The sequence below is a fragment of the Chiloscyllium punctatum genome, chromosome 45 (genome assembly GCF_047496795.1).
Source record: "Chiloscyllium punctatum isolate Juve2018m chromosome 45, sChiPun1.3, whole genome shotgun sequence".
Lineage (NCBI taxonomy): Eukaryota > Metazoa > Chordata > Chondrichthyes > Orectolobiformes > Hemiscylliidae > Chiloscyllium > Chiloscyllium punctatum.
The window spans coordinates 42,387,105-42,675,462 of record NC_092783.1 but is presented as its reverse complement, the minus strand read 5'-3'; the positions used below and the strand labels follow the sequence as shown (position 1 = coordinate 42,675,462).

The following is a 288,358-nucleotide window of genomic DNA, read 5'->3' as shown; positions in this document are numbered from 1 at the left end:
GCCTAGCTCTGCTTGTGGTGAAAGATGTTTACAAAAGGATCTTTCACATTTGGCACTAGAACCTGTGAGGATGCAACTAGCAGGCTAAAGTATAATGCTGCATGGCTTCAAGGTCCTAAAGAAGTTGAAGCTAGTATAGTGAAGAGGGGAACAAAGGAAAGTGTATCAGCTCTTGGGTTTAAAACTGTGCAGCTCATTCTGTGATCCTATGATTTGGGTCTGCACCTGGACAGAACTGCAGAGCATCAGATTCCCCAGTGTTCCCCATGATGTCGCAGAATAGACAATAAGTGCAGGAGTAGGCCATTCTGCCCTTCGAGCCTGCACCACCATTCATTATGATCATGGCTGATCATCCTTAATCAGTATCCTGTTCCTGCCTTATCTCCATAACCCTTGATTCCACTATCCTTGAGAGCTCTATCCAACTCTTTCTTAAATGAATCCAGAGACTGGGCCTCCACTGCCCTCTGGGGCAGAGCATTCCACACACCCACCACTCTCTGGGTGAAGAAGTTTCTCCTCATCTCTGTCCTAAATGGTCTACCCCGTATTTTTAAGCTGTGTCCTCTGGTTCGGCACTCACCCATCAGCGGAGATATGTTTCCTGCCACCAGAGTGTCCAAACCTTTAATAATCTTATAAGACTCAATCAGATCCCCTCTCAGACTTCTAAACTCAAGGGTATACAAGCCCAGTTGCTCCAGTCTTTCAGTGTAAGGTAATCCTGCCATTCCAGGAATTGACCTTGTGAACCTACGCTGCACTCCCCCAATAGCCAGAATGTCTTTCCTCAAATTTGGAGACCAGAACTGCACATAGTACTCCAGGTGTGGTCTCACCAGGGCCCTGTACAGCTGCAGAAAAACCTCTTTGCTTCTATACTCAATCCCTCTTGTCATGGAGGCCAGCATGCTATTAGCCTTCTTCACTACCTGCTGTACCTGCATGCTTACCCTCATTGACTGGTGTACAAGAACACCCAGATCTCTCTGTACTGCCCCTTTACCTCAATTGATTCCATTAAGGTAGTAATCTGCCTTCCTGTTCTTGCCACCAAAGTGGATAACCATACATTTATCCACATTGAACTGCATCTGCCATGCATCTGACCACTCACCTAACTTGTCCAGGTCACCCTGTAATCTCCTAACATCCTCATCACATTTCACCCTGCCACCCAGCTTAGTATCATCAGCAAATTTGCTAATGTTATTACTCATACCATCTTCTATATCATTAACATATATTGTAAAAAGCTGCGGTCCTAGTACTGATCCCTACGGTACCCCACTGGTCACTGCCTGCCATTCCGACATGGAGCCGTTTATCACTACTCTTTGTTTCCTATCAGCCAACCAACTTTCAATCCAAGTTAGTACTTTGCCCCCAATGCCATGCGCCCTAATTTTGCTCACTAACCTCCTATGTGGGACTTTATCAAATGAATGGCATGACAATGGAACTGTTTTGCACTCACATCATCTTTCAGTCAACTGTTATTGTGTGCTATGTTCAGGGATAAATAAATGTTTTTTCAACTCATACTTCTGAATTTCTTTACAACCACTTTGAGAGAGAGAGAGAGAGTGCAAATGAGGCTTTTCATCACCTCCCACCCTCAGCACTCAGTGGAAGTGTTAGTTTTAATAAGTGACCATGTTGTGATGGAATTGTTGGGAAGTGCCTGCTAATCCTGCAAAATCAACTCCATTACAAAACCTTATTTGTTGTACAGAGTGTAAAACCACAAAGAAGATGTCTTAGGACTTTAGTATCACAATCAGTCATCATAATAATGGAAGCCTTAAGAAACTAATATATAGAATTAAGTTCTAAATCAAATAGTATTTTGTTTTGAAACTACAGTCATAAATCAGTGTAATATCTCTGCCTAAGCTGGCTTAATTTTTATTTCATAGATACCATTAAACATGCTGCATATTTCCATTATTTATGATTTTAATTTCAAATTTCCAGTATCGGATATGTTTTTATCATTTCAGCTCAACAAATCTGTCATCTTGTCACGTTTATTTAAAAACTTTTAGCTTCAGGACACCATAGAGACTGAATCAATATTTACAGAATTTACCAAAGTAATTTTGCTGTCTGACTAGTGCAGGGCATTTCAACAATTGCGTATTGCTATAAATTCATTTCCCCGCCTGATGGAATTTTGTATTGACATTTATAATATCCACACTTTCTGACTGTCAATCAACAGCTAAAAGAAATGGAGACTTTAAGTGCTGCCTACTACCACCAGCCTTATTGCGTAATGATGTGTTCCCAGCTCCAGGCCTTAAGTTCTAAAATTTTAAATCTCTAAAAGGTAAACTTTAACCCTAATATTTGCCAAAGACTAGAAACTTAAAATTAAAATAGATAATTGTGGAAACATTTATCAACATTACTAGTATCTGGGAAGGATGAACGCAAATCAGAGTGACATACTTCAATGTTTTATGCCTTAAGTTTAAAAAAATGCTTTTAAAATCCCAACAGTGCAGAAAGAGGCCATTCAGCCCATTGAGTTTGCACTGAACCTCCAAAGAGCATTTCACCCACTCAGCCCTATCTCTCTAAGCCTGCATTTCCCATGGCTAACCCACTGAGCCTGCACATATCGGGACACTATGGGGCAGTTTACCATGACTAATTCACCCAACCTGCACATCTTTGGACTGTGAGAGGAAGTGAGAGCATGCATCTGAAACCCACGTATGGACAGAAAGAATGTACAGACTCCACACAGCACAAGACTGAAACTGAAACTGGGTCCCTGGTGCTATGAGACAGCAGTGGCTAGCCACAGAACCACTATGCTACCCAAAATTTGCAATGTAACTTTATTGCAAATTTTTAAATTTTAAGATTTCCATTGTGTGAAACTGATTGAAATATTAAACATTTATTAAACAGTTTTAATAAATGTTAAATAGTTAAATATTAAACAGTTATTTTGTAGTTTATTACTTTGTAATGTAAATAATTTATTTTTTATAAAGATAGTTTTGCAACATTGGCAACTTGCCTGTTAGACCTGATCACTCAACCTGAGCTGATGCTTCTATGCAATACCAGGAGGGTCCTGCACTTTGCAAGTGCTGTCCTTCAGGTGAACATTTAAACTGATGCCTCAGTTGCTCTCTCATGTAACCAAAACAAATTACTTCCTGTAAGCATTATGTTAAAATAGTAAATGTATAGTTAGATGAAATCTGAACTGATGCTGAGGGTAGTTTCAAAGTATAGCCTGTTCTAATTAAGTACCACGATTCAGTCATGCACACACATTTATAGATAATATATAATAAACCATCATTTTTCTCTTCATCTTTTTCCTAAAGTGTCATCCTACCGTGAAAAGTAGAAGGACTATTTACAAGATGCTTCCTTTTCTTTAGATTTACATGCACTTTGCTGCTTCCCCTAGTCTCAACCATTGCTCTTGAAAATTAAAACATTCTTAAAAAGGAAAATAAAATTGAAGCTTTATATCTTACATTTACTCAGACTGAACATCAAAAATAAAACTTTAGAAAGGAAACATTAATTTGTAGAGCAAAAAAGAATGTGATAATTGTTTGGACCAAGGCTGAAGATGCAACAGGAACTGTTAACCACCAATCTTAATATTAAATTCAAATCAGGCAGGTTGGCTCTACTTGGTCAGGGCATTGCCATGGCGACACAACACAAATTGGCTGTCTCCTTTCCTTTTTCTTATTGAAACATTTGAACATATTCCTCTTGCTTACAATAAACACAGCCTTACCCTTTGTAAATATAGGAGAAAGTGAGAACTGAAGATGCTGGAGATGAGAGGCAAAAAGTGTGGTGCTGGAAAAGCATAGCTGGTCAGGCAACATCCAAGGAGCAGGAGAGTCGACGTTTCAAGCATAAGCCCGTCATCAGGAACGAGGGGGTGGCCCAAGGGAACTAAGAGATAGATAGAAGGGGGGAAGGTAGATGGTAATGCAATAGGTAGATGGAGGTGGGGGCTGATGGTTATAGGTTGGAAAGGAGAGTGGAGCTGATATATGGGAAGGAAGATGAACAAGTAGGACAGGTCAAGAGAGCGGTGCCGAGTTGGAAGCTTGGATCTGGGATATGATCGGGGAAGGCGAAATGAAGAAACTTGTGAAATCTACATGTGGTTGCAGGGTCCCAAGGCAGAAGATGAGGCATTCTTCCTCCAGATGTTAGGTGGCTAGAGTTTGGCGGTGGAGTAGGCCCAGGACTTGGATGTCCTTGGTGGAGTGGGAAGGAGAGTTAAAATGTTCGGCCACAGGGCAGTGGGATTGTTTAGCGCTTGTGTCCCACAGATGTTTGCTGAAATGTTGCACAATTTGGCATCCTGTCTCCCCAATACAGAGGAGAGCACATCAGGAGCAATGGACACAGTAGATAATGTGTGTGCAAGTACAGGTAAATCTCTGTTGGATGTGGAAGGATTCTTTGGGGCCTTGGACTGAAGTGAGGGGGAAGGTATGGGCACAGGTTTTGCACTTCTTGTGGTGTCAAGGGAAGGTCCACATCTGACAGAGATTTACTTGCACTTCTACACACATCACCTACTGCGTCCATTGCTCTCCATGTGGTCTCCTCTACACTGGGGAGACAGGACACCAACTTGTAGAATGTTTCAGCGAAAATCTCTAGGACACATGCGCTAAACAACCCCACCACCCTCTGGCCAAACACTTTAACTCCCCCAAGGGCATGCAAGTCCTAGGCCTCCTCCACCGCCAAACTCCAGCCACCCGACGCCTGGAGGACGAACACCTCATCTTCTGCCTTGGGACCCTTCAACCACACAGGTGGGCGGCACGGTGGTACAGTGGTTAGCACTGCTGCCTCACAGCGCCAGAGATCTGGGTTCAATTCCTGCCTCAGGCGACTAACTGTGTGGAGTTTGCACGTTCTCCCCGTGTCTGCGTGGGTTTCCTCCGGGTGCTCCGGTTTCCTCCCACAGTCCAAAGATGTGCAGGCCAGGTGAATTGGCCATGCTAAATTGCCCGTAGTGTTAGGTAAGGGGTAAATGTAGGGGTATGGGTGGGTTGCGCTTCGGCGGGGCGGTGTGGACTTGTTGGGCCGAAGGGCCTGTTTCCACACTGTAAGTAATCTAATCTAATCTAATATAGCTTCAAACATACGCAATTCAACCACACTGTGAACCTGGGTGATAACCTTAAATTAGTTTCCAGTCTAATTCACACTGCAGTCAGAGTTATTTAGTAAATGTTTCCCAATAGCAGCATCCCATCTAATGATGGATGCAATATTCTGAGTTTTGTGACCATGCGTTGCATGATAGCATTCTGCATGCATCTGAGGAGCAGGAGAATCGAAGTTTCGGGCATAAGCCCTTCATCAGGAAGGGCTTTCCTGATGGCGAACTTATGCCCAAAACATCAATTGTCCTGCTGCCTGATCTGCTGTGCTTTTCCAGCACTAAACTCTCGACTCTGATTTTCAGCATCTGCAGTCCTCACTTTCTCCTAGCATTCTGCATGCTATTGACAGTCAAAGGGACATGTTACTTTATAAAATTAAATAAAACACAAAAATTCATGCTGCAGGACATTATGAATTATTGAAGTTTCAAATTTTGTAATTAAATTAAAATTAGTCAGAAACTATTCTAGGCCTATTTCATTCCTATGTTTTCCGCATTGGTCACTACTGGCAAGGCCACAATTTCTGCCTATTAAAGAGTAACAAAATATGACTAAATTCACAACAAAGCAAAAGATTTGATATGTCTAACTCATCTATGCTTTCAAAAAAATCTCAAAATTTGACAGATAGCAGAAATAATCTTTAACTCATTCTGAGTGTAGAACAGGAACATTTCATTATTTTTCTGGCAAGATTTTTTTTCTTGAAGGATTCTGTTTCTTTGACAGACTGAATGTCCATCTTCCTATGATTTAGTTAACCATCTGCTTCTTTTCCATTCTTGTCTCACAATCTATGGCTTGGGTGCCATTTTATAAGACTGACAGTCGTCCAGAAATTAGGCTTGTTTCAATTTCACTTTTCAAGATGGTGGATGTAGATAATTTCAGCACTTTGATGCCAAATATTTACGTTATCACGTACGTCAAGTGATCATGCAGTTATGCCAAAAACCTATTTCTTGAGATCAATGTATGCACTGATCACACACATCAAACATTGAGTGAATCTTAATGCACTCAATCGACCATACCTTTTTTCTTACTTATCAATCCCCCAAGTATAAAAATGCATTAGTGTCATAAGGAGTGAAAATGCATTTTTTGATGATAATGCTATTAACATTTCATAGAAGGGCTCCAAAAACTGTGGGCTGTGACCTCCTTCGGGGTCAGAGGATGATCATTTGGAATTGTAAATTCCTATACAACAATGCAACTGTTGAGTAGAGAGGCCAGTTGGTCTCAAATTACAGTTTTCAAAAATGACTCATCAGTGTAAGAGTTTTTGCTGACCTGATTGATCATTCATTTAGCACCTTCACTGGCTATTTAGTTCAGAACCCAAACTGGCTAATCAGGGATTTCCATAGAGTCAATTATTATGCATGAGATATTTTAAACACACACTGAATATGCACTGTGGTGAATGGTTGAGGATTGATGCCAAAGCTGAAGGACAAAACCATTAGCCTCTGCTTAATCACGCTCTTCCTGTCTTGTTAATAACTTCTCTCCCTGGCCTTCTTTAACAAGTCCTCCAGCCCAAAACAATTCCCCTCCCAGACCCTCCTAATCTTACGCTGGGGCCAAAGCAATTTCCAACCGTTAAAATGGCATTACAATGGCAAACAGTTTGTGAGGCACTCTTCTGACATACAGTGAAATTATGTAATTAATTAGTAAGATGGAATTTAAGCAATTGTGAAATATGCCTCATCTTATTATTAAGGAATTTCCAATCATTTTTGTGAATATAAACACCAGTTTGTGCATTGTAAAGTGAAGGTCTGTTACATTACACTGTAGCAAATCAATGTTATTATTAACATTGCTAACCCATTAGTCCTTTCAGATAGAATTACTCCTAATTTTAAGGTTCACATCTAAGGTTGGAATACAATGCTATTCTAACACCATTCCCCTCTATCACCCACCCCCATAAGTTGGTAGATAGGGAATGGGGAATTGGCTTCTTGCAAAATTCACTGACGTTGTGTCAGATGATGTAGAATAAGGTGCTATGAATCAATTCTTTTTCAAGACCACCTTGATTTTAAGCCCAGGCTAAATTTCACAAATAGCTTTGATAGGTAATTATATGAGTTATTTCATGACTAATTTGAGGTATTTCATTCCTAATCATGTTATTACCACATTAACTTGCCTGTAAATCTTTTTTCTTAACCAGTTAACTGGTTAGTCTTTCACAAATGTTATTTAACACATGGTTCACTGCAAGGCACTCTATCAGTGTTCCACAGTCTGAAATGTTTGCATATTATGCAGCAAGCATGCATCACCTGGAGATGCATAGCTAGCCATCAACATCATCAATGCTATCACTCAAAGGACAGTCAGGAAGTGTGTTACTATTCAGCAAAGAGGAACATCTACAAACATTTGCAGTCAGTGTTTATGCTGTGAATGATCCTAGCTCAGTTAATTTGCAGCAACACTCAAAAAGCTTGATATTCTCCAACAGCAACAGACTACTCAAGCATCCCATCAAGTGACACATACATATTTCCTTCCACCACTGCAGTTCAATGCAATAAGTCACCAAGACTCTGAATCATTGAATTCCTACAGTGTGGAAAAAGGCCCTTCTGCTCAACAAGACCACACTAAACCTCCAAAGAGCAATCCACCCAGACCCATTCCCCTACATTTTACTCTGGACTAATGCACCTAACCTATACATCCCTGATTACTATGAGCAATTTAGCATGGCCAATTCACCTAATCTGCACATCTTTAGATTGCGAGAGGAAACTCATGCTAGCATGGGGAGAATGTGCAAACTCCACCTAGACAGTCGCCCGAGGTAGAAATCAAACCCAGGTCCTTGGTGCTGTGAGGCAGCAGTGCTAACCACTGAGTCACCGTGCCACCCCGATGGCAACATCTCACAAATCCATGGATTCCACAATCTTAACAGACTGTTTTGATTGTTTTCTACTCTGACCTCCATCAATACAATTCAGAGATGACAAGAGAGGACCATTTTGGTGTCAGACAATGGTATCTCCTTATTCCTGTTTGTTTATGACAGAAATGGAATGGATTCTAATAAGGAGCACACATTGTTTGATGAAATAAGTCTTTATTGAAAAGAATTCTTTCATCAGGCCATATTTTCTAGATGTTGTTGCTCTGTTGTCACATTAATTAAATTTTTCACTCAGATCGGCAATCTTTTCAAAGAAAGCTGGCTGCTGATGTAAATCAACTTGAACAGCATGCAAGATGAAATACTCAGTGATCTTCTATTATGTTCCCAGAAAGCCAAGACAACCTGGTTCTAAAAGAGTCAAGTTGGTCATAGAACAGAGGGGTATTCTCTACAGTAAGATGCAGCAAGGTTTGTGAGAGCTAAAAATGTATAATCCTGCAAGCAATAACCTGAAAAAGCATGTTACAATGCCAAACCACTTAAGAGAAACTTAAATGCTTTTAACAAACTTACAATGTAAATGGGGAATGAGCATTCTAATGAACCTTCTCAAGAACAAGAAGAAGAATTGAAAGACATGATACTGATTGAAACATGACAGTTACTAGATATACGTTTTGTAAATCAATTTACTGCCGAATTGATCATAACTGCTACTTATTTTCTTTATGGCCCAGAAAATTTGGGGTCACAGGATCAGAAAAATTTTTAATAGTATTTTTTACTTGGATTCATCATATTTATGCTGGCAATTGGTCCATACCAGATTAATCTAATTAATCATGTTTCCCTGTTCTTTCCCCATTTGTTTCGAAAATATCATGATTAAAAACCTTATTTAAAATTCAAGGAGGCAATCCTCTGAGTAAAGTATAATGTGGTTGACAAAATCTGAGCCAAAAATTTATTTTCCATGCTTTAATTGTCCATAGTCAGTTAAATTCTGAATCAGAAGGTATTTCATACAATGGAGAACATTACCAGGAACGTAATGTCACTGACTCATCTGATGAGAATACTGATCAACTCAGATCCTACAATGAGACTTCTTTTTTTAGATTAGAAGTTTTACCTTTGCAATGTGTTTACAGTGGTGATCAGTCACTAATACAGGAGGCTGTCAATATGCTTTGAACAAAAGAATATCAAAATTTATTGCAAACAAAACGAAAAAAAACTATTTTACCCTAAATAAGAACTATTTGAAAAGGCCTTATTGTAGATGAAGAGGTTGAATCAGTTTAAGTTAGTTCAGGATTTAATGTTCAGTCATGTTGTAAAAGTAAACGGGAAACACAGATATATGAAGGCTGATAATATCAGCAACTGAACTGGTGTTGGGAGACATAGAAACAATGTCTTTAATGACTGTGGGAAACAGCAGATAATAGACACCTGGAGAGAGAGAGAGAGAGAGAGAGAGAGTGAGGGTTGTAATATGAATGTTGTAATGTTTTCTATAATTATTAAATTTATCTGCAAACACATCAGAGTGAGTTTTACACTTCATAGTGATAAGGCTGGCACTCCTTAAATATTTATGAAAAAAGTGATCATTGTTCTGGTTCCTGAATTCCCTTTTTTACTTTGTCAAGTTGCACTATCTCACCGATGTAAGAAATAAAGTTTCAATCATTTTATCCTCAATAACAACCTTTAAGGTAGTCAAATCTCACTGAATAGTCTCTTTCTAAAAGATCAACTTGTTGCTAGGGAAAAGTATTTTTTTCTTCCCTTCTACCATCATTTTCTAATGCATTGAATTATTCTCCTTGAGTGTTTTAAGTCTTCTTCAAAGTGAATAAATACATTTCCGGACAATTTGTGAACACTCACAAAATTCAAAAATGAAACTGAAATTGCCTTTCTTGAGACACACCTGAACCAATTACAATCCAGCTTAAAATTAAACATTACTCTATTCATTTTAGAACCCAAGTTTCCAAATAATAGCATATCATGAACTTTCATCACACAGATGGAATCAGTTTATGTTAGTTCAGGAGGAAGGATCAAATAAGGAGGGGAGACATGTGACCCTCGTGAAAGAAGGAGGAATGGAAGCACAGTGGGCGGCACGGTGGCACAGTGGTTAGCACTGCTGCCTCACAGCGCCGGAGATCCGGGTTCAATTCCCGCCTCAGGCGACTGACTGTGTGGAGTTTGCACGTTCTCCCCGTGTCTGCGTGGGTTTCCTCCGGGTGCTCCGGTTTCCTCCCACAGTCCAAAGATGTGCAGGTCAGGTGAATTGGCCATGCTAAATTACCCATAGTGTTAGGTAAGGGGTAGATGTAGGGGTAGGGGTATGGGTGGGTTACGCTTCGGCGGGGCGGTGTGGACTTGTTGGGCCGAAGGGCCTGTTTCCACACTGTAAGTAATCTAATCTAATCACAGAGTAAATGTAAACTAAACATTTCTTGTGGTGCCTAGATGAACACTTCCTTCCACATAAAGAAATTTACTATAACGGAATAAACTTATTTATGTGAGCCTCTTCTATCCCTCCTTCCTCTTACATTACAGAAAAACCATAACCATTTCATTGTACTCAAGATAATTGCTGATCCCAAATTTGCATGCCTGCAGAATGATAAAAGGACTTCAGTAGCAAAGTCCAATAGACAACATCCGTTGAATGGTAAACCAACAAAGCAGAATTTACATTGTTCAAGACTCTACAGATGAAGTTCCACAGTTTTTATGATCTTGAAATGAGAACCATAAATCATGTTGATACCATCAAGCCAAGTGTTAACTCACATCATTTCTATTCAGTTCATTACCAGGGTAGACTGTCACTGCATATCTGCAGTGGTAATGTCTCTGGGTGAGTAGTCAAGAGAACTATTCTCTGGGGACATTTGCTCAAATCCCACCCTGGCAGCAGATATTATTTTCAATTAATCAAAACTGAAATTGAAAACTAGTGCTAACTGTAGTTTTACAAAATTACTTATCTGGTTCACTAATGCCTTTTAAAGAAGGAAATCTGCCATATTTATCTGATGTGGCCTATATGTAATTCCACATCCACAGCAACATGTTTGATTCTTGACTCCCCTTTGCCATGGTCTAGGAAGTTACTCAGAGTGAGTAAGTCAAGAACAATTAGGGATGGAAAATAAATGTGGTCTTGCCAGAAAAATAAAGTTGTTGTGGTGAGATATAAGTTCAGAAAGTTCACATTCAGCATTGCATCAAGTAGGGGGAATGCAGCAATATAATTAACTTTGCCATTTTGGTAAATATTGGTAAAGTAGTACAGATACTTCAGGAAACTATGATGCTCCATGAATAATGATGTACCCAACTTACACCACCATTTCCTGCCAATTTAAAGGTGGAGTTTGCACTGCTTTTAGCAGCATATCCTCCTTTACCAATATGGTGGGCAACACATTATATCCAAGGATTAGTAGGCTAGTTAGCACCCGACAATGGATCAAATTTATGTACTTTTCATAAAAGTGTCAATGATTACTCTGAAATGACTTATGAATTCCTCAGCAAGCCTTTCAGCCTGCACCAAAGCACATATATAAAAATAAATCAAATACTTGTGGCTATTTAAATATTGTCCCCATTATAACTTCCACTTTCGGAGCTTCTAAAGTTAATCATTGAAGCAAGTATAGCCATTGATTTAATGAGCACTCAATGATTTATAGACCAAGTTGATTCAGTGACCAATGCATATTACTGATATAGTAAACGATTAAGCCATTTTTTCAATGTGATATATATAGGAATTAATTTTCTAGGAGAAAGTCAGGACTGCAGATGCTGAAGATCAGAGCTGAAAATGTGTTGCTGGAAAAGCGCAGCAGGTCAGGCAGCATCCAAGGAACAGCAGAATCGACGAATCAACGTCGATTCTCCTGTTCCTCGAATTAATTTTCTACCCATGTTTCTTTGATCTGACATTACTTTGACAATATTAAAGGATTTTCCATTAGCTATGATCTGGATATAAGCACCAGGACATCTAACATCTGTAGAGCGATAATCAGAGTTTTAGAGTCATTCAGCACGGCAACAGACCCTTCAGTCAATACATCCATGCCAACCAGGTTTTCCAAACTAAACTAGACAACCTGCCAGTGTTTTGCCCAAATCCCTCTAAACCTTTCCTATTCATGTGCCTGTCCAAATGCCTCTCAAATGTTGAAGCTGTATCTACCTCTACATTTTCTGTAGGCACCACCTTCTATAGGAAATATTTGCCCCTCAAATCACTTATAAATCTTTCCCCTCTCATCTTAAAACTATGACATCTGGTTTTGAATTCCCCCCACCCTAGGGAAAAGACCTTTGGTATTCACTTTACCTATGTTCCTCATGATTTTATAAACCTTTATAAGATCACCCCTCAACCTCCTATGTTCCAGGGAGAAAGGTCCCAGCCTATCCAGCCTCTCCTTAAAACTCAAATCCTCCATTCCTAGTAACATCCTTGCAAATCTTTTCTGCACCTTTTCCAATTGAATAATATCCTTGCTCTAGCAGAGCGACCAGAACTGTACGCAAAAGTGGTCTCACCAATGTCCCTGTACAGCGACATGACATCCCAACTCCTACAGTCAAAGGTCTGGCCACCGAAGACAAGGGTGCCAAATACCATCTTCACCAACCTGTCTACCCATGATACCACTTTCAGGGAACCAAGTACTTGAAACCCAAGAACTCTCTAATTAACAACACTCCTCAGGGCCCTGCCATTAACTATGTATGTCCTGCCCTGGTTTGTCTTACCAAAATGCAATACCTCGCATTTATCTAAATTAAACTCTATCTGCCACTCCTCAGACCATTGGCCCAGCTGATTAAGATCCCATTGTATTCTTAGACAACCTTCTTCACTGTCCATGATACCAACAATTTTGGTGTCAGCTGCAAACTTACTCACCATGTTTCTACATTCTCATCTAAATAATTTTTCTAAATGACAAATAACAGTGGACCCAGCATCGATCCTGCAAAACAATGCTAGTCACAGGCCTCCACTCCACAAGCATCTACTACCACTCATTGTTGCCTACCTTCAAGCTAATTTTGTATTTAAGTGACTAGCTGTCCCTGGATCCCATGTGAGCAAACATAAACTGGAATCAATGGGTAATGGGGGCAAACTTTCCATTGGTTGGAGTCATACCTGGCACATAAGAAGAAGATTGCAGTTGTAGAAGGTCAATCATCTCAGCTGCAGGACATCCCTGCAGTAATTCCCCAGGGTAGTGACCTAGAACCAACCATCTACAGCTGCTTCATCAATCACCAACCCTCCATCATATGGTCAGGAGTGGGAATATTCACCAATTATTGCACAATACTCAGCATCATTCACGACTCCTCAAATACTCAAACAGTCCATGGTCAAATGCAACAAGATCTGAGCAATATACAGACTTGGGCTGACAAGTGGCAACCACCATTCACACCACACAAATGTCATTGAGAAGCATAATCTTGTTGTGGCAGTGAAGGTGTCACCTGTCAGTTGGAAAGCTGTGCCATTTTCCAACAAGGCCACAAAATCACATGTGAATCAGGCATTGGTAGGTCTTCCTCTGGAATCAAGACCCCCGGGAGGGAAGTCTCACCTAGTGAGAACTGCCAGTTACCCATAGCCCAGTAGCTTCCTCACTCAACAGCACCATTGAGGAAGCTGTGGGTGCTACTAGAAGGACACCGGTCAAATTGCCAGGATTTTGCAGAACACAGCCACAGATAAGTGAGGGAGGCTGCATGGAATGGTAGCTGCAGGAAAGAGGGGAAGAGGAGGTGGATGCTGAAGATCTGAAGCAAAACCAGAAATTGCTGGAGAAACTCAGCAGCGATGAGAGAAAAAAAGCAGAGCTAACATTCTGAATCTGGTAACTCTTCATCAGAACTAATCCCCATATATGGTCAACTGCTCATCTGCTTGATCCACCATCCACCTGAATTCCTGCCTTCAAGGTAGTTACCTTTCTAATTGGAAAAAAGAGGCTGCTGAGGTGAGGGTAACGAGGGGGGCTCCATTTTCCTCACTCTAGGGACAGTTGGGAATGCAGATGGATGATGGAGGAATGGCTATTGATAGCCTTCTCCCATCTTTGTTTCTGATCCTGATGATACCCATTTCCCTGTATCCCACAGTCTGCAATACTCCCTCATAGAAACCAGTTATCTTTCTGCTGGTTCCGATCATCCTGATTGTTGTTTATCTTGTAGCTTGAGCCTTCGCCACTTTGATGCTGCTCACAATAGCTGCCAGCTTCTGACTGGCCAACAGCACAACAACAGGGCATCCTGACTGCGGGATATGATTGGTCAAGAAGAGCAGTGGTCAGCACCTGAGTGCCCGATTGGCAGGATCTGTTGGATTTTCTCACAGGTAAGGATGGGGGTGTTCCAACCATAAAGACATCTGCTCTCACATACAGACCAAACAAGGGATAAATCTGCCCACAAGGTTTGATTTGCTCTTTCTCCACAGGTGCTGCCAGATCTGCTGAGTATTTCAGGCATTTTCTGCTCTTTTATCAGATTTTTTCCATCTGTGATATTTTGCTTTCATTTTTAGCATATTTTGTAATTTGGCACATGAAACTGAAGGGAATACTCCAAATTGAGAAGGGCTCAGTACTGGCTAAAAACAGTAATGATCACTCTTTGAAATTTAATTTTGAATAGACCCAAATGCACAGAGGGTAGATTGAACAATTGCTGAACTGGCAAGAAAATTATGAGCAGTGTGTTGAATGGTTTGTCTTATATGAACATATGATTTAAGAACAGGGGAAGACCATATGGCTCCTCAAGCCTTCTCCACCATTCAGATTGTGACTGATCTAATTGTGGCCTCAACTCTACTTTCCCTGCATATCATTCTCATCAAGGATTTTTAATGTTACCAGAAGATAATGTAATAGTGGACATATTCCCATGTCAGGGTTTGCCTTTGTGTGGAATATCTTATGGAGACTGGTGTTTCTGATAGTGTGAGGACAGCTGTAATGGCAGTCACATCCCTGATAACAATGACAATTTAATTGTACGGTGTTTAATTTGTCAGTGCTTAATTATGTGTCTAGTATCTGTTCTCTGCATGCAATTGTGTCGGTTTGAATGTGAAGACTGCGAAAGGGAAAGGAACTGCTTGTGGGCTGACATATAAAGCATTGCATAAACACATTTTCAGTCTTCTTAAAAATTCTTCATGGGACCTGAACATCACTGATTGAACCAACATTTATTGCCAATCACTAATATCCCCCAAAAAGGTCATGGTGGAACTGCCTTGACATGCTGCAGTCCATTTGGTGCAAGCATACTCACAACGTTGTTTGGAAGAAAGTTACAAAATCTTGACCAAGCAAAACTGAAGGAATGGCAATATATTTCCAAGTCAAGGTAATGATTGGCTTGGATGAGACCTGGCTCTTCCAGATGTAATGGTCATGGGTTTGGAAGGTGCTATCTAAGAAATGTTGGTGAGTTAATGCTGTGCACCTTATAGATGGTACAAACAGCTCGACTGAGTATCAGTGGTGGAGGGAGTTAATGTTTGTGAATGAAGTACCAATCAAGTGGGCTGATTTGTCCCAGATGGTGTCAAGCTTCTTCAGTGTTGTTGAAGATGCACATCTTACATAATTTTACGAATGATCAAGTATGGACTATTCTGGCAGTAATTGATGTGCACATTGAAGGGTAGAACCAGTGTTGTCGCGGTACTGGAACAGCTTGGCTAGGGGTGTGGCAAGTCCTGGAGCACACATTGTCAATACTATTGCTAGCGTGATTTCAGATCTCCAGCCTTTGCAGTAGCCAACACCTCCATATCACATGAAGTGAATTGAATTGGCTGATGAGTAGAATTTGTGAAGCTGGGGTCCTCTGCAACAGAGTTGAATCCTCAACTTGACACTTTCCGTTAAGATTGTTGCGAATGCTTCAGTATTGATGGCTAGTCTCCCTCATCATTGAGGCTGGGGATATTTGTGGAGCCGCCTCCTCCAGTGAGTTGTTTAAATGCCCACCACCATTCACAAATGGATATGGCAGGACTGCAGAAGCTGAGATCTGATCTGTAAGTACGGAATGACTTTGCTTTGTCTCGCACTTGACACTTCTGCTATTTAACAGATAACAAGTCCTGTTTCATAGCTTCACCAGGATGACACCTCATTGCTTGATAGGACTTGTGCTGTTCCTGGCATGCCCTCTTGCTGTCTTCAGTGAGCTAGGGTTGATCCCCTGGCTTGGTGGCAATGGTAGAGTATGGGATGTGGCAAGTGATGAGGTTACAGATTGCAACTGATTGTAATTCTGCTGTTGCTGATGGCTTGCTGTCTTGAATTAATAGATCTTTTCAAGATCAACCCGTTAGCATGTTAATCGGTTTACACAACATGATGGAGGGTATTCATTAGGACTGTGCAGTGGTCACTTTTACCGATACAGTTGTGGGCAGAATCATCCACCTCCAACAGATTGATGAGGAAGAGGTTGAGTATGTTTTCATCTTGTTTGTTCCCTCACAGACTGCTTGCAGCAAATATCATCCAGGAGGGCTGTCCTTTTGGAGTCAACCAGTTTGGTCAGTAGTGGTGCTGCGAAGCTATTTTTAGTAATGAATATTGAAGTCCCACATACAGAATATGTTCCATAGCCTTGCCACCTTCAGTGCTTCCTCCATGTGCTATTCAACATAAAGGAGCACTGAATTATGAGGCACATGTGGAGGGTGATGGGATGGAGGGGTTGGGGGGGTGCTTGTGGTGACGAAGAGGGTGGAGCAGTGGAGGTTTCCTTGTTCATGCTTGAACTAATGCCATGAAACTCGGATTCTGGAGTCGATGTGAAGGACTACGAAGGAAATTCTTTCCAACTGCCTCTTTGCACTGCCACTTGTGCTGTGTTTGTCCTGTTGGTGAGATGGGACACATCCAGGAATGGTGATGATGCTGTCTGAAACATCATGTGTAAGGTATGATTCTATGAGTATAACGAGGTCAGGCTGCTACTTGACTAGTCTGTGAGACAGCTCCCCCAATTACTAACCTTCAGATGTTGATAAAGAAGACTTTGCAAGATTGAGAGCATTCAGTCTGCCATGTTGTTTCCAGTCAATGCCAAGGGGTCCACCAAGTTTCATTCCTTTTTTTGAGATTCTTTAATAGTTGATACATTTGAGTTTCTTGCAATGCCATTTCAGATGGCAGGCAAGTGTCAACCATGTTGCTATGGTTCTTGACTCAAATATAAACCAAACCAGGTAAGTACAGCAGCTTACCTTTATAAAGGACCTCAGTTAACCAGACAGCTACAGGTAGACCTTGCAGAGGGTCTGATACACAGCCACCCATCATCCCTGATTGGATTATGAACATGGAGGTGAGTTGATAATTGGCTGATTGCAGCAAAATGGTACATATGAAATCCACCCTTATGTTTCTTTGGTCACAAAGTGCCTTGGCACATCCTGACATTGTGAAATCTCACATCAAATGCAAGTTTTCCTTCCTTCTTTCCTCTCTCTCTCTTAAAGATTTTAGGAGACCTTATGTCCCACTGGAGTGATGGACTTCTGTCATGCTGCTCTGCACACTGGAAATTGCTTCACTTAAAAATTTATAAGAATGAGCAGTCATGAAATAAATAAAATCTTCTTATTCAAACATTACATTTAAGCTATTTGTGGCACACGTAATTCAGCATTTTGGAGATGCAGGTCAAATCAATAGCAATACTTCTTCCATTTTTCACATTGACTTGGACATTGACTCTGTATTTTCTCTTTTCTTTTTATTCAAGTTTTAGAAGCTAAGGTGCTTTTTTACTGAAAAGAATGGTTTTCTGCAAATATATTTCAAAGTAATATGATGTTGACTGTTCATTCAGAAGAATATCACAACAGATTGTTTGTTTTGTGTACAAACTGAAAATCCTAACATCAGTATAAAAAGTTATTACTCTTGATTCAGTGAGAGTGCTCATGCCTCTGAATCAGAAGTGTGTGCATTCATACCCTACTTCAGATGTTTGAGCATCTAAGCTAGGTGATATCTTCACTGAAGTACTGAGAGAGTGCTAAACTGTATTACAAACAGGTGAGGATGGGAATTAGTCCTGTTCTTTTTAATTCTTTCTCAGTCAGTCACAACAATACTTTCTTAGCACACAGCTATCACAATTCAATTGAAATGTAGTAATCAGAGCAAAGTGAGGGAGTCAAATTACTAGTTTTTTCTTGTACATAAGAAAGAGGAATTATATTCCTCACTAGTCCCCATAGAAAGAAGAAAAACACATCAAACACACACATACAAAATAGTTTAAAATAGAACAATTGTCTTATATGGACAGAATGAGTAAGTTAAGTTTTGTTAAAGCATCCTGAGAGTCTAAAGAAGTAAATTAAACTCTAGGAAACCTCCAGAAAGGGTATAATCTCCTGGTTCCCCAAGCTGTCCACCATCCACAAAGTGGTGTCAAAGGTAGCCATGATGTGGAGGTGACAGCGTTGGACGAAGGAGCAGAGTTCTGAAAGCTTATGATTTCCAGTGTACATGTTCACTATAACCTGGTGTCATGTGACTTCTGAGCTTCACCATCTACAAAGCAGAAGTCAGGAATGTGATGGAACATTTCCCACTTACTTGGATTAATGTAGCTTCAACAGCATTCGAGAAGGTTGACACCAGCCCAGAAACACACTTGATTGGTACCACATTCACATTCATTCCCTTCACCACTAATGCTCAGTAGCAACAGTGTTTACCATCAACTGGTTATACTGCAGAAACCCACCAACACTGATTAGACAGCACATTCCAAATCCATGATCACTACCATCCAGGTTGTAGATACCTGGCAACACTACCATTTGTAAATACGCCTCCAACCCAATCACCATCTTGACTTGGGAAATATTGCTGTACCTTCTATGGTAGTGGGTCTAAATCCTGGAACACCCTCCCTACTGGCAAGATGGGTGTACCTACGTCAAATAGTCTGCAACTGTTCAAGAAGGCAGCTCGTCACCACCTACTCTAGGGCAACGAGGAACTGGCAAAAATATTGGTCCAGCCAGCAACGTGCACATTCTATAAATGAAGAAACAATGGATATGTGGAAAGAAACTTCCAGCTTCTTCCTGTTATTAATTCATGTTTCTTGCTCTCTTCCTATGCCTTTTGCTCACAGCAGCTGTTGAAATATGTCTGTTTGTATATTCTTGAGTCTACCAGATGTGTTTCATTTGTTTCATTTAGATTTCCTACACAGGACTCAATCTGTGATCAGGTATCAGTGAAAGTGTTTAGGTCAAATATTATCCTTTACGAAAGTCACTTTACTCCATGAAGATTACAGGTGTTAAAAAACAAATGACAGATGTTGATCATCGATAGTGCATGTTTAACATTATTGTAACAACAGTCAAGTGACATCTGTTAAATCATAGCAGACATAGGAGCAGAAGTAGGCCATTCAATCCATCAAGTATGCTCTGCCATTCAATGAGATCATCGTTAAACCCGACTTCACATTCCTGACTTTACCATCAACCTTTTATTTCTTTACTCGTTGAATCTGTCTCAGCTTTGAACAAACTAAATGAACTAGACTCTACAGTCCACTCCAGGAAAGAATAACAAGGATTTACTACATCTGAGAGATAAGATATTAAACTAAGATCTTGTCTATCCTCTCCAGGCACAATTTAAAGAAAATGCTGGAGCATCTTTTATCCAACTGTGAGTAGTTCTTAGAGGCTGTCATATCTCAGCTGTCTATGTCCCTGGGTGGAAAGCATGTGGCTGGTGCCCTTGGAGCATGCCCTGAGATGTTGATGAATGGTGTCCAGCATGGAGATCATTTGGAGCAAGTAGTGAGCTGAAGTTGCTAGGCACCTGCTCCGGTTCCTATGCCATTTGGTTCATTTGGCAAGATAGACTAGGTTGAATACTAATGAGACAAGTTGACAAGGTGCTTAACAAGCAATAATCCCCTTTTAATTGGCATCTTGTTGCTTCCTAGTGAGAAACTCAACACACTGCTTGTAAAAACCAGAAGAGATGAAGTGAGGTGCTCCTGACATTGAGAACAGGCATTGCTGGACTCTCATCCAATTCTCAACATCTTGATATTAGCCCATGTTGTTTGTACCCTTAAAGATACTGCCCATTACTTTATTTTATGTCAGCATTACCTTGATGTTTACCCATAGTAGATAAAATGGTGGTAGGTAAGTGTTGTAATATTTTTGATGTGATTTTGTAGCGGTGTCAGGGATCTGATCTGCTGGGCAGGGAGCCAACAAAACTCTATGTCACTTCCAATGTGACAGCTCAACAGTATCATGACACTTGAGCACTTAGACAGCTAGTGACAGGCCTTTCTCAGGATCAAGGACACTGGGGGCATACATCCCACCTACTGAATCACAGGCCAGCAGGCCTTTCGAATGGCAGCACCACTGGGGAAACCATGGCGGCTGTCAGATTGACAACTCTGGGAAGAGTCAAAAAATGCGCTGCTGGAAAAGCACAGACAGTCTGGCAGCATCTGAGGAGCAGGAGAGTCAACGTTTTGCGTGTAAACTAAGAGCCTATGCTAGAAATGTAGACACATTCCTGATGAGAAACTTATGCATGAAATGGCAACTCTCCTGCTCATTGGATGTTGCCTGACCTGCTGTGCTTTTCCAGCATCACACATTTTGACTCTGATCTCCAACATCTGCAGTCCTCACTTTCTCATAGTTGATTATAACCTTTGGGAGGACCCAGAATTGAGGAGTGACACACAACACAGATAAATAATGGTCAGAGGAGTTTCACAGTTAGCAGGTGCCAGCAGTAAGGGATGTAGGAAGACCAGCAGCAAGGACTAGGTGTCATCCTCAGCAGGACCTCTCCTCCCTAATTTCTCATGTCTTAATCAGGTACTGAATGCTTTAGACGGGAGACGGGCATCAATTCCGTCCACTCCTCCAGGACATCATAAGGATGCCACGAAGTTTTACCTGTTCCTCATGCCACATGCCATTGGGTGAATACCAATGAAGGAGGGGTTAGGTCTTTAAATGGTTATTCATGCTCACTTTAGAATCTCAACTGGTGGCAGGATGGCAAATCTAACCATGGGTCTTCCTGCCCTGATTTAATTTTGACAGAGTTGCGGAGAGGTCAAACATGCCACTATCCAATCTAGTTTAATGACTTTCCTGTCTCCAAACAAGCTCTGAGAGAGGCCAAAAATGTCACCCTTTACCTACTGAAAAGTAACTTCAAATTCAGAATTGATTTCATTAAGAATCTACAATAATCTCATTAATCCAGTTGCATTCCAGTTTAATAAACAGAGATGATGTGACATTACATCAGGCAGTCTCCTCTGCTAAGACGTTTAATGAGAAGTGAGATTGTGATTATTGCTGCTTGCTCTATGATTGTAACATAAAACAAAAGTCGCAAGTTTTTATCATATTGATTTTCTTAAGAAGCAAACTATTGAACAAATATATTTCAGGAAATTCAGTGCATGAAGAAACATTTTAAATGGAAATACTTGTCCTCAATGTGATTTCAGTGTTAGTTTTAAAATAGTGGTCATCAGCTGAAGGACTCCAATGCAAAGACTTGAACATAGTTATGGACCAGGCCAGAACCCCTCAAAACACTTCAAGAAGGTAGCCCAGACCCTAAATTTGCTAGTTGTTTCAAGCAGGTGAAGAGTGGATATTCCAGGAGAGAATCAGCTGGTCAAGCAACATAGTTTCAAACGAAACAGAATTTATTTACAAGATTACTGAATGAAACACAAACAACAAAAAACAGAATACAGAACAACTTAACCTCTCCGAAAACCCAACAGATCATCTCAACTTAACGATGCTGTTTCAAACACTTGCAACAATCTCCATAAACACTCTTTGGCAGAGTTTCTTCGGATAGAAGTCAGAGAATGTGACCTGCTTCTTTGTGTCCAGCAGTTTTTTTTCACACCACTTTAAAAAAGCAAACCAAACCAGAGTAAAATTGAGCAGGGAGAACTGGCCACTCCCCTTTCATTGTACAAGTGCTCTTTTTAAAACTTAAAAGCTTTCTGCCTGAGGCAGTATCTATTAGCTATTATCGAATTGGCCCCAAAACCCTACACCCCTAGGCTTTTCAGAGCCTGTGCCGTTCACGACTTCTCTGCAAACAAAGCCAAGAACTGAATAATCTTGTTAAAGGAGCAGTTTTGTCACAATAGTCAAGTGAATAAAATAGCTTTTAAGTGTTCAGGTTTTGTTGAAAACCATAAAAAGCCCACAGAGAATTTAAATATCCAGACAGAGAATTTAAGCTCTCTACCACCATGAAAGAGGCTTTATCAAGGTTGTGGACAGAAAAAAGTGATCCTTTGTGTCTACCAGTGTGCGGAAAGCCCTTCATACAACAGTCCTATTATCAGTGGGAAGCTATCGACAAAGTTCAAGTCAAATCAAACCTGAAATACCAAAAGGAAGCTCAATAACTTCACCGGAGTTATCATGGTAAGAATTGTGCTCTCTTGCATTCAGTTCACTCCTCCAGCTTCACTATGGATAATACTTTGTCTGCAATACTCTTTATTCTCCTATAATCATTACATCATCCTATAGTCCTTTATGCTTCATACTTACAGAGTAATCAAATTATAACCTCACATCTGATCTCTATACAATATTCCACTGAAACAAGACTTTTAGTGTGCAGTCTGATGCCATACAATGAGTTTGGGTTCAAGACAGACTCAAAAAGTGCTACAAGTGCAAACATTTCTATTAACCAAATCAAACTGGAAATCTGAGATACTTTAAGAAAAAATAAGCCTCGATTAGTTAGATACTGTACCTGACTATACCTCATGACTAATGTTTTGTTATGAAGACATGCATGATATGCAAGAAGCTAATTTATAATCAGCTGTTTTATATATAATTTAGAATCTTACAAAGTAATACTTTCAAAACAAAAGGCACTAGTTGAAATAGTTAACCAAAAGTTAAGCAATAGTTAAACTGACAATAGGTAAAACAGGACTGCAGATGCTGGAAACCAGAGTCTAGATTAGCATAGTGCTGGAAAAGCATAGCAGGTCAGGTAGCATCCAAGGACAGGAAAATCGAAGTTTCAGGCAAGAGCACTTCATCAGGAATAGAGGCAGGGTGCCTGCAGGGTGGAGAGATAAATGAGAGGGGAGTGGGGGTGGGGAGAAAGTAGCATAGAGTACAATAGGTGAATGGGGGTGGGGATGGAGATGATAGCTCAGAGAGGAGGGTGGGGGAAGTTAGCAAAGAGTACAATGGATGAATGGGGGTGGGGATGAAGGTGATATGTCAGAGAGGAGGATGGAGCAGATAGGTGGGAAGGAAGATAGGCTGGTAGGACAGGTCATAGGGATGGTGCTGAGCTGGAAGGTTGGAACTGGTGTAAGGTGAGGGGAGGGGAAATGAAGAAACTGGTGAAGCCCACATTGATACCCTGGGGTTGAAGTGTTCCGAGATGGCAGATGAGGCGTTCTCCCTCCAGGCATCGGGTGGTGAGGGTGCAGTGGTGGAAGAGGCCCTGGACCTGCATGTCCTCGGCAGAGTGGGACGGGGAGTTGAAATGTTGGGCCACAGGGTGGTGGGGTTGATTGGTGCGAGTGTCCTATCCACAGCTACCTGGATTACATCTCTTCCCACCCTACCTCCTGCAAAAATGCCATCCCATATTCCCAATTCCTCCGCCTCAGCCGTATCTGCTCCCAGGAGGACCAGTTCCACCACAGAACACACCAGATGGCCTCCTTCTTTAGAGACCGCAATTTCACTTCCCACGTGGTTGAAGATGCCCTCCAACGCATCTTGTCCACATCCCGCACCTCCTACCTTGAACCCCACCCCTCCAACCCTAACAAGGACAGAACCCCCCAGTGCTCACCTTCCACCCTACCAACCTTCGCATAAACCAAATCATCTGCCGACATTTCCATCACCTCCAAACGGACCCCACCACCAGAGATATATTTCCCTCCCCGCCCCTATCCACTTTCCGCACAGACTGTTCCCTCCATGACTACCTGGTCAGGTCCACACCCCCTAACAAACCACACTCCCATCCCATCACCTCCATCCAAGGCCCCAAAGGAGCCTTCCACATCCATCAAAGTTTTACCTGCACATTTACCAATGTCATTTATTGTATCCGTTGCTCCCGATACGGTCTCCTCTACATTGGGGAGACTGGACACCTCCTCGCAGAGCGCTTTAGGAAATATATCTCCGGGACACCCGCACCAATCAACCCCACCGCCCTGTGGTCTATCATTTCAACTCCCCCTCCCCCTCTGCCGAGCATATGCAAGCCGTGGGCCTCCTCCACCGCTGCATCCTCCCCACCCAACGCCTGGAGGAAGAACACCTCATCTCCCGCCTCTGAACACTTCAACCCCAGGGTATCAATGTGGACTTCACCAGTTTCCTCATTTCCCCTCCCCCCACACTATCCCAGTTCCAACCTTCTGGCTCAGCACCGTCCCCGTGACCTGTCCTACCTGTCTATCTTCCTTTCCACCTATTCACTCCACCCTCCTCTCTGATCTATCACCTTCATCCCCACCCCCATTCGCCCACTGTACTCTTTGCTACCTTCCCCCACCCTCCTCTCTGACCTATCACCTCCGTCCCCACCCCCACTCACCTATTGTACTCTATGCTACTTTCTCCCCACTCTCACAACCCTTTCAGTTATCTCTCCACCCTGCATGCTCCCTGCCTCTATTCCTGATGAAGTGCTTTTGCCCGAAACCTCAATTTTCCTGTTCCTTGGATGCTGCCTGACCTGCTCTGCTTTTCCAGCACCACGCTAATCCAGACCTTAAACTGACAATAGTTAAAATGTTATATTTGTGAAGAACACAAACTGCTTTTTGAGAGACACGGAATCTACACAGCTCTCAGAGAGAGGTTATATGAAGCCAGCTCTTGGATATAAACGGTCAGAGAAAAAGACAGCCACAGAAGAAGAGGAAAGCAGCCTTATTCCCTCATTTACTTTCTTTGAAATCTTTTTCATCAAAGCTAAGCTGTTTATTTGATGGCTCAAAAGTATTCATAGTGCGATACAAGAGTTCTTAAGACAGTACCCTGAATCTACTCCACTCTGTTGACTTAAAGAAACTTGCTGGCTTATTTCTTACATCAAGTTATACGCAATACAGGATTGATTTATTAAATTGGAAACATCGATGCTCATTTAAGTCCATACTCTCATCAAGGGTGGCTCAGTGGCTAGCAATGCTGCCTCACAGCAACAAGGACCTGGGTTCAATTCCAGCCACAGGTGACTGTGTGGCGTTTGCATGTTCTCCCTGTATCAGTGTGGGTTTCATCTGGGTGCTCTGGTTTCCTCCCATAGTCCAAAGATGTGCAAGGTAGGTGGATTGGCCATGCTAAATTGCCTATAGTGTTCAGGGATGTGTAGACTAGATAATTAGTCAGGGGAAATGTAAAGTAATGGGGTAGGGGAATTAGTCTGGGTCGGTTACTCTTTGAAGGGTTGGTGTGGACTTATTGGACCAAATGGCCTGTTTCCACATTGTAGGGATTCTATTCTATGAATCATACACTTAAAAATGCAGTGAAGAGAGCAGGATATCCACCCTTTTACTTTGTCTTAAGAATGTAAGAACGTAAGAACTACGAGTAGGAGTGTGCCTGCTTTGCCATTCAATAAGATCATGGCTGATCTTTCGTGGACTCAGTCCACTTACCTACCTACTCACCATAACCTTTCATTCCTTTACAGTTTGAAAATTTAACTTTGTCCTAAAAACATTCAATGAGGTAGCCTTAACTGCTTCTCTGGACAGGGAATTCCACAGATTCACAATCCTTTGGGTGAAGAAATTCCTCCTTAGCTCAGTTCTAAACCTGCTCCCCTTTATTTTGAGGCTATCCCCCTAGTTCTAGTTTCACCTACCAGTGGAAACAACCTCGCTGCTTCTATCTTATCTATTCCCTTCATAATTTATTTTATAAGATACCCCCACCTTCTTCTAAATTCCAGTGTGTATTGTCCGAGTCTATTCAATCACTCCTCATAAGCCAGCTCTCTCTATTCTGGAATCAACCTGGTGAACCTCCTCTGCATCCCCTCCAGTGCCATACATCCTTTCTCAAGTAAGGAGAGCAAAACAAGGCCGTAATAGTTTCATTTTTAATATCGTAGTACCATAGGGTTATTACAGCACAAAAGAAGGTCATCCAGTCCATTGAATTATTACTTTGGAAAAGACTTTTTAACTTACTTATATTTGTATCAAATTAGCACATATCCAAAACAATTTGCTATTGTCATAATGACAGGAATGAATCACTGTTTCATTGAAGAGAAGCAATTGAGATTGGCAACTTAAATTCTCCCAGAAAAGCATGTCAAAAAGACATAAATCCAGCAAATAAATTTGGAAACATTTTAACTGTTAATGAACATGTTTAACTTGGCTCATTTTGTGGAATAATTGTAATATGCTGTGGGTTCTGCACAATGTTGATGTTGGAAAGATCATGCACATTTTAAAATGAAAGCTTTCAACAAAGCAGTGTTTCAAATAGCTGTACAGTCCTGTGGTTAAGGGCAGCAGTGATGTTTGTTCTGTCAGAGCAAATGAACAACGATTTCCCTTGATATCTGCAAAACTTGTTCAACACTTCTTGGTGTTTGCTTCTATATATGTGTTTAAAAAAATTATTCCAATGTTATATTTAAGTCAAAGGACGAGTTTTGATAGCGTAAAAATGTACAGTTTGCACTGGCAGGGATGACCATTACCAGTGGACAAGATGTAAGGTGAATGGCAGAAGAGCCAGAGGTTTGAGGATAGGTGGGGAAAGTTGGAGAATGGCAGAAGACTAAGAATGTTCTATTTGGCTAGCAAGTTCTGATCTGACAGATACTGTCCAAAAGAGTGTTGGAAGCAGATTCAATTGTAACATTCAAATAGGAATTAAATACAGGCTGAAACATCAGATCATAGTGCAACATCACTGCCAAGTGACAGAATAGCAACTGTCTGTCACACAGATGGCTCTGCCTGTATTTTTACACTGGTACAAAGAATAGGTAGCATTTACATTTAGAAAACAATTCAAAGAACAGATAACCTGTATTAAGTTATTTCAAGTGAGTTAAAGTTCAAGAATAATGAAATCCCGAAGCACCTGTGGATAGTTTAGTTTTACTGCACGTGCATTATTTTGCACAATTCATGTCTTGATATCTAAAGCAAAATGTTGATTTCTGAACAGTTTGGGGAACCATTACTAGGAATAATCCTGAAGATTTCCATAATCTTATTTTTAGCTTGTTTCTAATGCCATGAAAGTCATTTTTCTGCACTATGTAGCTTTGGAACTGATGATCTGTTTTCACTTCTGCACTGTAGTGAGAAATTACATAACCATACACCACAATAGGCACATCCGCAGTATGTTAACATCAGAAGGCAGTTATCATTACACAGCAGTTTTATGTCATATGCATGTGTGCAGATACATACTGACCATAGACATCCTGTCGCAGCTGGCTGATATCACAGGGACCATCTCTACAAGCACAAGCTCTGACCACTAACAGCAGTGCAGTGAACAAATACTTTGTTGAAAACGTAGTTGAAAAGAAACATCCTCCAGGGAAACAGAAGTGGTATCCATCTAAATGGAATAGGTACAAAGTGCTGAAGGCCTTCCTTCTGTGTTAAATATTTCGATGGAGACATTGTCTATAATAATTTTACATGTAAAAGTGCTGATTTAAATCTTTATTGTGCAGTATGGTTACTTCAATGTAAGAGTGCATGAATACCTTAATATTCAATGTGATGTGTGTTTGGTGTTCCTCTCTCTGTGAATGTTGGACTGCTACATTTTTCATTCTCAACTGAAGACCAATGAAAGAAATACATAGAGGATTGCTGAAAGGTTTCCTAAAGAGCTATTTGATTCCTTGTTCTTTCAGACTCCGAGCCTAATTTGTGTGATTGTATCTTAAATGTAGGGCCTACATATCTTGATGTGCTCTCCTATTAATTGTCTGGAGTTAGATGTTATCAAGAAACTAAAGTTGATCCTACAGCAAATCAGCTATTGCTATGTCTCTTCATATCCTTGAAATGAAGTTCGACTCCCTGGTTATCACCACTGATCACTGCAAATTGCATTTGTAGGAATTGTCCAGAAAACTTTATTACTAACTGACTTGTAATACCTGGTGATCAGATTAACTTGAATTTGCATATATGCAACGAAAATTCGATTAATCATTGCCTAAAGTAACATTTCATATTTTTGAAATAATTCTCAATGAAATGAAGCAGTGAGAAAGGTCAATTGGGTGTGTTATTCATGTAATTGATATTGGGATGGTTAGATAAATGTTTCCTCTTTTATAGTTTTCTGAGCAAGATATCAAATACACCTAAACATAAATTTTAACTGGAATCATTTACTTGAACAAAATCATCATTTTATAATTATTGAAAGTTGAATTTCAAAGGAGTAAATTTGCACTTCTAATATCCTGAACCTTGAGCATTATTGTGCTTTCTTTCATAAACAAGGATTCAACAGTGGATAGATATAAACTGTCACTGTAAAACATGTAAAATATTGCGGAGAAATAAAATGCCACAATAGAATGAATAATTAGAAGTATTAGCATATTTGAACTGAAATATTGAAAGTTGTATTGGTTCCATAAACGGAATAGGATTTCATTTCACATCTCATTCATTGATCAGATGTCTGCAATCTAACTTGTCTTCTTATCAGTGTTTTGATTACAACATTATATATTTAGGTATAGATATTGCAATTTTGTATTGATTGAAGCAAAATTTATCAATAAGAGCAGATTGATTTATTGCACTCTGTTTGGTTTGAGGACTTTAGCTATACCATTCGGGTCCTTGCAGATTCCAAAGTTAGTGTTTGTTATTGAACCAATGATGGATTTATCGCCGTCACACTTCAGACCATTTTCACAGGGACATTTGTAATAAACATTATACAGGAGCTGAAAAGAAAAATAGCTTTAATGTTTCCTTAATTTCATAAATAGGTTGAGCAAATTAGTGTTGCTACGATTGGAGTCTTTTCGTACAGACATCAGTCAGACATAGTTACATATCAAGACTTTGTAGACATTAAACAAATTGTATTTATCATTACAGTCAGTACAATACTATAATAACAGTTTTGATTTGTTTAAATACAGCAAACATTGACAGCAAACAAATGTATCTAACATGCCCCTCTCCTCTCTCAGTTACTAATTTGAAGAACATTAATGACAATTGTAAAAGTGTCATTGGCACTGGCCATCTGCCAGAATAAAGATACATAAGAAACAGTTGGCATAAAAATAGGCTCAAATACAATAATTAATGGTATGTAAATCACCTTTGAATCCTTGAAGAATTCCCTCCAAAAACAGGAACTGAGTTATATGCTAAATTTTAGAGCGAATCACCAGTATTATTGTGGGTTGTTACCATTTTTTGTTGTTCATCACTTGGGGAATACTTTTAACTGGCATGTTTTACACTCACATGTATTTTTCCAAATGGCCAAATTAACTGTTTGACCCTTTGCATACGGTTATAAGGTACTGATAAGTAAAACATCTAGTTGTGGAATGAACCATTAAGGCTGATTACAAATGTGGGAAAACATACCTTGACTGAAGGTGAGGCAGTGGACTTAAACCTATAAACTGAACTTATTTTTGGGAATGAAGAAAAGAAGAAAATGCAATTGTTGTTTATGCTGGTTGACTTAAAAGTTGCTGTGTGAAATATATTTTCTTTGAAAGAACAAGAATAGTTTCCATGTGCTTTATTAAAAGGCTTTAAAGTTACTCCAGATGGGGTGGCACGATGGCTCAGTGGTTTGTACTGCTGTCTCCCAACACCAGGGAACAGGGTTCAATTCCACACTCAAGTGACTGTGTGGAGTTTGTACATTCTAGGTGTCTGTGTGGGTTTCCTCCTGGTGCTCCAGTTTCCTCCCACAGTCCAAAGATATGCAGGTTAGGTGGATTGGCCATGCTAAATTGCCCATAGTGTCCAGGGATGTGTAGGTTAAGTGGATTAACCTTGGGGAATGCAGAGGTAGAGGGACAGGGTCAGAAATGTGTCTGGGTGGGATGCTCTCTAGAGGGTCGGTGTGGACTCACTGGCCAAATGGGTGGCTTTCAAACTTTTGGGACCTTACGATTTTATAATAATACTCATGACTTGGTGGGAGCACTAAAACCTTTGAGTCAGAGAGTTGTGGTTCCAGTCGCACCCCAATTCTTTAAGTAGAAAATTGAGGCTGACATTCTACTTCAGTAAAAAAAGGGATGCTGCAATGTCAGAGAGGGAAATTTTCAGAGGAAATGTCACGATGTCCCCTCTCCGTGCTCTCAGGTGAATATAAATAATTATATGACATTGTTAAGAACGCATTCTCCCTATTTATCCCTCTATCACTAAAACAGATTAAATAGTCATAACATAGTCATGGTATCATGCTATGTACAAATTGACAGCTACGCTGCATCCATTTGTTAAATCATTGTAAAATACTTTGGAACATCAAGAGGTCACCAAAGCTGCTCTATAAATGTAAACTTTCTAAAATTTTTAAATAAATTGATGAAGCAAGATTAATTCATGCAAAAAAAATGGTGCGGAAGATCAGATTAGAAATATTTATTTATACCATGGGCCACATTTTACCAGAATTCGATGATGTATCAATTTTGGCAAGTTTCATCAAGGGTTTCTCTCCATAAATCCCAGTGACTTTTCCCACAAAATCTTCCTAAATGCACTTCATTACCTATGCACCAACTCTCACATGCCCCATTCCTTATATTCTCCAATTCACCCCAGCCAGAAGTGCTCAGCACTGCCATACTTAAAATCCTTTGTGTATCCTGTCAAAGGTTCAGTCTGCAGCTGCCTTGCAGAGATTCCTCAGATATGTTGGACAAAGGGAAATTGGATCCCACTTTGCTGACAACATCTTGGATGTCTTAATGGATAGGTGTGCATATGATTGCTGCCCATAGAGGCTGACCAGAGATGTTGTTGCCAGGAGTACAAGATAGAGATCTGGAGTCCCAGGTTACCACTTTGACTTTTGTGTTGATAATTTCACTGTGTAGTTTCTATCTATTGGATAGGTATAATGAGGATGTTACTACATGCAAATAGACCTTAATGGCTTTTTGCAAAAAGTTTGTCTCGCCGTTGCACATTTGATTGGAAAATGAGAGTTTTTGCTTTTGACTTGAGATTCTCATTATTGCTAATCTCATAAGTTTCCTAACACTCTTACCAATGACCAGATTGTTCAATGGCTGAGAAAATTCAATCCACTGTCTTAACATACTGCACAAAAATTTCTTTGCAGAATGGATAACTTTTGGAGTATAATAATTGTTACATAGGTGAATGGAGTTCCAAAGTAACAATGAGCAGCATGGTGGTCTTTGTACCACAATCACACAGTGAAAGGAATAAGCTATACATATATGGTTAGATACCCTAGGTAATGGTGGGCAAAATCACTCAAAATTTTAGTAGACTAGATTACCTATAGTAAGGAAACAGGCCCTTCAGCCCAACCCCACTCCAATACCTTTGACTTACGCATCTAATACTATGATCAATTTAGCACAGCGAATTTACCTGACTTGCACATTTTTGGAGTGTGGGATGAAACCAGAGCACCTGGAGGAAACCCATGCAGACACAGGGAGAACATACAAACTCCACACAGACAGTCACCCAAGGTGGGAATTGAACTCAGGTTCCTGGTGCTGTGAGGTAGCAGTGCTCACCACTGAGCCACCGTACCACCCCAGTACTGGGGTACTTCAGTACTTACATGACTTGAGCATGCATCTCTTTCAGCACCTTTAGATGCACACCTTGCAAGACTCAGTCCAGTGTCTCTCTGGCAACATCCACTCTTGCACTGAAAGCTTCCAACGCAGAGCTCACCATTACTCTTTAGAAAAATAAGACAAATTTTGGGAATGTTAAAGTCCATCAGTGATACTAACTATGGGATGATGAAATGTACTTCCTAAAAAAATATACCCACCAGGTTCTTTCAGTCATGCATCCACATTCTTTGAAATTATGCCCAAATGAAGACTAATATTACCTGCTTGGATTGCATGCAAAATAATTTCTGTACCACAAGCAATGATCCAGCTTTCTTCTGAGATATTTTACTAAACAGAAGTATTTTCATCAAGCTTTTCATTAAACACAACTTTTGCTAAAGCACAGAACTGTTTTAATTTTGGTCACACCAATTTATTCAATAAACAGACACAAGAAAAAGTTCTCTGAAAGTCTTTGGTGAATTTTGCTAAGTGTTCTCCAATTCCTGTTCCAACAAATTAGTGGAATACCTGTTGAAACCTCAGAAAAATTACATCACTTTTAGAATTTCCATCAAATTTCTGGCATATAAAAGCATTCCAAGGAAATTCACCTCTAAAAGCATGATAATAAGTCAGTTATTTCATGTGTAACCTCTTTCTTGATAACCTCACCACTGATCACTGATATTGCATTGTCTTGTATACATTCTATGTGATCTTACCAAATTCAGAAATAATCCTCTCTCTGGAGCAGCTATTCCCACTGCAATGCAACACGTCAGGAAGACCAAAGTTACCCTCATGTTGCACAGTAGCGGACAACTAATAGGGCAATGAAGGAATTTCAATTCTTGCTTTTATAGCCATTCAATAAATTATATATGCAAGTTAATCATTAAGCTTTATCCTTTTATTCCATGCAATTATTGCTTAATACAGTTCATTATGATTATCAGTGTGAGACTTTGACAGATGTCATGATTGTAAGCTGTTAGTTAATGTTGACTGTTCCCCTGCTATGTTTTTCCTACTTTTATTTCAAACAGATGTTCTGTAAAACTTTACACACTTACTGTGTTTAACATTCACACTACATTAGTTGCTGTTATCAGTCCTGAAGCACAGACGCTTATTTGTAATTTAACATGTTTAGACATTGAAAAGCAAACAACTTGACAGACTTGATAAATTACTCATGGTAGTGGATAATGTGGTCGCTCAAAGCACAATTTTGAGCCACTCAGTAGGTTAGACGTTAAGTACACTCTGTTGGTGGTTATGTTGGCCTGAGAAGGGACGTGTTCGATTAGGCAAATTATCTATTTTTGTGCTTTTCATTACATAATCTTGGTTAGGCATGGTTACAATTCACAACAGTGTCCATGAGCCCAGAGTATGGGAAAACAAATTAGCCAGGGTTCTAACTAACTCATTCTCAAAGCCACGCAATTTAATAGAAAGGCTTATATCAGTAACCTTGCCCTGTCCTTACTGCTTCCACCCTTCACCTTGAAAAAAATGTTTTTCTTTCAATAAATTCCAACAATCATCCCATGAATTTTAATTGCTTTACATTTATAGAATCATCAACAGAGTTGAATTACAATTCATAGCTGTATCTTTATCCTTATGCTTTGTTTCAACAGAATAAATTATTTTCCCATCCTCGTTGAGATGCTACTTGTTTTATGCGAAAATATTGCACTCCAACTCACAAATTGTGCTCAAAAGTATTTCTCAATTTTTAATATTGACAGTATTAGATTTGGCATTTCAGATGCAGTTCAGTTGGTAGCATTCATATTGCGGAAACACAAAGTTTCAAGCCCTACTCCTGGACTTGAGGGGAAAAAAATCCTACCTGACACTCCAGTGTAATATTGAGATGACATGACACAATTGAAGATGATGTCTTCAAGATGCAACATTAAAATGAGGCCCAACTTGCATAATCATTGAGAAAAGGATTATCTGATCATTATTACATCACTACTTTTGGATGTTTGCTCAGCACATATTGGGTGTCACATTTCCTATGTTGCGCCAGTGACTAAACTTCAAAAAGTACTTTAGCTGCTGCGAATATCAGTGATCAGTGGTGAGGTTATTAAGAAAAGGTTACACATGTAATAACTGACTTATTGTCATGCTTTTAGAGGCGAATTTCCTTGGAATGCTTTTATCTGTCTTAAATTTGATGGGAAGTCTAAAAGTGATGTAACCTTTCTGAGGTTTCAACAGGTATTCCGCTAATTTGATGGAACTGGAATTGGAGCACACTTAGCAAAATTCATCAAAGCGTTTCAGAGAACTTCTTCTTGTGTCTGTTTATTGAATAAATCAGCGTGACCAAAATTAAAACTGTTCTGTGCTTTAGCAAAAGATGTGTTTAATGAAAAGCCTGATGAAAATACATTTGACAAATCTGGTGATTATGTAAATTGCTATATAGGTGCAGGTCTAATAGGATTTACAACAGCACAATAAAAAACTCGTATTACTCTCCCTTGCTTTTATAATGTCACTGGAATCAGCCCTGCAGCTTATCACAATGATTTCTGTTTAAAATATTTTCATTGAAGAATATGTTAATTTTGAATAATGTCATCTTTGACCAAGTCATTCGGCATATTTCCTCTTTCTGATGCCAATCCTCAGTTCAGTAGTAATTTATGCTTGATCAATAGAAACAGCTGTTAATCACCTTCCTTGACTGACTTTATATAAAATTCATCAAAGCACATAAAAGGTAAAATTAAAGATAATTTCAAATTTGTTTGACGCACGTTAATTTTTTAAAAAATCATAACAGGCAAAATGTTAAAATAAAATCCATTTACTCAATGATATTCTTACTAAGCCAGAAGTTAAATTATTCTATTCATTGTGAATCGATCCTTCAATTTCACCACATATTGGATAAACAATAATAGAGGTCTAGCTTCAAAGTAAAAACTCATTCTATTTTCTATGTTCCCAACTGCTACTGCTTTGTTTTACTGATCCTCATACGTCGAGCCAGTTCAATGATATAGAACAGAGTTGGGAACTGCGCACATTTTGTTGTTGATTTTATAATTTAATGTCTGTACTGACACTCTCAGCTATATCCCTTGTCACTTACACCTCTGCTGCTCTATTTACACATGATAAGCAGTTAATTAAACTAGACTAAACACCCAATGGCTCAGTGGTCAGCACTGCTACCTCATAGCAACAGGGAACCAGGTTCAATTCTTGCCTTGGGGGACTGTTTGTATGTTCTCCCTGTGTCTGTGTGAGTTTCTGCCTGGTGCTCTGTTTTTCTCCTAAACTCTATGACTCTATGTGCAGGTTCGGTGGATTGGTCAGACTAAATTACCCATAGTGTTCAGGGATGTGTAGGTTAGGTGTTTGTGGTAAACATAAATGATTTGGAGGAAAGTGTAGGATGCCTCATTAGCAAGCTTGCAGATGATACTAAGATTGGTAGCATAGCAGATAGTGAAGGGGACTGTCAGAGAATACAGCAGAATACAGTTGGAGAGTTGGGCAGAGAAATGGGAGATGGAGTTCAATCTGGACAAATGTGAAGAGATGCATTTTGGAAGATTCAATTCCAGAATGAACTATACAGTAAATGCAAAAGTCCTGGGGAAAATTGATGTCCAGAGAGATCTGAGTGTTGAGGTCTATTGTACCCTAAAGGTGGAAACTCAGGTCAGTAGAGTGGTCAAGAAGGCATACAGCATGCTTTCCTTCATTGGACGGGGTATTGAGTACAAGCGTTGGCAGGTCATGTTACAGTTGTATAAGACTTTGGTTCAGCCACATTTGGAATACTGTGTAGAGTTCTGGTCGCCACATTACCAAAAGGATGTGGATACTTTGGACAGGGTGCAGAGGAGGTTCACCGGGATGTTGCCTGGTATGGAGGGTGCTAGCTATAAGGAGAGGTTGAGTAGATTAGGATTATTTTCATTGGAAAGAAGGAGGTTGTGGGGGGACCTGATTGAGGCCAGAAAATCATGAGAAGTGTAGATAAGGTGGATAACAAGAAACTTTTGCCAAGAGTGGAGGACTCACTCAATTACGAGTAGTCATGAGTTTAAAGTGAGAGGGGAAAAGTTTAGGGGAGATATACATGGAAATTTCTTCATGCAGAGGGTGGTGGGCGCCTGGAACGCATTGTCAGCAGAGGTGGTATGGGTGGGAACGATAGTGTCATTTGAGATATATCTGGACAGATAGAAGAATGGCAGGGAGCAAAGGGATACAGATCCTTCGAAAATGGGTGGCAGATTTAGATAGAGGATTGAGATTGGCGCAGGCTTGTTGGACTGGAAGGCCTGTTCCCATGCTGTAATGTTCTTTGTTCTTTGTGTGTTGGCCATGGGAAATGCAGGGTTACAGGGATTAGTTAGGATGAACGGGATGTTGTTCGGAGGGTTGGTGCGGACTTGTTGGCCTGAATGGCCTGTTTCCACACTTTGGGGTTTCTATAAAAATTTGCTCAACTCTTGCAAATAATCATGAAAATGTGCTTCTGTGTTAACTATTAAGTGAATAGCTGTTGTTATGTTGTACCTCCCATTAATAGCTTATAAAATCAGGTGAAACATTTCATAGTCTTCCAGTAAGGCAAGTTCAAACTGTTGCTTGCTTATCAAGGTGCTCTCACATAGCGGTAACACGGAGTGTATATGGTGATCTTGGGCATTCTATTGTTGCTCGCAAAGTACAAAGACAAATAAATGGCAGTGAGCTTAGCTTGAATTGGTGTCAGTACAAAATTGACGAGATAGTTGTTAGCTGATCCATCATAAGTGCTAACTAAGCACTTACGATTGACAAGTGAGCTGTTAATTCAGTGTGAAAATCGCTGTTGACTTGTTGAACTGTTGTTTGGCTCTGCTGTAATTTATTTTGAGTTTCCAATTCCTTTAAATATTTCAAGACAGAATGGCAGAAATCAGTGAATGTGGATTTTGAATAGTGTTGAACTTGCTGGAAACTAAGGGGTTGATTTCATCTTGCTGACATTCTCTTTACACTTAAATATGAAGGAGCAGAAAGTGAAGCAGCATGTGAAATTGAATTACCAATATATCAACAAATCTGATTGTCAAGTGGACCTTGATTTAAGGCAGCATTAGCTCCTGTTAGTAATAATGAGGATCAGATTCTTAAACAGGATTTCTCAATTCCCCTCTAAGATCAAGACCCCATAATTTTGTATCAACAACACAAACTATGGATGTGGTCTTGCATACAGAAATCTAAGACCTCAGCAAATACATAGAGTCATAAAGTCATAGAGATGTACAGCACGGAAACAGACCCTTTGGTCCAACCCGTCCAACCCGTCCAACCCGTCCCAACCCAATCTAGTCCCACCTGCCAGCACCCGGCCCATATCCCTCCAAACCCTTCCTATTCATATACCCATCCAAATGCCTTTTAACTGTTGCAATTGTACCAGCCTCCACCACTTCCTCTGGCAGCTCATTCTATGCACGTACCACCCTCAGCGTGAAAATGTTGCCCCTTAGGTCCCTTTTATATCTTTCCCCTCTCACCCTAAACCTATACCCTCTAGTTCTGGACTCCCCCAACCCAGGTGAGATACTGCTCTTTAATTATGTAGTCACTCTGCCAAAGAATTCTCCGTAGCTTCGCATGACTGACCATGTCACGATTCCAAGGCAGTATGTGGCAGTAATGTCCTTAAGGGTCGTGGCTTAATATGCCTTGCTGATCGTGGTCCCTTTGGCAGTATATTGTATGTGTGTTCCAAATTGCTAAAAGTTGAGTCATGCAATTGCAATTAAGCATTGAGTTAGAGCAGAGCATTAGGAGTAAGAAATTCATGAGGGTGGGTTAACCTTCAGTCATCCACTTTATGGTGAAGATGTGGGACAGACGATGTTAATTGCCACCTGAAGATGCTACAGACTCAAGGGTGAGACCTCCTGTATCAAAATTGTTTAGGCTATTGTCTTTTTTTGGGAGAAGAGATGAAAGACAACAGAGATAAGTGGAAGTTGGAGCCAATATAATAAAGTAATTAAAGTAGGGTAAGGAAAGTAACATTAGCATAAGGGAAGTAGGTTTGTAATATTCTACTATAAGCATATTCTTTTTATAAACAAGGAGTAATTAAGGGGCTGAAGTGAAGTCATGGCAGCAGAGCTCACAACTGCCTATGTGACAAATCATACAAGTTTTAGTTGTTCTTGGTGGTCATGTGTGCAGGAAATGTGTCCATCTGTAGTTACTGGTAAACCACATTTCAGAGATGGAGTTGCAGACATACTCACTGTGGATCATTTGCGAAGCTGAGTGTACCATGTATAGTGCATTTGCTGAGATGATCACACTGCAGATGAAAATTGAAAAGCCAGAAAGGGCATGGGTAACCACCAGGCAGAGTAGAGCAAGGCAGGTGCTGTAGGAGTCTGCTGTGGCCAGCCCCCTTTCTAACAGATATACCAGTTTGAATAATGTTGTGGGAAATGACTGTGCAGGGAAAGCAATGGTAGCCAAATCCATGGCACAATGGAACTGTCTGCTGGACAAGAGGGGAGGAAGAAGAAAGGTAAGGCTAGAGTGAGAGGGGATTCAACTGTAACAGAAACAGACAAAACAAAGTTCTAAACTGTGGGGAAGGCCAATTTTAAGAAGGTCAGATATTGTCTGACCAGAGTGGACTGGGAGCAGATACATTTAGGCAAATCTGTGTCAGACAGTATGACACATTCAAGAAGGAAATGGTGCGAGTACAGAGCCAACATGTTCCAATAAAGATAGAAATCAGACCCAACAAATCCAACAAACCCTAGATATTAAGGGGTACACAAACTTGAATAAAGAGAAAAAGGAGAAGCTTATGGCAGATACTGAGGTCTCGAAATATCAGAGGCCCTAGAGGAATACAGAGTATGTAATGGGGAATTTAAAATGGAAATTAGATTAGATTAGATTACTTACAGTGTGGAAACAGGCCCTTCGGCCCAACAAGTCCACACCAACCCGCCGAAGCGCAACCCACCCATTCCCCTACATTTACCCCTTTACCTAACACTAAGGGCAATTTAGCATGGCCAATTCACCTGACCTGAACATCTTTGGACTGTAGGAAAGCAAAAAGGACACAATGAGGATATAGGATCACTGAGTGTCACAGCAAAAAGGAAGCTATTCCATACCTTTGCATTTTATTTAAATAGAAACAATCAACTATCTAATCCAATGTCCTCATGATTGCCTTTAACCTGCCTTTACCGTACTTTCAGGCAGTACATTCCAGACACAAACCACTCATTGTGTTAAAATGTAATTTCTCTTCACATTTACCTCCTTTATTTTAAATCTGTGTCTTCTCCTTGATCCTTTCACAAGCTGGATCAATTTTGGATCTCTTCTTAACCTTCTTCTCTCCAAGGACAATAGGCCCAACCTCTTAAATCCATCCTTCTAACTGAACTGGCTCCAGTCTCATCCTTGGTTTCATGGTCACCATGACTGAGACTAGCTTTCACTTCCATAATTACTAATTAATTGATTTTAAAATGTTAAACGTGCTGCACTAGTGTGATTGAATCCATGTCACCAGAACATTATCTGGGCCATTGGATGACCAGCCCAGGCACATTAACATGAGATCACTATTTCCCTGCAGATCTATACAATGATCAGAGTTTTGAACAGATCTCTAAGGGTTTGGATATGGCCCCAGCTTCTGAGTAACCTATAAAAATCTCTACCATGTCGGGATCTCCATTAGACATTGCAGATTTTACAGGATTGAAAATGAAGGCAACTGTGTGGGAAATTCCAATATGCACCTGGTAGCTCCTTTACTATTCTTCCAACTAAATATACTCACAGGGCTCACGCATTTACATCAAATTTGTGTGGGCATATTGGATGGGAATGGCCCTGTTAATTTCAATCTCCTTCTAATGTTGCAAATTTGGACAAATGATAAAACAGAGAAAGAATATATTCAAAATCCTAAATGGAGAAACACGAATCTCAAGCAATTGCCTGAAGCTGGCAATCTTTGCTAGCAGTTCGCAGAAAACATTTCAGTTCATAATCTTTGCTGCCTTAACACTTATGAATAAAACCTGCACCTCAAACAGACTGCAACTGCTCAAAGACCAATTTTGCTCTCCATGTCAACTAATATTAAAGTTAGAATATTACTGTGGTAACATTCTCAGCAGTCAACGACTTCAAAGGAATTCATGTCCAAGTCTACAGGTCTCAATAGACTTAGAGGTTTAAAGGATGTGGCTAATGAGGTAGTAGATGTGTTAGTGTTCACTTTCCAAAGTGAATTGATTCTCAAAAGCTTCCATCAGACAGGATAGAAGCAAATAAAACCCTTCTCTTCCAGAAGGGAGGGAGTTAATAAAGGGGAAAGTAGAGGCCAATTAGTTTGATGCGAGTCCTGGGGAATGTGTTAGAATTGCTCATTAAGGAGTTTAGAGCTGCACACAGAAAAAACTCAAAGTATTGAAGAAGAGTCAACATGATTTTGTGAAGGAAAAATCACATTTAACCATTCCTTTGAATCCTTTGAAGAAGTAACATGTGCTGTGTATAAAAGATATCATGTACAGTGCTTTGACTTTCATAAGACAATATGACAAGGTGCGAGACAAAAGAATATTGCAGAAATTAGGCTGTCATGGTGCAGGAGAGTTTTACTAGTACAGATAGTGTAGCTTTTGGAGTGCTGCTCCTTTGTCAGGTGAAGTTCTCCCCTCAGAGGTAGGGTCACTTGACCCAAAACATTAACTCTGATTTCTCTCCACAGATGCTGCCAGACCTGCTAAGCTTTTCCAGCAATCTTTATTTTTGTTCCTAATTTACAGCTCCTGCAGTTCTTTCGATTTTTGTAAATTCATGTCATTTGTTTTGGGCAAACAATCCCTCCTAGTGAGCTACTAAGCAGGCAGAACATGAGTCTAATTACAAAGGCAAATCTCAAAATTGATGCCTATGGGATCATTACATCCTTTTCCTGCCTCGATTGTGCTCCAAACAGGAATTCACATTATTTCTTGTGTGCCTTGACTGTTCTAGCTGGTACACCTCCTACATTCTTATCTGTGTGAATTAAAGGTCACTCAAAATGCTGCTGTTGGCTAGAATTCGTCTTTCATTTTAAAAGAGTCAACTACATCAAAAAGTACCACAGTATCCATATAATTCTTAGGAGTGCTGGTTTTGCTCTGGTGAATCTGCACTGCACTTTCTCCAAGGTCAGTTTATCCTTCCTAATCAAAGTTTGACATCCACAATTGGATGCAGTAGCCCAAATGAAATCTGAAAACAGAGAGTATTGCTACTAAATATGAAGATTAATCATGAATATTCCATTAAATTGCATGCCTCTACTCAAACACAACTCTTCAATTGTATTACTCATTGTATTCTGCTTAGCTGATTTCTAAACAAATTCAGATTACTCCTACACAGCTGGAGAGTAATTTGTTCAGGGAGTACAGTGTGTTGTAAGAAACTGCTCCCTCCATAGAAAATCCTAAATGAGTAAGTATCAGGAATGCTACTAATTTTGGCTCTCATTTTTCTGTGGAAATAAGGAGGGGAATTTGAGAACAGATGAGTGTATGGATTCAGGTGTCGGTGGTGAAGTCCAAGAAAAATGTAAGCATTTGAGCAGCTAGCGCTAATCCCCAATTTAATTCTAGTTGGTGAGACAGTGTCAATGTCAACCCTTGGGAGAGACTGGTTGCCAATTTTAACATGTTCATTAATCAATTTCAGTGATATTGATATGGGATTTGCAGTTTAACATTGACTTCACAGGCATTCGAATGTTTTTGATCTTGCCAATGAAAATAAGGCAAGAACACAATGATAATTCAAGGATTGAAATCAAAACAGGGAATTATGCCAGTCATCACTGTTACAACAAGAAAGGGAGGAGTGAGTTAGCTACCCTCATTTTAACCGTCAGCTGTGTGCAACAAAGATTTTAAGCAGACAAATACCTCAAGTTCAATTAAAACCTAGTTCATTAGGTCAAATTATTGAGCCAAACGCAAAGTTTCTTTGAGTGATAGAAGAATTTTGTTACCTTGAGCAAAATAAAATACAGATCTAACACACACACACACAGACACACACACACACTCTCCAGATTATTACTTGAGCCACATGGGAATTGGTAAAGGCCTAATACATTTCTTGGTGTGAGAGAAATGTATTCCAATTCATAGGGCACTAGTGACACATCTATAAACCTTGAAAATGAGAGAATAGTTAGTAGGAAAAGGAATATCAAGAATAGACAATTTAAAAAGTCCTTAAGGTCCTCAAGGAGTTAGATTAAACCTGGGCCATGATTGATTAATTGATATGTTGTATTCTCAACTCAGGTGAAATGTGTTAAATGTGACTAAATATTTTCTTTGAGTTCTCAGTGAATAGGTGTTTCTCCAATTCATTTTTTCAACAGGAGCTATATTTTGAAAAACTGTGAGAAAGGAAAATATTGTTCGAAAGAAAACAAGCCTCTACTTCTGCACATATAAATCCAGTTCCTTCATCTCTGCTCCCAAAGTTTTTTTTCCTTAAATGAAATACAGCTTCTTCATTTTACTCATATTCCCTGGTCTTACTTCATTGTTATTCTCAAACTGAATAATCTATAGGGTACTTTCATCCCAAGATGTGAAAATTCCAGAAACCTGGAGATTACAGAAATCTAACGAACTGGATAAACCTGCTCACCTGAACTGAAAACCTCTTATTTCTGCTAGGATGAAATTCTAATCTGATCGTCCTGAATAAAATAGATACTCAACTACCAGTATCTCCTAATCATTTGTTTCCTTCGGTATATCATAAACTCAGCGGTGTATAACTTCATCAATTGATACTACCAGAATCTATCTAGGTAATTATCAAGTCATATGCTTTCTTGGAAATTACGTATTGAAATTACTTTAACAAATTATTTTCCAACCTCAAAATTCTTTTTAAAGAACTGAAACCAAAACCCATCTGCCTCAATTTTTAAAAATTCAAATTCCCACAAGATGTGATGTACTTAGAGACCCTTATCAAACTTTAGCATGGAGTGTTCAGAAAAAAAGATCTTAAGACCCTAGATTATTGCCAATTCATGTTTCAAATTTGTAAATATGAACAAAAGATGGACCTCGCAACATGTTTCAAAGTTAGTATGCTCAAAACAGTTAAGAAACAGGAATATAATGCCACAGAAGATACGGGGGCCTATTAAAATACAACATGCTAATATTTAACACTTATATAACATAATACAATACAGGAACAGGCACTTCAGCCCAACAAGCCTGCACCAATTCCTAATGCTTATTTAGAACCACTACTTATTGCCCATACACAGTTTATATCCCTCCATTCGCATCCCATTCATTTGTTTATCAAGATACATCTTAAACATTGCTAACATGCTTGCTTCCACTAGCTCCTCTGGCAGTGCATTCCAGGCATCCATCACCTTCTGCATGAAATATTTTCCCCGTACCTCTCCCCTAAATTTTCCCCCTTTCACCTTGAACCTGGGCCCTCTTGTAGTTGACCTTTTCATCCTGGGAAAAAGTCTCTGACTATCCACCCTCTATGTGCCTTTCATAATTTTGTAGACCTCTATCAAGTCTCTCCTCAACCTCCATCTTTGCAGTGAAAACAATCTGAGTTCGTCCAACCTCTCCTCATAACTAAGACCCTCCAGACCAGTCAACGTCCTGGCAAATCTTCTCTGCACCCTCTCCAAAACATCCATGTCCTTCTGGTAGTGTGGCAACTATTGAATATTGAATATTCCAAATGTGACCTAACTATAGTAACCTAAGATGTAAGATAACTTGCCAACTTTTATATTCAATGCCTTGGCCAATAAAGGCAAGCATGCCATGAATTAATATTTTCCTGTATACAGGTGACCTATTTCCACTTCAGTTAAAAGGAATACACAATTCACTCCACTCTGTCATAACAACATGCTTGAACTTCAACATCAAACTAGTATCTTTAATGTACTGCTATGAGAATTTTGCCATTGATATTCTTGGACAAGTTTGACTGAAATTACAAATTAATGCTATCTTAAGGTTACTTTGGTGTTTTAGGTCCACTTATAATGTTGATGCTTCCAAACCTCATTTCATGTAATAGTGTTAAAGCTGTCTGACAAAAAAAATAACTTTCACCCCATTTGACTGGGTTAGATTTGAACACATGTGATTAAGGTGAAAGGGAAACACCTAATCCAGCTAGTTACTCACCAGCAGTTTAGCTTCAAAGCAATCAGAACCTTAGGGCTGTCGAGAAATCTTTTCTAACATTAGCAAAGAAAAACCCTCAACTCATGGCATGTGTTCTACGACTAAAATTCTTTGAATTCTCCAAGTTTGCCCAACTTTTCTCAATAAATAAAACAAGATGCATGAGATTTCTCCATTCCCATTGAATATAAAGTTCATCATGACCTTTGAAGAACATATCAATCTTTTGTTAAAATGAGGATATCTATTACAATCTCAGGACTTTCATTAGGGTTCTAGCAAAGTGGAGAGAATGAATGCACGGAATGTTTCCACAACACCACCACATGTGTTTTTAGGAAAATGAAATAGCACAATGTGAGAGAATGCAATGTAGAATTTTCATATTGCATTGAAAACTTAATCCTTGCCACTTAAGCTGTGAAAAGCATTAGTCTAAGCTATTGATATGCCATGTGCTAGTCAGTCATTAAGCAAACAACTTGAAATTAGAATCATTTTTTAAAATGAAACATGTGGTCCTTATTGCTTGTTAAATCTTGAAGCTAAAAGCATTTAAAGCAAGAGAAAAATATTTCTCCACGCTGGTAAAGAGGCTTCCTGTGCAATTGTTTTTTGAAAAATCAATTAACAGTTCTGAGGGGTACAATTTTTCTCAATTTATGTGAAAGGTAGGAAAACAGCTGAATTGGATATTTTGCTGAATCCTGTCATATGAGGTAATTGGTGCTTGAAGATTATCAGTATTTAATCCAACTGAAGTCTACTTTTATGTTTGTGACTACCTTAGATGGTAAATGTTAATTCTTCAATTGAATTCAGGGATATGCATGCATTGTGGTTACATTATTAAATGAGTAATCCAGGAATAGGGACAGGAGTTCACTCCACCATAGGAGCTAGAAAATATAAATTCAATCAATGAAATACATCTAGGTAAAATGTTTTCAGTCATGGTGACAATAAACCACGAGATCATTGTGAAACAAACATCTGGTTCTCTAATCTTCCATAGCAAACAAAATCTGCTGTCCTTATTCTATTTGGCCTATGTATGTTTCTGTATCTACAACAATATCAGTGGCTTCAAACAGCTCCTTGAAATGGACTGACAGCCAATCAACTGGAATTATGCAGCTCACTCCTATCTTCTCAGGGACAACTAGAGAAAGGCAATAAAGTATGACTTCAATGGAAATGTTGAATGAGTTTTTTTTAATGGACACTTGCAATTTGTTACTTGCCTGTTTAGGCAGCTCTATCAAGATCAGTTGAAATTAATGCTGGAAACACTTTTTTTTGTTTTCGTTGTAAATTGTGGCTCAAAAACTGGTGAAACAGAATTGCAGTTTGTAGCAATTAACAGGTTAGACAAGTAATATGGCACCAATCCCTAACATTACTTGAAATGGTAAACCAAAATGTAATTTAGTCATGAGTCCCACAGCTCACTTGATTACATTATCGAAAATGTTCACATCATTCCTACATGTATTTGTTGGGATAACGTCAGAAAACATTGAGAGCTACACTGTTTGGTTTCTATAAACTGCATTCGTGGGAAATTGCTTTATGCAACAGGTGAATAACAGATGGTAGTCAGTCAGGTATATGACCCTGCTAACCAAACAAATAATAAACCAAACATCATTGACCATAAAGTTTTACTCTAGAAGATTTCTTACAATGAAGCATTGTAAAATAAAATCATCATTTGGTTGAACCAATACTTGACTGAAATATGACAATACACATCACTGAGGGTGCATTTTCTTTCATGGTTATGGCCCTCAAGAGAAAATAGTCACTGCAGACAAAGCACATCTCTCTGGTATCGATACTCTGCAATGGACAATTGCAGTTTTGTGGAACAAGTTATTTCTCAAATGACTTACTCTATCACCACTACAATAGCATACCTCTGAAAATGGGGAAATATAGCCTCATAATACTTTAGATTGTACAGAAAGGAAAATTCATAGTACCACATTTCAGAATAATTCAGTAGTTGATCCATGGACATTGATCATTTGTCATGGAAAGTATGTGATTTCTTCCAGTGAATTATGGGTTTATGATATCAGAATGAAGAGGCATATCTTTGCTGGTCTCCAACTATTTAGAGATCTGTTTTCTCTAACATGGAGCATGAATGTAAGACAGATGAAATGCTCCATTGCAGAGATTAAGCTCCAGCTCTTGGACACCTCCTCCTAACATCCCTCCCACCAGACCAAAATGTCACAACAGAACACCAGGCCATCTTGCCCACAACTGCCATTAAACTCATGTCATCTGTGATCTTACCCCCACTGTCTCCAAGCTCATAGACCCCAAGCACACACAGTCCTCTTCTATTTCCTTCCCAAAATCCACAAACAGGATCCATTGTTTCTGGCTGCTCCTGCCTCACGGAATCCAGCTCTTCCATCTCAACTCATTTTTTTCTCCATTTTTCCAGTTCCTTCCCACTTACGTCCACAATTCTGCTGAAGCTTCACATCAATTTCAGAATTTCCAGCTGCAGCTGTTTCCTTTTTACCCTTTGCATCCACCTTCCCCATCAGGATAGTCTCAGGACTCTTTGCTTCTTCCTGGAAGATAAGTCGAAACTATCCCCGTCCACCACCACCTTCCTCTAGCTGGCTGAGCTCGCCCTCACTCCAAACAATGTCGCCTTTAACTTCTCCCATTTTTGTCAGGTCAAAGATGCGGCCACGGGTACCCGCATGGGCCCCAGTTCTGTCTGTCTCTTTGAGGGGTATGTGGAACATTCCTTCTTCTTGCATAACTACTCACAACTTTTTCTCTGGCACAGTGGTGACACAATCAGGTCTGCTTCCCTCTCTCGTCCAGAATTGGAAAAGTTTATCAATTTCAATTCCAGTTTCCACCCCAATCTCACCTTCACTTGATCCACCTCTGACTCCTTCCTTTCCCTCCTCGACATCTGTTTCCCTTTCTGGGGATAGGCTGGCCATCATTAGTCAAAATAAACGCACCGACTCCTACAGATATCTCAACTATGCATCTTCATATTCTGCTTCCTGCAAAGACTCTACTCCATTCTTCCAGTTCCTCCATCTCTGTTGCATCTATTTCAATTATATATGTTGTTCCAGAATATCTGCTTTTTTCCTCAACCAGGGATTCCCCAATACTGTGGAGGACAGGGCTCTCAGTCATATCTGACCCATCTCCCAAACTTAGGCTCTAACCACTCTCTTACCTCCCACAACAGCAATTGGGTCTCCTTCATCCTCATGTACTATCCCACCCCGCAGCACACTCAAAGGATCACTGGCTACCATTTCCATCACCAGACACATATTGCCTTAACCTCACTCGTCACCCTTTGACAGGAAATGTTCCCTCCGGGACATCTTGGTTGACTTCTTCTCTACTCTCAACAACCCCCACAGCATCATGCGACCTTCCCATGCTTGCAGAAGGTGTAACACCTGCCCATTTATTTCCTTCTCCCTCACTATCCAAGGCTCCAGACACACCATCAGAGTGAAGCAGTGAATTACCGATTTTTCACTCAATCTAGTCTATTGTATTCACTCCTCAAAATGTTGTCTCCTCTACATTGGGGAGATGAAGAGCAGGCTGGGTGACTGCTTTGCAAAATACCTACATTCAATCCACAACCATGTTCTTGAGCTTCTGGTTGCCTGCCATTTCAACACAGTACCATGTTCCCTGCCCAACATCGCTGTCTCTGGCTTGCTGCAAGCTCCAACAAAGCTCAGTGCAAGCCGGAAGAACAAGGTATCATTTTCTGTTTGGGAATGCTGCAGCTTTCTTCAATCAATATGGAGCATGTCCTTACCCCAACCACTACCGACCTAGCTTTGACATCAAATGGACTGCTACAACCAACAACCCATTGTCAACTACTAATGGTCCCAGTTGGCAGCTATTCATTCTCCTAGGCTGACCTTACCCATTCCTTATTTCTGACCAACAGTATTTTCTCTCTCTGGACTCCTCCCCCCTCCCTTTCTTCAGCAAACGTACAAACCTTTTCTTCGTTACCATCAGTTCTGAAGAAGGGTCACCAGACCCAAAATGTTAACGTGTTTTCTTTCTACAGATGCTGTGATTTTTCAGCAATTTCTGTTTTTGAATTTCTACTTTCTCAATTTCATGTCAAAACATGCTCTGCTAGATGCAACGCTTCAATGAATGCAAAATACAATTTGCTAATTTATTTCCTATTACTTAGCAATTGCTTTAGATTAAAATGTTAACAGTTAATAGAAATCAATTTAACTGTAGAGATGGTGATCATTATTCATGACTTCAGCTGGTGTAGTAACTCAAGTTATTAATACTTTCTAAATACCAATATGTTTTATGCCAATATGTTTCAGCATTTAAGATAGTTGATGCTTTAAGTAGATACAGGTCAGAAAACTGAATGGATCAAAGCTGGAGATGCCACAGAAGTTGCAAATAAATTGCAATTGTTAAAGAAGGAACTTACAAAAAAGGTTGATTGTAATGAGGTTTACTGAGGTGCATAATTATCCTAACATGTGGTAACTGTATATTTTTAGCAGGTCTTTTAGACAATGCTGCCACAGTGCTTGTCAAAATAAGTTTGAGTTGAGATTTTTGGTAGTTATAGTTGTGCTAGAGTCAGATTTTACTGTCAGAACCGAGAATATTCGAACAGACTACATGATCATGCTCAGCTTAATTTACCCTGTAAACCTTTCCAGCTTCACTTTTGACTTCAGTTTGCTGAGTCTCCTTGATGCCATATTAAATGTTGCCTTTATGTCTCATCTCATCTGAAGAGTGCAACTCTTTCATCCATGTTTAGAGCAGGGTTGTATTGAGATCAGCTGCTGAATGGGCCTGGCAGAACCCAGAAAGAAACAAACTCGTACTCTCTGTTTTGCCTCTGCAGGACATTGTGAAGTTGTTAAAGGTACACAGCACTATGAACAGTTCAGGTGATTAATCTTTCTGATGATGAATCAATATAATTAACTAGCAAACAAGTAAAGGGAAATCAGACTGACTCTTTGTTACACCATCCCAGTTTTTTTGAGGATTATCTTCTGTTCCCTGAGGTGGCAAGAATAATGGTAAATGTGAAGACTTAAGTAGCCAGACATCCAAAAATTTGAATCTCACTGTCAAGAAACACTCTTACAATTAAGTTCTCCTTTCTTAGATAGTGAGATTGAATTCTTTCCATTGAATCATGGTCACTTCAACTTTGATATGGACCAGAGGAGCCTTGAGAGCCAAGGCCTGCAGAGGTAAAGATGTCAGGTAGGTTAACCAGAATGGGGACAGGGCCCAGTTTCACTGGGGCCATACAGAATGGTAACAGTAAATTGTGACGTACAGGTCAAGCCTGCATATCAGTCATGTTTGTGCAAAGTTGGAATCTTATCATATTGATCCAAATATCAACTATGCAACTATGCATTAAAGTCTGAAGCTGGAACAAACTGCTTGAAGAGTCTGAGGTGGAAATATTGTTTTTGTTTTCAAAAGGGGGTGGAATGGAGCTTTGAACTATGAGTTTTTCTAAGTGGCCATTTGCCTTCATCATTATGTCAGTAAATCAACAGTGCTAGTCACCTGCCTACAATTCACAGTTAGTCTGAAAGCGTACATTCTTAAATAATCTAATTCAGAGATGTATTTATGCCAATTCATTAAAATTACATTGTGTCCACTATTTGCTACATTGTGGTCTACCAGTTCAACAATACTAAATTTAAGAAGATACTTGGCATCACAGTCTTATCTCCTCATTTTGCCAAGCTATGCAGTTCCAAAGTTGTGAAAACCCCATGTTATTGGGGCGACAGACTGTCTAACATCAGTAAGCTTACTCTGCCTTCACTACTGAGCTAGTTGGAGCATTTGCAGCAGAACCTCCAGGCAAATGCCTCATGTAAAATTCACTTAGCACACCATTTAATATATTCCAACAAATAAGTTTTAAGAAAACTATATTCACAATACAGTATAATTTCTTGATAGTGTCCTTGTCCCAATGTTCAAGGGGAGCTTATGGTAAATTGGACACTTTTGTGTGCCAAGATGTCTCTGTGTTTGTGTATTTTTGTTTTAAAGATTATTGTTTATCTCTGTGGTTGACAGAAATGATTTAATTGTTCACTAAGCTCAAAAGCCTGGTCTTATCACTTGTTTAAAAATGTTTCTGAGAATTCATGAATTATTATTCATTTGTCTCATTGTTTATCCTCCAGGTGTTTAGCTATTTTTCAACAATAGTGCCTCCGAGGTTGCAAAATATTCCACACTTTTCTACAATATTTTCTCACCAGCTTCTTGGCACTTATTCAAATGCTGCATTGAAAGAAATTTATTTTCATTAAATTTACATATTAAGTGCTTCTTTAATTTTTTTTTTTAAAGTTGGCCATTGGCCATTTCACTGACTTAATGCTATAAAGTTAATTGGAGAAGAGAAGACAAAGGATCAAACTTTCCCTTGGGAAATACGTGGAGGCATCATACATAACACAATTTTTCTCATAGTGAGTGGGAAAGCTCTCAGATTGCAACCTATTCAGGACTGAAGATGCTGCACATCTTATTGATGTTAGAATGCAAGTTGGCCTTATATGCTCAATGTAACTACAACAGACATAACAGAGTAAGTGAATTAATATTTATAAATATGCTCTATCTATAAATTGATTGAACACCCAGGTCAATGATATGTCCTCAGTATATTATATTGTTTCTCTTACTCCCACTATAATCGGCAGCATTGGCGAGATAGGCCCAGAGTGGACTCTTGATGGCAACAGTGGTGTTGAGTTTGATTCGGTGCAGAACCTGGCGGCATCGACAGCAACTGCATTGGCGAGATCCAACCAGGAAGCATGATCGCAGCAGCATCAGTGGAGGCAAGATAGCACTGAAGAGTGACAACCCTTGTTCTGGCAACATAGTGAGGTGACTCATGGCTGGCTGCTCCCATGGCTGAGGACTTTATAAGAAGAACTATAAAGTTGAAGTTTGTTTCTTTATTTCATCATTTTTCTGCCTTTATATGTTTTGGTTATTTTTCTGTGTTTTAAGATGGCCCCAGAGAGTAACAACACTGGTGACACAGACCTATTAAGTTAATTGTTACATGCATTCATGTCTAATTTTAACAATCCCAAAGGACATCTGTCTCTCATAAAGAGTAGCTGATCTCTCCAATTTACTCTGGTATTGTTCGATCTTTCTAAGAAATCTGAACCCGATGTGTCATGTTTGAGACAACTTACCAACAACAAATGGAATGCTTGAAGACTGTTGCACATTTATATGTGCAACTTCCTCAGTCAACCACAGATGTGCAAACTATAACCCGTCCTATTTCCCCTTCTCCACCAGTAAAATTCGTGGGTTTGGAAAACAGTTCAGAGATGGGGCTTCCGAAATTGGGAATCCAATATCACTTCAGCTAAACCAAAAACTACTTCAACCATTGTAAAAATCTAGCCCTCTGTGTATAATGTTAACAAAAGGCATGGATTTTAGTTAGATACAGCATGTGTCAGGACACAAAACAGATAGGTTCCTGAAATACTGAAAAGGCAAGTTCATTTAGGTTTTAGTTAAGAAGTAAAACATATGATGACTACTTACATTAACATCCACATATCAACATGTCACTCTGTCTTTCAAGGACCAGTTTTCCCTGAAGGACATGAAAACTAAATGCGAACCAGAGGTCAATAAAAAAAAATCCATAAAATAAATTATTGTTTAATTTATTGTTCAAATCATGTACGGTCAGTCTCAGGCTTCTTTTACTTTTTCTTACAGCTTCTCGCAAAACAATGTCCATCTATCATCATTCTCAAAAGGAAATAACATCAAAAGCAAGTAGCATCAAAAGAACTATTTCCAGCCATTTTTATCCCAATTTTCAAACCAGTTATTGCATTAATCTTGGATATCTCAAGCAAGCTATAAAAAAAGATATGAATCACAGACGATGAATTTCTATATAGAGTTTGCTGAAAAAGGAAATACAATAAATAGTAATTTTGTTTACTCTTGATAGGAACTGTGATTATAGTGATTTTAATCTTTGAAAACTGATTTGAACTACCTGCATCAAGTGCAAGAAATATGGTTAGATATATTAAGTTTAATTAAAATTTAAAACAGGATTATATATGTATATATAACAAATGTACATGTGATACAACAAACACAAATAAATCTAACAAATCATAAGCATTAATCCAGATCATACAGAATGGCTGATGTGTGCAAACAGTAGCTCTTTCGTTTCTAGTCTCCTAATTTCTTTCTTCTCAGTGCCTCACATTGTCACAATATTTGAAGTCATTCAAAAGTGTCAGCATTGGTCTACCCTCAGGAGTTTCTCTCCACCAGCTATTGCACTAAGCTCTTCCAAAGTCTCTTCATTTATACTATTTTTCTGGGATGGTCTTAAATGAATTTTTTATAGGTCTTTCATCCTATAAAGGTTTTTTTTTCAAAATTCGCTATAAAACCTGAACCACCTGATGAAGAAGCAGTTCTTTGTCTAAACTTTGGATTGAAAAACTAGCCTTCAATGTCATTCCTTCTTCATTAACTTCTTAATCCTTCCTCATACCTCTATCCTTGTTCAATCAGGCCCTAGCCTTACAATATCCTTTTCTTATCTCACCCATGCCATTGTCCCTGATTATTTGCACACTTCCCAGAAGCATTCTATCTCCAGCCTTCAAATCTAACTTACAGAAGTTTCAACAATGTGCGCCTGTCCATTTATTTATGGACAAAGCTTTACATAAGACTAAGTGAAGTATATGTAATGATTCTGTATAATTCTTTATCAAGATGTTCAATCATAATGTTGTTCACTAAGTAAAGATATTAGACCTTCACACATTTTTCAGTTTAAATATTTCAGGAAACACCTTAATTAGGAAGTTTAAATGAAAAGCCTATTGCCATTTGTCTGTTCTCATTGTTAGGTTCACTCTGCCATGGAACTTGTCTGTGCTAGATACTGCTGTTGAAGATCTGGACCCCTGGGGGGGTGGTGGTTTCTCGGTTCCACGATCAGTCAATAAACACACCTGTAAACAACTCTTTGTTAATCAAACAAGCATCATTTATTCTTTGATATGGCCGGGTCAGTAGACCCTGATCAGCCCAGAAGTATGAATTCTCCTAGACCACCAAAAGAATCCCACAACTTACAGAGTTTGCATAGGGTTTATATACATTGTTCATAGTCAGACATGGAGCATGATCGCATTGTAACAATCAAGTGAATTCTCCGAAGTCCATGTGCACTTTTGCCTTAGCCCATCATGATTTCTTGTAAACAACCTATTCTTAGAATTGTATTTGTCCTGCATTGTGGTTAGGGTTAAACCATTACTTCTGCATTTAATCAGATCTACATGAGTCTGCGGTTTCTTGTTTCTGTCTGGTTCAGTGCAATTTAGCAATGCAGAAGCCATTTTGTGCAGCTCCTTCAGCCATTTTGTCCCACCTCCCAGATGCCCATATCCCCACTATCATCACCAAAGAATGATCACTTAGAGAAACAAAACCTTGACAGATTTCCAGTCAACCCAAATGTTACAGCAGTAACCTCTTTTTAGAATAGAAGATAGATTAGAAGGAGTAGGCCATTCAACCCCTCGAGTCTGCACTGCTTTTCAATATAATCATAGTTATCAGTGAGCTCAATAAGCCTAATCCCACCCCCCACCCACTTGACCTCTTTAGTCACCAGGGCTGTATCTACTTCCCTTTGAAAACACAATGTTTTGGCTACAACCACTTTCTGTGAGTTCCACTCTCTGAATGAAGAAAGATCACCTCTCTCTGGATGAAGAAAGTTCTCCTCATCTCAGTCCTAAAAGGTTTACCTATTATCCTTAAACTATAATCCCTGGTTCTGGATTCTAGTATAGTTTGTTAGACTTTTAAAGGTTTCTCTTAGATCCCCAGACCACCATTCTTCCAAATTCCAATAAATACAATCCTAACCGATTCAATCTCTCTCTATATATCAATCCTGCCATTCCAGAATTCTTTTATTTCTAACATGAATGCTCATAATAAGATCCAGAGAAAGAGCCTAAATAGTCATGACAATAGCATATTAATCATATGCCTTTGTCTGAAAGAAAACAGTTGATTTATTCACTGGCAAGTCATATCAAATTGCACAGGACTGGCATAGGTATTAGTAATTGATATATCACCAAAGTAGCTGCTCATCCATTTGGGAACAAAGGAATAGCAAATACATAAAGTGTTTCAGTTAAAGCGTAGAGGTGTGAAGTAATGTTTAAAAAGATGCAGAAATAGAAATCAGATTACCAACACTGATTTTCCATTTTGCTAGATTTTCCATTTTGTTCCTATCCACAGTGGATGGATAAGAGTTGATCATTTCAGATAATGAATGAGATACTTGATTAACTGGTGAGATGTCATAACAAACTCTTTTACTGGCAATTGCTGCTGGCTAGATTGGGCACTGCACTTAATGATGACCCTTGGGGATCAGATTGCATCCCACTGCTTTTAACCAACTAAAGAATATCCTGAGAGCTCTTGTGATGTGATGATAGTTTCCCTACTTCTGAACTAGGTAGATCAAGGATCAAGTCCTACCTGCTCCAGAAATGTATAATAATATCCCTGAACAGGCTGATTAGGAAAAATAGGCTATTTTTTTTAAGAAACCATATCACTGATCAGTTTAATTAGGAGAATCTTTTGAATTAAATCAAAGTACTTCTCTGTATGCACATCCCATAAAATGGAATAGGTTATCTTACAGTGTCAAAGTAGATAATTGTTTAAAAACTGAATGAACGACTGATGCTAGAAATCAGAAACAAAAACAGAACTTGCTGGAAAAGCTCAGCAGGTCTGGCAGTACCTATGGAGAGAAATCAGAGTTAATGTCTCAGGTCCTGTGACGCTTCCTCAGAACCTTTGTTTTGTTTATTGTTCAAAATGTCTTAACATTTAATAACTTGTCTTGCTTGACACTATAAATTATTACTCTGCACCTGAGTTTTTAAAAGCAACTTCTGTTTGGTGAAGTTGGTTATTAAATAAAAGATAAATTCCTTTGAAAAACAAAACAGAAAGTGCTGAAGAAACTCAGCAGATCATGCAGCATCTGTGGAGAAAGAAAGGAAGTTGATGTTTCAAGTCCAATATGTTTTTAAGAAGGATCATACCATGCTCGAAACATTAACTCTATTTCTCTCTCCACAGATCTGTCTCCTTTAAAGAAGGAGACCATTCTGTGTGTTCTGTGGTGGAACTGGTCCTCCTGGGATCAGATGCAGACATTTTTCCAGCACTTCCTAATTTTGGATCAGATTTCCAGCATCAGCAGTAACTTTTATTTGAGAAGTTCCCTGGAATTGGTTGAAGGTCCTTTTGTCTAATTGCATCACCCAAGGACTATCAATTTCTTATGATTGGGAGAGTATTACAAAATACTTCAACTATTATCATAGTCAAACTCAACAACAGAGTGAGCAACTGAAAGCTTTTATAACATGGAGACCACAGAAAAGATAAACTTTTATGGGAATTGGTTAATCTTTGTCCATGCAGACAGATACTTTGTCATAGAGGGGTTACTGAGGGAACTGAAACTATGTTATGACTTCTGTAATAAAACTTAACATTGGCTTTTCACTGTTTATGAAAAATATTTTTTCTGTGATTATTTCTGTTATTTATGATTAAGCATTCTTGAAAGAAACTTATTTTTAACTGAATGTGGAATGTTCTTAGCAAGTGTCAAAGTACATAAACACATTTTCAAACATGTATAACATCTGCAAATGTTTTAAATAAATTACTGTAGAGCATTACCAAGTAAAATTACAGAACTGTGCAGCCATTTGGCGTCCATGTTAGCTAGGAAGCTTGAACTCCCAGCTTCTGAATACTTGTGATTGTTTCCCTTAGATACTGCCCACTAAGGTAGCAAAAAGCTAGCAGTCAGCAAGATTGAAGGCTGATATAAAGACAAGAGAGACCTAGTCTGCACAAACAATAGAAAATTCAAAGTTATGATATAAATATGTCAATGTGACAATACAACGATAAATTGGAATAGAAGTATTACAACTCAAATTTAGCCCACCACATCAATTGAAACTGCATTGAAAACTAATCCATTTGTTAAGTCAATGCTGACAGACCTGTCCTATAACTTATTCGTCTATTTTTCTTTTCCTAAACCCTCTCCTCAGTCTTTTGCAATTATTATTAAATTGATCATTGATTCGTCACTGGCTGCCCACATATCATTTTAACAATCTCAATTAAATTGCTTCTTAGCCTTCTCAATGGACATAATGCCAGTATCTCCAATATTTTCCTACAATGATAGCTCTTATCCCTGGCATCTCTGCAATAGTTCTGAAGTTTGCCTTAACTTATATTTCAAGTAACGATAAACCTATTTATGTCTGTATTCCATTTTACATCAGCATTTTCCATTGAATACAAATTTCTATCCCTTGTCTTTCCTTCGAAAATAAATCACCTCTCACATATTCACGCTAAGTCACAGCAAAAGTTCTGTCCATTCCACCAAGCAATTCATCTTCTTGAAGAATTTACAGTTGAGAGTGTAGTTCAAAGTTCGGGAGAAGATTTGTAGCTCGGGTGCTCGTTGTTGTGGTTCTGTTCGCCGAGCTGGGAATTTGTCTTGCAAACGTTTCGTCCCCTGTCTAGGTGACATCCTCAGTGCTTGGGAGCCTCCTGTGAAGCGCTTCTGTGCTGTTTCCTCTGGCATTTATAGTGGCCTGTCTCTGCCGCTTCCGGTTGTCAGTTCGAGCCGTCCGCTGTAGTGGCCGGTACATTGGGTCCAGGTCGATGTGTTTGTTGATAGAGTTTGTGGATGAGTGCCATGGCACAGCACAGAAGCGCTTCACAGGAGGCTCCCAAGCACTGAGGATGTCACCTAGACAGGGGACGAAACATTTGCAAGACAAATTCCCAGCTTGGTGAGAGTGTAGTGCTGGAAAAGCACAACCGGTCAGGCAGCATCCAAGGAACAGAAGAATCGACATTACGGGCATAAGTCCTTCATCAGGAATCGATGTCCAGCTTATCCCAGAAACGTTGATTCTCCTGCTCCTCGAATGCTGCTTGATCTGCTGTGCTTTTCCAGCACCACACTCTCGACTCTGACCTCCAGCATCTGCAGTCCTTACTTCCTCCCTGAAGAATTTACAGGCCTTCAGTGTTTTCTATGCTTCTGACATTGTTTTAGCATTAAGTTTTGGCTTGTGCTCCCTCTCCCAAATGTTTAATATCCAGACAACAAAATTTATCCACAGCTGATCCTTGGAGACACCACTTTCAACATTCCATAAATGAGGAAAAGTTGGACAGGCCAAATGTAATGATACATTTGCAATCACATGCTTATATTTTATTATTTAAGCTAACGAGATGTTGCACGAGTTATTTAGTGAATCGTGTAGCAAGTGAGCCGAAGATTTTCTGCACGGGCTCTAGCCCCATAGTTAGTGACCAGCTGGACACCACTCCGATGTTTCAAGCTGGGAACTGCCCATCAAACAGTGGTAGTTGTCCATAGCAATAGCTTCAACGTAGGCCAGAGGGACTCTAGGTTCATGGACACTGCCCTGAAACTGCCTCTGGATAAGGTCAGTTCTCAGATTCAAAATGTTAACTCTATTTCCCTCTCCACAGATGCTGCCAGACCTGCTGAGATTCTCCAGTGTTCTCTGCGCAGGTTTCAGACTTCCATCATCCACAGTATTTTGTCTTTATTTAGCCATAAGTCAACTTGCAGAGACAGGCACAGAACCATCAGTGATATAAGCCAGATAGCCTCAGTAAGCCTGAACATAAAACGCGGGATTTATTCCATATTCTCACTTCTGTGGTGGCTCTGGCATGTGAACCCACGTCTCAAACCCTGTAGATCATGTGGAGTGGATCAAATTGGTTGAAGACTGGCAATCATGATGTTGAGAGCCTCAGTTGAAGCCTGCATTGGATTATCTACCTGGCACTTCTTTCTGAAGATGCTTGAAAATACTTTGGCCTTACCTTCACTTAATGTTGGTTGCTGAATTGTGAACCATTATCCATAACTGGATGTGGCAGGACTGTGGTGCTGAGATTTGATCTGTGATTTGTGGGATCACTTAGTTCTGTCTCCCATGATGTTTCTATTGTTTTACAAGCAAATTGTCCTTTATTGTAACTTCATCAAGTTCACACCTCACTTTCAGGTATGCACTGATGCTATGCTACACCATTCATTAAACTAGAGTTAATATCCGAGCTTGATGGTTGTGGTATAACAGTGGTTATGCTAGACAATGAGGTAGCAGATTGTGGTTCTGCTGCAGTTTATGGCACACAGCACCTCATAGATGCCTGATTTCAAGTTGATAGATATGTACCGATACTGTCCTGTTGATCACAATGCTGGTGAAGTATGACATGAGGAAGGGTATCCTCAATGTGATTCTTCAGCTCCATGAGAATTGTGTGGTGGTTACTCCTACCGATGTTGGAGTAATCTGCAACAGGTAGATTGTTGACAATGAGGTCAAGGAGAATTTTCCCTCTTGTTAATTCTCTCACTGATTGCTGCAGACTCAGCCAAACAGTTATGTCCTTTAGGATTTGGCCACATCAGTCAGTAATGGGTGCTACTGTGCCTATCTTGGTGACAGATATTGAAATTCCTCCAAACAATGTAAATTCTGTGCCTTTGCCATTCTCAGTGCATCAGTGTATTGTGGGTTTAATACTTTGAGACAGTGGAATAGTAGCTAATCAGCAAGGAGCTTGGTTAAGAAAAAGAAGGAAGCATATGTAAGGTATAGACAGGATAGATCGAGTGAATCCTTAGAAGAGTATAAAGGAAGTAGGAGTATACTTAAGAGGGAAATCAGGAGGGCAAAAAGGGGACATGTGATAGCTTTGGCAAATAGAATTAAGGAGAATCCAAAGAGTTTTTACAAATACATTAAGGACAAAAGGGTAACTAGGGAGAGAATAGAGCCCCTCAAAGATCAGCAAGGCCACTTTTGTGTGGAGCCGCAAAAAATGGAGGAGATACTAAATGAGCATTTTGCTTCAATATTTACTGTGGAAAAGAATATGGATGGTATAGAATGTAGGGAAATAGATGGTGACACCTTGCAAAATGTCCATATTACAGAGGAGGAAGTGCTGGATATCGTGAAATGCATAAAGGTGGATAAATCCCCAGGACCTGATCAGGTGTACCCTAGAATTCTGTGGGAAGCTAGAGAAGTTATTGCTGGGCCTCTTGCTGAGATATTTGTATCATCGATAATCATAGGTGAGATGCCAGGAGACTGGAGGTTGGCTGACGTGGTGCCACTGTTTAAGAAGGGTGGTAAGGACAAGCCAGGGAATTATAGCCCAGTGAGCCTGACATTGGTGGTGGGCAAGTTGTTGGAGGGAATCCTGAGCGACAGGATGTACATGTATTTGGAAAGGCAAGGACTGATTAGGGATAGTCAACATTGCTTTTTGCGTGGGAAATCATGTCTCAAAAACTTGATTGAGTTTTTTGAAGAAGTAACAAAGAGGATTGATGAGGGCAGAGTGGTAGATGTGATCTATATGGACTTCAGTAAGGCATTCGACAAGCTTCCCCATGGGAGACTGATTAGCAAGGTTAGATCTCATGGAATACAGGGAGAACTAGCCATTTGGATACAGAACTGGCTCAAAGGTAGAAGACAGAGGGTGGTGGTGGAGGTTTGTTTTTCAGACTGGAGGCCTGTGATCAGTGGAATGCCACAAGGATCGGTGCTGGGCCCTCTACTTTTTGCCATTTACATAAATGATTTGGATGCAAGCATAAGAGATACAGTTAGTAAATTTGCAGATGACACCAAAATTGGAGGAGTAGTGGACAGTGAAGAGGGTTACCTCAGGTTACAACAAGATCTTGACCAAATGGGCCAATGGGCTGAGAAGTGGCAGAAGGAGTTTAATTTAGATAAATGTGAGGTGCTGCATTTTGGGAAAGCAAATCTTAGCAGGACGTATACACTTAAGGTCTGAAGGAGTGTTGCTGAACAAAGAGATCTTGGAGTGCAGGTTCATACCTCCTTGAAAGTGGAGTCGCAGGTAGATAGGATAGTGAAGAAGGCTTTTGGTATGCTTTCCTTTATTGGTCAGAGTATTGAGTAGAGGAGTTGGGAGATCATGTTGCGGCTGTACAGGACATTGGTTAGGCCACTGTTGGAATATTGCGCGTCATTCTGGTCTCCTTCCTATCGGAAAGGTGTTGTGAAACTTGAGACGGTTCAGAAAAGATTTATAAGGATGTTGCCAGGTTTGGAGGATTTGAGCTATAGGGAGAGGGTGAACAGGCTGGGGCTGTTTTCCCTGGAGCATCGGAGGCTGAGGGGTGACCGTATAGAAGGTTACAAAATTATGAGGGGCATGAATAGGGTAAACAGACAAAGTATTTTCCCTGGGGTGGGGGATTCCAGAACTAGAGGGCATAGGTTTAGGGTGAGAGGGGAAAGATATAAAAGAGACCTCCGGGGCAACTTTTTCACGCAGAGGGTGATATGTGTATGAAATGAGCTGCCAGAGGAAGTGGTGGAAGCTGGTACAATTGCAACATTTAAGAGACTTTGGGTGTGTATATGAATGGGAAGGGTTTGGAGGGAATGGGTTGGGTGCTGGCAGGTGGGACTAGATTGGGTTGAGATATCTGGTCAGCATAGATGGGTTGAACCAAAGGGTCTATTTCTGTGCTGTACATTTCTGTGACTGTATGACTCTATGAGTTGCCTTGTCCATGTTTGACCTGGCACATTGAGATTTTACGGGGTCCAGGGTGAATGCTGAGGACGCTTTCTCAATTGTATAATAATATCATATTGTATAGCACAACATCAGCCCATTGTGGTGTGTCAAATTTGTTGTTTAACAAAACATACCCAGGGAAGGTGATAATGGTCTCTGGAACATTGTCTTTCAGGTATGACTCCATTAGTATGACTCTGTCCATGTGTTGCATAACTAACCTGGGGGACAGTTCTCCCAAGTTTTGCACAAGTTCCTACCTGCTTGTATAGTGGACATTGCAGGGTAAACAGAGCAGTGTTTGCAACTGTGATTTCCCTTGCGTTGTTCAATGCCAGGTGGTCTGTCCAGTTTCTTTCCTTCCTTTAGACTTTGTGGCAGCATAATACAACTGGGTGGCTTGCTGGGAGTATTTCAAAAGGCAGTTAAGAGTCAACCAAATTGTTATGGATCTGTAATCACATGTATGGTAGACCAAATAAGGATGATGGATGTCTTTCAATGAAGGACATTAAAAGAGTTTGTTTGGAACTCTCTTCCTGAGAAGAAAGTGAGGACTGCAGATGCTGGAGACCAGAGTTGAAAAATGTGGTGCTGGAAAAACACAGCAGGCCAGGCAGTATCGACATTTCGGGCATAAGCCCTTCTTCAGGAATGAAGAAGAGCTTACGCCCGAAACATCAATTCTCCTGCTCCTCAGATGCTGCCTGGCCTGCTGTGTTTTTCCAGCACCACATTTTTCAACTCTCTTCCTGAAACAATGTTGGAAGCAAACTCTCTAAATAGCTTCTATGGCAGAGATGAATAGAATCTCAATAAGAAAGGAGGTGAAAGAATTTCAGGGGTAGATGGGAATGTGGATTTGAGGTTACAATCAGGTCAGCTATCCTTTAATTAAATGGGAGAGGAGGTTCAGGTGACCAAATGATCAACTCCTGATTCTTGCTCATTTGGTTACATTTTTACAAAACACACAATAAGCCATGTCTCCTAATTATTTCCTTTCCTCTAAGGTTAACTCCTATCATCTGTTGCATTTCCTCTGTTATTATATTTTTAATTGCTCTAACATTTCCTTTGGGAGACTCCTTAAGCTGGAGTTTAATCAGGGAGAAAATGAGAGTCATTGAAAGGCAATAACAGTATGATTATCAACATTTTGCAATACTCTTAGAAGCCGTTTTAAAAAATTGAAATTCACTTACACTGCACCTCTCCTATAGGTGTGTGTGAGATGCAAGGTATGTGATTTATATGTAACTCTTTCAAAATTATTTATTCAAGTTTGAAATTTGAACTTGTGACATGTGGGATTTGATCTGTTTCTATGAAGGTTTTAATGATTAACTTGTAAATATTTGTGATGATACAGTTTGTTTTAACTATGAAATGGATGTTCTTTAAGGCAATGGGAGTCTGTTTACATTGGGAGAGTTTTAATGCATAGTACATCAGGATTTAACTGGAAAAACTGGAATTGTGTGATTTTCTTTGGCTTAGGGGAAATACCCAGCTCTTGGAAACCCCTTCTGGTTTCAATTTGCAGAAAGCCTGGTTGAAGCTAAAACAGTTTCCCCTGAAGAAAGGAAATAGTTTAGGGCTGTCACAAAATAAGTGACCGCAGGCTAAACAGTTCATTTTGTAATTTCCAAATGAGAACAATTTGGTTAGAACCAGAATGGCCAAAATCTAATTTCAGTTGTATGAGATTCAGGGAAGAGGTTATCAGCTTCTCAAAACTGGGAATTAAACCATCAATTAGGTTAAATGCTATAGATGAGATAAAGGAGAGAATTCACTTCAGTGTGAGGACTGTAAAAGGATTTTGTTGGGTTTAATGTTGGATTTTACAATCTGTTTTGAAATGTTTAAACTTATGCTTTTTAAAAAAAATTCACTTTTGGGATATGAGTGTTGTTAACTGGGCTAGCATGCATTGCCCACTCCTAGTTACCCTCGTAAAGCTGCCTTCTTGAATGGCTGAAATCAATTTGGTGTAGAGAGACACATAATGCCACTGGGAAGGGAGTTCCACAATTTTGACCCAGTGACACTGAAGGAATGTTAACATATTTTCAAATCAGGATTATAATGGTTTGGTGAGAAACTTGCAGGTGGTGATGTTTCCATGTATCTATTGCCCTTGGCTTTATAGATCATAATGATGTAGAAGGAGTCATTCTTGAATGTCTACTGTCTATCTTCGAGGTGGTATACAATGCTGCTACTGCATCAGTGGTGGAGGGGCTGAATGTTTGTAGATGTGGTGCCAATCAAGCAGCTGCTTTATCCAAGATTATGTCAAGCTTCTTGAGTGTTGTTGGATCTTCACTCATTTTGGCATGTGGGGAGTATTCCATCACATTCATGACTTTGTCTTGTAGATGGTGGACAGGCTTTAGGGAGTCAGGAGGATGAGTTGCTTGCTGCAGAATTCTTAACCACTGACCTGCTCTCGTAGCCACGGCTCTCCTGATGAAGGGCTTTTGCCCGAAACGTTGATTTCCCTGCTCGTTGGATGCTGCCTGAACTGCTGTGCTCTTCCAGCACCACTAATCCAGTATTTGGTTTTCAGCATCTGCAGTCATTGTTTTTACCTCTTATGTAACAAGTCCAGTTCAGTTTCTGGTTAATAGTAAGCCCAAAGTGTTGATAGTAGGTTGTGCAGTTATAATGATTCTCCTGCTCCTTGGAAGCTGCCTGACCTGCTGTGCTTTTCCAGCAACACAGCTCTGATCACCAGCATCTGCAGTCCTCACTTTCTCCCAGTCATAGTGATACCATTGACTGCCAAAGGGCGATCAGTAAATTCTCTGTTGTTGTAGGAAGTCATTGGCTGGCAGATATGTGGCACAAATGTTACTTTTCATTTGTCAGCATAAACCTGGATATTGTCCAGAGCTTGCTAAATTTGGATGTGGACTACTCCTGTATCAGAAAAGTTGCGAATGTTGCCTAACAATGGTCAATCATCAGTGAACATCCTCTGTTCCGATCTTATAATGAAAGGATGGTATTTGATGGCAGTTGAAGATACTGGGCCTTGGACACTACCCTGAGAAATTCCTGCAGAGGTGTCCTGGAGTTAGGATGACTAATCTCCAACAAATACAACCACATTCCTACGTGCTAGGTTATGACTCTAACTAGTGGAGAGCTTCCATCTGATTCCCATTGATTCCAATTTTGCTGGGGTTCCTTGATCCCAATGAAGGGCTTATGCCCAAAATGTCGATTCTCCCACTCCTCAGATGCTGCCTGACCTAATGTGCTTTTCCAGCACTACACTCTCGACTCTGATCTCCAGCATCTGCAATCCTCACTTTCCCCTGGGGCTCCTTGATGCCACACTCTGTCAAATGCTGGTTTGAAGCCAATGTTAATTATTCTCATCTCACTTCATGGATTAAATAGTTTTGTCCATCTTTGAATAAAGGCTGTAATGAGGTCAAGAGCTGAATGGCCCTGGCAGAACACAAACTGAGGATAGGTGAGCAAGTTATTGCTGAGCAAGTGCTGTTTGGTAGCACTGGTGATGACACTTCCCTTCATTTTACTGATAATCAAGAATAGGCTGATGGGATTGTGAGCGGCCAGGTTGTATTTGTCCTGCTTTTTTATATACAGGACATACCTGAACAACCTTCCACATTGTAGATGTAGTTGTACTGGCATAGCTTGGCTAGGGACATGGCAAGTTCTGGAACAATTAAGTTTTCAGTACTATTGCAGAATGTACTGCAGTAGTCAGGGTGATAGATTTTGCAGTATCTAGTGATGCCAACAATTGATACTTTTGATATTACATGGTGTGAATCAAATTGACTGAAGGCTGGTATCTGTTAGTCCAGGGACCTTTGGAGCAGGCCAACGTGAATCATCCATTCGGTACTTTTTGCTGAAGATTATTGCAAATGCTTCAGACTTCTCTATTCAACTAATGTGCTGGGCTCCCCATGATTGTGGATTGGGATATTTGTGGAGCCACCTCCTCCTCCAGTGAATTGTTTAATTGCCTACCACCATTCACAACTAGATGTGGCAGGACTGCAGAGCTTGTGCAATTACTTAGCTCTGCATATCACTTGCTGCTTGCCTTAACTGACACACTTGTTTACACCTCAGGAACTGTTTTCTTGCAGTCATTCAATGGTCTGACTATCTTTGACATTGGAGGAAGAAAGGAAGCAACTGAGAGATGAAAGGGATTACACAGGCGACCACACCCACAACAGGTCTTCAAGGTGTATCTCTCTTACCTCAGCTCAGGTATCTTTGCTTCAGTAAAGCAGCTAACCATTTATCAACTAGCGCTGCAGTAAATGGGAATCCTGAATTAGGGTTTGTATAATGATGTCTGTGGCTGACAGGGCCATCTGTAACCTTTACTTCTTGCCACTGCATGTCTCCAGTTCTGTATCGGAAAATGTTATTTTATTTCTCCACCAAACTATTCGCAGTGAGTAGAATCCAAAGTGTGACCAGGTTCTCAGACCTCTCTATTCTTCAGTGCTCAGCTCTCTGCTCAGGCTTTCATGTGCCATTCAAATTGCTACTGCCCTCTACTGGTGACAGTGCAAGAGAGAAAGGTTAACAAAAGTATCTAACTAGCTTTCTTGGGATATTTTCTGTGCAATAAAACTGATCTTTTGCATTGATCAGCATAACTCCAACAACAATAGTCACATCACACCATCCAAGAGAAAGTAGGCCATTTGAATTCCCCCAACTGCCATGCCCCCCCATCCTAAACCACAATTTTAAACATTCACTTCTTTCACCACCATTGCACAGTGTGCAACAGAGATAGGAGGAATGCATAGTCTTTCTAGTGCCACCATTCCTTGTGCCACAATATAGATTTAATTATCTTACCCAGTTTTCTATATGACTATTGCATGTTTTCTCTCTGAGATGTAGAACCAAGTCTCCAGGTACCACACTGGAGCAATTGTTCTTTTCTAGAAATGGGCGAACAGAGCTGAAAAGTTGCTTCTTTTAATCAGGCTTCTCCTCAACTACTCCAATATATATACAAAGCAGAAACTGGAACCTGACAATCATGAATCCAGGCAGTTTAGCTCCAGTAAACAAGATGTTGTGAAATATGCAATTACCAAGAAATACCTTGTTAAAAAATATTTTCCAGTGATTCTTTTATTGTTCTTTTACGTCAATCCAGTTACCCAGAATCCTTCATACTCAAGTCCACAAAGACTATTTACAATGAATCCTTCAAAAGAACCCTCCGTCAGATGCATTGCAGCAACTCACCAAGGCTTCATCCAAAAAGCTTCCAACCCCCTGAAACTTGCCACCTACAAGGACAGGGCAGTACATGAAAACACTATCAAGTACACAGTCCCCATTCAAACCGTACTCTCCTTTTGCGGGAATGACATCACCACTCCTTCACTGTCACTGGGTCAAACGCTTTCCTGTCAGCAGTCTGGGTGTACTTACACCAGATGGACTGCAATGGTTCAAGAAGAGAGCTCCCTTCTATGGGGCAATTTGTATGAGGCAACAAATATTTGTCTTGCCAGTGATGTTCACATCTCATCAAGGATTCTTCAAAAACAGTGTTTCATTCTTCCTTTAAGGCTTGGTGCTGAAAGTCAAAGAAAGAGATGTTGAAATATTTGCCTTCCCCCTGAAATTCTTTTACAGTTTTTAGTATCAGATTGATTTTAATTGCTCCTTCCCAGCATGATGCACTTTGATGGACAAGGAGTACATCTTATAATGCAGCTTACCTTTGTTGTTACAGTTTGGGGTTTTTTTTTAAGATCCATATAAATTTATTATTTAACTAAATAAATACTTTAAAACTCACTAATCGCTTTGATACTTCTGTTGGAAACATTGAATGGAGCCCATTAATGTGGCAACATAATCACTACAAATAAATTTAGCTTATCTATTGATATAATGGAATAACAAAGATTTTGTCAATCTATACATTCACTCATAGATTTATAGTCATTCTCAGCAGGAGAAAGTGAGGACTGCAGATGCTGGAGATCAGAGCTGAAAATGTGTTGCTGGAAAAGCGCAGCAGGTCAGGCAGCATCCAAGGAACAGGAGAATCAACATTTCTGGCATAAACCATTCCTGAAGAAGGGCTTATGCCCGAAACGTCGATTCTCCTGTTCCTTGGATGCTGCCTGACCTGCTGCGCTTTTCCAGCAACACATTTTCAGCAGTCATTCGCAGCACAAAAATAGACCATTTGGCCCATTGTGTCCATGATTGTCAACAAGCATCTCATTGCATTAACCCTATTTTTGAAATTTTGGCCTATAGCACTGGGGCTATGGCATCACAAGTAAATATCAAAATATGACTTAAAAGTTATAAAAGGCCATATGCAATTTATGTATATTATATCTAATATGTGCACATATAATTTTTAAACCTATTATAACGTACGCTACTGTAATTTAAACATTGCTAATGGGAAGCAATGTGACAAATATTGCATTTCTATGTACATATTTTGCTATACACTCTAATATGACTTACATGTTTTGAATCTGCATTTGTGACATTTGTTCATTGGCGACAGCAGACATTCTCATAATTTGATCCTATATCTTGTAACAGGAGTTAACTTTTTTTTGCCAAATATCTCATTCTATAATGTTACCTATACGGCGCTCATGTGGTACAATGGCAGTGTCCCTAAGTGTCTAGAAGGTTGAAGTGCCACAGATGTGTGTGATACAGGTTGATCATTTAATTTAAAAAAAATGTTGTCCAATGTTAATAATGGAATTCCCTGTTGTTCTGGTATTGTGGTATCCATTGTAGATTGTTTGGAGAAATGCAATTTCATTTGGTTTGGGATAGACATGGAATAAGCTTTATTGCAGGATAGATCTCACTGAGGAGCAAAAAATGCAAAGTACAGTGATTTTGAGGACTTAAAAGACTCACTTTTAAGTGAACCTCATTAATGCTATTTGTGAATAGTGTATGTTCAACATCAGAGTTTAGGTGGAAAGAAAAATGATTCATCTGTGTGTTACTGCATTGCTGCATCTTCCTGAATCCTGTTAGTATGAGCAACAGTAATATGAGCTCATCAAACATAGAATTGTCTTAGGCCTAATATATCCTGTCATGACAGCATGTCTGCAAAGAGAAGAGAAACGTACTCTGAAGAAAGCTGACAACATGTCTCGAACCCTCCAAAGATTGTCAATAAGTATTTAAACCATATAAATAGGACAAATATATTTCATTTTACATTATGCAGAAGGACATCCAGACCAAATGAGAACAATATACTGAAAATAATAGCCAGGACATCAAACAACCAACACAGATCAAGAGCATACAGCAGGATGTAAATATTGTGGAGGACACCACATAAAATTAAAATGAAGCATGTCCAGTGTGGGGAAAGTATTAACTGCAAAACCAAACTGAATCACCTTGCACACAAGTGTTTAGCTAGAAAGGACCAAAACAAGAGGATAAACATGGCTGTAGGAGAGATACCAAATATCAGTTCTTGCAAATCACTCTAACAAATAACAAGTCAGCATTGTCAAATCTAAAAATGAACAATGTTTGTGACTGTTAGAATAGTAACTGTAGAAGAAGAGTATCGAGTGCCAGTTAGACTGCAAACCTTCAGGTAACATCTTGAGCTCTACAGACTAATGTGGACTTGGTCAAAATGGTGACTTAAAAACGAAGACCTCAAATTGAAGTTGAGGCTGCACAGTGCTTTGAAGATTTCTGATTTCACCATGCCATGAAGAAACTTTGCCACAGACACCACTGATGCAAAGGATTATATACTGGAAAGTGCAGCTGGGTGTAATCACTCGTGTTCCAACTACATTCTGGACACCATTTGGGAGTATAGATGGTTGCACATGCCATTTGTCATTTTCATTGCTTCAGTAGAGTATCAATACAGACAGAATGCAACAGTTGGTGATCTTTCTGAAAAGGAAGCTATTGTGGATGGTCTGCTAGTCTACCGATGTGGAGACACAATGGAAGAAGTCATTGCAGGCCGTAGTTAGAATCTGGTGAACTGCTGGAGAGGGATCACCAGATAAACCTGAAGCTGATTAAGAAGATGCAACTGAAGATGTGTGAAGTTACATCATAGCTGACAGCAAAAAGAATTTGCCCAGATCATAGCCAGGAACGACCTGAAGAATAAACTTAGGAGAGCTCAAAGGGGGCATGAAAAAGCCTTTGGGGGTAGGATTAAGGAAAACCCCAAGGTGTTCTACACTTGTGAGGAACAAGACAATGGCCAGAGTGAGGGGATGGCTGATCAGGGATAGTGGAAGGAAGTTTGCCTGGAGTCGGAGGGGATGGGGAGATCCTTAATTAATACTTTGCTTCGTACTCACTACTGAGAGGGACCTTGTCGTTTGTGAGGACAGTGTGAAACAGGTTGATGTGCTCACACAGGTTGATGTTAAAGAGGAAGAAATGCTGGAAATTTTGAAAAACATGATCATCAATAAGTCCCCTGGGCCAGATGAGATATACCCAAGGTTGCGAGGCGAAGCAAAGGAAGAGATTGCTGCACCTTTGGCGATGATCTTTGCGTTCTCACTGTCCACTGGAGTAGTACCAGATGACTGGAAGGTGGCAAATGTTCAAGAAAGGGAATATGTATAATCCTTGGAATTACAAATCAGTCAGTCTTAAGTGAGTGGTAGGCAAATTCTGAGAGCGAGGATGTATAATTATTTGAAAAAGCATAGTTTGATTAGAGATAGTCAGCATGGTTTTGAGAGGGGCAGGTTGTGCCTCACAAGCCTTATTGAATTCTTTGAGGATGTGACAGTTGATGAAGGCAGAGCAGTGGATGTGGTGTAGAGAGATTTTAGCAAGGCGTTTGACAAAGTTCCCCATGGTAGGCTCATTCAGAAAGGAAGAAGATATGGGATACAGGAAAATTTAGCCATCTGGATACAGAAATGGCTGGCCCATAGGAGACAGAGGGTGGTGGTAGATGGAAAGTATTCAGCTTAGAGCTCGATGACCAGTGGTGTTCCACAGGGATCTGTTCTGGGACCTCTACTCTGTGATTTTTATAAATGACTTGGATGAGGAGTTCATTTCTAAGTTTTCCGAAGACTTAGGAAAGGTTGGTGGAGTTGTGAATAGTGTGGAGGGCTGTTGTATTTTGCAACAGGATAGTGACAGGATGCAGAGCTGGGCTGAGAAGCAGCAGATGGTGTTCAACCTGGAACAATGTGAAATGATTCATTTTGGAAGGTTGAATTTGAATGCAGATTACAGGATTAAAGGCAGGATTCTTGGCAGTGTGGGGGAACACAGGGATCTTGAGGTCCACATCCATAGATCCCTCAAAGTTGCCACCCAAGGTGATAGGGTTGTTAAGAAGGTGTGTTGGCTTTCATTAGCAGTGGTATGAGTTTAAGAGCTGTGAGGTTATGTTGCTGCTCTATAAATCCCTGGTTTGCCCACACTTGGAATATTGTGTTCTATTCTGGTCACCTTATTGTAGGAAGAATGTGGAAGTCTTAGAGATGGTGCAAGGAGATGGATCAGGATGCTGCCTGGACTGGAGGGCATGTTTTATGAAGAAAGGTTGAGGGAACTAGGGCTTTTCTCATTGGAGCAAAGAAGAATGGGAGGTGGCTTGATAGAGGTGTACAACATGATGAGAGAAAGAGATAGAGTGGATAGCCAAAGACCTTTTTCCCAGGGAGGAAATGGCATAATTTTAGGGTGATTGGAGGAAGATTTAGGGGAGATATCAGAAGTAGGTTCTTTACACAGAGAATGGTGGGTGCATGGAATGCACTACTAGCAGTGGTAATAGAGTCAGAGACAATAGGAACATTTAAGCGACTCTCGGATAGGCACATGGATGATAGTAAAATGAAGGGTATGTAGGTTAGTTGGTTCTTAGAGTAGGATAAAAGGCTGGCAAAACATTGAGGGCCAAAGGGTCGTATTGTGCTGTACTATTCTATGTTCTTTGTTCTATGTGACAAGGTGGCAGTTGTAGCAGAGATGCAGTGACCAACAGTAAAACACCTGTTTATGCATTTGAATTATTTCAGAAAGTTCTTATTTATCATTAGAGTGTGAACCTCTATACAAGCTCAGTGCTAAGGATGGGCAGTGGGGGAATCCAAGATGGCAGGGACCCAAGAGGATCATGTTTGCTGGGCTCCACGGCACAACATCAGCAGGACAGAGCTAGAACCTGTCCCATCCATCTTACTGTGAGTAAGAAAAAGAGTAAAAGAGCTCCAAAACCTGAAAATGTTACTTACCTTCGTTTTTGCTGCGGAAGAATGCCAAACACAGGCAACCCGGGTTTCCTCCGGGTGCTCCGGTTTCCTCCCATAGTCCAAAGATGTGCAGGTCAGGTGAATTGGCCATGCTAAATTGCCCGTAGTGTTAGGTGCAGGGGTAAATGTAGGGGTATGGGTGGGTTTCGCTTCGGCAGGGCGGTGTGGACTTGTTGGGCCGAAGGGCCTGTTTCCACACTGTAAGTAATCTAATCTAATCTAAAAAAAAAGAAAGGAGGGAGTTCGGCTGGAGCCGGGGCCGTCGCTCAATCCACTGAGGCGGTGGGCTTGCTTACTCACCAGGCCTTGGTTGAGGAGCTTGCCAAATCTCGTGAGATCGCCGGAAAGCAGATTGACAAAATAAATTGAGGAAAAGCTCTGCTGCAAAATCTGGGGAAAAGGACTGATACGCTCAAGCGCTGGGCCACAGGGATAGAGGCAGAGGTTGATTCATCCAAGAGTCAGACTGAAGCTCTGGAAACACAGGCCCATTGTTTGCTGGATCTGTGGGTGACCTTGAGAACAAGGGCAGAAGAAAGAACCTTAAGTGTTGTTGGCATGATGGAGGGAACGGAAGATGAGCGGCCAGTGGAATTCTTTGCAAAGTGGTTCCCGGAATTCCTTAGTTTGGAGACTAAAAAGGGGAGGATCAAGATTGAGAGAGCCCACCTGGTCATGACACGAAGGTCAGGAATGGACCAGCACCCTCGCCCTTTCCTGGTATGGTTTCATCATGACAAAGACAAACAGAGAGTCATGGAAGCTTCCAGAGCCTAAGGGAAGGATCCAAGGGCATTGGTGTGTGAAAGCTCACGGGTCATGTTTTTCCAAGACTTTTCAACAGCAGTGATTCGGAAATGGAAGTCCTACAATGGCGTCAGGGAGAGGTTGAGAGACCTTGGGATCCAGCACTTTCTAAGATATCCAGCAGTGCTTCAGATTAATTATAATGGATCTGTACATTTATTTGACTCACCAGAGAAAGCGAGGAACTTTGCGGACATGCTGACTTAAGCTGGACGATTGAACAGGCACAGATTTGTCCTTCTTTGGAGAGGACTTGGTGGAGTCTCCTTTTGTTGGTAAATTATGCTCGGGATGGATAGAGTGTTTACCTTTTAATTTCTAAGTTATACCAAGGGATGGGTGACATATTTACTTTTAACTCACTTGTGTATATTACTAATCTGTTTTTTTTTCATACCAGGTTGCCTGTGTTTGTTGTAGTAGGTGGTAGGCATTAAGAGGGTGGTGGAGATGATTAGTAAGGTTTTGGAATGTATATGTGCCCCCTTTGAATGGGGGGGGGGGAATTCCTCTCATCACTGCCTTTACCACTTCCTTGTTTTTTCATTTCTTGGTGTCCATAGTTTTTGCAAGTTTTGTAGGTTTGTTGGTTGTTATTAAATAGTTTTTGTGTCTTGTGGACTTTCTTGTACTGAAGCTCAGCAATTTGTGGTTCAAGTCCTCCCTCTCTGGAGTCTAAATGGTGCTATAGAAGGTTATGGCTAAGGATGTGTTCAAGTGGTGTACCTGGAACATTAAGGGGAATCACTCACCAGTCAAAAGGAAGAAGGTACTTTCCAGTCTTAAAAGGGAGAGGGTGGATGTTGCCTTATTGCAAGAAACACACCTAGATGTTGCAGAGTATCTGAAACTGCAACAGAATGGGTTTATTACTCATCTTTCAATACTGGGAGTCAGGGGTTTGGCCATACTTATTAGAAATAATCTCCAATTTAAGTTGTTAGAGTGCAGTAAAGACACACACAGGCGATTTGTAATCCTTAAAGCTTTGATACATGGGGAAGAATATGCGATCTTAAATGTTTATTGACCCCTGGCCCATCCTGTCAAGTTCTTGATGGATGCACTTTCTAAACTGGTAAACCTTGCATCTCAGCATATCATCATGGGGGGGATTTTAATTGTCTAATAGATCCAAAGGTGGACAGATTGCCTAAAGGCCCACTGATATCATCTTCATGATCTAAGCAATTAAGGGATTTGTGTGTTGAACTAGGATTGGTAGACATTTGGATGCATCTTCACCCTCCAGGCAAGGATTTTTCAATTTTCTCCAATCCACACAAATGCCATACCAGGATTGATCTCTTTTGGAATTCTGCTGCACATTTGGGCTTGGTGGTGTCACGTGCAATTGGTAATATCACTATTTCTGATAACGTTCCAGAACGTTATCCCTACTCAAGAGTAGGGATACTATGGTAGGTTCAAGGCACTGGCAACTTGACCTCTTCCTTCTTAAGGATATCAAGTTAACTGAATTCTTTTCTACTGAATTCAGGATTTTTTTAGACATTAATTCAGACTCAGCCAGTAATCAATCCATTCTCTGGAAAACTGCTAAAGCCTATGCTAGGGGTTAGTTATTTCCTATTCTGCCAGTAAGAAATGGCAGAAGGGTGAGCAGCAATGCTTGCTTGAGACATGTCTGAAAGTAGCTGAAAAGGCATACTTTGATAGGCCCTCATTGGCTAAACTGCAAAGGATCACAGTGCTTCAGTCGACACTGAATTTTCTGCTCACACAGAGACAGCTAAGAAGGAGCTTACAGTTGTGAAACAAAGGCTGTTTGAGCATGGGGATTTGGCATATCTTGGTAAGAAAAGGAGTGCTCCCTAAGCCATTACCTTGATCAGGGAAGATACTGGAAATTTAACCCATGATTCTAAAAGGATTAACACACTATTTCAGAAATTTTACTCTGAACTATACCAGTCTGAAAGTTGTGAGGATGGGCACGTTAGGATGGAGTCTTTTTTTTTTCAGAATTTGGATCTCCCAGGAGTAACCCTTCAGCAAGAGTCTCTCCTTAATGCCCCATTATCAGTGCAAGAGGTGCAGGAGGCTGTGAGGCAGCTTCAGAATGGAAAGGTGCCTGCTCCTGATGGACTTCCCAGTAAGTTTTATAAGGAATTTATAAGCATACTGTCAGGACTGATGCTTAGGATGTTTAACGATTCACATAGTCGTGGCCTCCTCCCGCCATCTTAGAGAGGGAAACATCTCTCTTATTCTTAAAGGAAGGCACCGGAGCACTGTGCTCCCTATAGGCCCATCTCACTCCTGAATGTCAATTTCAAAATCCTATCTAAGACTCTTGCACTAACACTAGAGACTGTGCTGCCTTCCAGTACTAAGGAGGATCAGAAAGGTTTTATAAAAGGTCACAGATCAACGAATAATGTCAGGAGGTTACTTAATATGATCCAAGTATTCTCATTCCTGAAGAAGGGCTCATGCCCAAAACGTCGATTCTCCTGCTCCTTGGATGCTGCCTGACCTGCTGCGCTTTTCCAGCAACACATTTTCAGCTATGATCCAAGTATGTCAACAATGGAATTAGTGATCTCTTTAGATGCAGAAAAGGCATTTGACCGTATCAAGTAGCCATATCTTTTTTATAATTTAAAGCGGTTTGGCTTGGGTAAGGTCTTTATCAGGTAAAGGTTTTGCATAGTGACCCTCTTGCTGTGGTCTTCAACAAGGGTATGCAATCGAACAATTTCAATATTCTTAGGGGCAGTACACAGGGCTGTCCCATATCACCATTGCTTCTCACAGTGGTGATGCTGGTAGTGCTGGAGCAGGGCTTTTCAGGAATGAAGGGCTTTTGCCCAAAATGTCAATTTTCCTGCTCCTTGGATGCTGCCTGACCTTCTGTGATTTTCCAGCACCACTCTAATCCAACAGTTTTGGTGCCTCATCTGATACAACGCAATAATTAGTTTGGTGGCTTTTCAGGTTACAAGATCAACGTTGCGAAATCAGAGGCCATGCCTATGGGGAATCTCCCAAAAATGCCTGGTCCTGAGGACAAATCTCAATTTCCCTTCAGGTGGTCACAGTAGGGCTTTCTCTACTTAGGTATATTCATTACTCCCATCTTTGATTGGCTACTTAAAACCAATTTTGCCCATTTATTTCACAGAATCAAACAAGACCTTTTGAAAATAGGAGGTATTTACGATATCTTGGTTAGGTTGGATAGCCCTCATTAAAATGAACATTCTGTCCCGTCTGCTGTATCCTATGTGAATGCTTCATCTGCTTTTTACTAAGCAAACATTTAGAACACTGAATGGCTGGTTTAGTTCTTTTATCTGGTATCGCAAGCAGACCCTAATTAAATTGACTAAATTGCAGTTACATTACAGACTGGGAGCAGTGGTCTCCCAGATATCAAAAACTATCAGTTAAGCTCTTTGCTATCTTACATGAATGACTGAGCCCAGGGGGACCCTCACTCACTTTGGTTGGACATTGAAGCATCTCAGGCAAGATGCCCCCTTAATTAACCTGCTGGTTCTTATACAAAATGAGAACAATTAAAAAATATTGCCATAGCCCAATAGTTATTAATACTGTTAAAGCGTGGAGACCAATGCAACAGAGTGAGGGCAATATTGCCAAAACATCATTTTTTACACCCATAGTTGGTATGCCGGTTTCTAGTCGGGGGTGATGGACTTGGGATTTAAACTATGGGCAGCTATGGGGTGTGTCTTGCCTGGGTGACTTATTTGAGGGGGATATATTGATGTCTTTTGACCCTTACACAAAAAAGACAACTAGTTGTAGTTACATCCAGGAAATTAATGCTGTGATATAAAAAGAGTACTTGTGCATTTTATTATTACTATGCACTAATGGTTTCAATATTAAAGCAGAAACAAATTCTTTAACTCCTTGATTATTTCATTCAATGCCAAAGAATTCCTTCCTTACTCAATTGTATTTGCTCATGAAGGTTTTAATCGATAGCACTTTGGGGAAGTAAAAACAACAATGCAGTCTGATCATTAAAACCACTTCAGCTCCTCTTCTGAAAACTGCTATCTGTTTGCAAATAATTTCACTTCCTTTGCAAAGATATCAACTGGACATGACAGACAAGCAAGGGAAAAAGATGCATACTGTCAACATGTTATCAAGAGCAGCATGTTGAAGAAATTTTCAGGTGTTAAGACAGTGTAAAATCCTCCAGATTCAATGAGAGGTAACAGATAACATATTCTGGAAGCCATTAACTCAACAGAGCTATACATCCAGAAATTCCAATCAGGATCATAAGCACTATTTCCAACCCCTATCTTTAAAAATGCATGCATACATTTATATTGCTTCCACTCTGGAAATTTCTGGAAATGAGCCTTCTCTTATGAAGCAACACAGAACTGTTCAGGATTCTTAGCAATCAACAGTAGAGAAGATTATCAGTAAAACAATGCCCCATTTTCAAACAGTATGTATGCTATTCCAATTTTTAAATTCCAGCAGCACAGCTAGTCATTTGATAGTTATTGTGAAGTGGTAAGTACATAAGATAAAAATATTCCTTTCTTTTACAAATGCAGTTTCACTCTAAGCAAAGAGATGTTTGAACCTACCTTCTTCCATTTACAGTCACAGAGCTGCAAGAGTGTATTTGATGATAAAGTAAATCAACATTACAAATACGTTTCTGGATAATGTAATGGAGGTAAAACTTCCAACTCACTGTAGGCCAATCAACTAGTTAATAACCAAAACTTTGAAGATAAAAACCATTTTACTTTCAGAAAGAATTTTAACAGCCATTGCATGTCATAAGCTTATGGATGCATTTATGAAACATAAAGGCTTCGTATTGTTGTTATGAATTGAATAGCATTGAATAACAAAAAGGTTATTGATTTATTCCACTTTATCTTGTAGTCCAAGATAATTATGTAATAATTAATTGTAGCAGATATGGGGAAAAATTTGAAAATGGGGAAAAATGTCATCATGTAATTATAGCTAATAGATGATTTGCCTCTGACTAATTGTATTTTCCTGCAAATTCTTATATTAGTAAAATAAGGAATACTAAAGTTAAAGAAAGTATCTGGAAATTCCATAGTATAAGAAATGCCACTTGACATAACTTCACAGAAGCCTGTATCCTGTCACCGAGTCTCCCTTTATTTACGTATGGATAGTCCTTGACAATGGTTCAGCTCCCTCAGAGCCAGCTGTCAAATTGTCAGATTATCTGACACTCCTCTTCTATCTGTCAGCCAGGACTCCCTGATTGGATCAGATTAAAAGTTCCAACCAGGGAACTCATATTCCAAAGTCTACTGGGCTGTCCTCGCTATAATCACTACATCATTGAAAATCATGCAAAGAACTGCTTTGAAATCTGAATCTAATTCTCTGCCACCAAAAATATTTATTGGGTCAGATTATGCAAGATATATAATGGTATCTGAAAACACATACTGTTATCACTATATAAATTGACCAGCAAAATTATGGCAAACACGAAATAACCTTTGTGAATTATCACAAGTCAGTGGACGATTTGTCTTATTCCTCTTTAAGATTTGTAAAACCCTAGGCTTGGCCTCCTCATACACACAACTGAATGGTTTTTCTCCCCATCAGCAAATCACCATGACATTTCTGTTTTTACCTATTATCTGTCACCAGTAATCATCTATGTAGTCAGTTAGCTATTTACATGCAAAGTCTGTTAAAGGCAATGCAAACCATCAAACGTGAGGCAGCAAGAGGGAGTTTGGGAAGGGGCTGAGTCAAAATAGAGCTGGATGTGGAAATAAAATATCTCACAGTGACCAATGATATTTTTTTCATCTTATTTGTCCATTAAATCCATTATTAATGGGTAAGCAAACGACTACCTGCCCCAGCTACATGTCATAACATGTCTGAATATGAAGATGATACATATTTAAATAGCTAAACCAGGTAATTATCAGCATAAGGAACCTTTTAGCAATACTACAATTGGTAATGACTATTAATCATACTCCCTTGCCCAACACCTTTTTTGAGTGGAGTCTTATTCCTTCGTGTTGTGAATTGCTTTAGGAGATGTTCATGTATATGAACTTTCAGAATTCTTTCCTACTTTTCCTTTTTGTCCCTCCGTCTATCCAAATTTTGTTTTCTTTTATTTTTGTTTCTTTTTCAGCACTGTTATGATATTGTGTTTAACAACTCTATTTCTGCTTGGTTGGCATATTGATTATTCCCTCTTTTATCTAGTTTGCAGATGCCCTGCCTCCCTCAATGCAGTGTGATTAGCCCACATTTTCAACAAAAGTAGACCTGGAAACTAAAAATACAAAGAACAAAACTAACCACCAAGACCCCATAGTTCTAAATAAGACTCATTGTGGACTTGAAAGATTGATTGATTGTTTTTCTCTCTCCGTATGCTGCCAGACCTGCTGAGGTTCTCCAGCACTTTAAGTTTTATTGTAGCCTGACCTTATAGTTGATGTCCCTTGCCAGCAAAATCTGGTCCTCTTTCTTGATGAATTATTAAACACTGAAAATATAACTGACTATTGTTTGGAGGTCATTTAAAAGGATTAAACTGTTTTCTGTTCATTCATGGCAAATATCCAAAATCACTGGATACTCAAAAACATCATGGTTAACTTTGAATATTGTCGTAGAACTTTCTCCTATTGTGGAGCTATCACATTTGATGTTCTTGCACAGAAGTAGAAGGCATTTTCACGTTTTATATGACACAGATTATAACAAAGAATTGTAAGAAATAAGCACATTTTTTCAAGTGCATACATTAGAACAATTGATCAGCAAAAAACAGACACTTGCTTAGTAGCTGTTCTGAATAAAAAAAATACACATAGAATTGTTCCTCAGAGATATAATACCAGTTATTACCTTCTGCACAAGTTGTTCTGGAAGTATACTAGCAGTCACACCCACACATTTTCATTTATTTAGCTGTCATTTAATAAAAACTCAAATTATTTACATCTTTCAGAGGGTGCTGTAGAAGTTGAGTATTAAATGGAAAACATAGCTAGACTTTGCTCCAAAAAAGTGACTTAAGAAATATTCTGTTATTCATTATAATAATTAATATTAGAAATGTACAGATACAATTTATAAAAGAATTGTAAGACAGAAAATATGTACAGATTTTGAAAGCTGTTTTCTTACAAGGATTTAGAATGAGTTTTGTATGTTTGTTTTCAGCAGATTAATTACATAGTAATAGTAAGTTTAAGGTCAAGGTGACAAGTTCTGTTCTTAAAATATTTTGGGGTCATGTATTAACTGAAAATGGGCTGCCTATTGATCCCTGATGCTTAGTATTATTCAATGTTGATTCAAGCTGACACAGTGAGTATGGCCTCTTGTTGAATTCAATGTAAAATTGCTCCATTGCACCTTTTACATTTTCCACTAATAGCAAACCCTATCAACTACATCAGCTCAACATCCCCACAATAAAGGCTTCTGAAAAGCATAATTCCAGGATTGAGGAGAAGGATTAATCCATCATTTATCCATGTTAATGAGACTTGTGCATTTTAATAGCACGGTCCCAAAGTTTCTGGTCAGAAAATTGGACAAGCTATGAGTCTGATTTGGTGATTATGCATCCAGCAATCTAGCCCCAAGAATAGTTCAAAGTTTTGCACCAGAAGAGTCTCAAAAAATAATTTAAGATAAAAAGACAAAAAAAAATCTCATTATGAAATACTAATTCTGAGTCCACATTGTGCCAAACAAATGTAATTAAAGTTTTGATAGATGTGTGATGTTGCTGATGTAATAATGAATGGACTTGCTAGGGAATTATCAGGCAGTCAGATATTGTTTCCAATTTACAGTTGGAAATCATAGTCAGAATTTCAATGGCACTGGACAATTTTATAGATGAAACTAACAGTAGGGCTATAGAATTAATAGAATTTAAAGGCTGTATAGAAATTCAATAAAATGTACAAATGGCAGAATGGAGACAGTTAATACTGAAAATAGGTAAATGTAAAACATTTTACAGCAAGGAAGAAAAAAAATGAGCCATTTGTGTTTTTTTCAATGATGCTGAGTTAGTGTTCAGTGAATTGAAATAAATCTGGGCTATTGGTAGGCTTGTTTAAACAGCATGATTTTTTACTTCTCCACTCACCAGGTCCACAGTTTTCCCATCATTTATTTTAATTCAATGAGAAATTATGCAATGATGAGTGAAATTTCAGGCTAACCTCCTGCCCTATCTTGTTTGAACCTACACCTTTCAGTTGTCCAGCATCACCCCCATAACATTCCACTCTCAATCTAGCAATCTAGAGGTAGACTAGAAATTAAGCAGCATTTCCAGCATAATTTCTGACCCCACCAATACCTTCTTTAATTCACTCACATCCTGACCCTCCTTATGCTCTCAATCATGACAACTTGCATGACAGGAAGCAAGAAAACAAAGGGAATAGGTTAAAAGAACGAAGAAAAAACAATAATTACAACTGTACAATATCTTTCAGAATTTCAGGGCATCCCAAAGTGCTTACAAAGTATTAAGTACCTTTGTAATATTGTCCCTTTTGTAAAATAGGAAACTTAGCAACCAATTTGTGAAAAGAAACATGATAATAATTAGATAATCTGTTTTATTGAAATTACTTAAAGTTTAAATATTGCCGAGAAGAGTGGAATAAATTGCACTTCTCTACAAAATATGTTATGTAATTTTTTTATGCAGGCAAACATGGCTTTGGTTTAACCATGCATCCACAACATAATACCTCTTGAACTGCCACTATGGGATTTGCCTTCAGCAAAGCATTTGTACCTGATGCAGCAAACCTTATGTTAACTCCTGTAATATAAGAACTGGACATATGGTATTGAAAGGTTCAATGGATTTTTTCAATCGCTTCTGAATTATAGATATATCACAATGATACACAACATGGTGTCTGGTCTAACATTAAGCTATTTGGTTACAAAGAGTAACATGCTTTCACCTACATGCCATGCTTCAAATGTCCTAGTTAAGATGAAATTTGAAATCTTTATATCCTCAGGTCAGATGCTAAAATACAGTGATTATATCATGAGCATGTTACTTAAAGGCATACTGCATTTTAACTATGGAGCATAGCACAATGGGCTGAATACTACTTTTTGGCTAAGTGTCAGTTTTATCGAGTTTCACAGATGTTTCTCTCCACCGAGGTCTAACAAGTTATTTCACCATGTCTTACTAAACTTGCTTCATTAACTACATACTCCATCCCTCTAGCAAATCTCCACCTGTTTCTAACCTCAGCCTATCACTTGTCATTACCAGCAGGACATATCCTTACTGGATATCCACCGAACAACTGGCATTTCAGGCACCCATACTGTTTAAAAGATGAGCACTGGCATTTTGAGGTTGCTCTGCTCTTCAAAGGATAGTTTTTTCAAAGATAGTCTAAGAGAGGGAAATGGTGTTGAAATTCTTCAACAGGGACCTAGAGGTCTTGATGGATGGGTGGTGCAGTGGAGGGGTGCCCTTTTCTCAGAACAGGCAGAGGAGATCCCGCCACCAGACCCCGGGAGCCTGGGTCAGTGTCATTTCCGTGGTCCAGAAGAATGGCCAGCAATGCCCCAAGAACATCAATGACCCTTTCCACTCTACCAGGGTTAGTGTCTTATTCTTCTCTGCTACCTTACACTCACTGTATCCTTTCTATGGCACCCACCTCCCACCAAGACTCTTACTGCATCACTCTCACAATTACATGCAACACCATTCCTCATTCACTCTTGTTACCACCCAACCCCTAATATCCTGAACCATTAATACTCTATGATCTCTGCACTGCCCACTTCAGCACTAAAGCTGTGCCACCCACTTACATCTCACACAATCCCTCACTTTCTCTCACTCTAAGAATAAGCAGACCATAATAGAACTCTGTGGGAAGCTAGGGAAGTGATTACCAGGCCCCTTGCTGAGACATTTGTATCATCGACAGCCACAGATGCGGTGCTCAAAGACTGTAGGTTGGCTAATGTGGTGCCATTATTTAAGAAAGGTGGAAGGAAAAACCAAGGAACTATGGACAGATGAACCTTACATCAGTGGTGGGTAAGATATTGGAGGGGATTCTGAGGAGTAGGATTTACATGCATTTGGAAAAGCAAGGACTGATTACGGATAGCCAACATGGTTTTGTGCATGGGAAGTCATGTCTCACTAACTTGTCTGAGGTTTTCAAAGAGATGACAAAAAGTTTGATGAAGGCAGAGTGGTAGATATCCATAAGGACTTCAGCAAAGTGTTAATAAGGTTCCACATGGTTGACTGGTTACTAAGGTTAAATCACATGGGATCCAGGGGGATCTAGCCAAATTGGATATGAAATTGTTTTGAAAGTAGGAGACAGAGGGTGGTGGCTTTTTGAACTGGAGGTCTGTGGCCAGCAGTGTGCCATAAGGATCAATGTTGGATTCACCACTTTTCATCTTTTATATAAACAGTTTGGATGTGAGTATAAAAGGCATAGTTAGTAAGTTTGCAGATGACACCAAAATAGATGGTGTGGTGGACAGTCAATGAGATTATCACAGTGTACAATGGGACTTTGATCAAACGGGCCAATGGGCCAAGGGTAAGTTTAATTTAGATAAAAATGAGCTATTTTATTTTGGTAAGGCAAACCAAAATACAGTTAATTGTGAGGTCTGGGGAGTGTTGCCAAACAAAGAGGTTCAGATGCATAGTTCCTTGAACGAGGAACCACAGGTAGACAGAGTGGTGAAGGCAGCTTTTGGCACACTTGCCTTCACTGGTCAGAACACTGAGTATAGGAGTTGGGACATTATATTGCAGTTGTACAGGACATAGATGAGGCCACGTTTTGAATACTGCATACAATTCTGGTTGCCCTTCTATTGGAAGGCTGTTGTTAAATTTGAAAGGATTTGCAAGGATGTTGCCAGGGTTGGATAGTTTGAGATGTGAAAGAATAAAAAGGACCTGAGGGCTAACTTTTTCACGCAAAGGGTTTTGCAAGTATGGAACGAGCTGCCAGAGAAAGTGGTGGAGCTGGATACAATTACAACAATTACAATTTATAAGGCATCTAAATGGTATACGAATAGTAAGTGCTTAGAGGGATTATGGGCCAAATGCTGACAAATGGGATTAGATCAAATTGTGATGTTTGATCATCACGGACGGGTTGGATTGATGGGTCTGTTTCCGTGCTGTACATCTCTACGACTCTATGAACAGGATGTTAAGAGCCAGCACAGGTATTCAACATTAGGATCGTCACCCACTATGGGGAGAGAATCCTGCCCCTCACAGGTAAAGGACAGTACCATTCCCCTCACCAATTGATTAAGTATCATCTTTCTTCCACTGCAATCTCACATTAACCCCACTGTCAGACTCATTCATTGCACACCACTTCTAAGCATTTGTTGCAATGTCGTCTCTACCTTGTATCTTGCAGGTACCTGTGGGATGGTTATAGCCATTTTAGAGAAGTAAGCTGCTCAATAGGCAGGTTAGCAGCTGCTATGGATATCTGGGCACCCTCAGGATTTGCTGCATACGTACACACATCCTACTTTGTCGCTCTAGCCTTTGGTCCTCATGACTAAAAGTATGCGATAGGGAGATAGAGGATCCTGGTGCCCTTTCCTCACAATGAGACAGGGTGTTGCCAGGAACTATCCAGCAGGAGAAGGAACCACACACATGCCCTTCAGAAGTCTATACTCAGGAAGCTCCAGAAGAGACTGGACCCTCCACCTCTACCTTGCCTGACCCCTTCGGTGCAAGTTCAAGTTGAGGAGGGTCTGCATGCTACATACATGAAGACCCTCAGCAGGGCAAGATCACCCAGACACTAATGTCCCTTGGGTTACTTGACTAAATCTCCAACGTCAATGTGCTGCACTATCAAACAGGCTCCTTGCACATTGCTTTGGGTGTCAAGATAAGCCTCTCTGGATGACTTCTGTGATTCTGACACATTTCTTGCAATAGCTTGTATCATTCAGTCCCCTACAAGATTCCATCATTGACGGTGCAGAACACCCTCCTTACTGGACTAGAGAATGTACTTGAGATAGTGGAGTAGGTTCTGAATCCACAAGCTTCTGATTCAGAGGTATGAATTTTACCAAATGACCTAAAACTGACACACAGGAAGAAATAAGGAAAGTAAATAATAATAAAATCTAATTTTTTAACTAAAGGGTGAAGTGTAATTCATGAAATAATTGCCCTCTGTTCTGTTGCTCATTTTGCATTTACTCACTTGTTTTGCATTGAATTATGTACAAATTTGACTCATTCATTTGCATCTGTGTGTAAATATCATGCACCCTACTGAGAATAACATTTTAAATTCAAACATCCTGGAATCCAGCTATATTTCAATCTTTTCTTAGAAATGAGAAAGGTCTAAATCAAGGCATTATCAGACAAGTTAAATTTCTGAAAAGTTAAAAATGGTCCATTCTGAAATTAAATGCAGATTTGTCACCATTAGTAATGACTTCCATCTAAGAGGAATGCATTATTTGTGGAATACAAATACTTTATCTCATACAGGTTTTATAACTATAATACTAGTTTTATTAGAATATATCATTAATATTTACTATAACGCATGTCTTGTCAAGTGCAACTGGGAATCTAACAAAAATGAAGGCATCGTTTTTTTTGGATTGAACTTAAATATATTCTGTCCTCTTCCAGTTGAGACTTGAACACCTTAATGTTTTGATTAGAATTTATAAGTAAACAGAATATAGATCCAATGTAACGAAAATATTTCCAAGTCATTTTTGTTAGTCATTATCAATGCATTTCTCTATATTTGAAAACAACATTAATACTTTTGCAGCTAAATGTGCAGAAGAAAAAGAAACAAAATTCACACTGGAATTGGATAGAAAATGATACAATATTGATAGCCACATTTTTCAATGCTTGCTTAACAAAATGAAATACTTTTTAATTATCAAGCTATCTTAAATTGTGAACTATTGCTGGCAGAATTTAGATATTCTACTCATAGGGCATAATCAGAACTAAGGATTGTATATGGTTCCCACCATGATCTAGATACAAAGATTGGTTAAAAGTAGAGTAAAATATGATCTATTTATTGAGAAAGAAATGTCATGTGCCATTTCTAAGCACAACAGCATGATGTGAGAATTCTAAGAACAAAACATTCCTGAAAAAGGCAACCAAATTACAGGTGTTAGAGTGGGACAATGCTTTTGAGTTCACAACCATCGTGGAGAGAAATCAGATTTAATGTTTCAGTCGAGTGACCCTTCCTCAGAACATCCTGAGGAAGCATCACTTGACCCAAAATGTTAACTCTGATTTGTCTCCGCAGATGCTGCCAGACCTGCTGAGTGTTCTCGGCAATTCCTATTTCTGATTTACAGCATCTGCAGCTCTTTCAATTTTTATAACTTATCATGCCTTGGATAAGGTGGTGGTTTCCACATGTCAACTCAAGACAAGTGGGCGGCACAGTGGTTAGCACTGCTGCCTCACTGCGCCAGAGACCTGGGTTCAATTCCTGCCTCAGGTGACTGACAGTGTGGAGTTTGCACATTTTTCCCATGCCTGCGTGGGTTTCCTCCCACAGTCCAAAAATGTGCAGATTAGGTGAATTGGCCATGCTAAATTGCCCGTAGTGTTAGGTGCAGGGGTAAATGTAGGGGAATGGGTCTGGGTGGATGCGCTTCAGCGGGTCGGTGTGGACTTGTTGGGCCGAAGGGCCTGTTTCCACACTAAGTAATCTAATCTAAAAAAGTCACTATAGTCTTACCAAACTATAGGGTTCTCTCTCATTAGAGAGAGCTGACTGCTGGTGATTCAACTTGAGGGTTACCATACCTGAGGCGAGAGGAGAGATTGAGAAAGAGAGTACTCAGCTCGTGCAGTGACTGAACCCACACTGTTGGCTTCACACCACTTCACAAACCAACAGTTCAGCCAACTGAGCTCAACAAACCCCCTTTCCACAGATAATTCACTAAAGATAGCTCGATGGGTAGACCACAAAAGGAGGCTGGATACAGCCCAAAGAGAGGATGGAAAGAATGAAGGGAGTGTTCCAATAATGTTTTGCCTTGAACTTCTGATAGCCAGATATCACTCAATTACAACTTCACAATCCATGGCATCTAACTAAACACTAGGTGTAATATAAATAAATAAAACTAACAAATTGCAGATTGGAGCCCTAACTTCTGCTGCACCATCTAGCCTTAGAAGGGGATATTGCTACATTCAGTCTCGGTAAAACAAATGAACAGGTGAAGGTGAAAGACCTTATGGTGTTATTTAAAACGAGAACAGTCCTCAGATTTGGACAATATTTATTTCCTAATTACCATAATGGAAGAGAATATGTGGTCACTGTCTCTTTGCCATGGGCCCTTACTAGATAGAAATCTGCTGCTGCATTTCTTTTCATCATAATATCAAAAGTATCTAATTGGTTTTAAAGTACTTTGGTATATTTTGAGATTGTGAAAGGTATGATGGAAGAACAAGTTCTGTTTATGCAGATTCCTGAAATGACTCCTGGTTTCAGTGGTGTATTGATGGTGAACATTTGGCTGTGATTTGCAAGTAGAAGATGGGTTCCCCAACTGCAGAATGAATATCAACCAGAAGAACTGCTGATACTGTCAATCAGAAACAAATGCAGAAGTTGCTGGAAAAGCTCAGCAGATCTGGCAGCATCTGTGCAAAGAAATCAGAGTTAATGTTTCAGATCAAGTGACCTTCCTCAGAACAGTTTTGAGGTAGGGTCACTGGACCCAAAACGTTTAATTTGATTTCTCTTCATAGATGCCTGTCAGACCTGCTGAGCTTTTCCAGCAACTTTTGCTTTTATTTGTAGAAGAAATATCAGTGGCAAAATGACAACGAGCAAGCCATTCCTGCAGTTGTAAAGCACTGCAGATAAACTGCTGGGAAATCCCACGCTTATAAGTCCTGGCAGCAACACAGCTCTGAGGCTGTCTAATGGCAAATCCATAAAGGAAGCCTCACAGGTTCTGAAGAAAGGCAAATCTAGTCAGAAAATCTTAATGGGTCTACTGAAAAGGAATGTTAAGAAAACACAACAACATAATGTGACCATTCTAAGGACAAGACTTTCCATAAAAGTGCAAACCAAATTACAAGTGCTAGAGCAGGTCAATACATTTGAGCTATAACCCATTGTGCCTTGGAATGGACACACGCCATTCACTAGAGACAAGTTCCATAATATCAAGTGGATAGACTGCAAAAAGGTGCCTGGCTACAGCCCACAGAGAGCAAAAAAAGAATAGTGAGTGTTACAATAATGGGACTTTGGACTGGGTTAACACCATAGCATAAGAAGGTGTGGGTTTAGTACTATTCACACATAAGAAGGAAGGGGGCTGCTACTTTTTTTGAGATTGCCCCTGATGAGCATGGACACCCTCAAGTGATTGCACCTCCCTCCCTTCCCAATATTTTAAATACATTGAAGTGAAAACAGGCCATCATTTCTGCCCACTTGTTCACTGTATTATGGTGTTGACAGTTTAATTGATACTTACAATAAGTTCACATGACCTTTAATTATTAATCTACATAAGATAGTAGGGTGCTGATTTTTGTGCCCACCTAACCCTCAGTTTCTTTTGGCTGTGAGCTTGGGTGGAGTGAGAAGACAGTGGATTGGACTCCTGTCCTATAGAACATGTCTCCACACTGGAAATACACCAAGAGATATCATGTAATATCCAGTTCCTTGATAGTTTTGTTCTCATTACTAGCCCTAAACCTTGGTAGATTATTTTAAAGTTTGTGTACTGTGGTATGTGAATAAACTGAACATACAAATATAGGTACACATAAACTTAGGAAATAGGTGCTGAAATAAATCATTCAGTCCTGCTCCACCATTCAGTAAAATCATAACTGATGTGTTTGTGTTTCAAATTCTACATTCCCATCCACCCTGTTAACTTTGATTCCTGTGCCTAACAAAAATGAATCTTTTCTTCCCAGAAAAATATTTGATAACACCCACCCTCAATATCTTCTGAAGCAGAATTCCAAAGTTGGGCAATCTCAAAGATGAGCTGAAAATGTGTTGCTGGAAAAGCGCAGCAGGTCAGACAGCATCCAAGGAACAGGAGAATCGACATTTCGGGCATCAGCCCTTCTTCAGGAAGAAGGGCTGATGCCCGAAACGTCGATTCTCCTGTTCCTTGGATGCTGCCTGACCTGCTGCGCTTTTCCAGCAACACATTTTCAGCTCGGATCTCCAGCATCTGCAGTCCTCACTTTCTCCAATCTCAAAGATGAAACAATTCTTCTCATCTCTGTCCGAAATGGGCAATCCTGAATTTTAAAATAGAGACCCCTAATTCTGGATATCCTTTTCACATTCAACTTTAAGACCATTTAGGATCTTACACGCTTTAAATCATCACCCATTAGAGTTCTAAACTCCAGTGGAAACAAGCCCAGCCGGTTGTCTCATCATGAGACAACTCATTCATTTCAGTTATCGATCTAGTAAATGCCCTTTGAACCTCACCCATTACATTTGCATCTTTCCAAAATGAAATTTGTAAAACTGAATATCTTACTCCCAGAAACACAATTCCTTCGTTAACCTTCTAGCGTGAACCACAGGTATATTTTCACAAATGTTGGAATCCTAAAATAGCTAGTTTCAAACTCTTTTTTTAAAAAATGAATCATATATTTGATATAAATACTGAAATTTGCAAATAATTAAACAAAATAGGATGCAGCTTTCCTCTAAATTATTATAGTATCTCTTGGTTAATGAGTTCAGCTCCAAAAGGTAAGAATCTGCAGTGCAGAAAGTGGTCATTTGATCCAACAAGTTTGCACTGACCCTCTGAACAGCTTCCCACCCAGACCCAGCCTCCCAATCCCTGTAAATTATTTTGAATTTTGACACTTACCATTGGCTAATCCACCTAACCTGCACATCCCTGGATACTCTGGGGCAATTTAGCATGGCCAATCCAACTAACCTGAACATCTTTGGACTGTGGGAGGAAACTGGAGCAAACCCACACAGACACAGGGAGAATGTGCAAACTCCACACAGACATGATTTGGAAATGCTGGTGTTGGACTGGGGTGTACAAAGTTAAAAATCACACAACACCAGGTTATAGCCCAACAGGTTTAATTGAAAGCCAATTAAACCTGTTGGACTATAACCCAGTGTTATGTGATTTTTAACTTTGTACACAGACAGTCACCTGAGGCTGGAATCAAACCCACCTCTCAGGTGCCATGAGGCAGCAGTGCTAACCATTTTCAACACTGGCTTCAATGAATACTTCATGGTTTTGTTACCTTATATACCACTGAAGTGATTACTTAATTTGGATTCAATCACTTTTCAAGTACAAACTTAACTGTCATGCAATTCTTTTGAGTTTAATATTAAAGAAATGCTCTGATTCTGCTATTTTATACAAACAGCTTGTTTTTAACTATTTTTTAATAGCCTATTTTAAGTGTTAAAAATGCATTCACATTCACCGTAGTAATTAATTGCAAGTGGTGATGATATACAACTTTGCTTTTCATTATTAATAATATATAATTCTGCTTTGAGGACATAGGGATTATGTTACAGTAAATAAGGTCAGTGGTACAGTCATAGAATTATTGACTGCATGGCACCCTGTGTAGCATCCTTATGATGGGAAGAAATCAAACATCATTACACATCAGCAGAGACCCTGCTACCTTAAAGGTGCAAGACTCCTATCTTAAACAGCGTTAGTCACCTTGCATATGCAAATAAGAGGTTTAGTATTATAATGAAGCTGCTATGCAAGATGAGTTTGCACTTGGGCAGCCAGCACCTGCTACTTTCAGGAAACCCATGTCACCAGCTGAACTTGTGATTCCTGATGTGAATACCAGTGACTCAGGCAGTGACCATCACTATGGCATCCACAGGGGAAACTTAGAGGACCCAGGTGGGCTTCATTAAGGTATAATGGCAGGGCTCGGGGCAGGAAGGACAGTTGAAAGCAAAGTTCACTGTGGTCTCCACGTGGGGTGGTTATGGGTAAAAATAGGATATCATTGTCATTAAAGGTAAAAAGAGACTTGGAGGCTTTGAAGGGGTACCTGGTGAACAGGTGAAGGCCAATGCTGATGGTGCCCACTGCAATTCGTATTCCATGCCATCACTTACTGTTCTGCAAATGCTAGGTGCAACTGGAAAATGACTGGGAGAATGCCCAGTTTGGGGTGAATCAGTGTCAGTTGATGGGAGAAATTGCAGAATCCTGGACACTTGAACAGTAAAAGGGCAAAATATGATGTCAGCATTTGTAAACTGCAGCTACATTTCATTTATAAGTATCTCTTTCCCTTCTCCCCACCCCCCTTCCCCCCCCCCCCCCCCCCCCCCCCCCCCCCCCCAACCCCACCACACACACTTTGCAATGCATGTAGATTGAACGTGTTTAGGGTTCAAATCCTAGTCAAAGGCATTTTGCAATTAGTGCTTGCAAATTGCATTTCAACAAAGCAGACGTTACTGGCAATGACCTAACAGAGCTGAGTGCTGGCCAATAATGCCCATCACTTTTGAAACTTCCAAGAGTGCTATGGGAGATGGAGAACAATGCTTCATCATCTGTCATGGAAACACTACAATGGACCATACCAAATGCAATAAAGTGTTGAATAACTGTTTTGGGTCTGGGGAAGGAAGGGGATAAAAATGCAGTGCAAATGCCCTTTTACGCATAATTTGTTGGCCACTCAGCAGACACCAAATTGGTGCACATGCTGGGAGCAGGGCTATAGTGGAACAGATGGCAGGGCCGCTGAAGGTTAAGTTCCACTGCAAGTGGTCTGGGAGACCTTCCAGTAGAGTCTGAACAGGGTGCACCAGACCATCCTGGCATGCTGTGGTCTGCAGCAATGGAGAAGGCAATAAGGCAATGCAATAGGATGCTGAGGAACTGGGTGAGCGAGAGCTGGCTTCTGATGAGAAGGATTTCAGAGAGGAAGAAGCCCCATGTTTGACAGAGGTTAGCTGTTTTGAGCACTACAACCAAGACAGGACCTGATTGTCAGTAGATGAGAGCTGGGTTCAGAAGACTGTCATGGACTGTAGAGTAGTAGTTTCTCATCACACCAGCATTTGGTTTGAATTGTGGAGGAGAACAGCAGCCTCTATTCATTTACTTTGAATTCCCTTTTGCTGTCTGCAAATAAACACATATTTGGATTTGTCCAATTACTTGCCTGAATGTAGTCTTCCCCTGTGGGACATATCAGGATGCAGGTCTCCAGTGAGTATTTGGGGCAGAGTAATCATGGAATCCCTACAGTGTGGAAACAGGTTATTGGGCCCATCGGGTCCACAGTGACACTCTGAAGACCATCACACCCACATCCAAACCACACCCTGTTCCTGCATCCCTGCATTTCTCATGGCTAACCCACATAGTCTGCACATCCTTGGACACTATAGGCAATTTAGCATGGCCAAACCATCTAACCTGCACTGTGGGAGGAAACTGGAGCACCTGGAGGAACCCCATACAGACACAGGGAATATGTGTAAACACAACACAGACCTAGAAAGGGTGGTTGGACAGGATGTAGCTAAGACAGGTAAACTGGTGGCTGTTGAGTAAACTGCAACTACAGTGAGAATTGGGGTTGTATGGATAATGGAGTGTCAGCCATGTGCCAAGAGTAGTGTGCATTCCTGGCTGCTGTACTATTCTGTTGTGGTGCAGAGCACAGGCACAGAAGCCAAGGATGTTGGTGTTTAAGCAGAAATCTGGCACAAAGTGAGATGTTCTGGGAACTGCACATGATAAAGTGAGGCTAGAGTCAGGCCCGAGGGACACCATCGGAGTAGTTAATGAGGTGAGTTTGGTAAGATATGGCAAGAGATCTCACTCAGCTTCATCACAAAAACCCTTCGAAAAATTCAACGAAACTGACTTAGCCAAAAAAAAAGTCAGCCCCAACTGTCTTATACAATAATATTAGTTGGAGTTTAGAAGAATGAATGGTGATCTTATTGAGATGTACAAGATGCTCAGGAAGCTTGATGGACCTGATGCTAAAAGGTTGTTTCCCTTGTGCAGGAGATTACAATAGGGGACAGAGCTTAAATTTAAGTGATCTCGTACATAAGGTGGAGATGACAAAGGTGGCTCCCAAAGTCTGTGTCTCTTTGGAACTCCTTTTCCCAGGTAATGATTCATTGTTGTACTATTAAAGCAGAGGCAGATAGGTTATTGATTAAAAGGAGTCATGGGGCCAGCAGGAATGTGAAATTAAGGTCACAATCAAATCAGCCATGATAGAGTAGCTTTGAGTGTTGAATGTCTTACACCAACCTAAACTTCTTACAATTTCTTTTAATTCATTCTTGGACATCACTGGTTGGGACATCAATTGTTGTTCATTTTTAGTTGTCCTTGGGAAGGTGGTGATCAGTTGCCACCTTGGACCATTGCAAGGTAGAACAATAATGCCATTAGTTTGGGTTTTCCAGGATATGACTCCATGACACTGAAGGAATAGTGATGAATTTCCATTGAGGATGGTCAGTGCCTTGGAGAGGAACCTCGAGGTGGTGGTGTTTCTATGTATCTACTGACCTTGTTCCTCTAAAAGATTGTGGTTGAAGATTTGAAAAATGCTTTCTACAGAGTGTTGATGACCTATTCCAATACATCTTGTAGATGGTACACACTGCTATTGGTATATGTCACTGCAGGAAGGAGTAAATGTTTGTGAATGTGGTGGCTATCAAGCCAGCTGCTTAGTCCTATCTGATGTCAAGTTTCTTGAGTGCTGTGGGAGCTGCACTCATTCTGGCAAGTAAGGAACATTCCATCACAGTACCAAATTGTACTCTGCACATGGTGAAATGACTTTAGAGGTAAGTTAGTAGTTGCCCAATTCCGAGGTCTGACCTGCTCTTGTAGCCATTGTGTTTGCTGGTTAGTGCAGTTCAGCTTCTGAGCAACTGTTGATAGTTGGGGATTTGGGGATGGTAATGCAATTCAATGTCAAGGGGCAGTGATTAGATTCCTTCTTGTTGGAGATGGTAATTGCTTGACATTTGCTTGGCAAAGAATGTTACTTGTTATCTGACAGCCCAAGCCTGGAAATTGATTGTTTCACTGTTCAAGGGGTTGTTAATGGTGTAAAAGGTAAAAACAATGACCGCAGATGCTGGAAACCAGATTCTGGATTAGTGGTGCTGGAAGAGCACAGCAGTTCAGGCAGCATCCAAGGAGCAGCAAAATCGATGTTTCGGGCAAAAGATGGTGTTGAATATTATACAATCTTCAACAAATATTCCACTCCTGATCTTATGATAGAAGGAATATCATTGATGAAAGAACTCAAGATGCCAGACCTAGGATACTTCCCTGAGGAAATCTTTCAGAGCTGTCATGGAGCTGAGATGACTGACCTCCAACGTTCACAACTACCTTCCTTTGTGCAAGGTATAACCCTAACCAGTGAAGAGCTTTCCCCCAAAATCCCATCGGCTTCAGATTTTCTAGGGCTCCGTTATGCTACACTCAGTTAAATGTGACCTTGATTTCATTCTCACCTCCCCTCTGAAGGTCAAGATATTTGGACTATTGAGGTCAGAAGCAGAATTGTCCCTGGCAGAACCCAAACTAAGCATTAGTGAGTTGGTTATTGTTAAGCAAGTGTTTCTTAACAGTACTGTTGCTGACCCCTTCCATCACTTTATTGATGATGAAGGATAGACTGATGAGACAGTAATTGGTGGAGTTGGCAGCAAACCTGTGCGAGTACATACCCTGTTGTAACACACTCTAAATGAAAATAATTTAAGTAGATTTTGATGTGATGGATAACTGACATGCAGAAGGTAAATGCAATGCTATGCATTCAGCAAGAACAATGATAAATATACTAACACAACGAGATACACAATTTAAGTCTATCATGAAGAAAAGTGAACTTAGTAATATTGTAAAATATAACTCTCTTAACATTCATGAGCAATGCTATGAATTGGCAGGCAACACAAATTGAATACCAAGTTACATTGTCAGAATAATTCAATATGAGACAAAATTGATCAAATTTTATTCTAGTATTGGTTAGGAATCATTTGGAATGCTAGAAACTGAACTCATGATGAAGTAGTGAACATGTGAACTTAAGATACATATCAGTTTGGATCAAAAGCATGTAATTCTCATTGTTAACTATCACACAACACCAGGTTATAGTCCAATAGGTTTAATTGGAAGCACACTAGTTTTCGGAGCGCCGCTCCTTCATCAACCACCTGACGAAAGAGTGGCGCTCTGAAAGCTAGTGTGCTTCCAATTAAACCTGTTGTACTATAACCTGGTGTTGTGCGATTTTAACTTTGTACACACCAGTCCAACACTGTCACCTCCAAATCGTAATTCTGAAAGTAATTCTCGGGCCTGGACACCTGACACATGAGTGAAACTGGCCCTTGGCCTTTGTTGTAATAACCTATCATTAATTTGGGCAATTGCCTCACTGTTTCCTTTCTTGTCTTTCTCAGGGGGATCATGTTGCTGCTGGAGGATGACAGATTCATAAATTCGAATGGTCAGAGCATCACGTATATATGGGCAGGCACATAAAAATCAACTAATCTTATCCTATCTTTCAAGTTTCATCCTGTATGGTCCTCAAAACATCAGTATTTCATTTTATTGTGATAATAACAATCTCCAGAGATTTTTAAATGAAATTTGAATTCCAAGTTACTGACTCAAACGATCACAGAAGGTTTCACATTTTCCAACTTCTAATATCACAAGCAAACTAAAATCAACTTTGATTGAACATTAACAGTAAATATAGAAAGTACTGGAAAATCTCAGCAGTTCAGTGGCATCTATGAAGAAAGAAACAGAGTTAATTTATAATATTCTCCCAGCCCCTGCACAGCGTGGGTAATGGTGAGTCAGTTGGGAAAATACAGAGAGATCAGAAATATGAAATTCATGACTTTGAGAAAACAGTCTGATTTTTTCACCAAGTTTTGAACAATGTAATGAAAATGCCTGTTCTGAGAGGCCTATTTGTATACATTTGCATCTTATTATTATCTATTTGTTCCTCATGTTTATGCAGTTCGCTGTTCTCACATGCAGTGAAGAGAAGCTCGACAGTGACAACTAGCAAAGTGAAATTATCAACTGCAGCTTATCACTCACTCCTCTGCGCCCCCATCTTGGCCAGTAGTTCTCAGCTCCAGCAGACATACTACTGAGGTAATAACTGTTCGCATACTCCAGCCAGGGGGGGGTTGGCTTTAGACATGTGCCAGCCTCAACACATCATCATGGTACACCTCCAACTCATTTAGAATAGAGTTTTCCACTTCAGTGCTGAATTTTGGAGTGCACAGGCACTTTTCCTTGAAAAGCTACAGACAGGTCAACTTGCAGGAAGGAGGAACCAGCGCATTTCCTATGCATCAGAGCAGAGTGCACTCAGTTCTCTTCACTTACTTCCATAGCACTTACTCTCTTTGCACCTATTCAGATGCTCACAGCATCTCTACCTTGTTTTTTGCACTTTGTTGCTTCACTCTGAACTTGCACGCTCACAATATTTCTGCCCTGCCTTGCTTTTCTTTGCACAGGCTGAAATCCAGGAGCTTTGTCACAGTTGTCAGCAGTCAGCAGACAAGGGGGTGGACATGTTGCTGTTTGGCAACGTCAGTCCTACAGAATATGCCAGCAGCTTGTGTGACAAACAAACTGCATTTGCGTCAGCCAAATGGCCGTGTCTCTTTATGTGAGGGGAGTAGTCCTTAGTCAAGTCGAGAGGAAATGTTACTAGTCGGGGGTATTGTCATGGTCAGTGAAGAGCAGCATCCAGTCTCAGTCCAGGCTTAGACTTGCTCAGTTTGCTGCTTATGGCAGTCAATGCCAGGGGTTTTAGTCTTGGGAGTGCAGCATGGACAGCCCTTCAAATCAAGCACAGCACGTCAGGGGATTAGTGTTTATTCAGTTTGGGAGTCGAAAAGATAGCAGTCATTAATAGATTGAGCTATCCTTTCAAGCTGGTTTGGTTGGGGGCAGTTGGGGGTGGGAGGACAATAGGAAGTGATGTTGGTGGCAACCAGAGTCAGTCCTGGGATTCTGTCCACTGACAGTCCAAATGAGGTATCATGAGTCACCACTGTGGTGGAGGTGTTCGGGTAGTCAATTGCAGGGACTGGGGACAGCATAATAAAGGCTGAGAGGAAAATAGTTATGATGGGTGTGTGTAACTCAACATATTAGAGTGGGAGAAAATAAAGCATTTGACAACAGGCATTACTTTGGGAGGAGGCAGGCATTATCAATGATCACCAACGTTCTGACTTCAATGGAGTCAGTATATCCCAATGGTTGGCACGGCTAAGCCACAAGTCCAGGGCTCAAGTGAAATGATGGAAGATCAAATTTTAAAGAGTTGGGTGGGAAGGGAGGCCAGAATCGATAGGGTTGGCAGAGAGTGCAGGAAAGAAAGGAACATGCAAGTTTGGGTGGCACCCTAGATTATCAGGCTAAGCTTATGGTTCACACTGCCTGTGTTATCGTCCATCTTCATCCAAATGGCAGATGTTCGACGAAAATGAAAAATGGCTGTCAACACAGCCATGTGGGCAGAATCAGTGCTTTTGTCTGTCTGAGCATGCGTGTGAGTGAAGTGAGGTCCTTTGAGGGATAACTGCATGAATTAGGCACTTATATAATGCAGGTTAAAGACATCTGTAATCATAGGTCCCCATTTATGCAACACAGTGAGAAAGTGATGACTACAAATCCTGGTCACAAGCAACATGATGAAGGGCTTATGTTTGAAATATTGACTCTCCTGCTCCTCAGGTGCTGCCTGACTGACTGAGCTTTTCCAGTACCACATTCTTTGACTTTGATCTCCAGCATCTGCAGTCATCACCTTCTCATGGTTGATTATAACCTGACTGCGAAGCCTGTTCCAAGGAAGCCCACCATTCTTCTCCTCCTCCCTCTACACATTCCTGATGAAGGGCTTATGCTCAAAACGTCGACTCTCCTGCTGCTCAGATGCTGCCTGACCAGCTGTGCTTTTACAGTACCACACTTTTTGACAAGCAACGGTATCCATTGATCTTTATAGATTGACTATACTCATCTCTGTACATCGGAAATAATCACAAGTGACCTTAAAGAGTTACCTGCAGATCGCAAGTCATAATGATAATCCAAGCTTTCATAGCTTAAATAAGGTCACAGCTGATTTCCTCTCGCCTTGAACTGTAAGAATTGTCTGACATTTCTTGGGTGTCCAGAGGGGCTGAGGTTAAGGTTGGAGGCAATATTTCAGGAAGCTTACTGCACTTGAAGACTGGAGATTGGCTAACTTGGTGCCACTGTTTAAGAAGGGTAGGAAGAACAAGCTAGGGAACTATAGACCAGTAGGCCTGACGTCGGTGGTGGGCAAGTTGTTGGAGGGAATCCTGAGGGACAGGATGTACATGTATTTGGAAAGGCAAGGATTGATTAGGGGTAGTCAGTATGGCTTTGTGCATGGGAAATCATGTCTCACAAACTTGATTGAGTTTTTTGAGGAAGTAACAAAGAGGATTGGTGAGGGCAGAGTGATAGATGTGATCTAATGGACTTCAGTAAGGTGTTCGACAAGGTTCCCTATGATTAACATGGTTAGATTTCATGGACAACTCACCATTTGGATACAGAACTGGCTCAAAGGTAGGAGACAGAGAGTGGTAGAGTGGTGGAGGGTTGTTTTTCAGACTAGAGGCCTGTGACCAGTGGAGTGCCACAAGGATTGGTGCTGAGTCCTCTACTTTTTGTCATTTACATAAATAATTTGGATGCGAGCATAAGAGGTACAGTTAGTAAGTTTGCAGATGACACCAAAATTGGAGGTGTAGTGGACAGCAAAGGGGGTTACCTCAGATTACAACAGGATCTTGACCAAATGAGCCAATGGGCTGAGAAGTGGCAGATGGAGTTTAATTCAGATAAATGCGAGGTGCTGCATTTTGGGAAAGCAAGTCCTAGCAAGACTTAATGGTAAGGTCCTAGGGAGTGTTGCTGAACAAAGAGACCTTGGAGTGCAGGTTCATAGCTCCTTGAAAGTGGAGTCGCAGGTAGGTAGGATAGTGAAGAAGGTGTTTGGTATGCTTTCCTTTACTGGTCAGTGTATTGAGTACAGGAGTTGGGAGGTCATGTTGTGCCTATACAGGACATTGGTTAGGCCACTGTTGGAATATTGCATGCAAATCTGGTCTCCTTCCTATCGGAAAGATGTTGTGAAACTTGAAAGGGTTCAGAAAAAATTTACAAGGATGTTGCCAGGGTTGGAGGATTTGAGCTATAGGGAGTGACTGAACAGGCTGGGGCTGTTTACCCTGGAGCATCGGAGGCTGAGGGGTGACCTTATAGAGATTTACAAAATTATGAGGGGCATGAATAGGGTAAATAGACAAAGTCTTTTCCCTGAGGTGAGGGAGTCCAGAACTGGAGGGCATAGGTTTAGGGTGAGAGGGGAAAGATATAAAAGAGACCTCCGGGGCAACTTTTTCACACAGAGGGTGGTACGTGTATGGAATGAGTTGCCAGAGGAAGTGGTAGAAGCTGGTACAATTGTAATCTTTAAGAGGCATTTGGATGGGTATATGACTAGGAAGGGTTTGGAGGGATATGGGCCAGGTGCTGGTAGGTGGGACTAGATTGGGTTGGGATATCTGATCGGCATGGACAGGTTGGACGCAGAGTCTGTTTCCATGCTTTATATCTCTATGAGTCTGTGACTCTAAACTGTATTTGATTGGGCTGAATGCGCAAGAATGAAGTCAATTATATCAAAGGGCATTAGAGGCATTCTATGGCTTTCCTTGTCAGAATCCTCTCAGTCCCTGAATGGAGGACAGTGCTAAACTGGCTTGAGTGTATTGGGAATCCTAACTGTTTTCCTAAGGACCTGTTCCATTCATGATATTCCCCACACTGGTTAATTGGAAACGTGATGAATGTATCTGGAAACAGCAGGGAATATTATTACTCAGGCCACAATGCAACCTACGTACAGAAAAATTGAGGAGGAACAAATGCATCAGCAAAACCGAGACTAGCAGCAACTTCCAGTGTTGGATATAGTCTCCATGTAAGGAAGTCATAGGACCAAATGCAGCTATTTCGGTTTGTTTTCAGTTGCTCAATAAAAGTTAACATCTCGTTTCATGTTCCACATTGAACAATTACATGAGGTTATGTTACACGGGGTGTTAAGGAAAGAGTAGCATTCCTTTAGACAAGGTTTTAACATAATGAAAAAGATGGGTAAGCTATACAGGTCGATTCTGCTGTTGCAGTTACAATGACAATCGTTCAAACAGGTTATCATGTAAAGTAGCAAAATAATTACAAATGTGAGCTTCTATTTTCAGTGAAGAGTCACCTGTGCTACCTATATGCCCTCCAGATGTGTTCTTTTTCATTTCCTTCCCAACACATACACTGTGAAGGGCTATTCTTGACTGGCAGTGATTGGCCTGTTGCACAGTTGGCTCCAAGTATGACTCCAACAACATAACTTCTGGAAAGGCCCAGTAGTGGCAAGCACTTCCGCATTGGTGAATGTAGCATCAAGCAAGTGCTCTGCCATAGAGGTCTGTTGCAAACATAATGTGGTGAGCAGCAGAGAATTGCATGAGATAACCTTTTTTAGGATTCGTGGAGGGGAACCCTCCATAAAATGCCCTGAAATAGACACCTTGCCAATTTTTGATAAAACCCAGCCAATTATTTTGAATCAAATGACTCTTCTTTGATCGAAGATCCAGCTAAAATTTTGAGAATTTGCAGCACTTTCAGCTTAATGTTTCAGAATTTTAGCATCCACAAGATTTTGACAAAACATTGTTGTGTCGCCATAGTCTTAGCAAACCATGGAGCTGCTCTGTTATTAGATAGAGACAACTAGAAGTGATTTAACCTGAGGGCCACCATACCACAGGGGGTAGGGGGGGGAGAGAAAGTTGAGAAGATGAGTTCAGCATGGTAAATTCAGCCAATGTGAGGAATTGAATCTATGCTTTTGGCATCACACTGCTTCACAAGCCAACCGCGCTAAACATTATTTATTAGGCTGAAAACACAAATGAGATACCATCCTGAATTATAATTATAGAAATACTTGAAAAACCCACATGCATTTATGTTTTATTGCATCATGTCTGCAGAATTGTAGTCTTTATAGGAACCAATCCAAAGTTACTCCTAACCACTAAAGAGCTTGCTCCTCCACAATTTGAGTATGATGTTCAATGTGTGGTGAAGAACCTTTCTTTTAGTCTTCCAAGAAATTCTGAAAGAACCTCTAGCATCATGGTTAACATCAGTGGGTCCCTTATCCCAATCATGTCAGCATAAATCTTCCAAATTCCACAAAGTGTCCTTGGGTTTCATCCCTTTTACCTGCATTTTATCAAGTAACCAACAGAGAAACATTTTTTACCTTGTGATGGCTGCAGTAGCCACTGTCCCTGTCCATCACTCTCTGAGGGATAGACTTTTCTTTCTCTCTGCCAAAATTCCCTAAGCCAGTAGCACAGCTGCTTCTGTTTTTGTGTTCAGGTATGAAGTTTTGACACTTGGGTTTCAACAGAAATGACCGGGTTTTCTGTCTCCATGGTAACCAGGTCACGTCACACCAAAATAAAGTAATATTAGGTAGAATTATCAGGAGGCCACATGCAATTTTAATTCTGCCATTTTACCTCAAGTTAAAGTGAAGGACAAAACTTGAGCATTTAGCAAAACCTCACATTCATAATATGATTTTTAAAAAGTGGATAAGCCTGATTTTAAGGTAAAGCTCATTAGAGCATTGTATTATTCAGAAAGATTTGCAATTAATACCAATACCAATTCATTCTCTCTCTTTTTCCTCTGAGTTTATTTGTTGTTTTATAGCTTCAACTGTGCAGCAGCAAATTATGCTTTGACAAACACAAGCTGCATTAAAAAGATGGATCTATACTTTCTCATTCATGTTCTTTTGTTGATGTTATAATATGATCTTAGAAAGTAAGGATTATTGCATGTTACAATATTTTTAACAAAGCAATAGAAATTGTGCATCAGACTGTTACACTATATATATTCTCAATTCCATTGATCACAAGGGAGCAGAATTGGGACATTTAGATCACTGTAGAAACTGTCGCATCACTTGTCAAATTCAGAATTTTTCTTCCTCATCATAGTGTTCTAGCTCTCAAGCATATTGAAATATTCGCAAAGAAATTGATTAATGGTAAATCCATAATGAAAGGAGGGCCAGCAATCATAAAACGTAATTTAGTGACCTAAGTGACATAGTAATACATTCTGAAAATGTTACAATGTAATAGCAGTGCCACATCATATAGTATAGATGAAATATGGATATTCTAAGATATATGGCTAATATTTTACAGGCTGCACTGGAATTCAAATCCACAGCATTTAATAGTGCAGTGTAACAGAGCAAATTATGTTTTTTTTTTCCAAATATCCACATTGTCAAGAAATATTTTATCTTTTATGAGGTCAAATGAAATACATTTAGTAAACACATCTGCAACAAAACTAAACTAACATGCATTATTCTAAAACATTGTGTTGATTTAAGGATGAGGTTGGATGAAAATTATTTCTATAAATAATAATCATGTATTTTGAATTCCATCTGTCTTTCGTCAGTTTTTAATTTGGAAATTAGGTATTGAATGCTTACTTTTACAAATATCTGAACTGTTTAGTTCCATAAGAATAAAAAAAAAGGTATGTCTAACTGCAATGCTTTGTTAGATAGAGCAGGCTTTAATCTTGAACAGTATTCTGAATCTACAATTACATAAAATGAACATAAAGATCATAACTATCATTTAAACATTTTTTTCTGCATCTACTCTGATAGATTTACAATCTGGAGCTATCAATCACTGAAGGAAATAATAGTGACATAGAGAAACATGAGATAAATGTTTGGAATTCACCACTGCAGGACCTTGAAAACTTATATTGTGGTGACAACGATCGTGCCTTGTAATGCAATAAGATTGAGACGGTGACTGTTGGAGTGGCCTGATAATGTTATTGCATTAATAACTTATACATTTGAAGAACCATCTTTTGCTTGACGTATGTGTCACTGTACGAGAAATAATGAAAAAAAATTTCACTAAAGTCTCATTATAAACTATATATCTTCCTTCTTTTGTAACTATTTTAATGTATGTTTATTATTTTTGCAGTTGCATGTTTGACTAAAAAATAGTACATTAAAAATAACCAAGAACGTAAAAGGAAATCTACATGAAATTGCATTTCATAGTCTTGTTGGAATGCAGACCTATAAATTAAGGAAATAACACAGCAATGGAATTAGAAGCAACTGTAGACCATTTGACCCTTCAACTCCGCTATGCCATTTGATAAGATCATGGTTGACCTGATTACGGTTTCAACACCACTTATCTGTCTACCACATAACCCTTGATACCTAACAGAAATCTATTCTAATTCTGCCTTGATATGTTCAATGATCTGGACTGCATTCTTTTCTGAGGAAAGAATTTTACAGACTAATGGCCCTCTGAGAGAAAACATTTTCCGCACCTTCATCTGAAAAGGGAGACCCACTTATTCTTAACTTGTGTTCCCTTTTTGTAGTGTCCCTACAAGAAGAAACATCCTACTTCATCCTATCATGTCCCCTCAGAAGCTTAAACCTTTGAACAAGTTAGTCTCTTGTTCTTATAGGCTCAACCTGTTCAACGTTTCTTCAAGATAAGCTCTCCATTCTAGAAATGAATTGAGTGAGCTATTTCTGAACTGTTTCTAACAAAATTATGCCCACTTTAAAATATGGAGAACAAGCATTGACCAGTAATGTTATGTTTTGCCCTGGGAAAAGCAATATTTCATTACTGAAACAGAGTTCTACTGGTTCCAGGTGCACTCCGGTAACTCAGCCAAACTAAGTCCCTAAACTATCAGTGGCCTATTTGTTCATACCAAGCAATGGCCAGCTAAATTGCAATGCAATCCATACATGTACATATCAACCAATGATTATTATGAAGCAATTCATCTGTGAATCTTGTCTCCTGCTCCTAAACATGAAACGTGATGAGGTTAATTCTAACACATCCGTTGTCTGTTCAGAAAGGATCAGCATTGTAAAGGTTTGGCTTTTGTGACACAGTAGTAATGTCCCTACTTCTGAACTAAGTAGGCCTGGGTTCAAGTCCCACCCAGTCCAGAGGTGTGTAACAACATTTCTGAGAGAAAGTGAGGACTGCAGATACTGGAGATCAGATTTCCTAGCATCTGTTCACAGGATGACCAATTCCACCTTAGAAAATCCCCGATGGCCACCTTCTTCCAAGATCGCAATTTCCCATCCCACGTGGTTGATGATGCCCTCCAGTGCTTCTCCTCCATTTCCCGTACCACTGCCCTTGAACCCCATCCTCCCAATGCAACAAGGATAGAAACCCCCACCCCCCCCCCCCCCCCCCCCCCACCCCACCCCCGGTCCTCACCTTCCACTCCACGAACAACTGGATACATCGCATCATTGTCTGCCACTTCCACCATCTCCAAACTGACCCCACCACCAGAGATATATTTCCCTCCCCACCCTATCAGTGTTCCAGAGAGACCATTCCCTCATCAGGTCCATGTCACACACCAGCCCACATCCCACTCCTGGCACCTTCCCCTGCCACTGCAGGAATTGCAGAACCTGTGCCCACACCACTCCCCTCATCTCCGTCCCAAAGCATCCTTCCACATTTGACAGAAATTTACCTGTACATCTACCAACTAAGCCAATTACACCCAATGTGGTTTCCTCTACATCGGGGAGACAGGACACCTTCTTGCGGATCATTTCAGAGAACATCTCTGGGACACCTGCACACAACAACCCCACTGCCCTGTCGCTGAACACTTCAACTCCCCCTCCCACTCCATCAAGGAAATGCAGGTTCTGGACTTCCTCGACCGCCAAACCACTACCACCCGATGCCCAGAGGAAGAACACTTCACATTCCGCCTTGGGCCTCTGCAACGACTGAATGTGGATTTCAACGTATCACACAATAACATTTCTGAACATATTGATTAGAAAATATCCCACAGTAAAGGTTTTGATACAGCCTAACAGCTCTAACTCTGTACAACTCCTTAAAGCAATTAGAGATCACATAACCTAGTGCAATCCCCTTTCCTATTTCTTTCATTATATGATCTGAATGTATTAGGCTCGACTGCCATAATCCTCTGACTTCATGCTGCTGGTGGCACCTCACTGACAATTGAGCACAAATCTGAAATTCAAGTGCACAATCATCAGTGGAAAATGTTTGTGTTGTGCATACCCAAGTTTCCAATCTTTTATTTTGCCTGGTGATGTTCCTTTTCAAAAAATAATAAGTGAGAGAAATTTTCTTTTATAAATTTCGTTCAGTTATGCGTAACATTCCCTTTTATCTCATGTTGATATTGCAAAACTGTATGTTTTCCAACGTTGTACAAATGTTACATATATATATGATGCTTTATTCTAAAATATTAAGGCTTTCTCCCAAATACTGAAAAATTATACTAACATGTAGTTAGCTTGGTGGCCCGACATTTGTGCCTTTCAGAAAAAAGGATCCTTTCAAACAGCAATTATATTATCAGGAGTCACATGAAAGTGAACAAATTGCGTGCCAGAAAATATACGAATTTCTTTAAAAATATTTGTTGCAGCTTTTCACTTTATTATTCTGGAAATAGTTCCTGCTCTCTTGGAATAACCATCCCAACAATGGGACCCACCATAAACAAGATTTGAATATTTACTTTTCAAAAACGAAGAACACCTGCGTAGTCAACCAGTTTTACGAACTTCTTGTCCGACCTAACCGCTGCGTTGGGTAAAATATGATTAACCGATACTCTCTGAAATAGAGTTATTGCCTTTTTAATAAACCAGACTTCCCTAAGTCTGCTGTGGGAGCCGCGTTTGTACGTCAATTTCGCGTCACCCTCAAACTCTGTTCATATGAAGCTGCTGTCCACGGTGCTGAAACTCTCAGCCTGTGGAAACCGCGCTCCCCACCCTAGAGAACAAATACCGGACCAAGGCGATTTGACCCGGAGCCGGGACAAACCACATTCGAGTCGGCAGAATTTATGTGTGTATTGTTCAGACCCAGCAGTTCGTTTCCTTAGCAACATGACTCAAGAAAAAGCCAGTGAGAAAGCATCTTAGGTGACGATTATCTGCATCAAAAAAGAACAAGAGCAAAACACGAACTGATTAGGACCTGATTTTCTTTTCTCTTTTAAAAGCCTTTGAAATCTTTAAGAATGGGGGATAAAATGTTACCGGCCCAAGAAGCTGCTAAGATCTATCACACCAATTATGTGAGGAATTCCAGAGCAATAGGTGTTCTCTGGGCAATTTTCACTATTTGTTTTGCCATTATAACTGTGGTAATTTTTATCCAACCCTACTGGATTGGGGACAGTATCAATACGCCCCAGGCTGGCTATTTCGGATTGTTTCATTACTGTATCGGGAACGGACTGACGAGGGAGTTGATCTGCAAAGGAAGCGCCCTGGATTTCGGCTCCATTCCCTCGGGAGCATTCAAAACTGCCATGTTCTTCGTTGGTATCTCCATGCTTCTGATTATTGGTTGCCTTGTTTGCTTCAGTCTTTTTTTCTTTTGCAACTCTGCCACGGTCTATAAAGTCTGCGCCTGGATGCAACTTGCATCAGGTAAGTTCCAGTATTGCCAGCTACCTCCCAGCCAGACTGTAATTCTGTTACTTCAACATTACTCTCGGGTCCATGTATTAACTTTCCTTCTTGCAATCAGAGCAATAATTCTGCCTTCCCAATTTCCGAAGAAGATCTCATTTTATTTTGGAGGAAGTGGGGAAGATCGTGATGGTGATGTTCTGTTTTGTCCAAAGTGAACCGTTTCTTTCCGATACCTTACCATTCTTTCGTTGCAAATTTTAATTAATATTTCAACAAACATTCATCTACAATTTTAAGCATCTGTTTATTGAAAGTTTTATTTTTATCTTTCAAAGTTGTGAGTTGTACGGTAATACGTTGTCTTGGTAGTAATCTATTGACATAACATGGAAAGCCTTAGTTTGAACGTGTCACCTAAACCCTTAGGTCAGGTTACAGCTTTAAACTCAGTGAAACATATTGTTTTGCTCTTCATTAGTTAATCAGCTAATTCTGTTAACTGTTGGATTGACATTACCTGGGAAGTTTGATTTATCTAATATAACATTTGACAATCCTTCAAAACCACATATTTCTTACTGCAAGGATTTTCTATTCAGTAATAGTTAACCAACCCTATTACTGATTTTGCAATTAAATGCTTATCCCAATAAAGTTGGTATTTAACAATGAGCATTAAGTGCTTTCTGACATTTTGGTAATTTTTGAAATTTTACACAACCAATGGGCTAATGTAAACTTCTGGAGAATTCACTGCTTTGTTTGAACTTACTGGATTCACATATCTAAGGATAAATTTTCTCAAAAAAATGTTTTCACAATATATTGTAAGTGATTGCACTATTGTTTGTCGTACAAACTAAACTTCCTTGATGGCTTTCTGTCACTCAAAGAAGCCCTTCTTTGATTTTTTTGAATTGCCTCCCCAACTCCAAGTAAGTTACAAGAACATTTGTTCATTGGAATAATTCTATTAATCTCTGTATACTCATTAATAAGAGCATATTAAACATGAGTCAACACGAGTGCATTGAAATAATACCTCCAGCATACCATAGCAGTGTTTAAAATAACATGTGGTGCTCCTCAGGGATCAGTACTGGGTCCACTTTTGTTTGTCATCTATATGGATGGTTTGAATGAAAATATAAGAGGCATGGTTAGTAAATTTGCAGATGACTCCAAAATTGGTGGTATAGTGGACATGAAGAAGGTTACCTAGGATTACAAAGAGACCTTGATCAACTGGGCCAATGGGCTGATGGTGTTTAATTTGGATAAATGTGAAGTATTGCATTTTCGTCATTCAAACAAGAACACAACTTATACATTAATGGTAGCACCTTGAGGGGTGTTGTAGACAGACTCAGGTTGGCAATCCTTTGACATTTGCATCACAGGTAGACAGGGTGGTTAAGAAGCATGCTTACCTTCATTGCTCAGACCTTTGAGTAAAGGAGTTGGGACTTCATGTTGAGGTTGTACAGGACATTGGTGTGGCCTCTTCTGAAGTATTGTTTGTAATTCTGTTCACTCAGTTATAGGAAGGATCTTATTAAACTGGAGAAGATTCAGAAAAGATTTACCAGAATGTTGCCTGGAATGGAAGATTTGAGATATAAAAATAGACTGGAAAAACTGTGAAATTTTGCATTGGAACATGGGAGGTTGAAGGGTGGCCTTATTGAGGTTCATAAAATCATGAGGAGCATACACAAGGTGAATAATGGATATTCTCCCTAAGTTGGGGGAGTTCAAAACTAGGGGGCATATTTTAAGTGACAGGAGAAAGATTTAAAAAGGACATGTGAGGCAACTTTTTTTTAACACAGAGAGGGGTTCATATGTAGAATGAACTGCCAGAGGAAGTGGTGGACACAGGTACAGTTACAAAGTTTAAAAGACATTTGGATAAATTCATGAATAGGAAAGATTTGGAGGGATATGGTCTAAGTGCAGGCAGGTGGAACTAGTTTAGTTTGGGAATATGGTCAGCATGGACTGGTTGGACCAAAGAATCGGTTTCCATGCTGTATGACTATGTGACTCTATGACTCTATAGTCTAAACACTTCTGTGTTATTTAATAATAGGTTGAGGAGAAAATGTTATGTAGAATAGAAATAATTAATTGTTTCGTGTGTCATCATGTTGCCCCTTTTGAACTCTTTGAAACAGCATCAGAGAAAGAAAACATACTGTTGCAAGCTCGGGATCATTTAACTCTACAAGTACTTTTCTGCATCTATGCAGTCTCGAAAAACAATCAATTGGACTACAGTCCTATATAACCTAACACAAAAAATAATTAAAGTTGGAATAATGGGAAGAAAAAAAATGAAGTTATTGTCTTCAACTATCCATGGTCTTACAGAAAATATATTGTACTGTTCCATTCTTCAGCAAATATAATTAATAATAATCAAAAGGTTCACTGTAACGATGAAGAGTTTCTGTATAGCAGACCCTCGAGGATAAATCTAAAAACACACCATATCAGAGGATGGACATCAGACACTGTAAACACATAACTTTGCACATGTAACGTACCTGAATCCCTAGTCAAGTAATTAATAAGTCTGTATAACCAGAACACAAGACCTCATTTCTCACAATAATGTGTAGCTGTGCTTCTATATTGAAAGGCAAAGCTCTGCCCACAAATGAGACTTTATCAATAAGGAAAAGAAAGGTATGCAGATGTATCTGCGGTTTTAGTTTCAACTGCTGCAACTTTCTTAAACAAAACACTGAATTTGTTGAGATAAATTCCATTTTCATGATAATGAATTATTTTTCTTGTCAATGTCGTTCTTCATTATTGTCTCACAATGCTGACTTTTGACACTGCCTCTTTAAAAGATGTGAGAAGTGGCATGCCTGAATTTTGAACATTCTGCCATAATTGAGATGGTAAAGATAGTTTTTTTTTAAAAAAGACAGAAAAAGTTGTGGAATGACCCCTGGCTATTATTAGCATGTACCTAGCCCTGCACCTGGAAATGCCAACATAGCTACTTGTTCCTTTGCTTCTCAAACCAGGATGCTCAGAGTTGTGTGATTTATTGCACAATAATCAATGTCATGCTAACATCCATATTAAAAAGATTGTTCATAGAATTGAATAGCTTTTAATACTACTGCGTCCTTCTAGATGAACTCAAAATGTGTGTATCATCTATTAGCCTCCAGTTTGCAAAAATTGAGGAAATTACAGCTATTGTTTACAGGCAACAGCTATCACAGTGGAAAGGAATCTTGAATTCTACAAGACTCAAAGCTTCCATCAGATAGCAGGTCCCACATCTATTTAAGAACCACAGGAGTACTCATGCAGTCAGTAGCACTCTTCACCTAACCCTCATGACCATCAAAAAAGAGAGAAGTGAATTCTATACTTGGTGATATCTGACCACAGAACACCATAACTTAAGTTATAACTTGAGCAGCCATGACAATCTCATTACATAACAGTCAACATTGCTCATATTTTCTGAAGGGGTAGTAATATGAGGAACTAGGCCTCAATCTAAATCCATGGGTGCTGTCCACACTGAGTATTCCCACCCTAAAACAATGGAGAAACATTTTATCGTGGCTACTTCAGCATCATCTTTTCTGTCCTCAATGTAATCAAAGGTATACCTTGTAGCTTAGGCTTAAACAGATAGTGTTGGCAAAGGATAATATTGTGCTGAATGCTTAGAGTGGTACATCCTGAATATTGTGGAAATTTCCATTTCAGATTGTTGCATATTTTATCGTCTTCTTAAGATATTTGCAATAAAAAAGTTTCACTTTTATCTTGCTCATCAAAACACCAAATTTCTTCCCATTTCCATGCTGCAGAGAGAGCTCAATTTCTTGAGTGATTCTACAGTGACTTCTGTCCATACAGCAAGCACCCAGACTTCTACAAGACAGTGACCTTCAGCCTGAAGTAAGATGCAGCTCATGTGGTGCACAGAATAGAAGCTCCAAAAACACAATATTGAAGCAATGAACGCTGCTTCCACTGTGCCATTGTTTAATCAAATATTCTTAAATAATGAGCTGTTTCTTTTCAAGCACTACTTTTACCAGATTTTGCATTGCTCCACAACATGGATTGCAGACCAAATCTACTTAGCAAACTTTTCCTGACTCTGTGATAAAGTTCGCTGTACTGCAAATGTAAATTTCAACACAACGCATCTCACAATGTGTCCCCATCCCATGGTTTGTGAAGACCAAATTTGCCTGTGTTCCTTTTATGATTTTTCTGAACAAATACAACTTTAAATCCACTTTACACTATGGTATAGTCTGCTCCACATGAGACTATGTAGTGAAACACACCATGTGCTAATAATTGCCTATACTCCAATTTCACTCTTCAATTACATATCTGGGTCAACATCAAATAATTATTGATTCTCAAATCAGTGGTGGTTAAATGAATATACTGCATGGTTAAGGAGTTTTGTTTTAAATTCTCATTGTCTTCTCAGAAAGACAAATAATTCATTTGGCCTTTCTATGTTGCTGTCAACACAGTTATTGGACACAGGTTTTGTGGCTTAAGCCCATTCGTATTATGATAATTGGATACACCTTATCATAGATTTATAGAGTAAATCACAATTATATTTTTAGTATGTGCTATGGCCATATAACTGTGTTCATCAACCAGCAATGACCCTTCATCAAACAATGGGCAGCACAGTGGCACAGTGGTTAGCACTGCTGCCTCATAGCAGCAGAGAGCCAGGTTCAATTCCTGCCTCGGGCAACAGTCTGTGTGGAGTTTGCACATTCTCCCTGTGTCTGTGGGTTTCCTCCAGGTGCTCTGGTTTCCTCCCACAGTCCAAAATTTGCAGGTCAGTCTGAATTAGCCATGCTAAATTGTAGTGTTAGGTGGAGGGGAATAGGTCTGGGTGGGTTGCTCTTCGGAGGGTTGGTGTGGACTTGTTGGGCGGAAGGGCCTGTTTCCACATTGTAGTAATCTAATCTAATCAATTTTAGACACTATCATATGAGTGAGGCACACACCAGCTGTAAACATATATAACTCAATCCATAGATAACATAAGAAAGAAAATTGACTATAGTTAATGATAGTAATAGGATAAAAAAATTGATGGGCATCTTGGCTAGTTCAGTGCAATTCCAGAGAAGCATGTTTCTCTACACAATTGTTTGCAAAGTTTCTTTAAGCAGCATCAAGTTTGAACAATATAACACAGGGTAAAGTGCTTTAATACAGCTAAGAAAGAGGTAGCCCATGTTGGTAAAAAGAATAAGAAGACAGCATAGTTGTTGAATGGTAGGAACGTAAATGTGGTCAGAGGAAAAAGATTTAGATGTACAAATGCACAAATCCATAAAACTATCAATGTCAGTTCATCAAGCCATAACAAAAAGAAGACAGAGGACCAGGAATCATCTCTCAATGGAGAGAACTGAAAGTCAGAGATGTTAGATTACATTTATAAGATCTTGGTGGATCATGCTTGAAGTACCATCACTAGTTTTATATGCATGAAAAGGGATTAGAAGAACTGGAAAAGGTGAAAGAAGGGTTTATTGAATAAAAGCAGAATTGAGATGTTATATTTATACACTCATGGAGTCATACAGCACGAAAACAGGCCCTTCTGCCGAACTCATCCTTGTCGACCTGGTTTTCTAAATTGAACTAATCCCATTTGCATGCATTTGGCAAATATCCCTCTAAATCTTTCCTGTCCATGTACCTGTCAAAATGTCTTTTAAATGTTGGAACTGTACCCCCCTCTACCACTTCCTTTGTAGCTTGTTCCAAATCCACACCATCCTCTCTGTGAAAATGTTGTCCCTCAGGTCCCTTTTAAATTTTTCCCATCTCACCTTAAACCTATACTCTCTAGTTTTAAACCTTTTCTGCACCTTTTCCAGGTTAATAACATCCTTCCTATAGCATGGAGACCAGAATTGTACGCATACTCCAACTGTGGTCTTACCAATGTCTTGTACAGCTTTGACATGATGTCCCAATCCTGTACTCAATGCTCTGGCTGATAAAAGTAAGTGTGCCATGCGCTTTCTTCATCACCCTGTCTACCTAGGTCATCACTTCCAAGGAACTGTGTACCTGCACCCCCAGTCTCTCTGGTCAACAATACTTCGCAGGGCCCGCCCATTAACTGTGTAAATCCTGCCCTGGTTTGTCTTACCAAAATGCCACAACTTGTATTTATCTGCATTAAAATCCAACTGCCATTCTTCAGCCCTCTGGCCCAGTTGTTCAAGATCCCTTTATACTCTTAGATGGCATTCTTTACTGTCCACTATATCACCAATTTTTGTGTCACTCTCAAACTTACAAATTACATCTCCTATACTCTCATCCAGCAGTGGAACCCAGGGCACTAATCCTTATAGCACACTACTGGTTATCGGCCTCCAGTCTGAACAACAACCCTTTACCCTCTGTCTCCTATCATCAAGCCAATTTTGTCTCTGTTTGACTAGCTCTCCTTGGATCCCACGTGATCTAACCTTACTAGTCTACCTTATGAAACTTTGTCAAAGGTCTTGGTAAAAGTCCATGTAAATAGCGTCTATCACTCTGCCTTCATCTATCTTCTTGGTCACCTCTTCAAAAAACTCACTCAAGTTAATGAGACATAATTTCCCATGCACAAAGCCATGCTGACAATCCCTAATCAGTTCATGCCTTTCAAAATGCATGTTGGGCGGCATGGTGGCACAGTGGTTAGCACTGCTGCCTCACAGCGCCGGAGACCCGGGTTCAATTCCCGCCTCAGGCGACTGACTGTGTGGAGTTTGCACGTTCTCCCTGTGTCTGCGTGGGTTTCCTCCGGGTGCTCCGGTTTCCTCCCACAGTCCAAAGATGTGCAGGTCAGGTGAATTAGCCATGCTAAATTGCCCGTAGTGTTAGGTAAGGGGTAGATGTAGGGGTATGGGTGGGTACGCTTCGGCGGGGCGGTGTGGACTTGTTGGGCCGAAGGGCCTGCTTCCACACTGTAAGTAATCTAATCCTGTGTTTTAGAATCTCCTCCAACACTTATCCATCACTGACATCAGGCTCACCAGTCTGTAGTTTTCTGTCTTCTCCTTGCAGTCTTTCTTAAATAATGGCACAACTGTAGTGACTCACCAGTCTTCCAGCGTGCCACCTGTGGCTATCAATGCTACAAATATCTCTACTAAAGGCCCTGCTTCCCACAATGCTCTAGGATACATTTGATCAGGTCCCAGAAATCTATCTACTTTTATATGTTTTAAGACTTCCAGCACTTTCCTTTCCATAATGTGCACTCTTTTCAAGACCTCATTATTTAGTTTCCTGAGTACCATGTCTTTCTCTACAGTAAATACTGATGAGAAATATTTGTTTAGGATCTCAGCCCTATCCTGTGGCTCCACACATAGATGACCTTGTTGATCTTTAAGGGGCCATATTATCTCCCTAGTTACTGCTTTGCCCTTAAATCTCTTTGGATGCTCCTTTACCTTATCTGCCAAACCTATCTCATGTCCCTTTATTGTCCTCCTGACTTCCCTCTTAAGTGTGCTCATACACCTCCTATACTCCTCAAGGGATTCACTTGATCCCAGCTGCCTATACCTGATATATTTCCCCTTTTTCTTGACCAGAGCCTCAATATCTCTAGTCATCTAGTTTTCCTTACACCTGCTAGCTTTGTGCTTCTTACTAACAGAAACATGTTGGCCCTGAACTCACATTATCTTGCTTTTGAAAGCCTCCCACTTGCCAGACACCCCCTTACCTGTGAACAGCCTTCTTCAATCAACAACCAGGAAAGATTGAACAGGTAGTGACTGTTTTTTAAGAAAAAGGAAGACTAAGGCATTTCAAGGTTAGAGAACTTTAAAATGATGAACGGTTTTGATAAATTAGTATTAAGGTGTTTCTACATGGAAATGACATCAGAACTGGAGTCATAAATAAGCTAATCATTAATAAATAAATTAAAAATTCAGAAGAAACCTATTCATTGCAAGAATAGTTTGGATATGAAACCAGCGTGGTTGAGGCAAATAGCATTGATGCATTTAATGGGCAACGTAACAAGCTTATAAGGAAGAAAGGAACAGAAAGGGACTGTGATGTGATTAAATGGACATGAATAGAAACAAGTCGAACTCAGATTTTTCTGGCGTGGGTGTGGCCTTGAAAATTGTTCACAGCTGAAAGGTAAGTACAAGACTATTTTTAAGGAATTTTAATATGAAGAGAAGGAACAAGAATAGCTTTAGTGTATTGTCCCTTACTCGAGTGAACTATTCCACCTATTCCACCTATAGGCAGCATTATTTTATCTCCTTTATTTTTGAGTGAGGACATTTTAAAATCAAGGAAAGAAATGCTGTACCTTTGAAAACAAGTCACTGAACTCATTATGAGTTGTGTTAACACTGTTACTTTGCAAGCACTGGGGATGAGAAATGCAATGACAAGGCACCATAGTGTGCAACTGAGTGAGGTTTGGCCAACAAAGTGCTTATTGGTTCAAACAATTGTGACCAGATGTGGATGCTCTGAATGTTATGACAAATCCAAGTATATTTTAAAGGTTGTGAGGTTATCTGTTTCAATTACCCTTCCAGGTAGTGCATTCAGAACCTCAACACCCTCGAAGTGAAAATTATTTTCTTCAAATTCCCTCTAACATTTTACATTTCACCTTAAAATTATGACCCACAAATGACTATAAGAAGGAAGAAAAATTAGTCAATAGTTCATATTATCATAAGTCAGATGCACTCCCAGTCTCAATAGTGCCAATATTTTCCATTTCTCTGAACAGATCAGGAATATTGAGGATCTATGATATTATTTAAATGTAGTCTACTTGTCTTAAAAAGGAAATGCTCTTTGGTGACAGTCCAACAGAAGGCCTAGCCAAGCTGTTCCAGAGAGCTGCAGCACTAACATCAACAACCAAAAATGTGGAAAATAGCCCAGTTATGTCCTGTGCACAAAAAGCAGGACAAACCCACACCCAACGAATCACACCTTATCAGTACACTCGCGATCATGAGTAAAGTGATGGAAGGTGTCATCAACAATGCTATCAAGAAGCACTTATTTAGATGTAACCTGCTCACAGATTTGAGTTTCACCTTGGTCACTCAGCTCCTGACCTCATTATGACTTTGGTTCAAATATGGACAAAAGAGATGAATTCCTGAGCTGAGGGAGAGTGACTCCCTCTGATATCAAGATTGCATTTGACTGTGCTTGGCATAAAGGAGCCATGGTGAAACTGAAATCAATGATAATTGGGAAAAACATTCAACTGGCTGCAGACATTACCAGCACAAAGAAAGATAGTTATGGCTGTTGGAGGTCAGTCATCTCAGCTTCAGGACATCTCTGACTTCCTCAGAGGAGTGTACAGAAACCATTATCTTCAGCTGTTTCACCAAGCCTTCATCAACCTTCTCTCCAGTATAAGGTCAAAAATGGGGATGTTCACTGAAAATACTAATTGCAGCTACACATAAAATCATAAAATCATAAAAGACCTCATATTTCCTGTCCTATTAAAAAGGTAGCTGTGTTATCTAGAATAATTGAATCCCTTCATTGTCTGCCAGAGATGCCTATTTATTAGTTATGGAAATATGAGGTCTTTTATGGTTTCCAGGCAAGTTTTATGGACTTGCTGTCTCATTCTCAGTGGGATTGGAATGTAGGGCATATAGTAAAGCAACAGGGGGGTTAGCCAACTTGGTTGTAAACTTAAATCACCTTAATCCATTTTTGAAAATGTCAATTTATATTTCCAGCCACTAGATTACAAATCAATACTCGATACAACCATCTGTTTGTGATAACATTTTCTTCCACTTCTACATATTGGCACTGTTCTTTATGTTTCTTGTTTATTTTTGGCAGGTAGACACATAGCAATCTTTTGTCCAAGTTTGTATAGTTATGAAACACAGTTAGTAGTAAGACTATTTCATACAGTGCTGTATTTGCATACCGTGTATTACCTTCAACTAGAATTGCTTCATAAAAGCACTCTAAATGCAAATGGTAGCTGTTGAGTTATGCTTTCCAGTAATGACTCCTCGGTTTCAATCTCAGATTGTATGCCAGTTTTAGACGCTGTTGCATCTATTTGATTTCCTAGTGGGGACATCCAGAATTGGTTAGTTAAAACCTGATTTAGTAGTGAAAATAACTTGCGTGCATATTTGAGTTTAATTGACAATTCCAGGAGTATTTCTTCTTTGAAATAAGAATATGATGATTGTCAACGATTTTCAGTGTCAGCTTGGCTCAGGAGCACAGCACATGTCTCAGCTGGAAGATTGAAGATTTGAGCACCATTCCAAGATTGGTGGACAAGATTAAGCTTCCTGTCAAGATTAGAGTGGTGCTGGAAAAGCACAGCAGGTCAGGCAGCATCCAAGGTGCAGGAAAATTGATGTTTAAGGCAAAAGCCCTTCATCAGATTCCATTGAAGCTATTAAGTTGTAAAGGGACCTATCAACGCATTGTATTTAAATCTTCTGATCTTCATATGTTTGGGGGAAACATCTGTAGTGAAAGAAATTTCAGTGCTTGCTATTTCACTAAGTGTACTGATATTTGCCTGATGCCTATTATTGTGGCATTTGTGCCTCATGATTTAGTAAATAAGACCATAAGACCATAAGACATAGGAAAGGAAGTAAGGCCATTCGGCCCATTGAGTCCACTCCACCATTTAATTATGGCTGATCGGCATTTCAACTCCACTTACCCGCATTCTCCCCGTAGCCCTTAATTCCTTGTGACATCAAGAATTTATCAATCTCTGCCTTGAAGACATTTAGCGTCCTGGCCTCCACTGCACTCCGCAGCAATGAATTCCACAGCCCCATCACTCTCTAGCTGAAGAAATGTCTCCGCATTTCTGTTCTGAATTGACCCCCTCTAATTTTAAGGCTGTGCCCACGGGTCCTAGTCTCCCCGCCTAATGGAAACAATTTCTTAGCGTCCATCCTTTCCAACCCATGTATTATCTTGTAAGTTTCTATTAGATCTCCCTTTAACCTTCTAAACTCCAATGAGTACAATCCCAGGATCCTCAGCTGTTCCTCGTATGTTAGAGCTACCATTCCAGGGATCATCCGTGTGAATCTCCACTGGACATGCTCCAGTGCCAGTACATCCCTCCTGAGGTATGGGGCCCAAAACCGGACACAGTACTCCAAATGGGGCCTAACCAGAGCTTTATAAAGTCTCAGTAGCACATCGCTGCTTTTATATTCCAACCCTCTTGAGATAAATAACCTATTAGTACTGCAATATGGGGGGAGGGGTGGGGTGGAGCTATTAGGTCATTGTTTGATTGACAGTTCCAAGTAGTTATAAAGTATTTTCAGTAGGCCTATGAATGCAAATACTTGTTTTTGTGGTGAACTAAGTAGTGGGAGGCAGTTAAATGAAGTAAAGGGATTTTTTTTAAGTGAATGAGAGTGTTTATTTCAAATGGTGAATTCATCAATAAAACAAGAGGTTTATTTGATTTCATTGCAAACGGGGCCCTGAGGTCCAAATTGGAGTATTTTGCATGGTGAGTACACAAGCAACAGTTGCTAAGGTGCATGTGTTTGCATGAATTGACATGTAGAATGCTGAAAGATTTATGGGTTAGCATGAAGGATATGAGGGCCATGGAGATTTGATAGAGCAGTATAGGTTGATTTGCATGAAAAAAACATGAGGAGCCGGGAAGGGGTATAAGTTGAGATAGACGTTGTGTGGGGCTATGGGGAGTGGGTAGGGGGTTTTAGGTGGCTTAGGCTGGCTGGATGTGGCTTGTGGTGTGTTTGTGGGGGTGAAGGGCTGAGGACATTGAGGGCATCTTTTTTGTGTGTGTGTTTGTGGGCATCTTTTTTGTGTGTCTCTGCAAAATCCCAGATCACCACAACAAGCTTCTCACAGAACCCAGCCTCCAGAACCCAGCCTCATCTGCTGTTGATGCCTCTGAAGGTTTTCACAGAGTAGGGGGCCTTACACCCATTCACTTCCACCATCTTCTCCCCACCTTGGAATGAAAATGAGATATCTGGAGGCTTTTCTCTCCATTTGGGTTTGTGGGACTTGATGTGGAAATCTGTTACCCCACTCCAGGCTCCCAGCACACAAGTGAGAATTCTAGCTTAATTCATTAGGTATAAAATGTCTGGGGATTATCCTTAAATGTGAAGGTTTCTGAATATGTCTAATTTTTTTTTCACTCAAACAGCATGAAAAATTCCAAAAGAGCCAATAGATTTATATGCTGTTTTTAATATTAAGTGGAAAAAGAATAATGAATATGTATCTTTAAGTGACTACCAGAGATTACCCTTAATTATTTGTCCCATAACGGACAACTCTTTAAATAACCAACTATGATTAATTATTTATTTACCATTTTGTTGCTTATTGAATATTTTCTATAGCTTGGATATTTTTTATTTAAAGAATTGAACAGCTTATTCAGAAAGATTTTTGAAAAAAAGATTCAGAACCTAGTCAAAGAAAGTAGGTTCTAGTTAAACATCCATAGAGACCCAGCATTGCCTTTAGATTTCTTTTAGCAAGTAATAGGTAATATTTCCATGCTATTGCTCTGGTAAACATTTAATAGTTTTGTTTTATTGAACAAGAACAATAGCAAGGGAATAGGGGAATGAAGAAATCCTAATTTACAGCGAAATTACAGCGAATGTTCAGCGAAAGTTCACACAACTGAAACCAAGCAGGGATAGGCATTATCCTATGCAGAGTCAGGGACAGAAATCACAGCCTTGGAACCACTCCTAACCCAGGCTCCGATCCTCACCCAAAGCACAACACTTCATCCCCTGACCAAAGCATTGCAGCCTCGACCATGACCCTAACATGACAGGACCTCTGGAACACTGGGCTATTTTCTCCTGGAATAAGGGAAAGGAAGTGAAAGAAGGTGGCACAGCCATCATTACCTGCACCAGGGTGACTCCCTCCCTACCACCATGGTGTATATACCTGCACCAAATAGACTGCAACGGTTTAAGAAGGCAACTTGCCACCTTCTCTACGGTAACTAGAGAGGGACAAAAATGTTAGCCCAGCCAGCAACACACACATCCCATAAATGGTTATGTGGAAAGAAACTGCCAGCTTCTTCTTGTTATTAATTCATGATTTTTGTTTTCTCTCTCTTTCTCAGCCTTGCTGCTCAAAGCAGCTGTTGAAATATGTCTACTTGTGCGTTCCTGAGTCTGCCAGTAATGTTTAATTTGTTCCATTTAGGTTCCTTGGTCAAGTGATCAGAGGAGGTTTATTTTAGGTCAGTAATTATCGTCCATGTGTACTGAAGAAGGCTTACTAGACCAGAAACGTTAACTCTGCTTTCTCTCCCCAAATGGTGCATACTCATTCGGTGGGACATCAAATGAGTGCTGATGGTCTAATGGTATTACCACCAAATTATTAATCCAGAAATTTAGCTTATGTTCTGGGGATCTGGGTTTGACTGCTGTCAAAGCAGATGGTGAAACTTGAATTCAATTTTTTAAAAATCTCAAATTAAGAGTCTATTGATAACCATAAAAGTGTTGCCAATAATTGAAAAAACCCATCTGATTCACTAATGTCCTTCAAAATGTGGGAGGCTGAGAGAGGAAAATGAGTAATGGAAGACTGTGCAGGCATTAGTGAGAGTGATACAGCAAAAGTCTTGGTGGATGGTGACAGCAGTGGCAGAGATAGAAGGGCATGTAAGACTGCAAAGATGTGAGTGTGGCTCTTACCTTGGGAGAGTGGAGAGACCTTCTTCTGGCACTGATGACCATTCTTTCACATGCTGGGGATGGCACTGACCTGAGTGGTGACCCCAGACTAGGCTGTCAGGGTACAGAGGCGTGGCCTCCACAGCTGGTCCTCTGAGAAGAGGCTGCTGCTACCTTGCACCATCCCAATGACCAGGACTTCCAGGTCCCTGTCAGAAAATTGTAGTGCCATCTTCTCTTTCTCTGACATCTTTCAACTCTGTGACTGAGCAGGGCAGCTGTAGACTGCCAATGCTCAATGCTCAATCAGGGTATTTTAGAGATGGCATGGACACAAGGGAACCTGATGTTTCAGCAGATCCATGTTGTGTGGTGAGTTGTTCTAGGAACAGTGGTATGATGGACTAGAAATTGCATATGAGTGATGCCGTAGGGACAGATGTGGGTAATTAATGTGGTGGAAGAAAGTGAGGACTGCAGATGCTGGAGATCAGAGTCGAGAGCTGGAAAAGCACAGCAGGTAAGGCAGCATCCAAGGACCAGGAAAAATGAAATTTCGGAGTAAGCCCCTCATCAGGAATTAATGTGGTGGGTTTGATAAGATATGACAATAGAACTTGCTCAGCCTTGTGGTGATAAATCCTGCAAAAAACATGAAGCAACTCGGACTTAGCCAAAAGAAATTCAGTCTAACAAGAAGAAATATATTTGTGGCCAGGGTAGGAAAAGGATAAAATGCTTTGTTTTGAACCTAAATGAGACCATGTGATGGAAAAAACCAAATAACACAAATGGGCCTTGCATCTTCCATGTAAATTATATTAACCTGCAATAATTTGACATTGGTAAATTGTAATTTCCTTGATCAACATTTAAAAGTTAACAATAAAATATGGTAATCAATAAAAACATGACTGCAAGCTTAAAATAATTATTTCTATCTAACACTCTTACTCAACAGGAACATCCTGTTAACTTTAAATAACAGAGCTATGCAAAGATCCTATTGTTTAAATACAATTAAGGCAGCTAAAAAGTATTGTAAAAGTTTGGACAAAAGCAAATTACTGCAGATACTGGAATCTGAAACCAAAAGAGAAAATACCGAAAAATCTCAGCAGGTCTGGCAGCGTCTGTAAGGAGAGAAAAGAGCTGATGTTTCGAGTCTAACTGACCCTTTAAGGACCCTTTTCTCTCCTTACAGACGCTGCCAGACCTGCTGAGATTTTTCGGTATTTTCTCTTTTGGTATTGTAAAAGTTATTGCATATAAAGTCATGCTTCACCCATACTATTTATTTTAATTCTCTAATTGAAATGAATGAAGGCAAGGGTTCTTATACTGCACCTGAAGATGGAATATTCAATCTGAACATGTTTAATGCTGGAAAAGATAGGGAAGGGATTGCCAAAATGGAAAATGATTTCTACGTCAGCTCTAATGTTCCTTACCACAGTAAATAGAAAATTGTAAACAAAATGAGGATTTCTGGCCTTGATAACATGACTGTACATATTATTTTATCATACTGTTTTAAAAACAAAATTAAGTAATTACAGTGGCATCCTCACTATCTCGGTCTAACAGGCAATTTTCTACTTATTGCGGGTCCCAATGTGTTTCACAGAATTGTTAGAGTGTAGAAGGAGGCCATTCACCCCACAATTCCTAGTGTCCTGTCCTTTCCCCATACCCCTGCACTCCATTTCAATCCAAATAATCTTCCAATGCCCTCTTGAATGTTTCAGTTGAACCTGCCTCGACCACATTTCCAGACAGAACCTTTCATACCCTACCAATTCACTGTGTGTAAGAGCTTTTCCTTATATAAGACCATAAGACCATAAGACCTAGGAGTGGAAGTAAGGCCATTCGGCCCATCGAGTCCACTCCGCCATTCAATCATGGCTGATGCGCATTTCAGCTCCACTTACCAGCGTTCTCCCTGTAGCCCTTAATTCCTCTAGACAACAAGAATCTATCAATCTCGGCCTTGAAGACATTTAGCGTCCCGGCTTCCACTGCACTCCGTGGCAATGAATTCCACAGGCCCACCACTCTCTGGCTGAAGAAATGTCTCCGCATTTCTGTTCTGAAATGACCCCCTCTAATTCTAAGGCTGTGTCCACGGGTCCTAGTCTCCTCGTCTAACGGAAACAATTTCCTAGCATCCACCTTTTCCAAGCCATGTATTATTTTGTACATCTCTATTAAGTCTCCCCTTAATCTTCTGAACTCCAACAAATACAATCCCAGTATCCTCAGCCGTTCCTCATATGCTAGACCTGTCATTCCAGGGATCATCCGTGTGAATCTCTGCTGGACACGTTCCAGTGCCAGTACGTCCTTCCTGAGGTGTGGGGACCAAAACTGGACACAGTACTCCAAATGGGGCCTAACCAGAGCTTTATAAAGTCTCAGTAGTACATCTCTGCTTTTATATTCCAACCCTCTTGAGATAAGAGACAACATTGCATTCGCTTTCTTAATCACAGACTCAACCTGCATGTTTACCTTTAGAGAATCCTCGACTAGCACTCCCAGATCCCTTTGTGCTTTGGCTTTATTAATTTTCTCACCATTTAGAAAGTAGTCCATGCTTTTATTCTTTTTGCCAAAGTGCAAGACCTCGCATTTGTTCATGTTAAATTCCATCAGCCATTTCCTGGACCACTCTCCCAACCTGTCTAGATCCTTCTGCAGCCTCCCCACTTCCTCAGTACTACCTGCCTGTCCAGCTAACTTAGTATCATTGGCAAACTTCGCTAGAATGCCCCCGGTTCCCTCATCCAAATCATTAATATATAATGCGAACAGCTGTGGCCCCAGCACCGAACCCTGCGGGACACCGCTCGTCACCGGCTGCCATTCTGAAAAAGAACCTTTTATCCCAACTCTCTGCCTTCTGTTAGACAGCCAATCCTCAATCCATCCCAGCAGCTCACCTCGAACACCATGGGCCCTCACCTTGCTCAGCAGCCTCCCGTGTGGCACCTTATCAAAGGCCTTTTGAAAGTCTAGATAGACCACATCCACTGGGTTTCCCTGGTCTAACCTACTTGTTACCTCTTCAAAAAATTCCAACAGGTTTGTCAGGCATGACCTCCCTTTACTAAATCCATGTTGACTTGTTCTAATCAGACTCTGCTCTTCCAAGAATTTAGAAACCTCATCCTTAATGATGGATTCTAGAATTTTACCAACAACCGAGGTTAAGCTGATTGGCCTATAATTTTCCATCTTTTGCCTTGATCCTTTCTTGAACAAGGGGGTTACAACAGCCATCTTCCAATCATCCGGGACCTTTCCTGACTCCAGTGACTCTTGAAAGATCTCAACCAATGCTTCTGCTATTTCCTCAGCCACCTCTCTCAGAACTCTAGGATGTATCCCATCGGGGCCAGGAGATTTATCAATTTTAAGACTTTTTAACTTTTCTAGCACTATCTCTTTCGTAATGGCAACCATACTCAACTCAGCCCCGTGACACCCTTTAATTTTTGGGATATTACTCATGTCTTCCACTGTGAAAACTGATGCAAAGTACTTGTTAAGTTCTCCTGCTATTTCCTTATCTCCCATCACTAGGCTTCCTACATCAGTTTGAAGTGGCCCAATGTCTACTTTTGCCTGTCGTTTGTTTCTTATGTACTGAAAGAAACTTTTATTATTATTTCTAATATTACTGGCTAGCCTACCTTCATATTTGATCCTCTCATTTCTTATTACACTCTTTGTTATCCTCTGTTTGCTTTTGTATCCTTCCCAATCTTCTGATTTCCCACTGTTCTTAGCCACTTTATAGGATCTCTCTTTTTTCTTTAATACATTTCCTGACTTCCTTTGTCAGCCAAGGTTGTCTAATCCCTCCCCGGTTAATCTTTCTTTTCTTGGGAATGAACCTCTGTACAGTGTCCTCAATTATACCTACAAACTCCTGCCATTTTTGCTCTACTGTCTTCCCGGTTAGCCTCTGCTTCCAGGCTATTTTAGTCAGTTCCTCTCTCATGCCCTCATAATTACCTTTATTCAACTGTAACACCATTACATCCGATTTTGCCTTCTCCCTTTCAAACTCCAGACTGAACTCTACCATATTATGGTCACTACTTCCTAAGGGTTCCCTCACTTTAAGATCTTTTATAGAGTCTGGTTCATTGCAAAGCACTAGGTCCAGAATAGCCTGCTCTTTTGTGGGCTCCATGACAAGCTGTTCCAAAAAGCCATCCTGTAAGCATTCCATGAATTCCCTCACGCCTTGTTTGAAAATCACGTTAAATCAGTTTCTCCCTATCCACGTTATCCAACCTGTCATAGTTTGAATACCTCTATCAATTCTCTCAGATTTCTTCTCCCTAAGGAGAACAGCCCCAACTTCTTCAATATCTCCCAATAACTGAAGTTTTTCATTCCTGTGGATACTTACGATGGGGGTGTTTAAGGGACTTTCAGAGAATCTGCAAGTAAAATAGGGATATGGACCAAGGCCGGGCAAAAGGGATTAATTTGGGTCATGTTCAGCACAACATCTTGGCAGAAGTGCTTGTTCCTGTGCTGTACTATATTCTATGTTCTAATAAGTTGCTTCTGTACTCTCTCCAATGCATTCATATTTTCCTATAATGAGACACCTACAACTGTACACAATACTCAACAGAAGTCTAACAAATGTCTTGGACAAGTTCCACATCACCTCCTTACTCTTGGACTCCAAGCCTTATTAATAAAGGTAAGGTCATCATGCTCTCTCTACCTATTCAATTATCTATGCACATTTACACCCAGGTCCCTCTGTTTCTGCATCCCTTCAGAACTGTTTCAGCGCATAACTTTTTTTTTGTCTGGACACTTAATTTAACAACATTTCTACAGCATTTTCTATTTTGTTTTATAAAACTTCTTCAGAAATGTTATCAAATACCTCAAAAGCAGAAGGGGCCTGAACCTAGGTCTCATGGCTCTAAAGTAGAGACACTACCATTGCATCACAAGAGCCCCCATACTTATATGGCATAGCACAGCAGTCAATAAGAAACACAAAGGTACTCATCTATCAATATGATAAATGCATGCCTTTAGAAAAACACAGAAATCATTGACCTGAGAAAATGTGCATCTTCAAATGTGCCATGCAAGCTAAAGGATCTTTATTTCAGTGAAAGTACTGCAGGACATACACTGATGAAAACCAAATGTGGAATTTTCCCTTCTTTTCTCATTGTGGGGTGAGGCAATTAGACACCTGCAGTTTCTGGGTCCTTATGTCTACCATTCAAGGCCTACATATCAGGGGATTCAGTGGTGTTAAGAAAAATACTTTTTACCCTTTGCATGGAGTGGGGGTTCACAGGGTGAGGGAAGTCAGCAGCAAGTGTATGGTCTCTGAAAGCCCAAACCCTGTCCTTACCTTAGAATCCTCTATTCAAACACCTTTTTCTGCAGCCTATCATGCCTCAAAATTAGAGGAATTCAAAACAACCCTTCCCTATCTCCCCCCACACACACCCACACACACACACAATCCAGCAGAATCTCACCACTTTCTAGTCCACCAGGGTGACCAGTGAGGTGGTGTGTAAAGATCCTTAGTGGCTATTGATGATTTAAGAGCTCCAGGACCTTCTCACCCAGAACTCAGCAGGTGAGGTATACTCTCATACAATTAAAAGCCTTATTGATGGAGGTCATGCCTCCAAGCTCCATAACCAACATGTTACGAGGCCTGGAGGTGGGCACACAGGAGCAAACTTGGGAACTAATGCTCCAGGCAGGCTAGTTCTCTCCTTGTCTGCCTGAGTAGGTACAGAAGCAGCTACAGGCGACCCTACAGAGAGATTCCAGCACCCCCAGTTGCACACCCAGTAAACCCCTTTTGCTTCAAATTTCTAATTAAAGGCTTTTAAAAGGTTGAAAAGATGAAGCCCACATTTTAATGCATCCTCTCTCTTGCTAACCACCTGTTACATCCTGCTACTCTTTTCAAGCCGGAAGGCTACTGATTGGCCCTGCAACTTTGAGAGATTGCACGCTGTCCTTAATTAGATTAATCCACCCTTTGGCTATTAAAGGATCACCCAAGGAAACTCATAGGCGCATGACTGTTTCCACCTTTAGGTCTGGGTTTAAGTCTGGGAAGTTGTGAAAGGTGCTGAACTTTGTGCAATCATAGCTGAAAATGTGTTGCTGGAAAAGCACAGCAGGTCAGGCAGCATCCAAGGAGCAGGAGAATCGACGTTTCAGGCATGAGGCCTTCTTCAGGAATCTTTGGGCTCATGATTGCTATGTGCAATCATAGGCGAACATCTCTACTTCTGGTCTTATGGTGGAGGGAAGGTCACCATTACTTCCCAAGTCTGCTCCTGTGTGCCCACCTCCAGGCCTTGAAACATGTTGCTTATGGAGCTTGGAGGCATGACCTCCATCAATAAGGCTTTTAATTGTATGAGAGTGTACCTCACCTGCTGAGTTCTGGGTGAGAAGGTCCTGGAGCTCTTAAATCATCAATAAAGCCACTAAGGATCTTTACTCACCACCTCACTGGTCACCCTGGTGGACTAGAAGGTGGTGAGATTCTGCTGGATTGTGTGTGTGTGTGTGTGTGTGTGTGGAGATGGGGTAGGGTTGTTTTGAATTGTTGTAATTTTGAATCAGTTGAAGATGGTTGGGCCTAGGACACTACCCTGGGGACCTCCTGCAGAGATATCCTGGAGTTGAGATGACTGACGTCTAACAACCATTACCATCTTCCTATATGTAAGGTTTGACTCTATCCATTGGTGAGTTTGCCCCCGATAACCCCTGAAAATGATCTTCATGTGATTTTTCTATCTTTCCTATAACATCTGAAACCCAGAACACTGAGCTGACAGTCCTCCTCTTCATTAGCTCATAATCATGCTTTCTGACAGTCTCTGCTCAGATGCTCTATTGAGAAGGGGCAGGCAGCAATCTGGAACACCTTTCAAGCCCATTACCATTTTCAACTCGAAAGACAAGGGGATTAGATTCAAGGAAATGCCACTACCTGCAAGTTCCCATGTCACTCACTGTCCTAATTTGGGAATATATCACCATTTCCTCAGTTTTGCTGGGTCAAAATTCTGGGATTCCCCTCCTAAAGTTATTGAGGGTCTTTTTTAAAATTTCTACATTTGTGGGATTTGGGCATCGCTACCTAACCACCATTTACTGCCTGTTCCTAATTTACTTGAGAAAGTGGTGTTGACTTGCCATCTTGAACCGCTGAGTCCACCTACTATGGATTGACCTACCACGCCATTAGGGAGGGAATTCCAGGATTGTAAACCAGTGACAGTGAAGGAACAGTGATATATTTCCAAGTCAGGAAGTTGAGTGGCATGGAGGGGAACTTGCAGGCAGTCATCTTCCTATATGTCTGCTGCCCTTGACCTTCTAGCCTTTGACCTACTCTTGTAGCCACTGTATTTATGTACTGAGACGAGTTGAGTTTCTGGTCAATGATAACCCCCAGGATGTTGATAGTGGGTGATTCAGTGATGGTCACAGCATTGAATGTCAAGGGATAGTGGTTAGATTGCCTTTTATTGGTGATGATCATAGTCTGGCATTAGTGTGGCACAAATGTTATTTGTCACTTGTCAACTCAAGCCTGGATATTGTCCACATCTTGTTGCATTTGGGCATGGACTGATTCAGTATCTGAGTAGTCCTGAATGGTGCTCAAGATCGTTGGGCCTAGGACACTATCCTAAGAAACTCCTGCAGAGATGTCCTGCAGCTGAGATAACTCACCTCCAACAACCATGGCCATCTTCCTAGATGTCAAGTATGATTCTACCCACTGGAGAGTTTGCCCCTGACACCCATTGATTCCAGTTTTGCTAGGACTTCTTGATGCCACACTCAGTAGATTGTAACCTTCATGTCAAGGGCTGTCACTCTCACCTCACCTTTGGAATTCAGCCGTTTTGTCCATGTTAGAACCAATGAGGTAAGGAGGTCAGGATCTGAGTGGCCCTGGCAGAACCCAAACTGGAAGTCACTGAGTAGATTATTGCTGAGCAGGTGCTGCTTGATAGCACTGTTGATAATACCTTCCATCACTTTACTGATGATTGAGATGGGGCAGTAATTGGCCAGGTTGGATTTGTCTTGCTTTTTATGTAAAGGACATGCTTGGGCAATTTTCCACGTTGTTGGGTAGATGCCAGTGTTGTAACTGTACTGGAAGAGCTTGGCTATGGGAGCAGCAAATTCTGGAGCACAAGCCTTCAGTACTGTTGCTGGAATGATAATGGATCTGTAGGCTTTGCAGGATCCAGTGTCACAGAGTCATAGAATACTACACCATGGATACAGGCCCTTTGCCCTAAATGGGTCCATTCCAATCAAAATGTCCATCCACGCTAACCCCATTTCCCAGCATTTGGCCCATACCCTTCTAATCCTTTCCTTTCCATGTAACTGTCCAAATGCCTTCTAAGTGTTGTTAATGTATCCGTCTTAAACACTTCCACCATCAACTCATTCCATATGCGTACCATCCTCTATGTAAAATGTTATCTCTCAGGTTCCCTTTTATTCTTTCCCTCTTATCTTAAACTGATACCCTCTAGTCATCGATTCCCCAACCCTGGGAAAAAGACTGAGTGCAATCACTTTATCCATGCCTTTCATAATCTTATACACATCTATAAGATCCCCCTCAGTATCTTCTACTCGAAAGAAAAAAGTCCAACTGGTCCAACCTCTCCTTATAACTCAGACCATTGAGTCCAGGCATCATCCTTGTGAATTTCTTCTGCACTCTTTCCAGTTTAATAACATCCAGTGTCTTCAATCATTTCTTGATACCACATGGAGTGAATCAAATTGACTGAAGACTGTGCTCGGGACCACAAGAGGAAGCCAAGATGGATCATCCACTTGGCACTGCTGGCTAAAGATTGCTGCAAAAGCTTCAGCCTTACCTTTAGTACTGATGTATTGGGCTCTTCCATCACTGAGGACGGGGATATTTGTGGAGCCTCCTCTTCCAGTGAGTCGGTTAATTGTCCATCACCTTTCACAGCTGGATGTTGCAGGACTGTGGAACTTAGATATGATCAGTTGGTTGTGACACCACTTAGCACTTTCCATCACTTGCTGTTTATGCTGTTTGGCATGCAAGCATTCCTGTTTGGTGGCTTCACCAGGTTGATATCTCATCTTCAGTATGACTGGTGTTGTTCCTGGCATGCCTTCCTGCAATCTCCATTGTACAGAGTTGATCCCCGGGCTTGAAGATAGTGGTTCAGTAAGGGATATGAGAGGCCAAGAGGTTACAGATTGTGCCAGGTACAGTTCTGCTGCTGTTGATGGCTCACAGCGCCTCATGGATGCCTAGTCTTGCATTGCTAGATCTGTTTGAAGTCTGTCCCATTTAGCACAGTGACAGTGCCACACAACACAATGAACGTTATTCTCAATGTGAAAGCGAGACTTTGTCTCCACAAGGACTATGCAGTAGTTGTTCTTACTGATACTGTCATAGACAGATCCATCTGCAGCTGGCAGATTTGTAAAGATGAGGTCAAGTATATTTTTCCCTCTTGTTGATTCCCTTAATACTTGCCGCACACCAAGTCTGGCAGTTATGTCCTTTAGGACCCAAACAGCTTGATCAGTAGTACTGCTGCTGAGCCACTTTTGATGCTGGACATTGAAATCCCCCACCCGGAGTACATTTTGTGTCCTTGCAATCCTCAGTATTCCTCTAAGTGTTGTAGGTCTGCCTACAATACGTGGACTATAGCAGTTCAAGAAGGCAGTTCACCACCAACCTCTCAAGGGCGGCTAGGGATGGATGGGCAGTAAATGCTGGCCGAGCCAGAGACGCTCACGTTGTACAAGTGAATTGTTAAAAAAAGTACATTCTCTACATCAACTCTTTAGAAGACACCAATTGGAGAGAAACTTCAGATAATTAAGCGTGAAGCATTATGACATCGATTCTGAGTGATTAATACTAACTTTAAAAGTTCTGCCATCTGGATGTGGAAGCTTCTAATCATGAATGCTTACAGTGAAGGTGTGTTTCCAGTATAAAAGTACTATTGTACTCTACTCACTGCTTTTTCCACCCCATCTTATTCTGCAATCTTTCTGCCTGAGATCTCATATTTTATCTCCTGTTCATCTCTGTCTGCCCCAACTCTTTTATAAAATTTAATTTCTTTCTTTTATTCTTCACTCTGTCTGTTTTGTCTTTTCACTTTGCCAACTCCTTTTTTTGTTGATTTTTGACTTCTGTCAGATTCACCTTTCACACCTTGTTTCTATTTTAATTCGTCTCCTTACTCGTTTTCCTTAATCTGACTTCTTCCATTTGATTTTCTTCTATAGTAAATTTCCCCTGGAAAGTGAAGCTACCTTCCTGTGGAATGTCTCAGTAATTTACTTGCACATGTCAATAACCCCATACCAGCTACAAGCATGGGTCAATGAACTGAATGGCATCTTCCCATTCCTATGAGAAAGAGGCCTCTTATTTATCCTCATCTAATGTGGCAGACTACAAATACGTCTTGCCCACTATTCTCGGACAAGGCTCAAGAGTCTGTAAAGTTTATGAAAAATCAAAGAGTTAAATAAGTCTCCCATTATCTTTCTCAGAACAGAAAGGAGAAGATCCTGACAAATTAAAAAATGCTTGTCCAATTTGAACATTCCACTTAAGAGGCAAAAGAGATAAACATAAGCATCATTCCAAACATTGTGCAAAATCAGTGCTCCAGTAAACTAGTAAGTCACGATCATTTAGGCATTTATATCTGTTGTTATTATCATTGGAATCTTTTTAAAAAACTTAGAGATGCTGCCCTTTTCAAAATAAATCTGATTTCAGCCTATCTGTAGTCAGCGAATACAAATTTAGACATACACGATAAATGGAATAAAGCTATATAATATGTTAGTTATCTGATAATTATTTAAATAAAGATGTCATGGCCTGATTCCATCTGAAACTCCTAATATATTGTTGCAAATTGTTTAGTTTGTGTGTGTGGAGTGTTCAGCAGTGCATATGGTGGAAAGATACTGATATTTATAGTGGCTTGTCTGCAGCATCTTTTACAGTGTTGCAGATGGCATAAAGAACCATGACATCTGATGAAATTGGACATGACAAGACAGGAGTTTTAAAAGTCATATATATTTCTGACACGATTACAATATATCGAACAACTCATTACAGATCAAAAAACCAACAGTAAAACTATCATTGTGACAGTATTTCAGCAAAGTGTCTTAAATTCTTTTGATAAGCCATCAAGCTTCTTTTATCAAGCAGGTCATCTGGGGCCATTTAGTCTTCTCTAAAGTATTGCACTATTCCAACTTAGTTCAGTTTTTGTGATTTATTTTTTCCCTCCTATTAGAACAAAGAAATTGTTTTTGTAACCCACTACGCAGTTCAGCTTTGTTATGTCATGTCATTTGAGAGTCAAAACCTATTCTTTTTTCTTACTTATGTGATGGTGTTGCCTTCACCATCTTAGATAGCGTGTAACAGAAAGGTAACATCAGGTGATTTCAGAGATGGAGTAAACCAATAACATACAGGCAATAAATCTCAAGCAAGAATAAAAATGCCACTCGTGAAAGAAATATTTGCATGTCCATAGGATCTTATCAGATCTCCCAGAAACTTGCACAAAAGCTGCAAGCATACTTGATTTGTTTAAAGGGCAATGTGCATGGGCAAAAAACAGCAGCTGTTTTGTTCATGACTGCACCCTATCAGCAGCAATGAAAAATGAAGAACCGGTTAATCTACATTTGGATGGAGAAACACACATACAAAGTTTCAATCCAAAAGAAAATTGGTGCTCAGTGATCAGATGCCTTTTTGCTTATGATTTTATTTAAGGTTTCAATATTTTTTGCCTTGTTTTCAAGACTTACAGAAAAGCCATGGTTAAACATTGATGACTGTGACCATTAAATTAATTGAGAGGTTGTGTGAAGCTTGTCACAGGCTAACAATGGCTGATAATTTGAAATGACAGCAGCTACAACAAAATGAATACTTGTGATGGCTGTTCCTCCTGACAGCTGGGCCATAAATATTAAATCATAATAATAGTAGCTTGCATAGCAGTTGAAATTTCAATATATTATATGAGATAAAAGGCCAAATGCATTTGTTTTGTCAGTTTTATCGTAAGATTTGCTCCTATTTCATTTTCAATGTTCAGCTAGAAACAAAACTGTTGTAACTTTTTTCAGTGAGTTACTGCAATATTCCACAAATTCTGTGCTTTCCTATAAAATATAGTGATGCTTAGGTGACATGGAATTATATGGAATAACCAAAGCTTCATTAGATCATAATCAGTCTTTTTGACAGTGCACAGAATTTTACAGAATAAATACAAGGCTGCGTCATCATATCATGACAACATTTTTCTTTCTTGAAAGAAAGAAAATCAACAACATCAAAAATTCAAAGGAACAAGGTTAGTTGATGGGAACCGCAAATTCCAATTAAGAATATACTTTAAAATCACTAAGATTTAACTTTATTTTTGTCTGTATCGAGTTCCACCCAGGAACAAAGACATTCATTTGAAAACTAAAACATGTTTGAATGTTGGGAAGCTATAACAGGGTTATTAATTGCACAATAGAGATATGCCACATAGCTGTAACTAACACATAAACTAAAATTACATTTTCGTCGATCCCATTTTGTGCTAGTGCATGCATCATAAATGAATTTGGCATTCTTATTGTTTGGATAGTGTAACTTTTACGTTGTTCTTGGTTATAAATTATTTCTTGCTGTATTGTTTCATGCATAGTGGAAGATCCTCTTACACAATAGTGTTGATGTTATCTCTGGTGATTTAATTTTAGTTCTTTTAGGATTTAATAAATTTAACGAAATACATTATGCAAATATAATTTAAATGCCTTGAATACCTTCTACTTGGTTAATTATAAAGTGATTCACTTCACATGTTGCCCAACCTTTATGTGGTACCCAGGGAAAAAATAAAAATTCAAATAAATCACACGTAAATTACAGACAAAGATATGTATAATACAAGCTAATCAAAGGTAGTGAAGTACTTTTGGATTACCAATGACAAAGGAAGGGAAAAGGTTGAGACTCTGAAGGGAAATTACAGGGAGTTAGGCAGAAATTTTAAAAAGAGGTTCTCAAGTGTAGTAATATCTGGATTACTCCCAGTGCTACAAGCTAGTGAGGGCAGAAATAGGAGGATAGTGCAGATGAATACATGGCTGAGGAGTTGGTGTATGGGAGAAGGATTCACATTTTTGGATCATTGGAATCGCTTTTGGGGTAGAAGTGACCTGTACAAGAAGGACGGATTTCACCTAAATTGGAAGGGAACTAATATACTGGCAGGGAAATTTGCTAGAACTGCTTGGGAGGATTTAAACTAGTAAGGTGGGGGGGTGGGACCCAGGGAGATAATGAGGAAAGAGATCGATCTGAGACGGGTACAGTTGAGAACAGAAGTGAGTCAAACAGTCAGGGCAGGCAGGGACAAAGTAGGACTAATAAATTAAACTGCATTTATTTCAATGCAAGGGGCCTAATAGGGAAGGCAGATGAACTCAGGGCATGGTTAGGAACATAGGACTGGGATATCATAGTAATTACAGAAACATGGCTCAGGGATGAGCAGGACTGGCAGCTAAATATTCCAGGATACAAATGCTACAGGAAGGATAGAAAGAGAGGCAAGAGAGGAGGGGGAAATGGCATTTTTAATAAGGGATAGCATTACAGCTGTGCTGAGGGAGGATATTCCCGGAAATACATCCAGGGAAGTTATTTGGGTGGAACTGAGAAATAAGAAAGGAAAGCATACCAAACACCTTCTTCACTATCCCACCTTATTGGGATTGTATTATAGACCCCCTAATAGTTAGAGGGAAATTGAGAAACAAACTTGTAAGGAGATCTCAGCTATCTGTAAGAATAATAGGATAGTTATGGTAGGGGATTTTAACTTTCCAAACATCAACTGGGACTGCCACAGTGCTAAAGGTTTAGATGGAGAGGAATTTCTTAAGTGTGTACAAGACATTTTTCTGATTCAGTATGTGGATGTACCTAGTAAAGAAGGTGCGAAACTTGACCTACTCTTGGGAAATAAGGCAGGACAGGTGACTGAGGTGTTAGTCGGGGAGCACTTTGGGGCCAGCGACCATAATTCTATTTGTTTTAAAATAGTGATGGAAAAGGATAGACCAGATCTAACAGTTGAAGTCCTAAATTGGAGAAAGGCTAATTTTGACAGTATTAGGCAAGAACTTTCAAAAGTTGATTGGAGGCAGATGTTCGCAGGTAAAGGGACGGGTGGAAAATGGGAAGCCTTCAGAAATGAGATAACAAGAATCCAGAGAAAGTATATTCCTGTCAGGGTGAAAGGGAAGGCTGGTAGGTATAAGGAATGCTGGATGACTAAAGAAATCGAGGGTTTGGTTAAGGAAAAGAAGGAAGCATATGTCAGGTATAGACAGGATAGATCGAGTGAATCCTTAGAAGAGTATAAAGAAAGTAGGTGTATACTTAAGAGGGAAATCAGGAGGGCAAAAAGGAGATATGAGATAGCTTTGGCAAATAGAATTAAGGAAAATCCAAAGGGTTTTTACAAATATATTAAGGACAAAAGGGTAACTGGGGAGAGAATAGGGCCCCTCAAATATCAGCAAGGCAGCCTTTGCGTGGAGCCACAGAAAATGGGGGAGATACTAAATGAATATTTTGCCTCAGTATTTACTGTCAAAAAGGATATGAAAGATATAGACTGTATGGAAATAGATGGTGACATCTTGTAAAATGTCCAGATTACAGAGGAGGAAGTGCTGGATGTCTTGAAATGGTTAAAAATGGACAAATCCCCCAGGACCTGATCAGGTGTACCCGAGAACTCTGTGGGAAGCTAGAGAAGTGATTGCTGGACCTCTTGCTGAGATATTTGTATCATCGATAGTCACAGGTGAGGTGCCGGAAGACTGGAGGTGAGCAAACGTTGTGCCACTGTTTCAGAAGGGTGGTAAGGACAAGCCAGGGAGCTATAGACCGGTGAGCCTGACCTCGGTGGTGGGCAAGTTGTTGGAGGGAATCCTGAGGGACAGGATGTACATGTATTTGGAAAGGCAAGGACTGATTAGGGATAGTCAACATTGCTTTGTGCGTGGGAAATCATGTCTCACAAACTTGATTGAGATTTTTGAAGATGTAACAAAGAAGATTGATGAGGGCAGAGCAATAGATGTGATCTATATGGACTTCAGTAAGGCGTTTGACAAGGTTTCCCATGGGAGACTGATTAGCAAGGTTAGATCTCATGGAATACAGGGAGAACTAGCCATTTGGATACAGAACTGGCTCAAAGGTAGAAGGCAGAGAGTGGTGGAGGGTTGTTTTTCAGACTGGAGGCCTGTGACCAGTGGAGTGCCACAAGGATCAGTGCTGGGTCCTCTACTTTTTGTCATTTACATAAATGATTTGGATGCGAGCATAAGAGGTACAGTTAGTAAGCTTGCAGATGACACCAAAATTGGAGGTGTAGTGGACAGCAAAGAGGATTACCTCAGATTACAACAGGATCTGGACCAGAAGGGCCAATGGGCTGAGAAGTGGCAGATAGAGTTTAATTCAGATAAATGCAAGGTGCTGCATTTTGGGAAAGCAAATCTTAGCAGGACGTATACACTTAATGGTAAGGTCCTAGGGAGTGTTGCTGAACAAAGAGACCTTGGAGTGCAGGTTCATAGCTCCTTGAAAGTGGAGTCGCAGGTAGATAGGATAGTGAAGAAGGTGTTTGGTATGCTTTACTTTATTGGTCAGAGTATTGAGTACAGGAGTTGGGAGGTCATGTTGCGGCTGTACAGGCCATTGGTTAGGCCACTGTTGGAATATTGTGTGCAATTCTGGTCTCCTTCCTATTGGAAAGATGTTGTGAAACTTGAAAGGGTTCAGAAAAGATTTACAAGGATGTTGCCAGGGTTGGAGGATCTGAGCTATAAGGAGAGGCTGAATAGGCTGGGGCTGTTTTCCCTGGAGCATTGGAGGCTGAGGGGTGACATTATAGAGGTTTACAAAATTATGAGGGGCATGGATAGGGTAAATAGACAAATTATTTTCCCTGGGATTGGGGAGTCCAGAACTAGAGGGCATAGGTTTAGGGTGAGAGGGGAAAGATATAAAAGAGACCTAAGGGGCAACCTTTTCACGCAGAGGGTGGTACGTGTATGGAATGAGCTGCCAGAGGATGTAGTGGAGGCAGGTACAATTGCAACATTTAAGAGGCATTTGGGTGGGTATATGAATAGGAAGGGTTTGGAGGGAAATTGGCCGGGTGCTGGCAAGTGGGACTAGATTGGGTTGGGATATCCGGTCAGCATGGACAGGTTGGACCGAAGGGTCTGTTTCCATGCTGTACATCTCTATGACTCGATGACTCCGTACTATCTCCCAAATAATTCTTTCTGAAGTACAAGCCTATGAGCCTGACTGTTCTCATTGCTTAGACTTCCTTGCCTTAGGTTGATAATCAGCAAACAAAGTAAAACACCAAGTGAATATACATATTAACAAATTTAAATTGTTCCTATGAAGTGTGTTGTTATAAGAAAAATGATCTCAGTTTAAGTAACAGACTGTCTGGAACCTGAATGAAATGAAGTGAAATTGTAGTTTATTTGTATGAGCTCTATTCCTTTATCCATGGATTTTCTCCATTCCGTGACCTGCCACATTGAGAAATAATTCAACGTGATTCAAATACGACCACCTTTTGTGTTACTTTCAACATCAGAGCTATCAGAGTCACCACCAATTCCTCCAGGACAGTGTGGGATTGGCAATAAATATTGGCCAAACTGGCAGAGTTCATATCCCTGAATGAAATAAAAAAACCTGACTGTTGTTGCGTGTTCTGCAGTAACCCAGTTTACAGCGTCAATATATAAGTCATTGTGACCATTCCTCCAAGAGGTTTGATTGTAAATTCTCAGCCAAACAATTTTCAAGAAAACTGAAAGGAATAAAATTGCTTTTGAACTGATTTTTTTTAACAATTGTATCATATTTGTCTGCTGATTCACTTTTGTTTCTGTATAACTTTACTTCATTTAAGGTATTAGTTCAGTCAAAATTCTCAACAGGATAAGTCTTCAAGCCTGATTTCAGAACTTCAAGTTTATAATTTGGGTTTAAATTTCATTGCAGAACAGAGTAAATGTTGCATTGTCAGATACATCAATTCCAGATCAGAAACTAAACTGTCTGTACTCTCGGGTAGACAAGAAAGATCTGAGGCATGATTTGAAAATGTGCCAAGCACAATCTCCTGAGTTTTGCTAGCTCATATTTCTCACCCAAATTAACACAGAACACAGAAAAGTACAGCACAGAACAGGCCCTTAGACCCACAATGTTGTGCCGAGACTTAATCCTAATATAAAATAGAGTAACTTAAGCTCAACTCACTGCTATCCATGTGCATGTCCAGCAGTTGCTTAAATGTCCCAATGACTTCGCTTCCACCACCTCAGCTGGCAACGCATTCCATACATTTGCAACTCTCTGTGTAAAGAACTTATCTCTGGTGTCTCCTTTATACCTTCCTCATAATATCTTCAAACTATGACTTCATGTACCAGTCAATACTGCCTGGGGAAAAGTCTCTGGCTATTGACTCTATTTATTCCTCTCATTATTTTGTACACCTCGATCAGGTCTCCTCTCTTCCTCCTTCTCTCCAGAGAGAAAATTTCGAGCTTATTCAACCTTTCTTCATGAGGCAAACCCCCCAGTCCAGGCAGCATCCTGGTAACTAACTAACTAATAGATTCTCAAAACAATCAACAGACTACCTAGCCATTTATCTCATATGCTGTGGAGGACCTTGCTGACCATAAGTTGACCATAAGATGTTTAGATCAGAAGTAGGCAATTCAGTCCATCAAGTCTGCTCTGCCCATTCAATGAGATCATGGCTGATCTGATAATCCTTAATTCCACTTTCCTGCCATTTCCCCATAATCCTTGATTCCACTACTGATTAAAATCTACCTTAGCCTTGAATTTACGAATTGACCCAGCCTTAGCAGCCCTCTGTGGTAAAGAATTCCACAGTGTCATTACCCTCTAAGAGAAGAACTTTGTCCTCTTTCAATCTTAAATGTGCAACCCTTTATTCTAACATTCTGCCTTCTGGTCCTAGATTCTACCACAAGAAGAAGCCATCTTTTCATATTTACCCTGTCAAGTCACCAATGTATGTTTCAGTAAGGTTGCATTTCATTTTGTATACTTCAACAAGTACAGGCCTAATCTATTCAATCTCTCTTCATAAGATAGTCCCTCCACACCTGGTATCAGCCTCGTAAACCTTCCCTCAACTACCTCTACTGTCAGTATATCTTTCTTTTGATAAGAGGACCAAAACTGTTCACAGTATTCCAGTCTGACTAGTACCTTATATTTTTACAGCAAAACATCCCTAATGTTATACTCTATCCTGTTTGAAATAAAGGCAAACATTCCATTTGGCTGCCCTTTACCCACTGAAGTTGGTTCTTAGCTCTTTGTAGTCATGGATGTGAACTCTCAAATCCCTCTGTTCCATAGTTTTCTACAGTCATTCTCCACATAACTAATATTCTTCTTGCTAAAGTACATAACTTCACCTTTTTCAATATTATATTCCATCTGCCAAGTTTTCATGCAATTGTATGAAAATATCTATGTAACTCCACGAACTCTGTATCACCCTCACCACTTGCCTTCTCATCTATTTTTGTGTCATCTGCAAAACTGGCTATAATACATTCACTTTCCTCATCGACATCATTTATGTATAGTACAAATAATTGTGACCTCAGTACTGATCCCTGTGACACACCATTAGTTTCAGATTGCCATCGAAAATGTTCCATCCCAACTCTGTCTTTTATTGATTAGTCAATCCTCTGTTCATGCTACTACACTGCCTCCTTACCTTAGTAAATAAACTAATGTGTAGCAACTTATTAAATGCTCTCTGAAAATCCCAATATATTACATTCATTACTTTCTGTTTATCTTCCTACTTGTTACCTCAAAGATTTGTAGCAAATTTGATGCACCACTTCCCCTTCATGAAGTCATGCTGACTCTGCTAAATCACATTTTGTATTTTAAAATGCTCTGTTATTACATCTTTGATCATAGACTCTAACACTTTCACAACAACACAGAGTAAACTAACTGGCCCATATTTTCTTGCCTACATTATAATAGCAATTGTACTCTAAGTAGTACTTCATTGGGCATGAAACATTTTGCAATATCCTAAGACTGCCGAAGGAAGTATAAATATGGAAATGCCTCCTTTTCTTCATCTGAGCTATCTTTTCTGTCAATATGGTACTTACTGTTACTGTAGACCAATAACAATTTGTAGCAACTGGGAAGAACACAATTGTAAAATAAAATGCTAATTTTTAGGCTGAGAGGTGTGTTATCTTATTTGCTTCAAGTACATGGTCAATTTCAAATTTATAAGAGATGTAAATTTGCTGATTGACGCTAATCTGCCCTTCTGGATCTGAGTTAAAAATATTGAGGAGAAACAAAAAAATATTTTTAGAATACCCACCATAAATATTTACCCATAGATACTGCCTGTTGAACATTTCCTACAGTTTCTGTTTTTAGCCAACTAGAAAAAATGTTTAGCACCTAAAATAAAATTTGTCCATATGTGAAGTTGTCCATATGGTTAATCTTATATGAAACCTTGGAACTGGAAGCCTAAGTGGAAATCCCTGAGTGAGTCACTCCTGAGACGACTTTAGTTCATAGTACATTTATAACAAGGCCTGGTCTGCTCTCTCTCATGTGGATGCAAAATATCTCATGTCTCTGCATTAAAGAAGAACCAGAGTGTTCCTGACCTATATTTATCACTGAATCATCACTGAATGAAAAACAGATCATCTGGTCATTACTACATTACTGTTTGTGTAATCTTACTTTGAGCAATTTAGCTGCTGCATTTATACACTACTGTAACACATTTTGGAAAATCTTGAATTCAATGTGCTGCAATTTTTGTTTATAATACACATTTGTATAAATTCAACAAAGTTCAATTCAAAACATGTAACAATTTGATATTTTGAGAGCTATTTTGTTGTATGTCCCAAACACTATTTAGCATGCAGCAAGCTGGTTACCAGACATATGTTAAACATAAATACAGAGTGGGCAATAATAAATTATTTAAAAAATAATAAAAGAGCACAGACAATTTCATTGCCCTGGAACTATCTGGAGTTAATTATGTGGTTAAACAATGCAGTGTCTGAAAATAGATCCACATTAATGCATTAAAATTACTGAAGCCTGCGTGGAGATAGCTAGGTAGTTATTTTCTTTTCAACATTTTCAATTGCATTTGAAGGCATCCTTCCAATTGTTTATCTGCAAATGTATAGTTTTAAGATCACCTATCTAGACACAGTTACTTTATTCAGGTTTGAGTAAGGGCACTTTGAGACTTGGGGATCAAGTTGTATGAGCAAGGAATCATTTGTTGTGATGACATTTGAACTGAGTAAATCCTGTGAAATGCTTATTTGAAATGGCTACACCTGTGGCAGTATTAATACTTCTTGTTTCAGATATTAGTTCTCCAAGAGTTAATATTGAACTTGAATGTTGAATATAGTGTTGAAGTCCTCTACATTGGGGAAGCAAAGCATAGACTAGGTGACCATTCGCAGAACACCTACATCCTGTCCATGAGCTTCCAGTTGCCTGCCATTTCAAGACATTGCTTGTTCCCTGGTCTACATCTCAGGCTTGTCTCAGGCTTGCTGCAATGATCCAGTGAAACTCAGCAAAAGCTGAAAGAACAGTACCTCAGTTTCCACTTGGGAGCTCTACAGCTTTCTGGACACAATATCAAGTTAAACAATTTGAGGGCTTGAGGCACCTTCTCCCATTAACTTACCTCAGCCCTCACACTCCAGACCCTGTTATCACGTGGTCTACTATTACACACTCATTATTAGCCACTAATAGTCGGCATTAGCATCTACTCATTCTCTTAGGCTGACCATCATCCACTCCTTTGTCTGTTCAACTGTTCTTCTCTCTCTCTTTGGACTCTATTTCCAACTATCATTTACTCCTTACTCCATCCCCCACCCTTCCTTCTGCATAAAAAAAACTTTCCCAGCTACCATCAGTGCAGGGGAAGGGTCACTGGATCCAAAACATTAACTCAGATTTCTCTGCACCGATGCTTCCAGACTTTTAGAGATTTTCCAGTAATTTCTGCATTTGTTTCTGATTTCTAGCATCCTCAGTTCTTTCATTTTTTTTTACCTTAATACTGAAAGTGAATTCGCTCCACCCAAACTAATAATATCCTTGAATGGAGAAAGAGCTGGTCTTGTAGTCTTGTATGAGATCCCAATGGAGACAGATGTGACATACCTAGCTCCTAAATGTTGTTATTATACTTAACCAGTTAATGTGAATTGTACCTGTTACTAATTATTCAGTAAACAATTGGAAAGTGAGGACTGCTGATGGAGATCAGAGTCGAGATTCTGCGAAAGTACTGCAGGTCAGGCAGCATCTGAGGAGCAGGAGAATCGACATTTCGGGCATTAGCCCTTCATCAGGAATGAGGCTAGTTGGTCAGGGCTAAGAGATAAAAGAGAAGGGTGGGGTAGGTAGCTGAGAAAGCGATAGGTGGATGAAGGTGAGGGAGAAGGTGATAGCTCAGAGGAGGGACTGTTAGACAGGTCCAGAGGGTGGTGCCGAGTAGGAGGTTTGGGACTGGGATAATGTGGGGCAAGGGGAAATAAAGAAACTGTTGAAATCCACATTTATCCCGTGTGGTTGCAGGGTCCCAAGGCAGAATATGAGGCGTTTTTCCTCCAGGCGTCGAGTGGTAACGGTTTGGCAGTGGAGGAAGCCCAGGAGTGGGACGGAGTGGGACGGGGAGTTGAAATGTTCAGCCATGGGGAGTGGGGGTTGGTGGGTGCAGGTGTCCCAGAGATGTTCTCTGAAACGATCCGCAAGAAGGCATCCTGTCTCCCCAATGTAGAGGAGGTGCAGGTCCTGGGCCTCCTCCACTGCCAAACCATTACCACCCAACACCTGGAGGAAGAACACTTCATATTCTGCCTTGGGACCCTGCAACCACAAGGGATAAATGTGGATTTCAACAGCTTCTTCATTTCCCTCCCCCCCCACATTATCCCAGTCCCAAACCTCCAACTTGGCACCACCCTCCAGACCTGTCTATCACTCCCCCCGACTTATTACCTTCTCTCTCACCTTCATCCACCTTTCGCTTTCTCAACTACGCACCCTGCCCCCTCCCATTTATCTCTCAGCCCCGGCCCACTAGCTTCATTCCTGATGAAGGGCTAATGCCTGAAACATCAAATCTCCTGCTCCTTAGATGCTGCCCGACCAGCTGTGCTTTCCCAGCAACCCACTCACAATTCAGTAAACTTATACCTTGTTATGTAAAGTGTGTATCCTCTCATGATAAAACTGTGGTTTATCCTGCACCACTGATAACTAGACAGGTCAATAGAGTCAGCATAGAAAAGAGGATTGTTTAAGAGTTTGAAACTGCAGAAAGGACAATGAGTGAATGTGAACTATCTCATCCACAAGCTTCCAACAGTTTGTACCCAGAACCCAAAATGACAATACCCATTTAGAAACAACATGTAGCTAATCCCTAAAAAAAGTTCTGCAGCCTTACAGCAATAGTTGCTGTGACAGCCTTAGGTGCAGCAGTAAATGGCAGAAGCCTCCTGTAAGTGGCTTAGAAATGTGCCATGAGGATTCTTAGAGTTTTAGACATGCCAATTTCTGTGAATGTGTGGTCCATGAAGCAAACCCTAGATGATTATTCCCAGTATCCAACATGAATGACATTTGGAGCAATTAGCAAGTTGAATTTGCCATGAGGAGACAGTGGGGACTGCAGATGCTGGAGAGTCAGAGTTGATAAAGCGTGGCACTGGAAAAGGCACAGCCAATCATGTGTCTGAGGAACAAGAGAACCAATATTTCAGGCCATAAATCTGCCATGAGCTCACTTTGGTTTCCATGCTGAGTTTTCCCAACAGCTAGTTGGAATGGCAAGTTTCATAACTTGTCGTGCATTGGCCCTAAACAAGGCATTTAACAAGCAATAATGAACGTCAATTGGATACTTGCCACTGCCTAGTGACAATCTCATCTTATCACATAAGAAAAGCATTTGAGATGCGACAAGATGATCTTGATGCTAAGATGGGCCTCGCTGAACATCTCACACAATTCTGCCTCACATCTCGCTGTAGACCATTTCACTCAGACCTTGACAAGTTTCTGCCTCATGTTTCAGATCTCTAACTTTTTATCAGAAGTGACCTGATGAAAGATCATGGACCTGAAACATTGACTGTTTCTTCAGATATTAGGAAACGTTAAGTATTTCCAACACTTTCTGCTTGTATTTTTGATTTTCAGAGGCTGCTGTTAATGTTATTTTGTAGAGCCACTAGTGAGTTCCTTTCAGGTTCAGTCATCTCTTCCCCAAAACCTGCAAAACAGCCACAGCTGTTCCTTTTCAATATCTAATGTTTAATGTTCAGTGTAAACTACAGGCCTGAAGCAAATTTTCACTTTAGGAAAGTTTCAGAAAATTCCATAATAATCAAACAAAACAACATCTACTAAAAAAACAAAGAAAAAGGTCAAAAGGCAATTTTCTTATTCAGCACCTAATGAAATTGTATAAAGGAAAAAGAGATTACTTTTGCACTTAATCATGAATAGTTCAGAAATAAATGAGTTATTTCTTTCAGCCCATTATTTGGAAATAAATACCAGAAGCAGTCAACTAATGGAGAAGATGCGCATGGAACAAGGTCAATTTCCCACACCCGAGGTTTTCTTTCCCAGTCACTTCTTGCATTTTTCCTCCATTTACAACTCTTGTGTCGAATAAATAACCATTCAGTAAGAATAAACATCTGCTATCTTGAAGACAGAACTGCCATTGGTACACAAGATAATCATGCCCTTCCTTTCATCTACCAGATTCTGTTTCATCGTCTTAAGATATTTTATCTTCAGTAGAAGGTGCTTACCATGTCTGAATCATCCTTACAAAGTCAGAGGTTTAAACAAAAGAATTCCATGAAGATTAGGAGAGCTTTTGACAAGTAGGGACTTGGTGTACTGAATTGAATCAAGGGGGTAAAATCCAATCCGAGTAAAGGTGCAAAATTGGTGTCAGTGGATTGGCTGCTTATTTTATGATGCTTGATTTATTTTCTTTATAGAAAAATATTGCAAACTGATCTGATCTCCTGCCACAGATTTGGTGCCCTTTCCAAAGGTGAATTTTTCTCCCATTGAAGTGCACATGTTAATTTGGAAAGACTGATCTGTTCATCTTTACATATAAGTTCTGATTATTCATGATTGCCTTAATTCATCTGTTTTGCTATTTCCTGATGTGTCTAAGGTTTATAGTAAAGTATTATTATTATTACATGGGAACATGAGTTCTAAAGTGGAGGAAAAATGTATTTTAGTTTATCAGTATTTAAAAAATCCAACTTGTCTTTTTATAAACAAAACATCAGAAATTCATCTGAATTGTGAATTCAAAACAGAATTTTCCAAACATTAATGCGATTTTCACTACTTGAAGAAATAACTACTCAGGTATTTGCTGATTTGAGTTTTATACACAGGCAGGAGTCTGGAAGAACACAGCAAGCCAAGCATCAGGCGGTGGAGAAGTCAATGTTTTGGGTGTAACCCTTCTTTATGACGCCCATGGGGGAGAGAGAGAAAGATAGAGAGAGAGAGAAAGAGAAAGTCAGAGTCAGAGTGAAGGGGTCAGAAGCAAGTTCATACAGGAGCATAATAACAGAGATGTTACTATTGGCAGTCTCTAAGCAGTTAGGTAAAAACAATGACTGCAGATGCTGGAAACCAGATTCTGGATTAGTGGTGCTGGAAGAGCAAAGCAGTTCAGGCAGCATCCAAGTAGCTTCGAAATCGACGTTTCGGGCAAAAACCCGAAACGTCGATTTCGAAGCTACTTGGATCCTGCCTGAACTGCTTTGCTCTTCCAGCACCACTAATCCAGAATCTAAGCAGTTAGGGTTGAGGAGAAGTCTTGAGATCTTTATGAAACAGTGGAAAGGAAGCTCCAGAAGTAGAAAACTGTGGTGGTGTCAGACAGCTAGACGTTCAGAAGGCAATTGATTAAATGAGTTTAGGGAACTCAGAATAAATAATAGGGAGCCGAGTTAGCAGTTTGTTTCAAGGGTCCCAGGGACAGTCATTAACAATAGAAAACCGTGTCTAGTGAATGCACACCAATTTGCCAAGAGGAGACCGATTACAGTCTGACCGCAGTTTTACCATGGAGATAGAGGTAACTCTTCACTGAGATTTGAGCGTCTGTAAGGTTAGTGCTATGGTGAAAGGGATGACTCTTTCTTTCTGATATTTCTAAGTAATATTGTTCCAATAGTTTTGTATAGTGTGATATAGTTTGTGTCTTTTTTGGGTAACAGACTTTTATATCCTGTCAGAAGTACATTTGCAGTCTCCTTTGAATATGCAAGTAACTAGCATCCATGATAAACAGGAAGAACAACTTATGGCTTGTCCATAGAATTAAGCCAATTTTCACTCTAGGATCTGATTTGTCCAATGTTATGATCAATTGAAATTATACTACTCATCAAGAATATAGCTCCCCTCTTACTGGATGCTTCTTCTTAAATGCAAAAAACTCTTAGACTTCAGGCTTGATTTAAGGTTATTTCATACAAAGCAAACAAAAGCTGTTTTGCTTTCGGATCGAATGGTGGCTCGGTGATTAGCATTGCTGTTTCACAGTGCTAGGGATATGGGTTCAATTCCTGCTTCAGGCAACTGTCTGTGTGAAGTTTGCACCTTCTCCCTCTCCCTGTGTCTGTGTCCTCTAGGTGGTCCAGTGTCCTCCCACAATCCAAAGATGTGCTGGCCGGGTGAATTGGCTATGCTAAATTGCCCATAGTGTTAGATGCATTAGTTGGGGGGGGGGGGGTTACTCTTCGGAGGGTCAGTGTGGACTCGTTGGGCTGAAAGGCCTGTCTCCACACTCTACAGAATCTAACCTAAAAATAATGTAATCATTTCAGAGTATTATTTGAAAAAGAAATAAGAAACATTTAAATTATTACATTTCTATATGCAATGAAATAATGGCACTGCAGCAGAGTTTTGGTACATGTATGGGATAATCAAAATTTTGGGGCTAGGTGAATCTACTTAAGATTACTGGAAATAGTTTTAACTTTGGATAATATTAGATTAGCCACCAATTTACATCTTTCCCAAATATTCCTATGTATTAAAACTGAGATGTTTCATGGGTGGCTGTTCCAATACCATTCACTTCATATTTAACGTGAAAAATCAATTTACTCCATTAGCTCCAAGACATGATGAGCACTTATCCAAATTTCCCAATTTAAAACAAAAAAAATTTTAGCATGATGTCATAAAAGGAAAATTGTCAGGTCCTTTGTACTTTCACGAGTAAAGCATATTACTTATTGACATGGTTATAATATTTATTCCACTCATGCATATTATTATATAATCTATTTTGGCATTTATAATTTAGCCTACAAAGCTGACAGAATACTTTCAGAAGTTTAAGTGGAATATATTAAAAAGGCTATGATTAATACCTGGAACAATAAGTCTTAACATATTGGATCAATACTGCTTCAGAAAAATGATGTGTTGGTGCCAGTGTTGAATCAGGGTGAACAACGTCAGACGTCAGGTTATAGAACAACAGGTTTATTTGAAATCACAAGCTCCAAACGCTGTGAATGCAATTCATACTTACTTTCTTCATATAATGTGCTTATTAGTGGTAAAAGTTACACATTACAAATTCTCTTGCAATCTCCAGGTTTTCTTTCCAACAAGAACTGGATTGACCTCAGTTTACATCTTAGTTACTAGTTGCATTGTTAATGTTTCTCATGTTTGTTCAGCTGCTTGATTCAACCTTCTTCTAACAGTGCTAGGAGTACAAAACACAATTGTGTTCATTCATAAAATTATCCCTGTTTCTCTTATTACAACCAAAGAGGTGTTTCATTCAGAAAACATGTTACAGTCAATCCATTTTGACACATTCATTTTTGATTTGTTTACATTGACACTTGAAGACTTGGGTTGTTTTCAAAACCAGTATAAAGGGTTATTGCAACAGATCAGGCAGAAGTGAGATCGCTTAGGGTATTGACATATTGAAGAGATTATAGCAGATCTGTCTGATAATCTATTTGATTGAATCTTATTAATCTAGACAAGTCGAAAGCTATTTTGTTCTAAGTGTTCTTTAACCTTTAAATTAATAAATATTCAGTGCACTCTTTCCAGCATGTTTAGAGACATTCTTTTAGATAATGAAGTCTAGATTAGAGTGGTGCTGGAAAGGCATACCAGGTCAGGCAGCATCCAAGGAGCAGGAAAATCGACGTTTTGGGCAAAAGCCCTTCATCAGGAATGCAGGCAGGGAGCCTACAGGGTGGAGAGATAAATGGGGGGTGGGGAGCTGGGGAGAAGGTAGCAAAGAGTACAATAGGTGAATAGGGGTGGGGATGGAGGTGATAGGTGAGAAAGGAGGGTGGGGGAAGGTAGCAAAGGTGGATGGAGGTGAGGATGAAGGTGATAGGTCAGAGGGGAGGATGTAGCTGATAGCTGGAAAGGAAGATAGACAGGTAGGACAGGTCATGGGGATGGTGCTGAGCTGGAAGGCTGGAGCTGGGGTAAGGTGGGGGGAGGGGAAATGAGGAACCTGGTGAAGTCCACACTGATGCCCTGGGGTTGAAGTGTTCCGAGGTGGAAGATGAGGCGTTCTTCCTCCAGGCGTCGGGTGGTGAGGGAGTGGTGGTTGAGGAGGTCCCGGACCTCCATGTCCTCAGCAGAGTGAGAGGGGGAGTTGAACTGTTGGGCCACAGTGCGGTGGCATTGATTGGTGCGGGTGTCCCGGAGATGTTCCCTAAAGCGCTTTGCGAGGCGGCGTCCAGTCTCCTCAATAAAGTGGAGACTGCATCAAAAGCAATGGATACAATAAATGACATTGTTGGATGTGCAGGTGAAACTTTGATGGATGTGGAAGACTCCTTTGTGGCCTTGGATGGAGGTGAGGGAAGAGGTGTTGGTACAGGTTTTGCAACTCCTGCGGTGGCAGGGGAGGGTGCCAGGACAGGCGGGTGGGCTATTGGGAGGCATGGACCTCACCAGGTAGTCATGGAGAGAGCAGTCTTTACAGAAAGCAGAAAGGGGTGGGGAGGGAAATATATCCCCAGTGGAGGGGTCTGTTTGGAAGTGGCAGAAATGTCGGCGGATGATGCAGTTTATGCGAAGGTTGGTAGGGTGGAAGGTGAGCACCAGGGGGGTTCTATCCTTGTTACGGATGGAGGGGTGGGGTTTGAGAGCGGAGGTGTGGGATGTGGATGAGATGCATTGGAGGGCATCTTCAACCACATGAGAAGGGAAATTGCAGTCTCTAAAGAAGGAAGCCATCTGGTGTGTTCTCTGGTGGAACTGGTCCTCCTGGGAGCAGATACGGCGGAGGCGGAGGCATTGGGAATATGGGATGGCATTTTTGCAGAAGGTAGGGTGGGAAGAGGTGTAATCCAGGGAGTCAGTGGGTTTGTAAAAAAATGTCAATGTCAAGTCGGTCTTTTGCCTTTTGGATAATGAAGCCTTATCTGGGCAGCCATACAGACATGAGATAATTTTTTATCCTCAGTTGGCTTCAGCTACCTTCAGTTTAATTAATATATTGGATATGGTAGAATATTATCATTAAATTTAAATTCATAAATATATTAAGAAAATTAGGTCATATTATCAAAGACATCAGCTCAGTGTAAAAGTCAGATTCTTAGCTTATATTAACCCCATCAAGATCAAAGGAAGTTATTTTGATAGACTCCCAAATGTTTCCTGCTGATTGAACTGAAACAATTTACATGTTGGAGAATTACTGGACAGCTTAAATATTCATAAACTAGTTTTGTGATCCTTGTTGAAGGTCACCTGCAACTCAGTTCATTTTAATCCCACCCCTGAATCAGTAGGTTGTGATTTCAAGAAGTACTCCTAGACTTGAGCACAAAAACTGAAGGCTGAAATTCCAGAGTCATACTTGGGTAACACAACTTTTTTGGATGTGCCATCTTTCAGACAAAATGTTAAACCAAGGATCTCCTTGGCCTCTCATATATTCAATGGCACGAACAATAAGGAATTGGTCTCCAATTTCCGAAACTAAATGTATCGTTGAAGAAACATCTCTAATCACATCATCTGGTCATTGTAACAGCGTTGCTTGATCTTATTGTGGGATCTTATTGTGTGCAAATTAGTAGCCACAATTCCTTCATTACAATAGTGAATACACTTTAAAAGTAATTGATTGATGATAAAGTGCTTTAGGATATTTTGCAGTTATTGAAGCTAATTTAAATGGATAGGAACTGAAGAAGAAAATGATAGAGAAGAAAGAACTGGGAAAGATGTTTGTGGCAAAGAGGCAAATATTAATAAATGATGGAATACGTAGCTTTTCATTTATGACATGTTATATGACCTGTCCATAGTGAATAGAATCTATTCAAAACAGAATGACAGCAGTGCTTCAGAATTCCAAACTTTTCACATTGACCTATTATCCTTCTGCTTGTATTTCATTCCTCCATATGCAAAGAATATTTTAAAATGTTTAAATGCCTGTAAAATAATCAAATAACCCAAAGCATTTTACAGGAGCAAGTATAAAGTGAAATATGATACTGAGGAGATTCAGGAACATATTGAGTCAAATAACTAAAAGCTTGGTTATAAAGGTAGGTGTTAAGGGGTGTGTTAGGCTTTTGCCCGAAACATCAATCTTCCTGCTCCTCAGATGCTGCCTGACCTGCTGTGCTTTTCCAGCACCACTCTAATCTAGACTCTGTTAAAGGAGTCATGCAAGGTAGACAGGTACAAAAAGAGTTTTCCAAACTTTTGTATTGACTCAACTGAAAGTGCAGTTACGAATGGTAGAGCCATCAAAATTGGGGTATGCAAAAGACCAGAATTACAGGAGTGCAGATTTCTTGGATGATGTTTAGGCTGAGAGAGGATCACAGCAATAGGAAGTGGTATATATAGCTCAATCCATTCCCCTGTCAGTACGGTAAATGTTGTAATTCTGTCCCACAGAACCATTTGGAATGCCTTGAGTAGATTCATGACCATACATTCTTCTTATTGGCATTAATCTAAATTGTGGTTCCAAGGACTAAAAGAACAGACATTTTAAATACATTTCAAAATTCAATTTTTTGATGGTGAGGGGTGGAATGTGAGATGAGAAACTATTATTTTCATACTGTTGCCCTCTCCATAAAGACAAGGTCAGGTTTGTATGTGGAATGAACCACAAGAGGAAGTGTTAGATGCAGGTACAGTTACAATATTTAAAATATTTTAATATATGAATAGAAAAGGTTTAGAGGAATATGGGTCAAACGCAGGCAAGTAAGACTAGTTTAGTTTGGGAATTTTGGTCGGCACGGACAAGTTGAACTAAAGAGTCTGTTTCTGTGCTGTATGAACTTATGGCTCTAAGTAGGGTCAAATACACACATAAGATAGACTCGGTTTTAAAAAGGAGAATAGGTCTATTACATTGTACATAACATTTAGTTACACAATGTCTGAGACAGGGGAGAGCCTCTTGGGAGACGTCAGGCTCAGCCAGGGAGAAATTGCATACTCCTGTTAGTTACATGGAATTAAAATAGAACAATTCAGAGAGAAATGTTGCCTATTTGCTACATAATCTTAAGTTGAGGTTACAAACAAACTAATCATGATCTTATTAAATAGTGGACAATATCCAAATAACCTCCTCCTTATCTGAGCTTGAATATAGCTTCTACAAATCTGTATAGACGTATTTTAAGTTTGGAACAGATTGCTGAAAGGAATAACCTTAAACTGTGCACTGAAACTTACTATGAAGCAATCAGATACAGCAATTATTGTTTCATAATGTGATGACTGTGATGATATCTGCAACTTTTCAACTCAAGTTGCAGATATGACTCAGGGTCTGAAGAAGTGTCAACACATGCCTGTTACTTATGACGGAAGTTTAAACTTTTGATTCCTGGCTTTACCATGCTGATATTACTGTTCAATTCCCAACAACAGTCAGAGAAGAACAGACAAAGGAAGCATATGGTGAGGTCATTGCAGTACAGACAGAGAGAGAGAGAGAGAGAGAGAGAGAGAAGCTACACAGTTACTGCCTTTGCTGTTTGAATTCATGTATCGCTGAACATCAGAGTACACCTGGGAAAATTAACAAACAGTGAAATTCACAACTGATCCTAGAGGAAATATTGGGCAAAGTTCATAGCACAGAAACACATAAGTTAATTGTTGTTTTAAGTGTGGCCGACAGAGAATCTGCAGTAGTGAGGAGAGTGGGTTCTTTCTTGATTATATGTTTTTGGAGATATGTCTCTTGATTAAACCTAAAATATAAGCCATAACTATTAATTTAACCTGGGGGAGAGTTTGTAGAGGAATAAGACGGTGTTACTTTCTGGGTGTGTTGACAGTGAAGGAGCAAAATTTGCCTTTCATACTGTGATATGTACTTCTTATCAGACATGGGAGTTTAAAGAAATTTTAAGGGTTACTGCGGATTATATCTGCCATAAATGCTGTTGGCTGTGAATCTTATCAGATCAAATGGATCAGTTGGAGAGACAGTTAGAAGTGATGAGGAATTTACAACAGCGACAGTTTGTGATAGATGGCAGTTATAGGAAGTGGGGGGCAAGTCTCAGACACAGTCACATAGATGGTTAACTCCAGGAAAGGAAAGAGAGGTAGGCAGCTAGTGCAGGAGTCTTTTGTGGATATACCCATTTCAAACAGGTATGCTGATTTGGAAAATGTAGGGGGCGATGGATTCTCAGGGGAGCGTTGCACGAACAGCCAAGTTTCTGGTATTGAGACTGGTTCTAATGTAATGAGGGGTATGTTGGGTTCCAAGAGATCAATTGTGTTAGGGGATTCTCTAGTCCGAGATACAGACAGATGTTTCTGTGGCCAGCAGGGAAAAAGCAGAATGGTTTGTTGCTTCCCTGGTGCAAGGATCAAGGATGCCTCAGAGAGGGTGCAGAATGTTCTCACGGGAGAGAGGGACCAGCAAGAAGTCATTGTCCACATTGGAACCAATGACATCGGAAGGGAAAAGGTTGAAATTCTAAAGGGAGATTACAGGGAGTTAGGCAGAAATTTAAAAAAGAGGTCCGCGAGAGTAGTAATATCTGGATTACTCCCAGTGCTATGAGCTAGTGAGGGCAGGAATAGGAGGATAGAGCAGATGAATGCATGGCTGAGGAGCTGGTGTATGGGAGATGGATTCACATTTTTGGATCAATGGAATCTCTTTTGGGATAGAAGTGACCTGTACAAGAAGGACGGATTGCACCTAAATTAGAAAGGGACTAATATACTGGCAGGGAAATTTGCTAGAGCTGCTCGGGAGGATTTAAACTAGTAAGGTGGGGGGGGGGATCCAGGGAGATAGTGAGGAAAGAGATCTATCTGAGACGGGTACAGCTGAGAACAGAAGTGAGTCAAACAGTCAGGGCAGGCAGGGGCAAGGTAGGACTAATAAATTAAACTGCATTTATTTCAATGCAAGGGGCCTAACAGGGAAGGTAGATGAACTCAGGGCATGATTAGGAACATGAGACTGGGATATCATAGCAATTACAGAAACATGGCTCAGGGATGGGCAGAACTGGCAGCTTAATACTCCAGGATACAAATACTACAGGATGGATAGAAAGGGAAGCAAGAAAGGAGGGAGATGATATTTTTAATAAGGGATGGCATTACAGCTGTGCTGAGGGAAGATATTCCTGAAAATACATCCAGGGAAGTTATTTGGGTGGAACTGAGAAAGGGATGATCACCTTATTGGGATTGTATTATAGACCCCTAATAGTCAGAGGGAAATTGAGAAACAAACTTGTAAGGAGATCTCAGCTATCTGTAAGAATAATAGGGTAGTTATGGTAGGGGATTTTAACTTTCCAAACATAGACTAATACTGCCATAGTGTTAAGGGTTTAGATGGAGAGGAATTTGTTAAGTGTATACAGGACAATTTTCTGATTCAGTATGTGGATGTACCTACGAACGAAGGTGCAAAACTTGACCTACACTTGGAAAATAAGGCAGGGCAGGTGACTGAGGTGTCAGTCGGGGAGCACTTTGGGGCCAGCAACCATAATTCTATGAGATTTAGAATAATGATGGAAAAGGATAGACCAGATCTAAAAGTTAAAGTTCTAAATTGGAGTAAGGCCAATTTTGACGGTATTAGGCAAGGACATTTGAAAGCTGATTGGGAGCAGATGTTCGCAGGTAAAGGGACGGCTGGAAAATGGGAAGCCTTCAGAAATGAGATAACGAGAATCCAGAGAAAGTATATTCCTGTCAGGGTGAAAGGAAAGGCTGGTAGGTATAGGGAATGCTGGATGACTAAAGAAACTGAGGATTTGGCTAAGAAAAAGAAGGAAGCATATGTAAGGTATAGGCAGGAAAGATCGAGTGAATCCTTAGAAGAGTATAAAGGAAGTAGGAGTATACTTAAGAGGGAAATCAGGAGGGCAAAAAGGAGATATGAGATAGCTTTGGCAAATAGAATTAAGGAGAATCCAAAGAGTTTTTACAAATACATTAAGGACAAAAGGGTAACTAGGGAGAGAATATGGTCCCTCAAAGATCAGCAAGGCGGCCTTTGTGTGGAGCCACAGAAAATATGGGAGATACTAAATGAATATTTTGCATCAGTATTTACTGTGGAAAAGGATATGGAAGATATAGACTGCATGGAAATAGATGGTGACATCTTGCAAAATGTCCATATTACAGAGGAGGAAGTGCTGGATGTATTGAAACGGGTAAAGGTGGATAAATCCCCAGGACCTGATCAGGTGTACCTGAGAACTCTGTAGGAAGCTAGAGAAGTGATTGCTGGGCGTCTTGTTGAGATATTTGTATCATTGATAGCCACAGGTGAGGTGCCCGAAGACTGGAGGTTGGCTAACATGGTGCCACTGTTTAGGAAGGGTGATAAGGACAAGCCAGGGAACTATAGACCAGTGAGCCTGGTGTCAGTGGTGGGCAAGTTGTTGGAGGGAATCCTGAGGGACAGGATGTTCATGTATTTGGAAAGGCAAGGACTGATTTGGGATAGTCAACATGGCTTTGTGCATGGGAAATCATGTCTCACAAACTTGATTCAGTTTTTTGAGGAAGTAACAAAGAGGATTGATGAGGGCAGAGTGGAACATGTGATCTATATGGACTTCAGTAAGGCGTTCAACAAGGTTCCCAATGCGACACTGATTAGCAAGGTTAGATCTCACAGAATACAGGGAGAACTAGCCATTTGGATACAGAACTGGCTCAAATGTAGAAGATAAAGGGTGGTGGTGGAGGGTTGTTTTTCATACTGGAGGCCTGTGACCACAAGGATCGGTGCTGATTCCTCTCCTTTGTGTCATTTACATAAATGATTTGGATGCGAGCATCAGAGGTACAGTTAGTAAATTTGCAGATAACACCAAAATTGGAGGTGAAGTGGACCGAGAAGAAAGCTACCTCAGATTACAACAGGATCTTGACCAAATGGGCCAATTGGTTGAGAAGTAGCAGATGGAGTTTAATTCAGATAAGTGCAAGGTGCTGCATTTTGGGAAAGCAACTCTTAGCAAGAGTTATAGACTTAATGGTTAGGTCCTAGGGAATGTTACTGAACAAAGAGACCTTGGAGTGCAGGTTCATAGCTCCTTGAAAGTTGAGTCACAGGTAGATAGGATAGTGAAGAAGGCGTTTGGTATGCTTTCCTTTATTGGTCAGAGTATTGAGTACAGGAGTTGGGAGATCATGTTGCGGCTGTACAGGACATTGGTAAGGCCACTGTTGGAATATTGCATGCAATTCTGATCTCCTTCCTATTGGAAAGATGTTGTGAAACTTGGAAGTGTTCAGAAAAGATTTACAAGGATGTTGCCAGGGTTGGAGGATCTGAGCTATAGGGAGAGGCTGAACTGGCTGAGGCTGTGTTCCCTGGACCGTCGGAGGCTGAGAGGTGACCTTATAGATATTTACAAAATTGTGAGGGGCATGGATAGGATAAATGGACAAAGTATTTTCCCTGGGGTGGGGGAGTCCAGAACTAGAGGGCATAGGTTTAGGGTGAGAGGGGAAAGATATAAAAGAGAGGGTGGTACATGTATGGAATGAGCTGCCAGAAGAAATGGTGGAGGCTGGTACAATTGCAACATTTAAGAGGCATTTGGATGGGTATATGAATAGGAAGGGTTTGGAGGGATATGGGCCGGGTGCTGGCAGGTTGGATTAGATTGGGTTGTGTATCTGGTCGGCATGGATGAGTTAGACTGAAGTGTCTGTTTCCATGCTGTACATCTCTATGACTCTATGAACAGTGAAACATTGAAGCATATTTCTCACTCTGGGGTCAGATGGTTAGACCAACAGAAGATATCGCCCTGTACTTACCCAACTTTTTACACAGAGTTACATCGAGATTTTTGTAACACATGTAAAGCCTGCTGAGGGGTACAATCAAAGTAAATCAGTTGAACTGCATGACAGCAAGCAAAGGATAGTGATAAACAGCTCCCTTTCGGAATGGCAGGCGGTGACCAGTGGTGTGCTGCAGGGATCAGTGCTGGGACCGCAGCTTTTTGCAATGTACATGAATGATATAGATGAAGATATTAAAAGTAATATTAGCAAATTTGCTGATGACACAAAGCTGGGTGGCAGGGTGAAATGTGAGGAGGATGTTATAAGAATACAGGGTGACTTGGACAGGCTAGGTGAGTGGACAGATGCATGGCAGATGCAGTTTAATGTGGATAAATGTGTGGTTACCCACTTTGGTGGCAAGAACAGGAAGGCAGATTATTATCTAAATGGAGTCAAGTTAGGTAAAGGGGCAGTACAACAAGATCTAGGTGTTCTTGTACATCAGTCAATGAAAGCAAGCATGCAGGTACAGCAGGCAGTGAAGAAGGCTAATAGCATGCTGGCCTTCATAACAAGAGGAATTGAGTATAGAAGCAAAGAGGTCCTTCTGCAGCTGTACATGGCCCTGGTGAGACTGCACCTGAAATATTGTGCACAGTTTTGGTCTAAAAATTTGAGGAAAGACATTCTGGCTATTGAGGGAGTGCAGCATCGGTTCACGAGGTCAATTCCCGGAATGGCGGGACTACCTTACGCTGAAAGACTGGAGTGACTGGGCTTGTATATGCTTGAGTTTAGAAGGCTGAGAGGGGATCTGATTGCGACGTATAAGATTATTAAAGGATTGGACACTCTGGAGGCAGAAAGCATGCTTCTACTGATGGGTGAGTGCCGAACCAGAGGACACAGCTTAAAAATAAAAGGTAGGTCACTTAGAACAGAGTTGAGGAGAAACCTCTTCACCCAGAGAGTGATGGGTGTATGGAATGCTCTGCCCCAGAAGGCTGTGGAGGCCAAGTCTCTGGGTACATTCAAGAAAGAGTTGGATAGAGCTCTTAAGGATAGTGGAATCCAGAGTTATGGGAATAAGGCAGGAACAGGATACTGATTGAGGATGATCAGCCATGATCATAACGAATGGTGGTGCAGGCTCGAAGGGCAGAATGGCCTACTCCTGCACCTATTGTCTATTGTCTATAAAATGCAGCCAACCCTCATCTGCTAACAAGGTTCACACCCGTCCCTCACACACCTTCTGCCATCTCTGCCTCCTATGCCATTGACATCAGGAGAGTTAGCATTGTCAGGGCATGTGTATGGAGGGGGCAAGTGCATTATTTGGTGTGAAGGAGGATCAAATTATGGGAGTGGGAGGTGATGGAAATTGTTGGAAGGGGTGAAGGGGAAAACATTTTCAGGGGCCAGCTGTGAAGTGTTGACCACTCCATCTAAAAACAATGCAACTTAGTGAACAGAAGGCAGATGGAAGTGGGTATCTTCAGTTTTAGGCAAAGAAAGTAATTCCACTCACATTGTACTTGCCACTTGGCTTCCAGGTTCTGCTCCTTGTTGGACCTCTGCTGGAGACAGCACCAGAAAATGCAAAGGCTCCACATGTGGACAGCAGTGAATGCTCTACCACTCAGCAGAAGAGCTCAGCAATGAAGCCTGATTTTAATATACACATAACTGATTAACTTAAAGTTTGGCCATTGCAATATTGCTACAAAGTACAAGTGAACCTTAGAATTGTAAATGGATTGAAATCAGGATTTTAAACAGCAGAGAGAAAAATTACATTGTCAATACAGTTCCAGAATATTCAATACCCATTGGTTAATAAACTTGAAATAACAAAGGCAGATAAAGAGAATAAAATGTTTTACTGTGCAGTCCTGTTCATTGCACATTTCCTGAAAGTATAAAATATTTGCAGTTAAATCCAAGCAATTTCCCAATAGGTGTTATTAAGTTTTAAGGGACAATTATGATAACAGCAGAAGGCATTTGATCATCTTTCTCTGTCAAAAATCAAATGCCCTTTTGTTCTTTCTCACTTCTGTTTTTTTCCTCAAAGCAGCACTGCAGTCAAGATGTAAGAATTCATGAAGAATTGACAATTACAATTAAATGGTCACTGGCTATAAACTGAAGCCAGTAATTGTACCAAAGTAATTATTCTGTGTAACCAATTTAATTTGCATTTCTACAATGTTGCAAATCACTTGTTTGAGCGAAAAATTCCATACGATGAAGAATATAAGTAATGGAGGAACTTTCAATTGCCCCCACCCAGCTTTCCACCCGCTTTATAAACAGGCTAATTGTTACTGACCAAGCGCTTGAACTGGTCCAAGGTTTTTGGCATTAGTCAAGTTGACTGCTAAGTGTTACCTATGTGATTTCAACCACTGCACTGAAGAGATGAAACCCCTGCTGCAGAGTTTTCCCAATATAAAACTCCCGAAGCGCTACAGATCATTGTTTTGTTTTTGTTTATTTCAGGCAAATTAATAATAACAATAGATGCAACAAAGTACCTGGAATCACAATGGTACAGACACATTGGGCTGAATCTTATAAATATTTGATTGAGTATGAGTTTTTCGAGGGATTGTTGATGCAAGACCTAACAAGATCTCTCACCTCTTTTGTTTAGAAAAGCCAACTCAAATCATCAACTACCTATCACATCATCTCCCTTCCTCAACCCATAGCATTCCTTGGTCAACAATTTCCATCTTATTACTCCCAGAATAATTTACTACACACTGAATATACTTATCCTCCTTGCATCAGCCTTTGATTGCTAGTTGCCAGTGTGTCTTGCAATGCAGGGTTCTGCTTCCTGAGCATTTTGCAGTGAGATGGCAAGAGATTGTGCAGGTTTGGCAAATGTGAGTTGCCAATATCCGTGGACAAGGGCTGTATGTAGTTGGTGTACATGGATTGTGCCCTGGGATGCTGTATGGTGCTGAGCAGCATAGAGGCTCAATGTAGCCAGTAGTTAACTCAGCATCTAGCTTGTTTTAATACATTTGGTAAGATTGAAAGCTGATTATGGAATCAGGTATGTTGTGCATTAATAAGGCACTCAACAAGCTCTAGTCCTCTTTAATTGGCAAAACCAAAATAACTGGCAGCTGCTGGAATAGAAGCAAAAATGGCATCTGCTTGACAAGAAAAAGATTGGATCTGAAATTCTGTCAGAGATAGGAGCAGAACCTCTTTAAGGTGGGCAAATCCTGGAAGAGGTGTGGCAGTGAATTAAACATTAAATTTAAAAACCAAAAGAACTGAGGATGCTGGAAATAGAAACAAAAACAGAAATTGCTGGAAACACTCAGCAAGTCTGGCAGCTTCTGACCTGCTGAGTTTTTCCAGCAATTTCTATTTTTGTCCTTTTAATTGGCAACTTGTCACTGCCTCGCATAATATCTACCTCAACATTTGGCATATGCATCAAAGATGCAGCAACTTGTTCCCAACATCAAAATAATCTTCGTAGGAAATCTAACACAATCCTGCCACAAAACTTCACTACAGCCCATGTTGTTGAGGTTCCTATGGGATTCCACCCATTATTTGTTCACAGTTATCATCAGAAAGAGCTGATGGTGTATATTCTATCTTTGTTCAACTGAAGCATCTGGTGCATTTGTTCATTTCAGCCTTACTTTATAAATATTAATTTCCACTGAAGTTATCCCAGTGCTTCCTCTATTATTGGGTTACGTTTACCGCAATTTGTTCACCTTCACAACCAAGAAAGCTTAGTCAGGTTTGCAAGAATTCAGAAAATAAGTCAAGGTAGTCCAGCACAATAAAGCAGATCAACACTAAACTCTAGTCCTGATGGTTCCTAGCCCATTCAACAGAAATCCCCAATTTACACTCCATCTGATTTTACTCAGCATTGAATTAATGGAAAACAAAACTGGTGGAAATCTAAACCAGATCATGCTAATTCTATGGGGTGATTCGATTAAAACCAGGACTGAAATCTTTTAACAAGCAAAGAAAACACAAAGATCATTCTACCCAATGCATTGCTCGGGAAAGTTTTAATCACCTCAAGTTTGACTGAGTCTGTTCATGTCAGTGGACAGCTTGATACATTGGAAGTGTTACTTACTACGGGTGAAGAACCAAAAAAGTTGCAGATGAAACTACATGGTCCAGCCGTAGCTCTCAAGATTAAAAGGCATGCCACAAGCAACGGCAAACCTATTAGAAAATGTAAGTGTAATTCATAATCAATAAACCTCACTCTGCATCTTACATATATCTTGATCTCCAAGTTATTTAAGTAGCAGAAGGAGTTCAATTACTAACAATGAACAGCAAACAGACCATGAGGCAACAAGTTGTTTTAAATCTGTCCAAAGCCAAGAGAATTACTGTTCCAGGAACAAAATGTTTTTGAACAATCAGACAAGGAGCAATTAGTAGGACATTTCATCGGATGTTCAAGACTCTTGGAAGAACCCCAAGAAGAAGAAAATCCATTGAGGTGAGGCATGATGACAAGTAAAAAACACTATCATGTGGCTGAGAACTAGTGGCCAACAGCCAGAATAGGCTCAAGCATATTTGGTAGGAACATTCTCACATTCCGATTACTTAATCTGCGCTATCAACATACTTTCTCTCGCAACACTTCATCCCTGCCTCCCCTCCACTATTGTATAAATTCTTCCCCCTCCACACTTCACGTCAACTCTGATGAAGAGTTATCTAGACTTGAAATGTTAGCTTGCTGTATCTCTAAAGATGCTGCCTAACCCACTGTAATTTCCAGTATTTTGTGTTTTCTGGTAAGAACAAAATACTGACTGAAAATGTGTTACCATTCGCCAGTATTGTATTGAAGGATGACAATAGAATTACAGAGTTGTACAGCCAGAAACAGACCCTTCGGTTCATCTCGTGCCAGGTGGGTACAGGGTAGGGAATAGATTGGGCTGGTGTGCCTGGTGGGTAACCTCCCCTGATTAAACTGTAAAGAATTGTGTTCGCAGTAGACTAGCATTGAATTTTGTACTTGTGCAAATTTACACCCCACTTCTCCAATAGATGTCTTTTAAATGTTGCATACAGTATTTCCCACTTTGACAGTTGTTTCACAGTCCAGTCTGAAATTGAATTGCTCTCAGTAGTATGTTAACATGCCTGTTCCTTTTCGTGGAAGTGACATTGCTACTTAAAGCAGTGATCAGTGAGATGTAAACATAAGAAGTATTTTAAAAATTAATTTGGCTTACAAATAACCATTGAATTTTGTAGAACAGACAATATAATGTAACAATATAAAGAAAATCACAACATCTTCCACAACAAAGCTTTCAAAATCATAACTGTGGCCATAATTTGGGGAATTAATGAAGCTGCTTTCCACTTAAGTTATATTTCAAATTTAACTTTTAATCAAGTCAGCCATCAGGCAATTTAAAGGTTATCTTAAGAATTGTTTCAAATCAAAATGTACCACTCACTGTCATATTGGTTTAGTCCAACAGGAAAGTATCAAGTTTGAATTTGATTTCCATTTTAATTAAATGATCTTGTCCAGTACAATTTGGAACCTTAACTCCCTTTCTTAAGGATGGAAAAATCAATTAAGTCTCAATTATTGTGCAATGACATCTTCTGGAAATTTCAGTTCTGCACATACCGAATAGGAAAAGGACACAGCTTGGCACAAATGCCTCAGACAGCTCATCAAACTGTCAACACACATATCCAGACTTGGACAAAAGCACTACAGGTCATCAACGTTCACAGTGTATACAATCAACAGTCACTATGTTTATATGAAAGAAGAGAATTTTTTTTTAAATCACAGCTAAGGCACATCACATTACTGATAGTTCCTTTTGTTTCACTTTAATTCTATCCATACAAAAACTGTCACAAAGAATGAAATGAACAAAAAATTAAAAGCACATATGATGTACAGAAGAGGTGTGGGCAGTTCAAATTACTATAGACAAGATTTGTGTCACATTCAATAATACTCCACTCCACACACAGACGTACTAAAAACCAACAGTGCACAAATAATTCCCAAGAACCAATTATAATTCAATACTCTATTCTTTCCACCAGGAATATTTCCATATCAATTTCTAGCAATAACATAATTTCCCCTTCGTATCCTCCTAGCTTCAGACTTGCCTGCCTTTTTATATTGATATATGACTGCTCTCCCAAAGATTCTCCTATACATATGTGAATTATGCAAGCACATGCAAATTCTGATATATAACTTGTAACAAAGCAAGACAGAGTCACAGAGTCATACAGCATGGAAATAGCCCCTTCAGTCCAACCGACCAGACATCCCAATCTGACCTAGTCCCATTTGCAAGCATTTGGATCATATCCCTTGAAACCCTTCCTATTTCTATATCATACCCATTCAGATGCTTTTTAAATGTTATAACTGTATCAGCCTCCACCATTTCCTCTGACAGCTCATTCTATACACTCATCATCCTCTACGTGAGAAAGTTACTCCTCGGGTCCTTTATAAATCTTTCTCCTCTCACTTCAAGCCTATGTCTTGTAGTTTTGGACTCCCTCACCTTGGGAAAAAGACCTCAGCTGTTCACTCTATCCAAGCCCTCATGATTTTATAAACCTCTAGAAGATCACCTCTCAGCTTCCAACACTGCAGGTAAAAAAAGCACCAGCCTATTCAGCTTCTCCCTGTAGCTCAAGCCCTCAAATCCTGGCAACATCCTTGTTTATACCTGTTCAAGTTTAGCAACATCTTTCCAATAGCAGGGAGATGAGAATTGAATGCTATATTCTGGAAGTGACCTCGCCAATGTCCTCTACAGCCACAACATGACCTCCCAACTCAGTGATGTGATCAATGAAGGCAAGCATGCCAAATGACTTCTTCTCCGCCCTGTTTACCTGCAAGTGCCTGCATTCCTAGGTCTCTTTGTTCAGCAACACTCAAGAACCTTATGACACAGGATTTTATCATTCCTAAGTCCTAATGGGGAAGTGACAACTGTATGATTGTCTGAAAAATGTCTGTTCATTTGGAATGAATCATTGAGTTACAAATGTTAATGATTTTCCTGTCAATTTGTTCAAGTATTATGGCGCAGAATCAATTAACTTGAAATTATTTAGCACCAATGAACAAATTGTACATATTGTACAAAAGTCTTGTAAAGGCCCTCCACTTCCCTAATTATTATTTTAAAACTGATATCAAAAACAGAGGATTAAAGCATTGATTAGAACTTAACTTCCCTCTGTCCATCCATCTCCATTCCTGGACTGGATCACCTATGTCAAGACAAGGTTGACAGGAACTGCACATGTAGCCATACACAACAAGCAATTGCAATTTAGCATGATGAAGGAATGGGTGCGAGATATTTCCGAAACTGTTCAGAGAATGTTATAACACACACTAAATGGTACTTGAACCCAGGTCTCCTGTCCTAGAGTTAAGGACACCACAAGAGCCCTTAGAGAGTGGGTGCTATTGTTATGGACTAGGCCAGACCACTCAAAATATTCTTGAGCAGGCAACCCAAAACATAACTTTGCAATTTGTTTTGGTAAGTGTACAGTGAAAATTACCCAGAGCAGGTTATCTAGGCAAACTCTTCGAGGAGAAAGTGAGGACTGCAGATGCTGGAGTATCAGAGCTGAAAAGGAATCCTGAAGAAGGGCTGATGCCCGAAACGTCGATTCTCCTGTTCCTTGGATGCTGCCCGACCTGCTGCGCTTTTCCAGCAACACATTTTCAGCTCGATCTAGGTAAACTACCAGGCTTTAAAACAGTCAAAAGTGTATTCACAAAATTACACAGTGAAATACAAAGAACCACATAAAGGTGTGGGAAATGCCCCAATTACTTTTGTTTTTGCATCCTGAGGGGCCATATGACCATGTCCAATAACATGGCCCAGGAAGATGACTTAGGCTTTGGCAAATTCACTTTTAGCTAGGCCTGATGAAGGGCTCCTGCCCGTAACATCGATTTTCCTGCTCCTCGGGTGCAGCCTGACCTGCTGTGTAATTCCAGCACCACTCTAATCTTCACTACCACCAAGCCTTCCGAAGTCGATCGAATAAGTCCGATAAATGCTGTAAATGTTCCTTCCATGAGTGACTGAAAATCACCAGGTCATGAATGTAAACAACACAATTGGATAACCCAGCAATGACCTTCTTAGTTAGTCTCTGAAATGTGGCTGGAGCGTTTTTCATACCAATGGCATGATTTTGAACTGATATAGGTAAAAGTGAGAATTGCAGATGCTGGAGATTACAGTCAAGATTAGAGTGGTGCTGGAAACTCACAGCAGGTCAGGCAGCATCCGAGGAACAGGAAAATCGATGTTTCAGGCAGAAGCCCTTCATCAGGAATGGCTGAACTGATATAGTCCATTTGGCGTTTCGAAAGCCGAAATTGCTTTTGTTCTCTTACTGACACAGGTACTTGCCAGTAGCCTCTGAGCAAGTCCAACTTAGAAATGTAAGTTGCTTATCCCACTTTTTCAACACAGTCCTCCAACCATGGAATTGGATATACATCAGTCTTTGTAACGGTGTTGACTTTGCGATAGTCCACATATAACCTTTGGGTACCATCTGGCTTTGGCACCATGACTATAGGTGAGCTCCAGTCACTGTAACTCACTTTGATTATGCCATTTTGGAGCATGCCGTCCATCTCCTTCTGGACCTGTGACAACTTCAAAGGGTTATGCCTATAAGGATGTTGCTTAATCAGAAGAGCATCTCCCATATCTACATTATGCACAATTACATTAGTACTTCCCAGATTATTTCCACATTTCTCTCCATGTGATAGTAGTAACTTTTTTATTTTTTCGATTCGATTTTCTTGTGGAAGGTAACTCAATGATTTGTCCCAATTTTTGACAACTTCCTCATTTTCCAATTTAATTTGAGGAATGTCTAATTTAGAATCTTCTGGACTTGTTTCTTCCTGCTGTGCTGTCATTATGAACACCTTCTCCTCTTGCTTTCCTTCTCTATCAAAATACCTTTCGAGCATATTGCCATGACACACTGTGAGATTTCATTCTTTCTGGAGTCCTTACCTCACTCAATTTCCTCTCGATTTGAGAAGGTCCACTAAACCTCGCTTTTAAAGGTTCACCTGTATCTTATCCCAAATTGCAAAATTGCAAATTTGTAATTTCTTTTCCGCTACCTGTTTCATTGTATGCTGCGATACTTTTAAAAACTGTCTAGTCATCTCTCCAGCTCTACTTAATCATTCTCTAAAATTTGACACGTAGTCCAAATGAGTGGTCTATGAATTCTGACTTATTAGTTTCTCCTTAAATCAATTTTAATGTTCCTCTACCTTCATGCCCAAATGGACTGAATTTTGTTGATTCATTTGGTGCATCTCTGATTGCAAAAAGTGCAAACAGAATTCCCTTATCCCAATCATCTGGATAATCCTGACCATAAGCCCTCAACATGGCCTTTAGTGTTTGATGCCATCTCTATAGTGCTCCTTGCGATTAGGGATGGTATGCAGTAGATTTGAATTGCTTTATTCCTAAATTATCCATAACCTCCTTGAATGGTTTGGATGTGAAGTTTGATCCTTCATCTGACTGGATCTGTATCGGTAGTCCGTACCTAGTAAAAATTTAAGTAATTCTTCTACAACCCTTAGAGCTCTGGTGATCTAGTCGACTCATCCATTATTGTTAATAAATACTTATTCCCACTTTTTGTTTGAGGTAGGGGACCTACACAATCAATCAAGACTCTGGAGAAAGGTTTCTCAAATGCAGGAATAGGTATGAAAGGTGCAAGTGTTATTGCCTGTGGCTTTCCAATTAGCTGACATGTATGACATGTCTGGCAAAATTCAATTACATCCTTGTGTAGTCCAGGCCAGTAAAAATGTTTTTGCATTTTAGCCTGTTTTCCTCAATGCTAAATGACCTCCAAGTGGTAGCTCATGCGTCACTCGCAGCACCTCCTTTCTATACCCTGCTGGCATAACAATTTGATGAATTGCTGCCTATTTCACATCTACTTGAATGTGATGGTCTCCATTTCCTCATGAAGACATCATTTGTTAAGTAATAACACATAGAGGTGCATTCACTCTCCTCTGTAAAGCCTTTTGATACAACTGTTTTAAGTTCTCATCTTTATGCTGTAATTTGATAACCTCAGCAGAGCTTATCAAATAATAAGCTCACATGCTTACCTACTTGTTCCTGCTCAGTCCCATGTATCTGCTCAAAGTAAATCTCAGATAAAGCTATGTCAACTTCCTTATCTGAGCCTTTTGATCTCTCCTGTTTCAACTTGTGCCTCTGTGACACAGTCAGTGAAAATTCCTGGATAAACATCCTTCATTTCTTCAGTTGCCTGTGTCTCTACTGGCTTTTCAACTAGAGTAGGCAGCACGTCTACTGGTGAATCAGCTATATCATTTACAAATTGTATTCCTGGAGCTGAGAGTTTGTTCACCATTCCTACCACAAATTCCCCACTCTTCTCTGGACTCTCTCACCTCATTCAACATAACTGAGTACTTTTTGTCTCACCATGAATTCATGATAACACTTCCTTTTCTGGCAATAGTCCCTCAGGAATACATATCTCCTCATCCTTTACAAGATAATCAGAGGATTAGATAGGGTGGACACTGAGAGTCTTTTTCCTTGGATGATTATGTCAGCTTGTACTCAAAACATTCTTGAGCAGGCAACCCAGGCCATAATTTTGCAATTTGTTTTGATAAGTGTAGAGTGAAAATTACCCAGAGAAAGTTAGCTAGGTTGACTACCATGTTTTAAGACAAAACATTATTCACATAATTACACAATGAAGCACAAAGAACAAAATAAAGAACCCCTACAAGAACTCAGTCTATCCAACTAGACTTAAGTGCTGTTCTGAATATACATAGCAGCCCCAATAAGCAATCCCCTTAAAATACAGTTTAAACAAAGGAACAGATGCTTACAGGTTTAAGTTAGAAGGACAAAAGAGAGACAGTCTGTTCACACAGTCCACTGCTGAACTTCTAACTAGTTCTGAACTGAACTGCTCAGCTAGAGAGCTGACCACTCCACTTTCATTATACAGGTCACTTTTAAAACATGACCACTTTGACCTAAAGTCTCATTTGTTTACACATGAATAAAAAGGCCTCTCCATACCCTTTAATCTCTATACTAAATTAGTTACCTGGAGCCAGGAGCTGGTTAATGAGCCCTCTGACAAAAGATCAAGGACATAGCATCCTTGAGAAAAGGAACAGCTTTTAGAAAAAGGGGACCAGCTTTGTGACACTATTAATTGGATAACAGTCAGGGCCAGCGAGAGACAAATCTTCCCCTGATCATCTCAGCAAGGCTAGTTGTTCTCTTAAACTGTTTGTAATTGCACATCTAAGCAATGACTAAGAAACAATTGTGGGAGCTCTCAGTTCTGTACAGCTCAGTGTCCTTGAACACACCTTGAGCAAAATCTCCTGCTCCTGAAGAAAGTCAAGTAGAAGGCAGGAAACCATTTAACCATTTGAGTGGAGGTGCACCCTGTCCTTAATATCTACTGGAATTAGGATCTGGGTCAGGAAGGGCCATGGTCAACTTCCCACCCCACTGTCAAATAAGACCCTTACGCGGTCAATTAACAACACCTAAGGGCCTTGGTCTTCCATTGCTAGAATTAACCAAGATGCCAAAATGAGTGCAAATGCTAGCTGGAGTGGGATGGGGCCTTGAAAAAAGACATTAGCCTACTAAGTAGAACCCCTTGTTTCCCTCTGTTTTAGAGTCCTAGTACCTCTTCCTTCTTCCACAAATAACTGACTATAGTCTTAGATCCTTGAATAACGGTGATGCATTCCTAGCAGCAACCTTGACCATCTAATATGGCTCTGCAAAATGCAGGTGGTGCTGGCCTTTGATGGTCTGTTGGGCAGTTCACTGTCAGTCATCATTAACCGGTGTGCACAGTCCTTGTGGAGATGAACGAAGTCCTATCTTCACATTGAGGATACCATCCATCATGCAGTTGGCAGTAAAACTGTGCTAAATGGAAAAGATTTTGGACAGTTCTAGTAACACCACACTTAGCATGGATGAAGCAACCTGAGCCATTGGCAGTTAAAGAACTGAACTCAAAACTAATCTGCAACCTCACAGCCAGATATAATTCCCACTCGGACATTGCCATCAAGTGAGGGAATCAACACTGGTTCAATGAAGAGTGAAGGAGAATATGCCAGGAGCAGCCCTAGACATACCTAAAAATGAGGGGTCAAACTGATTGAGCCACAACATAGAAATACCTGTATGGCAAACAGTTCACTTGGCAAATGATAAGCAGAACTAAGCAATTCAACAGCCAATGGATCAGATTTCCACTCTCCAATCCTGTCATATTCTGTCATGAATACAAATAGACAACTCAAAACTCTCTGCAAGAATAGGCTCCACAAATTTCCCATCCTCAATGATGGGTGAACCCAGCACATCAGTTCTAAGGATAAAGCTGAAACATTTGTAACAACCTTTAATAAGAAGTGAAAAGTGGCATAATCCTTGTCAGTCTCCTTCTCAGGTGCCCAACATCACATCTGCCAGTCTTCAACCAATCAATTCCTTTCATATGCCAGCAGAAAATAGTTATTGGCTCTAGATACTTCAAACATTATGGATCCTGCCAATATTCTGGCAATAGTACTGAAGAACTTATTGTCCTGACCTTGCCACACAACAAGCCAAGCTGTTTCAGTGCAATTACAACAAAAGCATTTATTCAATTGTGTAGAAAATTGTCTGGGCATTTCTTGTACATAAAAAGCAGGATAAATACCAAACCAACCAACTATCCACTCTGTCAGTGATATTTTCATTCATTGGAAGGAAGTTTTGCTTTTGGGGCCATTTATTGCACATCCCTAATTATCCTTGAGAAGTTGTTGATGAGCTGCCTTCTGAATGACTATAGTCCATTTGATGTGAGTAGGCACACAGTGCTGATAGGAAAGCAGCTCAAGGGATTTGACTGAGTGGCAGTGAAGGAGCAGAACATAGTTCCAAGTCAGGATTTTGGTGGTTTAGAGAGGAATTTGCCATTAGTCATGACCTCGATCATCAGTAACGTGATGGAAGAGGTCATCAACAGTGCTGTTAAGCTGCATTTGCTTCACAATAACCTGCTCATGGATTCTCAGTTTGGGTTCCACCAGAGCCACTCAGTTCCTAACATTATTGCAGCTTTAGTTGAAACATAGAGAGAAAAGCTGAAGTTCAGAGGTGAGGTGAGCTTGACTGCCCTTGACATTAAGGTCACATTTGACCGAATATGGTATCAAGGCGTGTTAGCCAAGCTGGAAGCAATAGAAACCAAGAAGAAAATACTCCATTCATAGGAGTCATACCTAGCAAAAAGGAAGATGGTTGTGTCTGTTGGGTGTTTACTAAAGTAAATTATGTCTCTCGCTTTGCCTGCATCAATTTTCTTGGTTACTTCGTTTGTAGGTTTACTGCAAAGTAGCAGCTGTGAGATGGCTAACTCCACCTCTTGTTCAAATTTTTGAGATGCACTCCATTGCCAGGGTAATCTAAGGTCAACAGGGAACCATTGTTCAAGTCCAAAAGGGCTACCTATGGAATAAGATGTGCTAAATGCAGTGTGTGATAAATTAGGGGTGCTAGGCCTATGCCTTCTGAGAGATCAAATTAAATCGACTTTTCAATCAATAGTTCAACATTTTTCAAAGCAGTGTTTTCCTTTTAAGTGGCTCCTTAAAGAGTAAGTTCAAATTCTCAACTCCCAAAATAATGGACATTTTATTTTATGAAAAGTAGTCAATGTTTGACGCCCTAGGGATTAATTAAATCCCAATTTCCTTAAGAACATGCTGTGATGAAGCACTATACTTAATGCGTACATGATTCCTCAGTAAACCAGATGGCAAGTGCGAAACAAAAGCATGTTATCACATCCTTGATTAGGTGCTGGAATCCAATTCATTAGTGTAATTGCTAAAGGGAGCAGCAGGCATGCAGAGTAACTCACTGCACATCATAAAATATTTATTCACATGTTTGTCAGTGCAGGAGAATTCAGAAGAATAACAAAATAAAGTGAAAGAAATAGTTTACAGGAAAAATATTTACCTATATGATGCCTTTTTAATTGTCTACCTGGGCTTTATCATCAAACTGACATTGAATAGTCACCTAATGAACAGGTCTGAATTCGCTGACATTTTTGGATGGTTCTGTAGATTAGAAGAGAATTGAATGATATTATGATACAGCACAAAAGGATACCTAGTGACAGTAAAGGTGCTGTGTAAGGATCTTTGGAAAATTTCTGCTGTGCATCTTGTAAATAATACACACTAAGCATCAGTGGTGGAGTGACTGAATGCTTGTGGATGTGGTGCCAGTCAAGTGAGGCTACTTTGTCTTGGATAGTGTCAAGCTTCTTGAGTGTTGTCGGAGCTGCACCCATCCAGGCAGGTTCAATCAGATCAATCATATATTTATGAATCGACTCTGGGAGAATAGACTCTAGGCTAAGCATGCAATCTGCTTCCATCTTTCTGCAAAATGTTCTCTCTTGTAATCAGACAGTTCAGTTAATGCACATTACTAATTTTATATCTTCACACTCCTGACTCATGCCCTAAGGTTGTAAACATCTTTGGAGAGTCAGGAGGTGATTTACTTGCCTAGGCTCTGACCTGCTCTTGTAGCCATTATTTACATATTTTTTTTCAAATCAGTCCTCAATAAAGAAGGAATACTAGTTAACAAACTGACTAAATATTTCAGCCAGTTCAGGAATCAGGTTTACCCCAAAAAAGAAGCAGAAACCAATAGCAGTAGTAACACACTGACTCTAGCACAAGCCAGTAGCCATTATTTATATGGAGATTTCGCTTCAATTTCCAGTCAATAGTAACCCCCAGGTTGCTGAAAAGTGAGGGCTTCAGTGATGGTTACACCATTGAATATCAAGGGGTGATATTTGGACTGTCTCTTATTGAAGATGGTAATTGTCTGGTATTTCTGTAGAATGAATGTTACTTGCCACTTTTCAGCCCAAGCCTGGATACTGTCTAGATTTTGTTAGATTTGATAATGGACTGATTCAATATCTAGGCAGTTGTAAATGATGCTGAAAATTGTGTAATCATTGGCAAACATTGGCAAGCATTTGAAGACGGTTGGGACTAGAACACTACTCTAAGAAACTCCTGCAGAGATATCCTGGAGCTGAGATGATTGACTTCCAATGAACACAATTATCCCCCTGTATGCCAACTGTGACTGTGCTTAGTTACAGTTGCCTATGGCTGAATCATATTATTCCATCGAACATACAAAAAGAAAGTTTTATATAACTGTTTTTAATTATGTTTATAGAAATCTGAGTATCTTTTATGCAATTAGATAATTAGAAGTTGATTATTGATTCCAGTTTTGCTGAGGCTCTTTGATGTCAGACTCAGTTAAGTGAGGCCTTGATGTCAAGGGCTGTCATTCTCACTTCATTTCTGGAATTCAACTCTTTTGTCCATGTTTGAACCAAGGCTGTATTGAGGTCAAGAGCTGATTGGCCCTGGTGGAACCCAAATTGAATGTTAGTGAGAAGGTTATTGCTGAACAGGTGCTATTTGAAAGCACTGCTGATGACATTTTCTGTTAATTTACTGATGTTCTGAGAGTGGATTGATGGGGTGGCAATTGCCTTACTTTTGTGTACATGACATATGTGGGCAGTTTTCCATGATGCTGGAAAAGCACAGCAGGCCAGGCAGCATCCAAGGAGCAGGACAGTCGACGTTTCAGACAAAGGCCCAAAGGGTTTTTGCTCGAAACTTCAACTGTTCTGCTCCTCGGTTGCTGCCTGGCCTGCTGTGCTTTTCTAGCACCACGCTCTCGACTGTAATCTCCAGCAGCTGCAGTCCTCACTTTCGCCTAGTTTTCCACAATACCTGTGTTGTAGCTGTATCGGGACTGCTTGGTGAGGGATGTGACAAGTTCTGGAAAACACATTTTTAGTATTATAATAATGATCCTGTGTTATTTAAATGTAATACAAATAAGGTATGTGAGTGAATTCTGTTTACTTGAAGACCTGGTAGGTTTATTTACGAATCAACTAATACATACAGTGCACTCTAGACAAAGACTGTGCATAGAATACTACAGTATACAGAGCCTATGACCTGCGGTTATGTGATAACATTTAGGCGATTTAGCTCATATGCATGTTGAGCTCTGAAACAGATCATTCCAAAGATGATAATACAACACTCTGCAAAACAATAGATGTTATTTTTGTGCTTAGTTACAGTTGCCTATGGCTGAATCATATTATTCCATCGAACATACAAAAAGAAAGTTTTATATAACTGTTTTTAATTATGTTTATAGAAATCTGAGTATCTTTTATGCAATTAGATAATTAGAAGTTGATTATGCACTAATGTTAAATTTACTTTCACAATTAAAGCAATCTCTTCAGGCTAAATTCTTGTTATATATTTTATATTCCCTCCAGCACCTGACAGCCTTTTAAAGAAAACTCCAATGTTTAATGAAATTGCATTTTCCCATAATAACCCAGCACACCACTTAATATCAAAGAGATTACAATGGCAGACAAATCATTAATTACGATGCATTATGTACCACAGATCTCCCACTTGAAAAAGCTAGCAAAAGCTGTCCCATCATTATCTGCTCCAATAACTTGGAAGGGTTATCACTCATCAGTGAATTAAATAGTTCATATCATAGATGTTCAAGCTTCATTCTGTTCATTTATTCAGTTTTCTTTAGAAATAGGCACATCCATCAATCCAAACTATTGTATATACACACACACACCTGTCCACCTACCCATTTTGTTAACTAAGTTTTAGACTCAGCTATGGCAAATATTATTTTATTATTATTAGTGTGCTTCTGTTCAAAGACCATGCATCAATAGTTTTTGGCCCTGAATATAACCTGGGGCTATCAATGAAATTAAAATGTATTACTAGCTGTATGCACCATTCCCAATACTTGCAAATCAACTGACAAAAGTTGCCATCTTGCACGACAAGAATGACAGCCACTCAACAACAAAGCGATCACATGTGGCAGCGGAGTAATTGCTTTTGAGTTCATAAATTCAACAAGTTTTGAACAAGCTGCCTGAGAAGACATAAAAGTTGTGGATGCTTCTAAGTGCCTTAAAGACACATTTAGCCGTGATCCGAACAAGAAGGTGACAGCACTTTTAATCTCCACCTCTTTAAAAAAAGGGACCAGAGGTTTGGCTGTATCAACCTTAAATATATTCAACAACTAAGGATCCATTACCATTTGGGATATAGAATGTCAAAAATTCACAATTCTTCAAGTGAAGAATTATTTGTCTTGGTCCTAATTGTTTGGTTCCTTATATTGAGATTAAGCCCCAACATTCTAAATGCTCCAGGCATGGAAACAATCTTTCATCATCTTGCTTGTCAAGCCTCTTCAGAATGTTGAGTGTTTCAGTGAGATTTCCTCTTGTTCTTTGAAACAACAGAACACCTCATCTTCTGCCTCGGGACCCTTCAACTCATGGCATCAGTGTGGACTTCACCAGTTTCTTCACTTCCCCTCCCCCCACCTTACCTCAGTTCCAACTTTCCAGCTCAGTACCATCCACATGACCTGTCCCACCTGTCAATCTTCCTTCCCACCCTCCTCTCCAACCTATCACCTTCACCCCCACCTCCATCCACCTATTGCACTCTCAGCTACCTTCTCCCCAGCCCCACCCCCCCTCCCATTTATCCCTCCAAACACAAGGCTCCCAGCTTCATTCCTGATGAAGGGCTTTTGCCCGAAATGCTGATTTTCCTGTTCCTCAGCTGCCTGACCTGCTGTGCTTTTGCAGCACCACTCTCATCTTAACCCCGCTCACTTCACCTGCCGACATTACAATAATATTGCATCAGTGAATAGTATTAAAATAATAAATGATTAGGTTATGTAATAGAAATTAAACAACCTCCTACCTTGGAGGCAAAAATAAAAAACATTCAGCACCTACAGAAGATATTTGGTTAAAACATCACTTCTTTCCTCTTCATTGGGAATTCCCATTTGTACTGAATACCTAAATAGGACTCTATTCAAGAAGTACACCACTCTTGCCACACTGTGCTGTGGCAAACTGTCAAAGTGTTGAGAGATACTCAAGATTTTTAAAAAAGTATTACTCGCACAATCACTTCCATGGGATTGACAGTTAATTGTCACTGCTAGGCAGTTTCTATTAATTAAATCATTAAACTAGTTTGCAGTTTCTTGCAGCCTGAATGCTTCAAGTTATATTCTTTATGTTAATTTATTGCGGTTTAAAAAGGTGTTACCAGAGAGAACTCACTTGCATGAAATTCCTGACTTAGCAATTGGTTCATGAAAAGCTTTGTGCTTTCTGATCTACAAAGGTGAGGGGAAATTCAGGACACTCACAAAGAAACATATGCCTTGATTTTAACTTCCTCCACTTCGCAGAATCTGAGAGGAACAGTTAATTTGGAGAAATTGCAAATTTAAGTTTGGAGAGATAAATGGGAGGGGGTGCGGTGCTGGGGAGAAGGTAGCTGAGAGTGCAATAGGTGGATGGAGGTGGGGGTGAAGGTGATAGGTTGGAGAGGAGGGTGGGATGGAAGATTTTTAGAAACTTAGAATAGCTAGACTTGATGGTCAGCCACAAATAATGTGTATCATCATTCTTAACAACTCTTCAAATTTCTAAAAACGTTCTCTTCAAATGAAAGCCTATTTGCCAAAAAATATGAAACTAATATAATCTGCTGATGTGTCTGAGATTTTCCGATGCAGTAGTTTTATTACAGATGCTTGTTCTACAGCATTACTGAAGTACGTCATGTTTTTAAAAAATGGAAATGGTAAGAATGATAGAGAATGTCTCTTCCTCTTGCTAAGTCACTTCTTCAAATCTTTCTTGTGCACCTTAAACCTGTATACAATGTCAGAAAAGAATATTAATGATAAAGTTCCAGCAACACTATTAAATGCAAAAGCTACAAGGTATGCAACCATTCACTTAAACTATTGTTTTTCATTTTTCAATGTTTAAAGCTCAGGGCAAAACAATTTATTTGAGTAAATAATGCAAAAAATGTTGATCCTATTTCTGGTGCTGTGGTAAATGTCGGCATGGCAATTGTGACAGAAATAACTTGAATGATGAGCAGAAATGGAAATCAAAATAGATCATTTAAGGGTATTTGGATAATGGAAGCTAATAAAATAAGTACTGGAATTAATGTTGTTGCTCAGTTTCAAAACTCTGGATCATTACTCACCTGAAGATGCTTCTTTTATTCATTAAGTGAGTGAATGGGGAGAGTGAAAGAGAAGGAAGACAAGCAATCCGAACTTTGGCTGAGAAATCCTTGTCCAAGTCAAAAGGAGACCTAGCTTTTCTTGAAAAACCAAGCAGGTCTGGCATCATCTGTGGAGAGATCAATAGAACTAAAGTTTCAGACATATGGCATTTCTTCTGAAGTGAAAACAAAACTAGAGATGTAGCAGGCTTCAAGCAAGTGTAAGGAAGGGCACATCGGAAAAATCTAAAAGGAAGATCTGTGACAAGGTTGAAGGTGGACTATTAAGTGATGAGATGATGATGCAAGGAAAAAGGGAGTGGTTGTAGTAAAATTAAGGAAACAATGTGTGGATAAGTTGAGAAATAAGAGAGGAAAGTACAACAGAAGACAAGGAAACAAAATTAGGAAAAGGTTATTTTCTAAAATTGTTGAACACAAAGATAATTCTGGAATACTCCAAAATGCCAGGTTGAAAGATGCAGTGCTGTTCCTCTAGCTTTCATTGACCTTCATAAGAATACTGTAGCAGTCCAAGGACAGACAGAGCAGCATAAGAGCATGGTAGAGAATTAAAATGACAGGGAATCAAAAACATGGGGACATGCTTGTTGACTGAAAGGAGTTATTCTCCAACATTATATTCAGTGTTTCCCACACATCCCCTCGACATGGTGTTGAACTGTTAACTAGGTCAGAAGTCAGATGACCTCAGGTTATAGTCCAACAGGTTTATTTGAAATCACAAGCTTTCTGAGCAGCCACAAGAGGTGCAAAACCTGTGCCAATACCTCCCCCTCATCTCCGTCCAAGGCCCTAAAGGATAATTTCAAATCCGGAAGAGATTTTCCTGCACATTCTCCCACTTCACTTACTATATCCGTTGCTCTCGATGTGGTCTCCTGTACATCAGCAAGACCGAGCGCCAACTCACAGAGCATTTCTGGGAACATCTCTGGTTGGCATGCACCAACCAATCCCACTGCCCAGTGGCCAACCACTTCAACACCCTCTCCCATTCCCTCAGTGACATGCAAATCCTGAGCCTCCGCCACTGCCAAATCAAAGCCACCCGCCAACTGGAGGAAGAACACCTCATCTTCTGCCTTGGGATTCCAAAAGCACATGGCATCAACATTGACATCACCAGTTTCCAAATCTCCCCTCTCCCCCACTTCATCCCTGATCCAACCCTCCAACTCAGTACCACTGTCTTGACCTGACCTATCTGTCCATCTTCCTTCCCAACTATCTGCTCCACCCTCCCCATCAAACTATCATGATTCCCACCTACCTTGCCCCTAGCCCCATTCCCCACTCCCCTTTTTATCTCTCAGACCCCTTCCCACTCCTGATGAAGGGCTCATACTGAAAACATTGACTCTCCTGCTCCTCGGATATTGCCTGACCTACAGAATTATAGAGTCATACAGCATGGAAACTGCTCCTTCAGTTCAACTCATCATAAATGGAAAGATTAAATATGCTTGTGGTGGCATCATACTCAAGGTGATAGAACTGATGTAGAACAATACCATAGAATCCCTATAGTGTGGAAACAGACCACTTGGCCCAACTAGTCCACACCGACCCTCCGAAGAGTAACCCACCAAGACCCATTCCCCGTCCCTATATTTACCCCTTACTAATGCACCTAACCTACACATCCTGGAACACTGTGGGAAATTTAGCATGGCCAATTCACCTAACGTGCCCATCTTTTGGACTGTGGGAGGAAACCCATGCAGAAACAGGGAGAATGTGCAAACTCCACACAGCCAGTCACCTGGGGCTAGAATCGAACCCAGAATCCTGGTGCCGTGAGGCATCAATGCTAACCTCTAAATCACCATGCCGCCCTGTTGTTGAATATGTTGAATATTGAGCTTGTTGGGTAGAAAGTGAGGACAAAGGGAACCTAATTCTGGTTCTGGGTGGAAGGGGAAGGGATTAGAGCAGAGGTAAACTAAATGAAACCAACAGAGTTGACAGCCTTGTCAAGTACAGTGTGTGAGAGGAGGCAGAAAGAGAAGATATTTTCATTTGAAGAAACCATTATATCGTAACTGTTAGAATTGAAGGTTTGGAGCTTCAGAACAGGCTTGATGGGGGTAGAGAAACTGGAAGAATGGAATCCAATCTATACAGAGACTGGAATATGAGGACATATAACCAATAGTAGCTATGAAAGACAGTGGCTACAGTGAATATTGACTGACAGCCTTAGCAAAATGTCAAAGATGGGAGAGGTGGGGATGGACAATGTGAAGGTGAGAGAAGAGAGAAAATAAAAAGCAAAACTAATGGTGTTTCCTAATTCAGGATGAGAGCAAAAAAAGGCATCATCAATATACTAAAGAAAGAGATGAGAGAGTGGAGCAAAAAAAAATGGGAGATATTTCTATGACCCAGCAGGTCTAGTAGCATCTGTAGGGAAAGAATCAGAGTTAGTGTTTCGAGTCCAATATGACATCTTCAGAAGAAATGTCAACCTTGTCTTCCCTTGTCTTCCCTCTCTATAGATGCTGCCTGGCTTCCTGAGCTTCTCCAGCACTTTCAGTTTTTTTTTAATTTCAGCTCCTGGCATCTACAATATTTTGGTTTAATTATAGTTGGATTTAATATGGGACCCCTTAGCAACAACGTTTTTCAGGGAGGTGAATCCCCACCCCCAAGAACCCTGAGGGCAACACTACCCCTGCTCATGACTCCACCCCCATTCCCCCCACCACCACACCCACTCCAGTTACAGGTTCCGCCCCCACTCCCAGCTCCGCACCCACACCAGATCCCAGCTCCCATCCCTCCAGACCTCCCCCTCACTGAGGATGAACGATCAGTCCTCAGCAAAGGACTCAACTTCATCCCCTCCGCCCACGCATCAATGAATTTAACACACGCTGTAACGTCGAACACTTCTTCCGCTGCCTCCGCCTCTGAGCTTACTTTCACAATCAGGACTCCCGCCCACCTTCTGAGGACCCCTTTGCCCACATCCAACACACTGCATCCACCTGGACACCCCATGCTGGCCTATTACCCACCCTCGACCTCTTTATTTCCAACTGCCACCGGGACATTAACCGCCTCAACCTGTCTACCCCCCTCCGCCACTCCAACCTCTCACCCCCACAACGCGCAGCCCTCCAATCCCTCTACTCCAATCCTGACCTCACCATCAAGCCAGCAGACAAAGGGGGCGCAGTGGTAGTCTGGCGCACTGACCTCTACACCACTGAAGCCAGACACCAACTCGAGGACACCTCTTGCTACCGCCCCCTCGACCATGACCCCACCCCCGCATCACCAAACCATCATCTCCCAGACCATACAGAACCTCATCACCTCAGGAGATCTCCCACCCATAGCTTCCAACCTCATAGTCCGGGAACCCCGCACTGCCCAGTTCTACCTCCTTCCCAAGATCCACAAGCCTGACCACCCAGGCCAACCCAATGTCTCAGCATGCTCTTGCCCCCCTAAACTCAATTGTACCTACCTCAAGACTGTCCTGTCCCCCCTAGTCCACGAACTCCCCATATACGTTCGAGACATCACCCACACCTTCCACCTCCTCTAAGACTTCCGTTTCCCCTGCCCCCAATGCCTCATCTTCACCATGGAGACCCAGTCCCTCTACACCTCCATCCGTCATGACCAGGGCCTCCAAGCCCTCCGTTTCTTCCTCTCCCGACGTCCCCAACAATACACTTCCACCGACACTCTCATTTGTTCGGCCGAACTGGTCCTCACCCTCAACAATTTCTCCTTAGAATCCTCCCACTTCCTCCAGACCAAAGGGGTAACCATGGGCACATGTATGGGCCCCAGCTATGCCTGTCTCTTTGTTGGCTATGTAGAACAGTTGATCTTCCGTAATTACACCGGCACGACTCCCCACCTCTTCCTCCGCTACATTGATGACTGCATTGGCACCATCTCGTGCTCCCGCGAGGAGGTTGGGCAATTCAACAACTTCACCAATACATTCCACCCTGACCTTAAATTTACCTGGACCATCTCTGACACCTCCCTCCCCTTCCTGGACCTCTCCATCTCCATTAATGACGACCAACTTGACACCGACATTTTTTACAAACCCACCAACTCCCACAGCTACCTGGATTACACATCTTCCCACCCTACCTCCTGCAAAAATGCCATCCCTTATTCCCAATTCCTCCGCCTCTGCCGTATCTGCTCCCAGGAGGACCAGTTCCACCACAGAACACACCAGATGGCCTCCTTCTTTAGAGACTGCAATTTCCCTTCCCACATGGTTAATGATGCCCTCCAACACATCTCGTCCACATCCCGCACCTCCGCCCTCAGACCCCATCCCTCCAACCGTAACAAGGACAGAACCCCCCCAGTGCTCACCTTCCACCCTACCAACCTTCGCATAAACCAAATCATCTGCCGACATTTCCACCACCTCCAAACGGACCCCACCGTCAGGGATATATTTCCCTCCCCACTCCTTTCCGCCTTCCGCAAAGACCGTTCCCTCCACGACTACCTGGTCAGGTCCACGACCCCCTACAACCCACCCTCCCGTCCTGGCACCTTCCCCTGCCACCGCAGGAATTGCAAAACCTGCGCCCACACCTCCTCCCTCACCTCCATCCAAGGCCACAAAGGAGCTTTCCATATCCATCAATGTTTTACCTGCACATCCACCAATATCATTTATTGTATCCATTGCTCCCGATGTGGTCTCCTCTACACTGGGGAGACTGGATGCCTCCTAGCAGAGTGCTTTAGGGAACATCTCTGGGACACCAGCACCAATCAACCACACCGCCCTCCCACTCAGCTAAGGACATGGAGGTCCTGGGCCTCCTTCACTGCCGCTCCCTCACCACCCGACGCCTGGAGGAAGAATGCCTTATATTCCGTCTCGGAACACTTCAACCCCAGGGCATCAATGTGGACTTCACCAGTTTCCTCATTTCCCCTTTCCCCACCTCACCCCAGCTCCAAACTTCCTGCCTATCTTCCTTTCCACCTATCCACTCCACCCTCCTCCCTGACCTATCACCTTCATCCCCTCCCCCACTCACCTGTTGTACTCTATGCTACTTTCTCCCCACCCCACCCTCCTCTCATTTATCTCTCCACCCTTCAGGCACTCTGTTTGTATTCCTGATGAAGGGCTTTTGCCTGAAACGTCGATTTTACTGCTCCTCGGATGCTGCCTGAACTGCTGTGCTTTTCCAGCACCACTCTAATCTAAACTCTGGTTTCCAGCATCTGCAGTCATTGTTTTTACCTTAAGGGACTAGTTGTTCAATTAGAGAACAGGTCGTTCTGCTATAACATGACAGTTGTGTTCCTCTGCAATGTCATGCTATAGAAGATCGCACTATGGAAAATTACGATAGACAATCGTTAATAGAAAATGGCTATACCCATTCAATAGAAAGCTTGCGTTATCTGAACAACATCCAGAATTCCTCAATCACGTCATAGCCAACTCACATTGACTAAATACACATTATCGCAAAACGACCTGAATATGTTTAGCTAGGCAGAGGTGAAAGTTGGACGAATGAGACTTACTAATACCATATCAAATTGAATGGTAGCTCCAAGTTTCTTATACATTTACTAAATTTTAAAAGAACTCTATCAACATGTGACACATTCAAAGGATGCAAACTTCATGTAAAATTATAGTACTTTCAAATCTGAATATTTTCTCGAATTTGTAATTGTTTTCCCAATTAGTAACTGTTTTACCAGTTAGCTAAGTATGTACTTCAAACCTCCTTAGAATTAGCAGATGCGTTAAAATTTTTGGGTCTCCATGGCAAAAATAAGAGAGTTAGGGCCGAGAAAGTGGAAACCATTAAAATAACAGTAAGTGTCAGAAGACTTGCAAACATTGGTGAGTGGGGATTGAACAAAGGAAAAGACTAGTGCATTGGACAATGAGTTCAGTGGGCCAGGAATATACAGAAGCGATGTGTTCACCAGGGCAGTCCTGTTTGTAGATCTTGGGAAGAGGTAGAAGCAGATTATACCATGTTGGAGAACCAAGAGTTTGGAGGCAGTGAAAGACAGATCACTGAAGGAGATGAGGTTAATGACAGTCCCAGAAATGATGGTTTGATTTTCAGTGGTGGGGTCATGGTCTAGAGGAACATAGATGTGTCAGAGAGAAAGTATTATCAAGTGAAATTCAATTTAACTTTCCTTCTCTAATAAATTTCTTGATTGAAAATAGAACAAAATCAAAACTAATACCATATCAAATTGAATGGTAGCTCCAAATTTCTTATACATTTACTAACTTTTAAAAGAACTCTATCAACATGTGACACATTCAAAGGATGCAAGCTTCATGTAAAATTATAGTACTTTCAAATCTGAATATTTTCTCGAATTAGTAATTATTTTCCCAATTAGTAACTGTTTTACCAGTTAGCTAAGTATGTACTTAAACCTACTTATGTAATATTAGCAAAATCAATCCAGCGATTCATTTGGAAATGTATGCTGCATAACTTTATTCCCTTCCTTAAGCATTTCAGCTAAGAGTTCTACTGATCACTACAACAAAATCAATGCATCATTAATTGATAAATAGAAGTGCAGATTTACGTGAGTTAAACTTCATGTTGGCCCTATTTTCTGCTCTACTTTCTTTCAATCTCCTACTGTAATATTTATCCAATAAACCTCTCCAAACGAGTCTGGTTTATATGTGATTCTAGTTCCATAACAACATAGTTGTTTCTTAATCACTCCTTGAAGTCAAACCATTACAAAGCATAACAGGTTGATTTGAAATTCTTTTGCCCTGGTTCCTTTTGATAGTGGCTGGTTGGTAACACTCAGAAAGAGAGATTTGTTTTGCTCTTTTATCTGCAGTGCAGAGTTGTTTAATAGCTGTTCTCAAACTGTGACCTCCACAGCACAATAATCCACACACTGGCATATTGGCCACTAACACAGAGAGACCAGTCAGTTTTAAACACATACCATCAAAGGATAACCAAAACTGGCTCATGCTAGCCATGCCTCAATCTCCAGAACCAGCTTTAAAGGTTGACATAAGAATATGCATGTATCTGTGTTGTGTTACTATTTCGTCCAGCATTTAGTATTTAATACGCTCACTCTTTAACCAAATCAAGAACGCCTAATTAAATTGACTCTTTTTAAAAACTGAAATCTTTGGTCTGTGTGAAATCTTTGGTCTGCAAGGGAAGGGTCCTTTTAAAATTAACTGTGTTGCAACCAATCAAAGAGCGGGTAAATAAAGAAAGAGAGCCTGATCATCCCTCCTGTTATAATCCAAACAGACATTGTTACTGGACAAGTCAAATTCCAGCCTGAATCTGGCTCTTGAGAGATCATGTTTTGTTTTGTTTCATTTTGGGCTAAATTAAGTGGCTTGTCACTGACACAGAAGCATGCCTTTTTGCAGAAGAAAAAGAAATGAAGATAAAGTTGAATAAACCAATTTATTTACTAATAACACAAATTTAAAGAGCTTTAATACACAGTAAATGTATGATCCTAAAATAATCCTTCACAAGTTTGAAGAAAAAGCAAGATCCCTTTTACGGTATCCACAAAAATAGCCATCGGTAGCACTCACACCAGAAAGCCTTTCTCTATCACCTCAATATGTCTAAAGCAGTCTGATTTAAAAGGTGAAAGTGGGTACTACAGATGCTGGAGATTAAAGTCAAGATTAGAGTGGTGCTGGAAAAACACAGCAGGTCAGGCAGCATGTGACGAGCAGGAAAATCGACATTTCAGGCAAAAGCCCTTCATCAGGAATGGTGAAGGGCTTTTGCCTGTGCCTCGGATGCTGCCTGACCTGCTGTGCTTTTCCAGCACTACTCGAATCTTGACTCTAATCTCCAGCATCTGCAGTACCCACTTTCGCCTAGTTGATTTTAACCTTAATGTGAATCCTCTTCCAAGGATGCATACTTTGAAAAAGTTCTCCTCCTCTCTCTACAAGGATCTCAGTGAGTCTTTCTCTCACTGCACCCCCCAGGTCATCTCCTCTGCCCATTCCTGATGAAGGGCTTTTGCCCGAAATGTTTATTTTCCTGTTCCTCATATGCTGCCTGACCTACTGTGCTTTTCCAGCACCACTTTTATCTTGACTCACCCATTGTACTCTATGCTACTTTCTCCCACCCCCACCCTCCTCTAGCTTATCTCTCCACGCTTCAGGCTCACTGCCTTTATTCCTGATGAAGGGCTTTTGCCCGAAACGTCGATTTCGAAGCTACTTGGATGCTGCCTGAACTGTTGTGCTCTTCCAGCACCACTAATCCAGAATCTGGTTTCCAGCATCTGCAGTCATTGTTTTTACCTCACTGTGATTTAAACCCTAGTCTGGAACCTCTGACAGTTTATTTCTGGAGCTATTGCGCACCTGAGTTTAAACCTCCTGCATGGAACTCTCACTGACTCCTTACTCTTATGGTAATCTAGTTTATGAACTTCTCCCCTCTTCAGGAGCACTGCTTTATACATGCAACCCCATGCAAGGACTTCGCAGAACGTCTCAAAACAAAGTAAAATTGAAACAAAAGTCTCTATCTTTAGAATGGATGTTTCTCTTAAGCTTTGAAAATTCCCAGTCCAGAAACTTCTAACTAAAACCTAATGACATATTCATCAAAATTTAATTTTTATATTAATCATACCGTTAATACAAATAATCTTATTATTATTAAACAAGAAGATATGAAATAAGAATTGTAATAAAACTGCACCGAGTTATCTCACGCTGTTCTGCAATCTCTGAAAACAACCTTTATTTTAATGGAAAATTGGAATTTTACCTCTTAGTTTCTTTAGTCTTTGCATTATTATCTATTCTAGTATATCATCTAAGCATACCATGTAGATGCAAAACATGAGGTTTGCTGTAAATTGCATTGTTGATATAACCCTATACCTGGTCACAAAAGCTTCAGCTGCAAAGAAACAGCACGGGTTTGGGGTAGATGGAAGAAGAGCTTATAAATGTTGCTTTGTACTCAATGTCACATATGCAGTAATTTCACACCTTACAATTGATTTGATCTCAGTTAATTATCTATGAGATAGTTTTGAGCATATTGCTCTTCTCCAGATATTGAGCTGAATTTCAGTGCAAGGAAATTAAGGATTTACAGTAAGAGGTGAATGCATCATTGCTTGACAGTTTGTCACGCGTGAAGTAATGCAAAAAGACAACCTGTATTAATTGGAAGTGTACTTCTTCCAATGAATACAAGATGAAAACAGTTACATTTTAATAATATCCAGATGAAGTAGCTTTTCCAGTTTATGATTAAAATTAAAACAATCATTTCATGAAATCCTAGCTAATCTGCAACATCAGCCCTTCATCTCCATGACCTGAAATCAAACTTAGGCTAGGTTGGTCCCAGACAACATTAAAATTAGCACTTTGAATGGTTTGAACAAATGTATATCATAGATCAGCATTTTAATTCATTGACAATGGAGAAGATCTTTTCATCTGCTTAACGGGGCACCTTTATGTGTTACAAAAATTAAAATTCGACTGTTACTGGATATACAAAAAGGTTGGAAAACAATTTTGGGAATTAACAATAAAATTGTAAAGAACTTCTGTTGAACATTGAGCTAACATCTGCTCCTTTGAAATTAGCAGATTCATATTGTTTGAGCAGGTAACAACCAGTAATCAAATCTTGCTACATCCATGCCAAATTTCAGAGATAGGGAGGAGTTATTCATCCAAAGGAGGGAACATTTCAGAAATAAATTATAGACCTAGTCGCAAACCATGCTGAGAGCAACAATTAATGGTCCATGACTGACTCCGTGCAGAAAGAAATTAAAATAGCAAGGTGGATTTTCAACTTGCTGTTTGGGCATAAGATTGGCATTGTAGTCCTTTGAGTACTTGTAGACCTTACCCAGACAGTAATGTTTGTGTTTGTTCTAACATTGTTACATCACATGTCAATGATGGCAAAATATAGGTTTAATACAATCTCAATAGATATTCTATTAGTTGCCTGTGTTAGCATCCATGGTTAATTGACAACAAGATAGCAGAGTTGACAGGCTACAGATATCATTGCACAGAATTATTAGATCATAGTTGTCCCAACAAGATGAAATAACAAATGTTGTTATTTCAAATTTATAAGGACAAATTTTAACAGAAAAATTCATCCAAACTTCATGCCATTAGGTTTATAGATGTAATTGAATGCTATGGTTAGACAGGTTCTGTCTAAGACAACTTCCCTGAGATGCCAAAATGTTTATTCAATGTTTTTTTTAATCTATGAACTTTATATAAGTAAAATCCTTTCTTTTTTCAAACAGAACTTAGACACAATATGATTCATGTCAATATCCAACACACAATGTTTCCAATGAAATGAGGTAGGGTTTCATCACTTAGGATTAATAGGTATATAATGGAATATTAAATTGCATCGATATCTCCAGAACTTTAATTTTTTAAAAATTAATTGATTATTTAATTATTTAATGGAACTCACTTGTGGATTAATCAGGGAGACACACTAAGTATGTGCACAGGATCTAAAGTGCTGTCGCGTTTGAATTGAATTTCAGATGCAAAGCATAATACAAGAGAGGAGACCACGCATAGCAAGTTAGTAAGAGTAAATGGCACCAGCAGAGACAAGTAACCCTTGGGACTAGTGCCAGTCCAGATTAACATGAATTTTTAATACCATTTGCAGACTATTCAATGTTCTGTATTTATAGGCTATATCAATATTTTTCCCACGACTTTAATCTTCGTTAGCTTTGTTCATGATGGACAGTTTCTCCTTTCATCCCAGAATTCAAGTCTCTCTCATTATAGTCCAGTACTGTTTCCAGCTGCAACACAAACAAAATGCTTTAGTTTTAGCCATGACCTTCAAATCCTTGATAGCTGCCACCTTGTATTTTTTGACACAATCTATCCATGATCATTAGGTCAGGCGTTTGAAGCTCATTAGTATCCAACTGTTGTTGACATCCTTCAATCAAAAGCATTTTAATTTAAATTGCCTTGCAAAATTGAACTTAACTCGAAATTATGCAAAATAAATTCTCACGTTGTTTTACTTAAATTGCTTGACTTGTGGTATTGAATAATTTCCTTTCAATCAAATAATGACCACAAAATAGTCAAGGGAGATGACAGATCAACACGCCTGTGGGAGTACATGTGTCAGAATGTAACCCACTCCGCAGCTAAGTACATGCATATAAAATCACCAATATAATTGCATAAGCTGTCCCAAACAGTTTGATTGTCTGAAGTTCAGTGATTTGTCTACCAAACTTCAACCATTATTTTTTGAGTTGGGGTTGTTGCAGCATTGCATTGAACTGTAGGATTCTGATATGCTGCAATCCTGTAAATTTTGTTTTGTAATTCCAAGCTGATTCTTTGAGACAATACTTATCTGCATTTCAGTATGGCTATCTATATCAATATGTTATTCCAGCAGAAAGGTTTTCAAATAGTTAGATGATTCACACTCGAATGCTATTTTTCCCTCTACTGGCGTCAAACATGATCACCAACTACTAACAATATGTTTGTGACTAATTCAAATGTTTAATTATTCTCCAGTGATAATTTAGTTCAAAATGATTTGACCAGACAAGAAGCACAGATTGTTTTTAATTATTCTGACTCTGAAATTATATCATAACCAACTTGAGTTGCAATGCTAGGCAGTCAATTCTGAACATGCCTAATGGATCTTCTGACAGGACCGTGAGGAATCCTTCTGTCTCCGCAAAATGGTGAATAAAATGTTATTTAAACTCATCATTCTTAGTGGTCAAATTGAGAGCTGTTTTTAAGGACCATTGCTTTGGCTGCTGAGAATCTGAATACAATGTGCACACTCCATCTGCATTCATTCAAAGTCCAATTTTGCAAAGGAGCCCAAACCAGTCACACCCTGTTTCAGGCATGCACCCTGGATGCCTAGAAGACCCTGACCTGTGCAATCCTGCAATGCTCCCGCATTGTGCCTTGTGATGTAAAATTGCCATAGTACAATCCAAAAGGGGTACGATTAATTGCCAGCACAATTTATTTCCAGCTCCATGGAAACAGCAACACTTCAGGAGTGAGAAGGGATTGGGAAAGAGAAGAGAGAGGCCAGTGTAATTGTGGGGGGCCTTGGTCTCTGGAGCTTCCATGCCCTGAAGAGGAGATCCTTAGGGGCAATTACTATCTAACCATATCCCCGATACCGTTCTTGATGAGGTTGACCTCTGATCACCTGTGTAGCTAACTTCAGCACAGAAATACATTTTCAATTGCCCTGCGAGGGTGCCAGCATACCGAGATGTTCTTTCTTTCCACCTTCCAGCCTCAGTTATGGCCAGTTCTATTAGTGGCAATTCCGAGGCTTTAGATTAAAGCAGCAGGCCACCTCTATAGCATTACTGTCATGATCCTGCTGACTTATATTGGGTCCTGACTTTGTTACTCTGTTGTTCTAGTTTGGTCATGTCCAAGAGCGGGATTGATAAAGATTTCACGAGGTTAGTTATGAGCAAACGTGACCTCTTAGCCAACCTCATAAATTCTAACTATGTGCAAAACAAGACTTCACATGAGGCTTCTAGAGAGATTCAGCTCTTAATAGGCATGTGATCTTAGATTATTTTTCATGGTGAAATTTTACATGTTCACATTAAACTTGTCCACTACACTGACATTGATACTTACTTCATTTTGGAAAATTCCCAAACAGAATCTTTCCTACGTTTTAGAGAACAAATGATCTGTTTTTTAATTTAATGAAGAAATATATTGCATATATAGGTTAGTCTTCAGAAATCTAAGGGTACATAGAGGTACATAAAGTCCCTCAGCCATTTCCTCATAAGAACTTCCCTCCATAACAGGCAACTCCCGTGCTTCATGTTCCCAATGAATTGCCTGAGTTTATACAGCAAAGGAAAACCAACCAGAATGAATTGTCAGGTCAGACTGCTCTTTTGGATTGTGGTACCCAGACGCCAACTGATTTGGTTGATTAGATAACACAGCAGGCTTGATCCTAACCTTTTCAGGAGGAGCGGACACATTTTGATTTTCATTTCCTCAGGAGTCTGAAATGAAACGAAAGCAACTCATCTATATCTGTGATCTGGATTGGTGCCTGTATTGCGCTTATCTATAATATTCCTTTTCATGCATAAATCATGTGTCTCATTTCTCAAATATCTGTTTATACATGTATCGGAACTTTAAGAATGGGAGAGAGTTTAAATTCACTGAGTTCAACTTTTCTACCTTTTGCCATTGATCAAATCAGTTTGATTACAATGCATAGTTATGTTTTTATTACAGGGGGAATAAAAAGTGGTGGGCATGTTCCTTTAGGCAATTAGTTAGAATTAGACAAGTCAGGCATTAACATTTATGATGATTTTGGGCACATCGGGGACTGTGCAATAAGACTATAAGACATAGGAGCAGAAGTTAGGCCATTCAGCGCATTTAGTCTGCACTGTCATTCAATCATGGCTGATAAGTTTCTCATTCTCATTCTCCCACCTTCTCCCCCTAACCCTTGATCACCATTGACAATCAAGAACTTATCTATCTCAGTCTTAAATACACTCAATGAGCTGACCGCCACAAGCCTTCTGTGGCAGTGAATTCCACAGAATCACCACTCTCTGGCTGAAGACATTTCTCCTAATCTCTGTTCTAAAAGGCCTTCTCTTTACTCTAAGGCTGTGCCCTCAGCTCCTTGTTTCTCTTACCAATGGAAACATCTTCCCAACATCCATTCTTTCCAGGCCATTCAGCATTCTGTAAGTTTCAATTAGGTCATTCCTGATCCTTCTAACCTCCATTGAGTATAGGCCCAATGTCCTCAAACATTCCTCATATGTTAAGCTTTTCATTCCTAAGACCATTCTAGTGAACTTCCTCTGGACATATTCCAGGCCCAGTATATCCTTCCTAAGATATGGGGTCCCAAACTGCAACATACTCCAAACGTGGCCTTACCAGAGTCTTATAGAGCCTCAGAAATACATCCCTGCTTTTTTTATATTCAAGTCCTCTCAAAATAAATGCCATCATTGCATTTGCTTTCCTAACCTGCAAGTTTACCTTGAGAGAATCCTGGACTAGAACTCTCAAGTCTCTTTGCACTTCACAGACTTCAGAATTTTCTCCCGATTTAGAAAATAGTTCATGCCTCTATTCTTTCTACCAAAGGGCATGACCTCGCACTTCCCCACATTGCACTACATCTTCCACTTCTGTGTCCACTCTCCTAACTTGTCCAAATCCTTCGGCTGCCTCCCCGCCTTCTCAATGCTACCTGTCCCTCTCCTTATCTTTGTATCATCTGCAAACCTAGTCAGATGCCCTCAGTTCCTTCATCCATATCATTAATGTATAAAGTGAAAACTTGTGGCCCCAACACTCAACCTTGTGGAACACCACTTGTCACCAGCTGCCATCATGAGAAGGACACTTTCATCCCCACTGTCAGCTTCCTGCCAGACTGCCAGGCTTCTATCCATGCTAGCACCTTGCCTGTAACACTATGGGCCCTTATCTTACTCTGTAGTCTCCTGTGTGGCATCTTATCAAAGGTCTCTTTGAACTCCAGGTAGATAATATCCATTGGCTCTCCTTGGTCTAACCTGCTCACTACTTCCTCAAAGAATTCTAACAGGTTTATCAGGTATGACCTCCTCTTGATGAAACTTAGCTGACTTTTCTCTATTTTACCATGGTATTCAGAAATCTTGTCCTTCACAATGGATTCCAAGATTTTACCCACTACTGAGGTTAAGTTAATCAGTCCGTAATTTTCCATCTTTTGCCTTACTCCCTTTTTAAACAGGGATGTCACGTTAGCAACTTTCCAGTCCTCTGGGTCACTCCCTGATTCTAACGATTCCTGAAAGATCATCACTATTACCTTCACTATCTCTTCGGCTATCTCCCTTAGAACCCTGGGGTGTAGTCCAACTGGTCCAGGTTATTTATCCACCTTCAGGCCATTTAGTTTTTCTCGCACCTTTTCCTTATTGATGGCCACCATACTGAGCTCTACCCTTCACTCTCTTGAATTTTGGAAAATTACTCATGTCCTCCACTGTGAAGACTGATGCAAAGTAATTATTCAGTTCCTTAGTTATTTATTTATTCTTCACTACTATCTCTCCAGTGTCATTTTCCAGTGGCCCAATGTCAAATTTTGCTTCTCTTTTGCCCTTTATATATCTGAAGAAACTCTTACAGCCTTCCTTTATATTACTGGCTAGCTCACCCTCATATTTAATTTTCTCCCTCCTTATTTCTTTTTTTGTTGCCCTCTGTTTGTCTTTGGAAGTTTCCCAATCCTCTGGTTTCCCACTGCCCTTCGCCACATTATTTATTTTTACTTTTGCTTTTATGCTATCACTGACTTCCCCAGTGAGTTATGACAAATGACAAGCAACAGAGCTAACTAATAGCTCTTTTGGTTAAGAAACAGAACTGAAAAGAAAGAAAATATCTCCACCCAAAATTCTGATCACCAGGGAAATGGGTGAGAGCAGGTATGAACTGAGGAACTGAGTTTAACTAAATTGCCCTTTGTACATCTCTCAGTGTGATCCACTCTGAGCTATCCTCATCGGAATTCCTCTGAAGGTGGGGGTCAGACGTGGGTTGCATTTTGTTCTTCTCCAAGACTTCTTGGTGGATAAGATTACATGGGGTGGGGAGGATTTTGGAGGGAGAAGGAGAAGGTGGGAAAGAGTAGGTGGGAAACCAAAACCCCACCCTGATTGCTCACTCATTAATCCAATAATCACTGCATTCACTACCTCACCTACCTGCCCATGCACATCTCCACTCACCTACCTTCACATCCACTTCTCTAGACACTCAATCTCCCATGTAGCTGCCCACCTTCATTCGCTCACTGCGTAATCTGTGGGTTAATATTGCCGAGGAGGAGTACAGGATGGCTGTGAATGTCCCAATTAACCGGTTACAACATCCTGATTGCCTATTGGACAAGACTGTGTGTCAGAAGTATGCTTAGAATAGAGTTTTGAATACAACCTCCAGCTCCTTTCAACAGCAGCTGCATACATAGACTCCAAATGAACACAAAAACCATCGTGTCAATTCAGGAAGAAGCTGGGGCTGCCAAATGCATCCATCTTCTGTGTCCAATCTCTTCCAGCTTAAAAGTTAGATTTAGATTTATTGACACATGTTTATAAAAATGCAGTGAAAAGTCTTTCTTCACGTGCAAAACATGAAGTGTTGCCATGCTCCCAAGCCATCTTGAAACACTGAACACAATGCAAGATTTTATTGCAATACAGTTCATCATTCCCTCTTCTTCCTGTTTCCCTCTGCTACGCCTCCACTCACTGTTTGACAATGGTTCGGGTCTCTGTAAAGGGCTTCGGGGTGGGTAACAGGCTCTGCCTCCACCATTGTTGTCACTTCTGCAACTGTTAGAGCCATGGGCCTGGTTTCATTCTTCCTGCTGTCCCTATAATACTCCTCCAGACACTTACCACCACTCATCAGTTGTTGGGGTCCTGGCTCCAGGTTCCTCCACTGCCAATACTGAAACCTCTGACACCTCAGCACCGGAGCCGGAGCCAGCCACGGATCTGGGGTTGCATGTGGCCCACCTCCAAACGACTCCCCTGTGGAAATCAAATTATCACCCAGTACTTATACTCTAGTTGGGAATAGATAAGAGGCTTTCCTAGATTATAGTGAATAATCAATGTTCTCATAGGACATGCATTATTGTTAGGATAATTTCATTTATTCATTTGTGGGACATGGGCATTACTGGCTGGCCAGCATTCATTACCCAGGTAGTGGTGAGCTGCCTTCTTGAACCCCTGCAGTCCATGTGCTATCAGTTGACCCACAATGCCCTTAGGGAGGGAATTCCATGATTTTGACCATTGACAGCAAAGGAACAGCGATGTATCTCCGTGTCAGAATGGTGAGTGTCTTGGAGGGGAAACTATAGCTGGTAGTGTCTAAAGTAATTTCTTTTGAAATACATTGCAACCTCGATTATCTGAACGATGTGGGCGGGTACTATTTCATTCAGATAATTGATTATTCAGTTAATTGATTTCCTCTTGGACTCGGCGTTTTCTGGTAAGTCTACTCCCCATTCAGGAGACGAGGCAAAAGCACACTGCGCACGAGACCCCGTCCATCAGCCCCCAACCTCACCAGCCGGCCCTCAACCCCGTCCACCCCCCAGCCTGCCCCAACCCCATCCGCGTCCACACTGCCCCCTACCCACCCACAACCCCATCTGTGCCCCACCCGTTCCCCTCCTGCCTGCCCCAAACCCAGCCAATCAGATTGATCCAGCAGTTTTCTGAAGCAGGACGTTTTGTGTGTGTGTGCGTGTGTGTGTGTATGCAGGTTGAGACACAGTGAAAAACAACAGGTGTACAAACCTTTATTCAATTTCCACCACCAGGAAGAAAGGAAACACCAGGGTGACAAGCAATGCCCTTCTCATCAAAAGGCAATTTTGCGCAATTAAAAAAGGTGAAGAGGAGGGTAGGGATTAAATCAAAATAGAGTTGGAGGGGGAAATAAACACTCCACTCTCTGCGGTGCCTACCTCTTGAAGCAGAACATATTTGTGAGGGAGGGGCATAATTGTCAGAGCATTAAAAAGCCACAGGGCTGTGTGATCAGTGGGGGTGAATTCCTAATTAACTTTTCAGGTAACATGGCATGAAGCTCTGCCATCCAAAAGGAAATCCAGCCAGTTCAGCACAGACAATGACAATTTCACTCACTGATTGGTTTGGTTTGGTTTGTTTTGTCTTTGTCCCTGAAGAATACTTTTTAAACACCTTGGCTCATGGGTTCAAGCCCATTCCAGAGCATTGAGGATTTGGTATAGAGTGGCAATTCACACACTACAGAGAGAAATTGCTGCATTGCCAGAAGTGCCATTATTTAAGAGAAAAGTTAACCTGAGCCTAGTCTGTCCTCTCTTGGAAATGTGATAAGCTAATTAATGGATTGTCCCAATTGGTGTTCTGATTCTAAATCATTCTGCACTCACAAGCTGTTGGCAGTGGGGTTTGATCCTGGCACAGTTGTAGCTGGCTGAATTCCCTTGCTGCAGATAGTGGGATAAATCCCAAAGACCCCTCTCCAGCAACCCTCCATGATGAAAAGGATGACTTCTGATGGGTTTTTAGTTCATATGTTTTGCTGAAAGGAATTGCAAAGAGAGACATAACAACTGGCACTTGATTCTAAGGCTGGCCTCAAATACTCACACCTCCTGCTCCCACTCTGACACTCCTCCAGACACTGCCGTTGGTCTTAGATCGCTGGGGTCCTGGATCTGGGCTCCTCCACTGCTGATGTTGAAGCCTCTGCAACCTCAGTGCCAGAGCCGAAGCCAGCCATGGATCTAGGATTGCAAGGGGGAAGGGGGGGAAGAGGCTGGCCCCAACTGATTACAGCAATTATCTGCCGGTTTTATTTTCAGGTTGGGAATATTTAATGGGCTTTCCTGGATTATAGTGACTAATCAATGATCTAATAGGACATGCACTGTTGTTAAGTCATGGGACATGGGCATTACTGGCTGGTCAGCATTCATTACCCAATCATAATTGCCATTGAGAAGACAGTGGTGAGCTGAGTTTTTGAACCACTGCAATCCATGAGCTGAAGATGAACCTGCAATGCTATTAGGGAGGGAATTCTAGGATTGCTTTTATATTCATTGCCTTATCCTTAGCCAAGTGTCTTTTATTTAAAGGTTTTGGATAATCTTTTTACATTTGGATCACATCTCTTCATAGCACTATCATACATTACAATTATGATGTTTCCCCTTTTTGGCTAAAAAGCCCTTTGTGATATCCTGAGGACATGAAAACCACCATGTAATTCAGTGTTCTTTATTTATATCAATATTTTTAATTTCCAGAATTATTATTTAGCGTTGGTTGGTTTATGAGAGTTCATGAGCTGGTCAACGAGAGAAGCGCAGAGTATAGGGCTCCTTATCTAAATACACCTCAATAACCAACTAATTTTCCATAACAACTAACTACAAATTACCTTGTATCTTAATCAGGCTGCTACTTCCTTAGGGGTTTCCAAATCCTGCTGTATTTCATGGTTCATAATAGGCCAATATTGAATTATAAAAGAAAAAAATTCAGCAAGATTTATAATGATGTGAAAATATAATATTCTTGCAGCACATTCTCTAGTTATATGTTGCATTAGATAAACAATTGAGCTCTTCAGTTATTAAATCTAGTTCCTGTTGCTTCGGAAAACATTTCTAAATCTGTGTGCTAGATCTAATAAGGTGATGAGAACAAAGCATAAGCAATATCATGTATTGTGGTCCCTAAAATACTGAGGGTAATGACCAGTATCATTGATAACCCAATATCTGGGTAAATTTCATATTAAAAAATACATTTTTAACTCAAGATGCTGTCTTATTTACCTACTTTTACACTGAATAGCTCAAGACAGAAGACCCACAACAGTAGAATAAAGTAGAATAGAATAGAATCCCTACAGTGTGGAAACAGGCCCTTCAGCCCAACAAATCCACCACAACTCTCCAAACAGTAACCCGGCCAGAATCATTCCCCTACTATCCTATATTTATCCCTGACTATTGCACCTAACCTATATATCCCTGAACATTATGGGCAACTTAGCATGGCCAATTCACCTAACCTGCACATCTTTGGATTGTGGGAGGAAACCAGAGCTCCTGGAAGAAACCCATGCAGACATGGTGAGAATGTGCAAACTTCACACAGACAGTCACCCAAGGCTGGAATCAAACTTGGGTCCATGGTGCTGTGAGGCAGCAATAGATAAGTCAGTAACACAGTGGAATAAAATAATAACACCTCCCTAGAAGCAGAAGCACCAAGGGACACAAATATCCATTGAAATAAGTTCTCTTTGTTATGATTTCAATATATAATTTATAATTCAGTTCAATTCTTTTTAAGGTATGCCACATTGGTGTCCAAGTTGAGCAAATTGGACCAATGATATATTTTTAAAAATATGAATACACATCACTACAGCTTTTGTATCATTTACTGTTCTGATATTTGTTAGAACCTGTACTTTGGGTCAGCTGAGGATACCACAAAAGACTTGCCTTCTTAACCTCTCCCCTTGCCTGATGTGTGGTGATGCTCTGACTAAACCATCACTAGTTATCTCTCTCTCTCTATATATATCTCTGATGAGACAGCAACCCTATTATCTGCTAGGGCTATGGTGACTTTACCTATGTAGGTACTATGAGTAATTTATACATGTCACAGTGAGACAATTCAAAGGTACAGCTAAAAGATCCCATATACAATTGCACAAAAACATGATCTGTTGACAATTTACTAAATGCTAAAATGCATTGACAAGTACCATTAAAAATGTGAATGTATACTGACCACATTTCATCATTTATTCATTTTATCACAATTTAACGCGCTGATGAATTTTATGTTTTCAATGTTTAATAAATGTATGTTCGAGAGAGAAACCTGGGAGGAATGCCTCACCATCACTCTAACTCCCCCAGCTGCCTTGTCTTTAAAGGAGTTCATATAACATCATGATGGATAATAATGACTCTCAAGCATTTGTGAACCTTATCTGAATTCCAATCTACTGTTATAGCCTGTGAGTCCAACTTTTCATTTCTTTTAAAATGGAACAAATCTTTCAAGTGTGAGTTCAATTTATTTTCAGACAAGAACTTGGAAGATCAACATGATATATGGAGAGCTACAAATCCTTGATTCAGGATGCTATTCGCAAGACAGATTAATAATTGGAGCATAATGCGAATAAGCTAATCAAGTGATAATTAACAGATGAATATAAAACAAGTAACATTTCAAATTTTCATGTTTTGGTTTGTATCATTGCAGTTTAATGGGAGTAGGTGCGAATATACATTTGAGGCTAAAAACAGATCAGTTATGGGTTTTTTTGAATAACAATATTCATTCAAAAGGTCAAATGGGTTCCTCCTCCTCCTAATTATAGAGTTGTAAAGTCATACTGCACAGAAGCAGACCCTTCAGTCCATATCTTTGTATAAAGGACAATATTTTCATCTGGAGACTATTTGCTCCAGGTTTCCTTCCTGTTCCAATTCATTACTGAATTTCAGTGGGGAGAGTGGAGTGGAAATGTGTGATAGATGATTATTTTCAACTTTCCTGTGTCTCTGTGTGTTTATGGGTTGTCAACAGCGTTTAACAGACTTGCACGTTTCCACCCGTCGGTTCTCAAGCTCCATGCAGGAGGCATCACAAGGAACTGTCCAGAGGGTTAGTAAAGGATCCAGCTCTCAGTCGGGGTGCCTGATGTCATCCATTGGTCATTGGTTGGTGACTGTGAGTAAGCTGCATGCGAGGAGGGTCAGGAGGGATGAACTGTTCCTGTCTCCATCCCCCACATCAGTCAGGCGGTCATCGCTTAGGCCTGTGTGGTCCCTGTCATGACTCCGCATAGACATCCGTTTGTCACCCCTCTGCCACATGCACATATCAGTGACATTGCCGAACAGATTCCTGGTTCGTTTCTGCCTCCCATTTTCTCAGGCAAGCTACTGCAGCCCTCATTACACTTGGTGGGCGGTTTGGTGGCAGAGATTCTGCCTCTGTCAGCTGCGTTGCATGTCAGTACAGTTGCAGGCAATTTGAGAGCCTGGCATGAATCGCCTCATGAGCGCCCTGTCTTTTGTCAAACCATTTTTGTGTTTCGACTGCCCTGAGGGATGAGTCCACAGAGCCACCCACGGGCTGCACCAGGATGGAACTCCGCACTCCTTCACACCACAATGCATGGGTGCATGCCATTGCCAATGCTGGTCGCGGCGGATGGATAGGTGGGCATTGTGGTGGTGGGAGGTGTACATGCGGTCTGGATCATTTACCTCTGGCGAGGAACAGACCAAAACCTCATACTACCTTGGATCACTTGGCTTGTGCATTGATGAAGAATGCAGCTAGCAGTGAGAATTAGTATGAATTGCAGAATACATTGATCATTGACACTTTGAATGCAGTTTGCAATCCCGGCTTCTTCGCCTGTCTGTGGGTTACTTGGCAATCAGTCACACTCACTTTGACTGGCAGGTGTGCAGCTGGGATGTCGCAGAAGACCCGTCCTCTTTGTCCCCTTCGATGTTGAGTCCAGAGTCCTCTGGCATCAGAGGGCTTGATCTTCCCAGCACCCTGCATATTCCAATTGTCAGGCTCAAGCCCCCACCCACCCCCCAAACGAATGTGGCATGGTGTCAGCCTGTGTCATGGCAGTAGGCAAGCACAGATCTCACTGGGTCCCAGCACGGTGTCACTGGTCCCAGCACGACTCTCACCGGTCCCAGCACAGTGTCACCAGTCCTAGCACAGTGTCACCGGTCCTAGCACAGTGTCACCAGTCCCAGCACAGTGTCACCAGTCCCAGCACAGTGTCACCGGTCCCAGCACTGTGTCACTGGTCCCAACACAGTGCCACTAGTCCCGCACAGTGTCACCGGTCCCAGCAGAGTGTCACCGGTCCCAGCAGAGTGTCACTGGTCCCAGCAGAGTGTCACTGGTCCCAGCACGGAGTCACCAGTCCCAGCACTGTCACCGGTCCCTACACAGCACTCACCGGTCCCAGCACGGCTCTCACCGGTCCCAGCACATGTCACCAGTCCCAGCATGGTGTCACTGGTCCCAGCACAGTGTCATTGGTCCCAACACAGCTCTCACCGGTTCCAGCATGGTGTCACTGGTCCCAGCACAGTGTCACTGGTCCCAACACAGCTCTCACCGGTTCCAGCACGGTGTCACTGGTCCCAGCACAGTGTCATTGGTCCCAACACGGCTCTCACCGGTCCCAGCATGTATCACCAGTCCCAGCACAGTGTCACTGGTCCCAGCATTGCTCTCACCGGTCCCAGCATGTATCACCAGTCCCAGCACAGTGTCACTGGTCCCAGCATGGCTCTCACCGTCCCAGCACGATGCCATGGGTCCCAGCACGACTCTCACCAGTCCCAGCACGGTGTCACTGGTCCCAACACAGGTGTCACTGGTCCCAACACAGCTCTCACCGGTTCCAGCATGGTGTCACTGGTCCCAGCACAGTGTCACTGGTCCCAACACAGCTCTCACCGGTTCCAGCATGGTGTCACTGGTCCCAGCACAGTGTCATTGGTCCCAACACGGCTCTCACCGGTCCCAGCACAGCTCTCACCGGTCCCAGCATGTATCACCAGTCCCAGCACAGTGTCACTGGTCTCAGCATGGCTCTCACCGGTCCCAGCACGGTGTCATGGGTCCCAGCACGGCTCTCACCAGTCCCAGCACGGTGTCACTGGTCCCAACACAGTGTCACTGGTCCCAACACAGCTCTCACCAGTCCCAGCACGGTGTCACTGGTCCCAACACAGTGTCACTGGTCCCAACACAGCTCTCACTGGTTCCAGCATGGTGTCACTGGTCCCAACACAGTGTCACTGGTCCCAACACAGCTCTCACCAGTCCCAGCACGGTGTCACAGGTCCCAGCACAGTGTCACTGGTCCCAACACGGCTCTCACCGGTTCCAGCACAGTTTCACCTGACCCAGTACAGTGTCACCAGTCCCAGCACAGTTCTAGCCAGTCCCAGCACAGGTCTCACCAGTCCCAGCGTGGCTCTTACCAGTCCCAGCATCGCTCTCACCAGTCCCAACATGGTGTCACAGTCCCAGCACAGTGTCACCAGTCGCAGCGCTGCTCTCACCGGTTCCAGCACGGTGTCACCGGTCCCAGCACAGTGTCACTGGTCCCAACACAGCTCTCACCGGTTCCAGCACAGTGTCACCTTACCCAGTACAGTGTCACCAGTCGCAGCACAGTTCTAACCAGAACCAGCACGGCTCTCACCAGTCCCAGCGCGGCTCTTACTGGTCCCAGCACGGTGTCACTGGTCCTAACACAGTGTCACTGGTCCCAACACAGCTCTCACTGGTTCCAGCACGATGTCACTGGTCCCAGCACAGCTCTCACTGGTTCCAGCACGGTGTCACTGGTCCCAGCACAGCTCTCACCGGTTCCAGCACGGTGTCCCTTACCCAGTACAATGTCACCAGTCCCAGCACAGCTCTAACCAGTCCCAGCATGGCTCTCACCAGTCCCAGCGTGGCTCTTACTGGTCCCAGCACGGCTCTCACCGGTCCCAGCACGGCTCTTACCGGTCCCAGCACATGTCACCAGTCCCAGCATGGTGTCACTGGTCCCAGCACAGTGTCATTGGTCCCAACACAGCTCTCACCGGTTCCAGCATGGTGTCACTGGTCCCAGCACAGTGTCACTGGTCCCAACACAGCTCTCACCGGTTCCAGCACGGTGTCACTGGTCCCAGCACAGTGTCATTGGTCCCAACACGGCTCTCACCGGTCCCAGCATGTATCACCAGTCCCAGCACAGTGTCACTGGTCCCAGCATTGCTCTCACCGGTCCCAGCATGTATCACCAGTCCCAGCACAGTGTCACTGGTCCCAGCATGGCTCTCACCGTCCCAGCACGATGCCATGGGTCCCAGCACGACTCTCACCAGTCCCAGCACGGTGTCACTGGTCCCAACACAGGTGTCACTGGTCCCAACACAGCTCTCACCGGTTCCAGCATGGTGTCACTGGTCCCAGCACAGTGTCACTGGTCCCAACACAGCTCTCACCGGTTCCAGCATGGTGTCACTGGTCCCAGCACAGTGTCATTGGTCCCAACACGGCTCTCACCGGTCCCAGCACAGCTCTCACCGGTCCCAGCATGTATCACCAGTCCCAGCACAGTGTCACTGGTCTCAGCATGGCTCTCACCGGTCCCAGCACGGTGTCATGGGTCCCAGCACGGCTCTCACCAGTCCCAGCACGGTGTCACTGGTCCCAACACAGTGTCACTGGTCCCAACACAGCTCTCACCAGTCCCAGCACGGTGTCACTGGTCCCAACACAGTGTCACTGGTCCCAACACAGCTCTCACTGGTTCCAGCATGGTGTCACTGGTCCCAACACAGTGTCACTGGTCCCAACACAGCTCTCACCAGTCCCAGCACGGTGTCACAGGTCCCAGCACAGTGTCACTGGTCCCAACACGGCTCTCACCGGTTCCAGCACAGTTTCACCTGACCCAGTACAGTGTCACCAGTCCCAGCACAGTTCTAGCCAGTCCCAGCACAGGTCTCACCAGTCCCAGCGTGGCTCTTACCAGTCCCAGCATCGCTCTCACCAGTCCCAACATGGTGTCACAGTCCCAGCACAGTGTCACCAGTCGCAGCGCTGCTCTCACCGGTTCCAGCACGGTGTCACCGGTCCCAGCACAGTGTCACTGGTCCCAACACAGCTCTCACCGGTTCCAGCACAGTGTCACCTTACCCAGTACAGTGTCACCAGTCGCAGCACAGTTCTAACCAGAACCAGCACGGCTCTCACCAGTCCCAGCGCGGCTCTTACTGGTCCCAGCACGGTGTCACTGGTCCTAACACAGTGTCACTGGTCCCAACACAGCTCTCACTGGTTCCAGCACGATGTCACTGGTCCCAGCACAGCTCTCACTGGTTCCAGCACGGTGTCACTGGTCCCAGCACAGCTCTCACCGGTTCCAGCACGGTGTCCCTTACCCAGTACAATGTCACCAGTCCCAGCACAGCTCTAACCAGTCCCAGCATGGCTCTCACCAGTCCCAGCGTGGCTCTTACTGGTCCCAGCACGGCTCTCACCGGTCCCAGCACGGCTCTTACCAGTCCCACCACCGTGTCACCAGTCCCAGCACAGTGTCACCAGTCGCAGCGCGGCTCTCACCAGTCCCAGCACAGTGTCACTAGTCCCAGCACAGTGTCACTGGTCCCAGCATGGCTCTCACCAGTCCCAGCACAGGGTCACCGGTCCCAACACAGCTCTCACCGGTCCCAGCACGATGTCACAGGTCCCAGCATGTCTCTCACAAGTCCCAGCACAGTGTCACCCTTCCCAGCATAGCTCTCACTGGTCCCAGCACAGTCAAACCCCTCCCAGCACAGCTCTCACTGTCCCAGCACGGTGTCACCAGTCCCAGCACGGATCTCACTGGTTCCAGCACGATGTGACTGATCCCAACACAGCTCTCACCAGTCCCAGCATAGTGTCACAGGTCCCAGTATGGCTTTCAATGGTCCCAGCACGGCGTTGCCAGTCCCAGTACAGCTGTCAGTGGGTTGGACAGTGATGCTAACTGCTTTGTCATTGGGGCAGGGTGCTCTCTCACATGTCGAGCCCCCAGGGGATTCTTTCCACATTTAGTATCTTTGCATGGGTGCCTATGCCTCCCTGGAGAAAGCCCCGGCTCTGCTTATTGAATTAGAGACAAAAAAAAATTGATGATGCTGGAATCCATGGTGAATGAGCAGGAGGTTGGAAGAACACAGCAAACAAGGCAGCCTCAGGAGGTGGAAAAGTTGACGTTTCGGGTTAATCCTTCTTCAGGACTGGGGGTGGGTGTTGGGCGAGCTGCAGATAAAGGGGGTAGCAGGGGCAGGATGGTGAAGGGGGGATAGGTGAAGACAGGTAGAGGGTACAGCCTGGTTGGTCAATGGGAGTCACACTTTCTGTAAACACATCTTCAATGAATCATCTAATCAGTCCCAGAATGTTAGTTTATTGCTGCTACACCTGCACCAGAAGGGCAGAAATCAGTCCAAAATCATACCTGTGAGCCCATGAGCCTATGTGCCACTCTGTAGATGTACAGTGTCTCTGTAATCCAGAAATATTGTTAATGGGTCAAGTTTCTGCCCTAATATTTAAGTAACATCAATGAGATTTGGGACAGGGTTACAGCAACGGAATATCAAAGTTCCAGAATTTTGACCTTATTGATATATAATAGAACTGCAGACTCCAAGCTATTTGCACGAGATAATTTTCCCAAAATGTCCTTCACTATCTCAGATTTGTGCTTTTTTTTGTGTTCCTTAATCTCTCTATTTTTTTAAACGCCCTTCCCTTCAGGCTTTTTTTTGTTCCATTCATGTTTGTGTCATGTTCGATTTGTAGCAGTGAGAATTCAAACATACACATACAACTGATTTTCAGTGCTGGCAGAAGTTTATATAGGTATTGAGAGAAAAAGCACCAGCAAAAAAAACATCTGTATTTAATTTTGTTGACATATGTAGCATGTATATCTTAACATTTTTGTATGTTAATGGTGCTTTACAAGTTTTTGCAGTTGCTAAAGTAATTACTTGAGTAAATGGCACTGTCTACTGATAAATGGAAGTGGAGTTTTATTATTCACCAATACAGGGGTAGCTGTACTTTTCAAAATAAACTTGAATGGCTATAATAGAGAAGAAGGATTAAAAGTTGAACCACATGAAATCCCCACTTAGTTACTCAAAATCTTAAGTAATTCATCGATCAGATCGATTGATGTTTCATTCCAGGTCATGTAGATCCTTGCCAAATTTTCTATTCTGGAAGTATGATTAACGATGAATTTTGGAACCTTATGGATATCTGAGCTACAGTCAAAGACTGTAAACTGTTCTGCAGTACTTACCTGGATAGTTACCCAGAAAATGCTGGAAGGATTAAAAGCTAGTCCAACATAACGTCACAAGCGACTTCTCCATTGCCCCATCGACTCTGTCTATTGACCAGAATACCCTCTGACATGACCACCTCAAACTGTCCCAGTTAACTTACCTCCCTATCCAATTCACTCACCTACCTAATCTAACCATCATAATAAGCAGTAATACTTGAAAATGAATGCACTGGTTATACTGGACCTCCATTTTCAAGTATGTAGACAAGTCAGACCAATAAACCTCATTCACAAATTATGCTGGTTTCTTATTCAGCTTCAGGTTCATCTGAGAAGTTCCATCTATTAATCATGCCAACTTCTGAATGTGATTAGCAATGGCTCTTCTTCAATTTTGTCTCCACATCCATAAACAAGTGGCTCACCCAAAATAACTTCTACTCCAGGAAGATCATTATCTCATGCTACCTGTGCTGCTACACATATGGAGCGGAAGCAGTGTCAAACTGCATTCACAACCTTCTATTTTTCATGCACAGCATTCATAATGTAGCTAGAAAGGGATTACTTTCCTCTAGTTTTATTGGCCAGTAACCATCGAGGACAGTGAAGATTTTTGCTTTTGCAAGTAGTGGCAAAATTCCTTCAATGATAGGCATGGTTAGCGAAATCTCTTCAGAGCCATAATTAGATCATTTTGATCAATGCATATTTTCAGCTTGCCAGATTATTTTACCGCTGCCACGTGACTAATCCATTTTGTAGGAATTGTCACATTCTTTCTCCAGTTCTTTTATCTTGTCTTTCACCTGGCTTTGGGGAAGATGGAATCTTCCTTGGCAGATGCTAAATTGGTCTTACCCTCCCATCCAATTTGAGTGAAACATTCTCCAAGAAGACATTTTAAACCTGTGAACATGGTGATGTACTTCTTTAAGATCTGTCCCATGCTTAATAGTTTAGTGTGCTGTATCCTGTTGCAAATCTGTTTTGGCACATTGAGGGTTAACAGTCCAAGATTTAGACTTGTTCTGACTGAAATGAATGGTTTCTGTTTGCAGGCTAAGTCTGTAAAAATCTTTGTTTTGGTCATTTCTTTGGGCTCTCAGAGTAACCTGTCCTCTCAGCATGTAAGTGCTATCATTTAACCTTAATCTTACTTTAAGGAGTTCAGTTTTTGATTGCCATGTTGAGCCTCTTCACACAGGGCTGTGACATCACAATATTCTATGGCACACCACTGAATTTTATGTTGATTTAATGTTCTCTTTTTGCAGCCATCAGTCTAACAGCAACAAACCATTTATCAACTATGAAACTGACTGAACCAATTTCTTGCATGATACAATATAATTTGTCAGAATCATCAATTGACATGCTTCAATTGCTATCTATACCTGCTTGTTGTGTTTCTTTTTAGCCATATATTTGTGTACAAAATTATTCAATTTCTTGCAGTGCAAATGCTGCTTAGGCCATGTTGGAATATATTCTTTTCCTTTGTGTGATTACCTCCTCAGGAATTGCATCCTGCACCTGGGGGTCTCTTTTGCAATGAATATACTCTTGCTGCTGATTTACAACCTTAGCACTTTGCATATGTCAGTCACTTTGCTTCTCTCTCAGTAAATGTGCTCTCACTGCAGGTTCACTTATACCCGATACAATCCTGATGTCAATTAGATTGTTATCCTGTTTGAGGGATTCTGTGTACTCTATAAATACAGATATGTTTTAATCAATTGATTTTTTTTCACCTTGAACCCTAATATTGAAAATGTTTCTTACATAGACTACACTTACTTAGGGCTCAAAGTGTGCCCTCAAGGCTTCCAAAGTTTCTGAACTCTATTTTTATGTTTTCCTTGATGATTAAGCACGGAGTACAATTTGAAACAGTATCTACCCAGAGCAAGAAAAGGTTTGCTATTCATGGTTGCATGTTAATTAAATGCATTATACTTCCATACTTCTGCCACTGCAGATGGAATAACAACCAATCCTGTTTCATATCACCTTTCATTTTGACCAATGCCAAGAGAGGAAATGCTGCAACCATTGTGTCTGAACCGGTGGGTCAGCTGTAGCTTGTTTCGTTCTTCTTTTCAAGTATCTTTCACTTGCTTTTAGCAGCTCTCAGATGTAGGAATGTCTTGCCAAAGTTATACAGAGCCTTGGTGACACATAGAGTTGAAATAACTGCACAAAGGCCAGTATCCCATTACCAAGTTACCCTTTATTTTCATGTGCACAGTATGCTGGCTGTGATCAGCCAGTTCAGAGTCAGTCCCTGTAGTGAGGAGATTCTGAATCCCCTGTTTATAGCTGTCAGCCAGGGCTCCCTGGTTGAACCAGGTGAACTACCCCAATCAAGAATCTCAGTCAACACAATCCACCTGGTTCCAATCACCACAAGAGAATTGTTTTTTTTGATCTCCCTACCTAAGAAGAGTAAATGTCTGCCACAGAGAGAGTTCAGCAGAGGTTCACTGAGCTGATACCAGGGATAGCAGAATGGTCCAATGATGAGCGATTAGTTCAACTGGGCCATCTTCAATAGAGTTTAGAGGATGAGTTGAGATCTGAGTGATACATGTAAATTTCCAACAGGGCTGGACAACTAGACAGGACTAGATGCAGGGAAAATATTTTCTTCCTGGTTGGGGCGATTAGGACTAGGGAACATAGTCTTAAGATTGAGGGTAAACCATCTATGATTAAGATAAGGAAATATTTCTGCACTCAAAAAGCTATAGAATTCTCTGTCACAGACTGCAGTGAGGCCAACGCACTGAATATATTTAAAAAAGATGCATATCATTTTAAATGTTAAAGGCATCAAGAGGAATGAGGAGAAAGTGGGAATATGGCATTGTTATAGAAGATCAGCCAGGATCATATTGAATGGTGGAGCAGGTTTGAAGGGTCAAATTTCCTGCTCCTTCTCCTAGTTTCTATGTTTTTATCAGCCTTTGTGCACCTTTTGAATATCTATGCTTCAAGACAGTTCTTCAACATTGAACCTCAGGCCTATTTCTGACAAAAGTACTGCTAAAGATAGTCTGGCTTAGACTGTGATTTTCTAAAACTGCTTGTAAGATGACTGCCTCCCATCAGTACCTCATTGTGGAGATCATATCATGTCTATGCCAAGTTAGGGGACACATTAAGATGTTATTAAACACAAACTCTCAAGACCCCCATCGGTTCTGTTCCCTTTCATTTGAAAATAAGTGGGAAGCTTAAAAGTATCCTTCTTGGACTTTTGCACAAGCAGTTTCTTTCTTTCTTCTTCCCAACATTTTTTTCTGCATTCTGTGAGCTATCTCTTTTCTCTGAGAGGATCTTGGAACTTAAGTGCAACACATCAACCGGTTTCTATTCAACTTTCTATTCCAATGGCAGCCTAAGATCATATATGTTGTCTGCTGGTTAAAAGGATCTGAACGGTTTAACACTGACTCAGTGCTATTATCAGTAGCCAATGGAATAGTGTCGTCAGGTGTGATGGGGAGAGTAAAAATCTTGAAGGAGTAAGATATGACCGATGCTCCTAACAGTTTCTGTATAGATGCAGAGATAAAATAAAACTATATCATGTTTACTACAAGAAGCTCTTCTTTTTAGGCTAGAAGGTGTCTATCCTTATCTGCACTTGATCATTGCAGAACCTAAAGAACATATATCGTTAAGCTTTGATGGCAGCATGTACAATATGGTGATTAGTCTCAGTGTTCAACACTATGAGAAAGCTCTTGTGACACAATGGTAACATCCCTGCCTCTGAGCAAGGGGGCTTGGGTTCATGTCCCACCTTCTCCAAAATAGTTAATAACATTTCTGAACAAATACTCAAGATTATGGGTACTTCCCAGAACTGACGTTTTTGTCAGGAATCTACACTATGACCCTTCTTATAACTTTCCAGTTAACTTTAGATTAAATGAACAGTTTAGAGCATAGTCATTTTTTAAGGTTCAGCATCCAGACCATAGGTAGACCTTTTATTTTCATTTTTTTTCTTCCCACACACATATCCATAGAAATAAAGTGGCAACACATTCTTCTCAGAGCTATCTTCTAAGCTGTGCAGTCAACAAAACCTCCAACAGGTGACTCAGCTTAGAACTTGTAAAATTTGAATTGAATTTATTGTCCCGTGTACCTAGGCACAGTGAAAAGTTTTGTCTTGCAAGCAATACAGGCATATCACAGAGTTAAGTAGCATAGATAAGTAAAAACAGCGGCAAAAACAAAAATACAGGTACAGGCGAATGTTCAGAGTTTGTGAGTCCATTCAGTATTCTAAAAACAGTAGGGTAGAAACTGTTGTGAAACTGGCTGGTTCATGTGCTTATGCTCCTGTACCTTCTCCCTGATGGTAGAGGTCATAGAAAAATATTGCCAGGGTGGGATGGATCTTTGAGAATGCTGGAGGCCTTGGTAGATGGATTCTTTAGATGGGAGGTTGGCCTTTGTGATTGTCAGGGCCAAGTTCACCACTCTCTGTAACCATCTCCGATCTTGAATGGTACAGTTGCCAAACCAGGTAGTGATACATCCAGACAGAATGCTCTTGATGGCACACCTATAAATGTTGGCAAGGGTATTCACCAACATGCCAAATTTCCTCAGCTGCCTGAGGAAGATGAGATGTTGTTGGGCCTTTGTAACCAGTGTGTCCACATGAAGAGTCCAAGAAAGCTTGTTGTGGATGACCACTCCCAGGAGCTTGACAATCTCCACTCATTCTACCTCTGTGCTATAAATGTGTTGGGGGGGCATGAGTAACATCCAGCCGAAAGTCAATAATGAGTTCCTTGGTTTTGTTGGCATTGAGAGCTGGGTTGTTCTTAGTGCACCATTTTTCCAAGTCTTCCATGTCCCATCTATAGTCTGTTTCATCACCAACTGAGATTCGACCAACTACGGTGGTGTCATCAGCGAACTTGTAAATGGCGTTAGTCTGGTATTTGGTGACACAGTCATGGGTATACAGTAAGTACAATAGGAGGCTGAGTACACACTCCTTGGGGGCTCCAGTGTTGAGTGTTAGTGAGGATGAAATATTGTCCTTAATTTTCACTGATTGTAGCCTGTGGGTCAGGAAACTGAAGATCCAGTTGCAGAGAATGGGGTTTAGTCCGAGATCACCAAGTTTAGTAATCAGTCTCGAGGGGATAATAGTGTTGAAGGCTGAACTGTAGTCAATGAATAGGATTCTTACGTAGCTGTTCTTGGTGTTCTAGGGTGGAGTGAAGGGCAAGTGATATGGCATCTGGAGTGAATCTATTGGTCCGAAAGGCAAATTGGAGTGGGTCAAGAATAGTGGGGAGGCTGGAATTGATTAATGCCATAACCAGCATTTCAAAGCACTTCATGACCACCAAAGTTAGGGCCACTGGGCGGTAGTCATTGAGACATGCTGCCTGAGCCTTCTTAGGCACAGGGATGATGTTAGCAGCTCTCCATTTTTGTCAGTGAACAAATCTAGCAACTCAAAACTAGGCAGCCATGAGGCGCCTTAGGCCATTAGCAGCTGCAGAATTGTTTTCAACATAATCTGTGACCTCAGGGCCCAGCATATCCCCCATGGGGATCAATCCTTGATCAATGAAGCATGCAGGAAGACATGCTAGGACCTGCATCAGGCACAACTAAAGCTGAATCGAGAAGGCAGTGAAGCTTGTACAGTGCCAGAGCTCAGGACATCTGCTCAGGCCTGGAGATGAACTTACAGTGGGAGGGGTTGGATCCCATTGACATTATCTATGTAGGTACCAATGGTATAAGTGAGACTACGAAAGAGGTTTGGCATAGGCAGAAAGGCATAAAGTTAAAAAGCATAACCTCAAATGTAATCATTTCTGGATTAGTACCTGAACCAGATGCAAATCTGCACAGGGTAAAGGATAAAAAATAGACAAATGCATGGCTCAAAGACTAGTATGCGAGAAGTGGGTTCCAATCCATAGGACACTGGCATCAGTACTAGGGAGAGTAGGGGCTGTACGTTTGGGATGGAATTTACCTGAACCTTGCTTTGGCTATGTTCTGGTGAGTTGTGTAACTATAGCATAGAGGGCTTGAAACTAAATAGAGGGATCATGTAAGGGGCACTTGAGTAAATTAAAGGGATTGGCAAGATAATAGATCAAGGTAAGAATAAGGGTCATGAAAATCAGAATATTGCAGGGCAAGACAGATCAGTTCAGTGAATCCCAAATTGTTGATAGTGGGGATTCACTAATTTCATTAATTGTCAGTAATGATGGTTAAATTTTCCCTTGTTAGAGATGATCATTGTCCAGCACTTGTGTGAATGTTACTTGACATTCGTCAGCCAAAAATTTTCCAGGTCTTGCTACTTTTGGACATGGACTAAATAACAGTATCTGAGGAGTCAAGAATACAATTGAACATTGTGCAGTCATCGGCAAGCATCCCCACTTCGAAACTAATGAGAGAGGGAAGGTCACTGATGAAGCAGCTGAAGATGATCAGGCCTCGGATATTATCCTGAGGAACTCCAGCTGCAACGTTGCAATATGGGGGCAATTGTGTAGAGCCTTGGTGAGACCACACCAGGAGTATTGTGCACAGATTTCATATCCTTACCAATAAAAAGATAAACTTGACATGAAGGACGTGCAACAAAAGATCACAAAACTAATTCCTGGGATAGAGGGGTTGCCCTATGAGGAAAGATTAAATAGACTGAGTCTTTTTTATCTGGAGTTTAGATGAATCGGAGGTGATCTCATTCAAACATCCAACATTCTTACATGGTTCAACCGGGTAGATACAAAGAGATGTTTTCCCTTGCTGTGGGTCCAGGAAAGTGGACACCATATCAGAATAAGAGGCAGGCTGTGGAGTCACCATTATTGAGTGTGTTTAAGCAGAAGATTGATTTAGATTTCTAAATATTTAAAACAATAAGGGAGGGGGAAACTGCAGGCAAATGGTGTTAAAGTAAAGGATCATCCACAATTTCACTTAATGGCATAGTGGGCTTGCAGAGCTGAATGACCTACTCCAATTTCCTATGTTCTTATTTTCATTTTCAATTCAGTGGTAACCATGCTAAATTATGGCCAGCTTCAAATTAATTTTTCACCAGGAATTAGGTTAAAATTGCCTCAAGTCTTTTCACAAGGGTGTCCTTACAAGTGGAATAGAGAAGATTGTTACATTAAGGAAAGGAAAGGAAACAGATCATAAGCTTCTGTTATACAGCACAATTAAAATTCACCAGAACTGTGAATAAACATGCAGTAAAGTCATGCCCATTTGTCTTCTTCTTCAGAATAACCTCCTCATTCCAGTTGGCTGTCTTTGCAGCTCACAAGCAACCTTTATCAGCATTAGGTCTGATTCGAAGTTCCATTTAAGTTAATGGAATAAAAGATGATGCCCATCTGCTCAAGATGTGTTCAATTTGCTGCAATGTAAATTTCCATTTACAGAGGCTATTTATAAAGGTGGAGGCTGAGAACAATTTCTGATTTGATACTTAAACAATTTATCTGGTCGCTGCAGCTTTCTAATAAAAGAGAGAATAATTACATTTGTGTACCAGGTCACCATAAAGTAAGCCAACTTTCATTAATAAGCATGATATCCTGAAATGTCCCTGCTCTGTGAAGGTCATAGGAAAGCTCAGTTGTATGTAAGTATCGTAAAAACTGATTCCCTCAGCCTTATGTCACAATGGATAATACTCTTTATGACAGTCTCTTTGAAAAGTCAGAATAAAACCGTATTAACCAAAATTGTCGCCAATTCCATATGCTAGAATATAACTCGTGATTTAATTCTCAAACATTGCTTTAAAAAAACCCATTAATTCACATAAAACAGAATTTTCCACAACGTGGATTGCAACACCAGCTGGGGTTATGAGATGAAATTTGAGGGTCACAATGCTCGGAACTGTCATGGCAGTCTTCAAGAGGAGACTCCATCATGTGTCCAGCTCCAAGGTCTCATGCTAAACTTTGTTCTACCTCACTACTCACTGGAGGAGAGTGACCAAATTTCCTAAATAGACAGGCAGGAGGCTAGAAGAACACAGCAAGTCAAGCAACATCAGGAGGTAGAGAAGTCAACATTTCAGATGTAACCCTTCTTTAGGACTGGGGGTGGGTGTAGGGGGAGCTGCAGATAAAGAGGGTGGCGAGGTCAGTGTGGTGAAGTAGGGATAGGTGAAGACAAATACAGGGTAAGACCATTGGTTAATGGGAGGAATGAATCCAGTTGGTGACAGGGGGCAGTGGAAGGGAGGGGGAATGGGCTGGGAAAAGAGTCGGGGGATGGAGAGGAACATTGTTTGAAATTGGAGAACTCAGTATTGAGTTCTCCGGGCTGTAGGCTGCCCAGGCAGAAGATGAAGTGTTGTTCCTCTAGTGGTTCATTTTGCCAATGGACCTGGGCAGCCCAGAGGACTCAACAAAGGCTGAGCTATTGAATAAATAGGAATGGAAAATAACCAAACCAACTTTTAATCGTTTATTTTTTAATCTACTTTTAACTTCTAACTTTTAATCTACTTTTAAGAGGGACAGAAAATGTAAAAATAACAAATGCATGTAATACTCAGAATGAATGTATACAAAAAAAGGGAGAATCTGAATGGTTCAGATCATTGTAAATATAATTTCATATCTGTTATGATCTCAGCTGATGCTATTAACAGGCAAGTCTGATCTTACCACAAAATCTAGCCTATTAGATTATACTTTTCTTATTTTATTTAACATACTGGATATTCACAAACAAAATAAAACAAATCAGGTTGTCTAGATTTCAAAACAACTACAAAAAATATGAAAATACCCAACAAAACAGTTTCAAACTATTCTCAATACAGTCATTCAAATCCAGAGAAATTATCCCTTTGTATCAAATCTGTCCTTGACATTCCTGATTCTCCCCAGTTTTTTTTCCTGTGAACTGTGAAGACTTCTTACTTAAATGCTCACAAAACCGAGATCTTATATTTTATCAGCTTTTAGTATCCTGAGGATTTCTAACAAACACTCTTGGTCTGGAAGTTGCAATACCTAAACTTAGGTAACTGTACTTTCCATTAACTTTTCTACACTGCTTTTTGTGATTAAAAATGTTTCTGAACCCTGTCAACAATGCCTTCAAACTGCCAAAAAACATTTGCGCACTGAAGTTTCTCAGCAAAAAGTTCATTTCATTTTCCTGAATCAAAAACAAGCTGATTTCCCTCAGTGTTCACACCATCTCAATACAAACAATCTTCCAATCACACATTAAGGATTTCCTGCTCTCTAACATATACTGGACATGGTTTACAAGGACTGTCTGATCTAGATTTGTTTAAAAAGCCTTCAGTAAAGTAACCAGCCTCTTATGCCTTTATTTTAAACTCTAATTATGTAAGTCAGGTATCTTTCATTACACGTTATTAAGTTGAATGGCAACTCCCTCAATAGTAAGGGAGAAATTAAAACAGGTATCTATGGACTAATCTGGGAAATAAATATAAATAACAAGATTATTGTGCTAGGAAATTTAAATTACTAATTAATCAGCACAGAGAAAAATGAATAGAATTACTAAAATATATGAAGGATTTGTTTGTAAAGGAGAGAGTTATTTCTGGAACTAGTTATGAATGAAATAAATTGAGAAAGCATTCATACAAAAGAAAGTGCTCTGCAATGGAATAAGGCAGAGTTAATAAATGAGAAGGTTGCCAAGGTGAGATGGAAACATCTTTTCTAGAAACAAAGATTACAATTGTAGATTAATATTTCAGAATGTTGTCATTAAATAAGGACTAAAGCTTAAGGAGAACATGTCCACTTTGTTTCTCATGGTTTCGGCAGCTTCTCTGCCAAAACCACAATAAGCAAATGGGAAAGCACAAAGGTCAATCCCAAATTCTTTTCCACTGGCAGCAAAGAATGGGAGACAAATGAATAAGTTATAAAATACATAGTTGCTGGGTAGAACAAACTAGTGGTACATTAGTAGAATAAATAAATAGCTTCTCTAAGATACAAAGCTGATCAAATAGAAACCAGAGCACAGACACAACAAAACAATAGATGTGATAAGAATGAAATAGTTGCCAGTGGATAAGTGAAACCCAATTAATAAATCACCAGTTAGTTGTTCAACACAGCAGGGATGCAACATAAGTTTTCCTCAGCTAACTTACTCCTAGATTTAACATGAAATTGTTGGAAATCATGCATGATGTCAAAAGTTTTCACTGACATTGAGGTCTTCGCACTTCATTCAGTAATGTTGCAGATTATCACTTGAGATCTCACTGTGAATCTATAGAATGCACCATTTCAAGGTAGAAAGGAAAGTACAATGCCAGTCAAGTCAGCCATTAAAGCAGAACAGAGTCACATTAATAATAAAGAGGAGTATAGCCACCAAATTTCTACAAGCCAGCATTTATGTATTCAAATAAAGTACTACATATTTGAGAATTTGCTGAAAAAAACAAAATGTTTTCCTTTCCCCTGAGATGCCTCTTCCAAATGGTATACATGCATGAGGATTGAAGCTGGAGTCAGAAGTATGGACTACATTAATCCAAAGGTGCAAAAAATGATTGAAGCACTTGATTGCCAGCACAGAATTGTGTTAATTGCTTAATTTGAAAATCTGTTATCAGTACTGGAGTCTGCCATTAAATACTAATGCATCATGAAACAAACATACATATACAGACACATGCTTCTTTTACACCCAACCAGGGTGTGACCCACACTTAGCACAATTTATTAATATTTACTTATTCTCCTTATGATTTGCATTTATTATCACCTTCATCGTTTTGGTGTGCGTTAGCAAGAGATAGAAAAACAGTAAATGCTGAAAATTACATCATCGTACCCATGAGAATGGAAGGCACAAATAAGCTGAATGGACTTTAATTACTTTCTCTTGTCATTCTTCCTCATGCCTTATGACTGAATTTGAAAAGAAGTCACATGAGACATGTTATGAAATATCTTCTGAAAATTCTTATTCACTGGATAAATAAATGGACTGTCATAAATTTAATCAATTAATTCTTCAAAATTTTGTATTTCAAACGAATCCATTTTAACAAATTCATGCTGGCTGTCCCCAAATATTCCATGCATTACTAAATGTTCTTCAAGTGCATTTTGAATTAGAGGCCATGTCTAACACAAATCAGAGTACAGAATTGGACGTGGTGATATTCAATCAGGAAATGTTTTATGTGACAAGAAGCTATCTTCAACATACCAACATTCATGTTTTACTCAGAAAGGACAATCCACTTCAAGGAGGCGGGTTGGCATTTTAGAGTTATTTATTGGAGCTGGCACACTCTGAATTAATCTGCTTTGCCAGTTTTATGGGGAGCAGCTGAGTTTCCCAAGCTTCAGGTTATCAGCAGTTCAATGAAGCAGGGACATATTTGAGGAGAAGCCAAGTTCTCTCATCTCATCACTTGTTTGCTTTTCCCAAGTTTTCCAGCTATCAGGCCACTCAACGAACCCTGCAGTTCCACCCAAAACAAAAGGCTAACCCATCAATATGACTAACTTCTAGATGTGGACACCTTGACATGGTATAGAAAGGAACCAGTTTCCCAATCAAAACTCTGCTTCCCCAATTTTGAGTCACACTCAGTAAATATTCAGTCCTAAACATTTGTCTACAACTGATGTTAAATTAGTTGAAATACCCTGCAGTTGAAATACCTGAACAAAGGTCTCCAGATCTTAATTTGCAAAACTAAAAGAATTTAAACATTGTGGTCAACCTCTGTTATCTCTGTGTCAACAGTTTCATGTGATGAGTTTAATAGCTATTGCTTAAACTGAAACTTACTACATCATAGGTCACATAACTATGTCAAGTCAGAATATATAGAATTTCTCCAAACATCCCCCTTTTCATAAATAAAACATTTTCATGTACTATTATTTTTAAATACAAATTACTCATACATGATCAACAAAGGTAATTATTTTACATGAACAAAACCTATTTGTGCTCTCACACCTTTGTCTGTCCCTTCAGACATGCCTTCTTTTAAGCATGCAAATCTTCTAATGATAAGTGTGTATATTTTTGTTGCCGATATATCGAATCCATTCAGTCCTGCAGTGATACTACTACACTGGGAAATATTGTTCCTGTGATAAATGCTATTGCAAGGGTAACAACAATTGCTGATCCAATTCCTTTATATGGTGGAGATCTGGAACTAATGGTTATTCTGTATTTGGTGTAGTTGACAGCATTACACCTTCTTCATTAGCTGCCTGCAGTGAAGGAGCAATAATTTTTGACATATGTATATGTCTTCAGTTGCAATGGTACAGCTGGTTGTTCACCTTCACAATGTACAATCTAGATAACAACTGCTCTGTATAGCATCACGTTACCACAAGGATGACTCTTATTCAGATATTGAATGTTTGTATTCTGACTGCTCTCCAATCCTCAGCTCTGATAACAAATTGAAAGTGAACTTTTGATCTCTGTCTTTTCACTTAAATTCGGTCTCAATCTGCCTCATTGGCATCTTGCTGCAAAATGTCTTCATTGTTGATATTATGGCACCTCAGCACTGGTGTTGTCGTCATTATTTGGTTGTTTCTAGTGAAAGCTGCTTCGTGTTATGTGCCCTAATAGGACTGCATTACCTAAGCAGTGAACTTGCATAGAGGTTCCAGTCTGTTAACAAATTAGGGAAAAAAAATTAGTGAAGAAGGTCATAAACTCTATCCAGCATTGCCCTGCTGTTGCAGATGTTAGTTGGTACATCGCTAGTCCGGCTTTCATTTTGTCAGGATATGAGCAAGGTCCTTTCACTGTTCTTGAATTCCTAGTCTTAATTCTTAATTTGCATATTTTTCTTCTTCAGCTTCACAGTCACCTTGCGAGTTCTCTCTAGCAGTCACACTAGATTCTAATCTTGGTCTACAAAGCCCTCTTCCAGCATATCTCCAAATCATCTTTGGACTTGACAATACCAGTCTATTGTGAAATGTAGAGTGATTTATCAGAATCATTGTCTGGCACTTCTCCAGCAGCCATCTTTATAAGTTTGTTTTGTCTTTCTTTCTAGCTAAACAGACGCATGCAAAGTGATTCAGCTTCTTACAGTTGGGGCATTGTTTTCCCCGATGCTAGACATGCTTTATTTTCACTTGTATGAATTCCTGTGCAATATTTATATTGTGTATTCTGACTTTGATCTTTCTGCAATTATTCAGTTATTCCTCTTCCTTTCTATAATGTTGCTCATTAGGCCTCAAATGACTTGCAACATATAGTAAATCCCCATCTATTCTCCCATAAATACATTCTCGTTGGTTGTGCACTATGTCAGATCTGGTCCCATACTGCTACTTTAGTTGAGAGTAGCCTTCTTTCTCTGCAGACAAGCTGTCATGGCAGAACATCTGAGACCCAAGACATTCCTCTCTCTGATGACATCATCTCTTTGACCAAATTCACAGGATTCGGCTCATTGCTTTTGTGCCGTCATATACTGATCAATGTTTTCAATTTCCCTCCGAGTTCTGATGTTGTAGGCATGCCATTCATATGTAATGCTTACTATAGGGTTAAAAATATATGTTCGAGGTGTTCACAATTTCTGAAGTGTGGCATTTCTGTTCCAGATTAATGTATCAAAACCACAAGAACACAAAGACTTGATTTAATTCATAACACCACTGATCCCATAACTTTCCATTCAGAAGCAAGCATTGCCATCAACTAAATCATGCAGAGACAAAGACCTGTGTTTTCCCAATGTAAATCTGGCAGGTTCTGTTTGGTTATTGCTGGATCAGGAACTGGTGACATGGGTGCAGCACTAAATATGATATAAAAGCAGCTTGAAATTGTCAGATTAATGGTCAGTAATATTGCTCTTAATTGATGATTTCAAGTACATCTGTGCAGGTTCAATGTGGCCTCTCATCCATCAATTAATGGATATGTGTACGAGCACAGATATTATATTCTGTATACTCATTTCTGACAGAAGCAAGCTTACTAACACTTTTGATGTTAATTCTAAGGATATAAATAAATACATGTAAAAGACTTAAGTCAGGAATAAGAAATAATAACAGCTAAGAAGAAAGTAACAGGAGGGCGAGAGAAGAAAAAGAAATAGAAAACAAAGGCAAATTATTAAACGCCTATTCTTCCAACCTCTTCGCCTGAATGTGACATCATAATGCCTGGAAGAGGACAAAATCCAAGGACGAGGTTGAGTATTGGCTTGAAAAAACCTTATTTTAAATTCAAAATTTGGCTTAAATATATATATTTTAATATGACAGATTAAAGCTATTGGCAAGTATAACGTCATTTTATTAAAGGGCATTTTCAATCAATGTATCTGCATCCAAGCCAAAGTTAATTTATCGACTAAAGGTAACAAATGAAAATAAAGCATTTAAGCCAAATTCAAAGGAAACTAGTGCCTTGCTGTTCCTATGTGCCTACAAATCAAGTCATCAGATTAACAGTTGGGTTACATGCTCATGCCCCATATTCTGATGACTAGGTTAGGTCCTAAAGAGGGAAAGGAAACCGGCCACCAAAAAATATAAAATGCATGATGGCTAATGCATTCCTTCATACAGGCAAAAGTGAGGACTGCAGATGATGGAAACCAGAGTTTAGATCAGAGTGGTGCTGGAAAAGCACAGCAGATCAGGCAGCATCCGAGGAGCAGGAAAATCAATGTTTCGGGTAAAAGCCCTTCATCAGGAATCCTTCATAGAAACCACTTCACAAGGAAATTAACCCCAAAATTGATTCTCCTCAAAAATAAAGCTTTAATCCCTCAAGAATGAAATGATTCTGTTTAAATGTTCAACAGTGCTCAGGGACTATGTACAATAATCAGGATTAGTTGACCATAACAGAAGGAATGATGGGGTTGATAAATGAAAGCTAGCATCTGCCAAAAAGTACAGAGCAAATGTGATCAAAATGTCAGTGCAGTCAGCAAAAATGAAAACACATAACCTTTCTGGCAAATTCTGCAGCAGCTTGGAAGTTTGATGTTTCACATCGAATAAACCAATGGATTATTTTGTGCAATTAGCCTTTAAGTTGATGGAAAATGTAACATTGCTTTAGAATTCTTAACCAGCATTAATCTTGATTAGGTTGATATACATGGAGATAATGCATATCTTTTATCAAGAGATTTATGGTTTCATTAGAAAGGAATCAAAAATACTGAAAGAACCATGGGTAGCAACTAGCTGTTCATTAATTCATGATTTTATGTAAAATGCTTATTAATAGCTATAAACGACTATGTTGTCAAATGTCAAATGAAAGTAAATAAAACACTACCTTTAATCAATTGACTTTGGAGGAAAAATATGTGAATTTGTCAGTGGTTGTTGGAAAAGCTCAGCAGGTCTGGTAGCATCTGTGAAGAGAAATCAAAGTTGATGTTTCAGTTCCAGTGACCCTTCCTCGGAACTTTCCGAGGAAGAGTCACCGGACCCGAAATGTTAACTCTGATTTCTCTTCACAGAGGCTGCCAGATCTACTGAGCTTTTCCAGCAATTTCTGTTTTTGTTTCTGATTTACAGGATCCACAGTTCTTTCAGTTTGAAATTGTCAGTAGTTTGGTTTGAAGATTCTTAAGCTTGACCGTAGATTTTTCTGCATTATCAGATAGCCCAAGTTTAAACAACAAATTTGACTACATTATTTTCAAATTTGGTCAGAACTTTAACTTGGAGCCACTTTATTTACTGAGAGCCCAAATCAGCAGTCCATTAAATGCAGCCTCTCCAGAGTTTCAACAGTGATTGAAACTATTTTACCACAGAAATTGTCAGAATGAATTTCAGTTTTGTCCTTACTAGAAGTTGCCAGAAGTGCCCTAACTAACACCTCATTTGATAGCAAGAAATAAAACAATGACATTAATGTTAGCCAAAGATGCTGGAACCATTCATGACCACTTAAAGCAGCTCTGCCTGAGAGAAGGTAGTACAACACAGACCAGCATTTGGATCAGGTTTGCACTTGGTTTTTCTCCATTGCACCCTGGCACTGTACTTACCAAGTGAATGATGTGAACAGCATAATAAAGCTTTCTTACTTGCCAGATACTATCTGGCGATGACATTTATCAAATTATATACAGTACCAACCAGTGAAATCTTGCATAAGCAGTACAATTTATTAGTTTTAATCAAGAATTAGTACAGTGGAAGTAAGTTGTATCTTCAGAAATTATTCTGTAGAACCTTTGTCTCATTTATTATTAAAGTGGAAATAACACAACTGTTGAAAAGTATTTGAAGGCTATTAATCATCTCTGCTTATTTGTATTTCTGAATATCTTCTGAGAAAGCATTAGGGGGTATGCTAATGATGGTTACAAAATCTGATGAAATTTGCACAAAATTATAATGCTTGATGAAAGTTTCATGAATAAACAAAGATGCCGATGTCAAGTTTATATTTGACAAATTGTTTAGACAAATACAAATGTAAAAAATAGGCTCCGACAACACTTTCTATACAATTGCTCAATTCCGGTGCAGTAATGGAGCAAGTTCATCTATTACCAAATGGACCAAATGCTTCAATTTACCAAATACAGTTAATGAAAACATCAACTGTGTACTTTTTCAAAACATATTTGCTTCTTTCATGCTTAAGAAGGAGTGATTGGCTTTCACTCAAACAAATTTTTTCACAACTGATTGTTGACCCACCCATGTTGAAAAATGTGGTGCTGGAAAAACACAGCAGGCCAGACAGCATCCGAGGAGCAGGTGTTGACCCACCCATCCCCATTTTCCTACTTTGCTGTCCCCACACAGTGGTTTAATGCAGTGAACAGAGCACTGAATTCCCCATCAGTCCAATCATTAAATGGATACTATCCACAAAACTTTCAAGGTCCAGTATTGGATAAAGATTAGTGGGTGAAAAGTCACAGACTCTATGTCCACACATTTCCCTGTAAGTATTGTCCTGTGAGCACCAGTCCACATCAGGAGAATAAAATAACTTTAGATACTTTTACAGTTATACTAGCATGCCCACCTGACTGATATCTTAATGATGTTAACACTTTTTAAATTTGTTAATGGGATATGGGCATCACTAATTGAGTCAGTATTTATCCTCCTTCAGAGCTACCTTGCTGCAGGTATGAGGTCACATGCAGGCCAAGACAGGAATAGCAGATCTCCTTCCCAAAAGGACATTAGTGAACGTGATGGATTTTAACAATAATTGACAGTGGTTACCTTGTCACCATTAGACTAGCTTAATCTGGATTGTTATTGAATTCAAATTTTAACTACCAGTCATGGTGGGTTTTGAACACTTAACTCAAACATTAGCCTGGGGTTCTGGATTACCAACCCCATTACCCATTATGCCACCACCTGTCCACAAATGAGATAGGTGCATGTTAAAGTTTCAACTGTGACAGTGCTCATTGTCCCTTTTAAAATTCAACCAATATTGATTGTAACCCATCCCATGTTTGAATTTTCCAACCAAACTGCTGGAAATTTGCACGTCAGTTTTAGTTTATCCCATAGAATGTGTGCCATCCACCATCCTCAACAGAGGATTGGCATTTCTGTTCAATTGCACTGTTTTATTTTCTGTACAATGCTTTCAATATTAGCACTAGAGGTAAAAGAGATTGTGGAATTTTAAATACAAATTGCATTCTGTACAAGTTTAATTTAATTGAAAAACATTGGGCTGGATTGTTGTAGGGAAACATTGCATAATGGATTAGTACTTCAGAACTCCGAACTAATATTTTGAGAATGTGGATTTGGGTCCCACCACAGCATATGGTGAGATTTGAACTTAATTTAAAAACATGGAGTTAAAAGCAGGCCTAATGATGATCATATAGCAACTATCATAAAAACCCATCTGATTCAGTAATGTCCTTAAGTAAGGGAAATCTGCCATCCTATATGTGACTCCAGACCCACAGCAATATTGTTGACTCTTAACTCTCCATGGAAATTGCTGATCAAGTCATTCAGTTCAAGGGCAGTTAGAGATGGCCAACAAATGCTGACCAAGTTGGCATGCCTGTATCCCATGTACCAATTTCAAAAACAAATTGCAGGGTCCCATTGACATATTTGAAGTGGGATGCTTGTAAAATATAATGAATGGCATTCCCACCACCTTCTTGAGCACTCCCAACTTGTCTCTCATTTTATATTAGGCAAAGTAGAAAACCCATGCTACATGAGCCTAAGAAGACCTTTAAGTGGCAAACGAGTTACCACTAACAGCATCTCTTCACCTTTGTTGCTATCTTACAAGTGACAGGGGAAGGTCCAGACCAAGTGATAGCTTGCCAACTTTCACTGTGCAGACAGGTATCAAATAAGAGTCAATATGCTCACTGGACTTTAATAATATCCCTTTTCCTAAACTTTCCATCACTAGCTTCACAATCCCAGTCTTTCATTCTCCTTAATAGCCTCACTAGGTCTGGCCAGTCAGAGCTACCAATACCCTGGATTTATCTGTCAGTCTGAGCTCCACCACCTTTCACCTTTGGAGATTGCCTATCGTCCCAGCATTAACTTACACTCAAACTTGAAACTGCTGAGACTAGAGCTGCCAGTCAATCAGACTGGTCAGTTGGTCTCTAAAGTGGGATTCTTCCTCACATGGAGTCAGAAGTCTCGACTTTAAAAACAACGAGTATTCCTTTCAGAATAAATTGACTGCTCGGAAATGGATTTCTGATAATCAGGTTCATTTATCAGTTGGTGTGTAAGGGAATGTGGCACCTTGTAAAATCGAGCCTATGATATTGGAATCAAGCCCCAACACTCAGATGAACTCATCACCATTGGAAGTTTCTGATGATTGCACCCTTTTGAGGAACTCCGAAAATTAAACTGGACCATTTGATTGATTGATTGATTGATTGATTGACTCATTGTTGTCATACGTACCGAGATACAGTGAAAATTGTTGTTTTGAGTGCGATATAGGGAGATTGTACCATACAATCTGTGTCAGGGTAGCAGAACAGAGTGCAGAATACAGTGTTCCAGCCACTGAGAAGGTGCAGAGAGAGAGAGAGATCAACATAAACATTTAAGGGATTCATTCAAAGTCCGTTAACAGCGGGGAAAGAAGCTGTTCTTGAATCTTTGGACATTTATTCAAATTTTTACAGAAAAGGTGGAAGAGAGTATAACCAGGGTGGGAAGGGTCTTTCATTATGTTGGTTGCTCTCTTGATGTAGCAGGTAGTATAGATGGAATCAATGGATGAAAGACTGATTTGTGTGATGAATTGGACTGTGTTTACAATTGTCTGTAATTTCTTGTATTTTGGGAAGAGTAGAAGGACAACAATAGATACGTTTTAATAGGCTCTGAAAATAACTTTTGTTTTAATATAAGAATCAAATAAATGACTATTATACTCTGATCTAACGAAAAATAATTTTGTGTATGTTTGAAGGTGATCTTGAATCCTTCAGAATCACATTACTTATATGGAGTCGATTGATGCCAGGATTTAATTTATTTTGTCAAACTCAATTTCAGTTACGCGAATCAAATTTTACCAAGTTAATACACTCAATGCAAATTATTTTTAAACATGCAACTGTTTTACAAATGGTACTCAATCATATTGATTAATGGCTGATTTTGTATTCAGTGAAATGCAAATAAACTTGAGTGAAACAGAGTGGCACGGTGACTCAGTGGTTAGCACTGCTGCCTCCTAGCACTCGGGACCCGGGTTCAATTCCCGCCTCGGCAACTGTCTGTGTGGAGTTTGCACATTCTCCCTGTGTCTATGTGGGTTTCCTCTGGGTGCCCTGGTTTCCTCCCACAGTCCAAAGATGTGCAGGTTAGGTGAATTGACCATGCTAAATTGCCCATAGTGTTAGGTGTAGGGAAATGGGTCTGGGTGGGCTGCTCTTCAGAGGGTCGGTGTGGGCTTGGTGGGCTGAAGGGCCTGTTTCCACACTGAAGGGAATCTAATCTATTTAGGGAAAGAAATTTCAAAACAGGTTTAAGTTAGAGCACAACCATTGCTAGAATTGCCAGTTGCATTCAAGGTGGGAAGGTTACACTGAGAACTTCAGCCCAAAAGTCAAAGTGCAAGAATACCATTATTAACCCATTAGGACCAAGCAGCTAAGACTGCATAGCCTACCAATATCGAGCTAACGTTTTCTTTGACAGTCACTATTTGGTTATGGCTATCCAATAAAATATGCACTTTATCCTTCACCAAATTGAGGACTTTTATGACTTTAAAATAATTGCTAATGGGAATTTGATAAAGAACATTTGAACAAACTAAGGTATTGACATTTCACCTCCAAATCTCTCTGAACTAAATGTCTACAGTGATAGATCCTTATTCCACACTCCCCTGTCCTAAGATCTTTAACATGTTGGGGGCTCACAATTAATCTTGCAGCAGCAGCTATGTCTTACAAGTTTACAAATGACTTCTTAATTCCTCAGGTCCTATGTAGGACAATAGACAGCAAGATTCTGTCATTGCCTTCAATCCATCACAATCTATTTTTCTCCAGCCCAAATGGCCTCCCAGTCTTTGCAATCCTTCTTAAATGTACCTCATTAGCCAGCCCATCCTTCCTTCCCATCTGGTAGCATCTACAAAACTGCAACTTTTAAGGGTCTATGTCCTGGAGATTAAAGTCAAGAGTGTGGTGCAGGAAAAGCACAGCAGGTCAGGCAGCATCTCAGGAGCAGAAGAATCGACGTTTCGGGCAAAAGCCCTTCATCAGCACCACACTCTCGACTCTGATCTCCAGCATCTGCAGTCCTTACTTCCTCCTGGAGAGAAAATAACAGTCTCAACCATCTCTCTGTCATAATAGTCCCATGGGTGCTTCTGACCAGTTCATTGGAGCACTTTTTCATTGGTAATGTTGTCTCTCCATATGATGCCCAAACTCTTATGTAGAAAACATTGGTGAAAGACATTCAGTTTATGTGACTCCTTTGCTGTTCTTTTCTATTTCTGAAAGACAGAGATTGTGGTTGTACTATCATGTTTTCTGGAGTCACAGCATTGTGGCTGCATTGATAATATTGGATGTCCAGTCCATGTCAAACAGCCGGAAGACTGATACTGCTTCCATGGATATGGATCACTACATCACCCTCCCTTGAGATGTTACTTCCTATGTAGGGGAAGTAATGGATATCATTGAAGTTCAGTTGCTCGGTAGTTATTGAGGAGGTTGGGATTGCACATTGCTGCCTTGGTCTTCTCACAACAGATATGCAGACAAAGCTTGATAATAACACATTCAAGACTACTGGTCAGATCATGGAGCATGCACAAGTCTTTGACCAGTAAGACATTGAAGTGAGGTGAAAGTGACAGCCCTTGACATTGAGGCCACCTTTGGTCGAGGGTGGCATCAAGGAGTCCCAGCAAAACCATGAGCATCCAAGGGAAAATTCACCACAGTTTGGACTCATACATAGCAGATAGGAAAATGGCTGTGGTTGATTTTGTCAGATACTGAAGCAGTCCATGTTCAAATACAACAGGCTCTGGACAATATCCAGAATTAAATTAACAACTGGCAAGTAACATTCATACCACACAAATGCCAGGCAATGATCATCTCCATTAAGAGACAATCTAACCACCACCAACTGCTTGATATTCATTGTGTTACCATCAGTGAATCCCCCCACTGTTAATAACCCAGGGGTTACCATTGACCAGAAACTCAACTGGACTCTTCACATAAAATATAGTGGCTACAAGAGCAGGCCAGAGATTAAGAATTTTGTCGTGAGTGACTCACCTCTTGACTCCCATTCTACTGTCTACTATTCTCAAATCACAACTGAGGAATGTGATGAAGTAATGCCCTCCCCTCCCCACCCCCACCCCACTTATCTGGATGTGTGCAGCTCCAACAATACTCAATAAGTTTGATACAATCCAGGAAGACACAGGGGTGCACAAACATCCACTCCCTCCACCACTGACGCTCAGTAGTAGCAATGTATACTATCCAGAAAGTGCACTACAAAAATTCACTAAAGATCCTTAGACAGCACATCACAAGGACACAATCACTTCCTTCCAGAAGGATAAGGCCTGCAGATACATGGTAACACCACCACCTGCAAAGCCACACAACATCCTGACTTGGAAACATATCGCCATTCCTTCACTGTCGTTAGGCCATATCCAAGAATTTCCTCCCTAAGGTTATTGTGGGTCAACCTAAAATAAGAAAGCAGCTCATCATCAGCTTTACAAGGGCAACTACAGATGGATAATAAATGCTGGCCAGCCAACAATGTCCACACTCCATGAATGAATGTTAAAAAAATGCAAAATCCAGGTCAATCAACCAGTGTTGCCACTGGATATCAAAGTCTGTACCCAAAATTGTTGCCCTCAAGATGAAATCAATAAGCAACAGGAAAAGAAACAGGGACAATTTTGCACTGTTTTGTGTTTCAGGCTGCGGTATTAAAAACTACCATAAAATGAATTCAGCACAATTTATAGATTGCATATACAGGGTTTGAGCTTCAAGCTGAAGGATATTATTGCTCATCTTTCACTTCTCAGAGGTTCTCTGTCAAATTTATATTGTAGCCTTCAAACCAGTATGATATCTATCCCACATTTTATTATAACACATTTCTTAAAGTTCTTAGAGTAACATGGAGAGAGTAAATTGATCTAAAGCAAGAATGCAACCAAAATATTATATTTAAAGAAACTTTTATTATGATTCCACAGATTATTTTTCATTCATGATTCAGTTTTGTTTCCTACTGTCCAATATTGCCAATTCTAATTTAGATCACATTTTATACGTGCATTCTTGCCTAAATGTAGGTAATGCAGAAATGCTGCTCATTTTTGATATCGCATAATTTCCAGTTAAAAATTAAAATAGAGATTAAAGTTTATGTAAACCATAATTGTGGTGCAACATTAAATGTTACCATATCAACAAACATTACCATACCAAATGACAGAGCAGCCTCGAGGTGCTGATTTGCCTTTTCCTGCTCCTACTTCTTTTGTCATTCCTGGATGTGGTGGAGTGTATTGCTAGTATTAACACTGGCACACACTGATTCAGAAGCTATAGAAAGGTTTATAGAACGTCACTAGATAATGCGAGAAATTGATGGCTAAAGTAACAGTTCATACTGTAATTTAGCATAAATTAATCCTTTTGAAATATTTGTTTATATATTAATGTATGAGAAAGGCATATCCTGAACCAAGGTTGATTGAGGGACAAAATGAAACCAAGAAAATAGAAGATTGCACCCAACTTTTCAATATTTGATAGGTATTTGGTGTAAACTATAAAGCTGCAGATAATCTGAGGTAACAAAAAGATATGATGGCCATTGGTTTGGTCTCACTGATACCACTGAAAATATGATCTTTGATTATTTTCTTTTTAACAGTTTATGTGTTAGATTCTAAATTACCTGAAAATCATAAAATAGCAGATTTTGTTAATAAGAATTTAATTTGAGTTTGGCAACTAAATGTATTCCACACTAGTGGAGCTCAATTGAATTGGGAATAGAAATGGGTAAAGAAACATCTAGTTGCAAATAGTATGCCTTTCCATGGGGCTATATATTTGTTCTTTCACTTTCCCAGTCATTCTTCTGCTTAGACATTTTTTGCAATAGCACACACAAGAAGTAACTCACAATACAAACACTGATGTCAACTCATATACTACCAATCTATGCTGATGTATACTGAAATCTAATTCTAAAATCTTGTGTCAAAAGTTTATAAAACAAAAAATTACATTTCGATAAGTGTGTAATTATCGAAATATGTTGGAAATATCATTGGCAACTAATGTACATTTTTGTAAAAATAATGTTACTCAGAAACATTACTTATAAATACATTTTTAAAGAAAGTTTCTAAGAAAATGTTGAAGTATGAAGTTTGAATTAGAGTGCTTTATGATTTACTGGCAGAAAGTGAGAAGCATGGAATCAAAATTAACACATAAACTGTTAAAAAAATCAAGGATCATACGGCCATCACGTACTTTTGTTCCCTCAGATTATCTGCAGCTTTATGGTTTACACCAATTATCACTCAAATATTGAAAGTAATTGTGCCTTCAAATTTTTGTGAACATTAGCGTCTCATTTTTGTCTGCTTTAAATTCCAGAGTTCCATCAGTACTGCACATATCTTACAAGATCAAGAAATAAAATCATTCTTATTCTATTTCAAAAGTAAGAAAACAAAAATATTCTGAATGAATCATTCTCTGACTAGTGAAAAATATTGCCTGATCAAATATATTATTTAATTGATAAAGGCAGAATTGTACTTGCGCATTTCAACTAAAAATAGCTGATTATCTATAGCTTTCAGATATCTTGAAAATTTGAATATATCCCATCATTATTTTTCACACATTCACGTAAGCAATGAATCGTGTCTGAACCATAATATCACCAAATTTCACAGACATGGCACCTTTGAATTACAAGGAGAAAGTGAGGACTGTAGATACTGGAGATCAGAGGTTTGATTGTAGGAGGTGGAAATTGTGGAAGATGATGTGTTGTATCCAGAGGTTGGTGGGATGCAAATTGAGGACCAGGGGAGTTCTGTCCTTGTTGAGATTGGAGGGAGCAGTTCAAGGGCAGAGATGCAGGAAGTGGAGATGCGCTGGAGGGCATTGTTGACCAAGTGGGAGGGGAAATCTCCGGAATATACACACTAATGAACCCCACAGCCTTGTGGCCAAACATTTCAACTCCCCCTCCCACTCTGCCAAGACATGCAAGTCCTGGGCCTCCTCCACCACTAAATCCAAGCCATCCAACGGCTGGAGGAACAATACCTCATCTTCCATCTTAAGACCCTCCAATCTCACAGGATCAATGTTGATTGCACCCGTTTCCTGATCTCCCCTCCCCCTATCTTATCCCAGATCCAACCCTCCTACTCGGCACCGCCCTCTTGACTTGTCCTACCTGTCCATCTTCCTTCTCACCTGGCTGCTTCACCCTCCACCTCCATCTACCTATCACATTTCCAGCTATCTTCCTCTCAGCCCCACCCCTCTCCCATTTATCACTCAGCTCCCATGGCACCCCACCCCCACACCAACATTCTTAATGAAGAGCTTATGCTTGAAACGCCGACTCTCCCACTCCTTGGATGCTGCCTGACTGGCTCTGCTTTTCCAGCACCACACTTTTTGATCTCTGAATTACAAGTCTATCACAGCTAACAGTCTGAGTAGCACAATTTTTGTCCTGCAATTTTTGCTTATCAGAGGTAAGGTAAACATAGAACATAGAAGATAGGAGCAGGAGGAGGCCATTGAGTCCTTTGAGCCTGGTCCACTATTCACCACAATCATGGCTGATCAACCAAGTAAACCCTGCTTTCTCCCCAAAACCTCTCATCCCATTCATCCCAAGTGCAATATCTAGCTGTCTCTTGAATAAATTCAATGCTTTGGCATCAACTAATTCCTGTGGAAATGAATTCCACAAGCTCACCCCTCTTTGGATGAGATATTTTCTCCTCATCCCTGTCCCAAATGGTCCACCCCAAATCCTCAGACTGTGACCTGCATTTATCCTGTCCAGTCCTGTTGAATTTTATACGTCTCTGAGATCCCCCCTCATTCATCTGAACTCCATCAAAAACAATCCTAACTTAGCCAATCTTTCATCATACACCAGTCCCACCATCCCTGGAATCAGCCTGGTAAACCTCCATTGCCCCCTCGAGAGAGAAAAAGCATCTTTCCTCAGAAAAGGAGATGAAAGCTACATACAATATTCCAGGTATGGCCTCACCAAGGCCCTGTATAACTGAAACCACACATCCCTGCTCCTGTACTCAAGACCTCTCCCAATGAAGGCCAACATACCATTTACCTTTTTTACTGCCTGCTGCACCTACATGCTTACCTTCAGCAACTGGTGCGCAAGGACACCCAGGTCCCACTGCACTCTCCTCTCTCCCAATTTACAGCCATTCAGGTAGTAAGCTACCTTCTTGGTTTTGGTTCAAAGGTGAATAAACTCACATTTATCCAAATTATACGGTATCTGCCATTGATTTGTCCACTCACCCAACTTGTCCAGATCATGCTGAAATATCTCTGCATCCTCATCACAGTTCACCCTCCCACCCAACTTGATATCATCTGCAAACTTTGAGATGTTACATTTTGTTCCTTTATGTAAATCATTAATATATATTGTGAATTTTCAGGGTCCCAACAGCAATCTCTGTGGTACCCCATGAGTTAGTAATTGCCAATTCAAAAAGGGCACATCAATTCCTACTCTTTATTTCCTCCCTGCCAACCAGTTTTCTATCCACCTCAATAAATGTCCCTCAGTCCCATGCAATTTAATCTTGCACAAAAATCTCTTATGTGGGATTTTGTCAAATGCTTTCTGCAGTCCAAATACACCAAATTGACTGGATCCCCCTTGTCAATTCTACTAGTTACACCTTCATAGAATCCAACAGATTTGTCAAGGATGATTTTCTCTTCATAAATCCATGATGACTCTGTCTAATCCTGCCCATAACTTCAATGAGAGATGAATAATAATAATTCAACACAATTCTTTTTATTTTTTCCTTACTGTAGTGATTAGGACAGGGTCAACCAGGTAGACCTCACAGAGTATGAGCTCCCTGATTGGGGCTGTTGACCTGGTCCAATCAGGGAGTCCTGGCTGTCAGATATAAACAGGATACATCAGGGGTTCTGTTCACTCTAGTGCTGATTCTGAGCTAATTGGGTCGGTGTCATGTGTACTATGCAGCTATAAATAAAGGGTGACTTGGTAATGGAATACCAGTCTCCACGGAGTTATTTCACTCACCATATTTGATATGTATGAAATATGAGCTGAATGAGGCCTTGTATCTCCTCAAGTCAGTTCTGTCCATTCAATAAAACCCTATTTCCATAAACATTGATCCCATCCAAAAAAACAAATTTAATATATGCCTTATAAATATTATATTGATATAATTATACTTAAAACAAATATCTCACCGACCTTAGGATATAAAAAATGGTGTTAGTGTTTATAAAACTAAAAGGCCAAAATAATTCACTGAATTCCAGATTTTTATCATGAAAAATCAATTCAACCTTTTTAAAAGAAAATTAATACTCTGATTCATCTGTAAATCCAAAATAACATTGGTTTTAAAAGCTTTGGTGCTAAGGACGAACCTGAAATTGCAATGATGCCAGGGAAGTTAAGACATTGCAACATTTCTGAGGACAAAGATATGAAAAATGACTTTCTTACCTCCCTCCACCCCCAAGAACCATACCTTTTGCTCTCAACTAATCTAACATTGTGGTCATAAATGAGGGATCTGATAAGACAATGATATATTGTGAGTCTATCGAGGAACGTGATTTGTAACATTAAGTTTAAGGATCCTCAGCATTTCATAACAAAATGTAATTTTGCGTTGCCCACAGTCATTTGGGTTGATGAACCAGACATCCTTGAATGTCCTCAGTTTCTCATGCAGAATACTTATATTCTCCGTATCGAGCCAGTTTCAGAATGATATCAACATTTCTCAGCCCATGAAGGGTGTTAAATGCTCACCAATGTAACCTTTCACAGTGCCACATATTACCTGAATTTTGTGTTCCTGTTCTTTAGCATTAATCAAAGCTAGCTGAAATCCTACCTTGCCTATAAATGCATTTTAAATGGTATCTGCAAAATTATTTTTTTTATAACTTGTATGAGACATATAACTAAAAACACGTCAATTTAGAATCTTATACTGAATCAGTCAAAACAGGATTCTAATACCTAAGGAAATTGGTAATAAATATTTTGAAGTGAGTGATGTATGATGGGTCAATTTGCAAGTATTAATGTAGTTTAATATTGAATACTATTCGGGAGATGCATACAGGCAAAACATAAAATGCTTAACTTTAGTGAGTGACTGCCAAATGAAATATTCTATTTTAAAATTGAACCTCCTCATTCCCTCTATCTTTTAGAAGACTTTTATTTAATCTGATGTCAGAGTTTTTGAACAATTAAAAGTATCTACATTAACTAAGACATAACCATCATCAAATTATCATCTTACTACAAAGGAGGTCATTCATATTTGTGTTCAGCTCTAATTTCTCCATGTAACTGAAGTTCCTGTCTCTAATCCCTTTTTTTTTAACCCCAGGACCTCTGTGTTTTCCGTGTGTAATACCCAGAATTGGATACAATATTCAGCTGAAATCATAACAACTATTTGTAAAATCTTTGTGTAATTTCATTGTTTTAATATTCTATTCTTATACAGCCTAGGATTGCAATTGCATTATCAGCTTGTCCTTTCACCAACAAATATTTATGTGTTAAAACTTAAGTATTTCTATTACTGCCCCTCTTTTAAAATTGTACCATTAAGTTTATATTTGCTTTCCACTATTCTCTTTTCAAAGTGTTAAATTTCATCACCACACATCTATTTATTTTTATTATATTTTATTTGTTATCTGTAAGCTCATGCTGGCTAGAACACACTTTTATTATTTATTTGAATAAAGAGCAAGTTTAAAACCAATAGGAATACTTTTAAAGGTCATAGTCCTGTCATGAAACACATACTGTCTATTGTATTTTGCCTTTGTAGTATCTGCACAGTGTTATTGAGTTAGTGGAAGGAAAGACTCGATAACACTGAGTAATGTTCAGAGTTGGGGAGCAACATTGCCAGTGAAACCAAAAAGAAAGCGTGTTAATAAATGTTAATTTAAGCAATACTACACTATTATAATATTAATCCTATATTTGACATCATTTACAATCTCAACTGTGACATTTAAAAGGCCAACCCAAACCAGAAATTTAGAGGAGATAAAGATTTCACTGAATTGAATGAGCAATGAATTCAAAATGGACATGGGCTTTGCCAAAGTTCAATGATGCACCCTTTGCATTGCTAGCTGCATTAATGAGTAGCTTTTAGATATTCTTCCTCTTAGTGCAAGAAGATAACAATTGCTCCAATGAAGGAGCCATGAATGGACGTGGCTGAGGATGTCAGTAGCATTTTGCCATTCTCCCGTATTCAATACAAGAACAGCTTTAAAAACTTAACCAGGTCAGAAAAGGCAAGAATATTTGCACCTTCATCTACATCATGTACATAAACCCTGCTCTCACGCTTGTTAACAAAGCCTGTTCTATATATCCAGTTATCGTAAATACATCTATAGTTCTGTGTACTGTTTTGAGCTCATTAGCCAATGAAAAATATACCTCCCTCAGAGAGAATGCAACAAATGGTTGCTAGACTCAGGATTGGAATTGAGGGGATGATTCTACATGGAGAAATTGAGTAAATTAAGAACATATTGTCTGAAACTTTGAAGAATGAGAGGTCATTTTACTTGAAACATAAAATAATTTAGACATTTGAAAAGGTAAATTCTGAGAGGATGCTTTCCCTGGCTTGGCAGTGTAGAACTAACAGTTACAGTCTTAGAATAATTTCAGCCATCTTGTTTCTCCTTAAATAAAACTACTAATAAGACTGCTGAGACTATACTGGGATAGTTAGAAGGGAAAACATCATTATATTGAATTTAAAATGTATAATTCTGTGATCACATAAGCAAATCTAATCTCATGTGAGGATTTGTGGTGAATCATTGCTTAAATGCCCTGTAATTCGCAGGTCAAGCTAACTATAAGCCTGCCTTTTAAAAGACTTGAGAGGATATGACTTTGTGGTCATTTATAACAAAAGCAACTTTCATTTATATAAGACCTTTAACATTGCAAAATGTGCCAATATAAGAGTCTACATACTTCTTAAACAAAGAATCCTTATACTCACTTGGTTTTGTAGTGATATTTTGTCCAGACTAAATTCCAAGAAGGCATGGATTCACTGAACTTTTCAAAGGGACTCATTTCAGACCATTTCAATATGAATGGACTTTTCTCCATTTCTTCATGAACTATAAGCCATGGTCAGTGAGGTGTACAATTGGAGATAGAGACCATCTTACCATAAATAGCTTATGCATTATTAGAGCACAGTAGCTACTACAGATTAGTGAAATTATTCATAAATTACAGTAATTTTAGGAGTCCAGTCCTTTTTGAAACCATGAAGAAAATGAAAAGGCATCAATGAATTTAAAGAACCCAGATGGAAGAAGCATTGAAGCTGAATTATTTGGAAAAGACAAGGTTCAAAAATATTTTTGCCCTGATTAGTGGTGTTGTGGCACATAATTGAAACTTGATTGGCAGTTGATGGATTTTTAATGAGCAAGTTTAAAATTACCATCCATTTTAAGGCAGAGGGTGTATTGAATGTCAATAATTTCAACCTTTTAAGATTGGGCAATAAAGTGACATTAGAAAATATGGAGAAAATTGATATGCTATAGCGGTTTTTAGTAATGTTGTGTTAAGGAAACACTATGAAAAATATGAGTTCTGAAAATTGAAGAGACAGCATTCTCCAGTGAGAATTACAGTACAGAAACTGAAGCAGAAAGAATTGATCACATGGAACAAAGATTAAGTAGCTCTGGATATGCTAGCTGAATGTCAAATCATATACCCTTGAAAACTATCAGCTCAAGAATAAAGGGAATTAAGAAGTTGGAGTTAAGGAAGAAAGCAACAGAATTAACAAACTAAAAAAAAGCAAGCGAGTTGTGATACAGTAGTGGTCTAGACTAGAGAATAAATGGCAAAAGTTTGTTCATCATCTAAGCCCTTTCTCTAACCATGAAGAAAATGAAGAGACAAAAATTTGAGTATGGAATAATAGGTAAATATTTAGAGGGATTAGAGACTGTTAACTTTAACCAATGCCAAAACGTTAAAGATCAGTATACAAATTTATTTATGGCAAAATATATTTTCTATGTTTCTCAACACAATGTACTGTCAATAGTATAACAGTATAGGCAGAATAGATTACTGCAAATGTTAGAATATCAATTTGTTTCAAATATTGTATCCTGTTTTAATTTTAAAGTGTTTAGAAAATTTGTATCACCAATTATTGAACAATACGACAGCAGAAAAAGCAATATTTTGACTTATGGCACAGGATACCAGCATGTAAAATGTGAACATGATCATAGTAAATTCTTCTTCCATTATTTATTTGAAGAGATATTGTGCCACCTTTTGCAGTGTCCCTCCCTCTGAGGGGGTACCTCCAGGTTGAACTCCCACTTGAGTACTTCTGACAAAGGAGACACTGACAAACAAGTTGCATATCAACATGTAAATCTTTCCAACATATGCCAAAGGCATGCTATTGCACAGAAAGCTCAAGAAGAGAAGTCCAAGCTTCTGTTTAAATTAGCACAGGGAAACAAAAGTTGGACAAGTGCATTGAACATTCATATAAAAGCATTGAGTCATAGAATTATACAACACAGAAACAGACTCTTTGATCCAACTCATCCATGTTGACCAGATAACCTGAACTGATCTAGTCCCATTTGCCAGATTTGGCCTATATCCTTCTAAACCCTTCCTATTCATGTACCGATCTAGAAGCCTTTTAACTGCCATAATTGTATCCATCTCCACCACTTTCTCTGGCAGCTCGTTCCATCCATGCACCACCCTCTGCCTGAAAACGTTGCCCCTCTAGTTTTGGACTCCCCTACTCTGGGAAAAAGACTTTGGCTATTCACCCTATCCATGCTCCTCATGATTTTATGAATCTCAACCAGCAATACTCCCGGGAAAATAGCCCCAGCCTATTCAGCCTCTCCTTATCGCTTAAACCCTCCAATCCCAGCAACATTCTTGTAAATATTTTCTGAATTCTTTCAGTTTTAACAACATTTTTCCTATAGCAAAGAGAACAGAAGTGAATGCAGTATTCTAACAGTGGCCTCACTAATGTTCTTTACAGCCACAACAGGATATCCTTATTCCTATACTCAAAGCACTGACCAATGAAGGCAAGCCTGCCTTCTTCACTACACTATCTACCTGCGACTCCATGTTCAAGCACCTGCACCCCATGTCTCTTTGTTCACCAACACTCCCAAAAGCCCTACCATTCAGTGTATATTGTCATTTCCTATAATTTCAAGGCTGAGATTAGAATCTTATGTCATTTGTGTTTGTAGCTCCTGAACGCTATCAGGTTGATTTAGGCAAAGGTAGACACTATATCTTGTCTGATCTGACTTTCCAATTACATCAGTACAAAGTAAAATCAGGCGGTTTTTTTGTACAATAACCAAGTTATCACTGTCTCTTTCCTAACAGTGCCAGAAGTTAAAATCAATTTAATGCTATTTTCAGCTCATCAATGAGTAAATAACTTTCTTTTTATTCATACACGGGATTAGGGTGTGTCACTAACAAGGCCAGTATTTATTGCCCATTCCTAATTGCCTAGAGGGCAGTTAAGAGCCAGCTACATTGCTGTGGGTCTGGATTCATATGTAGACCAGACCAGGTAAGGTCAGCAGATTTCTTCACTAAGGAACATTAGTTAAACAGATGGATTTCTCACCAACAATTAATTTATAGTCACCATTAGACTCTCAATTCCAATTTTTATTGAATCTAAATTCCACCACTTGCTGCGGCAGGATTCAAACCTGGGTCCCTAGGACATTACCTGGGTTTCTGAATTAACAGTCCAGCAATAATACCACTAGGCTTTTGCCTTACTTTTTAAACTAGTGCTGTTTTTTTTTAACAACAAAATAGAAATAGAAACAAAATTAATTGCAAAAGATCTAATCAAGATTCTGGACAACATTCGACCACAGCACAAGTTTCCTCTACTAAGCAGCTATTTAAAACTAAAGTGAATAGAATACAAGACTTAATATCACCTTTAATATCACCACAGCAATGGTGATTATTAGGGTGAAAACTTTGCCTTATAGCCAGACCTAGCAATTCCAGCAATACTGTAGCTGCAAGTCTTGGCGACAACTGTAATCATTGTGTGAGATCAGCCTCCACTGAATTTTCATTTGAGAGAATTATTCCAAACTGAAATTGGCATCAGTTATAGAAATGCCTTGTTAAAATAAATTGGCTTGCATCAACTTAGTTAGAGAGCAAATTCAGTGAAAGTAGTTGCTCTTGATGTTTTGCAGCTTGCAATAAAAAAGTGTAAGTCATTGTGGGTTTGGATGAAAAATATAGTAATTGTTCACTGTGGTTTATAAGTGGCACATAAACACTAATGCTCACCTTTTCAGATGGTGATTTCAAAGCCCTGCTTAGAGAAGAACATTGAGTCAGTGTCAAGGTTCAGACACTCTGGCTTTGTCTTTGTACTGTTGTGTCACATTAGATTGAGTCTGTGTACTCTGTTGGCCCATACCTGTGTTCTGTAGTTTGTTTTACCCCAGTCTCGCTCTGTGCTCAGCTTAAATCTCCATTGACTAAATTGAAAAAGATTAATTTGGGAAGTTAAGCATTTGTCAAAAATTAAATAAACTCCAATGAGGAGAAACTTCTTCACCCAGAGAATGGTGGGTGTGTGGAATGCTCTGCCCCAGAAGGCAGTGGAGGCCCAGTCTCTGGATTCGTTTTAGAAAGAGTTGGATAGAGCTCTCAAGGATAGTGGAATCAAGGGTTATGGAGATAAGGCAGGAACAGGATACTGATTGAGGATGATCAGCCATGATCATAATGAATGGTGGTACAGGCTCGAACTGCAGAATGGCCTACTCCTGCGTCCATTGTCTATAGAATAGCATGATAAAAATGCTCAAATAAATGATCCACTCATTTTATGTGTTACTGAAATGGAAATATTAGATAAGTGGGAATCGGCCTTTTTTTATTCATGTATCAAATAAATCTCATATTACAGACTCTTTTATTTTCATTGAATTCCATGGATCACCATTTATAATTCTAATTATTGTCACTGAAAAAGTTAAACAGGAACACCTTGATGTTTTTGAAACAATGCCAGCAGCAAGCTCAGTGAAGTTTATCAAATGAAGAATATATTTCAAAGGGTCAATTAATAAAAACCTATCAGTTTCATCAAACAACTCACATGACCATGAAGCATTCAAAATTAATCAGGTCCAGGAAAGCTTCTCTCAAAAAGCTCATCATTACGACCTTGTTGTTTCATAAGGGTGTCATATCATTAATTGGGAAATAGGATCAAACTCTATTACATAGATTTCTCTGGTGCTTAGAGCTAAGTAACTGTTGTCTGAAAAGGTTAATGAATGCTTTTTTACTCTTGTGGAGGGTTGATAATCATTCCTTATTACATGCTATTTGCCCTCATGTCTCTGAATATTTGAGTGCCTTTTATTTTGTGAACATTGATTTCCTTCCCATCAATGGCAGATAAAAAAATAGCCTGGGAAAAGGAATGGCTTGTTTGACAAGCAGAACATTGGATCACTGATAAGTATGGAAAGGCTGAACATTATTCCAAATGACTGATGTAAAATAGTTACACCACTTGGACTTACAGTAATAAATAAATAAGTTGATCTGATTCCAATATTAATATGATGTGGACAACACTTGATAAATACTTTGATTTGTGGTATGGTTTAAGTCCCAATCTACAAATATGCTCTCTGCTACAATTTGCCTAAATACTTTCAATATAGATGGAAAATAAGGAACAATGGAGAGAGGAAGAACAAAGAATCAAAATGTGGAATGTTTTACAGCTCTTTCATAGAATCCCTACAGAGTGGAAACCAGCCATCCAGTTCACACCGACTCTCTAAAGAACACCCCACCCTATCCCTGCATTTCCCTAGACACAGTGGGCAATTTAGCATGGCCAATCCACCTAGCCTGCACATCTTTGGACAGAAAACAGAGCTCCCAGAGGAAGCACACACAGATGTGGGGAGAATATGCAAACTTCACACAGTCACCTGGGCTGGAATTGAACCCAGGTCCCTAAAGCTGTGAGGTAGCAATGCTAATGACTGAGCCACTGTGCCACCAGGTTAAGATGCCTATGATGGTGTGTTCAGATCATGTATGCTGTCCCAGTGAACTTGTCCATTCATTCTCTTGGGAATATAGCGCCTGTAACTTGCTTTCCGACCCGTGATAACACTATTTCCCCCTTTTTTAAAATAAATCCATTTAATTTAAATTTCGAGGATTGCTGAAAAACATGCATTATGTTGAAGCTTTTTGTCTTGCATTGTTGTTGGTCTGGAGTCACTTATAGACCAGTCCTGGTAAGGACGACAGATTTCTTCACTAAGGGACATTAGTGAGCCAGATGGGTCTATCCCCAACAACAAATTTATAGTCATCATTAGACTCTCAATTCCAATTTTTATTGAATCTCAATTCCACCACCTGCTGCAGCAGGATTCAAACCTGGGTCATAGAGTCATAGAGACGTAGAGCACAAAAACAGACCCTTCAGTCCAACTCGTCCATGCCGATCAGATATCCCAACCCAATCTAGTCCCACCTGCCAGCACCCAGCTCATATCCCTCCAAACCCTTCCTGTCCCTAGGACATTACCTGGGTTTCTGGATTAACTTCTCCAAAGTTTAAAGACAGTCAGTGACTTTGTGGATTATAGTTAATGTGAAGGTCTTGAGAAGGTCCATCTTAATTTCTGGCCTGAAGAAGCAGGAGAATTTGCACAGTTCATCTTGCAATGTTAGTTGTAACAACACCAAATAATGATTAACTTTAAATGCATGGACCAAATCAGAATTCAAGACATCTTATCCTTGTGGAATAAAGTAACATAGAACTAAAGTAGGATAACATAAAATGTAATTCAATTCCCAAAATTGCAACAACTTATTCCCCTATTTTTTGATCATTATTTCACATTATAGACACCTCAGGACCTTAATTATTAAGTATTGTTACATCTCCTCAGGCTGAATGTGACAACGACTCTTTTTTAATAAATCATTTTACAAACGTATTCACCAGTCGTGTATCCCACATGTTTCCCAGGCTTTGTAGTATTCAACTTCTTATGAACAAATAATTATTCACAAAGTGTGAAAAGACTGTAAAATCTCTTTCTGTCTCCTAGATAGTTCAATGTGTAGACCTTTTGCAATCAGTAAAACTGTTACTCACCAATAGAGGGAAAATACCGAGAATTACCAAAACAAAATGCAGTGAATTTAGGAAGTTTGCGTTACAAGGGCAGGCTGAGCAGATAACAAGTTGGAGGGATATGGGCCGGGTGCTGGCAGGTAGGACTAGATTGGCTTGGGATATCTGGTCAGCATGGACGGGTTGGACTGAAGAGTCTGTTTCCATACTGTACATCTCTATGATTCTATGACTATAATTGGAGGATTGCAAGAGTCCTGTAAAATTTAACAGTAGGACCTTGTTCTCATTTATTTCCTCCTGTTTCTGATCCAAACAGATACACAAATCAGTAAGGAATCATGTTAGAAACTCAGTGATGGAAGGTGAAAACTGAGAAAGGTGCCAAGAATCAGAAAGACCAGCACTCAGTGGGAAGTAAAGATGGGGGTGGGGGGAGGTGGGGGGGGGTGAGTAGGAGATGGAAGGCCAAATCACAGGTCAGGCACCTATAAGATTTCAGCTTAGTGGAGTGGTGGAGAAGTTAGTAATTGGGGTTGGAGGTCACCAACCTCCCTACTGTTGTATCAGCGGAAGGAAGTCTGAATGTTTGTTTGCAAACTTGGAAGGAGACAACCTTCCCCATTTGCCTAAAGAAGTGATACTTATTCTTATAAATTTATAGCTTAGGGCTAATTGTTTATAGAAGGCTGAGTTAAAGTAATTATTTAAACTAGCTGGCCTTTTCAAATGTTGGTTTACACCCTTATGCATATTACATTTTAAGAGAGCTATTAAATTAATTTTCTGTGGTTGTAATATTACAGGGCTTCTTGGTAATATCAGACAAAGGTGAAAACAGGAATATTCAATTACTTGTGCAGCTGGATGAGAAGAACATGCAAGATCATTTCACAGTTCAGTGCTTTCAAAGCACAAGCATAAGAAATTTTAAATGTGGGATTGCATTTACGTTATTAAGATCCAATTTTGACCCAGTCCAGCCAACGTAAACAGCCCTGGATGGGCAGTTAAAAACTGCGGCAATGATTCAACCTATCCAATCTTGTTGTTTTCTTGTGGGATGTAAATTTAACTTCCCATTCAGAGGCAGTAGATGATTAAGATTTGAATACGTTAATCTATGATCCCAACTCAAGCTACTGTGTTGTTGGCTGCTGTTAGGACATGGTATTTTCCAACATCACCATCTCTGGTACCTTCTGGTAGTTGCTGTATCTATATGTTGGGTGAGGGCTGTCTGAGATAGTTCACTGCAACCAATCCTGTTTTGTCTTCATTATGTTTTGGGTATATCCATTAGCTAGTGGAAGAGGATACACCATTATCGAGGAGCTATGAAAGTGGCACTTTTCTCGGAGAGCAAGGAGGATTATTGCTTGATAGTAACAGTGAGGCCCCTTTCGGTCATGGCTGACCGTGGGTTGCACCCTCGTTGTTCCAGCTTTCTGCTTCCCTGTTGCTTGCAAATGAAGAGACTGATACTGGAGTAACAGTCCTGGTCACAGAGGTCACATCTGTATGTGGTCGTTGATGTACTAGAATTGCTGCACTTCTTCCTGTGTGCCTGCTTCCTATGCCCTGTTTTGAGGTGTCCCAGGGCTCCAGAATGATATCAAGCATCTTCATGTCCCTCATGCAAACATCCTTGCAGCGCAGCTGGGGACACCCAATGGTCTCTTCCTGGATGCGAACTCTGCATAGCGGATATCCTTTGGAATGCGGCCATCCTCCATGTGGTGGACGTGGCCCAGCCAGCGCAATCTCTGCTGCCTGGGAAGGCCAGCGTGAGATAGGACTAGTGTGTTGGACGCTCTGTCTTGCCAGGATATGCCCAGGATACAGCAGATACTTCTTAAGTGGAAGGTGTTCAGACTTCTCTCCTGTAAAGCATATGTAGTCCATGTTTCACTGACATACAGCAGTGTGCTTATTCGCAGACTGACATTTTTGTCTTCACTGTCAGCTTGGGATTTGTCCATACTCAAGTCGTGAGGTGAGCAAGAGTTGAGGCTGCTTTCCCGATCCTCTTGTCGATCTCTGTGTCCAGGGAGAGGTTGTCAGTGATGGTAGAACCAAGGTATATAAACTGATGGACAATATTGAGTTCGTAGTCATCGATGGTGATGATGGCAGTGTCTCTGTGTCATGTCCCAGGACGTTCGTCTTCTTCAGACTGATAGTCAGTCTGAAATCCTTGCAGGCATGGGAGAGGCGATCTGACAGTGACTGGAGTTCCTGCTGAGTGTATGTTGCAGCTGCAGTGTCATCGGCAAACAGCATGTCCCTGGTGAGTGCCGCATGTACTTTTGTCTTGGCTCTGAAGCTGGCCACGTTGAAGACTCTACCATCTGTTCTAGCGCGCAGGTAAATCCCCTCTGTTGCAGTGCCACAGGCATGTTTCAGGAGCACAACAAAACAAAATCCCAAAGCATGTGGGAGCGAGGATGCAGCCTTGTTTGACACCGCTGCAGATGTCAAGGGCTTAGAAGAGCTGCTGTTGAACTGCATTGTCCCCTGCATGTTACTGTGGAAGGGTTCTATCATGCTCAGCAGCCGATCTTCAGAAGAACATTGAAATATCAGGAAGGTATCAAAAAAAAACAAACGTACGCCTCCTTTTGCCATCCTGTCACAGCCTCTGGAGCCTGATCAAGCTGAAAACATGCCTTTCTGGAGAAAGTTTCAAACAGTAGGGGGTGGTCAGTAGACCTGTATAGATTATTTCCAGCTTCCACATGCATGACTTGAGTTGGTGAAGTCCGATCTATGATTTAAACTGATCTGGCTTGTTATCAGCCAACTCAGCAAATGTATTAAATTGAATTTGAGATTTTGGGGGTTTATGATGTCAAGTACTGTCTAACACTGGGTGGTTGTTTTACCCCCTCATATTATATTATACTATAATGCAGCAAGACTTCAATGTGACAAGTTTCGCTCAGGTCAAAAATTGAGATATATAGGTTAATGCTTATTTTTGACAGTTACTGCACCAAAGCACTGATATAGTGTTTATCATAGCCAGAGAATTGTATAGCAATAAATACAACTCCATTACAAGTCAGTCATAATTATTTGGATCTTAGGGAGCTAATCCAGACGTATCTGCTCACTCCTAAAGCAGAACTCCAATCTCCACCCAGACATCAGTTGAAAGGGTTATGAAACCAATGTAGCATGAATATTAGAGGAGAAAGTGAGGACTGCAGATGCTGGAGATCAGAGCTGAAAATGTGTTGCTGGAAAAGCGCAGCAGGTCAGGCAGCATCCAAGGAACAGGAGAATTGACGTTTCGGGCAAATTACCCTTCTTAGAATCATTACCTTCTACAAACAGGTGAATAGTGCAGTGGCTCAGTGGTTAGCTCTGCTAACATTGCCATGGACCCAGGTTCAATTCCACCCTGTCTGTGAGGAATTTGTAAATTTTTTTTCCTGTAGCTGTGTGTATTCCCTCCAGGTGCTCCAGTTAATTCCCAAAATTCAAAGATGTGCCGGTTAGGTAGATTGGCCATGCTAAATTGCCCATAATGTCCAAGAATGTGTAGGTTATGTGGTTTAGCAATGGGAAATACAGGGACTGGGTGGGTCAGGATGTGATGCTCTTCAGAGGGCTGAATGGCCTGCTTCCAAACTGTAGGGATTCTACGAGGACTAAATTACAAATTCTTGCTCTGCAACGTTCTTTATTTTCCCAAAATGTGCCATATAATTTTAAGGACAATCAGCTCCCTGAATGTGGCCTAGGATGCTGCTTTCCATTGAGTTCACCATTGTACTTGGCAGGCAAGGCTGGGTTTTCAAAATGTCATGGTGCTGTCATAAACCCAATTTTGCATTACATTTTACATCTCAACCACTGAATAATGTGGTTTCTCCTAAATTGCTGCTTGGATTTCTTAATGACCAGAAAATATGACTTCTAGTATGCATGACCTCCAGTTTGAACTTCCTCAAAAGTGCAAATATTATCTACACTAATCAAATGTCTTCAGAATTTTAAAGACACCTATCATGTCTTTTCTAATCACCCAAACTTATACATCCTTACCAGATTGTTATAACTTCCCAGTTCTGGTATTAGCCTTGTAAATGTTTTTACATTTTCTCTGGCACTTTCATTTTATTTAATATTGACATCAGAAATATTCACAGTCCTCCAAATGTGGCTTAACCAAGGCTCCATAGAAATTTAGTGTAATTTTGCTCCCTTTCAATTTTATCTCCCTAAAAGTGAATACTATTGCTCTGCTAGCAGCTTTGTGAACATGTTATTAGTTTTAATGATTATCTCACTGAACGTATATGTAGGTTCTTTGGCAGACATGAAATCTGGTATAAGCAGCAGTATCAGCAATGGGATTTTGGGGAGATTTCTATAATCTCCTTTCAGAACTTTGCTTCTGGATATAATGAGTAATATTACTAAGCTAGCATATAAAATAAACTAGTATACTGCTTAAACTTTAATAGAAATATTGAATTCTGTTTTTGGAAATATTATATTTTCTGTCCCTCACTCTTTTAATATTTCTGTCCTTTATGATTTCCATATCGCTTTCATAGATTCAAGAAAGTGAAAATTGCAAGAATGTTCCAATCATGTTATTAAAGGGTTAATTGTTTCAATGCTAACAGTAAATGGCTTCACAAGATGCCTTTCAGAAAAATCAAACATACTGAAATATATTGACGTCGGTGTTACAAATGACTTGGATTTCTGTAATATGTCAACTATGTTAAGTATTATGCTATCACTGTATAGATTAGCATATTTTCCTATTGCATATTGCAAAAAAAATGTGTAACGAAGGTTATTTTCCCTTCAGCTACTGGCCTGATAATGGGATGCATGATTTACCCCGATGGCTGGGATTCAGATGCTGTCAAACAAATGTGTGGGGACAAAACTGACAAGTACACTTTGGGAGCATGTTCTGTTCGCTGGGCTTACATCTTGGCAATAATTGGGATCCTGGATGCTCTCATTTTGTCCTTCTTGGCCTTTGTGCTTGGCAACAGGCAGGACAGCCTTCTTCCTGAGGACTTCAAGGTAGAAAACAAAGGTAAGTGATTCTGTGCATTTTGTACTCACAAATCCAATTGAAACTCAGCAAAATCCTACGTTCTCACAAAAGATTATCTCTTCAAACAAATTAAGTTGCCAATAATTGAGGATTCTGTCATGAGACAAGTCATTAGCAACAGAATATTCTGGATTATTTTAAATAAGATTTTCAAGTCTGATAGATTTTAATTTATATTTGCATTTCTGTAGCTCAGTTCTGACATTAGTTGAGTTCAAATGCAATATTTATATTTTCCCCCCTCTGCTAAACAATAATTTCCAATGACTTACCGAAGATTTTGTCACAAATCACTGGCCATCCTAGATATCTAAATATCTGTATCTTAGAATGACCAACACACTTTTCACATTCCTTGTTCCATTAAACAGCTCCAATTGAGGTCCAAGAAATGGTTGGATACTTGTCGGCCCTTTTAGTCTGTGCATCTGAAATTGTTCAATTTGATCCATTTTACAAACCAAGAAGATTCATGAAGGAAATAAGCGCCCTAGCTGAAAAATAAATGATAAGGACCATGCCTGTCATTGGGCTGAATGTAATTGTTAGGGAAGTCAGTGAAGTACCCCAATACATGTCTCACAGCCTGTATTCAGTAATGTGGCCTGTGAGGGAACTACTAAATATATGATTAGATTAGGCAGGAAAGCCAGCGTATATAAGTTTCAATCCATATTAAATATACTTTTATAACTCAGTCAACTTGATTTGCTTGGACACTAAATCAAAACTTGGCTGTCATTCCACTCCTTTGACATTCAGAAAATGATTCCATGTCTAATGGCATCTAGATTAAATTTGGAACTCTGGCATATAATATCCACTGTCATTGTACTGCTTATTAGAGCTAAACACTGGGGAAAAGTGAAGGGAGCTTTAACCGAGAACAGTACATTTGATTGAAGGATGGGAATTCAGTCAGTCATACTGCTTTCAAATTATACTATGATTGCAAGTTCTTTTTTTTTTCAAAAAATGCTTTAAAGGTTTGAGAATAAATGGTTGTCTTTTAATGTGTCAGTGCTGTCATCATGTGAGCCAAAGACAGCAGAACCAAATGAAAGCTCTGACAATGCTTCTTGTAGCTGCTATTAATCTTTACAGGTAATGAGGTAAAAGAATTGTAAAGTAAAAGCTACTGGTTATTAAAATCTTTATCTTACACGTGCCTTAATACTGAACTACTTTATAATAGAGTTCTACATCGGTTACTCAAAAATTGTGACAATGTCTGACCAAGAGGAAGTCAATGTGCACTTCCATATGCACTTGAATGTTTCTTCAAATTGTTTTCCCAAACTGATGTCCAAACACAATGATATCGCTACAGGTTAAGATCAAATCTGAAAGATATGTAACTGCTTATCCCGACAAAATTAGCATCCTAGAAGGTTATGTCATGCGAGATAACAATGCAATTGCAGCCAAATCGAATAATCTGTTGACAATCTCTCCTGTTAATGTTATTGGTATACACTATCATTCAAAATGTTTTCAGCAGCTAGAAAAGTTTTATTGTGTACAGTCATGATATTGCATACAGTTCTAGTCACCACACTACCAGAATAACGTAAATGCTTTGGAGAGAGTACAGAAAAGGTTTATCAGGATGTTGGCTGGTATAGGGGATCTTAGCCATGAAGAAATGTTGGATAGACTGGGTTTGTTTTCACTGGAACGCAGGAGGTTGAGGGGCGACCTGATAGAAATTTATAATATGGTGAATAGCATGGATAGAGTGGAAAGTATGGGGCTTTTTCCCAGGGTGAGGGGTCAATAACTAGGAAACAGGTTCAAGGTGCACGTGGTCAGGCAGGGGGGTTTAAAAGAGATGTGCAAAGCAGGTTTCTAACACAAAGTGCAGTGAGTGCCTGGTGAGTGCAATGCCAGAGGAGATGGTGGAAGCAGACACAATAGCAGCTTTCAAGAAGCACCTAGATGAGTATATGAATAGGAAGGAAATAGATGGATATGGATCCTGTAAATGAAGACAGTTTTAGAACGGTTGGGTAAAACATGTCGGCACAGTCTTGGAGGGCCAAAGGGTCTGTTCTATTGCTGTATTTTTCTTTGTTCTTTGTTTTGTATTGTTGTTGAGACACAAACTGCTACATCAAAGCATGAGTTTGATGCTCACCTTCCCTTCAAGACTCACAACCATCGGCTAACATATGTTGGGCTCAATTTTAACTACAGGACAGGAAACAATAAGGTAAGCAAATGCCTGTCCAGGAATGACAGCAAGCAGGTTGCTGGTATTAATGATCAGGAATCAATCAGAAGTTTTGTGTCAATTGACCAGTATGATTGGCTCAGGAAAGAGCAAGAAAGGGAGGAGGAAATAATAAATCTCCTGCAATTTAATATTGCAGTTGGCCAGGTCAAACAGGTAATAAGTCGGTAAATCATACACTACATTCTCCAAACACTGACTGAAGCTAGGAAAGTGGAGTTAAAATCAAGGCCAATGGTAACCTTGCACATTCAAAAACACAAAAATCAGAAAGACCTCAAACTGAGAAAAAGTAAGTTATGTAAGCTTATGAAACTGCCTCCATTTTAAATGGTGTTTCAAAGTATGAATAAATATATTACAATGGAGGTAAGAATATTTTGAAAATTTTATTTGTTCTATCAATGCCAATAGTTGTCTGCTAAGCTCTAAAGAACTTTCCAAACTCCACATTAATTTGACCTTTCCAGTTGATTTTGCTACAAAGGGCAACTGTGATAGACAGACTAGAGGTTAACAAGTAACTCTCAAAGGACTGAGATTGCAATCTTGCTTTTATTGTTGTGGTTACATTTGATAGGTCAGAAATGGACTGTCAAATTATAAAATTTTCAGGGTGAGAACTTACTAATTGAAATATCTGTCCATTATTCATTCTACTGACAAACAACAGCTGGATTATCTCATACAGATGAAAGAGGAGACTGATAAAGACTATCTGACTTAAAAAATACTCCAACAGATTTATAATGGCTTATCATTTACTTAGTCAAGGGTGTGGTGATCCACTATATATTGGTAAAATGTTATTTTGCTTCTGTATAGTCTCAGCCAAGCAGAGCCAAACAACAACCATCCATTCCCTATCGACAAGGTATGAAAATCTAATTTTGCCTCCTGGCAGCTTGCATAGAGCACAGTCATCTGGAACTTAATAGAGGAAGTTAATGGAATGCTATGTGGCACAGGGAAAATGTGGCAAGGAGAAGGAAGAATTAAAATACTAATAATAGTAGGAAGTAGCAACGTGTACTTAAAAGTTAATTTTTGAAGCTTTATAGTGATCCTTTATTGTTCATAGATGAAAGCCTCAAGATGAAACTAACATGACCTGAATATTCAAAAGGGGATAGCTGTAATGTGGGAATGGTCAGGAATGCAAATAAGATGAAAATAGAAGAACAAATTGAAATGTATGCTTAGAATATTCAATGATTAGAGATAACAAGTAATTAGACATTGTACTGAGCTCTCAATGAGTTGCCACAGAAGGTAGATTCTTATTATTCAGAAGATGCACGGTTTAACAATAGACACATATAAATTTCATCATTTTTTCAACTGCTGACAGTTTTTTACGCAGAACCTATTTCATGTGATGATACAAGTAATGTTGGAGAAATGCACTGGCTGTCCCTAGTCCCACTACTGATGACATGTATCTTAACAACTCAGTTACCAATACGGATAATTATGCACTTTCTAAGTTCAGAATGAAATGATTCATTAACCAAGTTTCCTTAATAAGGATCTATTAATTTATTATAAAACAAGAGTTACTCAGCAAAGATGCAAAGCTGGTTAACACAGTTAAAACTATGAATGTAAATACGTACACATGACCTGCATACATGACACATACACACACAACACATGTGCACATATGACAAAATGGCTAGTAATTAAGATAAAACAAAGAACTGCAGATGCTGGACATCTGAAAGAAATCCAGAAATTGCTGGAGAAATTCAGCTGAACTGGCAGCATCTGTGGAGAGAAAGCAGAGTTAATGTTTCGAGTCTTGAGAACTGGTAGTGGCTAGGAAAAGGTGTTATAAATGCTGAAGGTGGGGTGAGATGTAAAGGAGTCAGTGATATGTGCAGATGGAGTCCAGAGGGAAAGAGAGACAGATAAAAGGATTGGATAATGATGAATCAGGGAGAAAGAAAAATTGCTAATGGGGTTCAAAAGTAGGTGAAAGTGGGTTGACTGTGCTACATAGCAGCCCCTGTGATGGTAGGACCTGGAATGTGGGAGTAGGTAAGAGCATGAAGAAGATGTTCAGGACCTAACATTAGTGAACTCGATATTGAGGTCTGAAAGGGGCAGGCTCCCCAAGTGAAAAATTAGATGCTGATCTTCCAGCTTGTATTGAGCTACACCCAGGACAACTTGCCTGAGACAGCAATGTCGGCCAAGGAATATGGTGGCGTGTTGAAATAGCAGGCAACTAGAAGCTTTGGATAATGTTTGCAGATAGCACATAGTTGTTCCACAAAGTAGCCCAAGAAATAGTCTGTGATTCATTTCCCTAATGTAGAGGAGACCATACTAAGAACAGTGAATACAGTAGAATGGGTTGAATTAATAGAGGTAAATCACTACTTCACCTGGAAGGTGTGTCTGGAACCTTGGATAGTGAGGAAGGAGGAACTAAATGGGCATTTGCTACACCTGTGATTGTCTGGGAAGGTGCTGTGGGAGTGTGGGGAGACTTTGGAAGTGAAGGAGGCGTATATAAGGGTGTCCTGGAGGGAACAGTCCCTGAGGAATGCTAACAAGGAAAGGGAAGGAAATATGTGTCTGATGGTGGCATACTGCTGGAGATGGTAGAAATAGCAACTTATGATCCTTTGGATGTGGATGCTGGTGGGGTGAAAAGTGAAGACTGGGGGTACCCCACAATGTTGTGGGAAGAAAGAGCAGAAATGGATTGAACATGGCTGTCAGCCACGGTGTTGGGATATCCTTGGTTAAGGGATAAAGTCGACATTTCTGAGGCCCCAGTTGCAGAAGTTAGCATCATCAGAACAAATAGTGATGGAGACAGAGGAGCTGGGAGAATGGAATGGAGTCTTTACAGGGAACAGGGTGTGAGGAAATAGTCCAGGTAACTGTGAGAGTCAGTGAGTTTGATAGATTTCAAAGAGAAAATAATAAGAGTATGAAATGTTTAGGATGGCTTTCAGATGCCCCACATGGGAGTCAGGCAGTTCTGTCTGGGACCTTTGCAGATGCAGTTCAGTCAGGAATTGACAAGAACTCTTTCAGATGTTTTATTGGATATCCAGATCAGGATTTCAGTTCTCATATTGAACTCAAACAAAAAAGGTTTCTCAGAAAGGTAGAGACTTTCTCTCAGTAGCTTGTGACCCAACTGAAATCCAAATATATAATCTCCAAATAACTTGATTCCTGACATCCGCAAACTCTTTGTCAGGTGATTCCACTAAATGAGCCCAAGAAATTAGTTTTAAGAATTATGACTTTCAAAAAGTGCCTTTCCATAAAAAAAAGTTGCATTTTCATGACATGTTCAAAAAAAAACAAGGTTCAAGCATCTAAATACACAACTGTGCACAAGTTGAGACAGTGTAGAAGTTTGATATAGTTCTTATGGCTAGAGCGTTCAAAAGGTATGGAGAGAAAACAGGAATAAGGTACAGAGTTGGATGATTAGCCATGATCATACTCAAAGGCGGAACAGGCTCAAAGGGCTGTTGGCCTACTCCTGTTCCTATTTACGATGTTTCTATGAGGCATTTTTGTCAAATTTGCTGTGTTTATTTTTCTTATATTAAAGGATATAAACAACCAATCTTAAAATTAGGCCATATATACTAGAGTTTCAGTGTTTCTAAATTGGTGAACTAATGTAAGACATTCTAGAATTACACTTTACACTTTGTAAAAGAACACCTCAAGAAATAGATGCACCTTTGCCTTCTGTATCAGATTTGTAGAACAATAAATATGACAGTAGGTATCCATCTGATTTATATGAGAGCAAGGCAGCACTTCTTCCTTAGAATGTGATAAATTATATTTCAAGTACCATATAATATCTAACTTTTGCAATTTTTAGTTGTTGAATAAATATTAAAATGGATCTGGATGTTTTTCACAGTTGTGGACTGGAAACCATATTAATGTAAAGTCATTGCATTTAATTACTTATAGATACATGACTCAGCAGGACTCCATTTATGATGCAGGGAGGTAGTGGTGTCACTAAGTTCATAATCCATTACACCAGGCTACTGTTCTGGGATATGCAGCAGATGGTGAAATTTGAATTCAAAAATAAAGAAATATGGAAGAAAAAGCTAGTCAAATGGTAACCAATAATTAGTCATACTGACAAATATTTTTTCATGTATTAATTATAGCTATATCAAATGTTATTCTAAGACCTAGTTGGTTCTATTGGAGCACTGATGCACAGCATTATAAAAACACAAGTTTGATCCTTTAGCTCCTATTCCTATTAAATTTATGGAAGAAAACACTAACAAATGCATCTCATAGCTGGCTAGGAAAATTAGAAGTCTATTCATTACCATGTCTGCTTGCCATCTGCACTTGTTGTGAATGCTCAGCATTGAAGGAAGCCATTTGTTTACCCTTATATGGAAATCATGTCCATTTAAGGTTAGTGCCTGTAGGCATACTGCAAGCAGGAAAATGCTGATCATGCAAAAGTCATCAATTTCAAAATGTTGGCTGCAGGGCTGTTTCTGCAAAATGAAAACCTGGTTTTGAATGAAAAGTTTTAAAAATTGTTTTCTTTCATCTCATTTATTGAAAAACTACAAATCCAATGGAAAATCCTTATGCTGACTACAATTTTGCACTTAATATACTACCAGTAAAATTTTAATTCAGCATCATTAATGATATATGAACATACCAGCTCACAATGCTGCCACCATTCTCTTTAATTGCAGGGATCTACAAGCCCCACTTAGTCTAACATGGTAAAAGAAAAATACTTTGCTTTAACTGGAAGAACCTCTTCTCATTGATATTTTATCATGATATACTCAAATAAATTACAGGTTTCATTGATATAATAGAAATTGTTATAGACCCATTGAGAAGGACCCAGTGTTATATCTCATTCTTTCAAGATCCTTGCCCAGAAGGCCTCATATCATCACATAGTGGAGTTTATAACACCATTCAGTATTAACTCTTTCAGATCCATAAACAAAAATTGAGATATCCAAAACTGGAAGGGGAGTAAGGAATTGGCTAAGGGAGAATAAGCTGCAGGTATTGGAGACAAGTGTTGTTGAGTAATGAAAACGCACTGAGTGAATTGTCTCAGGAAAAAATCCTCAGAACTTTTTAAAAAAATTACAAATTAGCCAAATCTAAATCCTGTTGTACTGCAGTTATATGGTAAGAACTAGTCTTCTTGGTTGTCACATTGAGATCATCTAATGTGTATCTTGGAACACACCACACAAAAATTGAAAATTTGAAAATTCTATTCAGGTAAACAACTTACTTTCTTTGATCATGTGACATGGAAAGACCTGAACATGTGAAGAAAGTAATTGCTTTTAAAAGATGAAAGGAACAAGTTGAGTGTATAATTGAAGTGTTATTAGTGAATTGATAACTACTTAGAGATTAAAACAATTAAAGCATTAAAACAATTTCCTGGGCTAAATAGGTGACCAAATGTTGGTTGGATTTTCCACTTTAAACATTCTTACCTACTATTTTACACTTATTCACTTCAAAAGATGGAAATCTTTCAAGTGCAAATCAATTTCCCGCCTTTTTTGCATTGAAAACACAAGGATCAAGAGAAATAACTGAATCAGATTCTGGTTTCAGAAATGTTATGGTGTGCCATTCAAACAGTGCTTTAGTTGTAGAGGATTATTAGGTAGAATATTATTATTAGTAGTATTATTATTATTATCAGTTGTATTGGACTATTCTTCAAATTTTGTTATGATTCCTGAGACCAATAACTTCTAAAGACAGAAATCTGCAGAAAAGTGCTGGGCAAGATCTTACTTCTTAAAGCTTTAACTGAAACAAAACCAACAAAATCCACACAATTTGAACATTAATAAGTAAAGAATAATTCAACTAAAATTTAAAATAAAACATAAGTTTCAATTAAATCGTCATTATGTGGATATGCCTCATACTGTTGCAAGCATGTACATTACATGCTGCACAAGCATGAGCCCATGTGCAATCTTAACGATCTTTTCAGCTTAGCCTCCGCTACATAAAATTTCTAAATTCCCATTCAGTTGTGCTTGCCCTTCAGTCACATTTACCAACAGCAGTTCCTGGATAGGATTATCTGAATGGCGCCTTTAATGAACACTAGTCACTCAGCAACTGATTAGGAAAGCAATTGGAATGTTGCTGTTTATTGCAAGGGGAAGGGAATATAAAAATAAGGAAGTTTTACAGTAACTGGGCAAGGCCTTGGTGTGATCATATCTGAGATACTGTCATTTTGGTCTCCTTATTTGAAAGAAAGATATAATTGGGCAAGAAATAGTTCAGGAGAAAGTGAGGACGGCAGATGCTGGGGATCAGAGCTTAAAAATATGTTGCTGGAAAAGTGCAGCAGGTCAGGCAGCATCAAAGGAGCAGGAGAATCGACGATTCGGGCATAAGCCCTTCTTCAGGAATGAGGAGGGTGTGCCAAGCAGGCTAAGATAAAAGGTAGGGAGGAGGGACTTGGGGGAGGGGCATTGGGAATGCAAAAGGTGGAAGGAGGTTAAGGTGAGGGTGATAGGCTGGAGAAGAGGTGAGGGTGGAAAGGTCGGGAAGAAGATTGCAGGTCAAGAAGGTGATGCTGAGTCCGAGAGTTGGGACTGAGAAAAGGTGGGGGGAGGGGAAATGAGGAAGCTGGAGAAATCTGCATTCATCCCATGTGGTTGGAGAGTTCCTAGGCAGAAGATGAATTGCTCTTCCTCCAGGCGTTGTGTTGCCATGGTCTGGCGATGGAGGAGGCCAAGGACCTGCATGTCCTTGGTGGAGTGGGAGGGGGAGTTAGAGTGTTCAGCCACGGGGCGGTTGGGTTGGTTGGTCCGGGTGTCCCAGAGGTGTTCTCTGAAACGTTCCGCAAGTAGGCAGCCTGTCTGCCCAATGTATAGGAGGCCACATCGGGTGCAGCGGATGCAATAAATGATGTGTGTGGAGGTGCAGGTGAATTTCTAATGGATATTGAAGGATCCCTTGGGGCCTTGGAGGGAAGTGAGGGGGAAGGTGTGGGCTCAAGTTTTGCATTTTTTGCGGTTGCAGGGGAAGGTGCTGGGAATGGAGGTTGGGTTGGTGGGGGTGTGGATCTGACAAGGGAGTCGTGGAAGGAGTGGTCTTTCCGGAACGCTGATAGGGGAGGGGAGGGAAATATATCCCTGGTGGTGGGGTCCATTTGGAGGTGGCGGAAATGACGACGGATGATACGATGTATCTGGAGGTTGGTGGGGTGGTAGGTGAGGACTAGTGGGGTTCTGTCCTGCTGGTGATTGGAGGGGCGGGGTTCAAGGGCGGAGGAGCAGGAAGTGGAGGAGATGTGGTGGAGAGCATCGTCAACCACGTCTGAGGGGAAATTGCAGTCTTTGAAGAAGGAGGCCATCTGGGTTGTTCAGTATTGGAATTGGTCCTCCTGGGAGCAGATGCGGCGAAGGCGAAGGAATTGGGAATATGGATGGCGTTTTTACAGGGGGCAGGGTGAGAAGAGGTGTAATCTAGGTAGCTGTGGGAGTCAGTCAGTTTATAGTATACGTCCGTGTTGAGTCGTTCTTCCGAGATAGAGATGGAGAGGCCTAGGAAGGGGAGGGAGGAGTCTGAGATGGTCCAGGTAAATTTGAGGTCGGGGTGGAAGGTGTTAGTAAAGTGGATGAACTGTTCAACCTCCTCGAGGGAGCATGAGGTAGCGCCGATACAGTCATCAATGTAGCGGAGGAAAAGGTGGGGAGTGGTGCCAGAACTGCAGAAGATGGACTGTTCCACATATCCAATGAAGAGGCAGGCATAGCTAGGGCCCATGTGGGTGCCCATGGCTACTCCTTTGGTTTGGAGGAAGTGGGAGGATTGGAAGGAGAAATTGTTAAGAGTGAGGACCAGTTCAGTCAGTCGAAGGAGGGTGTCAGTGGAAGGGTACTGGTTGGTTCGGCGGGAAAGGAAGAAGCGGAGGACTTTGAGGCCTTTGTGATGGGGGATGGAGGTGTATAGGACCTGGATGTCCATGGTGAGGTTAAGGCGTTGGGGGCCGGGGAAGCGAAAATCATGGAGGAGGTGGAGGGCGTGGGTGGTGTCCTGAATGTAGCTGGGGAGTTCTTGGACTAAGGGGGACAGGACCATGTCAAGGTATGCAGAGATGAGTTCGGTGGGGCAGGAGCAGGCTGAGACAATGGGTTGGCCGGGGCAGTCAGGTTTGTGGATTTTGGGCAGGAGGTAGAAATGGGTGGTGCGCGGTTGTGGGACTGAGATTGGATGCAGTGGATGGGAGATCCCCTGAGGTGATGAGGTTATGGATGGTCTGCGAGATGATGGTTTGGTGGTGGGAGGTGGGGTCATGGTCAAGGGGGCTGTAGTAGGAGGTGTCTGCGAGCTGGCGTTTAGCCTCAGCAATATAAAGATCGGTGCACCAAACTACCACCGCGCCTCCCTTGTCTGCCGGTTTGATAGTGAGGTTGGGGTTAGAGCAGAGGGAGTGGAAGGCTGCACGTCCGAGGGTGAGAGGTTGGAGTGGGTGAGAGGGGTGGAGAGGTTGAGGCGGTCAATGTCACGGTGGCAGTTGGCTATGAAGAGATTGAGGGTAGGTAAGAGGCCAGCACGGGGTGTTCAGGTGGATGGGGTGTGTTGGAGGCGGGAGAAGGGGTCGTCAGAGGGTGGGCAGGAGTCCTGGTTGGAGAAGTAGGCACAGAGATGAAGGCGGCGGAAGAATTGTTCGATGTCTCGCCACGTGTTGAATTCATTAATCCGGGAGCGTAGGGGGATGAAGGTGAGGCCTCTGCTGAGGACTGACCTTTCATCCTCAGAGAGGGGGAGGTCTGGAGGGATGGTGAAAATACGGCAGGGCTGGGAGCTAGGACCCGGTGTGGGGCTGGAGCTGGGAGTGGGGCGTGGTTAGGCGCGGAGGCGGATACACATTTGGCGTGGTCGGTGTGTAGGTGAGTGACGTCACTGGGGGCAGAAGTAGATGCTGTAACGGCAACTCGGGGGCTGAAGTGGCTGCGGTGAATGCAGAAATGGTGCTGTTCCCGGTGGCTGTGGACTCTGCGGAGGACGCCAATCTGTTCGTGATGGTCTTCCTGGCGATCGTGGAGGCGGTTGTCTGGGCGGCGATCGCGGAGGCTGCATAGTCAGTGGGGGCGGAAGTGACGTCATGGTTCGCAGTGGCGGTTGCCAGGAAGACCATCGCCGACAGATTCGCGGCCTCCGCGGGATCCACAGACACTGGGAACAACACAGTTTCTGCATTCACCGCAGCCTAGGAATCCTCCAACCACAAGGGATGAAGGCAGATTTCTCCAGCTTCCTCATTTCCCCTCCCCCCACCTTTTCTCAGTCCCAACCCTCAGACTCAGCACCACCTTCTTGACCTGCAATCTTCTTCCTGACCTCTCTGCCCCCCACCCCCTGTCCAGCCTATCACTCTCACCTTAACCTCCTTCCACCTATCGCATTCCCAACACCCCTCCCCCAAGTCCCTCCTCCCTACCTTTTATCTTAGCCTGCTTGGCACACCCTCCTCATTCCTGAAGAAGGGCTTATGCCCGAAACATTAGGCTTATGTCCTGCTCCTTTGATGCTGCCTGACCTGCTGCACTTTTCCAGCAATGCATTTTTAAGCTCTGATCCCCAGCATCTACCATCCTCACTTTCTCCTGAACTATTTCTTGCCCAATTATATCTTTCTTTCAAATAAGGAGACCAAAATGACAGTATCTCAGATATGATCACACCAAGGCCTTGCCCAGTTACTGTAAAACTTCCTTATTTTTATATTCCCTTCCCCTTGCAATAAACAGCAACATTCCAATTGCTTTCCTAATCAGTTGCTGAGTGACTAGTGTTCATTAAAGGCGCCATTCAGATAATCCTATCCAGGAACTGCTGTTGGTAAATGTGACTGAAGGGCAGGCACAACTGAATGGGAATTTAGAAATATTATGTAGTGGAGGCTAAGCTGAAAAGATCGTTAAAATTGCACATGGGCTCATGCAACACATTTTTAAGCAAGAAATATTTCAGTAAAGGTTTATTTGATTCACTCCTGGGGTGAAGGGTTGACCTTATGAAGCAAAGATGAATAGGTTGCGTCTTTATAGAATTTTTTAAAAATTCATTCACGGAATAAGCGTGTCATTGGCTGAGCCAGCATTTACTGCCCATCCCTAATTGCCCAAAGGACAGTTGACAGTTAACTACATTGCTGAGCATCTGCAGTCACGTGTAGGCCAGACTATGTAAAGATGGAAGATTTCCTTCCCTCAAGGACATCAGTGAACCAGTTGGGATTTTTTTCCTGCTAATCAACAATGGATTGTTGTCATTAGACTCTTAATTCCAGGCTTTTATTGAATTCAAATTCTACCATCTGCTGCAATGAGATTTGAAACTGGGTCCCCAGACCATTAACTGGGTCTTTGGATTAATAGTCTCGCAATAATACCATTAAGCCATCACCTCACCGTTTAGTGGAGAATACAAAAATGAAGACGATCGTATTGAAACATAGGAGATCCAGCGAGGACTGGATGAGCTGGTAGATGGGACGATATTTCCTCTTGAGGGAGACTAGGATTGGGCAACACAGTTTAAGAGTAAGATATAACTCTTTTAAGATGGATAATGAGCAGAAGCTTTCTTTCTCTCTGTGTCATCTCGATGTGAAATTCTCTTCTACAGCAAATTTATTCAAGTTAGATCGACTCTTGATTGATAAGGGAGTCATAGCCAACAGGGTGGCAGACAGCAAAGTAGAGTTCAGATCACAACCAGAGCAGCGGTTCAACTGACCAGCAGAATAGGCTCAAAGGGCCAAATGGCTTATTCCTGCTCCTATGTTCTAAAATAAATCAAGGCTAACCATGTTGTACTCCATATAATTTATATATATATATTATAATCCTTTCACTTTCTTGCTCTTTTCTGAAGGTAAAGGGGACTAACTTGAAATGAAGACCAAGACCCTACAATATTTTCATCCAGTTTTCAGGAAAGATTACTACAATTTGAAAAAGATTCCCTTATATAGTGTATTTCATGACCCAGGACATTCCAAGGTGCTTGAAAGCCAACTAAAAATGTGAAGTGTAATCACTATTGTAAAGTAGAAAGTACCACAGTCAATTTGATCATGGGAGATTTGATGGCATTTACCATTTAGAGGGAAACAAAATGCTTCTACATGAGCTGTAAAGGTCTCCCACTGGAATAAATTACACAAAACCTGTGACAGAGATTTATGAAAAGTCACACTGTCTCAGTTCAATTGCATTATTTTAACTCTCCAATCTGTTTGTCTTTATTTTTCAGCTGTAAGCTGTCTTTCTTCACATCACTCCCAGGACTTAAAATAATCAGTCAAAGGTCAATACTCAAGAGCCAGAATTAAAAGTTGAATTAACAAGTCCTATTTAAGTGGATTGTAAATCCTAAACACAATAGTTTGTTTTTAATCTGATGTGAAAGTTAGATTTTGTATGCAAATATTGTCACTTAAATTTCGCACTTGACTTGACAAATGATGAAATTGCAGTTGTGTAAATTAGTTATGTTGTTCTAGAAAGGTGTGTATATCACCAAATGGTTTCTGTCATGATTGAAATGAAGTCAGCTAGGTGGACCTTGTAGAATACGAGTTCCCTGATTTGGGCTGTTAATCTGGTCTAATCAGGGAACCCTGGCTAACAGATAAGAACATGAGTGTCAGATACCCTTCTCACTCTGGCTCTGAGGGAGCTGGATCAGTGTCAAAGATTCTCTGTGTGTGAATAAAGGGTGACAGGATATTAGTCTCTGTGGAGTTATTTCAATGGTGACAAGAGAAAAGCACACCCCTGAAGAAATTCACTCACAACAGTTGGCTTTGAGTTAGGGTAAGTATTTCTGACATCATGCCATTATTTAGGAAGTTTAACTTGTTCGATCCTGCCATCAAAGACTGGGCTCAGTTTGAGGAAATATTTTTTTTTTCTGAGCACATGATATTTGGGTGGATGAAAAGCAGTGAGTAAATCAGCTCCATACTTGTGGAGCTGCAATTTCTTTTCAGTTATTAAGAGTGTAAATTTCCCTGAGGCACCAGATACTAAAACCTTTCAAGGGTTAAAGGATTTGGTTAAGGAATATTAGAACCCAAAGTGTCCTCTAATTCTGAGTTGCTATCAGTTTTTCTTGGCAAGGTGAGATCCAGGGGATTCTGTCTTGGGACCTTTGACAAGGTTAGATGACTGGCAGAGGCATGTGACTATGGTTTAAACCTTAATGAAATTCTGAAACTGTTTGGTAAGTGGGATTAATGATGTAACCATGCAAAAGGGCCTACTAGCTGAAACTCCACTGGACTTCATGCAGGCACCACAATTGGCTTTATCATTGGAAAATGCAGCAAGTGGTGCACACGAGTTGCAGGGTATTCTCATGGAAGCAGACACCCTCACCAATTTGAATGAGCTTAGGGAACACCACTTGAGTGAAAGTAATTGCATAGCCTCACTCAAGCCATTTCCTAAACAGGGACCCGAGATAAGCCCACAGGAAAACCCCAAAACAAAACCAAGTCTTGGCCAGTTAAAATTTTCTTCAGAATCTGGGCCAGCATCCTCCAGTCACATTTTGTCTCGATGACATGCTAATAACAGAGAAGACCAATAAGGAACACTTAGAGAACTTGAACATTGTTCTAAGACATTTCTCCAAGGCAGGCTGTACACCTTAGAAGGGAAAACTGTGTGTTCCAGGCAGCCCCAGTGACCTACTTGAGCTACAGAATTGACAAGACTGGGTTACACCGATAAGAAGATAAGGGAAGGGTGATAAGAAGGTGCACTAGCTTCCATGCCTGAGGTCTGAAGCTTAGGTCTTCCCTTAAGCTGGTGAATTATTATGGAGAATTCATACTTAACCTGACCTCCATCCTGTTACCTTTGCATCAACTCGAAAAGGGTCAGCTTTGGAACTGGTCATGTAGCCAAGCCATAGCTTACCGTAGCTTTCAGGGAAGTGAAGAAACAGCTATCATCCTCTAAGGTATTGGCATACTCTGATCCCCAGCAAGATCTGATATTGACATGCAATACCTCCCCTGTATGGTATCAGGGTAGTATTAGTTCATATGTGGCCCAATGGAGAGGCATAGCAGCCTAATAGTGTATGCATCCAGGAATTTGGCTAATACGGTGCATAAATACACCCAGATAGAGAAGGAAGGTTTGGCAGCCATGTTTGGAATCAGGAAGTTCACAATACATTTATGAATGTAAATTTGTAATAACTGACAGCAAACCACTGCTAAGTCTGCTCTCCCAATTCTGGCCTCTTGTGCGTCTCCAGTTGTCTTCACTCCACCATTGGAACACAATAGTTTGTGACATTTTAGTAAGTTGAATGTATATACAATACAGAATTATGGTAATGCCCTTTTCAATGGGCTATCTTCAGAAGAACTTGAAATGCTACCATGATTAATATTGCACAAAAACTTTGAGAGAAGATTTGTAGTTCGGGTGCTCGTTGTTGTGGTTCTGTTCACCGAGCTGGGAATTTGTGTTGCAGACGTTTCATCCCCTGTCTAGGTGACATCCTCAGTGCTTGGGAGCCTCCTGTGAAGCGCTTCTGTGATGTTTCCTCTGGCATTTATAGTGATTTGTATCTGCCGCTTCTGGTTGTCAGTTCCAGCTGTCCGCTGCAGTGGTGAGTATGTTGGGTCCAGGTCAATGTGCTTGTTGATTGAATCAGTGGATGAGTGCCATGCCTCTAGGAATTCCCTGGCTGTTCTCTGTTTGGCTTGTCCTATAATAGTAGTGACAAGCCAAACAGAGAACAGCTAGGGAATTCCTAGAGGCATGGCACTCATCCACAGATTCAATCAATAAGCACATCGACCTGGACTCAACATACCGACCACTGCAACGGACAGCTGGAACTGACAACCAGAAGCGGCAGATTCAAACCACTACAAATGCCGGAGGAAAGATCACAGAAACGCTTCACAGGAGGCTCCCAAGCACTGAGGATGTCACCTAGACAGGGGACGAAACGTCTGCAACACAAATTCCCAGCTCGGCGAACAGAACCACAACATTGCACAAAAACCTCAGTTACACCAAAGATAAGAGACACCTAGTCAGAGGATGTCCAAACACATAATTTTAAAAAAAATGTATTTCTAATTGCTTGAGACAGACTGAAAGATTGCGTACGTTCAGTGGAGAGAAGAACAAAGTGATTACATTAAGGATATCGTGCAATAAAAAACAATGACAATGGTTTTCTGCTTAACCCTTTAGCAACATTGCATTCACCTAAATATTAATTGTTTGTAGGACTCTGGTCACCAGGAACATGAACCTTATTTGTAAAAATGACTTGTTATGGAGTGTGTCGTGGAAAAATATAATACGTATTGATTTGCCCAGATTGGGGAGTGGGAGACGCTAACAAACAAGTTCTGGGTGTCTTCTATCTCCAATGATACATTTATGAGAAGTTACATGGAAGCATAGAAAATATTGTCACAAAGCTAGTCCTTCTTTTTCCCTTAAAAGCTGTTCCTTGGTTTAAGATTGGATTAGATTACTTACAGCGTGGAAACAGGCCCTTCGGCCCAACATGTCCACACCGACCCGCCGAAGCATAACCCACCCGTTCCCCTACATTTATCCAACACTACGGGCAATTTAGCATGGCCAATTCACCTGACCTGCACATCTTTGGACTGTGGGAGGAAACCCACGCAGACACGGGGAGAACGTGCAAACTCCACACAGTCAGTCGCCTGAGGCGGAAATTGAACCCATGTCTCTGGCGCTGTGAGGCAGCAATGCTAACCACTGTGCCACTGTGCTGCCCACGGATAGTTAAGGATATTCTTCCTTGATTTTTTTTCAAAGGGGTAAGAAACTAGATGGGGCTCTGATCAGTCTGGTTTGGTACAGAGATGAAAATAATTTTGAGAGGCCTTTTGTTTATATGTAAACAGATGAGACTTCAGGCCAAAGTGGTCGTGTTTTAGACGTGACCTGTATAAAGAAAGGGGAATGGTCAGCTCTCTAGCTGATGCTGAGCAGTTTTAGTACGGTTTTGAACTGGTGAGGAGTTCAAAAGGGAGCTATGTGGAAACTCTCTCTCTCTCTCTTTCTGCCTTTCAACTTCAACCTGTACACATGTGTTCCATTTATACTGGTTTTTAAAGGGAGTTTGCTTATTAGGACTTTTGTGTACATTCAGAACAGCATAATTAAGTCTAGTTGGATAGGTGGGGTTCTGTAGGGTTCTTTATTCTGTGCTTTGTGTTTCATTGTGTAATTTTGTGAATAATTTTTGTCAGTTTTAAAATCTAGTAGTCAAGCTAGTTAACATAATCTGGGTAATTTTCACTGTATACTTACTGAAACAAATTACAAAGTTATGGTCTGAGCTGCCTGCTTAAGAAGGTTTTGAGTGGTCTGGCTTAGTCCATAACAAATTAGGGCTCTTTGTGGGTGGGATTTTAAACAGCAAGTGGTCGGTGCTGATGTCTTTATTTCAGGTGTTGGAATGGTTGGGCAGACAAAGCTTGGGATAGTAATGGCTCTTTCAGTTGCCAACAGTTTTCTGGAAGTGGATGCAGTGACTTTGGAAGTTTTGCAAAAAGTGAATAAGACCAAGTTGCAAGTATTAGCAGAGAAGCTGGAATTGGAACTGCCGTCTTCTGTGAGGGAAGGAGAGATAGTCACAGCAGTAACTCAGCATTTAAACTTGCTGGAGAAACCATCAGAATCTATAGAGGTGGCAAGAATTCAATTGCAAATGAAGCAGCTTGAATTAGAGGTGAGAGATAAGGAAAGGGCAGCAGAAATGAAACAGGATTTGAAGCAGAAGAGAGAGAAAAGAGAGAAAAAGAGAGAACTTTTGAACTTCAAAAACTGACACTCAAAAAAGAAAGTCAGCTTAAAAGGCTGGTAATAAAGGTTGAGAGTAGACTTAGTGAGGATGAGGTTGTCAGAAGCCCAGTGACTTATGTTCAAGCATTGCCTAAATTTGATGAGGAGGATGTGGAAGCCTTCTTTATCCCAGTTGAAAAGGTGGCTAAACAAATGTAATGGCCAGTGGCAATGTGCGTTTTGTTGATCCAAACAAAATTTATAGGTAGGGGTAGTGAGGTATTCACATCCCTATCAGAGGACGTATCCAGGGAGTATGAAGAGGAAGTGCCATTTTAAGTGCATATGATCTTGTACCAGAAACCAAGAGACAATGTTTCAGGAATCTAAGGAGGGACCCTGGTCAAACCTATACTGAGTAACCTATACAGAGTAATTTCGATAGATGGATAAGAGCTTTAATAATCGAACAAACCTATGATGCCCTTAGAGTGGTAATTATTTTGGAAAAATTCAACAATTCACTGCCCGAAGTAGGGCAAACTTGCGTGGAAGAGCAGAGAGTTAACACAGCAAGATTAGCAGCTGAAGTGGCTGATGATTATGAGCTGGTCCGTAAAACTCGGTTTGGCTTCCAGAATCAATTTCCGTCCATGAGGGATAAAAATTGGGGTAAAGAGAAATCTTCACATGGAAAGGGAAAGGTAGATCTCAGTGAAGATCATAAGGTTAATTTATCACAGGGTTAAAAAAGAAACCCTTGAAGGGGAAAGGGAGGTGAAAAAGCTCTTTTCATTGTATTAAAATGGGCAACACAACATCACAATGTTGATAGGCTAGGAGAAAGCCAAATGTAGGAAAACCAGACAAGCCTGTAACAAAAAGTATAAGGGAAGTTAGACAACTGCCTCAGAGTGTACAACATGATTAGATGTTGATTAATGAGGATTAAACATGCAAGACTAAAGCTTATTCACATAGGCTATGAGTAGTAAATAAGGACGTTACAACATTAATGGACACAGGATCCTCTCAGTCTGTAATGCTGCAGGATAAGGAGATACGTACTCCTGAGGGTCTAGTGCCAGAGAAGTTACTCGTAACAAGAATTCGCGGTGAGACAAAAAGTGCTCAACTACTATGTAAAGTGAGGCTAGAGAGTCCAGAGAAGAGTGGAGAATTTGTGGTAAGAGTACTGGACAAACTCTCAGCTTCAGAAATACAATTTGTCCTTGCAAATGATATAGCTGATTCACCGGTAGGCGTGCTGCTCACTCCAGTTGAAAAGCCAGTGGAGACGCAGACAACTGAAGACATGAAGAATGTTTATCCATTGTGTGATCACAAGATCACAGAGGCACAAGCTGAAGCAGTAGAGATCAAAAGGCACAGATAAGGAAGCTGACATAGTGTTATCTAAAATTTGCTTTGATCAGATAAGTGGAACAAAGAAGGAGCAAATAGATAAACATGCAAGTATCTTTAGCTCTGCTAAGCTGATTGAATTACAGCCGAAAGATGAGGAATTAAAACAGTTATACCAAAAGCATATACAGAGAAAGAAAGTGAATGCATTCCTGTGTGTTATTACTTAATAAATGATGTCTTAATGAGGATATGGAGACCATCACACATTCAAGCAGATGTGAAATGGGCAGAGATTATTCAAATTGCTTTGCCAGAAGGGTATAGAAAGAAGGTGCTGAGAGTGGTGAATGAGCTACCATTTGGAGGTCATTTAGGGTGAGGAAAACACAGGCTAAAATACAAAGATATTTTTACTGGCCTGGACTACACAGAGATGTAGTTGAATTTTGCCCGACTTGTCAGCGAATCAGAAGACCACAAGCAGTAATAAAACCTGCACCTTTCATACCTATTCCAGCATTTGAGGAACCTTTCACAAGAGCCTTGATTGATTGCATAGGTACCTACTTCAAACAAAAAGTGGAAATAAGCATTTATTAACAATAATGGATGTGTCGATTAGATTTCCAGAGGCAATCCCATTACGCAACATCACATCTAAAAAGATTGCAAAAGAATTACTTAATTTTTTTTAACTGGATATGAACTGTCAATAGAGATTCCGTCTGATCAAGGATCAAACGTCAAGGAAGTTATGGATAACTTGGAAATAAAGCAATTCAAATCTACTGCAGGGTGGCACGGTGGCTCAGTGGTTAGCACTGCTGCCTCACACCACCAGGGTCCCAGGTTCAATTCCAGCCTTGGATGACTGTCTGTATGGAGTCTGCACATTCTCCCAGTGCCTGCATAGGTTTCCTCCGGGGTGCTCCGGATTCCTCCCACAGTCTAAAGATGTGCAAGCCAGGTGAATTGGCTATGCTAAATTGCCCATAGTATTGGGTGCATTAGTCAGAGGGGAAATGAGTCTGGGTGGGTTACTCTTCGGAGGGTCAGTGTGGACTGGTTGGGCCGAAGGGTCTGTTTCCACACTGTAGGAATCTAATTTAAAAATACTGTGTACCATCCAGGAGTGCTAGAGAGATGGCATCCAACACGAAAGACCATGTTGAGGGCTTATTGTCAGGATTACCCAGATGATTGGGATAAGGGAATTCCGTTTGTGTTTTTCACTGTCAGAGATGCACCAAATAAATCGACCAAATTCAGTCCATTTGAATTAAATTTTGGGGCATGAAGTAAGAGGACCATTAAAATTAATTAAGGAGAAATTAATAAGTCATAATTAAGAGACCACCCATTTGGATTATGTGTCAAATTTTAGAGAACAAATAAATAGAGCTGGAGAGTTGGCTAGACAGCATTTAAAAGTATCACAGCATACAATGAAACAGGGCAGATAAGAAATCACAAATTCACAATTGGTGTTGGTGTTACTTCCAGTGACAGGTGAACCTTTAAAAGCAAGGTTTAGGGGACAATATCAAACTGAGAAGAAATTGAGTGAGGTGAACAACTTGATAAGGACTCCAGACAGAAAGAAATCTCACAAGAGTGTGTCATGTGAATATGCTCAAAAGGTATTTTGATAGGGAAGGAGAACAAGAGGAGAAGGTGTTAATGATTACTGCACAGCAGGAAGAACCAAGTTCAGAGGATTCTGAATTGGACATACCTCAAATCAAATTGGACTATGAGGAAGTTGTCAAAAATTGGGATAAATTATTGAGTTACCTTCCACAAGAAAATTGGAATGACCTGAAAAAGTTATTACTATCACTTGGGGAGATATGAGGAAATAAACTGGGAAGTACTAATCAAATCGTGCATTATATTTCTTTTTTTCTGTCCCTTTTTTTTCTTTAACCCCCACAGTACCGCCTAACTGCAGTAGTGTTTATTTTTTCCCCAGCACCCATGTTGTGTGTGTGCAGGTGTGAGACACAGTGAGAGACACAAGGTGCACGAATCTTTATTCAAATTTCCACCGCCAGGAAGAGAGGAAACAGCCGAGTGCCCTATGACAAGCAGTACCCTTCACACCAAAGGGTAATGCTGTGTGATCAAACAGTGAAGGGGAGGGGAGGGATTTAAATCAGAGTTGGAAGGGGAAATAATGCACTCCACTCCCTGCAGGGCTCACCTCTCCCTGAACAACTCCAGGGTGTTGGTAGACAACGCGTGCTCCTTTTCCAGAGACACCCGAGCTCTAACGTAACCACGGAAGAGGGGCAGGCAGTCGGCCCTAACGACCCCCTCCACAGCCCACTGCCTGGACCTATGGCCAGTTTGGCCAGGCCCAGGTGCAGACCCACGAGGAGGTCTTTAGACCTGCCCTCCCTCCGCCGTATTGGGTGCCCAAAGATCAGGAGCGTGGGACTGAAGTGCAACCAAAAGCAGAAGAGGAGGAGGTTTTTGAGGAAATCAAAAAGGGAGTGCAAACGCCGACACCCAATATATACATGGCCCACGGACTCCACAGCACCACAGCACAAGCAGTTGGGCTGGGAGTCCGTGAACCAACACTATCTGCAGTTGCAGGGGACTGCTGCGTGCAGCACCCTCTACCCCAGATCCCCAAGAGAAAGGGGGAGGACTCCTGCATAGAGAGACCTCCACTGGGGATCCCCACCACGCGGTGGCAAATGGGCACGTCAAGGCGTATCCGGACGGTGGATGAGGGAGAAGAGGTGGACGGTGTGCAGCAGTAGTCGATACAGGGCCCACCTTTTTACGTTCTTAAAAGGGACAAAACTAAAATTCCGGAGGTGGCTCAGGTAGTGTGGCACAGGCTCCCGTGGGAAATACGGGACCTTGGGGCCAATGTAAAATGCTGTCCGGGCTGGGGTGAGCGCGGACGGGATTCCACTGCACACCTGGGCATCCTCCAACTGGTGCACTACATCAGGTCTGAACAACGCCGTTTTAAGGCGTCGGATGGTAGCGGCCACGTATCGGAAGTCTACTGCTGTCCTGCTAGCTATGTCCTGCGGCGAGGACATGGTGCCAAAGCCAGATGGTACCGAATGGTTGTGTACAGACTATCGCAAAGTCAAAGTCAATGTCATTACAAAGACTGATATATATCCAATTCCACCGTTGGAAGACTGCGTTGAAAAAATAGGACAAGCAACTTACATTTCTTAGTTGGATTTGCTCAGAAGCTACTGGCAAGTTCCTCTGTCAGAGAGAGAGCAAAGGCGATTTCAGCTTTTGTAAAGCCAAACGGGCTATATCAGTTCAAAATCATGCCATTTGGATGAAACAAAACTCCAGCCACTTTTCAGAGACTGACTAATAAGGTCATTGCTGGATTACCCAACTGTGTGGTGTAAATTGATGACCTGGTGATTTTTAGTCACTCATGGAAGGAACATTTACAGCATTTATTGGACTTGTTCAATTGACTTCAGAAGGCAGGCTTAGTGGTAAACCTCGCTAAAAGTGAATTGGCCAAAGCCCAAGTCACCTTCCTGGTCCATGTTATTGGACATGGATAAATAGCCCCATGAGATGCAAAAATGAAAGTAATTGGGGAATTACCCACACCATTGACCAAAAAAAAGCAGTACTACATTTCCTGGCATTGAGTGGATGTTACCGAAAGTTCGTGCCAAACTCTAAAGGTGTGGCTGCTCCACTCACCAAATTTTTTTAAAAAGGGTAATAAGTTTCAGTGGACAGCAGACTGTCAAAAAGCATTTACTGGATTAGTGGTGCTGGAAGAGCACAGCAGTTCAGGCAGCATCCAACGAGCAGCGAAATCGACGTTTTGGGCAAAAGCCCTTCATCAGGAATAAAGGCAGTGAGCCTGAAGCATGGAGGGATAAGCTAGAGGAGGGTGGGGGTGGGGAGAGAGTAGCATAGAGTACAATGGGTGAGTGGGGGAGGAGATGAAGGTGATAGGTCAAGGAGAGGGTGGAGTGGAGAGGTGGAAAAGAAGATAGGCAGGTCGGACAAGTCGTTGGATGCTGCCTGAACTGCTGTGCTCTTCCAGCACCACTAATCCAGTATTTGGTTTTCAGCATCTGCAGTCATTGTTTTTACCTTATCAAAAGGCATTTGACAGCCTTAAAACTGTGTGAACCACTGCCCCAGTATTAGCCACCCCGGATTACACAAAGCCTTTCAAGGTGGCTAGCGATGGCAGTGATGTAGGTGTCGGTGTGGTGCTCCTGCAGGAGGATGATGAGGGAATAGAAAGACCCATCCGGTATTTTTCCAGGAAGTTGAATGTTCATCAACAGAAATATTCAACAGTGGAGAAAGAGACTTAAGCTTGGCGTCAGCATTGCAACATTTTAGTGTTTATATTACCAGCATCTGAGACAATCGTATACACTGATCACAACCCATTGACATTTGTGGAAATCTATAAGGACGAAAATGCCAGACTGTTTAGATGGAGCCTGTTGTTGCAGCCGTTCAATTTGACAATTGCGCACGTGGCAGGTTGTGAAAACGTGACTGCTGATGCATTATCGAGACTCGAATGAGACAGGGAAGCTTTCAATGGTGGGTGTACCATGGCCTGAAATTGCATGCGCATAATTAGTATAGTGTATACGTGCGTTGAGAATACTAACCGGGTTTTGAAGGGTTAAAAATGAAGCCACCTTTTGGCATTGATGGTTCTTTTTTTAAAAGGGGGTGGTAGGAATCACAAAGCTAGTCGCTTTTTTTCCTAAAGGCTGTTCCTTGGCTGAAGGATACTTGGCCCTTGATTTTTTTTTCCCCAGAGGGGCAATAAACCGGGCTGGAATCGGATCAACTATCTCCGAGCTGAGCAGTTTTAGTTCAGTCTTGCACTGGTTGGAAGTTCAACAGGGAGCTGTGTGGAAACTCTCTCTTTTTCTGCCCTTCAACTTTAACCTGTAAGCATGTGTTCCATTTATACTGGTTTTTAAAAGGGAGTTTGCTTATTCGGACTGTTGTGCACATTCAGAACAGCATAATTAAGATTAGTTGGATGGGTTGAGTTCTCTATTGGTTCTTTATTCTGTTCTTTATGTTTCACTGTGGAGTTTTGTGAATCACTTTTTTGTCAGTTTTAAAATCTAGTTTTGAAACCTAGCTAATTTACTCTGGGAACTACACTAACTGAAACAAATTGCAAAGTTATGGTCTGAGCTGGCTGCTTAAGAATAGTTTGAGTGGTCTGGCTTACTCCACAAGAATAGGAGCAGGAATACACTATTGAGACCTCTGATCCTACTCCACCATTCATTATGATCACGGCTGCTTATTCAATTTAAATGTCTGTTCCTGCTTTATCCCCCAACATCCTTAGAATTCACACTTGGGCTAAAGGAATCAAATGCCTCTTTGACATCATACAATGTTTCGGCCTTGGCTGCTTTCTATAGGAACAAATTTCAAAAACACACCACTGTTCTGGGTGAAGAGATTTCTCCTCACCTCAATCCTACGATCAGTAGAGTTATTGACAGTGTAAAGAATTGTCAAAGGGTACTGTGAGATATAGATCAGTTGCAGATATAGGCAGAGAAATGGCATGGGGAGGGGAGGGGAGGGTTGTAATTTTTACCGTATACAACTGACACAGTAACAAACAAGATAGCATTCCTCCAGGACCAAGGTGCTACACGGACAGCACAAACTACACGATCATAGGAAGGATGGCATAAAGTGTATAAGCAGTGCAAAACATGCAAATTTAGTGCAGTAAATGAATAATAAGACATTGCATGACTTAGAATTGCTTCTAAAACAGAATTTCAGATGGAAGAGAGTCTGATCATGCAGTGTGAAGAAGCCTGATGGCTTGGGTGACAAAACTATTGCACAGTCTGGCCATGATAGACTGAATGCTCTGGTAGCGTCTGTCAGAGGGCAGGAGGGAGAAGAGATTGAGTGAGGGGTGTGTGGGGTCTTCCACAGTACTCTTAGCTTTTCGGATGCAGCGTGTGGTATAAACATCTGTAATGGAGGGTAGAGAGACTGTGATGATCTTCTCGGCTGTCCTCACTATCCATTGTAGGGTCTCACATTCTGAGGCGGTGTAATTCCTGGACCAGGCAGTGATGCAGCAGCTCAAGGTACATTCAATGAACCGTCTGTAGAATGTGGTGAGGATGGAGGGCTGGGTACATGGGCTTTCCTCAGCATGCTCAGAAATAGAGAGGCTGCTGGGTTTTCTTGGCAATGGAACTGGTAATAAGGGTGCAGGTGAGATTCTCAGCCAGGTGAATGCCAAAAACATTTGGTGCTCTTCACTATCTCCACGGGGGAGCATTCGATATCCAGTGGAGAGTGGTCGCTCAGTGCTCTCCTGAGGTCAACAACTCTCTCTTTCATTTTGTCCACTTTCAGAGATAGAGTGTTGGCTCTGCACCAGTCCATTAGCCGCTGCACCTCCTCTCTGTATGCTGACTTGTCCTTCTTGCTGATGAGACCTACTACAGTCATATCATCAGGAAACTTGATGATATGATTCCACTTCTGCTGACACATGACTGTGCAGCGAAGCATAGGTGAACAGCAGTGGACTAAGCACATAGCCCTGGGGGGAGGGGGGAGAAAGAGGGGCAGGGCGTGCTCTTTGTGATGGCATTGGAGATGTTTTCTCAATCCAGACAGACTGACGTCTCCCAGACAGGAAGTCCAGGATCCAGAATCCAGTATAAAGGGAGATATGTAGGCCCAGCAGTCTCAGCTTTCCAATCAGGTGCTGAGGACTGATAGTGTTGAATGCAGAACTGAAGTTGATGAGCGGTAATCTGATGTAGGTGTCTTACTTCTCCAGGTGGGTCAGAGCCAGGTGGAAATGGCATCATGCATTGAGCAGTTGGGCCAATACGGGAGCTGCAGGGTGTCCAGTGAGGGGGGCAGCAGGACCTTAATATGATGATGGGTGTTAGCGCAATGAGGCAGTAGTCATTGAGACAGGACACTGAAGACTTCTTCAGCACAGTGACAACGGTAGTGACCTTGAAGCACATTGGAACTATGGCACAGCTCAGGGAAATGTTGAAGATGTTAGTGAGAACATCTGCCAATACGTCAGAGCATCCTCTGAGCACTCTGCCAAGCATGTTATCTGATCCAGCAGCCTTAAGTAAGTTGACCCTACGTCGGGATTTCCTAATGTCTGCTGTAGTAATACACAGCACCCAGTCATTGCGGGTGGGTGCTGTCAAAGTGGTGGCCTATTGTGTGTGTACACATTTTACCTCTTTGATGACTCAGGTCAGGTTGTTTTTGTCCACTTTTCATGTTCACCCATGCTTCGCTGCACAGTCATGTGTCAGCAGAAGTGGAATCATATCATCAAGTTTCCTGATGATATGACTGTAGTAGGTCTCATCAGCAAGAAGGACAAGTCAGCATACAGAGAGGAGGTGCAGCGGCTAATGGACTGGTGCAGAGCCAACACCCTATCTCTGAAAGTGGACAAAATGAACCTCGCTGTTGTTGGGGCTGCCTTGTCATCTGCTCTGAAGGGGTATCACGGGGCCTCAGCAGCGCACACATCCTTATGGTCATCGACTGCATCTATTGGACACAGTGACATTGTCAATACGTAGCAAATCACCGACGCTGTGTACTCCTCTCAGTTGATGGAATCGCCATCAGTTGCAGCCTCCCCGAACACACACACACACACACACACACACAGTGCTCAAAACAGTCTTGAAGAGCAGAAATGGCTCCTGCTGGTCGGGTTTTCACCTGTTTCCAAACCAGTTTGACATGTTTAACGAGCGGTCTGTACACTGAGATTAGCGTAACTGAAATGTGGTCTGCAGAGCAGAGGTGGGGCCGGGACTCTGCCCTGTACGTGTCGGGGATGTTTGTATAAACAAGATCCAGTGTGTTCTCCCGCCTCATCGGAAATTCCAAATGCTGATGGAATTTAGGGAGCACAGTCTTGAGATTTACACAGTTGAAATCTCCAGTGACAATAAACGGTGCATCAGGGTAAGTATTCTGCAGCCTCCCAACAGCCCCATCCTGCACGCTTATCCCGCTGCCACCTCCTCACACACTATTTCCGAAGACTCAACGCCCAACTACCAGCATCAGATAAGGCGGAGGACTGGAGGCCTGGTCTCTGCAGCAAGACAAGAACTCCTCCATGCTTACTGCACTTCTGCCTCCACGCACATCGCTTGGGATGTCTCAACACCCAGCCACCAGCATCAGGCGAGGCAGAGGACTGGAGGCCTGGTCTCAAAAGCTAGCCGAGATCACCTAACTCCTTCAGCAGCTCTCCATCCAGGTACATTTTCAGCCAGTTCCTGTACTGTAGCAGTGTCTGCAAACACCTGGTTTTTTGTTCCTCTGGGAATTAAGTCGCTTTTGATCCAGACAGGCTACTGTGAGCTGCTGCCATGCCGCCATTTTGGAAAAAGAACGTATACAGATAATGGCAGAACCCTGAATGGCATTGATGGACAGAGTGATCTTGGGGTTCAAGTCCATAGCTCCGTGACAGTGGTCATGCAAGTAGTTAAGGTGGTAAAGAGTGTGTATGGCATGCCTGCCTTTACTGACAACCACTTAATAAAGAAGCAGTGCTTCAAAAGCTAGTGATTCCAAATAAACCTGTTGAACTAAAGCCTGGTGTTGTGTGCGATTTTTAACTTTGTCCACCCCAGTCCAACACTAGCACCTCCAAATCTAATACTGGCAGTATAAGGTGAGAAAGGGCAAGTGTAAATAAAAATCTTGCCCCCTCACATCTGTTTTGAGATGTGGAGGCAGATACAATAGGGGAGTTTAAGGGACTTCTAATAAGTACATGAATATGCAAGGAATGGAGGGATATGGACCAAGAGCAGACAGAAGGGATTAGTTTAATTTGGTGTCACATTCAGCACAACATTGTGGGCTGAAGGGTTCGTTAGTGTGTACTGTTCTATATTCACAAGTAGTTTATCCCCATATCCTTAGCCTGTGACAACTAGTTCTGGGCTTTCCCATTAGCAGGAATATCTTTCCTACATCCACCCTGCCTCGTCCTGTTAGAATTTGAAAGTTTCTAGGAGACTCTTCCCCCTTATGCTTCTGAATTCCAGTTTGCATAATCCTAATCAATTCAACCTCTCCTCACACGTCAGGCCTGGCGTCCCGGGAATCTGACTGGTAAGACTTACATAAAACAGTGAAAGGAAAAAAGTCAGTACTTTTCTCTAAACACAATGAAAAATGAGACAGAAATCTAATATTGAAAATGCAAAATCTTGTTTGAGGAAGATTAAGGAATGTCACTAATTTGTAGTCATAATGTTATATATTTTGTAAAGAAAGCTATTGTCTCTAAAGTAAAAAAAAAACTTGCAAAATTGCTCTCAAAAGTCAGATGGCTATCCTTGTGGACAACTCAGATTAGGACCAGATTACATTTTTCTCAAAAATTCACGAGACCTTTTGAAATTTAATATGCCATTCCTCAGAGTAAACAGACAATGGTTTACTGGAGATGTGAATAGTGCTTCCTATCTCAACAAAATCCGAGTGAGACCCATCCAAGTTAATGACTGAGAAAGTTTAAAAAGTGAATTACTATGCCTAAACATTTGTGCTCCAGATCTAAACTAAACAAACACCTAATTTGAAAGCATGTAAGAGCCATTTCAAGTGCTGAGTTGTAGAAACAAGTCTGACTGTGATCAATCATTTAGGTGCATAGACCCTGGCAAAAACATCCTAAACCAGTCACTGAATGTCAACAGGGAGATAAAGGATGGTATCCAGGCCTGTTGCTCTGCAGCTACTAAAAGCCCCAGCTACAGTGCCATACAAGATAAACAAAGGAGACTTCAGTCACTCAAGACCTGTTCTGCTCGGTCCACCTGAGGGTGCAATCTTCAACTCTTCAAGTATGGAAGCAGAATCAGACTTTATGTTTTCAACACCTCCATTTTGGAAACAGAATCTTTAGGCAAGCTAGGCCCACAACAATAATAGAGGCTCAACTCAGTTTTTTACCATCACCTACAACTCTAAATCTTTGTATCTACATTTTAGCTGATGATGTTTTTACTTCTTAATTAACTTTTAACAGTTCGGTAATATACCAACATTTTCTCATTTTAAACCATAAATCTGTGTTGCTGGTTATCTTTAAATTTAAATACCAGAAAATTAAACAACTTTCCAAATTCATAGTTCATAGTTCTGAGGACACCCCTGGTCATGACAAATAGATTTACAGCAGAAAAGATTGGAAATAGTCATTTTGGGATACTTCTGGCAGAAATTAAATAACATTAAATCTATAAAAGTGTACAGTATTCAGGCCAGGAATGCAAACACAGAAAATTAGATTTACTGTTAAACTTGAGTTTCTAGTGTAAGTGTTTAGACTCATCAGTTGATGAATAGACAGTACATGATGGAAGATGGCTTTCATTAAGATTAAAAATGTTTCTCCTAAAAGAAATACTTTAGAAATTATTACCATAACCATTCTCACAATCCCAGAACTGCTGATGGCTCGAGCCTTTTATTACGATACTGGGTAAACCCCTCTGCTAATTTAAACCAGTAACACAAAAGATTCACCCCGTGCTGTAATCTGTTCAAATTCAAGGCAAAGAACCTTCCCAAAGTCACTATTTAAAGTAAAAATTTATTCTTTAAGTCTAACAGAGAATATTAACTAGCAACTATTTATAACTCCTTTCTCTTAAAACTATCTTTACCTCCCCCTCTACAATACTAGCCCAATAAAAAAAATCCCAATTAAGATTTTTAAAAATCTTATTTCAAAACAGGGCAGCTTTCAGTTCTTTTCTTCTTCTAGGGGATTCTGCTTCCCAGGTCTTTGATAGATAAAGGTACCTTTCAGACAGCAGATCTTTCTATAAGCAGTCTTGTTGGCACTGGCTGTTCTTTGCCGCTCTGGCTAACTGTTCAAAATGTTTAATATTTATATCCCAAAACATCAGATCATTTCATTGGTTTGATGTCATCCAAAATAGTAAGATTCAAATTCAATTGGACTTTTGGATCCGGGGAGAATTTAAGCTGATAGGTTAAATTTTGAATTTGTTTTTGTGTGTCCTGGAAACACAACACCAGATACATGTTTCAACCCAAATGTTACATTTTTGAATGCTCAACATACTTTGTGCTAGCCAGAAATTTCAGCTCCTTAAAAGTACAGTACACCCACAACTTCATAATATTTTGCATTACCTTTGGATCAACCTCAAATGGTTTATTAAAGGTAGTCAAATACATGAAGCTCTGAGTCATTATCAACACCAACATATGTCCCAAGGTAATTGTACAACTGTCAAGGAATATATTGTCATCACCATTATTTCATGTATTACCAAAAGTGAAAGCTCTGTCAGGGTTTGAGGCTACAGTTGGTTCCATTCCAATCCATTCTCAACTAACATTAGATGGAGTGAGCTGGTCCTGACACCAACAGCCCTGGATGTCTCTAGATTTCAAAGTTCCAAAACAGAAATAGAAAGAAATAACTGGTGCGTCTGGCAGCATTTATGGAGAGACAAACAATAGCTAACATGTCAAGTCATGATCTGTCACCAGAACAACATAGCATAACGTGGCTTCAAAGGTTTTTGAGTACTGTATTGGAGACTTCAATGTTGGAAGTGGAAACAAGGAGAAGTGTCCTGCATCAACAGAAAGGCCTCCAGAGTGGTAATGGCAGCAGGTTCCTGAGGAGGTCAATGTCAGAAGTCCAAGTCCTGAAGACCTGGGTGCAATGCTGCAAGAGGTCTCCATGGCCTACGCGTAGCCAAGGTCAATGAATGCATTGTCTACTGTATCAAATCCACTAGCAGAGTCAGGCACTGTTCAATTCACCACTTATTAACCACTCTGTCAGTCATAACTTATACCTCACATCCATGTTTCACCTCATATTACAAACTGTAGGCAGCCTCAGTCACATCTCACAGCTTTCTCGCTATAACTAGTCAAGCATAACAGACAACATCCAAACAGCACACTGCACATTCACAAGCAAAGTTCCTTCTCACTTGTACAAGTTGGGACACAACCAAAGGCAACAGGAGCAAACTGGAGTGAAACAAGCACATTTGCTTATCCTAACTCTATGGTGGAGACGGAGCTCCCCATTATTGAAATATCCATTAATGAGCCATGGCCAGTGCTAGGGTTGAAACCACTGAAGATTATGGTGCCTTCATATCTAACCTTCTTTCTCAGATCTCATATTCTCTAATTTTGCAATCTGCTCAGACTTAGAAGCTGCAGAAGGTGAGTTTACACCATTTAAAATTTCCTCTCCGCCACACATCATAAACATACCATTGAATTCCTCCTTAGAGGGGCCAGGCAGTAGAGAAGCAATAAGGTGGTGATGATGAAGCTGCACATTCATTTGATTTCGTACTCCCCCCTCCATCTCAGACCCTGTACGATCTGAGAGGATAGCAGAGGTGAGAACTGCACTTAGTGGACAGTCTGCAACTTGGTTGGAGGTGGGGACGTGGGCGATTGAGAGCAGTACAGATGCCAGGTCATCAGAAGGGAGGTCAAGTTCTGCTGGATGGAAAACTACAAAAGATGTGCTTCAAGCATTGGGGAACATTTGCTTAATGTTAAGAAGTGTTCCAGCACTAATTTAAGAGTGCTTTGCATAGAGTTTGGAACCCACCCTTCTCAGCATGAATTAGTGACCAAGCACATCCACACTTTTGGACATCACCATGATGCAATGTCTAATGGCTGATGTTGCAACTCAATCTTAACACAAGCCTGGTCCTACTGAGGTTGCAGGAGGGGGCAGATTTCAATGATAATGGACAGAATTTTTCCATTTTCCATTCGTGTTTTGCTGACTGAGAAAGTCATGGCACCCAGTGAGCTTTAGTTCATAGTGACTTCTCTCATGCAAATTTCTGAAAATCGCCTCAGGAATTATGCTGAATTCTGGGGCAGACTTCTCCAGGAAACAGAATGCTCCATCTGGGACCTAACATTTTAGATATGCAACCGAGCTGCGCAATTTCAGATGTTGCAAGCCAGAAAAAGTCCCTGACGCTATGGTGCTCCAGCCTCCACATTCATTCAGAGGAACACTTCCTCCCTGCTTTCCAAACAGCAATGCAGATGTCTTGTGAGATGGGTGGGGGAAAGAATGCCATCCTTCCTCCTGTGGACCGCCAGAGGCGGCCATACCATCAGGTTATACTAGTCTGGACCAATCCTAAGTCCACATTAAACAAGATGTCTAGCAGTGTAAGAAAAAAGGTCAACAATCTTTTGGGTTCAGTGCTCTCCACCAAGACAAGCTGCCAGTCTCTCCCCTTGCACCAAAACATAACACAAGCCACCGTACAGTATTCGGCAACCTGTAAGTAAGTACTGAAGAGCTAGTGAAGGAAGAAAGCATTGCAAGACACAGAGGCTGACTGAAATCAGCAAATGTACACAAAAGAAAGCAATAATGCAGACAGGGGCTAGCAGTCTACAACTATGTGCAAAGTGAATGAGTGTTATAAAAACAACTCAAGAACTGTCAGAGAACTCCTGCGCAGGTGCATAAGTTGCATCTGTGCCTCTGCATAAAAACCTATCAGGCAAAATCATGCAATGCCTGGGCGTCTTAGCTTCAACAATCGAAGAGCTGAGAGGGTTGGTCTGAGAACAACAGTCTTGAGCTCCTTATCTAAGGAAAATATACTAGCATTGGAGGCAGTCCAAAGACGGTTCCTCAGTTGAATCAGGGTATGAAGGGGCAATTTTAAGGCGACAGGTTAAATAGTCTATGCCTAATGCATTAGAATTAAGAATGAGGTGGCCTTATTGTAATATACAAGATTCGTAAAGGACTTAACAAGATGGATGCAGAAAGGTTGTTGCCTCTTGTGGGAGAGTCTATGACAAGCAGGCATAATCTCAGATTGAGGAGTTACCCTTTTAAGGCAAAGATAAGGAGTAATTTCTTTTCTCAAGAGTAATGAATGACTGGAATTCTTTACCACAGAGGTGCTAAGGTTGAATCGTTAAGTAATTCAAAGCTGAAAAGGATAGAATTTTAATTAAGGGGTCCACAGGGTGGCATGGTAACAGTGGTTAGCATTGTTGTCCCTCAGCACCACGCACCCAGGTCCAATTCCAACTTTGGCTAACTGTCTGTGTGGAGTTTACACATTTGCCCAATGCCAGAGAGTTACCACCAGGTACTCTAAATTCCTCCCATGGTCTAAAGATGTGCAGGTTATGTGTACTGGACATAGTAAATGTGAGGTTATGGGGATGGCGGGAGGATCGGTGCAGATAATGGGCTGAATGGCCTCTTCTGCACTGTAGGAATTCTATGATTAATCAATAATGAAATCAAGAATTACAGGGAAAAGGCAGGGCTGCTGAATGCATTCTTGGTTCAGAGAGTAGAAAATTGAATTATTGGGCTCAAATCAATCTTGAATGCCGTTTTAAACATCAATCTACTATTGTTCACTATGGACACCATTTGGACTTGACAGCACACACAGCATGCAGGGGAAAAAACAAATCACAATTTCACACCCTACTGGGTGTTTAATTCTACTATTCAGGCAGCCCTGGCAGCTAAGTTGCAGTGCTTTAACTCCATCTACTGAGTGCAGAAGGTTTCACATCTTTAGAAAATATGAACTTTGTGAACAAGAATGTTGAATAAACTAACATCATACATAAAGCACCAAGTTAACAGGCTGATACAGCAAATAGGTATGAAGGCAAATAAAATATTGATCTTCAGTGTGAGGGATATTAAGTATAAAAGTAAAGACTTGTTATCATTGCATAAAGTATTGGCAAGACCTCACTTAAATGATATATGATTGGTCTCAAGGAAGGATAACTTGTTTTGGTTTGCTAAGTTGATTAATGGGATGATGGGGTTGGCCTGAGATGGTAAAGAGATGGTCATTGGAGGTACACAAATGCTAGATAATGTTACTTGCCACTCTTCAGCCTGTGAAAATGCAAAGATATTTTCCCACAAAGGTGAAGAATTGAACTAAAAATTCTCAGGAGAACCCTGAATAATAGGGAATCTGCAGGGATCAGGTAAGCAAAAAAATAAGGGAAACTTATAAGGGAAACTAGATCCTGACAGCTTAGAACACCAGAAGCTCTATGGACTATTGAAAGTGCAGAGGGTTAAGTTAAAACAAAATAAATTAGATAAACAAAGAGCAGGCACAAAAAAAGGTAAAATAAAGGAAAATATCAAAGCACTTTATGAATATTAGTACAAGATAGACAAGGAAAGAGGGGGGCTCATCAGGCAAATAACAAATTGTAGATGGAGATTGTAGGATATATGACACTCATTTTCAAATTGTCTTTAGATGCAAGAGAGGTGCTAGAGGACTGTAAGACTGCTGCGATACCAGTAGGAGTGTGGTAGGGTTACACCAAGGAATAAGCTGGTGAGTTGGAAAACACTTGCAGGACAGAATTAATCTCTAGTTTGAGAGGGAAGGGTTAATCAAGCATAGTCAACATAGCTTTGTCAGGGAAAATCATGTCTGAAATGTTTGAGTTTCTAAGGTGGTGACACAATATGTGGATGCAGTATATACAGATGTTTGGTAAGGATTTTTACAAGGTCTTGCATAGGAAACTTTTAAGGTGGTAAGAATCGATGGGATCCAGGGCAATTTGACAAATTGGATCTAATTGGTTTTGTGACAAGAGACTGAGGGTAATGGTTGAAGGTTTGATAAAATCTTTTGCATTAATGCAAAAGATTTTAATCAGTATGTTCTCAAGTGACAAAACTTGGTAGTATGGGAAGTAAGGAAGAAAGCCTTAGATCAATGGTTCCCAACCTTTTCAGTAACAAGACACACATTAATGAGGCAAACAATTCCAGAGCACACCCACTTATCAGCTGAATTGACCGCTCATAACTGTCACATTTACTATGGTTACAGTCTTACTGGACAGGGTTGCAATGTCATGCATGCAATAAGCTAAAGGAGGATCAAATGGATGAATGCTTCACATTTCATAGACATTTCCAAAATCTGCTCAGCCAAACTATTTCTAATTGTTCACAACTCTATAATCTGTTCCACATGTATTGAACCATTACACAATTGGAATTAAAAGGATTAGATCAAAACAAAGTAGATTGCAATTTACTGAGTTAGTGGGAAACCTGAATCTGCTGACGTGTGCAGCTTTTTTGATCTGGGGAGGTGTTGTTGAGAGGGCCACCATAAAGGTTGCTCCATTAATGAATGCTCCCATCAGTTGTTAGCTTGTTTCCTTCATTTTGACTTTTTTAAAAAAAGGTACTGTTGCTTTATCATTTGTTTAGAATGTTGTTTCATTTTAGAATCGCAAGACCAATATCTCACTTTTAATTTCATCATTCAAATTTCTTAAATTATAGTATAATTTTGATTTACATTGTTTCAGAGCATAGAATCCCTAGTGTGGGAGCAGGTCATTTGGCCCATCAAGTTTGCACTGACCCTCTAAAGAGCATCTTCCGACCTCATCCCTGTATCCCTACATTTCCCACGGCTAATTCACCTAACCAGCCTATCTTTGGACTGTGGCAGGAAACCAGAATACAAAAAACGCACACAGACATGGGGAGAATATACAAACTCCACACCATCACCCAGGCTGGTATCAAACCCTGGCACTTTGAGGCACTGAGCCACTGTGCCACCCAATGAAACAACTTCCTTACCTTTGCACAAAATGTCATGGCATATCTGAACAGTTTACACAGTACACTGGTACATTGGTTCAAAATCATTATATTGTTCTGTAACCTAAGACAATGGGCTGAACAATGGCAAATGCAAATGCAAATGAATTGAATTGAATGGAAAAGTCTTAACTTTTCTATTCATAACATTTTCCAAAGTCAAAGGAATGACTGAAATTCAGACCTCACTTACACAGGTATAGTTCACATTCTTTCAGACAGCACGTACAGGTAAATTTAAGAGGAATATGCTTTAAATAAAACCAGAAAATACTAGCAACAATTGTGAAATGCCATGTTAGTGCTGGGATGGGGATCTACCATTACCGTCAGACCAACGATCAGATCTGGAAATGTGGCGAGGTGGTGGCGGGTGGCGGGGGGGGGGGGGGCAGAATCTAAAACATTAGCACTTTCTTTGCTTTCCTCTGTCAATACGATTAGAGTCATAGGTTATCCCTCAGCCTCCAATGCTCCAGGGAAAACAGCCCCAGCCTATTCAGCGTCTCCCTATGGCTCAAATTCTCCATCCCTGGCAACATCCTTGTATATCTTTTCTGAACCCTTTCAAGTTTCACAACATCCTTCCGATGGGAAGACAAGAATTGCAGGCAATATTCCAGAAGTGGCCTAACCAACAACCTGTACAGCCACAATGTAACCTCCCAACTCCTATATTCAATGCTTTGAGCAATAAAGGAAAACATACTAAATGCCTCCTTCACTATCCTGTCTACCTGCGACTCCACTTTCAAAGGAACTATGAACCTGCACTCCAAGGTCTCTTTGTTCAACAGCACTTCATAAGTACCGCTAAGTTATAGGTCCTGCTAAGATTTGCTTTTCCAAAATGCAGCACCTCACATTTATCAAAATTAAACTCCATTGGCACATCTGATCAAGATTCCATTATAATCTGAGGTAACCTTCTTCACTAACCACTACACTTCTAATTTTGGTGTCATCTGCAAATTTATTAACAATACCTCCTATGTTCATATCCAAACCATTTATATAAATGACGAAAAGTAGTGGAGCCAGCACTGAAACTTGTGGCACTCCAATGGTCACAGGCCTCCAGTCTGACAAACAACCCTCCACCAACACAGTCTTCTACCTTCAAGCCAGTTCTGTATCCAAATGGCTAGTTCTCCCTGTATTCCATGAGTATTTCCAGTATTTTGTTTTCAACTTTATTATAAAGTAGCAGAGCAGTAAATGTGGCTAACTTCATTCCTTTGCCTGTGAGAGCTTTTTGAAGCTATTCCATTTTAGTTTTGACTCCCAGCTTAAAGTCTTGCAATTTCTCCTTTTCAAGTATACATACAATTCACATTTCGAAAGTGCTTATTCAATCAATTTCGCTGCCTATACAAGCAGTGTACTTAAATCACAACGCTCTGCATTTTAATAAAGTCCCTGCATCCTCATGCCTTTCGTAGTAAACCTTCAAATCTTTCTCTTCTGCTTAACATAGCTTTTGCATACATCTTCAGTTATTGGCTTCCCAAAACTCCAGCAGCACCAACTAAGTAAGGTTACGATTCGATGGCCAGATTTTCCCTTTTATTTTAGTACTGTACCAAGAGTTACTCTGCATTATGCAGAAAGTGTGTTCAACATACAATGACAACACCAAACTTCCATTACATTTTGCATAACACATCTTCATATTGGATTAATGTTGCACATGCACAATGACCTTGATTCCCCGAAAGGCCAAGTGTGCCAGTAGAATGCAATTGTGCAAGAGTGATTCTCTCTGTAACAAAGTAGTTATTATATTAAAAGTCTTAATTCTATTCATGCTCCAACAAAATTTAAGCTGCAATAGGGTAAAAGAGAGATTCTTTTTAAAAAAAGACTAAAGTGAAGTTAAATTATATTTTGTATGCTAATCTTAGAATTACTATTAGACTTGTCAGCTCTCAAAGCCAATTACTTATTTGTATGGTAATCAATTCTAAGCACCTTATTGCACTTATTTCCTGTATTTCAGATGCAGACAATGCCTAAAGACAACAACAATAACATTCATTTCAATTACAGTAAGTCATTTGTAAAACCATCCACAAATGTAGTCATAGAATTTGGCATTTGTTGTGTATTAGAAGTTTGAACAGGATCAAATATTTTAGAAATGAAGTTTCAATGCCAAACTATATTCTGATTTAAAAACGTTGCGCATCTTTTCATTTCAGTTCAATAGTAGACATTTTAGTGGTAAAGATATTGCATTAGCTTTAAATGGGTCATTGAAATATATTTCACACCTTGTATTCTTCTATTTTTTCAGAGTTGTTCAGCATATTCACAATACTGGATCAAAGAATCTTCATATTCTCCTCAGTAGGTGAATTATGTTGCAGATTCCAAAAAGGCTAAGCTAATACAACACAGTTTGTTCATCTGTGGAACTGCATCCAAGTTGTAATTTGAAAGTATGAAATGTGATTTATTTTGAATCATCCTACTGATGACCAGGCTACATGGTATCAAGGTCAGAGGATTAATGTGTTAAAAGGTTTTAATTCCTGCCACTGTGTTGATACAAATAAACCTCATTAGGAAGAGTACTAGCATTGTTATCTTGGGTCCAAGCACAGTGAAATATTATCATTCTGTACTGTACATATACTGTATTGAATGTATATCCCTTACACTTCAACAAAAAGTTCTTATTCATCTATCGTGTCTTAATTCTTGTGATGAACTAGTTAAAATCTGAATGTTTCTATGTATATGCCATGTTTTAATTAGATGTGAAGAATTGATGCTGCTTTGAATTGTCACAAATGAAAAATCTCACCAACACCATTTTTGAACAAAGATTTAAGGCTGCTTTCATAGGAATGAGAGATTTCTTTGCTAATCTATTCAGTGGGTGGCCCACACTTGTTTTAATTAGAATAAACTACATTTCTCCTCTGCTCAGCACTTCTCAAAAGCATATCTTAATGACAGCTGCTGCTGAGTTCAAATACAGTGATTTGTTGAAGCAACAAGTCAAATAATCTGATGCCAATTTGCATTGTAAATCTGAAAGCTAACATTCATATGGATGGCAGGCATCAACTCCTCAAAGCAAGCTCTAGCTTTGGAAACATTGCAAAATATCCTAACTAGATTTTAGGCTTGAAAACGTTGCGAGTCAGACCAGTATTATTGCAGAGTTCTTTGCCACACAGCACAACAGAAATTGTTGGGTATGGAAATGGGTAGCTGCAACTTCACAGAAATGCTCCTAATCCAAAATTGGTGTTTTATACACACATGAATATTCCTTTCTAGCTTGCAATTAAATATCTTGTTCTACTTGCCCAAATAAAAGAACACTATTCCTCATTTATGTCAAATTATTTTACTGTACTAGTCATATCTAAAATTGAATGACAATCCACCAGCAAAAGAAATTGAGTCAATTTGTAATTTAATGTACTGAACAACAATTTTACTGCTTGGTAATGCCTTAGAGTTGTAAAACTAACCCTTTTATGGTTTGACATTTTGATCAGCTCAGATGACCATTCCTCTAAATATGCCAGTTATCCTAGATTTTTAAGCATACAGGTGTGTTTGCACTTCAGTGATTAAAACATTACCACAAAATAATAGGTGCATCAACCAAGCTATTTTACCCTCATGGATATTTATTTCTCTAAAGACAATTGTTTCTTTATTGAAAAGGCTCTCTTACCAGCAGTTGAGGGGGAATGCCATAGACCTTAAACAAAATGTGGCTTTGTAACTGCATTTTTCTAGTATATATTCTGGTTTATGCAGTCAGTGACCTACAATAAGCACAGTAGTATTCCTAAATGTTTTGGAATTTCAAACAGATCTTATTCTCTTTTACATTGGTCCCTAGCAACTTAACAATAACAATTAGTGAAAACCAAAACTTGTATGTAACTCTACTGACCATTTAAGATAACCTCTTTCGATCAGCTGTATTTTGGGCGCACAATCTAAATAGCGTTATATTAAAATAGAACTGGGAAAACATGAATATTTTAGTATTTATGTTTTTAATTAAGTCATTTGTTTTTGTAAAAATGAATTTATAAAAGGCAGTGGTTTGGATAACAAATCAAAAATAAAAACAACTTTCATGAGCCCAGAAAATACAGAGAAGACTAGTTCAAACAGTGAAATCCATCTTGAAATCCTTCTTCCAAAATGGAAAATATTAAAGTCTCAGGAGTAACACAAATGCTGAATCAAGCCTTCGCTGTTAAAATATAGCACAAGATTCAGTTAAAGAAATTGTCCTGTAACTTCTCAAAAGTTGCAAAGTTTTAGAAAGTGTACAAGCCTTGCAACAACTTGAAATTATGTTGATAATGTAATTGGTACTCATTAGAACAGTGTTGCATTATTCCACAAACTGACAAATCTTATTTAAAACAGAAATTTAATGGGCAGACTCTTCTCTGGATGTGGCAAGGAGAAATAATTGGGTAACTTAGCCTTGGAGACACACACCTTTCTTGTTCTCTTACCAATTAAGCTAGAGTCAGAAGAGGGGACTTCTGACACACCACTAATTAAAGCCCTTTAGTCTATTAGCAGCCAAGTAAGGTTGTCAACTTCTAATTACCGAACTAATAACAAGGGCAATCTGCCTGTCTGGTTTAGAGAGGATTCCAAGTGTCGGGGCACAAGCACAAATGCATGGAAAGCTCTTATCTCCAGCCTTGCCACAAGAAAAACAGCTTGTTGCATGTCAAACTAGAGTCAACGTGGTAAGCTTCAGCCTCCAACTGGATAGCAGCTTTCGACAATACAGGATACTGGTGGTTAAGGCCTACAAGAGTAAAAAATGTAACTTACCAGTTAACAAGCTGATTGGCACCCAATTGATAGAGATTTGTCCATCGTGGAGGTAACTGATTAGTCAATAACAACCGCATTTACTCCCAAAAAAGGGGAAGTCAGAGACAATATCAATTAAGGCTCAGTCATCACACCAACAGCAGCATGAAGTTTCTCTCTAAAATGGTATACATTTCTACATAAATGGAAGTAATTAATCCTGAACCATATCCTGTGCAATATAAAATAAAGCCACATTGTACATAACGTTAGCTTCTGATTTCAGAGATGAATATTTATTTTAAGTGGGGGTTAAGGAAAATAATTTGTACACAAAAAATTAATCACACTGAATATTTGCGAAGAATTACAGTATCAAATGTTGACTTGAGCATCTTGACTTGAGCGTCTTTCATCATTCTTACAAAGTACTGAAGGAACACCCATAACAGCACCACCCAGATGAACAAAAGGTGTGGTCCGTTTGCTTCCTCTTGGACCACTTCCATGATATGAAATTCAACTCCACAGCGATGCACAGAGTGAAAGGATCGTCCTGGGTAGAAACAGCTTATTAAATGAACTTAAATCTGTTTACATAGTGCTCCTAACTTCAGTTCAAACTCCCAATGCAGATTTAAAAACCCCTCAAGTCTACCAGTAGTACATCACGTAAAGCACGAGTCAGGAGAGAGTTTTCACTTAAATAAGAGAAACATAGAATGAAAGCAGCAAAAACATAGTATTGATGCTGGGGCTGTGGCTTTGTAGGAATTGGTCCTGGAGGAAAGAAAATATATGCTGCAGATATAGAGCAATTCTCCTCCCCACCCGTGTCCAAACTTGCCATAAGGAGACAAATTCCTGACCTTGCATGCACAAACATAAAGTTGAGTCTTGGGAAAGTGAATTTAATGATATTAATTGTTTGTTTGCTAAAGTTTTAATGAACGGAGGAATATTAGAATTTGGCAACTTTGATATTTAGAGAAAACATTATGCAGAATATGCGAATATGGAATAGTGAATACTACATTTCAGGGCTACATAAAACATCATTCAATTTTAACTAAACACCTAAGATGCTTCAATGGTTTCTAAAAACAACAGAAAATGCTGGAAATGCTCACCAGGTCTGGCAGAATCTGTGTAAAGTTTTTACTAGGGTTTAGACACCACTCAAATGTTCTGTAATGCTGTAACACTAACACCCAACCACAGGCTTAGCGTTGAAGAGCATACCTTCCTTGGAGGAAAAGGGCACATGGAAATAGTCGAACCTAAACGAGTATCAAAACACATCCAAATCGCTGAATACTTCAATAAAGAATTGTGTGTCACCTTTGTGATTATAGTCCAGAGGTTACAAAGGCAAATTGTTGCAGCAGTACTGATTGAAGTTGCAGGTTAGAATAACGTGGAAATTCTAATCTAGCTGACTTTGGCAGAAAACCCAGAAAATTGGGTGCCTTAGAGTTGGGAGATTTCAGACAGTTATTGCCAAGTTTAGAGCTTAAAACTAGCTCTAGCTATTAAACTGAAACCTGACTCACCACTGAGAAAAAAAGCAACCCTGGCAGAATCTGATCGCAGTAACAGCACCCTTTCATATCTCCACTTAAGCCTTTGATCAACTTCAAGCTCGCATCCACTTACCTTACACCCTGCCCACCAGTCTAACCATACATTTCAGAATACAACACACAGTGAAACAAAGGCATCTTGGTTTCATACTAATCCAGTCCACTCCTGTTGTGAATTTGTGGATTTCTCTCTGCTGCTTCAGAAGAGAAGGCTCCCAAGGCCAGGAAACTCCAATGAAAAATAATTCATTTAAAGGCAAGTGTCTTTTTTCCCCAATGTCCCATAGGAGTCAGAAATAAGGTTTCAAATCACAGTTGGAAAATCTAGGCCTATGTATTAACTACTAGTTCACTTTGTCCTCATAAGGGCACGGAGAAGAGAAAGAGAGTGAACTGACATTGCATTAGCATGCAATTTAATTGCTATTAGTTTTTTTTGCAGGCAAATGTGTGTATTTTGTATAGCAAGATTTTATTAGTAACCATAAAATGCACGATACATTTATCTTTGGATAGAAGTCGGTTGTGGAAGCAAAGATGAACAAAAACACCAAGAAAACTTCCTATTTACTTTCTAAACAGTGACAAGTCCAGCAGAATGATTAAAATCAAGGCTATGATCCTTTTCAACAACTGATACAAGAGACAGAACCTCCAACAAAGCAGCACTTCCCCAAAATTGCACTAAACCACCAATTGAGAATTGTGCTCAAGAAAAATTGTGAAGTTGACTCTGAACAAACATTAGACTCAGGCAAGAATATTCCTGTCAGGTGGAGTTCTGTATAGTGATCTTGGTGACAAAAAATAGATTTCTCTCTCAAATCTATATACCCAGACATGGACGCAAACATGAAGATTATCTCTTCCTTCTGTTCTTGCCAGCACTTCCAGGGAAGATTACAAAATTACAGTTTATTGATGTTTATCATCTAAACAGGAACAAAGGTCTTACATTCAGTTTTAAAACTTTGAGTGCAAGACCAAATAAATCTTCAATTCAAATCCTGAATACCCAAATCAACAAAGATGTGTAACAGGAATGAAACAGCCATGAGCTATTAAAGCTATTGAAACCATTAGTACAGTATTACTGCTGAATTAAATGCAAGTGTAAACAGCCATGTTAAAATGCATGCTTTTGGCACTGCAGTCAAAGTCATGAGTTACTGACCTAGAAGCAGGTAAAGCAAATCCATTTATTTCTACACTTTAATATCTTCTTGCACCCATGGTTTAGGCAAACCAATGTTGCTGCATATGAAAAATAATGCAAAATCACAGCTTTATTCCAATTTTTACTCCTTGTGAATTCACATTATTTTGCAATTTTAACATATGGAATTCTGCAGCTAAAGTATGCTTTGTTACATTTCAACTCCACAACCAACGTTCCTGTATTTTATCTACAAGATAAAGACTCAAAAAGTAAAAATTTTTCCCTAGTTTTGGAATTCCATACATGACAATGGTAATTTGAAATAAAAAAAAGACTTGTTTGATCCAGGGTGCATTGAGCATAGTATACGCTACCAGTAGACATGCTTGTGCCTGTCAATTCATCTCCAACTCTAAGATGATTGGAAAATTGGGCAGGGGTGGAATTGTAACAGCACAGTCCTCCTGTCTTAAAAGGTGTAGAATATTACTTAAACTACTTGTACCATTGCCATTGGTGGGATCCTTTGGTCATACTTGTGCCATTGTTAAATCTTGTATAAGATCTATGGAAAACTCTATTCTACAACAATTTACAGGCACAACTGTTGTTTTTGGGGAAAAGTGTGCAAGTAAAACTTG

General features: G+C 40.4%; 2 protein-coding genes across 3 annotated transcripts; one reads left to right on the top strand and one right to left on the bottom strand.

Annotated features, from left to right (window-relative positions):
* Positions 1 to 26,372: 26,372 nt before the first annotated feature.
* Positions 26,373 to 32,890, bottom strand: LOC140467101 (colipase-like). The gene is made up of 3 exons (XM_072563166.1): positions 32,810 to 32,890; positions 32,081 to 32,203; positions 26,373 to 29,216 (listed from the first exon to the last, which is right to left on the bottom strand). Exons 1-3 carry the CDS (start codon positions 32,888 to 32,890, stop codon positions 29,061 to 29,063), a joined length of 360 nt encoding a protein of 119 aa, XP_072419267.1. The 3' UTR covers positions 26,373 to 29,060.
* A 72,638-nt stretch (positions 32,891 to 105,528) lies between these two features.
* Positions 105,529 to 283,505, top strand: LOC140467315 (LHFPL tetraspan subfamily member 5 protein-like). 2 transcript variants are annotated; one of them, XM_072563596.1, is made up of 4 exons: positions 105,529 to 106,255; positions 243,692 to 243,928; positions 282,160 to 282,208; positions 282,457 to 283,505. In XM_072563596.1, exons 1-3 carry the CDS (start codon positions 105,841 to 105,843, stop codon positions 282,174 to 282,176), a joined length of 669 nt encoding a protein of 222 aa, XP_072419697.1. In that variant the 5' UTR covers positions 105,529 to 105,840; the 3' UTR covers positions 282,177 to 282,208; positions 282,457 to 283,505. The 2 variants fall into 2 exon arrangements, with proteins under 2 accessions (XP_072419697.1, XP_072419696.1); XM_072563595.1 differs by lacking the exons at positions 282,160 to 282,208; positions 282,457 to 283,505 and adding an exon at positions 257,493 to 257,587.
* Positions 283,506 to 288,358: the final 4,853 nt, after the last annotated feature.

What these genes read in the sequence shown, in the direction of transcription:
- LOC140467315 (XM_072563595.1), top strand. Translation starts at nt 105,841, where the DNA reads ATGGGGGATAAAATGTTACCGGCCCAAGAAGCTGCTAAGATCTATCAC. An exon ending in CTGGATGCAACTTGCATCAG is followed by an intron (nt 106,256 to 243,691) that starts GTAAGTTCCAGT and finishes TTTTCCCTTCAG; the next exon opens with CTACTGGCCTGATAATGGGA. An exon ending in CTTCAAGGTAGAAAACAAAG is followed by an intron (nt 243,929 to 257,492) that starts GTAAGTGATTCT and finishes TTTATTTTTCAG; the next exon opens with CTGTAAGCTGTCTTTCTTCA.
- LOC140467101 (XM_072563166.1), bottom strand. Translation starts at nt 32,890, where the DNA reads ATGAGGGTAACTTTGGTCTTCCTGACGTGTTGCATTGCAGTGGGAATA. An exon ending in GAGGATTATTTCTGAATTTG is followed by an intron (nt 32,204 to 32,809) that starts GTAAGATCACAT and finishes ATTTTTCTAAAG; the next exon opens with AGTAATGGTGAGCTCTGCGT. An exon ending in GAGATGCATGCTCAAGTCAT is followed by an intron (nt 29,217 to 32,080) that starts GTAAGTACTGAA and finishes TTTTCTTTTCAG; the next exon opens with CTCCTGTATAATGTTTATTA.